The sequence below is a fragment of the Haemaphysalis longicornis genome, unplaced genomic scaffold (assembly GCF_048455015.1).
Source record: "Haemaphysalis longicornis isolate Haplotype H1 unplaced genomic scaffold, Haemaphysalis longicornis Haplotype H1 scaffold_2, whole genome shotgun sequence".
Taxonomy (NCBI): domain Eukaryota; kingdom Metazoa; phylum Arthropoda; class Arachnida; order Ixodida; family Ixodidae; genus Haemaphysalis; species Haemaphysalis longicornis.
In genome coordinates, this window is record NW_027526295.1 from 262,182,486 (window position 1) to 262,470,843 (window position 288,358).

A 288,358-nucleotide genomic window follows, 5' to 3' on the forward strand; every position below is an offset into this window, starting at 1 on the left:
GACCGCCTTGACGCGTGCCCAAAAGCTTGGCTGAAAGGGTGCATTTAGTTTCAACGCGGTTATGGTTTCAGTTTCATCAAGGCTACAGGCATGGAAGTTGGCTTTTCTTTAGCTGTAAGGCCGTGGGCACTACTTGCCTTCTCCACCTTCACTTTGGATTTATTTGTGTCGCATTTGCCGGTGTTGGCTGCTGCGCCACAATCATAGGAAAATGACCAAAAGGGAGTGAAATATTTTTGTGTTGCATCGCAAAAAGATGGAAAATGCAATAATATTTGCATGAAAGGTTGCGGTTTATTCGACGTGAACTTCCATTTAATCGACCATTTTGGACGAGCCTAGCAGCATCTATTGAACAATCCGGGTCTTGGATGCTTAGTCCTCGCTTGTTATTCGGTTCGCCTTTTTTGTGAGGTTTCGCCTGTGAACTTTGGGGTTAGCTTTGCTGATGCGGAGGATGGTTCAGCATTGAACACGCTCTCGTTACTGAGTCTATGGTGCACATTCGTCCGACTTTCGCGACCCCATGACTGCGAAGACAAAGCCATGTTATGCTTCGCATGCACTGGAACTGCTATTCAATAGAAAAAATGAAACTAAACGCCTTCTTTAGGACGGTTGCTGTGGGTTTGCTTAGCACTGCCGTTTATCAAAGACAAAGTGAGGCCTGTTATCTGATCCCCTTCGACTATGCGCTTAAGCTTTACCCTTTGAACAATGACAATTCAAGGCACTCTCTGAGGCTGAAGATAACTCTGCATACTTAAAAATTCATATATACTACTGCGTTCCTGGTTCTGAGTAGGTTCTAGTGCATAGTAAAACACCTGATATAGTAGATAAATAGATTAAACTTGCATGGCAGGTGGCTGGCACAGCACAGCTATAGGCCTGGTTCTGGCTGCTACACACCTGTTCCAAAAGGCCCTGCTAGCTGCTCCAAGCCTGCTACAAAAGGCAATTTTGCCTGCTCCCAAAACTGCTCCCAAGCTAATGTGTGTATCTCAGGCAACGGCTGCCGAGTCTCTGGTTTCACTCTTTGTAGAGCCACAAGTGAGAATTCAAGTGACGTCCCATGGGCAATTGTAAGTGTCGTTTACAGCTCTGCTTTCCAACCACCTTACAGCGTGGATTGGAGCCAATTTCTTATACGTCAGGACTCTGGGTAGCGAGTCAATAGAACACATATGTGCAAAAATGTTCAGTGTATTGCTTGTATTCACTGGCAAGGCGTGCATGCAGGCAACCGTGCGAGTGCGCCGTTACTAGTTACGTCAGGCTCCGCAAGATGGCGGTACTTGTCCGTGCTAAGCACGACTGTGTTGCTGCCTCACCGAATGCCAAGTATTGCCTAGAGTCCAATGTGAGTGCGATCAATAACATCTATGTTGACCCTACCGTTGAGAATCGGGTTGAAACGGAGCAGACGACGCACGCCGGTGTTCTTTCTTCGGCGTGCGGGCGCAGTCATAAGAGTTTCTCAAGTGAGAAACTATGGGCGCAGTGGCCCAAGCCGTGCCATGTCCGTGGCGCATCGGCCATGTCTGTGGCCGTTTCAAATGTTGCCAAGCAAATAAATTGACAGCCAAACTTTTCAACGTTGGCAACGTTGACAGCTAGTTGGCAATCCATGGTGCCAAGAGTGCAAAAGCAGAGTGCTAACGCTTTCAATGGGAAACCAAGTACTGCATGCGACATTTGAAATATGCCTGGTACCCACCGTGGTGGCTCAGCGGGTTAGGCACTGTTCCGCTGAGCCCATGAACAGGTGTTCAATCCTGGCTGCTTTTTTGATGGAGATGAAAAGTGAAAACACCCGTTCATAGAGATTTCCCCACGTAGGTGAAGTTAGCCTGGAGCCCTCCACTACAGCATGCCTCATAGCGCAGGTGTAGCTTCGGCACGTCAAACCCCAATAATTTGAATTTTGAAATGTACTTGGTGCTTGCTCTGATCAAAGATATAGTCGTTTGCGTCAAGGATCAGGTCATGGGAACATGGGTCACGAGCCAAGGCACACCGACAGGAACGGGGGCCCGGAAGTGCCAGGAGGAACAGCCTAAATGCCAAGCGCTGATTATGGTTGAGCTGCTCTCCAAGAGCTCTTGCACAAGCGTGCCCAGGGGCGCTCCTGGTGAGAGTTCACTTGATAAAATGCAAAGTTCCACGACTTTTTTTCTTTTCCTTGGACCCAAATGTAACCGGTTCTGAGCAAGTTGACAAGCAAAACTATGAAGAGACCATGATTACGCCAGACTGCCACTGGGAATTTATATCCTTTGGGGCTATGCTCTTCACCAGCTACACTCCAGCAAAAACGCTGCTCTTGCAGGACTGAAATGGCAGAAGTCGTGTATTTAAGCAATGTTCTGCCATTGTCAAGTTCACTTAAAGAATACTTTCAACTAAACTTGTGCAAATAGTGGACCTCTTCGAAGAGAATACGAAGTGGTTTCGAACCCAAGAGTCTTCGAAGAGAATACGAAGTGGTTTCGAACCCAAGAGGATACTTAGAAATTTATTTCTCTATGGCATGAAACAAACAATAAAGACACTATCTGAACCCTTAATATACACATTTTACGTCACGGCAGTTTTTATCAACTAACAACCTCGATCAAGCCTTTCAGTATTAGTGGAGTGCGGACAAGCTGTACAGTTACAGATTTGCTTCAAAAATACATGGAATAGTGCAAGCTAGGAAATGAAATAGGGCCTTCCACACCACCCCAACAAACTAGTGCCAGCTTGACACAACTGCTGTCATAACAAATACCTACTTGCTAGGGTGCCTGCAACTATTGTGAGTGATTGACATAAAGCTGCTGTGTGCAGGCAATCTAGTAATATTGTTGTCAATGGAGCCCGACTCGCACAAAGCAATGGGCTAGAAGCTGTACACAGCTACAGGCCTAGGCAGCTGCTTAGTTTCCATCGCACTGCTAGTAATGGTGCCGGGCCTGAAGGAATATTAGACCCTTTTCTTTGCAGCTTTATCTCGCAACACGCAAGTTTTATTCGCCCAGGGCACATGAAAGTTATGCACACAAACTTTTTATTGATGTATGTACATGAACAAAAGCAGCAGCATTGATGCTTTTAAACAAAAGCAGTAATTGACATGACCCAACTCATAGTAGAGTTCACAAAACAAGCAAAGAAGGGCTCCAATCGTATGGTGGATGGGAAAAAAAAAAAAAAAAAGCACGAGCTACCAGGTAACACTCAAGCTGCTGCGGCCCCTTTCCTTTAATGAGGGTGCCAAAGCCAATACATTGGGGCCAGCAGAACTTTGAGGTCACTGGCTGTGTGCGGGGCCAGCTTGCGAGGATGAAGAGAGGGTGGGAGAGCGGACAGCATCAGTCACCCTCCGGCAGCGGCGGGGCGTCCGTGGGCAGGGGTGGGGGAAGGGGGGGCGCGTCCTCCCGCTTGTCCTTGCGTGGGGGAGGGCTGCCCCCCCGCGGGGGTGAGTCCCCATCGTCCAGCCAGTTGCGGATGATGGTTGCCTTGTTGATGCGTTGGCCCTCGGCTGCCGCCAGCTCTTGCTTTTCCTGCGCACGCTGTGCTGCCGCCTCCCGCAGCTTCTTCAGCTCCTCCGCGTCGGGGGCACGGCTCACGATGGGGTTGCGCCTCTTCCACGGAGGGCAGAAGGAACGGTCCTGGGGAGTCTCAGAGTCTGACCGCCGGTCTCGGCTGTAGCTGCTACGCTGGTAGGTCCCTCCGCTGTTGTAGTAGGAACGGGGCGAGGTGCGGTTGTTGTAGTACGGCCGGAATGGCCTGCGCCCTCCACGACCCCCGCGGAAGTACCGGTTGTTTTGGTAGCCGCCGCGGTAGTTGTAGCGCCGGTTGTTGAAATTGCCCTTGTAGTAGTTGCCCCGGTTGTTGTAGTAGTACGGCCGGTAGCCTCCACGTCGCATGGGCGAATGGCGCCTGTGAGAGCCGTCCGAGTCCGAGCTGTAACTGCGGCTCCTGCGTCTGGCGTCGCGGGAGTCCTCGGACGAGTAGCGACGGCGGCGAGAGCCTTCTCGGGAGCTGTCCGAACTCCTTCCACCCCGGCTACTCCTGCGCCTGCGGCCCCTCGATGCAACGCTCGACCGGTCGGACGAGTAGTCTTCCGAACGGTCAGCACTTCGGCGGCGACGTCTTCGGACGGGCGACTTTGAGCGGCCCGAAGAGGAGTAGCTCTCGGAGTCGGCACGCGAGCGACGACGCAGCTTGCGCTTCCCCTTGCCATCGTCCTCGTCGTCCTTGGGGCTGCTCTCGCGGCTGCTTGAGCGGCCCTTCTTGCGCTTCGCAGGCTCGGAGTCTGAGTGGATGGAGCCCTCCTCGTGGCTCGAGGCTGCCTTCTCGTCGGCCCGCGAGGAGGCTTGCGGCGGTGCATCGTCGCGTTGCTCCACTGAACTCACCGAGCCTTCTTCGTGGCTGTCGCCGCCGCTCGCATGTGGCAGCTGCTTCTTGACAGCCTTCCACTTGAACTCGATGCCTTTACGCTCCGCGGCTGGCTGTTCGGTGCGCTTCACCACAGACTCAATCCGGGGGCCCGAGGACGAGGGCTCTGCCTGGGGGGGCCTCGCGGACTCCGAGGAGCGGTCCTTGCGCTCGTAGTAAGACGTGCTGGCTGCGGCAGACTTGGGATCCACATTGAAGAGGCGGGGTGCCTGCATCTCCTGGCCAGGCAGAAAGGTGACCTTGGGCGAGGGCTCCTCTGCACGGCTGGCCTTCATGATCTCCACCTCGTCGTCGTCCTCGTACAGGTGTGCCAGCTTCTTGGACAGGGGCGACAGAGAGCTGCGTTGCCTGCACAGGACAGGGAACAGACATTGGACAGGAGCACATTTCCCCATTCTCTAATATCTGCAGGTTTTCAGCAAACATTTCCTTTTGAAATTAAATTAACGAAAGTGTGTGAAATGCAGTGTCAGCTACCACCTGCATAGATCCCATTGCCAGTTCATAGTTCAAAATTTGTATAAAATAAAATTCGCCTAAATTCAGCTTTTATTTATAACCCACAGTTGAGAAATGCCAGTTAAGAAACCTACTTTAATGATTACCAGATTTTTCGAGCACATTATGCATCAATGTGAGTTTACTTAGGTAAAATGGGCAACGTTTGATGTCCGCTTTATATGTGGAAAAGCATGTTTTGATGAATTAACATGAGCTGCAAATTAGGGTCAGCGGGACGAACATCAGCCTTTATGCATTTTTTGGAAGCCGCAATGCAAAGAAGCAAATGCATACCCCAAACAACTGGGCTCTGAAGAAGTGCTAGATGGGCATGTACCACTGTCTGTTCACCCTGCTATGCGAAAAGAACCCTCCCTTTTCCATAACTCGCAGCATAAAGAGTAAGCTAAATGTTCCCTTTCACCAGGTGTTTGAGAAGCAAGCCCTATCTAAAAAACACACCTCTATTTATGAAAAACGTTTGACTACAGTCGAACCCGATTGTACTGAACAGTGTAATTCAACGCAATTTGTTTGCTATACAAAGTAATTAGATATAATCCGAACCCACTTATAATGAACTTCCGTATCTAATACGTTATAAAAAATGAACAGAAGATGGAAAACACGATAATAAAAGAAGGATCATGCCTCTTAACATGAATAGTAATTTGCTCGAAAAGAAATTTACTGCAGTGAAATAAAAGCTATTTGTAGTAGGCAGTGATTTTTCCTGAACACTGTTTAGTACCATCCATGAGAATCGCATTCTCGACTTGCGTCAACCTTTAGACGAACTCCAGTCCTCTTCCCTGTATTGCGGAGCAGTATCACTGCAGCACATCGGTAGCAGAAAGGGGTTCTTGCAACGTCGGGCGAGAGCGATTGTCTTACGGCAGCTGCTCGGTGGCACCGCACCAGATGCGATCACATCAGAAACAATTTCAGAACCCAATGGGCACACTGTCACAGCAACGTCGTCATCGGTGGGCGAAAGGTGTGGATTGTTCGCGTTACAGGGTTTCGCGGAAGCCCGGCCTGGCAAGGCAGCGGCCTGGGGCCTAGGTGTAACCCGTGCAGAAACAGGTTGGCGGGTGTTTGGTGACCAATCACACAAGCTCAGAGTTCGATATATCCAATGTTTAGTCCGTTATAAAAAATATACATTGCATGCATCCTGGCAGAAAACATAAGTGTTCACTATAGAGTATAATTTGCTCTATCTGAGTTCGCTATAAATGGGTTCAACTGTATTACCACCATAAATGGTTGAAGGAGTACTGACACGAAATTGTCAGGTTACGTTTTTCTCGCTGCTATGGGTGCCTAACAGCCCAGTAACCTCAGAATAGCATCATAGAATAGCACATTACATGGTCGAGACCAGCATAAATGATTATTTGCAACATCATTAATTTGTGTCAGTTTTGATTTCAATGAAACAAATGGCTGCCACGACAGGACGACACTTTTGACAACACTGCTTTCGCCACACAACGGCCGGTCTGGGCACACGTGCTAGAGCGAGCGAGTGCGTCCAGATTACCTGTGGTGGCACATGCCCGAGCAGCTGGACTGACGTCAGTCCCAAAACTGTGACATGATACACAAGATGGAGCAGCGCAATGCAACAGTAGCCAGCGCCTTAGCGACGTCACGGCAGCAGTTCGGGGCAAGGTGCATGGCAAAGCACTCAATGCGTCATGCTGATACCGAAGTCAAAAGGGTATCTGTTCAGAGCTTTCTTGTATGAGGAGCAATTAAAATTGATTTAAAGTACAGTCGAACCCCGCTACAACGAACGCCGCTTCAACGAAATTTCCGCTTCAACGAAATATTTCCAATTCCCCGTCAGCTAGCCATAGAAGTCAATGCAACAAAGTCCTCGCCACAACGAACCATTTGTCAGGCTTGCTTTCGCTTCAACGAAATTTTCGATGATTTGGGCTGGGTTTGAACAATTATTTGACAATAAAATAAGCATAGCGCCAGCCATCTGTAACTTTTTATACATTCAGGACGCTTAGTTTCACCGAAAATGCGCGTTGCGACCACACCGCCACCCAAAACAAAACAAAAAATAACTCATAGACGCACGCCATTGCTTGATGGTGATAACGATGTGGCTGGCCGTCTTTACACGAGGCGCAGGCCCGCTTCGCCAAGGCGGAGCCCCAGAGCTTCAGCCAATCCGTATCCAGTTGAAATTGCATAAATGTGCTCCGCTGCTGGCGCGGTGCCGTCATGTATGCGTTGTGAGCAGCTGTCCTTGCCGTTTTCCTTCTACCATTCTTCATAGCCAAGAGCGAAAATCATGTTTGTGCGTTTGGTCTTGAAGCCAAGTCATCCTATCTTAGTCGCGAGCGCGCGGTCCTGTTAAATGCAAGCGCGCGCGTCTTCCCTGCCAAGGTCAGTAGCTGCAGTGCCCTGTCAGAGGATAAGATAACGGCACTGCTCCTGCCACAAGGGAGAGGGGGGCTTCCCACGGCCTAGCAGCTATCTGCAAGTAATCAGCTCGGTGGACACGCCTTGTTGTACAGCGATACGTTTTGCGCCTGCATATCTTCACCCCCCTCCCTAACGCGTTCTTTGGGTGGTGAAAAAACATAACTATTGCTATGTTTGTTATCCGAATAAACATAAGTTATTGCGCGTCACTCCTTTTTCTAAACATTGTATTATGCTGCCAATGTTGCGGAAACGCACGGGGCTATTTTTCTGGCCTTTCCGTGGTGTGTTGGGGCAGATTTCGCCTCAACGAATTTTCGCTTCAACGAAATTTTTCACACGTCCCGTCAATTTCGTTGTAGCGGGATTCGACTGTACGCTATACTGAACGGTTACAGTTGAAATTTCGTGAGATATCTGTGTGCTTATTATTAAGATTATTACACAGTTGTTTCGGCTTTGAAATCTCTTGTCAGTACTACTATAATTGCATTGTCCTGGCACGCTGGGACCACTTTGCATACCTGCCAGGTTTGCCGGGATGGCATTAGGGAGATCCTACTGGGAGGGGGGGTAGTAGCTACAAAAGAATGGTAACTTTACACACATTTTTTTTATTTGCTTAACACATAGCAGGAAATGAACTGTTTCTTCGTACAAACTACCAAGCAGCTAGACCACTCAAATGTTCGACGTGGCTGACACCGCCCTTTTCAGAAAGTCCTGGAAATAGTACTGCAAGACTTGTGCGATACAAAACAGCAGGAACTGAACTGTTTTGTTGTTTCGTCTAAGCTAACAAGCTACACCACTGGAGAATTGCTAAATCTTCAGAACCGCCGTCCAGAACGGCCGTGATCGTGTGTAAATGAAAGCGGCGGCAGCGCTGCGTTTCTATAAACAGTAAACTAACAATGGGTCAAACAGGTTCACCATCTACACATGGCCGACTACACTTTTTAAGCACTTCACTGATAACGATGCCAATTGGTGTCGTGTTGTACTGTCACGTATACCTCCCTCACATTGTGGCCACACTGGGAAAAAGGTTTGTCCAAAGACGGGTGCGTTTTTGGGAGATTTTTGTTTCGGTTGTACAATCGTACAAAACCATGAAAATTCGGGAGTCTCCCGGAAAATTCGGGAAACCTGGCAGGTATGACTTTGAAAAAAGGGTAGGGGGGAGGGGGCGGGGAGGAGGAGGATTACACAACAAAAAAAATAAAAGGCTTGAATAAAATGAAGCGCAAAATCATTGCCTCACAGGATGTCTGCCCAGGCTAGCACAAATACCTAAGGCAAGGTTTTGGCCACCAAAGACCAACACGAGTAGTTACTGCGGCAGAGAGATGAACGACAGTGTGTGCTGGGGCATGGGTATTGTAAGGGTTCCAGGCGTCAGCGACGCTGCAAAGTGGAACGCGTGGGAAGCGGCGGTTTCCTGAAGGGCTTTATAGCAGCCAGCTTGCTACGAGCGAGCGGGCTTTGGATCATGCCGACTGCGCGGAGACGAATTGTCTTGAGCCTCAGCTGGGCTGCGACGTTGTTTTGAACAGTGTGTTGCAGGGAACAGTACGAGCGTGGGTCGGATGCTTCGGGGGCCGCCTGCGCGCGCGTTTTTCCATTAGCAGGTTGTAAAACCATTTGGTCCGTCGAGCGACTGGAGACGGGGAGCGTGGAGCTGTCAACTGTGGTTAGACAGTGGCCGATTTACGGCGATAGCTTTCCTTTTGTTGGCCAGTGCGCGCTCGGAGCGGAGGCGGGCGAGGGAGCGCGCGTTGCGGCCCGGGATGGGCGCGGCAGAGGCGACGCCCGAGCCGGCCGCCGCGTCCTTTTGTCCCTACGCGCTGTTTCTGGCCCACGGTCCAATTAACGGGGCATCGCCTGTCAACGCCGGAGAATCTTGGGGACGCACCGGGTCGTTAAGACGGATGTTTATGGGTTTCAGCTGGCTTGAGTAGCTGTCCGGTCTCGGACGAGATGCGTGGGAACAGGCTATGCAGACCAGCGTTCGTGGAAGCTTGCCCCGGGCGTTTGCACGTGTTTCCTCGGATGTCTGAATGTTTGTCGTATTTGTTTGGTTTACTTTTGATCTCTTCCTTGTTTTTCTGGTGGGAGAGAGTGACCAGCGTTTGAGGGTTGCGGGGGGGCGTTGCCCACCGTGGTTTAGGCCCGGATTTACTAATCCATCCTATCAGGTGCCCAAGAGATACTGATTGGCCTGTGTATCGGGGGTGGGGCCTAAGTAACCCATTAAAACCACGAGACACGAGGTCTCGGGGTCGAATCCTCAAGGTTTTAATGTGCTATGCACGGCCGGCGTATTGCCGGGCTAGCCAGGTCAGGCTAGGGAGGATCTCACCACTTGGGTAGTTTTAGGTCAGGGTCTGTCGCTGACGGGGGTGCCGCAGGCACAATGACTTAGCTGACCTAGAACCCCATTTTATTTCTTACTTTGTTAACTCTATCTTCAGTTTGTCAATATTCTGTATATATCTTCTGTGTAAATATACAGTTTTGAAAACCCTCCATCAACCATCGTCGTCGTGCCATCAAGTGCCGCCACCATCAGGCACCAACGCAGATCATCATCTTCAAGAAGAACATCGAACCTCATCATTTACTGGTATTTTGTGCTTTGCTTACCACACTAAATGCCCAAGACAGTGGCAGAGCTCTGAGGCCAGAGTGTAAAAGCTGCTCTTTAGCATACACAAAAGCAGTGGGAGCCAAGCTGCTTGAAAACTACACCGGGCATTGATTCCACAAGCAATGCAAAGCAGCATGACAGAAATACAAGGCAAGGCCAGCACAGTGTCAGGCCAGTGTGACAGCGCCTAAAGTCGTCCACACAGCTTCACCCCTCACTCGCAGTTCCAGCCTTTTCCCACGTGCCACCTCCTGAAGCGCACTGATAAAAAAAACCTACCTTGCACACGTGACAAGACACGACACAATGTGTCGCGTCCCACAATCCCGCCCGCACGCGCACGCGCACACACACACACACACACACGCGCGCGCCCACACACACACACGCCCACCCACACACGCACGCACGCACGCACAGACAGAGAGAGAGGGGGGGGAAGGGGGGGGGGGGGGGGGACGCACCCGGCCTTGGCCTCCCTGGGTGAGCCGACAGCAGGCTCGTCCTTCCAGTAGCTTTCGGAGACTGTGCCACCAGGCTGTGCCATGCCTCCAGCGGCACTGGGTGCTGCCTCTGCTTCGGGGGGAGGAGTGGCAGCCCGGTGGCCATCGCGCGACTTGCGCTTTTTCTTGGAGCCCCGATGTCTCTCCGCCTTGCTCTCCTGCCAGGGAGAGAACACACCCCCACTGCTCAGTAGGGAACGAGAACCACCACGCAACAGGGCCGAAAGAATCGAGCTGTGGCCTTTTTTGTGTGTGCAAATGTTCTTTTGCAGCTGCCAAGATTTCAGTCACAAAATGTGCTCACCGTAATGACCACAGCCAAAATAGTATGCGGTATCCAGTTAGAGCTGTTTTTTGAAACTGCACGCGGCATAATGCTGGGCTTATTAGTAGCGTTATCAGTTTAGCCTAGTGTAAAAAACACGCAATCATTTATGAAAATTTTCAATACAATTGCTTTACAGCTCTTTTCCGAGACATGTTCCAGTCACCATACTGCAACAGAAGTGGAGTCTTTACATCACCTTTTTAAAAGTTAATTAGCTACGGCCGAGAATAAAACGAAATTTCGTAAAATAATAGGTCAGGCTTAGCAGTCAAAGATGGTATAAACTGGTTTTAAGGGGAGACGCTAGTATTAATATGAACTGTAATTGGTCTGTAACAAAAATCACTATGCATACCTGTTTTGTTTTCCTAATTTTACTTAGGTAATTAGTTTTCTAATGGAATAATTATTTTTGAGTTATGGGCTTTCATACAAATTTTTAAAAATAAATGGTACAGATGTGTAGATTAAGACCTGCCATGCATGCTGATGCTATTTATATTCCTGTAATGATAGTTGATTGGATTAAATTAATGCCAAGTACAGTTTTCAGAGAACTTAATGAGCTCATATTATTACTCATAACATTAATTTGAGGTGCTAGGCACATATGCAAAAAAAGGGGGCTGAAAAAAATCGGTCAGGTGACAGTTTTATTTATTGAGCATGTGAAAAAAAATAATAAACGCTTTAGGATGTAGCTCCCTTTTTGCTCAACACAAGTTTGTTGAAATCCAATACCAAGTTTGTTGAAATCAGTTGATGGGAAAGTTATGAAATCCTCTGTATTCAGATGGCACTGGGCAGAAAAACTGAACAAAAGCAAAGCCAGACAATGCTTCAATTTTTATGCTGCTGGCAACGTGCAGTGACCCTTTGGCGACCAGGGCTGAGGTGCCGATCATGCACCACAGTGGTAAACGTTTGTTATTTTACTGCTTCATTTGTTGCAATCAAATTGGCTCCAGGGTGATTTGCATCGCGTGAAATGAGTTGTAACGAAGGGGCTGTAACATAATGCACCCCACTGTTCTGCGACATGCATGTGCTTGGCTAGGTGGGATAACCACGTTTTCGATTTAATCCACTCATACATCAATCACGTCACCACTGCACATTGTAACATTTCTCATTCTCAAATAGCTCGTCTATATAAGTAACCTGTCGATGAAAAAGTGTGTGCCAGGTTGCGGGGCAACCCGCCACGGCATCGGTGACAACAGACTGAATATACTTCCCTTGCGCCGTCGGCAAGCGGCATCCTCCACTTTATCATTTGTTTTCTTTCCATTTGCTGCTGATATTAAGCTAGACGCACCTTAGAGTGCCCTCAGGTGTAGTCATACTTCTTATGCTATCGCCTAGGCAGCCCGCAGGTGCGCTAAGCCTGCCTCCGTCTGGGTGCAATTCTCGCAATAAGTTGCCACCAGACACGCAGAAAAGCATATCCCAGGCGCTTTCTAATACCGCTCGTTCTTGCTTTCAGTTATCGATAGAAATTTACTTGCTTATTATAACAACGTCGTGCGGGGCTTTTGCCGGTCCTCGCATGAACGAGTGCATGAGCCGTCGCACTGCGATGAGAGTGCCAAGCAGACGGCCCATGATGCTCAGCCAATCACACTGCGCCTTGCTGAGGTCACATGCAGCCATAGCCAACTGGGCGGTGCATTCCGCCCTTTTTCCACCCTGGTTTTACTCACAACCAATGGAAGAAATGAAGCGGTTCTGGTGGGAAATTGAAAATGGAGAGACACACTTTCGAATGAGACCAAGGTGGACGTCATAGCGCATGTAGAACCCAAGCGGCGAGCAGTCGAAAAAATTCTATTTTTTGCGTGAATTATGGCTGGTTTTTGCAGTCGTCGACGCTATAAATTGACATTATGGCCTAAATACTTACTTCTGGATCTGGATATTTGGCTGCCCGGAAGAAAAATAGCTCTGCTTTCCAAAAATGACGATTTTGAAAAATTGATTTTTTTGGCCAAATTTCAGGATTCCAAAACCAGTCTCCCGTTAAATAAATGTACCTGACAGCTGTTTTTTGGATTATTCAATGGTTCAATAGAAAATCTCACAGATGTGCATCACTGAAGATGTGCACCATGTGTCATGGAAAAAGAATGCATTTGTAACACTAGAAGTTTGTTGCACTGTATGTAACACGCCTCAAGGAGGGTATTTCTCAGATTCATGCCACCTTGAAATTCAGACAGCTAGGACCGTATCACTGAGAATCTACGGCAAAAAAGCTTTTCGGGAAGGGGGGGAGGAGGAGGAAAATAAAGAGATAAGAAAATATTAAGGAAAACTAATTACTTGCACCTTCTTGCAGTAACTAAGCAAACGCAAAATCACGGCATACTACGAACTCCAGTAAGCCAAGAGCAAGCTCGATCAAAACCCACCTTGCGATCCTTGCGAGATCTCCTTGAGCGATGGTGCCTGCGACTGTGGCGTTTATAGCCGCTTGATGATGAGGAACGCGATGACGCTCCGGACGTTGACGATGACGACCAGGACGATGAAGATGAGCTGCGGTGTCGACGGCGCTTCTTGTGCCTGAAAAGGGGGCAAGTTGTCAATTGGCCAAAACAGCCTTGCACTAACGTTATTACAATCAGATTACCACATATTTTTCTACGCATCTCATTTCAAAGCTACCATTCACACACTCTTCTCAGCAACAACTAAGCTTCATAGCAATGTTAGTTTACAATGGTGATGTATTGAGCCTCGAAAAAAGAAGTATGGAAAGGATTAAAAGTAAAGAGGTGTGGTGGCACGCTTTATAGTCAAACAAAACAAGTCATTCAATTCTCGCTCTGGCTGTGTAGTTTCATGACCACGATTAAATCAGGATGCTATCATAGCATTCCATAACTGCTGCTTGCGGGCTTGATTATCACTATGCAGTACAGTAATCAACTTGCAAGGATACCTTATTCAACAATACATCAGTTACACAATGATCGGTCAATGTGAATTAACTTATTCATGGCAACTATCGGAAAAACAACCGAATGAAACGACAAACGAATGCCTCTCATATCGGTTACAACAATGCAATCCATGCACTTTATACATATATTTTTTTCTAACCACTGTTGGTGGAAAAATCCAAGTTGCAAACAGTTTGTTCCTTCTCACTACCTTTCAACTAGCAGAATTTCACGTGATCCACGACTAGCACAGTGCCAGTTTATGTGCATGGATTGCTAAAATCACCATACTTTCTAAATTGCCATTTCGTTACAGTGCAGTTCATTACATCGAGGTTCCACTGTATTTGATTTTAATGTCCAAGCATTTCTAATACTTACACAACCCTATTACATATTCATATAGCTGAGTGTCTGAGCCCCCACACTGTGTTGTGTCAGGGTTTATCAAAGAAAATGACACTAGACCATCGCCACACTGCAGATGTACTAGCCATGGCCAGGCAAGATGCTCCCAACCGGCAGCAGTGGAACATGCCCATCCACGCCAAGGTGCAGCCTAAAATGGCTCACTTTTTTTCCACCTCGTCCTTGAGCAGGAGGCGCAGCTTCTCCCGGGTGTCCTTAGCAGGCTTGGCCACTTCGCCCTGGAGTTCAGCCATCAGGGACACCTGGCTGGACCGCGTGTCTTGGGACACCGGGGGCTCCTGGGAAGAGGGATCACACAATCAACCCGCAAATCAGTGGACACCACTGGATGTGCCGTTTAGTACGAGTGACAGCAGGTGCACTAACAAAAAAGCATGGGAAATGACCAAGTAACTGCACACAGTTACTAGGCTGCCACTACATTTGTGCTGCACACGCAAAAGAAGTAAACACCCTGTGCGTGCATCGCAAGGACAGCGCGTCACTCACCACTTCCTTCTTGCGCTCCTTCACCTCCATGGCAATGAGTGCCTCGCGGGCGTCTGTGTTGCTCAGGTTCACCTTCACTGCTTTCTTGTACGTCTTGACCGCACCCTCCAAGTCACCCCTCTCCTCGTAGCTGGGTGCACAACGAGCCACTGGTTAGCAACTGTGCCTAGTCACTCCAAGTACGCAACACCACCAGTGCCCCTGGCCTGGCCCAGCTTTTGCCCTCCCACAAAAGCGACCACGAGGAGGAGCAGCTTCATTCACCACACCCCGGGCTATTCCCCCCTACATTCCCCGCTCTGGTTCCGTGAGGGACCATCAAGGAGAAGTCTGCAATTAACAGTTTGGACTCCAAATTACCCCCTCCACTCCTTGTGATCTGTGACAGCTCGGGGAGAAGCCAAAACCGATAGTCTAAGTGGAGCCCATGCTGACAAGTGTGGTCGAATTGGTATCAGATTTAGGGCAAATGCCAATCGAACTTATGCAAAACATCCCCATAGCATGGCCACAGCTTTGGTTCTTGCTTCAGTCAAGCTAGGATCCAACACCTTCAGCACAACTGAATGCCCAATGCTTTATACAGGCTGTAAAGTCAGCTTAGTGAATTCTTAACACCTACAGGTGAAATTATTGTACTGCAGCAAGAACTACAAAAATATGGTGCCTTATCTCCAGCCACTGGGGTTTCAGACTGCCATTGAAACATCCCTGCAACCAAGCTGAATTAATGCTTTCCTTTGTGCCTTTACTGTGAAAGCTGCAGCTATCACCAACACAAAACAGTGCTTCCAAGATTAGCCTACTGAAATCTTTGCTTTGGCTTTGTTCCACCGCTCTTGAAACAGTCACTGCACAAGCCACTGCACCTACCCCTGTTCAAAATTTGGCAGCCACCAATACATCACAAAAACCAACGACAAAGAATGGCAAAACTATGTTCCACTTTCTTGGCATTCTTCAATCGTCTGGACAAGTTTCCAAGTTCTCTGGTATGCCAAGAGCCAAACACTTGGCTTGGATATTTTATGACCACCTGAGCTAGGTATGGACTCACTCATTGTTTATTCACGCTTATGTCCAAACAGTGTTTCACGAGCTTCAAAATGCATCTCTGAGGCACATTGTGATCAAATAGCCACTTTCACCCCTATTTACATATGTACCTATTCCTACCTACCTTGTTAATTAGCTTGCATTGCAGGCTTTCTCAGCACATTCACAAAAAGGTTACCCCATGATTTTATTGCAGCAACTAAGAAGAAAGAAGCTAACTGGGAAAGTTAATACACCATTTGAAAGGTGCATTTCCCAATTCCCCAATTATCATCCTTCATTAAATGCAGTTTGCGTTAAAATGAAGTTACGTTGTGTCCACGTCGTCCCCTTAGATCTGTCCCTACCGTGCCTATTCAGATCACACATTTACAGATTGGCCCAGCAAACGGGCCTTGAGAATCAAGTTTGCCTTGTTGAGAGTGAATTCTCCTGCCCAGGGGAGTTGCCCCCTTTTCTTCTCGCAACCAAAAAGGGCTGCGCCTGACGTGTGCCTCACCACTAGGACAACCGACCACACGGGATCACGAGGGGAGCGGTGGTACTCACTAGCGTCCGAGGGCGACCAGGGTCTCGGACATGTACTTGCGGGCATTGGGGTGGTTCGGATTCAGGGTCAGGGCCTGCTCAAAGTCCTCCAGGGCACGTCGCAGGTTGCTGTTGTTGGCAAACCTGGGTTGGGAAACACGCACACCACTCACGCACAGAGCACGCACAGCGTCACAGCACCTTCGGGCCTGACCAGCCCCACTACTTTGACCCTCGCTTCGTCAACGGCTACGGGGGGCGGGGCAGGGGGGGGGGGGTGGAAGGAAGCGGCAGTGCTACGTAGTGTCACACACACTACAGGACCCCCTGCAGATTCACACTACAGGCAGAGCCTGAGATGTTTCTTTCCAGAAACGTGCCTGACCACTGGCTCGGCACTACAACAGAATGCAGCGCAGGACACACTAACACCTACAACTACTACCATTCATCCCTTCAATGAAAAAAAAGGAGAACATGATCATCACTGCTACCACATGCGACACTCATTTGACAATGGCTAGGAGAAGGTGGTCTAGCTAGTTTTTTGCCACAATTGGATGGCACCAAAAGGGATGATTGAAAACTGAAGCCCAAACATGGGGCTCATGCAACCCTTTTGTTGCGAGTAAATTGCCCTGCAAATCGACCATAGCCAGATCAAGACATGCCAACACAAATACGGTCATGTGAGTAACTCACAGGGCACCCCTGGCCACCAGCGCCTCGACGTTCTCGGGGTCGATCTGGAGGGCCTTGTTGAGGCAAGCAAATGCTTCACTGTGGTTGCCTGCCTTGAAGTGCATCACACCGTCCTTCAGGCTGCATTCACAAGCAAGAAAAACAGAGCAGTGACCCTCGGGGACACTGCACAGCTGATGGACACGCACACCACACAACCCAGACACTGGAAGAAGCATCGCACCCACCCACACCAACACTACTGGGACCCTCCATGTTTTCTCGGCAATCACGGCTGCGTGGCCCCTAACCATGTAAAGTACAGGCACTGACACAGCGACCAAATGCTACCGCCCTCACCAGACTCGCACAAGCAAGGGTTCACTGTGCGCGGATAGCCAACCACCCAAGCAGGACGGCAGACGCGCACACGCACACACACACCAGGCCCGAACAGAACAGTGCCGAGGCATTACCTGGCCACCACCTTAACAGCAAAGGGAGAGCGTAAACTTACAAGCTGTTAACGTCAGATCTGTGGAAATCGGGAGAAACGTAAAATTAATGCCTGTACAATTAATGCTGTAAAAACAAACAATTAAGGCCAATTAACACAGTGTAAGCCGCCACCTGCATGCAGCCCCCATTAAAGAAGGTGACCAGCGATCACCCACAAAGCAAACCTGCATGCATGGCTAAACTGGTACACGGACGCTGCACCTGACGCACACAGCCACCTATTAAACTAAAGGCCTGCCCATGTCATTCGATTGACACACAAGCTTTCCCTTTGTACATAGTATGAGGTGTGCCTTCAACACTTTCGTGACCGCGCCTATTCACGTCGATTGTATGCTATAGATGAATACAAATTCAAATTTTGCCACTCTCCGGGTGCGTTTAGACCGCTAACGCCATCCAAATGGTAAAGGAGAAAGTATTTTATCAGTTTCACTTTCGAGCTTCGTTTTTCTGCTGCGGGGGGGGGGGGGGGGGGGGGGGGGGGTAAATGTCTTTCGCAGTCGGAGAGATGAGCTCACGTGGTTTCAGTTAGGGCGCGGCCGCCGCTCGCCAATGCTTTGCCCGAACGGCGAATTTTAACGGATTAAGATGTATCTGAGCTCAAATCTGTGATTGATGGTAGCAACACAGGCACGGAAGGCGACTTCGATCCATCAGACTTTAGAAGAGACAGAGAAAATGCGTCAAGTTGCCCCGGACCATCACCAGGTGTGCGCAGGTGAGTTTCACTTTCTTCTCCGGTCGCTCAACCGCGGGCACGAGTTGTAAACAGATCCGGCCCTGCTCTAAGGCCACAGCTCTTATCTGCAGGACATCGGCTTCGTTCGGGCGAGACCATTCAGTGCCAACTGCACAGGGTGTCAAGTTTCCTACACGAAGACGGCCCAGAGTTGACCTTGACGTAGCGCTCTGGAGCAGCACGTGGCTGTTCGTGTTTATATTTATGTTTTTGTATGTAAATAACTTTTGTTCTTACACTGCTCATATCAACAGTATTACTCTACACGTCTTATGTTCAAAGTGTATATTTCAAATCGTTTTTGTGTCTATCATGTGCAAAGTAGCATTGAGGTCATCATCAGTTTATTTTTATTTTTGTTACTTTTTTGTTTTACAATTTTTTTATAAAAATTTTAATGAATCTGTTGTTTGAAATTATTAGTGTTGGAAAGCCCCATTGTTCCCCTATCATTTCATATCTTACACTTCAGCATCATTAATTTTCTGTGAAAAGAAAAAAATATTTCCTGGAACACACAAAAACAACCGATTATTCCGCATTCACGAAAGTGTTAAAGCCGTAAATTTACTGCCCAAGCAGGCACAAAACTTTCTTTTACTGCAATGAACTGAGATGTGTATGAGGAACAAATAATATGTCTATTCTGACACTCCTAACGGAACCAATAATAGACAATATACAGCAAGAAGAGCAGGAACAAATTTAATCAATGTGCCACTAAACTCCTTTCCAGAGCAAAGAAATCTTGTTTGGGCAAAATGGCCTTTACTGTTGCCACACAGTAACTATTTCTCATTATGTGAGGGCCGTATCATTGATTTGACGATTCTGCCTGCAGGCACATTGAAGTAATAAGTACTTTCTGGCCCACTCAAGCGAGCATTCCCACGTGCTCTCCCACAGCTCTCTTCAGCCAGTGGCAAAGCAGATGCATACCTCTTGTAAGCCCACTTCGAAGACTGGGCCTTCCGCAGGGCAGACGCAAACTCTTCCTTGGGGAATTCCTTCCTGCAATATAACAGCAGCACACTGATTGTCTCAAGCTCCAAATCGGTTTCAGGGCACTACACACCAAGGACGACTCTGCACAGCTTGGGCTCGCCATCCGTTAAGAGGGGCATGTGAACTAGCAAGTCAACTTCTCTCATTGATCCTGGCCGTAACAACAGAGCCCAACTGAATCACAAGCAAAACGGCAATAAAAGGGCAACGCAGAGTGACGCCTGAATGCCCGCTATCCATTTCTGTGAATAAGAGAAGAAGGAGAAAGAGACTGTTAGGGGTAGGGGATCGAGAGACAGAGGCCGGTAACTGTCTGACATGGTGCCAACCCCTCAACTGGCCGAGTGAACAAGACAGCTAAGTCAGTTGGCAGACAGAAATCATGCATCATTTCCCTGGCAGTGCCACGTGGCCAGTTTTGTGTACGTTACTAAAAAACACAATTCACAAGTAATGTTATCTGGAAATAAAAACAAAAAGATCTCAATTGACTACTTTTTCATTTTGCTTTCCTTGCACCTTTTTATTGCGGCCGCTAATAAACGAACACAGCAAAATCTGCTCTTTGCCTTTTTTTGTCTTGCACACTTCAGCCGCAGAACTTCTTCAGGGACTGAATCTGTTGTCATGCCTCTGAGAAATTGTATACTGCTACTCTGGCTCCTATGCAAACATTGAATGAACTTTCCTGTGAAAGGCGTCGCAATGGACAGGAAATCCTGAACCTTTCTACTGGGGAGGACATACGAATGGGTGGAAGAACAGAGAAAGTTATATGTAGGGTGAAGGGGAGGAACGCCGTGCTGCTACAAGGAAGCTTAAAAAAAAAAAACTTAAGGGGACACTGGTCTTGAGGGACCTAAATTTGCCAAGAAAAAAAATTTATTTTCTGTATTAATTTTATTATAGGTACCAAAGAATGTACCTGCAAAATATTATGCTGTATCATAATATTTATAAAGCTGTCAACATTTGCAGTTGGCAAAATGGCCATGTTCCCTTGCGTTTCCAAACTGTGTGCCTTGTTTTCTCAAGCCCAATTTGTTTCCCACGAGGTCAACTGTCGGGTACAATATCTTGAAATGTACTGGTCAGATTTGCATCATTTTTGCTGCAGCTGAACAGCGCAATAAACCCACAAAAATATAAAATTTCTTGATGCTAGTACAATTTTTTTTTGCATTTTGTTTTACAAAAACATTCATAATTGATGACCTGACATTTGCAAAGTTTACAGCGTTTGCAGAAACAATGATAAAATTATTGCTATGGTATAGTTGAACACCCTGGTCCTTCTATAGCACAAAGGAACAAGAAGTACGCAAGTATATCATTAAAAAGTTGCCCGAAATGGAATGACATAACATGTTGCACAACTTTGAACTTAAGACAAAAACTGACTGCATATTTGTGCTCAGGATGTTAAAACACAAAGTGCAAATTTCAAGCACATTGCTTCCAGAATAACAAAAATGCCTTTAAGACCAGTGTCCCCCCTTAAAGGAGCATACAAAGGAGCTTAGAAAAACCCCCACCCCCTCTCCATCATACAAATACCAAATCAAGCACTCATGGAACCCTTAAATGCATAAAACAAAATATTGTATTTAGAAACAAAGGAAGACCAGCTCTTACATAATGGTACCCACATTACCCGTAAAAATTTGAAAATATTTTGGTCCCTTGGAAAATGAGCACGTATGTTTCTAACCATAAAAAATGCATGCAAAAGCAACATGTTACAGAATGCTGCCACTGCATCGTCTGCTGATACACAGCCGTCGTCTTGCGACTGCCTCTCCCACAATGGGGGGCAGGATGCCTGCTATCACATGCCCTCCCTCCAATGCTGCAATAGCACGAGGCATGACCTTCAGTACAGATAGTGTGGCCCACTCATGCTGGCCGGACATAGATAACTCCACACACAGGAAGCCTTCAGATACACGCTTCAACAGTTGTTCCTGGTTTTTGAGTGGCTTCCAGCCGACATGTAGCCAGAGGGGGCGTTTTGGGGTTCAAACCCCCTCTGAAATTTTTTCCATGCAGCTCATGAGACATGAGCCAGACGGCAAATCTCCTCCCTTCCAATAACCCATAACCCCCTCCGAAAAACATTTCTGGCAACGGCCCTTGCCTCTGGCGATCCATAGAAGCCGACTGCAACATGCCTTTGCAAGCGCTGGCTGCTGGACTGCCAGACTTCATTCCACGGCGGTGCGAAATGCGCAGAACAAGTTGGACGTGCTCACATGTGCAGCGCCTTGGTGAGTGAGGCCTGCCTCCAGGAGGGGATGCCCAGCACCGAGCAGAGGTGGCTGGCCACCGAGGGGTTGTTGAAGCCAATGGTGCGCTCCAGCACCTCCTGGTACGAGCGCCCATGAGTGGCCAGCAGGCGCCTGTGTGCAGCAGAAAGAGGGGGAGTGAGCACACCTGCCTGGCCGCCACCCCCCCCCCAGGGAGAGAAGACACTCACTTGTGGTGAGAAGGGACCTCCTCCTCGGTCACCAAGCCCTGCATGGGAGAGAGGGGGAGGCTCAGGGAGCATGCAAGCCTGACCGCAGCAGGCACCACCTTTACAAACAACTCCATGGCTCTTTCATGTGCACCCACAACACAGCAATTACATTTTTTCTTTTTTCTTTTACATTTGCACAAGACCACCCCAAAATCTGCAGCCAAAGTGGGCTGACCCTGCTGTGGCCCCTTCATGCTGCTTTTTCCCACAGCCCAAGTTAAGCAGTGCCAAACTGGCCTCCCCATCATTGCTTTCTCCAAGCTACGGAAGCGGATGTGCCACCATGTTTTGCTGCCTACTAGTATGCCAAAAAAGGTACGAGTTATAAGGTGCTCTTTAAATACGCATAAATAAAGCAAAAACAATAAATGTGTTGATGATATGTTAATATCCATTCACAAAAAGTGAGAGGGACTGTGCATGCCTCCTACACATGCAGGGTACGATATCACTGGGCAATTACCAATTAAAGGGACACTGAAGTGATCTGTAAACATTGCAGGATTACTAGCGCAAATTGTAGTCTGGAGTCCATAGGCCCTGTTTCGATCACTCTGAGCGCGTTTACGCGAATTTATTTAGTAGAAAAAATTAGAAAATGCTGTCCTCCTCTCTGCACCCTCGCCCATTTTTTGTGGCGTTTTCGTGTGACGTCGGGAGGAGACGATCTGGCAATTGGCTGCACTATTGCACGGTTCGCCGACCTTCCGATCGAGTCAGTCGGCTCAGCGTTTCGACCGCCGGCCGCCGACGGGTCGTCGCAATTCGCTCGCTCGGTTGAAACTAAGCCACAACACGTTCGTGAATGAAAGAATGTGCCTTTCTTTACTTTGTTAGTTTGTACACTGTATCAAGCTCCGAGTCCGGGTCGCTCCACACAAGTGCACATGGGATGCTTCGCTGACTTTACACTAGTAGGAAAATCTAAGGACACTTGAAGGCGGGAGAAGAGTCAACGAAGTCAATATTGGTACCAAGGAAATAAAATAAACCGAAAGTTTTACCGTACAGCGCAAAACTAGGGAGAAGGGAGTACTTTTTTGTGCTGGGTGAACAAGCGCAGCGGTCAGCAGCATGACCGCACATCTGCGAACACTTTTCCGTTAAAGAAATGCAATTGCTAGACGTGAGCTATTGTGGAAGTTTGGGGGACGCTTACTGCACGGGCGCTATACAACAAATAGTAACCTACGTACTTGAAATGATAAAACTAAATAAAAGTGTAAACTGGTTATACATTATATACCTTATATATCCAACCACGGCATAGCTGGCTCGTGGCCGAGTGGTCTGAGGCGCTAGGTTATTGTTTTGCAAGTTCGAATCGCCGAGGGTACATCCTTTTTTTTTTTTTTTTGCAAGTTGATTTTTTCGTTTTCGGCCGATGTTTTTTAAACGGAGTTCACCATTTTTGGCCCGTAACGTTCACTGCTCCACGAGCGAGTTCGCAGACCGCGCGCAGACTGTCACTGGCACGCTAGCGAGTTCTCGTTAGCGTGCTGTTGCCACAAGCACCAACTGCTTGCGGGCAGTGGGCACAGGCCTGAATCAGCACATCCTTGGCCTGGTGCGAACACGCTTTTTACGATACAGGCATGAGTGAGGCAAGCTCCGAATATGCGGGAAAAGCGCATGGCATTTGAGCGTCTGCGGTGACGCGGAGGGCATTCATCCACTGCGTAGGCCTTGGCTAGTGATTTCTACAATTCCAAGCCATCCTGGGAGGTTTATCTTATGCATTATCTTATACAACATGGCAGAAGTGCGGTACGGCGATTATTGAGATGAATGCCCATCCAACGATGCCGTCGGATGTCAAGCATGTTGTTTTACAGAACTAAAACCGAAACTTGTTTGAATGCTAACCTTGGACATCGTCCAAGCCGCCAAGCAGCGGCCGCCACAAACCGCGCATGGCAGTTTTTCTTTTTCCCGATTTATAAAATAATTAACAACTTATCAACGGGATAAACGATGAAAAGTGTGGTCTTTTTTCCAACTTTATAAAACAATTAACGACTTATCAACGGGATAAACGATGAAAAGTGTGGTAATTTGAGTCGGTCTACGCAGTGCAAGCAAAACCGGGAGCTTGACAAATTCACTTCAGTGTCCCTTTAAGTGATAAGGGCACGAGTGGGCCTTGCCTAAACACAGAAACTGGTGACCTTGCAGTGAAAAATTAGTGCAGCAGCTAATATGCAACACACATTCTCAAAGAGTGTAGTGGCAATAAGAATGTTTAACAATCATATGTCACTTCTTTCAACAGGCAAGAATGTGGCTGCCTTGCGAGAGTTCCAGAAATTCAAAACATTGGTGTCATGTAAAACAACCATTACGAATGAACTGCACTGCAGAGAGAACCTTGGCGCAATTTTTCTGAAACCACCAGCTTTGAAACCGCCGCCAACGTGCAATCGCGGACGCCACAAATGCTTTGCCGCGCACTTGCTGGTATGATGGAACCCAGCGAGCATGAGCAAACTCGAATGAAGGGCTCCATGCGGCTCCACCACACGCAGTTTGTAGGCAAGGAGCTTGCATGCAAGAAGCTCGCTCACAAACTTCATGGCTCGCTGCATCCGCCGCATTGGGGAGCTCGTGTTGCCGTTGGCATTTTATCGAGACCCCTTTCAGCACTTGCATCTCCCAAAATCTACTACTACAGCCAAAATTTTGAGCCTAGTCGTCCATAAAACTTCGTCACATTGAAATTTCAGCAAACGAGACTTCGTTACACAGAGGGTGAAAATACATGGCGTGCATACATTTACAGTTTAAAAAAAACTGTGGTTCATTACATTGTGGGTTTCGTTACATTGAGGTTTGACTGTATTAGATATCTAATTTGGAAAAACAAGGCACTACACATCAGCAAACACAAGCTCTCATGTTGTGCCAAAATGGCCGAAACAGCATGCATTCCTGAACGTCTTGCAAGGAGCGCCAACCCATACAATCTGCGCAGTACCCGCCAAACAAGGCAGTGCACAGAGTGCTTAGCTGTGAGACTAGCAAATTGTGAATGCAACCATAATGGTCAACACGACAGCTCACCAGCTTCATCAAGTGCTGCTGGTCGGCAGGAAGGGCATCCGGCTTCATGGACAGGATGATGCGCTCAGATTCGGAGGAGCAGCTGATCACAACAGCTGAACGAGAGAGAGAGCAACCGCAGGGTCAGGCACGCTTCCTTTCCAAAGCAAAGCAGGTCACAGACTGATGTTGACAGCGTGCCTCACCTCTGACAAGGTCCTTGGTTTGGAACACATCGAAGGGGCTCTCGTGAGCAGAGAACGTGGGCACCTGATTCAGAGGGCAGAAGGCCTGGAAGAGCAGAGGCCGTCTCAATCAACAGGGAACAGGGAAAACTTCTTCACCCGCACATTCAACTAAGCTCGCTCGTCAGTGGAGACCGGTGGCAACTTTCCTCTTATTCCAACGCAAGTGCTTTACTAATTACATTACTATCTCACTTTCCTCTTATTCCAACGCAAGTGCTTTACTAACTACATTCTTATCTCAATCAACTTGCACACACAAATTTCTTTAGCAATATACCTACAATATTCTCACTAATTAGCTGGGCATATGAATCTGACTCGCAAGACTGCAGACTAAGTTGAGAAACAGGTTTTGTGCACTAGGAAGCACTCTCGACTTATCTGTCAGGGTTTGCCAGCCACTGGGCTGTTCAGATGGGTCAACACGCAAGAGAGATACAGAGAAACAGAGAGAGAAAGGTGAAACAAGCAGGCGTCTTCACCCTGGGCAAGGATCTTGTGCCTGCCCTTAGGTGCACCACCGCACGATTTTCCTCATCCCTGGCAGGGGAGGGAGGCAGGGCCTGCCCAGTTCTTAGAGCACACACACAGAGACGCGTGTCTTGCAGGAGACGGTGGCAGTCGTGGGAGCATCATCGTGTTTGGGACGTGGCAGGTAATGAGCCCCTTTGCGAGACAGTCCACTTTGCGCTCACTCGTTAACCAACGCAACACCCTTCATTTTGATTTCACTCGCATAGTCAGTCTTGCCGTGCCCTAGAAACAGCGTCAAGAGGACACACACTGGAGAACAGTGGCAGCAACAGGGAGCAACATACGCGTGCGCACGGGGGGCAGGGAGAGATATACTCACGCGCGCTGAAGGCAGCACACACCCACTTTTTGCTCGCTCTCAATAAAAACCCACGTTTGGTTTGTCTTTCTTTTTTCTGCGTTTCAGTATGCCTTTTTTTTTTTCTTTCTCTCTCGTGGAGACAACTCTCGCAATGGTCCTCTTAGGCATTCAACACTTGTAAGGGACACCTAGTGTTTTCTTGGTAGATGATATCTACGATGGAAAACTTCCCCTCCCTAGATGAGAAAAGCAGAAACATTAATGACGGCAGCCTGCAAAAACAACACACACAATTAAGAAAAGCCACAAGTGTCCTTGGAAAGCACCCGGCATTGTGCACGCAAGCACTGCAGCTGCCCAATCCACACTGCAAAGATAAAGTAATGCAGTTGCACTCTTTCCATGATACTTGTTCAACTCTTCATGGTCATATGCTAAGTGACCCAACGTCCCTTTGTTTTCATAAGCTGCTCGCATGGTGCTTATGAGATTTGTGCCCATCTGGACAGAACCTTAAAAACAAAATAGGAACCTATCCAATATTTGCATCCATTTTCTGGCTTTTCTTCCTGTCACGATCGTATTATTTAGCATTAAGACTTGGTCCCAAAAGCTTTTGAATGTACAGCACTACACGCTAGTGCAATGCCATACATTTGATCAGCCCTCATGCATCCAAGCTGGTTGGGCTTGTCAACACAAGGCCTTCTCCCTGACGACACCAAAATAACAGTTCCCTGCAGACCACATTTCAGACCCACTATAAAATTTCTCTCTTTTTTTTCCCAAAATGAACATCCAACAGGTCACCCCCAACTATGCCACAGTGGGGCTGATAAAGCAGGTAAAGGTGCTGGTCAATGGGCCATCCAGTAACTCACTAATTACAGGTCCCCACCACCACCACCACACACACTCAGTACAACAACACTCCCAGTCGATGCCGCACCCGAAACACAACGCCCGTCATGCACCACTAGCCGAGAGAGAGGGGGGGCTCACCTTGATGGCGAGGTCGTGAATCTCACGTCGCAGGCCCCCGTCCAGGCAGACGAGCGTGACAAAGAGGCCATTCTCCTGCTTGCCGCTCACTTGGCCAATGACAGTGTCGCCCTTCTTCAGGCACTGCAAACACCACCAGAACCGTTCAGGCTCCCCACATGCGCCCACTATGCCACGAGAGAGGATGCCACCGAAACACTTACGCCCCTGGCGGGTCTCATCATTTCGGGTGCACAAGCATCTTGCTTTTATAGAGCTTACGGGCCACGGGGGCCTGGTCCCATCTTATAAAGGCATTCCACATCACACAATGCCACGGAGTGCACAAAATTCTCGTATTAACTCTCACGGAGGATACATAAGTACGTCAAGTGCACTGAAACAGAAGTCCAGACAAGCGAGTATTACTTAAGCTCGGGATCGGCACCGTTACATACATCCTGCTCAAGAAAACAAGAAACCCCATGTACCCCCTCACTTGAAACACACCCAGCACTTGTTTTTACACGCTTCAACAACACAGCACAGACAGCCTGTGACCACCAAAGCGTTGAATGCGTGTGCTGCATTCGTCCCGCCATCTGAGTGTACCATTTTGCCAACGACATCATGTTCTAAGCCCACCAGAAAAATGCCGGCAGTGATGACAAAAGACAATCGTGTTAACGGGTGCTGCATGCACCCATTTTTCACTTGCGTTATCCGCTTATGTTATCCCACAAACGTCACCAGGTCTCACAACTTCGTGGATCTCTGGCTCATTCTTAATGATCCTAAAGCAGCAGCAGCAAATCCAGTCCCATATGTCCACAAACAGAAAACTGCAGCTAAAGATCACCTTTGTCTTGTGTTTACATGTGCCCCTCTTCACTACCAATGCAGTGCCTACTCTACCCATGCACTGCTAGCCTCTCAAGAGTTACCGATTTTGGCACCAAAATATGATGCAGCATCATCACACGGATGTTACTGCGATAGCCCCACCATTGTAGCACCTATGTCTGCTCGTGCTTTCTGAAGAGCAGCTGTCCTAAGGCAATATTCCGCAATGAGATGACACTTAGGTTCTGCTCTCCACTTCTCGCCCATAATGGCCATTCATGCTTAACTTACGCTGGAATTGCTTTGTCTCATTTGCAGTGTGCGTACACCACTCAGGTCCTATTTGCTGTCACCTGCTCAATTAAGCAAGGTGCCAGAAGAAAAATGCCGCACACACACATAGTTCTGGAAAGGAAGGAACACAGAAGCACCGCTCACAAACGTGTACGTAAGCGTCACACAGTCGTACAGGGCAAAGAGCCAACTGCTACGCCGCACAAGCCACACACCGCAAAGCTTATGCACACGAGTGAAGGACGATGATGTAGGAGTGGCCCTGAAGCATCCCCGATGAGGGAAGAATACCTCGCCACTGCTCCGTGCTCTACCAATTCACCCTTCGCCTGGTATGGCCGTGTGGTGCCCCTAAATGTGAATGCCTCACTGAATGAATGTGGACTTTAATTAGCCAGCACCCTTCCCCCACAAGTCCCAATCATAGCAAGTACACGACAGGTAGGCAAGTCGCTGACATGATTTGTTCAATGGCTTGTTTGAAATGGGCGCAGTGGCACCGATGGCCAAAAAGAGTTTTCATTGTGTTCTGTCCCAACCACAAATGCTCGTTTCTTCAACAAGCTTACCAATCGCTAACCAATGAACTTTCACTAAGTATTCAGCCAAAAAAGGTTGCCTCAAATTATGAGGAATAATAGCTTTCTGACACATCATGGGGAGACTTTTTTGCGTATTTCAAATTTTTAAAAATTCTTTTAAGATATGAAGCATATTTCTGTAAGAATTACTTCTCATTTACAACTAAAAGTTCTTTTTTTTTCTAATTTACAGTATTTTAAAAAGTGTTTAACTTCATTTATATGTACTACACAGTCAAGAAGGAACGCATTCAAAATTCTGCCACGAACTGAAATTTCTGCTGCTTGTAAATTCAAACAAAAGCAGGTGTCGTAACCAAATTCTAACCAAAACACACTTCCACTCACATGCCAGCAGTTTTTGGACTACCAGCCAGCAAAGATTGGCCCAAGTTGCAAGCAGCTTAAACTGCTGAATTACAGAACCCAATGCTACAATTGTTTTTGCATTTTGTGAGATCACACTGCACGAAGTGTGATATAAATGGCAAGAAGTTTTTCATTCTGCATTCTTTTCTAGGACCTGCATTCACGTTGCGAAGGCTGTGCAAACAACAGATTCATTGGTGTGCTCAAGTATGTGATGTAATAATACACATCGTGTAAAGGGACCCTGAACCCTCCTGCATGTGTATGGACTGTGCTGTGTCCACGAGAATTTTGTTACGGCACTATATGCCACGAGATAGTCAAGAGCTCATGTCTTTTTTACATTGCTAGAAACTAGCAGACTGCAACCACCATTGAAAAGTTTGCAATGCTTCATGCCTGGAAAGAACCCCATTTATGCTGCATTGTGCTGCTGGGCACAAAAACGCGGGTTCGATTACCGGCCGTGGCGGCCTCTTTTCTGATGGAAGCGAAAAGCAAAAAGGACCGTGTGTCAAGATTTCGGCGCACATTAAAGATCTCCAGGAGGTCAAATTTAATCCGGAGCCCTCCAATACAGCGCGCCTCATAACCTGGGTAGTTTAGGCACATTAAACTCCATAATCAACCATTACTTATCCTGCAGATATTTCATTTTTGGAAAAGTTGCAGGCTCTTGCATTGTGGCCAGCAACCAGAGCATGCGTCTTATTCCGGTCATCAGCCAGCTCGAGTAGTCTGAAAATATCGTAGCCGTGTGCAAGCAATAAAATTGCGTCGCGAACACACACCTACCAGCTGGATGCAGCAATGTGCTAAGCATGCCCAAATGATGTGCAGGCTGCGAATGGCAAGCAATCTCGCAGACAGCTGCTCCACTACTGATCATCAGGGCTCACTGATGGGTTGGCCTGTTGGTGCAAACTCAGTGCCACATGCATTGACGGAGCCAATTTTACACCTCAAATTGCGATGACTGAGGGTGAACGATTCCGTTAAATTAAAGCACTCGCCAAATATCTACTAAGGATGTAATGCAAGAGTGGAGCTGTGCAAGGTGTCTGGTTTCGAGGGATAAAGGGGCAGCCCACGCAAAGCAAAGCTTCCCGCCCCCGAAGCGGACAACAGTTGGCTGTTATTGTCAAACAACCAAGTAAATGATCTTACCCATTCTCATTTAAGAAAGCATTAAATGCCACCTATGTGCCAAATTTCCATGCAAACAAGCATGTTCATCTCAAATAATAATAATAATAATAATAATAATAATAATAATAATAATAATAATAATAATAATAATAATAATTTAGCTGTGCCTAACACGGCGGCATCACACTTGTTTGCCCTACTTGAGCGGAGATGCATGCAAAGTTGAAATATCATTAATCACAAGTGACATATGTCACGCATTGGTGAACTCTTTGCTGTCACTTTTTGATTCCGCACACGGAGCAAATATGTGGCAAGGTCATGCAATGCGCAAGACAACACAGAGGAGCAAGTGCCGGCATCGGCAGCCACAACGGGCAGACGACTGAACATGCAACACACCACTGCTGAAGAGGACAGGTTAGCGATGCCGCAAGACGCAAAAAAGCAGAGGCAAAAAATATGAGGAGGAAAAAGCTGCAATGCCAGGAGCTCCCAGCAAAGTAGCAATACTCAGCTCCGACATATCTCACAAAATTTGAAAGGGCATCGCCTAAAACCTTTAACATCGGAGGAGTTAAGCTGGGAACGTTGAAAATGATATACGAATGCATTTCTGTAGCCCCACTGATGTTACGTAGGCTGCCCATCCACCAAAATCAATGCTGGCAACCACAACAGTGAACTGCAATCCTTATAAAATCCACACACAAAAATAAATTCTACTTAAACCTTGATTCAAACTAAAACAGTGACAAGTGACCTACTTATGACATTTCAGTATGGAACTTTTTGCATATGAGGCACTTTGATTTTATTTCAATAGCGGGCTCTGCTGGTCCATGCAGAAAACAAGGACCGTCTAGCGGGTACTCAACGTAACGTTGTTGGTTTGGTTAAAAGCCAGGTAAATCAGGCACTTATAGGCACTTATGTACCTTCAGAACATATTTAGGTTTAAGCAAAAATGCTGCTTGATAAAATGCTGAAACACTCTGAGGGTGGTAGCTAGTGAAACTTGTGATTGAATGCTAAGACAGCCGTTCTTAACGATCGGAAAACGCTTGAAATGCAGAAGTTACCCATAACAATTTGCATAAAAATTTGTGTTGATATGTTTTCGGTATGCTTTCCTAGAATTTGAGGTGACAAAAATGTTTTCAGGTGACACTCTGAGCCTGTAAGTTCCGGCACTAAATGTCTCTACCTTTCAACTTTGCCTACTTTTGGTGGTGGTGGTGGTGGCAGGGGCCCTGGACTGAAGGCTTCTCCCACTTTCAAGTGCGAACCTCTTTTACTTGAGTAAATGTTTCACCACCACCACCACCATTTCAACTTTGCCTTTTTTTTGGTGCCAGATTACAATTGTTTCTTATAACTTATTTCAAAATTTTTTCCGGATTTTTTGCTACGTACAATACTTTCATGTGCATTAGCAAATGTATGCTTAAAAAAAGCCCGTTGGCAATCCCTTTAAATATTTTGTTATCTGGAGGCATGTTTAGGGGCTCGTGTAAGTTAGCTTCTTTCAGTATTAAACAGTAATGCGGGCCACAAACAGGACAAAGCAGGAGAAGGGGAGTTAGATGCATTAGCCTAGAATGGACTTAGTTAGAAACGTGATAGTATAGCAACCTGTCACAAAAACAAAGAGAAAGGGGAAAATAGTTCATTAAGGTTTTCGACAGATTTTAAGGGGGCAGTTGGGTTCTATGGAGCCGAAAAACGGTAAAAGAAAAGCGATTTCTCAAAAATGGCATTTTTGGCCTCCACGGCCATTTTTCTATCAGTCTGTAAATTTACTCATCAAAAGGCACCATATTTTGTTGCTATATTATAATAGCATTTTAAAGTGCACTCTACAGCTCAGTGCACTCTACAGCCTTGCAATGCAAAGCTAGCATTTCATCCTCAGATATCTTAGCACCCAGAGCAGGTACAACTTTAAGTTTTCTTCTCATACCGAAATGTGTGGAGAATACAATGTTGGAAACAAATTTTTCAAATGGAGGCTTTGGAAAATTATTATTGTGTTCAATTGGCACCACCTGCAAGCCACCTCTGGCAGGCAGAGCGCGGGAGAAGCGAAGTTCCCTGTCTTGTAAAACGACCAAAAATAGCTGAATCAAATTGTATTCTTTAGTCATTTGTCTGCCTAGCCACGTGGCAATTGCCATTCTGTATGGAGTGGTTATTTTATAACTGTGACCTAGAATAATGGCAATTAATCATTAATTAACTCAAAATATAATCAACTTACAAAAAATCTAATGGCAGATTTGAAATCAGCTCAAAAAGCTCTATAATGCCCTGCAGTTTCATTAAAATTGGTTGGTAAATAAAAAAAAATAGCCCTAAGACCAGGCTGCCCCCTTAATACATTTTCAGATGTAAGACAGGGGGTAGATTTTCCAGAACGATATCACCTTTTGGATTGAGGTAACAGTGCAAGGAAGGTCAATAGAACCACAAGATTTTCAGTTACACAAGTGGTAAATATGTTTTGGCTTTGTTCTCTTCCAGATTCTAAGGCTGAAATCAGTGAAGTTTCATCAACTTGGATGGTGAATCATACCAGTGCAATAAACCTAACTGCTTTGGATTTTCTCTGCATTTTCTCCAGGTAATCAATATTTTGTTAAGTACATAGATCCCAAAGTGTAGATGGCCCTGTTGTGTTATAGGAATACTTCACGCTTCTAAGCAAAGGAAGGAATTTGCAAGCATACACCGCCTTAATGCCCGCAGTTGCGGGTTGGACGTAACTGAAAACTCGCATGCTACTGCATGGCACACAGCACCATTTTTGTGGCTTATGAATTATGAAAGCCTTTAATTGGCCAATCGATTAAAAATTTTTTTAACACTTGCTTTCAGTAGTATAAATTCTTGAGCAGATTTTACAGAAGTAGTGGCATTTCCCTAATCAAATATTTGAAAGTTACAAAATTTTCAGTAAAAATGCTAAAATTACTGCTAACATATAGCTGTATTGCACTCCCTGATCTGTTTAGAGCCTAAAGAGGTATCAGGTATTGCAATATTTCGTGGGGTCAGTATAAAAATTTTAGCACAAAGAAAGTGAATCTGTTGCATAGCTTTGAACTTAGGACAGCCATATCAGCAAGCATTGAGTGCATGTTTGCAGGGATGGTAAAGTAAGTTGAATATGTAAATAAATCTCAAGCACACAGGTTTAAAAAACAAAAAATTTGCTCCCCCGACTGCCCTCCCTACTAATACCAGTGTAGCCACATGTGACCACATTTTTGGCGACACGCTGTACGTACACAGGCAAAATGATTTACGCAAACAGGATAATAAATTTCTTTAACAGGAGACTTGTTTCTCATATAAAGACAAACAATGGTTCCAGTGCAGTGGGTCAATGTAAATTACTAGCTGTCAGCATGTAAATTTAGGATGTTTTCCAGGTAACCGAAAGTTTTTTTTTTCTTGTTTTCCAAAAGTAACACTATTTTGCACCTGCATTGGGATTTTCATTCAGAATTGGCTCTTAATTGATGTAGAATAAACTGTTTCAATATACAGTGACCTGAAAGTGTGCAACAATATAAAAGGAGAGAAACAAGAAAAGAAATACCCAGAAATTCTTTTTGGGAAATGCCCAAAGTGTTAAAATGACATCACTTACATATATTAACTGCTTGCAAGAATCCAATTTTTTTTATTTTACCAGAACAGAAGAAAAACTGAGCCAGTTATGTTTTTAATAAGTTTTAAATAAGAAATTCTGTTGAATGCCTTGCTAATATCAAGAAATATAATGGCAGTCTGGACAGACATGTCTAAAATAGAAAAAAAAAAAAAAAATAGATGGAAAAAAAATGTTAGTTGCATAGTTGTGGGAAGACAGTTATAAAAATCAGATAGGAATGGCAACACAGCAGTTTTGCCACAATGCAAAGTATTAGCATGGTGCAGCCTTCTCACAATGTTTTTTTTTTTTTTTTTTTGTAAACTGCTAACAAGCACAAACGATTTTGCCCTATACTAAAGCCTCAGAACAGAAGTTGTTTTCAATTTTTGGAACTCCACTCAATGCCCAGTGGCCACAGTTATCTATTGAATAATCAAGACATTTTTCAAGCGCAGGCCAATGAAACAGCAATGAAACAGCACAACTTAAGCATGTAGCACTACAAATTTACACGAGCTTTGATCCTCTGCCTTCATTACACTCCTAACCAGTTTTCTCCAGCAAGTCAAGATGACATGCTCCTAATATTAGGCTTTACGGAAAACCTGAACACTTCTTACAGACAGTATGCAGTTGCCATTTCAAATTATCAGTTCACAGAATTGTTCCCCAGTCTCTTTCCCATTCAGCAGTACCACCTCTCCACCAGGCCTTAGTCTTCGCTAGTTCCTTTACTCCTCTCAGCCATTCTGATATTAGGGTGGCCCATCTGTTGCCCAGCCTGTGCCATCACACACCGAGTAAAACTGCTCTTCTCTTTTTAAATTGGAGCTAGAAGGTCTTCCAGATAATTAGCTCCCTAGAAGTACACCCACCACCCGTCTTTTTATGGCCCTCTGGCCAGAGCGAAGTCTTCCTACCGAGAGAGACACCAGTGGGACCAAGTTACCACCCCATAATGTTGTGCCCACACCTGACGAGGGTCTTTTTTTTTTACCTTTAACGCTTGCTTACGCCATTTTTAACCATGTGGTAAGAACGACTCCTGCATTACTGCATGTGCCACGCAGGTTTTAGAGTCCTGGGTTCGGTATAATAGCACTATTGCCATTAAACATTTGCCACGGAGAAACCATATAGGGATGTGATTCACTCCTTAAGACTTACTCATTATTTGAGTTCCCCTTGAATGTTCTACGAATTCAGCTTGTTTATTGTGGTTTCAATCAACACTCAACTTTCTCAAGGCAATTACATTCCCCGAGTTCTTCCAATGGGTATTCCTCCCCACATGCGATACTCAGTAGCCAGATTTAATCTGAAAGTCAATTTACAAGGTTTTTCACCACTTGCGTACTTCGCGTAGCAGCTTTTATCCTACCGGAGCACACATTGCAAGAAGAACAGCCCTACATTAGCTATGCCTGCAATACACTTGGTTTAGGTATTTCAGGTCGAATTTTTCAGAACAACAAGTAGCAGCCCGCATCGCATACGGACAATGCCAAGCATTTGACCCATGGTGTTGGTCGCTGGGTTACGGTAACTGACATGTTTTAACGATGTTGGCAATACTTGATTTACGCATTTCAGGTCAGAAACTTCCAAAAGAGTACCAATATTTCAGAAAAACAAGTGGCGTCTCATATCGCACATAGGCAACGGCCAGCATCTGACAAATGGTGCAGGCAGCAGGCTGGTACCTCGAAAAAATGCTTCTTCCGCTCGCTGGCAGGCACACTCATGAAGCTCTCCAGAGGAGGCATGACGGCACAGAGCTCTGAAAAGAGAGAGAGAGAGCCCAATCAGTGCCGGGTGGCAGAGAACGGGGCAGGGAAGAGGGCAGCAGCAGCAGAGAGGCCAGTACCTTCATTCTCGCCGTCCGTAGTGGCACACACGGGCACAGAGTCCCAGGCCTTGTACAGCATATCTGCCTTGCGTGCCAGAAAACGGATGAACTTGGACCGCTTGGCCGGATCCTGAAGCCTGGAGAGAAAACAGCGCGACCATCGGCACAGGTGACCTTCGCATTGCCATCACCAATAGGGGAGACGCGTGCATTTACTACTGGTGGTGCGCACATTTACACACTGCACCCCACCACAGCCCAGGCTTCTGCCTCAGCACGGCCCCAGGTCACTTATAGGCCAAGATCTATGAAAATGAAGCAGATTACCGCATTCACCGTATGCTGTCTTTCCCACACCATTAGCTACATAGTGTGATCCACCAGCGGGCCACCCACGCTACCCCTAACCTCTCCCTTCTTGCAACAAGGGACGGCAGCCGCAGCCATGCAGTATCCACGCCTTCCCATTCTCTGCTACAAAACTGTAGTGAGGGCCCCCCTTATTGATGCCACCCTGGATCGGCCCCTGCATCGGAAATAAATATTTTGAAACTAATCGCACAGGTAGCAATAACCACAATAAGAGATGAGATGCCTTCTAACTATACGCACGTTTACGGCGCTTCTGGAGAAAGTTGATACAGCTTAAAGGAATGAAGACAGACAGACAAAGAACTTGTAGTTTTGGTCCTGAGGAACTAGGTACGTTGGGGTTGTAGTTGCGAGCCGCTCCCACGTAGGGACAGGAAGGCCATGGCCTTCCACTTGCACTTGCGCAAGCAGTATGTGCTGTTCATACTTGGGCAGGCCTGATGATGATTGCTATTGGTTTTCCCCTTTGTAGCGGGGTGATGTGTGTCATCTTACCAAAAAGGACTAATGCACCTATGTTTTATACTCTTGGTTTAATACTACCACTGCTTAGGGCAGGCACAAAAAGCTTATTAGACACACAATACTTTTTTTTTTTCTTCTCCGTTACACGTTACAGGTGGGTAACTGTCCCAGGCAATATTCCCCTTACTGCTTTTCGTCCACCATCGACGGATTGCGGAGAGGCGTATTGCTCATATCACATGCTCTGGCAATTCTGCAATACGCGATGCTGTGTTTAAGTACAAAGAGGATTGGGAGGAAGCCCACAAAAGCGGCGACCTCTCTGTCCAACTCCTGGCCATCCAGAGGGCCTGCGAGGGCCATGGCCTTCCTGTTCCTACATGGGAGCGGCTCGCAACTACAACCCCAACGTACCTAGTTCCCCAGGACCAAAACTAGAAGTTCTTTGTCTGTCTGTCTTCATTCCTTTAAGCTGTATCAACTTTCTCCCACATGACATGCGAAATGTGCAAACTCAGCTAAGCTATCATTGTAGTCTGTAGTCTTGGTCAAGAAAATTCATGCTTAATCTAGGTTGGGAGCTATCTCAGGTAGGGCTTATACGCCTGTCAAACATGCCTATTTAGGCACCGAAAACTGTTGGTAGGCAAATGTTGTACATAGGTTTGTGTACACAGGAGCTAATTGCAACCCCCACCAAGAAAACGGCCTTCGCGTAAAGGTGCTTTTTGGTATTCCAAGAGACCCCGTAACTCAATCTGAGAAAAAAAAAAAAAAAAAACTGCGGGTCTGCCCCCTGTGCTGTGTTCATTCTAACTGCGCCATGTTACGTCACTCACACACACCCTTCCCCGCAGAAAGAAAGACCGGGGGGAAAGACTCACAGGGGGTCCTTGGCGTCGCGCTGCTTGCTGGCCTGCAGGTCGGCCCGGCTGATGCCCTGCAGGGCAAAGCCCACCCGCTCGATGCCATGCTCCTCCTTGAGCGCAGTCAGCAGCTCCTGGCCATAGTTGAGCAGCGGCTGCTTGAGCAGCTGGGGCTCCATCCCGTCCTCCGCCGCCGCCTCTCCCTCCTCCTGCTGCTGCTGCCCCTCGAAGTCGCCCTGCCGTCACGTCACACAAGCACTGGCTGAACAACCCCTCCCCAAGGGGCAAAACAGAAGCAGCAGCTTGGGCCCACAAAGCACTCCCTTCCCACGATCCTCTCGGCTCTAGACCTGCCCTCCTGGGGGAGACGTTGAGAATCGTGCCTCATGTACAGCAACGCCAACCCTCATACCTCAGACTTTGGAATTCAAGTAAAAACAATCTGAAAAAAGAAAGTGCAGTGTTTTTTTTCAAATGCACAATGACAAATCTGTGGCCAGCCACAGGCCCAGTATCTCCCTTCCAGAGGTTCATTACAGAGGTCCCCAGTGCACCCCCAGCACTTCTTTTTGAGCAACTTATTTTTACCCGCCAGGTGCCAGCTCATCAGCATGTTCATGAAAATGTGTTTACGCTTGAAAGAAAAAAAAAAATGGGGCCAAACATCAGGTAAAAAACTTGGTTAACTTGGACAATCTTTATACAGTTAACGATTTATTGACAAATAAGACCTCTAAAAATAGAAGTGCTCGCAGCCATACAACATTACTGAACAAGTATTAAGGCATGTTGGCATACTTTTACACACACACAAAAAAAAAACCTGCACAATACGTGTTAACAATCTGTTGGACAAGAGTTACGAGTTTGAATAAGCTTCTTTGTGTACTGAGACAATAGCACACAGAAACAGCGAAGAAAAAAAATGATTATACCTAAAAGGGAGCAAACAAATTTACTAACGGCTCACGGCCTTGCCAAGAATGACTGAAGGAGGCACAAACTCACCAGTTAACCCTACAAGCCTCAATTTCTAAGGTCACCCAAAGAATGAACCTCCCCAGGGGGGCACGAAATAATGCAAGTGGTGCAGGCCGCCCGTGCAGCCTTCCCTCGGTTGCCCACTCTATAAGAGGCCTCGTCCACGTCAGCAAGAACAATTGTTGCCCCCAGAGAAGCAGCATTGTCGAGCAAAAGGCACGGTACACGGGTGAGGAGACAAGAGCAGCGGAGAAAGGCCAAAGTTTAAACAATCCCACCTCAGGGGCTACCGGAAAGTCCAAATCCAGGCCTTCCGACATGTGGACGCTTCGCGCCTTAAGCGCAAAAGGCACAACACAAGTGCAAAGAGCTCTTGAAGGCGCACGGCAAGCTGTCGTGGACTGAACGCTGAACTTCTGACTTAAAATTCCCGTGAAAATGCCGACCACAAGCAAGTGCACAAATCGTCGCTGCTTCAATTATGCTTCAAAATGCTGGAGAGTCGTCCAAATCCCAAAGAGCAAAGTCTTTTCTAAATTGCTACTTCGTCTCAAGTGCTCCTTCCTCCCAGTGCCCTTTCCCAACAAAGGTCACAAAACGGCAGCTGCGAACGACGCGCTTCCCACAAAAGCCACATCTGCCGACAATGCTGGCTTTGTCAAAGCGTTTCAATCTCTATCGCACAAGTGTTCGGAGGTGACAGGAAAAATCAGTCACTTGACACTACATCCACTTGCACATTCAATTTGACAAGCACTGCGTTTCCCTTTTTCGCCCAGTAGCAGACTTCGATGGTGCTGGCCATTAAATTTCGGTCGCCATTATATTCCATAATTGCAGTAGCACCTGTGGCATTTTTTTGAAGTCTGTATACAATTCTGCTTAACAATTTAACTTCCATACGGGTTCCATTGTGTTCATACTTTTAATCCATGCATTGTTGCTATTTTATTGGACCCAGCACGCCAAAGGCGATTTCCCAATGTTTGCTCCACGTAATCAGCACCTGGTATCACCACGTTTCCATCTTGCTTTCCAAGAAATCTCGTCCCACGACAGGGTGCAAGGCAAGTAAACTTTCTTTCTCCTCAGCCGCATTCCAAAATAGGCTAAGAGGCACATAATTAGTGCATTTTGAGAAGGAGACTGCCAGTAGCAGAAAACCTTAATGCTTCCAGCTTATCTGAAAGTTGCCTTCAATGGCATTACTTATAGAGCAAATGAACCAAAAATGCATGAAGCATTCGCCTCCACAAGCATTTGCCATCAGCAGGCAAGGAATTCTCGGCAGCTCTTGCTTCAAGAAAAGTCCTCACCTTTATTTAAAGGGTGTCCCAGAACATAAGAACAAGCTGGCCTGCATCGGTAATAACAGTGCCACAAATGCTAATTATATACTACAGGTGGCAACAGTACAAGAGTAGAATAGAAAATGTCAAAGCCATGAAAGCTTGGATTACTAATTCCCATTTTTTCCTGACTTGCAACATCACAAATTTTGGAAGCTGAAAAGGGGTCCTTCAGAGCAGAGCCTTGAAGCATCTCATCTAGCGACTCTTAGTGAACTAATTTTTAAGACAGACAGCAGCTTTCAAATGCCATTAAGTAGACTGCCTTTATACCACCGGCAATCACCAATGCCTCATTTTCAACTCCAGTCATGTTTTGCCTTGGTTTGCAACTGCAGTCAAGGACTGACGAGAGAACAGCTGGCTACCACTCCAGCCACACCCATACCAACAGCCAACAGAAACCCGTTGCCAATGCTGCAGCTCACATGCTAAAAAATTCAGCAGCTCTGCTCCTTGCGTCATCTACATGATTGCTGGCTGCAACTACTCCCCATAACACCGCCATTGCCAAGGGTGAACTGGTTCTAAATTGTTTTTTGAAGTGAAAAAAAGGGAGGCAAACCTTTAAATATTTGAAGTAACAAAAGAAACAAAAGAGAGGCAAACCTTTTAATATTACCTACACAAGAATAAACTTAATCACCGAACATGGTCTCCTTTAGAGAATGCTACCGGGGGGAGAGTCAAAACAAACAAAATGACAGCACCATCCCCCACTTTTCAAGGTACTCTTCTTGATGAACAATGCAGGCCACCATGAAATCATGCAAGACTTTTACAACCTATGTGTTGATGGGCACCACCTCATAGTCAAGTGGCACTGCGCTCGATTCACGGACTCTCGCCTATCAATGCAACAGAAACGGATAATGGCTCCCTCTCACCATCCCTTTTAATCCTTGCTTTCACACTTCGCTAGTGGTGCTGCCAGTTTAACAAAGTTCAAGCAGAAGATTCCACTAAGCTATTTGTGCTCTGCTCAAAGGTAAATTTTTACTTTTGCACTCACACAGCAAAAAGCAGAAAGACAAAAAAAGGTCAAAAGTGTCAAAACTTGGCAAAGGTAACACACCTGAGGAGTCTGTGCACTGAAGCCTTGTTTCTCAAGACCCTGTTTCCAAGAGACAAGAACAATGGGGAAGGTGATGAAAAAAAAAAGTCGTCACTCATCAATAGCTGAATCAGCTGCCAACAAGTGTTTATTAGAGAACATGTTTTCTTGAACATGTACTTGAGCATTGCATTCTCGTCTGCAGTGCTGAAAGTGAAAGAAGGAAGCATAGCTTAAATCACAAGACTGGAGAGCTTTGCTCGGCAGAAACTACAAAATACTGTGCAGACATTTTTTCTGCCTTCCATAAAAGCTCTACCATGCCCTTACCCACATCACCAGACTCATTTTGAGCTAGGCACAGCTTTAAACTCAACTGGCCCCTGCCCCATAAAAAAATCCCTGTACCTACTTTTTGCCACCACATTAGGCCACATTTTCGGCAAAAATGACAAGCCCCCAGGAGTGCCAAGGGCACCAATTTAGTTACTGTTGCATCTGCTTACACTGCTGCTAGCCACACCTTCAAAGGCAATCAGTGTTTCATTAAATCACAAAGAGAAAATTGCTTTATGCACAAACAATGGCATTGCACGTAGGAACTTGCAGAACAAACGCAGTGCCGCATGCACCCGTTGTTAGGTCCCATTGTCAAGCGAACAGCAGCACGGGCACTTGATTATCGATCAGCGGTAAGTGCCATCACCAGTCCAGGCTTGTTCTTGCCTTTGTTTCTTTGTGTTCAAGTGACGTTTGTTGCTCGCACACTCCATAGTTCTCACAATTTTTGCAGCAACACAAAACTTCAGGACACACAAACATCCTTCCCAACATAAATGTCTCATCAAACAGCTCCAGGGTAGCACTGTGTGCTTCACAAGTTCCTGTGCAAAGTGCAAGGAGTTGGCACTGGTTAATACCATGAAACCGTACCGAGTCAGCTTCTCTATCAAGTGAACTACCCACCTAGGGCTGGCAGCAGAGGAAAAACTGAGACCTTCTCCAGATAGCTGCATGCCACGCATCGGGACATTACGATTTTTTTTTTTAATCCCCAAGACCAGTTTCAAATTGAATGTAACCTAATCTGTTTGTAATGAACCCACCCTCCCCTCCCTTTCCAATACAAAGTGCAAACAGATGCGCTTCAATACCAACCAGCATAAACTACAGTTGTCCAAATAAGCTGCGTTCAAGACATCTTTGTATAAGCCCCACTTTAAATGGTATGGCAATTTATTGAGGCCAACCGGATGACTCAACCCTCAGTACTATAGTATAAAAATGGTTGAAACACCGAAGCTGACTGCCCGGAAAGCACAACAGCCACCATCACTGCCTACTAAGATGAAGTAGAGGCCAGAAGAAAAAAAACTTTTGAATGCCTTAGTCCCTTGCAAGCAATAGCATTTGCATCCTTAGTAGCCAATATACAACATGATTTCAGAGTTAATATTAGTGTTTAATACTTGTGCTTGAGTCGCAGTGTCACAAATTGCATATTCTACGTTTATAATGTTTTTTATACAAAGGGGGACCTTTACCAACAAGAATTTGGCTTATTTATAGGACATGAAATCTATTTAAAACGCAAGGACAATTTCTTTCCCCTAACGAACCTATCCCAAATTTAAGCTAAACACTAATGTTCCTTTATCAAATTTCTTCTTCTGGGAGGCATACAATTTCTCTTATTTCACTGCAAGAATTACCGACATCCAACTAAATAATCTTAATTATATCGTAGATATGCACACAGAACAAGTCTGCTCACTACGGTAACCAGAGCTATGAACACGATCCAAAATACAAGAGCTGCCACAGAGTGCCCCAGGCAATACTCGCTGTTTTTCATGACACTTTGCACAAACAGCCCCTTGCACATACTCCAACCACACGCACCTTTCGAGTCAAGCCTCACATGTGCCGCTATAATGAAAGCTCACTTGCAGGAGTGCAAATACCGTCCTCTTTTCAAAGCTGCAGAAACATCCCTAAATTTCTAGCTGGCGCTTTTGATGGAGAATACAACGTAAAAAAAAAAAAAAAAAGCGCAAACATAAAAATTACATTAACCCAAAAATGTTCGTCAGAACAAGAGGGCAGAGAACAGCTGTTCTATTTCCTGCTCTGCCACCCGTAGCCTGCTGTGCAAGCACTCGCAGCTGGTTGTGACCCCCTCGACACGTTTTCGAGAAAAAAAAAAAAAAAAGGAACTCTAGTGCAACGTAGAGTCAGTGCCGGGCATTGGGCTCTGCACATCAGATAGCAGAACTAACAGAACCATGAGATGTTGAAAATAAGTTTTCTCTGATACCCCCCCCCCCCCTCCCCCCCCCCCCTTCCTTTTTCAAAGCTCAGGTCCAAAGCATACCTCCATTAAAATGTCCTTTTTTCGAACACTGCCTTCACTAACATTGGGGAGGGAGCTTAGAAATGAAGAAACTAGACAAGGAGAAAGGGCCCGTGAGATATCAAAAGTTAGAGGGGGACAACATCTAAGAATGACATATTTAAATCAACTTCTTTGAAAAGGTTACTCCGAGATGGCTGAGAAGCAATTGTGGGCTGTAATACAATTCTCGACATTTGGGGGCCATACATACATACGCAATTTTAGTGGCTGGCATATTGAAACTCCACGAGCTGCACAACATGCACCAAATGCTGTGTACAGTGCTGTTACTTCGAATTTTGTTTTTTTCACAAAAATTGGTGCCATACAAGGCCTTCTGTGCGTCAGCAGCAGAAAAATCACCCAACCTCACTTCGCAAGATTTGTGCAACGATGCTCCGTGTGGGGAATTTCAATTTTTTTTTTTAGAATTTTCAGCTGTAATTTTGGCCAAAAGGAGAAAATGAAATCTTTTAATAGATGTAGGGAATTGTAGGAGACTTGGAGTAAAAAAAAAATAATATCAGTAAAGCGGACCTCACATCATTCATTAGTTTTATTTTTAAAAAGTTCCCTTACACTTCCTCAAATTTGTGTTCAAATATCCGCAGTCGTGCTTGCGCACGCCACAAGCATCCCAGACCGCTTCCAATCCAGTTCGCAAAACAGGAGGGAGCATAGAAGAATACTTCATGAGAATGAGCTAGTAAAGCATGAAGCTGCGACGGGTGAAGGGTAGAAGTTTGTTTGCATGTATTCCTGCGCGAATTTGAAGGTGCACCACAGTCTGCATGCTGTAAACAACAGATGGTGCCCGCAGTCCCAACGCTGTGCTAATATCGCCTAATTACCCAACAATGAATGTCTCGTTCTTTTTCATACGGGAAGACTTAAGTTAGCGCTTTAGCATGCAAAGCAAGCATGCTGCTTGGTACAAAACGTGAAATGCATAGCCGAATGCTTCCGAGGGGCAGATGTAGTGGAATTTAGTTTACGCTGAAACTTTGATTCTGTGAACAGCATCTGTGTTCGGACGGCTACGCAAAGTAGACATAGGTGGCACTGACGAATGCCCAAACCCGAACAGGACAAGAATGCAAGGAAATTTGCAGGGAATTTTTCGAAAACCTTTCTGGGAAACACGCCACAAAAAAGTGAATTCCTGAACCTAGAAATGGGAATTCTCTGCAGCACGGAACATCACTGGATTTGTGCCCTTTATCGAAAAATGAAATTAATGGTATCATAAGCCGGGACAATCCTTTTTCCCAACACCCCAATGCGCTTTAGCAGTCAATAAATGGGCAACATGTCACATTCACGTTGAGAATGCCATTATACAAGTGCACCCTTAGGTGCGGCCAAACGAGGCTACTTTGCTGTTGCTATGTACAGTCGTCAAAACTGTTAACAACAACAAAACACGAGGTGCCTTCCTACGCCCAGAGTGGCAGCTCTTGATATCTACAGCCGCATCTTTGGCGCCTGGTTATCGGCCCTCACGATGCTGCCCTACTGCACTCGGGTGCTTCAGCGCATGCGCTCAGCCTGGCTTAGCAGCCCGAGCGCTATCGTAAACTGCCGCTCTGTGCATACGCTGGCACCTCGTTTTTTGTTGTTAACAGTTTTGACGACTGTACAGGGTGGTCCACTGTTAAAGCTGTAAGGTTCACATGCTATGTACAAATGTTGCTTTGCACTGTCAAGGTACATGCATTCTTTTAGAACAAAATAAGTGTATTTGCCAGCTTTGAAAGTACTTGTTCCCTCATACCATTCTCACTGCCTATGCCCACTTTAACAACCACAGGGATAACTAGCATGTACAACTTAAACGTGAACAAGCAAAACATCACTGTTAACCATAAAATTAGCGGTAATAAATATTTGGAAGGTTCAGATAAATCAAAATGCACTACAAACCATGATACCATTACGGTAATGGGTCTGGCAAGCACAAACTGTCCAAAATGCTTTTTTTGTGCCTTTTATTATGGATAACTAAAGCTCTTCTTTAGACTACTGCTCAACAGTAAAATAACGAATTACACGGGTTTGGTGGCAGCACACTGCAGCCAAAAAGATGCCTTCCACAAATTCTCTTTGGTGTCTCTTTAAAGGGATCATTGATTGATTGATTGTAGGGTTTAACGCGCCAACACAACGCAGGCGATGAGGCGCACCGCAATGGAGGGCTGCGGATTAATTTTGACCACCTGGGGATCTTTAACGCGCGCCGAAATATCGTACACACGGGCGTTTTTTGCTCATCGCCTCCATCAGAAAAACGGCCGCCTCAGCCAGGAAACGAACCTGCGATCTGGTGCTCAGCAGTGCAACGCTTTACCCACTGAGCCACAGCAGATTTTAATGGGATCATGAGGGCCATGAGGCTGATGCTCTAACAATGCCTCCAACGGTCACTCAGAAGTGAAGATGTCGATGCAGTGAGCGCCGACGACTGTGCCAAAATGCGAATTTTCGAGGCACAACCTCACTGTGTCCTGACCCAACATGTTCAGAAGCCATCCTGAAGAGCAATGTGCAAGCATCTCATGTTCCCCTTTACAGTGGGCCACCCTGTAGTTTACACGGCCAAGATATATAGCACTGCAGCTGAACAGAAACATCCAAAGCATGTCTAAGTAAAGCAAAGCAGCATCACTGCAATCTGACTGCAGTGCATACAATTACTGCCTGGGCAGCAGCACGTGGCTCTTGCTAAACGTTAAACACGGACACAGCATCGAATGAGGTCACACGTTAGAACACCACAAGATTCTAAGGAAAAAAAATCGCACTAAGAACAGAGGCGTCAACGTACCTGTGGTCTAGTTTGCCGCTTAAAAGACCAACAAAGCACATCATGAACCACACAGCGTCGTGTGCCTACCACTCAGTCACGTAATACCTAAGCGATTATTATGTGTCCATTCCATTTTTCTTTGTCTTTTGCAGTCAAACAAGGGACACCGACTTGCATTGCATTTGCCTACAACCATATTCGAAATATCAGCTGAATCTGAAACAGGTCAAAATAACATTGCAGGAAACGACGCATTTCTCCCAAGCACCGTATTTCTGTACCAAGGGGGATAAAACGAAAAAGACAGGGGTAGAATTCGGAAGATATCGCATGCACACTGTCACGAAATCCTGCGAAATCTAACTGAAATCTAACTGTCCGCAACAGGGCAACTGCAGACCATGAGCTAAAAGTTATCAACACAAAAACTATCGGAACGGTATTTTTCCACCACTTGTGTTCTGACGTGCTATTCGAAAGTAGGAGGAGCCGATACTATGGTGCTCCGTGACGAGTCTTGCAAAGCTTGGAAAAAGGTGTGGCCACTTTGACAAACAGTTGCATTATTGACTAATACCACAAAGCAAAGTACGATAACACAGCGTCAAAGTATTCAAAAGCAACGGAAATCGCAGTGACGCATTTATCTAATGTCTAATATGGAGGTTCCAAAGGAACGCGATATTAGGCTTAAAAGAACCGTCCATTTTGCTGAATCGTACGTAGCACAGCTTACCTAAGCGCAGGCGGTGGCAGAAAGGCGTGCCGTGTGTCTAACGAAGAAAGAGGCAAACAAGGCGCACGGTCATTCAATGTGCGCTAGCTTCCAGGTGGAATCCCAATAACTCGACGTTAGGAAGAATCTTCCCAAGCCTGTTTACCCGCTCCACGTCCATCAATGCCCAACACAGAGTTCTTTAGTATGCAGTTCCCAAACTTCATGCAACACCCATGTATCAAAAAGGAACCCCAGATCGACGTCCTTTCGACTCTTGCGATGTCGGAAATGACGTTTGCGCTGCCGTCTGTCCGAAGTAAGTTGAACTATCAACTAACGCATTGCGACACAACTAGTACACATTAAACAAACTAAAACGTTAGAAGAGCCACTTATTATTGCTAAAATAATCAAACCAGTTTTTTTATTTTTTATTCAAACAAATTTAGGTTTAAAACGCTTAAAACGTTTAGAAAAAGTTGCTTATTTTTCACCGACAGACGTCACCCCAGTACGCAGTTTCACAAGGACAAGGAGGAAAAAAAAAAAAACTTTGTGCTTCAGCGCTTCAGTTTTGTGTTTGATACACTTTTTCTACCGATGTTCCTCTTGTGGGGTTCTTTTTCGGTTCCTCACATGCAGCGCCTGTTAATTACCGTACTTTAAATTCATAGAAAAAAATTTTAGTTCAAGCTGCAAGTTTAAGCAAAGATGCCTAGAGCAAAGACAGTCAAAAGACTGCCCCGCAAATTCCCGCGTTCCGTGGTGGGCACGGCGCTTGCGAGCGTCCGCATGTAGCCACGTAGCATGGTCCGTGGCCGGTAAGATTAGCGTGACGTCACCAGGAAGAAAAATAATGGGCCTCCTCGATTATCAGTCCCGGATCGTCCGCGGACTGCCCGAGACGCGATCCGGCGTTCGATTTTTCCATGTATTCTTATGGGACTTCCGGTCTGAAGGCAGTCCCCGGACTCCCGCGGACCGTCCAGGAGACTACTTCCAGGAGTGGTAAATCGAGGATCCCCAATGTGACCTCACCTTTTATGACGTCAGACCCATTGCAAGCCGTCCTCAATTAGGTAAACAAAAACACTTTTGTACGACAAAACATGTGAAAGAAAATGGTTTAGTTGGTTTTATGCTCTCCATGTTGGCAACTCTGAAGAGACGTTGGTTACAAGATATATCCTGGGTCCTTTGAGTGTCTCTTGTAACGAGATTTTACTGTACTATCAAAACCAGTGCGAACGAATTTAGTTCATATGCCATCCTGATATCCTTTTCTTGCACAAGTGGGGAGCTGAAAAAGTGACACATTAACTCTCCTTCACGCAAAAAATAGTGCCTTCTATACTACAACGGCATGCGCAGCATGCCTCGATATGCAGCAGAAATACCGAGGCTCACATCAATTGCCAGAAAACTGTCATGCGTCACAAAACCCGGACTCTAAAGAGTCTAAAGATTCCATATTTCTAAAGATTCCATATTTCCGGTTGCAACAAAAGCTAATGTGTTTTTATGTTTTCATCATAACATAAGAGCTTTTGAATCAAGCCGAGATTACTCAATCACAATGTATCTCCCCGCATGCTGTCCAAAAGCCAACAGCTTGCGTCCAGAAAGTGCAGGAGTGGAGGCAACGCCTCCTTTATTTAAAGGAGGCGATGGTGGAGGGCGCGTGTCCCGATTAAAGGCAACTGCGCTCCCTTGCAGAGGCTGTGATGAGAAATAAGAAGCAGGAGTGCTAGGTTCACCGATCATTTTATTATTCTTGTATTCATATTTGCTCAGTGGTAGCCTCAGGTCAGGTGTTGCGTTTGGTACCAAAGTAGTGTATACATTGTTGCAAACACCTACACGTGGAGCGTGCAGCGAGTGCACTCCATGATAAAAACTTTTCCAATCTGACGACCCCACACAATATATTATAGAAGGTGCTCCCACCTGCACTCACATGGAAGCACGTTTACGTGCTCACCATTATCAGACAAGCGAAGGACATGCAGCCATAAACACAGTGCCTCTAAACAAACTGGTGGTAATTTCTGCCACATTAGTACATTGCAAGAAAACATGGCAATACAAGCTTACAACCTCGCGATGAGAAAAGACCTACAAAATTCAGAAAAAAATACAAGGAAAAGCATGCTACGACATTTGCGCTCTCAAAACAAGGGCCACACTTTCAGGGGGGAAAAAATAAGAGAGGAGGGGGGCAGCAAGGCAAGTGCCCTGGGCCTCAAATGATGCCCAAATATGAATTGCACAGCTTAGAGCTCCAGATTTTTTACAAAACTAAAAGAAGGCATTGTGTAGAAGTCTAATAAAAAAAAAAAACGTATGAAAGAAATAAAGTAGACACAGCCTGCCACCAAAACGTGCAATGCGCCAGTATAATCATTGACTTGTCAGGGGATGAACTGCTTTTGAAGCCTGAACAATGACCACACCGTCACTGCTATTGCAAAACATGGGTGCATGTTTGAACAAGATCCACAGATGCCGTCTTGCTCGAAGCTCCGGTCGGACAAAGAAGTGCACCGTGGCGCGCCCTAGAACCAAGTTCGAGCAGGGGCTGTAACCCGTGTGCTTGGGTGCTGTGCAGGAAACGCCACTCTAGCCAGGCCCCGTCATTTTTAAGGTTTCCAAGGAGCACGGCCACTGTTTCTTGTTAACCTGCACTGCACGCTCGACTTGGACGTTTTCCCGAAACCTATCTTATGTTGGGGAGGAGGCAAGAGAGGCAACAGGTTGAGTCGAACCGACCAGTGGTTCACACGATGCCCACCACTCAAGGAGTCTCAAAGAAGTGGGGACTGACATGGTGCATCGATTAGCCAATTGCCAGCAGACATTCGTGATTTCACCAGCACTGAATCCGTTAAGGAGGGAAGGGGAGAAAGCGGGCACTTGGGAGCTTCACGTGGAGTCCCGCCTCTTCGGGGTCGGCCCCAGCCGCCGCAGTTCTTGCACACCCGATGCAGATGAGGAGGAGGAGGAGGCAACCAGCAAGGCTGCGACAGGTCAACTGAGCGTGTTAACCATCCGCGGCAACAAGACATGGCGTGGCTATCACAGCAGTCGGTGCATGCGCTTGGGTCGTGCCATGCCAGCGGCGCTAGCCTCCACACGGTCATTGCAGGACAAGCCCGATCTGGAAGGACAGTAACAACAGTGCCTTCAGCAAGGAGAACAAAAAATCTGCTCTAAACAGGTTTCGCGTTGACGCCTTTCATAATGCAGGCTCAGTGACCTTAACCCTTTCAGGGTCACGGACGAACATATACGTCCTCTGCAAACACCTTCAAAATGGTCAATAACGTATATGTACGTCATCTCTTGCATGTTTAAAAAGCCCGCCTTTTTCGCCAACTTCTCTTGCTTGGTATGTGCTGCCACACTGCGGAAATACGTCAAATTATTTTCTTGCGCCGATGGCTCTTTTTCTTATTTTTTTATGATTTACTTCAGCGACGCGCCAGCTATCGCTTGCGCATCTGGTAACGAGGGGGCGCACTGGGTATCGCCCACCGGGCGCCTTTCGCTTCTTGCGCCTGCCACAGACCAAGGTCGGCTGCGAAACTGATGAGGCTCTTTTCTCCTTTTTTTTTGTATTTTATAGGAGCGGTGCACCGTCTATCGCTCGCGCATACGGCCGCGCACACGCGCGTGCAGCGGCTGGTTTAGGTATCGTCCTCCGGGCAATTCCCGCTTTTTTCGCCTGCGCAACTGAAGTCTATCTGATTTCGATTCACTCAAAAGGTGCCGGCTTTTTACTCTCTCACTTTATTTATAATTTTTCTTTTGTTACTCATGAATAAACCACACATATGTAACAACACAAACGATTTTTTTGTCACTTTATGGTTACCCTAAAAAAATTACGATAATTTTTTCTTGAAATAGATTCATCCGAAGAATTTATATCAGCAATAACAAAAATCGACCCCCAAAGGGTTAAGAAGACACCACAGGCATACCTACCTTCTACAAATGTACAAATAAAGCAAATAAATAAACAATTATACATTCTAATTTCAAGTGATGTGAATATTTCTCGCTACCCCGAGAAATTTGTACCACTGATGTGTGCTCTTGCAGCTAAATAAAGCTACATGGTATAACCACTGCTCCAACCAAAAGAAAATTACAAACAACTTTTTTTCCTAGGCAAGGAGATATCTCACTGTGATGCAGAGCTTGTTCTAGCTATTGATGAGGGAGCCTGGGCAACATCTAGATATACTAGAGGGCTGCACTCAGACGCAGGAGGGCTCTTCAACAACTTGCAGTGTTCTGCAGCCATGGCTTTAACAAGATTGCTCTCGGTTGCCTGCTCTCACACAAACTGGGGTGCAAGTTCCTGGCTACCCTTTCTGAGTAGTCAGGTGCAGTACATCACTGCACCAGCGGCACCAGTGTGTACCAGCGATGTAACCATAAATGTTTTTCGGGGTGCATTATACACCGCCGATAAAAAGACAAAACAAAAAAAGATTCTCCGTCAAAAAAAAAAAACTTGTCATTTTCGGTTTTAATGAACCGACACAAGCTTTGTTATTGTTTTTGGTGTGTAAATACTATCGTGTAAATACTATAGTGTGTAAATACTATAGGTTTAAAAACAGGGGCAAAAGAAAGGGGGTAGGGATGCAGCACTGAGAAAATCCCGGGGGGTGTCCTGACACCGAAACAGCCCCTCTACCCCTGCTGTGCACACCGTCGCTCGCAGGAGGTACCTTGTTGGGACCCATGTCGGGGCAGCGCCAGTTGTACAGGTAATACTGCAGGTTGCCGTCCCCAATGCCAAACTTGAGCTTCTCCAGGAACTCCTTGTTGTCCATCAGGTCCAGGGCATTGAAGACATCGTAGCCGTTCTGCGCCACATGATGGGACACCCTCCCCCTCAGCCAACCGCACCACTCACAGTCTCACACCACAGCCTCACACGGCACGCACACTCACTGCGAGACAATCAGCACCGCCTCAATGAAGCACTCTGTGTCAGCAGGGAACGCTCACGCAGGCACACTGCAATGTGCTATATGGGGAGGGCAGGCCAACCGGCAAGCCCTGCTTAAAAAGACACAACCTGGCTTGCTTAGATGACAACTGGTTGCGTTGCCACAGGTAGCACGCTGCCAGCTGCCTGCTAGCTAGCAACACTGTTCCCCTTTCATTTTTAGCGCAAAAACACTCATGTTCAGGCAACCACACAAATAGACAACCAGAAAATATCTAAGGCAGGCACCGACCCTATTCCATCCCTTTCTTAACTATAGAGGAGGACCCTCTTGCCAACGGTATATGCATTTGAGGCTTTGCTTGGTGCATTTTAGTCAACTCCGTTCTTCCCTTGCCTTCTGCAATGCCTCTGCCAGTCCACTCTCACTTCACACCCTGCCCCGAAGCTCATGGGCTTTCCAGCTTTACTCCACACAGCACACAAGGGCCACAGAGAAACATGGGAATGCTTGCCTAGTGCCACCACTGTGCTTAGTTGAGCTAGTGCCGCTGCGTCACTTATCAGGTTCAGCTGCCAGTGCCCTGGTAAGTGACATAACCTGGTACAGTCAACACTGATATAGCGGTTACCGTATTTACTTGCATAATCCTCGCACTTTTTTTTCGGAAAAGTCAATGCAAAGTTAGGGGTGCGAGAATTATGCGGGGAAAAAAATCTGGTGCACAGTGTTGCCAATTTGCCTTATGCCAATCCCGCTAAATGTAGCGGTCGTTTTTTGTATATGTAAGCTCATTGTTGCCAACAGCCGCTATTTCTTTTTATCTTATTATTTACAACGTAAACAGTCTCCTGTCGATCAGCGATCACGAAATTGCCGCCTTTGCTATCTGGCGCGTGCCCTATCTCGTCGTCGTATGTGCGTGCCCTACTCCAGTAACGCACGTTGAAGTCGGTGACGCCGAAGTGCCTGCCTGCGGCACGGTTGCCGTGTTCGATCAGTGTAGCTGGCGTTCTTCCCCATGGCGAAGCGGCACCAAGCACAAAACAAAGAGATCAAAAAGTTCTCAAAATGGCAGCGAGCTATCCACCACTGACGCGAGTGACTGACTGACTGCTGCCGCTCAACGACGGGACTACGACGGCGACACGACGACACGACAGCGGGCTGCGCGAACACCGTCTAGCTGCGCGCACGCGAAACATGCGCGAAACCGGCTCAAGGACAGTGTTAGTAGCGTGTTAGGGCGCCTGTTAGGGAGTAGCCATGCAGGTTGTTAGGGCGCCTGGATGGCCTTGGATACACGGCGCTCCCCGGCGAACGGAGAGGCGGCGGCTTAGGGCGCGCGTTGGAGAGCGCGTGCACCATGCAGGTTTCGCGAGCAGGCAACTTTCGCCGCTGCAAAGTTGGGGGTGCGAGTATTATGCGAGGAACCAAAAAAATCCAAGTTTTGGTGGCTCACATTAGGGGTGCGAGGATTACGCGAGTGCGAGGATTACGCGAGTAAATACGGTATTAGATATAACGAATTAAATTTGAAATATTATTGGCCATGCTGATTTCTTATGGCAGTCTTTCTGTTTATTATGAAATAATATGCAAAGATATATAAGTGGTGACAGTTATACTAAATTATTTTTGCTCACTGCAGTATTAAAAATGTTATCCAGGCTATTGCACAAAGTCTAAGCCTCTGCAAAATCAGTTTTCAAATGTCATCGTCTAAAAGCTAGTATTGTGCAAACCTTTTAGAAGCATGCGCAGGTGATTGTTCATGAACTAGTGGAGCTAATGATGAATAGTTCAGCTAAAACTACCAATTTTTCTGGCCTGTTGGCTGAAAGCTACACTTCAAGGTGCACTGTGGCACCACCAATTGTCCACCAACAACCCTTGCCCAGCCATGCCACATGTGCAATAAGTTTGAGCACAACCTAAGTCAAAATAAATTGTGAAGTTTGCTTGCTGTCCTAAATCAAAATAAAGAATAGATGTTACTCCCTGTCCTAAGTCAAAATAAGGAAGGGAGTTTGCTCACTGTCCTTAATCAAAACAACGAATGGAGTTCGCTCACTCTCCTAAATCAAACCAAAGAATGGAGTTCGCTCACTGTCCTAGGTCAAAATAGGGAACAGAGTTTGCTGGCTGTCCTCAATCAAAATAAAGAATGGATATTGCTCGCTGTTAACGTTATCCTATATGCGGAGTTATCTAATCCCTAGTAGCGTGGCACTCGCATTAAAAGTCAAGGAATGCGGTGCCACGGAGAGGGTGTTAAGGTTTAAACTAATAACAGGCCTGGTGCAGGCAATATGGAGGATTTCCTGAGAATGCAACCGTCTTTTGAGTTGGTGCTGGTACAGGTGTTAAACCCCAAGATGTGACGTTAGGCTTAACGCCCTAATCCTCGAAATGGAAAGTTAGGTCTAATGTCTTGTGGCTAACAGCCTTACGACACGCACAGCAACGCCATTCTTGTGACGAATTCTTTGGTTGTCGTCTGAGTTTTCCGAACCGCTTTGACCGTGTTGAAATGGAGCAATCGGATAGATGCCGGCTTCAAAAAAACGAGGAACCCAGGTTCAATTCCGGACATGGGTAGCGTTTTTTCTACCATTCTACTGATTTCTATTTCTATCATTTGTATTGATGATGATCATTCATTATCATCGTCAGAGGAAGTTGGCTTTCCTGCAGGGCGTGTTGGCGTACAACAGCATCAGTGACGACAATACAGCTTCGCTTCAATAACAAGCCTACTGCACGGGACGGAAAGGATGTCATGATGCATGTGTTGTCATTTGTTCTAGCCGACTTATCTGCAAAAGCAAAGTGAAAGTGAGGTGTCACAGTTTCTTGCTCCGGTGCAATTCCGTTGTAACAAGATTGCACCTCAAAAGCAGAGTTGCTCAATGCCCACTCACGTTCTTGGTGACGACCAGGGCGTCCTGCATGAGGTCGACTAGCGGGACGGAGGTGGCCACGCTGTAGAAGGCGTAGGCCGCCCGCAGCACCTTGTGCACCGCGTGGTGCATCACCGTTGACGGCAGCGAGTAGAAGCTCACAAAGTCCGTCAGCGTGCGGTTCTCCGCCTGCAACCACATCGCACGTGCAAAGTTAATACCAGCCTTTCTCTCTGCGCTGCCCTCCCTCAGACAGGCACTGGACCCTCTGGGGCACTGGACATGAATCAACAAGCATAGCACCAGCTGCTGCTTATTAAGCCAGCCCTCTAACACCACCTCGCCAAAGGGGCAAACAGCAGGCGCTTTACGGGCATTGCCAATCGGCATGGATGAATAGGCAGAGGGAAATGACACCTGCAATGGGGAAGGAAGAAAATTTGCAGGTTTAACGTACCAAAGGCATATAGCTATGCTTTATATGCTGTAGTGGATGCCAATTCGTTCGGCCCTCAATAATCACTGCATTACGTGTGTGGTGGTATAGACACATCCAATTTGACCGCTGCTGTCCCAATATGGCTGATATTATGGGCTTGGAACTTAACTTGCACAGAAACCAGGTATAACTGTACGCGCTATCACACTTTACTTGTTAATGGGGGACACTGGTCTTGAGGACCGAAAATTTGCCAAAAAATCAATTTTCTGTATTAATTTTATTTGCAGTCTACAGGTCCCAAAGAATGTACCTGCAAAATATCATAGCTGTATCATAAGTATTCACAAAGCTGTCGCCCTTTGAAGTCGCCTAAATGACGATTTTTGCCTATGTTTGCAAACTTCGTGCCCTGTTTTCTCGGAACCAATTTTTTTCCCACATGGTCAGCTGTCGGGTACTATATCTTGGGATGTACTGGTTCGATTTACATCATTCTTGCTGCATTTGAAAGCTTATGAACTGAACAGTGCAATAAAACCACAAAAGTACAAATTTTCTTTTTGCTGGCACAAGATTTTATGCAGTTAGTTTTACAAAAACATTGGTAATTGATGACCTGACATTTACAAATTTTACAGCGATTGCAGAAACCATGCTAAAATTACTGCAGTGGTATAATTGCACTCCCTGGTCCTTCTAGAGCACAAAGGGATAAAAGCTATTTGAGTATTTCATAGGTACATAATGAAAAAATTGCCCGAAACGGAGTGACATAATATGTTGCACAACTCTAAACTTACACCCCATAGACGAAAACTGACTGCACATTTGTGCTCAGGAGGTTGAAATACACTGTGTAAATCTCAAGCACATAGGTTAAAAAATAACAAAAATGTCCTCAAGACCAGTGTCCCCCCTTAAGTGTGGGGCACTACCATGTGTGCCGCAGTAGAAACAGATGCACCGTCTGCTCTCCTGCCAATGAATCTGGCAATGTTTCTGCCAGTGAGGAGCACCTACCAAGCGCCAAGTCAGAATTACCCAGACGATGCGGTGTCTGCGACTATAAAGAGGCTGCATTACCCAGCAAACAAGCTATACCACAAGAGTACGTTGTTTCTTCACGGATCCTCATTCTTAGTGCTAACACGTCCCCCTCCATTCCCCCTATCAAGCTGCTGACCTCAGATAGCAAAGGCCTTTTTTGCCAGATTCTGAGGGTCGCCTGTAATAAGCATGTCACTGTCACCTAATTTTTACATTCTCCTTTAGTATTTTGGTGAATGCTCACTGCTGTAGCAATTATGAACCAGAACTTTAAAATACCAGAGCCCATGATAAATAACTAAATATAATGTAAAAGAAATTGGCAGCTTCAGTTTAAACTGCCCGCAGCCTGGAGGGCATGGATGGCAAAAGGTGTGCAGGTACATTTCTATATTGGTGTGAAGATAAAAACCCCGCACGCCCACTCCGCCAAAGTTTGACAGCCCTCATTGCCACCTAACTTGACCTGATCTAAAATGTCTCCAGATGACAGTTTCTGCCGTGGCACACCAATCACCGCACAGTGGTGATTAGTGTGCCTACAGATGACCTGACCTCGCCCACAGCCTTAACTCTTTCCGGCACAATGGTCACCTCAGGTCTGCTTAAATTATTGTCCTTGCCGATTTGATGGCATGGGATGACATGCTGTACAAGTAGCTAATACTAACCACGCCAGAAATGAAGGGCTGCAATCAATTATGTAGTACAGAGCGCCATCTCACTGAAGAGTGACCACTATGCATGTGCAGTATGTGCAGCACAAAATCCCAGCTTTCAAGAATGACATGCATGCGTAAACCGTGCAATGTCCCCTTGTGCCTGCGGGGAAACAAGGACTGTTTTGTGCCCTTCTACTGAAAGTGACTGGCGGACCCTTCCTGCATAGTGACCACCTCATATTTTTTAAATCAAAAGTGCCATTTTTTTTTGTAAAGAAGGCAATTTCTAACAAAAAGTGCACTATTTTTTCTATGAAAAACTCCTTCCCTCCCAAAATGAAGTTCTGCGCATGAAAGAGTTAAGGGGTTAGTGCAGACCACTTGGTGCTCGTCGATATGCATCAGAATCTCATACCCACCTTGTCCTTGTATTACACAGTTTTAGCATTCAAATGCCATGGACAGAATGGCCTAAATTGTAACCTAAATTGCAACTACAAACAAAACAGGGCCGGGCAGCTCAAAGATGATTGAACTACGCTCTACCCTTATACAACGTGACTGGCAGAAGGACACACTGTCAAGGGTGTGCACACACCAGAGACTGTCGAGGAGAAGAGTGCACACAGGACCAAGGGGGGGAGACCTCGTTCCCTCACCTCAACAACGTAGCTGTCCACGATGTCTGGGCGAGGAAGGAACCAGTGCCGGAACTCCTCCTCAGTGAACACCGGGGCAAGGTCGAACTTCTCCAGGTACTAGCAGGAAGAGGGAGAGGGAGGGAGAGAGAACCACGTTTCACGTTACCACATCATGCCAAGCAGGTGACGCCAACAAAACCAAAAACGTCCTGGGCAAGACTCGGGCTGCTTCAGCCGCTTACGGCAGTGTGGCAGCGTCAGCACCTCTGAGACTGAAGGGCCCCACCATCAGCAACTTGGCATGCTCCCTCTGCGAACTCTGTCCCGTGGTGGCTGTGCCTCGTAACCGACATGTGGGCTATGCTTGTCTAGAATGCCCTTTTTAGGCTGGTGACAGATGGTACAAGTGACACTTAGGTTCATGCCTTGCACGGGCACTTTGAAACTTCCATGTTGTCCAAAAGCTACTACGCCCGATCACTGCGGGCTTCACGCCATGTATTGTTTAACAGCCAGGTGTGCTCCTCAGGACTTTCAATAAAGTTCATTGTCTGTCTGTCTGTCTGGTGGGTTTTTTTTTTTTTTTTTTCAGGTGGCAGCGGAATTCCAAGTGGGTTATTCTTATTTCCCTTCACAACTACAACGCAGAGCTCCTGCTGCTGCTGCTGCAGTGAGGCTCTGAATGCCAAGGTTCGACAGTATGGTTGATTGGTATGAACGAGTATTGAAGCCAATAAAATGCACGTTTTTTTTTTTTTTTCCTTTATTAATTTGCAATTAGGGTGGGTATAGATGGCTTTGGCCCTCAATTTGGAAAAGCGGAGGGTGCATGATGGGTGCACTGCATTATCAGTACCTGATGAAGGCTGACCCTCGGCCCCATGCGCTAGTGACACCAAACATTGCTAAACTAAAGCATGCAATGCATACGCATACTTTACATCCCGAGGCCCATGTTGCTTTAGCCCTTTGAGAGTCGTCGCCATCACGTGGCTGCTGCTGCAATCTTACGACCCCAGTAGAAGGCTTGTATTTCTTGCCGTTTGTGCTCAATGCATTGCCCAAGAGCTGCTGCCATCTCAGAGGAGTAGTGCAAGCTCTTGCTGCCTAGTGGTTCCAGCAGGAGCGTGCCATGGCTCTCAGCTTGATTAATCCACCTCCAGCTTTCAGGGCTCAGCTGCTCACATGGACCACACGCATGCATTGCCTGCTTCTAGAGAGGAGACTTTACCTTGGTTCACACACCATGCAGTTCACCACTGGCCCTAACATGCTTCCTATAGTTTAAATACAGGCCTGCACAACTGGCGATCATTAACACTGACTTATATTATCCTCGTTCAGTATTCATTTGTTTACTGCCACGACTGGCGCCTCCTTTTACAGGGACAGCTCAACAGAGGATCAATGATTTTTTAAAAGTGAAACCTCCAATTGAAAGATTTGAACACAGGGTACATTTTCGGAGAAAAAATTTGACCCTTAAAGGGTTAGCTGTTCCCTTTTCGGAGATCACCTGCACACCTGAACTCAGACCACAATTAAAGACAAAAAAATGTGCGGAAGGCAACTACCGTATTTACTCGCATAATTCTCGCACTTTTTTTTCGGAAAAGTCAATGCAAAGTTAAGGGTGCGAGAATTATGCGGAAAAAAAAAAAAAAAATCCGGTGCACAGTGTTGCCAATTTGTCTTATGCCAATCCCGCTAAATGTAGCGGTCGTTTTTTGTATAGGTAAGCTCAGTGTTGCCAACAGCAGCTATTTCTTTTTATTTTATTATTTACAACGTAAACAGTCTCCCGTCGATCAGCGATCATGAAATTGCCGCCTTTGCTTTCTGGCGCACGCTCTATCTCGTCGTCGTATGTGCGTGCCCTACTCCAGTAACGCACGTTGAAGTCGGTGACGCCGAAGTGCCAGCCTGCGGTACGGTTGCCGTGTTCGATCGCGTACTCTTTCGCTTTCAATTTGAAAGCGGCAGTGTAGCTGGCGTACCTCCCCATGGCGAAGCGGCACCAAGCACAAAACAATTAGATCAAAAAGTTCTCAATACGGCAGCGAGCTATCCACCACTGACGCGAGTGACTCACTGACTGCTGCCGCTCAACGGCGGGACCACGACGGCGACACGACGACACGACAGCGAACACCGTCTGGTTGCGCGCACGCGAAACATGCGCGAAACGGGCTCAAGGACCGTGTGAGTAGCGTGTTAGGGCGCCTGTTAGGGAGTAGCCATGCAGGTTGTTAGGGCGCCTGGATGGCCTTGGATACACAGCGCTCTCCGCCGAACGGAGAGGCGGCGGGGGAGGGCGCGCGTTGGAGAGCGCGTGCACCATGCGGGTTTCGCGAGCGGGCAACTTTCGCCGCTGCAAAGTTGGGGGTGCGAGGATTATGCGAGGAACCAAAAAATTCAAGTTTTGGTGGCTCACATTAGGGGTGCGAGGATTACGCAAGTGCGAGGATTACGCGAGTAAATACGGTATTGTTTCTGCAAGATGGAGGTAGGTAAGTAACCACTGCAAGCACTCTGTCCACGCCTTGTGATGTTGTTCGGTACACAAGTCCCTTGCAATGTTACATGCACACAATATTTGTACTAATCGGACATACTAGTTGTAGAACTTTAGGAAGATACCCAACAAGCAATGGTTTGGCACTGAAGTGTACAGTGCCTCCTTTCTGTGTGGCTCCTCAATGTAATATGTTTTAATGCAATGCTATGTTTTCAATGTAGTGGTAAGTTGATTTAAGAGCTCAGCAAAGAGGCAAAAAACCTTAATCATCAAGCAATTTTTTTAAACACACAGAGTTTTTTTTCTTTTTGTGCTGTAAAAAACACAAAATGCCCAATGCTCTACAAATACAAATAGAGCCCTTCGAGGTGCTCTACAATATCACCACTGACATACATTCCAATGGGTGCATGCCCCATGGCCTTCAAGACAGTTCAACAGCTGTGTGCAATGAAGCAAATTTCTACCATTTCTACAACATAACTGCTAGCGAAGCCACACATCTTTGCCTGTGTAAGAAATTCGTCAGACTGCTGCTCACCACTGAGCCGTTTTGTTCAAACAAGGTGGATACTTTGCACCAAAACATGCACGGCTGTTAGCAAAGTACTATTACAATGCTCTTACCTTTGCTAGCAAAGCATGAGCCTGTGTCGTGTCAGACTTGCGGAACTGCCGAAATCCAGGTGTCTTAGGCAGCTGGAGAAAGAGAAAAGAGAAGGAGCTACGCTAAAAGCAGGGGAAAGTAGTCCAACATTCCTGAAGAAAAGAAAAAAAAGGAAGAAATCCACTCAAAAGCTCGCGACTAGCGTCGTGCTAGCCAAGAGAGACAATACACGAGATGCAGGCCGTACCTCAGGCAGGCGGTAGAGCTTCAGTGTGCGCTGCATGGTCATGTTGCGACTCAGGTGAGAGAAACGGACGTCTATCAGCTTGCGGGGGTTTAGTGATCGGTGCCAGTACCTGGCAGGGGGAAGGAAAAAGACGAGCGCTCAGTTTTTTCTCCACGCCACTTTTCAGGCAGGCACCGTTTCAGCAAGATGCCGGTTTCCTCAAGGGGTGGAGCCTACTTGACGCTCATAAACTAGCACCCTCCCCTCAGCCATTTGGACATCTTTCCGTAAGCAGTGGGAAAGAGTGCTGTAGAGCTCTGACTTGGAAGATCAGCTTTGAGTGGTGAAGAGAGCCATCAAAGCAAGCAAATATCGAGGGGTCCTGGTCTAAGGAGCAATAGACATTTATTCGCTCTTTTTCTCTCCTCTACAGGTTCTACTTCGGGCACAAGGGGAAGACGGAAACTTCTGAACCATCTGCACTGGCGGACATTGCTGTTTTTGTTGTGTTGGCTTGGCCGTAAAACATTTTCACAAGGGATACTATATTCCCCAGAAAAACTCACAACATTGCAGCTGCACTGTGCAAATGGCCTTTACAAAGTTGTTTAGCATGATCTTTCATAATAAAGTGACCTGCGAACATTGGCACACAATCTGCAGCACAACTGTAGGGGGAAAAAAAAGTAAATTGCAAAAGCGGCCCACAAAGTCATGTCAGTGTTCACCAGTGTGTGCTGGCACCAGTGAAGGCAATGGCAATGAATGATTCGGTGGATGCAAGCAATAATGAACTTCGTGTCAGCAACAATGACCACACTTCGGTTGTGGAAGCTGTAAGCTGCCCATCTGCTGCCTTTGCTGTTATTTACTTTCTTATCTCTCAAAAACTGCCACTGTGTCCCCACAGATTATAACTGAGCGTATTGTGTGCAAGTTGTTTATTAAGGTAAGTTTGTAGAAAAATCCCCGACACTGCCTGTGACCCCCCCATAATTAACACAAGTCGATGATGGCAACATGAAATGTAGGAGTGCACAGGAATCAGTGGCCGTCCAGCGCACCAACAGTGAATGCTGCTGCATTGGTTCTGCCGCCCAACGATCCAGGCAAACCGGAAGTCAAAAATCACCTATAAAACCTAGTAGAATTAACGGCCTAGCCGTGGGATTTGTTCTTGCTTTGGACAATGGTAGTGACTAGAATTGGATGATTTCAGACTACCTGAAGCAGCTCCCACGCTTTTTGAGAAAATGACAGGTTCAATGTGATTACATTCCTTTCTATTTAGAGTGGGAGGTTTCCTATTAAGAAACGGGTCTGTCCCCCAAATTATGCACAGCCTGTTTACAATGCATGTACAAACACAACTACCTGTTCAGCCCACCATTATAGTACGGCTACTCCTGCCAACTTGGTCATCTAGTCGAAACACAAGCTTAGCTGACATATGCGACTAGTATAGCTTGGGTTTATATCAAATCCGTGACATGCACACTATTATGTTCAGTTTCTTCTGCACCCAACTTGCCAGGGGACTGACACCCCCCATGTGCTCCTCCCCTGCTCACCTGCAGGTGCCGATGGGCTTGGGCAGCACCACGCCAGCCGTGTAGACGGCCTGGAAGATGCCCCGCCGATTCACCCGCCGGGTGATCTCCCGGATCAGCACGGGGGCCACCCGCTTGGAGCGCAGTTTCTTGTGCACGCACAGGAAGTTCACCTCCGCCATGCGCTGCGTGCTGCACACCACCAGCATTACCCCCCGTCACGAGGGCAGCTCGCCCACAGCACCAGCCACCACACTGCGCCTCAAATAGTGTCACGCAAAAAACCCTCCCGTTCACGTGACCACCATTACTGTTGCGGATACTAGTTGCACCTACACGGGTAAACCTAGCTTAAAACACAAGGGGGGGAAGCAAACCATTTTTTTATTCAGCTGTAACTGTGGCTCAATATGTAGCAAAGGTTTTGAAAAAAACTACCAGGGGCATAAACACTCTCATACTTCAAAAACAATCTGTCCTGCCTCGCCATTTAAAAATTTTGTTCGCTTCTCTGGCCGCACACTTGGTATTATACATGTTCTCATTAGCAAAGTTTAAGGGAAAGATCATAAGGTTGTAAAATAGTTTCCCTCAAATGAGCTCCCACTTCAACTACGATGTGGTGCAAGTATAACAGAGCATGCAGCCTCTGCACGCTGCAGATTTGACCGCGTAATTTATGCTCCACATAACAAAAAGGCCCTCACTGCGCAAACCTTTTTTCTGTTCAGCCTGTGATAAGCTACCACAAGTCAGGCTTTCTTATGGTTGAAGCACGGCTCCTCCTGAAGTGTGATAGCTGCTATACAATGTGCTGCACTAAAATTGAAAACAGCAATGCTTTCCACTCATTCTTATTTTCCTGCAGTTCTCTCATCTTGCCTTTTGATAGTGCACATGCCCACACATTCACAGACACAAAAAAGTAAGAGGAACAGCATGTTAGATAATACGAAAAAAAAAAAAAAAAAAAAAAAACTGGCAGCTGGCCAGCACTTTCTGGATAACTAGGCAACTTTTTCCCAATGAACGCCACTAAACTGAGACAGTAAAGGGTTGCGAACAGGCTAGCATCCTTGCGCCTCTGCCCATACCTGTGCAGCCAGCTTTCCAAAACACACGGGGAAAACCCAGGGGGGGCCCATGCTTCCTACTCACTGGTCGTAGATGCGTATGGTGGCTGGAACAGCACTGATGAAGCCCACCAGCTTGTTGCTCTTGACGACACGGACGCCACAGTGCCAGTCAGCTGTCCAGCCGGGCGGTTGCAGGGCCCTACAAGAGAGCGCAAGCACACTGTCTTCCTCGTGTGCATAGCAATCCCACTGACTAACTGTCACCACCTTCCTTGCAGGCTAGGATTGCCTCCTTTAACAAAAAAAAAAAAAAAAACCCTGCCTCTCTGGAAGGAAGGGAAGTTGAATTCGCACTGAAAAAACAACAAAAAAGACCATGCTTTTTTTGACATACAATGCCATTAATTGTAGTGTTTTTTTAGAGAGAAATCAACGCAATTTTTGGACTGAAAAAGACTGAAGTTTGTTATTGCTCTGAATGTGCTACACTGAAACGTAGCCACATATACTCTGTCCATTAAAAGATCTTTGGTTCTGCAGCGCAACCGTGGCATTTTTGTTGTGTTGTTCCCCCCCTTGGTTCTCCCTCCGTTTCAGGGAGTGTGCTTGCCCACGTATTTTTTCTGCTACCCTGTCTTTGTGCAGCTTGTCGACACATATTTATCGTTGTAGTTGCTGAATACACACAAAAAAATAACTGCAGCACGATGGCCAGGAAAACCGGCCAATTAAGGCTGGTTTTAGGTACGGACCACCAACCGGCCCCGTGTCTACACTGAATACCAGTCCTGCCGGTCAAAAACCGGGCAGGTGGCAACCCCACCACGGGCACACATTTCCTCCGAGGTTCACGTGCCCCCGAGGTTCACACCCCATGGAGCTGGTTGGCCAGCTAGTCGGGATGAAAGAAGTGTGAAACCACTAAATCTCAGCACAGGCTGTTCAAAGTATAACAGCTGCAAGTTTTTTAGCCCCGTCATGCAGAAAGGAAACGAAGGAGGTACTGCACAGCTCCCACTGCACATTCTAGCACTTTTGGCTTCATGCCAATTTCTATGGGATGTTGGTGTCTGCAATAAAAACATTGCCACAAGCCTTGCCAAGTGCTGCTGGACTAATTTATTTTGCCTTACTATGGGCAATGTCACAAAAATTCAGGGTTAATTCTTGTTCGAAAGGAATTGATCACAACACAGAATGCAATGCCCACACAAGATAGGAAAGCCAATGTCTGGACATCAACGTTGAACAGTTTTTTAGTGTTCTCGGCTCAGAAGTGATTTTTTACTGGCAGTGTCCAAGACTGCTACACAACTTCAGCTCACCTCAATAAACCTGAACAATAATGGGGCACTAATCACCAGCACCTTACACTCCTCACTGGGTTCATTTAAATTTTGTATTAGATACGATATAGTAAGCCAAGCTCATTTCCAAGAGAAGCCCAAGAGAGAAGCTACAGGCTAAGTACAAAATAAAAAGTTGGTTGCTTCAGATTCACCCGTGAAACCAAAGACGGAGAAGCCCAAGGAGGGGGCAGCTTCCTCTCATGTCTCACCATTTGAGAAATTCGGGGGCATAGTCAAACCGGAACATGTTGTCGTCATCTTCTACGTAGTTCTCATTCAGTAGCTGGTACAGTTCCTTCAGCTATGCCAAGAAAAAAAAAAGCAACAGTGCCCACTTAGTCAGATGCAAGGTCCATCAGGAGAGAGGGCACAGCTGCACAGCATGCCACCGTTGACACTAACATCTTTCCAGCAATAAACCCAAGCACAGCAATGTTTAGATTCACTAAAATGTGTCAAGCTTCAAGACAAAACACATGGATTAATGGATGAGGCTATCTCAGCCACACAACATATGGGGACTGCTACATCAACACGTTATAAGCAACCACGAAACTAATGCAAACGGTATTTATCCCAATAAAAATATTTAAAATTTTATGAACAATGGTAGTGCGCTCCTGAGTTACGCTATCAATTCGGTTAACATGAATGTTAAAAATTGCAAAGTTTGTATAACTTGAAAACGTGAAGCTGTCACACTGCATATTGTGAGACACAGCCCTTAGGTTACTGCCAATTTTACCTGAAGTACTCACAGCAAACAAAATTGATACCTTATTCATATTTGACTGGTATAGTATGTTGTACCAGACTGTTGCTTCTGTACAATCTAAGCCAGCACAACAAATCATCTTACATTTAAAAAGAAGAAAAAAAAAACAATAGTACATCTATTTTGTCTTCTTCAAGTGCTCCAGCAGTTGTAATAGCTGTTCAGGAACACGAGGGACACACAGGGACATAGCCAGAGGTGGTGCTTGGGGTTCAACCCCCCCAACCCCCTTCGAAATTTCTTCCAGGCAACACAGCAGTGAGGCCTGGTGTTCATTTCACCAAAACTCCTCCCATACAATAACCCATAACCCCCTCCTAAAAAAAATTTCTGGCTACAGCCGGGGGTACGTGTATATTAAATTTGAAAATTAACATGTTTAATGGCCTCCAGTCTCGCAGCCCAGGTCTAAATGAGTTCTGCCTGCACCATTTTTTTAGATTTTCTTTTTTTAGCCCTTAAAAGCAAGATTAAAAATCAGGAAATTTTGCTATAAAAAGTGAATTTTTATTTCTTCAAATGGCTATATTAGAGTATTGCACCGCAAAGTGCAAATTTTGCGAGAGAAAAGTATAGTTTAGTCACAAATACAGCTTTGCACACTTACACAGACTTCACTATACAAGCACTTCTCTTAAATGATATTTTTTTAGCAGAAAAAAATTGCAAAACCCAAAACAGCCACCACAAAAACCTCAGTTGCCGTAGCAAATATGAACATTGGAGAGTTTTACAGAAGAAAAAAGTCTTCTCATTGCTTTTAAATCCCTAAACGAGTGCTGTTGAGTGAAACACATGGGAACACAGGCTTGCACATGGGACATGCTGCCCATTCAAGACTGACTCGCAAAGAGGCCCTCGTCACAAGTATTTTTAGAATGCTAGTCTCCCATATGAAAAGTAGGTTTGCCTCAATGGGTTCACTCGTTTCACTTGTGCAATCCAGTGCACCTTTGATCACTGGCCACAGAACAAGCCAAAGCTCTCTCTCTCATGTGCGTGCGTGCACGCAAGCAAATTCCCCCAGTCAGCGTGAGAGTGGTAGGCTCACAATGGCCGGGTTGTTGATGTCCAGGGTGTCCCAGGTGAAGTCCGCTGGCAACGAGTACGGCTGGTCCCGGATTTCTTCGAGGGGCTTGTTCGACTCGATTGGCTCGTTCACATTGTTGGCACTTAGTTTCTCATCTGCAACACAATAGAGGCACGCCCACTTCACAGCACTGCCTAGCAGCAGGTCAGAGACAACCAGGTGTGCACAGGGAAGAAGCCCACCAAGAAGTTTCCTTGATGTGAACTGACACTTGCACTTTTTCGTCACTTAGACACCTTCATCAAGTGAAACAGGGGGCCAGTCACCCCAAGGTGCTGAACTACAACTGATTTTTTTATTCAGAAAACAAAGACATATAAACCCCCGCACATCCAATAGCATGGCCAGCCCAACCTGACGTCAACACTTATCCGCTCGCCCTCAGCATGCCACACACGTAGCACCAGATAATCCCTATCTTTTTGCAAGAGTGCAACCAAAGGCATGCTTACACAGTTTTCATTAAGCCACTCAATTTCAAGCGCCTCAATGACCTCATGTGTGTGCTTATCCTCCTCTCTAGCAATGACTTCGCACTTTCCGAACAACGGAACACAAGCACCTTTTCTACAGTGCGAAGCCAAGTGTCCCCAAACAAGTCTTTTTCACGAGGTTCTTATGTTCCCTGGGCCTCTCACTGACGCATCTACCCGTCTGGCCAATATGAGTCTTGCCAAAGTCCAAGGGGACAGAGTAAACAATGCCTCCGTTACACTGAACAAACTGCTTCTTCAAGCAGCCCACTTTTTCTCTGCCCCGCCGTTTCTGTTAATGCATGCAATGCAAACGCGTGTCAAAAATCACATTTTTGTTGCAAAATTAAAAAACAAAACAGTTTTTGAAAGGGAACTTTCTGAGCTAACCCCAAATAGATTTACTTGTTCTAGAAACGTCTGGAACGCTACGAAAAGGGGCTCTCAAGGTATCGGTCAAACTGAATGGTTTTAAATAGGCGCGGTAACGGAAGAGTTAACCAGGGGTTATAAGCTTGCAGAATGAGCTATTTTCGCTTAAATTTAATGCATTATCTTTTTATAGCAGTAAGAATTGTGGGGTAAACATTAGAAGTTACGAATGCACATGCAAACACAGAAGCAACAGTGCATACTGCGCGCACTACGCCAGTTATAGCTGCCCAGCTGTCCAGCGTGTTGAGCTTACACTGGCCAACTGGCATAAGTGACATTGTCTTCTGTGACTCTGTTTGTTAAGCGTACCCAATGTTTCCCGAAACAAGTACTATCAACTGTAGCAAACATTATCCACGCACAAATCCGGTCAAAAAATTGAGGGTGGACAGCGGTCCCGAGCGGTAGATGGCATCATCTGAAGGACGGACAGCAGACAAAGCATTTGGCCGTTTGCTGCAGCCCTCGTCTGCATACTTACGTTCACTTCAGTACTTGTCCTGGATACGTCATCATCGACGTCTTGAAACACACGATTCAGCAAGAAAATCAAAAGTATGGCTTAAATTGATTACTTTCTCAGAGAAAAAAAGCATCCTTTCACGCTGCACAATCGCTGGGGGCACTATAAAACACAAAATTTCTTAAATAAAACAAACTAATGTTTTGCCTGCATGGCCCCTTTAAAACGGAGTACATAACAGCTGGCTGTACTAGAAGTGCAAGCAGCGTGACAGAGAGAGAGGAAAAAAAATTCAATGGCCATTCTACTTTGTGGAGGTGGTTGCCCAGTGAAGCTGCTTGTGTTGGGGGTGTTAACAGAGCGCTTCCCTGGCAAGTACGTGTCGGACCTTCGTGTCTACGGTCAGGTTGTTATCGAACCACAGTCTGCTGCACACGTTTCAGCCCAAGCCGAAATGATGATTGATAAAGTCTCTCTGGAGCCTGGTGCATGTGCCCTTTAACTCTTCCAAGTTGGCATTTGGTTGCCAAAAGCCTTTTGCCGCATTCTCTAACTCCCAATATGCATCATCATTTCTCGCTTGTAGCTCACATGCCATCTTGCAGGCACGCTTGTCGGAAGCCACATTAGTATCAGCCTGCCGTCAGTGATTAAACTTGCGCCGCTGTTATAGCGGCCCGGTTTGCATTACATTTTTTTTTTAAAGTAGGCTTCACTGTGCAATACACAATGTTGGAAAGTCTGCCCGCTGATTACTGCAAGATCACACAAATGCACTGCTGGGAAAACATATTTCCAGAGGCAACACAGTCCATCTTGTACTGAAATACGAAGGCTCTAGGGCTTTATCAGTGTAAGCTTCGTCTCTGTAAGCTGACCAAGCTCACACCGATCGCTTTAAAGCCGGATTCACTTTTAAACACAAACACACTGCTGAGAAGACATCTTTCCAGAGGCAGTACAAGCCGTCCTATCAAAACATTTAGCCCTACGATATTATCGGTGTAAGCTTGGTTTTTGTAAGCTGGCTTGTCCACATTGCATTCTTAGGTGCAGACACCACTAAATCCCACATCCTAGCCACAGAAATCTTCGCTGTAATAAAACACCAGCACTTGTGCGACGTGATACCTGCCAACGTGCAGTTGGCCCTGCCAGAGCCCTTTGTCACGGCACATAGTGTTGCTAACAGCCAAGACGGCCCACCTATCTTGGGCACAGGCTGGGTGCTCCAGAACTGGTAATGCTTGTGCAGAGCCTCCTCAGGGGTCTTGGCAGGGCCATCGTGCAGCACGTTGAGGTTAAGCAGCTCCATTGCCTTCTTGATGTCCTGCAGCTTGGACATGGGAAGGCCCTGCACACACACACACACACAGGGGCCAATCCGGTCAGCTGCACTTCAGGGGGAACATAACACAGCAGCTATCTCACGGGGCACAATGCCCACCAAAAAATAAGGCCCAAACAACTAAGTCAGCCACCCTTAACAGTACATGCTGTCTAGGTGCCCAAAGAACACCCATGCTCACAGTTCCTCATCAGTACAGGGCTAAATAAATACAGGGCCACCATTACACAGAAGACCAAAGATGGTGGAATGCAGTCAAAGCCACCTTATTACCCCACGCCCCTATATCAACAGGCTCAGAAAAATCCCCACCAGCCAGCATAACGAGAGGCTTGAGCGTCAAGTGGCAATGCAGAGGTGGCTGTGTTTGGTGGCGCGGTTTACGTGGCAAGCAATTATGTGGGGAAGAGGCAAACGGGCACCTGAACAGAATAGTTGCAGCAAGGTGCCATTTGGGTCGCCTGGGCTACTATGGCACATGAAATATTCTGCTTTCAGTGTGGTGCCCCAAAGCCCTTACTTAGCAAAAGCTGCCTCTCGCATGTTAGCACTGGGTGGTGTCAGTTCAGACAAATACAGTCCTCTTCGACCTGACAGTACAGATTGACCTGATTCCAGCAAACATCCACAACTCACCCGGAGGTCATTGTCCCCCTCTGAATCATGGCGGTCTTTTATTGTACCAGTTCCAAGCAACGCACTGAAAAAGAACAAAAACTTTCATGACATACATTAACTTAAATATCCCAAGTTTGCGGGCAACGGTGCAAGAAAAACAACTTGGAGCACAGAATCGGCAGTTCGAGAAGCTACTTGAACATGCGTCTACCCCAGCTACAGATATATTAAATGCGTGGGTTGCTTAAACGCTCAGCAGGCATTTGACAAATCACCATGTTGAGGAGATGTTGGTTTAAGTCATCAACTTTGTGCATTATCTTCAATCTGCACTAGTACATGTACTCCAGCTGCGCTTGAACATGAACCGCCTACAATTGTATGGCCCTTAAAAGGGTGGAGGACGTTCCTTCTTTCAACAACCTGAGAAGCAAGGTGAGCTAGCCCAGCTGTGAAAAAAAAAAAAAAAAAAAAGTAATAGTTCTGTGGGGCCATGCAAAAAGGTGAACACTGTCCACATTAGCCGTCTATGAAAGAGCTCCCGAGAAGAAAATTTGCCGCCGGTTAATTTTGACGGATTGAACAGCCACTAGAGACCCTAAATTCCATGTATCCACTGCAAGCCACCACAGCTCCTTCCTCTTGAAGATCGTAGCACTATGGAGCTCTCTGTCAAAACAACTAATTCTGTGTAGGCCCCATCAGGACAACGGCCTCAATTACAGGAGTCCTAAAACACATTTTGAAGGTGGTCAATAAACTCGTGCAATTGCGAAGTTAGCAGCTCAAGGCATGAGCGTCGGCAAGGGGGTGCAAAGGGGGCACTTGTGCACCCCCAAAACAGCAACTGCCCGGCCCCCTCTCCTTCTTCCCCCTCAAGACAAAATACGGCCGACGCCCATGGCTCAAGATCGAAGCTACCCATCCCTTTTTAACTAACAGCAGGGAGCTCAGGACTACACTGCAAGATGCGCCACACCTTCCTGCTCTTGTTAACAACTCTCGCTAACCTTCATACTATGTTTATGCATCACAGTAAGAATTTATGCTATGGTTCAACATTTTTTGTGCAGATGTCCGCTCTCCATCACAGTCAACACCTTGTTGATCCTTTTTTTAGGGCTTCTCGTGATGTACCTTGTCGCAAAACATGCACACACATTGGGAAAAAGAATTGTCCAGGCTGCAGAGGTTCGCAGCTCCTCTGAGAGTCACAACTATGCACACATGAACCTCTTATCAACAGTGCGTGTTTTGACCCAATTGGGGGAACCAAGTTCCCACCCCTTTAATTGCGCATCTCCATGAGGGTAAAAGGACTGAATTATACAAAAATATTTACAACACCCAAACTGCTCCTGTCGGCCTTCTTTGTTTGCCTTCTGCATGCACACCACACGTCAGATCCTTGAGACGTTTCTTTGCACATGAACGTATCCCCTACTACGGCGAAGTGAGCGCAAAGTCCACAGACGCCGAAATTCAACAACATGTTCAGCATACTATGCACTCGCTTTTGTTCATATTAAAAAGGTCTGCTTAAATGGTGAAACACTGCTGAAACACCCCACCATGTGCAAACCGTGGCAACTCTAAAGGCTAAATATGAGAGCTTTGTTGCACCACGATAGATGTTGCCACCATGCTGTTCTATGCTTTAAACTGAAACTCTTTCACAGAAGTGGCAGAGCATCAGGGAATTCAGCTTCCCTAGGGAGCCAGTGCACTGCGACTTTCACAACTTTACAATGGCGTCAAGATAGAACATTTTCTTGGTGTAATCCACACACAGCATGCAAACAAGCTATAGAACCTAATCTCTGGTTCTAAATAATTCCTCACATACAAGTGAATCAGCTAAGTCATAAGTTAATTGCAATGAAACTCTTTGGTTCCCCATTTTATAATTCCACTAAAATCTTACAAGACAAAGACCACTCCAAGAAACAAAAGTTCTTTTTTGTTAAAAGCACAAAAAACAGCAAACGGAAAAAAAAGGAAGCACGCAATTTGCACGCTACCTAATGACTGAATGTCTACCACAGGAAAACATGCATAGAGATACCCGAAAAACTAGAAACGAGGCGGAAAGTTCTTTTTGCACAGAGTGAATGAGACAACAATGATGCTTATTATATGGCACTGTCCCGAAAAAACTTTCTCCATCAACTTGACGGCAGAGTGACCGACACAATGGCTATTTTTCTTTAATGTGAAACACGCACAATACCTATTCACGGGTAAGGCTGTATCGGTGTTTGAAGACTACCTCGGTGTCACTGAAGAGATGCGTTCACATTTACCCAAATGCATGGATAAGTGTGAGTAGGCGTCACTTTTGAGGGCGTTCTTGTGTTAGTGCAAGTGCCGTAACGCAAGTGTGTATTCAACCGTCGGCCAGTCTGGCCCACGTGCACAGATATATGTGATGGTGGTATACGCAAGAAACGCTGGCTGTATGAAACCAAGAAACATGGCCCTTTATCTGGCCACCACTCAGCTCACATGCTTGCACTATAATTTATTGTGCTGTAATAAGCATTAGTTCTTAGTGCACATCCTGCATACTTCATTTCTTCCTTTCACCGTTGCTCTTTTTGAGCAGAATGAACCAATGCCAACTCGCTGAACTGACGCGCGTCAAACAGTTCTTTTGTTTTTGATTATAAAGCAGTACCTGCAAAAAATTGAAAGCAGGTACTTCGAAGCAATGTTGTGGCAAAATCAGTGCAAAAGCTACGATACAAAACATGCTTCTACTATTGGGGGAGAAATATTACAACATGAATTGCAAAAAAATGTAAATAGCACTTCATACAAAACAAATAGGATCCCCATTTTTTTGTCCACAGTGTGCCTGGTGCATAACTCAGAATCCCCCCACGAAGGCATAGCTAGCCCAATCACAGGCCCCCCACACGCTTACAACCAGAACGTAGTCTCTGTTCAGCCCACTCCAATGTAGCTCACACTAGAAATGCGCTAATTGTTTTAAAAATATATTCTAGTGCTACAACTATCACTAACTATCGGCACCTAACCAACAGGTTATTCACATATGAGTAAGATCTCCCAAGTGGGCTCACATGTCATACTAATGCTGAAACGCGGTCTCAGGTTATTCACGGTTCTTGCTCATTGGTTTTTACTGGCGCATAAAGGAGTTTTCGTGCAATACGATCGCAAACCTTGCCTTGAGCCTACTCCAGTTATTCCAACAGCACACAGCTTATTATCAACTCAAGTAATGCTAAAAATAAACACATTGGAGACAGTGTGACGCTTTAAACGCAGAGCGACTAGAAGCGTGGAGTTGAGGACGAAACAGGAACCGAAGGCGCCGGTAGCAGACGCACGGAGGAGTAAAGATTGGCCGTGGGGCTATTATCTCGGTGTTCCCATATTTGGCGCAAAACGTTATGCGTGGTCTCCCTAAACACGCTGGTGCGGTGTACGCGCACTGATGTAACAGTTCGCTACAAAAACTACACGGTGAGCCACGTGAAATGTGATCCACGCCAAGTGCACACAATCCAGTGAACAAAATGCTGGCGGTTTTTAAGTCATTAACATCTAACGACATGAAAGCCATTTGTCGGACGGTAATATCGTTCCGAAATATTAGACAACGTCTAAGCTCACAATGATTACAAGCCGATTGCATTTGGGGGTCGGGGGCCGTAAGGTGGGCACGACGACGCAGAGCATGCAACCACGCCGCCAAGAGCTTCCGATCAGCCGCGGCATGCGAAGACGTACCGACGGCCAGCCGCTGATGGCCTGACCTTAAGACGACACAAAATCGAGCAAGACTGAGTAACGGCTCACCTGTTAACGCTCTCGGAGTCGTCGGCGACTTCCTCTTTGCCCACTTCCCCGTTGGTTGGCGGGCTCGGCTGTTCACTCTGGCATGACTCGCCGTCTGGGCTGGCGTTCTCCATGGCCTCCCCGTTGCGAGCTCCGCCCCGGTCCTCGCTCGGATGCGACAGCATGTGTGTGTGTGTGGCGTGTCCAAAAGTCTTCAGAGGCTGTCTCGCCAACCGCGGCGGCTTCCTCACCACATCACTGACTCACAGATTGCAAAAGAAGGTAGCAGAAACAAACCTGGTGAAGGCGACCACCGAAAAAAAAAAAAACACACCGAGTATCGATAGCGATTAAACATGGTAGGGCGTGCGCAATCGGCCACAAAGTCATCAATATCCTCAATGTCGTACACAAAACAAATTACAAGACGCAAAAATATTAGCACATAAAATTAATTTGGTTATTTTCAAGTTTTTGAAAGATCTTTTAAATATAATTTACTTTCTTACACTGAACAAAAATTTTGGTTCTAGTTTCGCTTTTGCGGCGGTCTGCAAAATCGTCCCATTGCGGTTCCTGACAAGACCTATTTATCAATCGCAAATTGTTAGAAGGCATTAAAGTATCACGAAAGTGCAAAAGCAAGTCGGGTTGTACCATCAGATTACTACAGTAGTGGCATAAATATAAATACGAGGTCGTGGTAGAGTTGGTGGTAGAGGGGAAGCACATGGAGGAAAGAAAGGGAAGCACGCGTGCTGGTTTCTGACGTCAACTTGTGGGCTCGCGCCGTTCGTCTGCTGCACTCATAGAGCTGCTGCTTCTCTGGTCGAACTCGCCCGTTCCGACATCCGACACTGAAAAAAAAAACGAATTTGTTTTAGTTCATTTATATACCAAAAAATACCAAGAAAATTCCGAGCGCTCGGGAGCGCGTGACTCACGGAGACTGCCCGCGGCAACTGGCTGGAAACACAGGAGCTAGAAAAACTGTGGTTTATTCTTCAGTCATAGGAATCGGCAAAACACGAAAGTGAAATGTGAGGCGGAATCTGCAGCTGAGCATGATTTGCGGGTCGGCTGTCTTGTGGGTGTGCTTGGAGAGTGACGTCCTGCTGGCGGGTCGCTTCGGAAAAGGTGTACTGGAGTCATTTCCATGACGGATATGACGTCAGCGAAATCTTTGTGTATCCCGGAATAAAACACTTTCGTGTTAAAATGCCGAGCACTCGTGAGCGCGTGCCTCGCGGCGATAACCGGACATCCCCGCCTTGGTCAGGTTTTAGCAAAAATTTAAAAAAAAAGCTAGCGAAAACCCAGAGGAGCGACTCGCATTGTCTGTAGCAACCAACAACGCCACAGCTGGTGGCGTTGTTGGTTGCTACCGGCAAGGCCTGAATAGATCCCTCGGAGCCCTTCCCACCATCTATGCCCACGGCCTCCGACGCGTAAGGGCAAGATTCCAGTAAGAAAAAAGAAAAAGAAGACACCTATATAACTGCTGCTTCTTGTCGTACAGTCACCCCTGATGAAGGAGCCGAGTTGGCTCCGAAATGTTGGGACCACTTTGAATAAACTTTGAATGTGCCCGGTTGGTGTATTTGCCTCTTCAAAATACAAGTTTGTGTTATTCGAAAGATTAGGTGTTTTATATTGCCCCAAGCGCTTGTCAGAATGCAAACGATGCTTTATTCACTGGGAAATTAATTAATTTAAGTTAAAATTTTGATTTTCCCACTAAATCGTGTGTTTTCGTGGTCTGCAATGACATCACGGGAACCGACCGCTCTGCAGCCGATTGGGAAGCCTTGTTTACCATTAGTGAACCTAGATGGAATCACCATACTGTGGCAAGCCATTTTCTGCCTTTGGTTTGTTTTTGACCATATTTCAACCGGGCTTGTTTTTGTTCAGGGAGAAAATAATTGTTTTGTGAAACATGCTCGCTCGACAAATATGGTCCTGCAAGACAACGTTGCTTGCATCAATCGGCAAGTGTCGTCTGAGACAACCCCAAGGCCCGGAGTCCTGTGGAGCTAAACCAAGCATAGCGCGCACAGTACCAACAGCAGTATGCATCGGTACTTCTATGTTTACGTGTTTTAGTAACTTCCACTGTTTGTCCCATCATTTTTACGGCTTTAAAAAGAATGTGCCCGAAATAAATTTAAGCACAAATAGCTCGTTCAGCAAGCTTATAAGCTCTGTCTAATTTGCATTTGTTTTTGCCACGCTCCGCCAATTGCAGAGCTGGCTGGTATGACATCATAGGTTCTGTAGCGGGAAATTAGCTAGTGGGTCGCATGGCCATTCCCTTTTTTCCTAATTATGTAGCTTATTTGACCAAAGTTTGCGTTAAAAGTGGTGTCAGTGCGATTATAACGAGGCAATTTTTTGAATGAACCAAACTCGTGTTTTCTCTTCATGGCTCCTTCAATTAACACGACGATATAGATGCATATAGTGATGACTACTACTAGCACAGTGCAAAGCGACGACGGAACATGTCAATAAACTATTTCAAACTTGTACAAATGCGTGGTGATGTTACCTTCAGTTCTCCGGTAGAAAGAAATCCTGCAGCTTCGCTATGGTTCAAGCCTTGCGCGATTTAGTGCAAGCTTTGCCAGAAGTTTTCTTTTGTGTGTTCTGTCGTCGTGCCCTCATAAAACATCTCGACATTCTATATCGAGCGGTTTGCCGCACAATAACTGGCCTACCTCAACACACCCGTATAGCGGTGCTTGAAGATTCTGTGGCTCTGCCCCCGCTTCCTGCACTAATCAAAGCAACCATCGCCCAGAACGCTGTGAGACACGAACTCCCTGGCTCTTGTGGCCTGGGACAACAGAAGACTACTCGATCCTGCCACGTTGCCCGCTGCACCCCCCCCGCCATGGGAATGCACGGCTCAGGTCATAATGCATCAGAAGACCCACATACCCAGAAGACACCCCCAAGCCCGACAACAGGTGCAACAACGACTCCAAATGAGCAAACACCCTGGGGAATTTGATATCTACACTGATGCCAGTATTCGCGACGGACGCATCAGTGTAGCATAAAGATCGTCAGAGGCACCACACTTGGATGGCGAGGCAGTGCTTGAAATGAGCACCTGTTCACCCCTTGAAGCAGAGCTACAAGGCGTACTAGCCGTACTGGACCATTTAACGTACTCTGCGAATACACCTCAAATGGCACGCATATTAACCGATTCCTATTGCGTCATGCAAGAACTCCGGAAACCATATTCAGACCACCCTACAGCCAACATCATTGCGTACTCCCTTCAAAGTCTTTTGCAAAATGGTGTAACTATACGCCTGGCGTGGACAGCAGGTCACACAGATTTCTGCTCGGGGAATTATGCAGCACATGATGCTACCAGGGGAAGTGCTTCATTACCTCCCTCCCCTTCTGCTGTTGTGCCTTGCATGAACCCACGCCTGGGACTGGATGCTTGGTGTGTTCAACGCAAGATTACCCTATTCCGTCAAACTCCAAAAGGATATCTTCCACAGAGCCTTCAAATACCCACGATTACCAAGATATTCATTAACAAAAGCATCTCCAAGAGTGCCTACACACCCTCTGTTATGAGGAAATGGTACCATCCGAATGGGCACACACCCGCGCATTGCCCTTATTGCGAACAAAACTTATCATCTGACCTTCACCACCTCACGTGGGTGTGCAGTCATTTCGCGCTCCAAATACATGACTTGTTCCATCACGTCCCTCCAGACACGGACGCTCTACACCCTCCAAATCACGACGTCGATTTTCTGCAAGCATTAGGCAATTATGGTGTATACAGAGTGGCCTTTCGAAATTAGTGTAGCCTGGGGGTGACTACCCACCCTGAGAAGAGCCTTATTAACATCACGGATGCAAAATGAGTGCTTAAAGAAGGGACATTCAATTGTGTGACAAAGACCTTTGCTACCGCACATTCCTTCACTTCCCCTTCCCCCACGCACTTCGGGCTTCCCCTTTTTTCCAATAAAGGTTTGGATCAATCAATCAACCCTGTGCTAGTAGTAGTCATCGTCATATGCATCGATACAGTTGTGGCGAGCTGTGATGTGCGAGCTGCGACGTTATTACGGCAGTGATCACGGCCGTAATGGCCGCCTTTTTGTCGCAATCACTTGCGTGCATTTTAGGAATCATATTTCGTGCTACACAAAAATGGAAGTTCTCACTGCGCATGGCCTTTTAAGCAAACAAACAACTTGAAACAGCTAGCCATCTTGCATGATATTAAAGGTAGGCATCGCTGGTGTTCCAGATATTGTTTCCTCTTTTTGATGCACTGATTTGCAAACAGCTAGTACTATTTGAATTTATTTTACCTGCATTTCGAGAGAGAGAGAGAGAGAGAGAGAGAGAGAGAGAGAGAGAGAGAGAGAGAGAGAGAGAGAGAGAGAGAGAGAGAGAGAGAGAGAGAGAGAGACTTTAAAGAAAGCTGAAGAGGTCAGCCCCACCAATGGGTAAGGCTTGCTACTCCAGATGGGGGTGAATGCAGTAAGATGAAAGGGGAAATAATAAAATAAAGAGAGAAGCAGAAAAATAAATAAAAAAGGAGGTGGGGAGTGTACACATATGTAAAATGTACATGTTCACAGGACCTCTTCCAGCCCTGTTTTCACAAAAAAAGTGAACGGAGTTTTTGCCCCCAGCACTGCCTCGACATGATTTTGCCAGGGTCCACGCAAGCGGGAAAGTTCTAGACTACTTCCACGTCGGAGTCGCACAAGTGCCTTCAACGCTGTTGCTCGTTGACTAGCACACTGCGGGCACTGGCATAGCATGTGCCTAATGTCCTCAATAGTAGAGCACACGTACGAGACATCATGGCGACTCTACCGAGCCCAGCTTAAACAAAGAAGCTTTGGGTGTAGACGTCATGTACCAGCTGGTGTATAGCATGCCTTCAGTGTGCTTGGGAAGACCCCAGGGATGCCGGAAATCGCACTTGGGGTTTATCACACGGAGAGCTGCGTACCTTCTCAGAGGATCCTTCCAAAATGAGGGTTATGGGCGATCTGTACTTGACATTTTTTATCTATCTTAACTGAACGGCGACAGGAAATGAAGATACCTGACCATTTGGCGCAAGCGCCATCTATTGCAATGCTTGACACAGGCCCATGAATGCATTCACTGCATCACCCGACTTCTCTCACCAACTGAAGTTTCTAAAGTTTTGTTGTGCCCTTCCTACAAAATCTCATGGCATACACAGGCAGTCTCACACAGCAGCAACAGCCAAATTTTTTCTTATTCACCTTTCGCGCTTCCCAGTTTGGACAAATTTATTACAATTGAATCTCTGCACATTCGGGCTAAATATATTTCCACAATGACCGTGCACATAATTATGCAAACGTACAAAAAAAAGTTGCACCCGTGCACTCAATACAGATGGTTAACCAGCGAAACAGTGATGTATAGCCAATGTTTTCCAATGCCACATTGGCATTGCTCTACTGGCACCACCTCCGCCCCTGCCTGCTGTTATCACTTGAGCTGCGACTTCCCGCAGTAGCTCACTGCGTGCGTGCTCTGCTGCGAGCGACTCTTTTGCACTCCCCCCCGAGGCATGTTCCCACTTGTCGGTAGATGCGAGAGTGTAGCTATGTCATCTATAAGCCCAGCCAATCTCTCTCCCTTTACTTCCAGCTCCTCTGTCAATCTCTCTCCTCTTACTTCCAAGTCCTCTCCAACCTCCCCTTACTTCCAAATCCTCTCCAACCTGGTCTTTTTGTGCACGCACATGGGGTTGCGCAAAAGGAGTTTTTCACACACACGGGACTGCCAAATTTTCTTTTCACTCAGCCATATAAAGCTTCGCTTCAAAAAAAGTTTTGAATGCAACTTCAGTACTGCAATAGCTGTTTTTTTTTTTTTAGGTTTCGGTTTCGGTCGTCAGTGCCCACATGCGTGTTATATCTCTGCACATCCTTGTCTATATTGCACACCACCAGATGCAATCATATACATCATTCGAAAAGTTAAAAGTAGCACTCTGGCATTAAAACAAAATTTTGTTTTTCACTGAAATCAGTCGAGGCTGCTCCTATTGCATGAAAACATACATCCGCCCCTTTTGACCCCCTTAAAGCAGGCAGCCATGTTTAGCAAAACGAGAGGATGTGGAGCCAGTCTCCCCCGAGCTAGCTGCTATGCAAGGCTAGTGTAAAGCTTGTCTTCCCTAATTAAACAAGAAGCAATGACTACGATGGGTTTGACATTTTTATTCATAAAAATGAATTGTTTTCTTTCTTGCAACTTCACTTTTCATAAGGCACGATTCTCAGACAGTTGAGAGCAAGGTAAACGCACACACAAGCAAGTCCCTTCCCCCCTGGGGTATCCCAAAACCACCTCCCTGGACACAGATGGAGGCAAGAGGAAGAAATGGAAAAATTGGAATGCACCGACTGACTAGAGAAGATGGAATGCAACGGAAGAAGAAAAAACCACACATAACTTTTTGGTTAAACAAAAAAAAAAGGCCAAAGAAAGCGATTTTCCAAACCCACACCACTGTCAAAAGGAAATACCTAGAGGAACAACTGCACCGAGAATGGGACAATTTAAGAATCAACACACGTAAAAACACTCTCTCCATGGGCCCTCGATGAAGTAGGCGCACTACACTGGCCTCTAACGATGAGGTGAGCATGCACCCTGTGTGCAAGGGCTCAGCGGGAAGGGGGGGACACTGCTCTTCGAGTGCTCGGCAAAAGTTGCTTCCCAGACGTCATTTTTGTGCATGTTTTTCTCCACCATTTCCAACATTTGTGGGCCAAGACAGCACCCTCTGCTTGTAGCACAAAAGCTTTCTAATCCAACCATGAATGAACAAGTTTAAATTATGAGCGCACAAGATCAGGCTGCAAGTGCTGTCATCTGCTAACATGAGGAATAAACTTCCACGTGCCAAAATGCACTCCAAGATACACAATTCTGTTCAAAGTATGAACAGATAGGGCCTTAATGTGCGTTAAATTTTTCAGTACATACTATCTCTGGACAAAAATAATTTCCCAAATTTTACTAAAATCCCGCAATTTATTTTAATAAACAAAGCCAAACAAGACCAATCATAAAGAATTGTCGCTAGGTTGAGTACTTATTGCACATGCATAATTGGTAGCTGCTGCAAGCATTTAACTGCTTACAATACGTTCTTGCTTAAATCAATTTTGCTTTAAAGGTTCCAGTAAGAAATGCAGTTTATTTGTAAATAAATATTTGGGCCTCAAGAAATAAGTACCTTAGATGGTAGCATTCATCATTTTTAACGATAAAGCAACTACCAAGCAAATTTAATAACAAACAAAGTGGTGCAAGAGCAGTGTCCCTGGCTTGAAACAACAAAATGGGAGGGAACGTATGGCTGCATGTGGTACGAAAACATGTGCTTCTCGCTTTGGAGGTGCTCAAACCAATGGGCCACACGGAGTGTGCGGCGAAGCTGTGGGCAGCGTACACAAGTCCTCCGTAAAAATACGAAAGCTTCAACAAGACAGTAAATTTGTTACACAGTCTTTCTCTGACACAGAGTTTCAGCAGTGGCAGCTCAAATCCCAGCTGCTGCCAAGGCCTCCCGCAAACGATAACAGCGGCAACAACAAGAAAAAAAGTCACTGGGCAAAAATAAAAAAAGAAAAAAGAGAAAACACCGAGCACTCATTGAAGCACAGATGCGAAAAATGGCGAACGAGGCACTGTCGGCGAAGCACTGGCAGCCCATCGGTCGGGACGACACATTCCCCGGTTTTGATTCTTGGCACTTCTCACGGGTGCTTGGCAGCCATCACTGGCGGGGCACGAAAGCGGCCAGTGTGGCAGCCTGCAGTATGGGGAGTCCTCGTGGTGGACCTCGGAAGTGGCTTCGCTTGCACAAGTCCGACCGCGGCACCAAGATGACCACGAGGAACGAGAACGGCAGTCTGTGGAGGGCCTCAATTCGAGAAGTCATTGAGCTGCTGAGTAAGTGAACTGGCGGCAGGCACGAACCCCACCGCCACATACGTCAAGTGTAGGGGCGACAGGGTGACACACTTTGTCCCCTCATCACTCCCCCATGGCTAGCATAAATTGAAAATAGTCCACATTCCTTCCCCCCCAACCCCTCCTCTTCTCCTCGGTGCGGGACAGAGTTAGTGTTCCCTGTGGGGCACCTTGACGGCCTTGGTCTTGTTGTAGTTTTGGAAGATCCAGCTCTGGCTGAGGCTGCCTGAGCACATCTGCATGCTCACTTTCTGCCGGTCGGCGGACATCTCCAGGCACTTGCGGCTGCTACCGTGCTGCACCGTCCCGCTCTGCAAAATCCAAGGAAGCACATCTCAGCTTAAACGAGTTCAACAGCACAGGTGCACAAAGACCAAACACACACGTTCAGCTGCAGAATTGCTGGAGGTACTCTAATCTGGTTAAGCTTGGAGTATCCCACCAGGCAGATCTCAGCTGGGAAAACAAGTAGGCCTGTGCGATAGTGATCTTTGCTTTTGAAGAGAATACAAAGCAAATGATAATTTCATTCCAACAGTACCAACTTGAAGTGAATAGTTTGCACTTTCCAATATAAAAACTGAATTCTACCATTTTTTGAGTATGCTTCAGTAAAAAAAAAAGCTGCAGGAAAAATAAAATGTTGAAAGATCTTTTTGCTGGGTTTATGATGCTTTTTATGCGGTAGAAGCCTTATTCTCACGCAGTGAACTTAACTAAAAGGCTTTCACCATAATGATGGCATAGCTATTTTGTCAGGGCATGCCATTAAAAAAAGAAAGAAAAGTGCCAGGAATATCATCATTCATGCAAGTTCCAGGAAGGCAACTCAGCAACACAAGGCATAAAATGTTAGCCCGATTTATAACACCTTACATGCATTCCCTATGGCACAATGGCATGATCCCCACTTGCCACCCTTGATCATCTTTAAAGGGACCCTGCAACACTTACCATCGACTACTCGAAATGTATATTGGGGTAAAGCCTCTTGTCCCAGCAATCTCCTCCCTCAAGAATTATGAAAATCCGTTCACTATCACCGAAACTACGTGCGATAAGAAATCGCGCATAATTATTCCCTCTCAACTTGACCGCAGACAACGCGACGGAAAAAAGGAAGCGGCTCGCGGCGTTCTCTTTGGCGGCCTTCGATATACCACCGGTTGGGGAGTTTTCTTTTTTTCTCCGCAACGTGGAGGGGTCTATTTCCGGTCTGGTACCAAAAAAAAGAAGGCATGGCTGCCTGCTCGCAAGCGCACGCTCAGGCTGGTAGGGCGTTTTTGAACCAATAAATGTTTGTTGTCGAGTGGTCTCGTTGAAAGGAAAGTATTGAGTCCGTCACTCACTCAAACTCAGTGCGCACTCAAAACACAAAAGAAACACCAAAAGTATGCATACAGGTTCAGACATAGTAGAGGTTGGTACACAGCTTTAACGACAGCAGATTGTCACAGGAAATATGAGAAATAAGTTGTCCAGCGACAACCAATAGGACAGCCATGTGCCAAATGATGTCATTTAGGCCATGTCAGGGGTGCATAAAACTGAAGACAGAGCAGTTGGTTTTCCACATCTTTCACAGCGATTTGCGTGCTTAAAGCTTCACGTACTGTACGTGTAATATTTGGCTAAGGTATTCATGGCACTGTAATCTAAACGTCGCACAGGTTTACTTGCACTGCACAAAGGGTGTTGCAGGGTCCCTTTAACACTTGTGCCAAAAATGTTCTCACCAGCACAAAAATCTTAAATAAGGGGTTCTGCTGAGGGCATATCACGCCTAATATAAATGTATAAAAGTGTTGAGACAGCTTTATCTGGGTGTCAAAGCACAAACAACCACGACGTCCTTTTGTATGCCCTACATAGAAAACAACATTAGGTAAGAAAGCCAGAAACAATGGCAGAGCGCAGTTGGCCGCTTTCTTATCTAGAGAGTGTCAACAGGGGCTGCTTGGGTGTGACCATGTTATCATGACGTGAAACGAGAAGCACAAGGGTGGAGTTGTCCCAATGCCAAAAAGATAAGGAGCACTTCAAAAGCACTTTAACCCTGCCCTCCAGCGACATGCTGTCTCAAAAGCAAGCCGGTGCAAGCCGAGCCTGGACGACGTACCGCATCATCGTAGATCCAGAGCTGGTTGCCCTTTGACCCGTGGCATGGGTAGAGGATCACATCAGATCCGGCATAGTCGAGACACGCCTCGTCTCGTCGGATCTCGCCCTCCTTGCTCAGCATCCAGTACTGCAAACAACGCAGCAGGGAAAGTCAACCGGACGGCCGGAAGAGGCACGACACACGACTCCCATTCAGCAACGCTGTCCTCTGTAGCCTCAAAGGACCGAGCTACTGTGCACCTGTTATTAAGAGTATTATGAAGACAGCATGCAACTTTGCTTTATTCGAGAGATAGCCTGTTCATGCCTCTCCACAATCCTGTCTGGCAAGGAAGGATGCTTCCATTACTGAAGGAGTTTTCTCTTACAAATACGTAACTTTCAAGTCACCCACTCACTTCTAAACCTCATTATGCACCAGATTTCCCCTGCAATGTATGTAGGGGTGCACGAAAAAATGAACAGTTAGTGTGCTGACCACATGTCAAGGGACACAGCCTGGCAGGAACCGGTAATTGCCCTTCTAGTAAAACCTAGCGGTGCATTTCCCCTCTGCAATGGCATAATCATGGATACCATGCTTCTTTCAGATGACTAACCTCAAGATTACGCTTACTTACAATTAGAGTTTGAGAGCCTAACTGAACTCTTAATGTTTGAATAAGAAAACAGAAGGCCAGAGTTCCTGTTTTTCTTTTGACTTTGCGAACCTTGTGTTTGTTGTTAAAAGCATCAGCCACTCTGTACAGGCAGACAGATGGGTGAGATCATTCGGTGGTGTAATTCAGTGAGTGCGGGAAACCTTCACGTGTTGCATCCCTAACTCTGTTTATCTAGCCTGATCAAGTGCGTCTTAGTTTAAACTTGGGATGCAGGTATTTCTGACATAGCAATCTCCTGATTGAAACACAGTTGTATGCTGTCTTCATGGCTGATTCATTGGGCCTCCCCACCAAACACCAACTGCACTTCACAGCTGCAGTGCTGAAAACTAAACTGAATTTTAAGGTGCGGCAGGGGTGTGTTTGGGGGTATCCGCCCTAACAAAAGTTAAAGCTTTGAACTATAGGAATGTGCAAACAGTGACTTTTGATTTTGAAGCAAATATGAAGCAAATAATGACTTGCTTCGAATAATTTGATTCCCCGCAAAAAAAAAAAAAAATGAGAACAGCAAGCAACAGCAGCAGCTGCGGACAATAAAATTCAGATTTCCTTTTATAAATGAATTTTATCAGCAAATGCAAAAAATTATAAAGATACTAGTCTGGCTCTTGTGGACTGCTTTGCATTTGACATGCTAAAAGGTTGTTCTGAGCAGGCATGTTTTAGAAGCAGTTCCAAATGAGATATTGATGCACACAATTAACACCACCACAGTTACCTTCAGAAACCTCTGAAGCCGATATGCCAGCAACAGGCGACCACGCGCAGTTGCACTAAGCACATACGCAGAACAAGAACTTTATACTTGGAGTTCCCTTTGCTCTCCAAAGTGCCAATAGCGAGTTTTTTTTTAATCAAATGAAACACTCGTTAGGTGGTTGCAAAAATAATGACTCCATGACTTGGGCACCGAAACTGTACCCATGGCATTACCACTTCATTTTCAAACAATGGCACCCACCCATCTATGACGCTTCCCTCCCTTGTTCGTGTTATTTAATCTTTTCATAATGAAGATGCACAAATGCAATAGCTCTTACAGCATTTGCTTACATGTGACGGCTTCCAAATGTGTTTGCATAATAAATTCACCTAAAATAAATTTTGTATTCTGGATGCGGCGAATCTGTTTGACCACCAAATTCAGCTAAAATGCATCACTTACAGCAGACCTGTTGAACAAATTGTTGCGGGTAGCCAGCTATCCATTCACATATAACATTCCCTTATTCGTTAGGCGTTGTGAACACTGTGTTTATCACCAGCTTCTATCCTCTCCTCGACACACAGCGCAGTCCAACCTTCGAGCAGCAAAAGCGAGCTGGCGGCTAAGGTAAGGTAATGCTGCACAAGCTGAATTCTAACCATAGTAAAAGGCTTGGAGGTAGTGCCTTGAATAAAAGCTACATTCACGTTTCTCGCATGCTTATTCAAACGTCTACGGTCCTATCTGAATGCGGTCATGGCATGCATGTTTGACTTTTAGCTCATGTGCAGTGACTGAGCTCCAGCAAAGGGACCCAAGGCAAACATCATGAGAAAATACAAAAGTTCGCTTATATTTGCTTTGTGCAGGGAATGTGCCCCGGACAGGCATCTTTTCAGGAGATTATGTGGCCTAAATTTGGCTATTCGTTAGTGTTAAACAATTGGAAATTTTGAAACACTGAAACTCTCAAACCCTTAATAATCTATTATCCAGCTGAATATTAACGAATATTTGCACACGCCTAGCCATGACGTGTGTGCATAGGTGCATTATATGCGGACAAATTCTTGCTAGTTGCCAGGCATGCGCCACATTTTGTGACAGAAAGCAGGTCTCCCTCTCCCCTGTTATGCACTCTAGGATAGCTTGGCAGACCATGGTTGAGAACTGCTGATGCTGGAAATACTGGCCATAAGCCAGTGGGACATGACGTTGGCTGGGACTGGACAAGGGAGCGGCTAAAGGGGCACGTGTGCTTGTGTGCGTGCGCTCGGTGATTAGCAGGGGGGGGGAGGAGGAGGAGGAGGAGGAAGAGGAACCCACCTGGTTTCCTCCCTGGCCATGGCAGGGGTACATGCCGACCGGCTTGTGCATGTTGTCCCGGCCCGAGGGGCTGTCCAGGCACTGGTTGCCACCCTGGCCCTTGTTGCGCACCTGAAAGAAGCAGAACAACCATGTTTTCACAAACCACTTTGAGACCAGGCCAGCGAGGTGGACGCTAGATCATGTTAGCAAATGTCCACAAACAGGCCCATCTTCGGGCTTGACCTCGGGTCATTTTTCTGGACTCATCCCTTGCAGTTCATAGAAACCCTGTCGCACACCCACCTCTCCAGAGGCAATGGCATCTCCAGGCACGAACAGCTCCGGGTAGATGGTGCGGACATACCAGTCGAATGAGCGGCACTTGAGGTTCTCCCTGAGCTGCTTTCTAGCACTCACGTCTCCAAACTCACCCTGCAAGTGAGAAGGGAAAAGAGGAAACGGACAGGACGACGCCTTGTAGCAATGTGCAAACACCCAGTGGCCACCTCTTAGCCATAGCACTTTCTCTCAACTGTAATGATTATACCAATAACATAAATAGGAGTTTATGAGGATACATTTCTTGCCTGATGCTTGAAGGAAAAACAAATGGCCTATAGACATGAAGCAATGCTTGCTCCTGGCACACTAATTTTCAAGTACGTACTACTGAACACCTTCCTGTCCTCCTTTTTGCTTTTTTCTTCCATCTTTAGTCCACTTGAATTCTTTTCTTCCTCCTTCTTGGATACCTTAATGGTATGGTTTACTAACAGCAAACAGGAAGAGCCCCCCTCGTACATAACAACAGTGCTAAACTTTAAAAAAAACCTTTGAAAACAACTGAAGCAACTGAAAATTTTTGAAAATCCACTGAACATCCCGCTAGTTACTAAACAACTTGCCACTGAAGCAGGCACCCCACATGTTCAGCAAGTCTGCAAAGATTAAACAATGTCCTCTTAACTGTACGTTGTACAGTCTGTTTTCACATCAACCAATGTTTCCTATCGGAGCAGCTACACCAGAAGGCCCACTGCAGAGTCCAGCAGCCCAGTGGCAGCAGCTGCAGAAGGGGGCCACCCACCAGGTCGTCCCCGATGCGCTGGTAGTAGTAGTGCTTGTACTCGTCCAGCCACACCTCGGCCAGGCGCACAGAGTTCCGCCGCAGCACGTTCACCCCCGAGCGCCACTTGTACGGGCTGCGCTTGCGGAAGATGTGGCCCACGTGGGAGCAGGGAACTATCTCCAGCGTGCCCCCACACATCCACGTCTGCGAGGGAACGGGGCGGGGGCACACCGTGTCAGCAGCAACGCCCCAAAGACCTTGGTGCACAGACTCAAGCTGCGACAGTTTGACAACCCAACAGCACTTGAACACCTCACGTCCCTCACAGCGCTTGAACAGCTCGAAGGTGCTGCAAGGCAAGCTGGGAAGCTCATATGATGACGGAAGCATCCTTTTCTCTCTGTTCACTCATACTCCATTCCTTGTGCTCGCTACCAAAGCTTCTCTCTCCTTTCCCCAAAGATTGCACGTGGAGGGACATGCCACAGATTGCTTAGCATGGTAGTAGCACTGCGCAACAGGTTTGTTGAATGAAAGAAAAGGTTTGTTGAATGAAGCTTGAAGTGAAGTGAAGTTACAGCACAAGAAAGTTTCCTTCAGAAAACTTTAGAAAAGCTCAATTCCTGAAGTGTCACGAGTGCACCAGTATGTTTGTGACCGTTTAAAATTTGTGCTCTAAAGCAAAGACACTCTGGTCTGGGTGGTGCTACAACCAGCAACTCTCTATGTCACCTTTTTGCCTTTTTTGCGCGTGTTTTGTCAGCCTGGGCATGCAAAGCTGAGCACCGAAATTGTACTTATTACAGATGCAATTTCTCAAGGAAGGTGGCTGAAGCAAGACCTGCGACAGGTGGGCGTGACTAAAGTGGTGAACCTTCCAATTCCTATTAAAACTTGACCACTGAATTGAAAAATGACAGCTTGTCCTTGCACTGCCCCACAGTTTGCATGGATGCTGATGTAGAGCGATGACCCTGCTTACAGTGCAGACATACGAGGGAAGGGAAATGGTTTCAACCACGGGCACAGGAAAGCGTTCCTCTTCAGCAGTGGCCCTGTGTAAACATGGAGCCTTGTCCTACAGTGCTCACTGTAGCGAAGGGTGTGTTATGAGAAAAAAGACTTGAGGGCCAGACTGCAAACCCTAATCCTTTTCATGGCAGTCTATTCGAAACCAACCCACAGTCTGTTACGCCTCTTTTTTCCCTCACGTTCTGGTCTTCCCCTGCTTCCACTCACTCCCATGCCACCAATGTGTGGCCTTAATAAGGAGGATGCTTAATGGATGGCCATACAACCCTCCTGTACTGTTTGCTTCTTTCAATGAGTTGGACTGCAGTGGACGGATGGGTGAGTGCAACAGGTAACCCCTCTGAAATCACCACATTCCCAGCGCCTTTCACAGCCAGAAAAGTAAAAGCATGGCATGGATGTGTCTTGGCAGGTGTGAGGTTCACTAGAAGTATCAAATATTCAATAGTGACATTATAGGCTGCCCCAGCAAGTGCACCAGAGATTGAGTCCAAGCTGCCACTGCTATCTCTCTGCTGTAAATCTCTGCCAGATGGGTTGCCTGTGGGTGGGAAGAACGCCATGAGGACTGTACATGGCTAGACAACACGTGTTGAAAAGCACATTCACTCTGCCAACCAGCTCCACAAAAAGTATATGAGATTATCTGCCACATTGGTGGCAGGCAGTGCGACACAGGTACAGCACTGCCTCGCTTACAGTCATTATCACTGTACTCTAATGCGGTAGCCCACCCATGTGTTCTCCAAGCTGTGCGCTCCATGCACCCAGTGCTTCCAAGCAACTGGCACAGTGTTTTGATGCACTCTGTGTGCAGACACAACCAGCATGACTACAGCTACAAAATTAGATAGAGAAGTTGAAATTGGAGTGATCGAAAAACACAGATGATATAAAATGAACACAGTGGGAAGGAATAGACTCACCTTGAAAGACAGCTCCAGATTTTCTCCACCCCAAATGTCAAAGCCACTGTCATAGGTGCCCAGTTTCTCAAAGAAGGCCTTGTCGATAGCAAACAGGCCACCAGCCATCGTTGGCGACCTGTAAGGAAAGCACAGCACGATGGGATGACAGCGAAGACAAAAACAGCACATTTCTGCAATGTTACTGCAAAGTGTGCAATCAACACTCACTCAGCTATGCCATGCAATACTGGCAAGTTTAGTGCTTCTAAGCGCTTCAGAAAAAGGTGCTGGTGTGCTGCACCTTTTGTGCTGCCTCAAACTGACAAGGAAGGGACAGCATGCAATGCATGGCGTGTTCACTGACCAGACGGGGTCCCACGAGTGCTTCCTCCGCTGGCGCTCGCGCTCAGGCACGGCGTGCCAGCTGAACTGCAGGTTCCAGTCAAAGCCTCCCACGTTGACACCCCCGGAGTCCCGGTAGTGGTACTCAAAGGTGCTGTCGCTGATCACGTCGATCACGGGGCACACCACAGTGGTCGAGTTGCGGGCAATGCGGTCCAACAGGGGCTCCAGCCAGCCTGCAGGGCAGCAGCCAGGGACATTAGTAGTAGTAGGGCACGAAAAAGCCGCTGTACCACGCAGGGCTGCACTACCGCTTCTCGACAGGGACAAAGCACCGGTTATACAATGCGAGCCCACATTTCAGGCACAGAAACTCCAGGATAAGAGCTCTCCACTAAAAAACTATACGCAGAAAAAAGTGATTTCATTACAATATTGTCTAGACAACAATGTCTAGACAAAGTCGTCTAGACAACTGCATTTGTAGCTACAAATTCAGAAACAGCAATTTTTCTATGGAGGCTAAATGCACACCCCTAAACATGCTTTGGACGAAGCAGCAACACAAATATAGTTTACAATGAAAATATATGCTCATGATGGGTTAAAAAACACACAAATGGTAACAGGAACGTGTCAGTGGTCACTGCAGCATCTCTTGCAGGGACCGAGGGTGCAAGCGCATGTGGAAATATACAAAAGTAGATAGCAAAAGCAGGCACAAAGAGACAAGAGAAAGCATCGAAGCTCACGCAATAGTAAAGCAAAAAGAAAACTTTTTTATCAAGCGCAGAGCCCCAACTGGCCCGGCACCAAAAGGCGAGGCAGCACTGAGAAAACTTTCTTGGTAATCAGCAGAGGAGTGGTATCCTCACACCCATCTGTTTTCTGCACCTATGATTCAGGAAAAAAAAAACTGCTTGGGCATCAGGTTACGGACAAGCAGGCAAAACTGGAGGACCTCAAAATGCTAACACATCTTTTTACTTGAGGGGGGAGGCAACTCCACAGCCAGCATGGAGACGGCAGGTTTCCCAGAGCCTCTGTAGGAGCAAACACTACTTGCTGCAACACACATGGCCGGGCCGAGCGACTTAAGTGCTGCTCGCAGCAGTTTTGCATAAGCTGGGGGGGGGGCTCACCTTCAGTGCACTCGCAGTGCGAGTCCAGGTAGGTGAGCACCGGAGCCGTGGCCGCAGCTGCCCCCAGGAGCCGTGCACGAATCAGGCCTTCCCGCTTCTGGGCACGCACAATTTTCACCTTCGGAAAGTGGGCCACATAATTCTCCAGCTTCTGCTTCAGGTGCGCTGCACGAGACGGGCCCGTCCAAAGCTGAGGATGCACCTCCTTCAGCAACAAAGAACGTACGGCTCAAACACATCAAAGCACACATCCACTTTAACTTAAGTAAAGTAACAACTCAAGGGATGACGCCAATCGAATTCACAGCATGTCTGTCCCACTGTGCCCCATTTGGCATGTTGTGTTGAGGGTGAGGCAATAAGCTCCAGTCTTTTCTGCACACAGCCTTTCAGGTTTTCTCCACACATTTTAACCGCAAGGAAATCAATATTGATCTAGCAGCTGGCACGTTGTTACAGCGCTCATTAGACTGGCAACACTGCAGTGAGACTTTTGCCGCATCCTGGAATAGGGCCTAAAAATGTCTCGCCACTGGTGATGCCTTCGCATAGGATGGCAAGGAAAACCAAGACTAAGCATAACTAGGCTGTTGTGATTTCAATCCACGAGCTGCCTCTCATATCAAGGCAGAAACAGTAATACGTAAAATGTTATGAGACAGGGTCCTAGATCTGTTTCAACCCCTTTGTTCAGCTGGTACATATGGGAAGAGAAACAATTAAAGGGACTCATTATTCTCTCCCCAAAAGGACAATTCCCTCCTCCCTCGCTAGTGTCTGTGAGTGTGATGTGGAAGGAACCACTTCAATGGTTAAAGGATGCTGGAAGACATTGCAAGTGACTGAAATCTTGTTGAAAATAACGCCATTCTCCAAAGTCTGACACTGTGTGCCTTACAAGCAACAGCTGTGACTGAGAGCAGCCTGCTGTGCCAACATCCGAAGGACGACCACAGGGCAGTGGCAAGGCAATGGACTAACGCATGTCGGAGTAGTCGTCCACCAGGATGATCTCGTGCAGCAGCTTCGGGGGCGAGCGGTCAATGATGCTGTGCACGGTCCTCAGCAGCACACTCCAGGCTTCGTTGTGGAAGCACACTATCACACTCGTCGGGGGAAGCTTGCTGAGGTAGCGCTCGTCCTTGCACCTGCGAGCAGAGGAGCACCGCCTATCACCCAAGCATCTACCAGACGCACAGGAGCCACAAACAAATCAGTCATTTGCATTAGTAATCAGTAGTTTACCAACAGCAGGTCGTGTTTAAACTGCTAAAAGAAGTGAAGGGTTTCATAGAGTGTCATGAATGTATACTTCATTAAAGAAGTACTGACACGTACTGACACAAAAATTTTATGACCCTTTTTTATTGCTTTTATCGATAATTAATGGTCTGGCGAAACACACAGCACTTTGCATACATTAGCACGCAATAGTAATTAATTACATTGAACGGCCTAAAAATCGTTCGTTTCAATTTCCCGCAATTTCAGCTCGAAAGCCGCGTATGACAGAATCCCGGTTTGACCTCACCACTTCGTGCGGACGTCAGAACACTGTGGAGGCTGGTGTTGCTTCGACCGTGCTGCCGCCAGAGTTGAATGGTTGAGCTGCCTGAAGGTGCTCGGCCTACCATTAATAAAAGTCCCGATGGCGACTTCTATTGCGATCCCGGGCTATATTATCACTTCCTTTCTCGTGTGTGGAACTTTATTTTTGCCAACAGTGCCTTTCTGGGCAGCAGTTATCCCTGTAGCTCTGGCTACGTGAACCCGTTTGTGAATGCGCCAGCGCCCAGTCGCCGCTCGCCGGGCCGCGCGCGTAACGTGACATCACGAGTTTTTGATGAGCGCTGTCCGCGTCACTTCTTTTGGCTACCACAAGATGTCGCGCTGATGTCCATTTTCCGAGTGCCGCTCTGCGTGCTGTTCTGACGGAGCGATAAATGAGACCCAATTAAAATATGTTCTTCGCGTCGCAGGCCGCTCATATTTCAGCCGGGGTATTCTGTTGAGCAAAGAAAGTGAACTGTGCAATAATATTAACGCTAAAAATTGGTGTCAGCACCCCTTTAAAGTGATGTGTTTTCATTCCATACTGTACATCACACATTTAATGAGCCCACATAAATTATATCTCAAGAGATGCATACTGCAGCTTGTAGGCATTATCAAAGGAGCTTCCGCAAACAGGAAGTCACCCTTGTGTCTATTGCAGTTTCAATTAATTGCTTTGCCTGTATGTATAGAAGTGCACAGCCACAGATGTATGAGAAAGAATTAACTGACAAGCTAGTATTCAGTCTTAAGGTACCAGCAACAGCAGACAACAGCCAAAGCGCACGACTACAGCATACAAAAGAGTGCAAAAACCTGAGGACTAAGAGCGAAGGAAGCACAACGCTTGTCTGCGCTTCCTTCACATCTTAGTCCTTCTGTTTTTGTGCTATTTTGTACAGAATGAACCCCCAGATGTTAATCAAGACTACAGCAACTAGGCAACAAAAACGACCATCATCGGCTAGACCGTCTACAATGCTACCACTAGCCTACAGCAGCGCGACAGTTCCCATGCCTCACACGAGAAGCCTACGCACAGGCCCCACACTCACTCGCTGTCCCGGACGTCTGGCAGCGAGCGGTGCAGGGAGATCATGTCGCTGATGTACTGGTTGAAGGCGTTGCGGTCCCAGCCCTGCTTGACCTTCTGCTCCTGCTCCTTGGTGAGGTCCTTGAGCACCACGGGGCGGCCCATCTCCCCGGGACCGTCCGCGTTCTGGGGCGGCACCAGCACGCCCACTGGGGCGGGCGCGTGGTCCACCTCATTCTTCTCATCCTCGGGCTCTGCCTGCGCCCGGTTGGCCCGCTTGCGGGCCAGGGGCGGCCCCGCGGGCTGCTGGGCCTGCCAGCCGTCCTGGGGCTTCTCGGGAACCAACTCCGGACCACGCTTGACCTCGCCCTCCTGTCGGGAGAAGAGGCCCCACCACCCCGTCAGCTCCTCAACGGAGCTCTCCATCAGAGAGCAGCTTAAAAAAAACTTGTCCGCATCCTCTACTAGAATGCCCAGTTTTCCAATAAGGTACCACCACTGGGGAATCACCACAGTTGTGCAAGCACCCCTATCTCAGTAGCAGTCCCTAATGCAGCCAAAGTCATCACATCTCTGCAATATTGCACCGCAGAGTACCCCTTACATTGAATAACATTACAAAGACCACGAATACAGTGTACATTGCAACCTTGCCTCTAATCAAACGACAGTGAAACGGTCGAAGAAAGCCATTGTAGACTACTAACAAATATGCAGACGCAAACTGTATTTAATTCAGCTAGATAATCGGAAAAGCCAAAGAGAGAGTAACACCCCTTTGAGGAATTGCTCAGATTTGCTGTTGGATGTGCAGGTGGCATCTTTAAGTGGCTTGTACGGACTGAACGCTATTAAAAACTGACACAGGCACAGCGCCATATCTGCATGGTTCTCGCAGCAACGCGACACAACCACCCTAGTGTGGCTGAACACTATCAAAACCAAAAGAAATATCAAGAACTTGCTGCTTTTTCTTCCATTCAAACAGACAGAGGTCAGTTAAGCTAAACTTTCTCAATTCTAGGCAAATGGTAAACACAAGCTTGAGGCCCACTGCCTGCTGCCCATAAAGAACCCAGGCTATGCAATTGCACAAGTGAGACGCTTTACTAAGCTTAGTAGGTTAAAGCCACATTTCTGCTTCCTGCCAGACTATCTTTCACATGCAGCAAGCGTGTTGACTGCCCTTGTTTTGTTCGCTCTGCCATGAGTACCTCGAATGATCATTAGGTATGACTTAAACGGGTAGCTTGCATTTGAAAGGAAATATTAGAAAGTCTTGTGTAATTGAAACATAGCCTCCTTTTGTGCCAAACAAAATCACAATGAGTTTTACGGATGCCCACTCTTTCAAATAAAACAAAGCTGTATGTTTTCTTCATGGCTCCTTTAATAAGACTCAAAATCTGACATCATACTGCTTGTGCAGTAGTGGCTGCCGGAAAGCAAGCAGAACAGAGAAAAGCAAGAGTGAAAAAAGTGTAGATTTTATAGTTAACATAGCCTTATTACGACAGGTTTCGTGTTGGCTAAATAAAGCTAAAACATACAAATAATAAACCAAAGAGAGAAGGCAGCCATTCTCCACTGGCTGGGTGCGTAAAAAAAGGATGAAGCAGACAGTAACATGGCGTGCATGAAAGCGCTCTGCAGGACACCCAAGCCACAAGAAAATTGAAGGGCTGTACTGCTGGGCCAGAAAGGTCTGGCACATAACGTGCATATTCACAAGCACTGTAGAAGGCTCTGCTGCTTGCTCATGATTCAGATGGTCTTGTTTCCAGCAGTCTCTTGCACTCAATAAAAATAGATTGGAGCCCTAAAAACATGCTGTCACAAATTATGTCCAACTGTGATTAGTATCATAGGCAGCTTGAGAGTGGAGTTGTTAAAAATATTTTGCTGGGAAAGGTAACAACAGAGGAGGACACAGCCGATTCAGACTATGCTCGTCTGTGTCCTTTCTTGGCTTTGTTACAACATGCAGCAAAAGGCCTTCCAAAACCTCGAAGATTGAGCCTGTTTTCTACCTATTCCCATCTTTGGACTGCCGTGGTGTATCTATCCCGTGGCACACCTAGAAACATTTTTCGAGGGGTGCCCTCAAACATTTTAAGGAAAGATGGAGTGGGGCAGTGCCCGAGTTCTGTATTTCCTGAGACCACCATCCCCGCCCGTACAGCAGAAGAAGGGAAGGGGGAGCTCAGGATTTTGGAGGATGTTTTTCTGACACCCTGCCAGGTAACAGCTATGCTCTTGCTTGCACAGCCAGCATTGGTAACACCCTCCCTTCACTTAAAGACACAGCCCACAGTAATCCCGAACGTTAAATGTGCAAAAAGAGCCCAAGATTAAACAGAAAGATACACGACATAATGCGGCCCACAGGCCCAGCGGCCAATTAGCCCGGTGCTTCGCCCTTTGTCCCAGCGGCCCACCTGTTGCTGCGCTGGCTGCGGTCGGTGCGGCGCATCTGGCTGCGGCTCATGGTGTCCCTGCTGCTGCTGCTGCTGGGCGGCGGCTGGCTCGTAGGCGGCTCCTCGATTCGGGGCTGAGGGCACCCGGTCCGTGTAGGTGAACAGGAGCGTCACGACTAGCCAGGTGACCGGCACCACCAGCAGGACCTTGATCACAAGGCCGCGCCGCCGGGGGAGCAGCCACATGGTGCAACTAGGGCCCACTACCACAAAGGGGCACCTGCTGCTGAGAGAGGGAGGGTGGGAGAGAGGGCATGCACAGTGAGCAATCAGGTGCCACTGCAGCACACCATAGATCACAAGACTCAAAATGGCTCTAAGCCCTAGGCCTTGCTAACTGCAACTGCTACCAAGCTAGAAAGCAGGCAGTACACAACAGGAAGGAACGCAAAACTTCAGTGCAATGCAACAGTAAACTGCTTAGAAGTCCAAATAAGCTTCATAATCGCAGGCTCTAAAAAAAGCAAGAAGAATAAAAACCAGCTCTTGTCACAAAGAGCACAGTTAAAGACATGCACTGCCAACGATTTCCATCAGGCATAAATCTGCTCAGCTCAGAGTGCAGGAGGTTTATGTCATGGTTGCAATGAGAATAGAAACGTGCTTGCTGTGCTCTTGCACCAACACTTTTTCTTACTCTCCAATGCTCAGTCAGACAACGCGCAATAAGCTTGCCTCATTTTAGCTTGTGGGACACTATTTGGAAAGTCCAAGTACACTTTATGGTAGCAAGTGGATTTTGGTGCACGTTTAATTTTTTAACGATAACACAGCAAAAACTTTCTAAAGCATGCCAAAAGCAAAGCCATTTTCAGCGCAGTTAGAACTTGTTTAATCACACCCAGTTTACTTAAGTTTTGAGATCATCCGAGTAACTCCTCTGTAGGCGTGCACACGCTTTTTTTAAAAAGCCCGCTATTTCACAAGCGACTTCACTGACACAGCATTGACCTCCTCATTCTCGGGGTTACCCTAGTGGCCAGGTATCTATCCACTGCACTCCTATATCGGTGTTATGGTATTGCTGGAAGGTTCCCCAGAGTTCTTTTGTACCATGAGGCGTAGTGTGTCGTGGTGGGGTGCGTAACGCTTTGATGGTTTCGAGGCTACCCATGAAGATTATAACTCGAGCTGTATTTTGAGCTATAACTTCTGGGATCATGTGGGCACCCAGAAGGATGACTTGCAGTTCAAGCTCAGTAGTGGAAATGAGTTCATTAATAAAGAAACACTGCATGCTCGTTCGGCTTAGGTCGGTTGCAGCAAGCGCTATGAGGAGGCGAGTTTCGTTTAAGGACCCATCTGTGTGAATGGTTGCGTCTGTTGACTGCACATTAGACGTGACAATCGCTTGTGTCCTTTGTTGATGGGGTGTGGCTAGTCTTGTGGGTATTTGTTGGTAGCGGCTTTGAGTGGGTAACCAGTACATCTTCCCATGGAGGAGTGGTTGGTTCGAACGCTGTAGCTATGAAGGAGCGGTCGTCGAGTTCCAACAGATGTTGACCTTGGGGTGCGAGTCGTCGAGTTCCAACAGATGTTGACCTTGGGGTGCGAGTAGGTGCCTGTCTTGATCCGTTTGTGTCGAGTGAGTTACAATCTTATGGAGGGAAGGAAGGTGGCTGCACTGGTATAGCTCTTCTATTTTGGTATGGTGGGGTAGCCTGGTGATTACCCTCAGGGCCTGCAGGCACAGGTCAAAGTAGACTTTTTCATTAACTGAACTTGTATTATGTTTTTACGGCCCCTCTTAACGCATTCGTCAACACCCGACAAGCGCGGAAGGCGCGAACGAGAAACGGCAGGACACGCAGTGCGCGTCAGAAATGGTGTCCTCTCCCATCGCGCGCCCTTGCGCAGAAGCGCGCGGTTGTTCGCGCCGCGCGACCGCGAAGAGGAACGCCGCACACGCGTTTCCAGTTCACCAGGCTAGACCCACGCGTCGCACAAAGCGTGTGTCGAGGGCGCGTCATTTGGCGCCCGACGTAAGCACAAAGGCCCATGCGCCGAGCCAACGGACGCGCCTACCTACCACGTCCGGAAGAGACGCCGCGTGTGCTGGACACGCGGCAGGACGTGCTTGCTAGAGCGCAAGGTGCGAGGACTGCGCTACGCGTTCCGGCCAGCTCACAGCCGTTCACAGAGAATCGGACGCTGGAACGACCGGAATGAACGGTTGTCAAACAAACGCTATCTGTGGACAAGGCCGAGGACTGCGACACTACGCCGTCAACAGGGTCGTTTCACAGCGCTCCATTCAATCTACGCAGACAATCTAGGTCGATGATAGGCCCATAGGGTGGGTGCCACTTCGCGCCATTTTAGGGCAGTTTAAATTTCATTCGAATGTAAGCGCCGGCAGTGCGCCACGTAACATGAGACGTGTGGTGCACGCGTGCATACGTTTCCAGTAGTTCTTTCGAGCAACGCCTCCTGCTGTGGCACGTGCACTCGCCGCTGCGAGGCGTTCGTGCACTAACGTCTCTTCCAGAGACACTGTTCAACGAAATTCGGCGGCATTGCAATGGCTGCCTGCTTGTGCATTAACAGTCTAGCTTAGTCTAGTCTAGAACACTTTTGTCTAGTGTTCCGGGCTCGTTGTCCCAATAAACACGTAAGGGGCGTTTCGAGTGAAAAAAAAAAAAAAGCCGCGTATCTGCTCCTTTTGTTGCAAATGTCGACGAAAGACGAGAGTCGACTGGTGCCCCTGGCAAAAAAACACCTCCCTTCTCTTTCCCGCTCACATCTCATGCTGTTCCTCTCCCGTGTCGTTCCTCCCAAGATAACACGCTAGAGGTTTGCTCAAGTCAATTTAAATTTACCGCGCTCCACTGCTACAAGTCGGGTGTCCCGATGCCGTACGGCAGTGATGCGCGTGAATCGAGACACCCTACTACAATGTTTATAGAACACCGCTGCCCTATTCCACGAGCGTTCCAAGCGGAACGTGAAAAATATCTAGTGGAACCTTTCTTTGCTGTCGCCGTTTGAGTCTTTTATGCCGCCAGGAGCGCGGGCAACAGCAGGCGACGGTTTTCTGCCGTAGATGTAGTATACCATTTGCTATCGCAAAAACCAAGCATCCGTGAATTTTTTAATAAAGGAACACTGCAAATTTTACTTATGTATCGATTTTCTGCCTTATGTTTGCATAATGTCTTGTTCTTATTCAACAATGTGACAAGTATGAACATTAACACCGTACTTTGATGTTTAGATTTGGCCGTGGGTATATAAGACTATTGCGCAGTTTCGGTTTAACTTTGGCCGGGTCGCTGAACCGAATCACAGACAGACAGACCAAAATTTCTGCGTTTATGTAGCCCAAGAAAGACGATCGTCTTTAAAAATTCCTTGCGACTACGATAGCGGCGTTCACAATAGCAGCGACTGCGACCGCTCTTGAAGGACGACCAGTGTTGCTCATAGCCACACCTACGCTGCAGACTTCAAATTCGTAGCGAACGACTGGGCGGCGGGCACATATCAAAGGAAACCAAGCTCCGTTGGGATGAAAATCACTACATCCGGGGGTCGACAAAGAGTAAACAAAAAAGCAGATGCACTGCGCTCTTCCTGCAGACACCAACTGGAATGCAAGGCTCCATGACGCGACACTTTGTGCAACGAGCGGAGGGCAAGAGCCAAAGTTGAAGCTTACGAGGAAACGAGGTGGTGGACGCTGAACCGGTGGTGGCGGCGGCGTGGGGCTTCGGGGCACAGAGTCAAATCTTCTTAAGCCACTTCATCGTCAGCCGTGACGATAGCAGCGCTACCAGCTACTCACGAGCAACGGGAATGGAACGACGGAATGCCCTACGGTGATGATGTGCCTGGCATGATCATCATCATTGCCCCGTTAGTCAGACCCAACGGTTGAGCGGTGGAAAAAAAATGCTGCTCAGAGCAGACCCAAAAGTTCAGCAGGAACTGATCGAAAGAGGAAAAGCAGCGGTAAGATCCAACGGACTCCCGAAATAGGGGAACCGGCAACTAATTTTAGAGCCTAATGAGAAATGTTTTCATCATCATCATAAGTACAAAGGCCTCTCCCATGTTCCTCACGCCGTTCCTGTCCCCCGATGCACTAGTCCATTCCTTGCCTCCGAATTTTCTCATTTCTCCCCTCCATCGTGTATATGTTCTTCCCCGCTCTCAGTATCCGCACTCTGTTACCCTGGCGGTACACCGACTGTCAGTTTTTCGCATTAAATTCCGAGCCCACGTTTACTTCTTCCTCTGTAATGGCTCATATCTACTCATAAGGACTGGCCAGGAAGACGGCTCTCAACGGAAGAAACAGGCCTGCCTCTTGTCAATCCACGTCCGCAAACTGACTCGGACACGACACGCCGCTCGAGTTTTCCTTGTATTCCTATGGAATCTCTGGTCCGAAGGCAGTACTAGGTCTGCCCGCGGGATGTCCAGAACTGCAACCAGGCGAACACAAAGGCGCAGTCGGTGGCTACCGCAAGGGACACGCCCGAAGGAGTGCTCTCACCAGAGCACCGCGTCGACTCCAGCGTTATGTGCTCTCCACCGGCAGCCTTGGCGTGGTCTCGAGGGCCTGCCGACGGAAAAGTCGCCGTCTCGAATTAGCTTCGCAAAGCACACAACGTCGCGAAGAGGCACGATGTAAAAAGAAAAAAGTAAACAGCAGCAACAGCAGCGGCAGCCCCAGTGACTGCACTGGTCACCCGTTTCTGTTGCGGACGAGCTCGAAACACCAATCGTGCACGCACACACAACCTGCTCAGACCTACAGCCGGGCTCGTCAAGATTTTCTTTTAAACACGCATTATATATATCCAGGTGGCACGTCGGCCGCCGTTAGAGACTCGAGGAAAGCAGAAACCGGCCCCGCAGGTGCACTGCAGAGCCGAACGGTGAAAGGGCAGGGATGCGTGATAGCGCTGACAGAACGGGGCCGGAGGATGAGGAAACATCTGCTCCGGCTCCGAAGAGGAAACGTGCCGGCTCAGACCGGAGGCGGCACGGCGGCCGCTTCGTGCACGACAGGGAGGGCCACTCTCGTCCGTCGCAGCCCCGCAAGCAGTCCTATATCCCGTGACAGCGACAAGGTGACGTTCCTGCGGAGCACGGGACCAGGCAGAGAACGGTCGGTGCCGATCAGACAGACCCCCTCATTAAGGAGTTGAGCGCGAGCACTAATCTAAAGCAACGCAAAAAGCGTGGTACAGATGGATCAAATACAAAAGCGCCCGGGTTCGATACATGCGAGGTTAACAGCGGCAATTCAAGCACGGCCGCTCGTGGGACTTTCTCAAACAAGGGTAGGCCACGACCGCTCCAGCCAGGAAGTTCGATTGCTGGGACCGAGCACCTATCCCGAGTGACGACTGGGACACAAGTTCGTACAGCGAAGGCAAGCGCCCGCGACTGTGGCAGTTCGAACATTGGCCAAGCAACCACCAAACGCGGTGTCGGGTGTTGTGGCGGAGATGCTGTCAGATTATGTGGCCGTACAAACACGATCCCCCTCGCAAACTGTGACCCCTGGACAAGGCTGCGGGACGTCCAGGGTGCTCAAGGCTGCCGCCCGCGAGGTCGTCCGGCTCGACGCACGAAGAAGTAACGAGGTCGAGGCTCGTCCCGGTTACGCAGCAGGCCTATAGGCAGTACTGCCACGCGGGACACGCCACTAACTGCCGTCTCGTGCGAGCCTCACGCACTTCGGAGATGCGTAACCGGCCTGGACACAAATATGTTGATAGACCTTACAGTTCTAACAGGCCCAAACACTCCCACTGATGGACCTTAGCTTTTCGTGTCTTTAGCCAAAGCTCAGCATCAAGCGAACGCGCGCTGCGGTCGCGCGTGATACGGTTGATTGGCGAACAAAAGACTGCGCGAGATGATGCCACCCTTAGATCCCCTGGCGGAAGTTCGGCTACTGCGCACCTCTCATTGATGATGCCTCATCAGCAGCACCAAAATGTTCCGTCGTATGTACGTTTTGCAGGTAGCACCGCAAAGCGGTGCGCTCAAGCGTGCGACAAGCGGCTTCCCCGCATCACCCCGCAGAGGGCGGGAGAAAGCAGCTTTCGGTGCGCGGTTGTTCGAGCAAGGAAGGGGGGCGCGGCTCCGGATGTGTGCGTGCTGGCGCGCAACGGCTCGACTACGCCAAGACCCGCGTACACGCTTGGACGGGATCTTGCAGCACTCCGGTTAGCGCGACGCGAGGCGAGGCGCTTCCTGCCGCCGGCCACTGCTCCGCTGAGCAACGCAGCACTGAAAGCAAGAGCGACACAACATCTGGCAGCGATCAGCTACCTACGCCGATGGAGATGGGAATTAAAAAAACGGCGGCAAAGTGCGCTGAACTTCACTTTGAGCAGAGAAACGAAGCGGAGAATGCCGACACTCGAGCAGGGTGAACTGGCGTTTATTCAGAGCAAAACGAGAGATGGTAAAGGCGTTTGATGTTTTATCTTTGAAAATATAAGTATAAATGACGAGCTATGAAGGAGTCGAGTATATCCGTGACGAACAGGTGCTTGCGCGCCTCAACCAAAGCGGTTTCCACTAGAATCGTTTCCTAACGGAGTGCTCAGACAAATCTCGCTTTGATCAGGGTGACAGGGTGCAAACTTGTCGCAGGTTGTATACACCGCAACAAGCAAGCAGGTTTCAAGAAGTCGGTTCATGCCGGTAGAATACAGGCACGGTTTGGGCATACTACTTACAATGTGCAACGACACTGATAGACTATTTTAAAGAAGAAAATGGAGAAGATAAGCGATATTTTGCGCTGCCACGGCAAAGAAAAGATAATGTTGCGAGAATATCTACCGGTTAAGAGAATAATAGGTAAGCTATTCAATTTTAATGCGTGAATAGCTGGAATGTAAGCAGAGGTCCTTGATGCAATATATAATGGCCTCAGTGTCCCTATAGTTTACACTGTATGAACTGGACGCCATTCATCTGGAAGCAGCACGTTTGAAACACACATCGATGCCTCAGGGAAGAGGGACCGATGGAGACAAGATGGGCATCTTCATCTCGCCGCCGCGGCAGAGCACGCAAAGATTGGTCAGCGCGCATGCGCGTTTCGTCCCCCGTAAAGCGCGACGCCTTGCATTCATTCACTTCCGAAAAGCCCCGACGACAGTCACGACACGAAGTGCAGCCCAGCTGCATCGCGGGAAATGATGTGTACGTGCGCGCGACGTCGCCTTGTGTCGGCGCACCTCCGCGGATGCCGTCGACGCGAGAGCGCGCATACATGAATGCGCGATTCGGCCGCAACTGGATGAAACCGCGGGTTCGTGCACAGAGACGCTTCGCGTGGAGACCTCGTTGCGACATCCTGCTGTGCGCGATCTTTGCAAAGCTGGTGAAAACGTTACACGCACGACGGTCTGTCGGGTGCACGCATCAAGCGATCTTGCGCACGACGAAAGCGTTCCCTCGTAACGAAAATGCATTTTAACGCCGCGTATACGCTTACAACGCATTCCCGCATGGCTTTGCGTATCGCTCCGCCAAGTCTCAAGGTGAAGGGAAGCGAAATTGAAGTATATCCCCGCCGCGTAGCAGCAGGCAACTTGAGCTCGGATCTGTCTTATTCACCCGCCGTGCTAGAAGAGGCACGACGACGAAAAAGGTGGCTGCTCAGGGGATGCGAAGCATATATTTGCGCCAGTCTCGACTGAGTAGGAAAGCCCGTATGAGATAACTACAGTACGAGTTTATTTGAGCGAACCTGAACTTGCGTCAAGGATGCACAAGAGCGTGAACGATGGCCAACCGGGAGGAACCAAATGGAGCAAGGCTGACGAAACCACATAACGGGGTGGATAGTATAGCGGCGGTGCCGTCAAGGCCACGTCACGGAGAAACCAGCTGCGCGGCATAGTGCCGTGGGTCACGTAATCGAGACGCCAACTTCGCGAAAAAAAAAGATTGACCAGTGGATCTTTAATATGCACGAGCGCCCATTTCTTCTCCCTCGCGAAGGTGAGGCTCGGCCCTATGCGGCCGCCTTGCCTCGGCCACTTCGGCTTTAGAGCCCGCACACAGCATTTCTCGCACACAGTGCCAACAGTGCTTTGCGGTAGATTTAAGTGGTCACGTTCGCCATCTTTAGATGTCAACGTTATTATACACGTAGTTAGGAGCGGCAGTGGTTGCCTGCCGCTCTTTCCGTTATCCACCAACAGAGGAATTTCATCGCCACCAATCCCCTTCCATCCAGTTTTTGTCGCCTACTCGGACCTGCACACGCGGCACACTCCATTTTTTTTAACACCCACAAGCGGTGATGGGCGCGAACAGAGGCAGAGGGCGAATCGCGCTTTGAATGGACGCCCTGCTATCAACGGTCGAAAGCGCTGCGAATGCGGTGCCACCGCATCCAACGCCGCCGCCGGCTCGGCTGACGTCACCCCTCTTCGCACGCGCTCTGTCGTTCTCTGTTCTTCCGTCGCCCGCTGCCCTCGGATCGACGGCAAACACTTTCGTCAAAGCGCCCCATCTATTTCTCACGGAATGACAAAGATGCGCTGACGCAGACGTACTTTGCGGTACTTTGCCGTAACACAGCGGTAACGTACGGCTAACATGGTTGCGGCTGCCAAAGCGTACAGACATTACGGCGTTGTACGCGGTGCCTATGCAGCGCAGCTAATTCCCACAGTCTGCTCGAACCTGATGACACGTGCGCGCACTGGGAGGAAAGCAGAGAGACAGCACGAGCCCCGATGCGACAGGCCTCAGTTGGTAGAAAGAAAAAAAAAACAATGAATGAATGACGCAGGGGTTCGTACGCGCCAGAGACGGGGCTGTACGTTGGCATGAGTTATAAGAGAACGCGCGGCATACCATTTGCATACGCGCGAGCGTACTTTGAACAACTGCTGAGCAGGCAATGCGCCGCACACATAGTCATGCATGCCCGAGAGGCCGTACAAGACGCCGCAGACTGATCAAGACGAACAAAAAACGGGAAACAACAACAACGGTGGTTACCATTCTTTCTTACCCGCCGCGGTGGCTCAGTGGCTAAGGCGTTGTGCTGCTGAGCACGAGGTTGCGGGTTCGATTCCCGGACGTGGCGGCCGCTTTTCTGATGGAGGCGAAAAGCAAAAACGCCCGTGTGTACGAGATTTCGGCGCGCGTTAAATATCCCCAGGTGGTCAAATTTAATCCGGAGCCCTTCACTACGGCGCGCCTCATCACCTGCGTTGCGTTGGCGCATTAAACCCTACAATCAATCAATTATTATTCTTTATTCTTGCCCGCGAGTGATCGCAATTTAGGGGGCATTGACGGGGACCACAGGATGTTAACAAAGGAAATGGGGAGATCGGTATAGCTCGCACGCACGAACTTAACAGGTGAGCGTTCATATTCGCTCTGCATCTATCCATCATCACTGCCTCGTCTTTAGAGAGAGAGAATAGTCTTTAATGATACTGGTGAGGTTAGCCTGGCCAAGGCGCCTAGCTTGCTACACCAGATGTATATAAAAAAAGAAGATATCGATGAAGAGATGACGATAATGACTGTGATGAAGATGACGCGCTCATTAAGAGAGTCCTGTTTAAAGAGTCTGATCAAGTCCTCGTCTTTATTTCCGCATCGTGCCCGTTCATCATCGCCCTTTTTGCTTTCTTTTGCTGCCGGATCGGCTAACTCTATCGGCTGATATCCACCGCACGCTGGAACTGGGTCCCTGAATGAGTCCTGAGCTAAGGACTCTCAATCCTCAGGAATAATAAAGGTTTTCAATCAATCGGTCAATCAATCTCCGGGATGGCGCCGCTGCTAATCGAATAAAAGTTTCAGCAAGCCTCCCAGCCCGAGTAGCTCGAGTGATGAGGAAAATCCTGTGTAATTCTCTCTCTCTCTCTCAGCAACTGCCGCTGCTGCAAAGCATATTTCTGGGTAACATGTCTTTTTTTTTTTTTTGTATTTCTGATCATTTATAGCCCTCCCTCGTAAAATAAAGCTGGGTGGGCTGAGGATGCAAAGCTTATGTATTACCAGAGAAAGCTGGGTGGGCTGAGGATGCAAAGCTTATGTATTACCAGAGTCCTTCAATGCTTCTCTATTACTGTAATTGACACTGCTTTCTTTGGCGGGTTTCAGTGAGGTGTCACATGCCTGTCTAAAAAAAAACCCCAGTAAATTCGTTTGGGGCGAAACTATTACTTTAGTTTGATCTGTTCGCAGTGCATTTTTGTCCATATCAATTTGCTTAGCGGGTACCATTGTCAGACTTTTGTACTGTAAGGCATTGTGGGGAAAGTGCCTACCGCATGGTGTAATTACTACAACCTGATTTATTCACTGGTGCCGCACGAAAGTGTCCTCGTTTCAGTGTTCTGACACATTTCAAGGGGGTGGGGCATTCGGAAGCGCGTGCGTTACAATAGCTTTCCTTTACATCCCCCCCCCCCACTCCCAAGGTCTTTGCAAAAAAAAAAAAAAAAAGAAGAAGAAGAAGAAGAAATTTTTGCGAAGCACGCCAAAAACACGGGCAAAATTACAAGGGATGCTTCGAACTTTCCGAGCATACGAGGCCTAGCTGCAGCTTCTGTTCATCTGCTGTTGAACAGGATAACGTTTACTGTGCTGTCGTCGGGGCGCTGGCGCAGCTTCGCCCACAGCCTTTTCCGTCGTGACGGCGCGCTTACTGAAGCCGCACATGGAAACCCCCCATCCCATGTTACCGCTGATCAGAAGGCACGGAATGCGCTGTCATTTGCACCGACTGTCAAAGTTTCCTGCCACCACCGGATCGGCTTCAGGCGGGCAGTGGTCGACCACTTCGAGTCCTTGCGTCACAAAGGGGCTCGCAAGACCGGGGGGCGACTTTGCTGTTCCGCATCCAAACGGGCTCAGCGAAGTCCACGGCTTGGCGTTTCGAAATGGGCGATCACGCCATGTGCAGTGCTAGGGGATGTGCAACACTATGTGACGCGCTCTCCAAAGCATGCTGCCGATCGGTCGGGACTGGGCTCAGCGATGAGAAAACCCCACACACCGCTCTGGACCACGTCATCTTCCCAAGGGGACATTGGGTGCTGTGTAAAGTGCCGCGCCTTCTTCCTAGCTTCCTTCAGAAGACGGGACTGGCGGACTCGTGGTGAAGTGACCATATTATTGACTCATTAGGTGGCGCTCGGGCGGATCAATTGCCGGCACATCTTGCCGGGCTAACACCGCCTACTCCAACAAAACAACCAGCCAATCAATGGTGGTTACGACAAGAAGCATTTCCACCTGCTCTAGCCTCTTCCGCCGCGGCTTACTTTCTCACTCTTCCCCGCCCACGACTGGGGCATAGTGCGTCGTCGCCCATAGCGATGTGGAATGAAGGTCCGAGCCCGCGCGGCGACGTACACAAGGCACGTACCACCCTTTCTCAGAAGCTGTTTCCCTTTCCCGGTGCGCGCTTCTCGGCTCGCGACACCAATGTTCTGTACTGTTCTGCACGACTGTTCCGTACTGTTCTGTACGACAAATTCTTCGCGAGCTTTTCTGTACCCCGCACGTTCCGTGAAGCAGAGATCGAAGGCGTTCGTTAAAACGTGCTGGGGAAATAAAAGAGCCCACGCTTCAATCGTCTTAAACGTGCCTTTTATTTTCGGCGATGTATACCGGCGCATCCGTGTCGCGCACACCACGCCCGAGTAATCAGGAAGGCACGCGCAACGACCTGACGTCGCGGGAAGCACGTCGCACGCGGCGCTGCACTGCCAATTAAGAAGTGGGCACGCGAAAAGGACCGGCACACGCCAAATCACCGCGGCCTTCGAAGCAGATTGCGCCCAAGGGGGGACGACACGGGGCCGTTGATTGAGCCGCTGCCTATGCGGCGACGGACGCCGCTGTGCGCACATAGCGGAATGGGCACGCGCCGTCTCCCCGGGGAATCCCTACAAGACGCTGCCGGTGCGCTATGACCCGCCCCGGGAGGGGAGGGGAGGGGAGGAGAGGAGAGGAGAGGAGAGGAGAGGGGAAGAGAGAGAGAGAGAGAGAGAGGGGGGAGAGGAGGGAGGAGAGGAGAGGAGAGGAGAGGAGAGAGAGAGAGAGAGAGAGAGAGAGAGAGAGAGAGAGAGAGAGAGAGAGAGAGAGAGAGAGAGAGAGAGAGAGAGAGAGAGAGAGAGAGAGAGAGAGAGAGAGAGAGAGAGAGAGAGTAGAAGACATGCTCCGAAGAGATAGTCAACTTTGCCCGAATTTTCTCAAGTTGAACGTTTTCTGCAATTCTGCATTATGCCAGCTTCCTTAATGACACCCCCCCGAAGAACATTTCACTACTGCCATGTCATCGGTGTCGCGGTTCTGTGCGCGCGTCCTGATAAAGTGTATGCAAATGCAGCGTATACACCACACATTATACATAAGTGATCAGCCCCAGCAGGCTCTCAATTGCACCGATGCCCCCCTGTAATAGTGATGCCATACCAAATCTCTTGCACTTAATTTGGCTCTGTCCTGTATTCGCCCGTAACCGCCATCAGCTGCTAACTGTAGGTCCTGCACCTGTGACTGAACTGGAGCCCGTTAGTCGTGTCCGTGACGACCCCGCTACTTTAGAAATAATAACGCAGTACGCCCTTGAAAACGGCCTCTACAAATTGGTGTAGCGGTCTTACAGACTGTCTCGGACTGACCTTACTCATCCACGTCCGATGTCAACAGCGATATTGCCACTGACTTAGTGAACTGTGCCTTCTGTGAATTGTGACCTTTCCCTTTCTCCTCCCCCTTCCCATCCTCACTTCCCCGCAGGGCCTTATGGCCTCTCGTCTTTAAAAAGTGTTTCACTCACTCACTCATTTGGTCAGTGCCATTATCTGCCCTTTCGTTAGCTACGGCTACCGCTATAAAAAGAGGCCGCGCCTCGCCTTCGTTGCTGGTCCGACTAACATCAAGTGACCAACGACCTACAAAGATGTCACGCACTGACGCTGTTTTCCTCTACTCGAAAGGACACAACTGCATTTTTCTTCCCCTTCCTATCCATGCGCCAGCAGGTTAAAACGTGAAAAGACCACGGCTCAGCTGACAGGGGCTTACCAGAGAATGAACTTAAGGACTTTGTTCTAGTTTTGTTCAGAATCTAACGGCAGCACATCCTTGCTTTACGGTGTGACGATAAGGATGAAAGTAATGTTGACAATAATAAAGCATTATCTGTGACGTATTATCGGACATCTATGAGCGGTATCTCTTCGAATGAAAGCACCTAATTTAGTCCCCCCCCCTTCCCCACAAGCCGGAGTGTACTTTCTACCTTTAGCAGTGCCATTTCGTATACACTTGGGTAGCACAGCGTTTCTCTCCCTGTCTTTCCCTTTATAATGTTAAAAAAAAAAAATTAAACTCCAAATAAACCGAAAGCTCAGTTACCGGCGCCGTCACAAAATTATTTGTCTAAACAAGTGAATTTATTTTGGGATCTTTACATTTGGCATCTTCTGCATATTGTTTTTCTGCGACTGCTAATAAATGAGTTGCATATGCTGTGTGCAAGCAACTGTGAAAACGGGAATCTGCGCAGGGACATTGCCCAATGCAAAACGCCATTCACGACTTGCGTGTTGTCCCTGCGCAAATGCATTTTTTTAAGTCAAATCATTTGTTAAGCTTCGCCATTCGCAGAATTCGCACTCTATAGGCCACTCCAATGGGTCATTCTGGAGCATTGTGGTGAAGACGCCCCACGGCGACTTCTATGGGACCGGGCAGCTGGACGGGTGCCGCCCCCACTCGGCACTCTCCTCGTTATTGGAATGGGCCGCCGCATTTGAGTGCGCAGCCTTTTGTTCGTTTTGTCGTGTTTGCTTCGGGGCTTTTAACATTTAGGCGTTGTTGTGAGCGGATACGTCCCGTAAAGCTAAGCCTTGACGGATGTGTCGCGTTTCTATATATGCACTTACAGCTACGTAATTTACACTCGTGGATGCTTCTAGGGTAGAGTACACAAACCTCATTATTATGCGCAGTTATGCTTTGCACGCCTGGAGCCACCAGTTTTGAGTACGAATAAAAGTATCAGTATTCATTTTTTTAACCCATTTAAAGTATGTCAACCGTTTCGGTCACAGCGGTTCCGGTCACAGGCATTTACGTACGACTTCGATTACCGTGCGGTCGTGGAAATGTTGCGGCAGTTTACATTTTTTTTGTGTGTAACCGTAAGCTCTGTGCCTTCTATTTCAGAAGAGGGACGGCACGGCAGTTCGGGACTGTATGTAGTGATTATTCCACCGACAGTCGATGTAAATCAACCATCCAAGAGCTCAAGCTACAAGCCCGTTCCCCCCCCCCCCTTTTCCACTTCCCCACCTGTTTGAAATGAAGGCTACCACCGATAGGCTGCCAAGGCGTTAGAAAATGCGACAAAGTGTGTAAATGAAGGTCGGAATTTGTTTTTTATTGCGTAAGCATTCTGTGCCGAGTAACAACGAGAACCATCCAATGCCTTGTGAGACATTAAATCGTTACAGAAGTGCAAATTTAAGTCACTGGAAGAGGATGAGGAGTAAACATTTATGTGAGCGAGAGGGTATTAGGAAGAGAAACAGATATAACCAGGCGAAACAAAAGTAACCCAACTAGGATGCTGACAGCCAAACCTGGCACACCACCGTCCGCTGCATGAAGCATAAAATCACGTAAAATTTTTAAAAAATCTACTTGAAGAAGGGGTCAATGCAATGTTCTACCTAATCGTGCGCTTTCATGCGACTGTCTAAAAAAAAAGAGCTGATAACGAACGGATTAAACGAACCGGGCCCTTATGTCAATAATCAAAGAGAAGAAGCTGTCTGGGTTGAGGCATTTCATGCCACCGGGAGAACGCACGTTGCCAGAAATGAACGGAAGCACGGCGTAAGAACTTTTACGCATTAAAAGAATTCTCAAAACCTCTGCAACTGTTTATGGGGTAGAGGGGAGGAGGGTTCACTTGGACCTACAACTAGCGATAACGGTTTCAGTGCAGCGCAAGCGATGCAGTTTCTGTTCATTCAAGCGTAAGTGGAGGAAGCATATGGCAAAACGCTACCACAGCATTAGGATATGTGAAACTAAAGGCAGCACCTCTTTGGCACCGTCTTGTCTCTGTTCTCGTTTATCCACGCAGTAATTGTTTTTTCAAAGGGCACGAACCAAGTAGCCAGCAACCCAGTCTTAGAACGCCATAATGTGTTGCTTTTTCACACGATGCAGTGACTTTCCACTATCATGCGGTATTTATTTCGCCAACACATCACTGTGGCTGTTGTAAACGTATTCCCGTGAAATTAATTACGTTTATACCGTAAATAAAGACGGTACGCAGAATAGTTCATTGCACACATCCCCTCCCCCTTTTTTTTTCGGGGCAAATCAGAGAATTGGTGCCCCCAACTTAGTTTTTCGCTCGCGCACAACGCCGTCGTCAACTGCATCATTTCGGCATCAACTGCGAGTTCCAACGCCGCAGTATGCTAGGATCTGCCGGCTGCAGGATATTCCTGCACAGGCCAAATAGCACGTAGGCAACCTGCATGAAAATGTGCTTTGTGTATCACAGGGGTTACGCGAACGAATGAGCTTGCCCATCCAGCTCGACATTGTATACCTTTTCGCATTAAGCGTCTTCTTCGGTTTTCACTCACAGATGCGCGTAATTCACACACATGGCATGCCTCGTAAAGGTTGTCTCCACTCTCAAGCGTCGCCGATCTCAAGAAAGTCTTTGTAGTCATTTAATATTTGCTAGCCGCACCAGTGAAATGACGGAAACACATGCATACGAACGCCGAGCGGACCGCCACCGATGAAGGCACGATGAATGGGGCTTTACCACTGACGAGCGATTTGCCAAGGGCGGCGCTGTTCGCTGAAACGACGGACGGTGGTGCCATACAACGGCCGCCCGATCCCAAATTTGGTTTGAGCGCGGCGAAGTTACAGCTACCCTGGATGATTAAGGGTGGCTAAGAGACAAAATCCTTAACACTGGCTGACAGCATTACAGAAAACCTTCCGCCTTGTTGAGACCCTTGACTTTTGCGTTCTATACCAGCCACTCTACAGGTCCTGTAATGCGGTATCCGAATGATGTATGGCATATGGTCAGTGTTCAAAGTGGCGAGACCCAGGAACGCGCGTCACGGACGAAACGCTGTCCGGTGATGGCGTATGTACAACGCCCAGAAGCGACTAATGCAAACTAAGTGATGCGTGCGGTCAAGGCAGAGAGCAAACGGCCCATTACGGCAGGCGCGGGCGAGCGACCATATAATGTCACAATGAAAACCAAGGCGAACCGAAAAGCTTCGTAGCTGCGACGGCGAAGGAGAGGGTAATAGCACTTGATGGACGAAAAGACAGCGGCCGCAATTCATTCCGTGGCTGCGCATTGAAATGCCGACCGCGGCGGCCGCTAAGTTTTTCCACCCGCGGCAGATACCGCTAGCTTAAGCTATGACGAGCGCTTGTGACATTATCTGACCGCGCTAGGGAGCCTCGTTTCGCCTCCTATCTTATTCTTGCTCCGTGGGTCAAGGCAACCGAGGTCCAAGCAAAATGCGATACGTGTATACGGCTACAAGAGGGAAATGTGAGCGACAGGACAGGGCTAGATTGTCGACATCGCGTAATGTTGTAATCTGTGCATGGTCATAACACGTCGCTGCAACATTCAAGAAAAAAAACTCCAACAACATGTAGTTTTTCGTTAAGTTTTGATTAGACAGCCGACATACAAAATCGGAGCCATAAATAGACATGAATATCTAGTTTCTGCCACGCAATTTCAACGAAATTCCGCGCCTACGCGCGTTCGCAATTCAACAGTTCGTAACCAGCCGGCTACAAAGCCAGGTTTTGTTGCACGAATCAACATAGCCGACCCCCGCTTCTTCTAAATAAAGGGTGGGAGGGGGTCGTTCGTCGCCCGCTGTCCGGGCGCCTTCGAGCGACGAGAAGTGCATCCTCCTGCACGCGTATACAATACATCGCTCCGGCTTCTCGCCTCCCGTTGTTTAATTTCGGTCGCATCGCAGGCGCACGCACGATCCCGGTATGAAAAGAAGAGGCGCGACGAACAGATACAACGCGTCACCCGCGGGCCAATCAGCGCTGCCCACGAAAAAGCCCGCCAGCAGCAGCAGCAGCAGCACCAGGGCGTCTTATAAGAAGGCCGACCGCGGGCCGTTCGAATATGACGCCGCGACGAAATGACGACGGGCACAGCTGCCGCTCCGCTTGCCGCGCACTCAATCACACGCACGCAGGGCTCGTAAAAATCCCCCCCCCCCCCCCCCACACACACACACAGCGAAAGCGCGACGCCTACCTCTCCGCGTGGAGAGGAGAAGAATCACAAACAAACAAACAAGTGTGTACGCCCCATCTGTGTATGGGCACACTGTGCGTAAAATATATTAGCGAGCACCTTTTCTCAGCGTAAATGATGGCTCTGAACAAAGAGCTCAAACTGCGCGCGACTGACTATACAGAGAAACTTACGCAGCACGCGCACTGCTACGAAGAGATGCGCAACAGCCCACGAGACTTTAATAACGGCATCAGAGCCGATAAATATGCACGGAAGTCATTTTCGAACCGTAAATAGAACGCCGGTGCCTTTAATTTGTGTCGCAGCAGTCGCTGAAAAGCTGGGTTGATTACCACGCGATTATATTGCCTCCGGAACGGAAGGACCGCGTATGCACCGCTCGGGACACCTCTATATAGGTTAGAGTATACAGACAGCGCGGTTCGTTAGTGCAATCGGGTCGCGTTATAGGCTACCCTCCGCGATCCGGCACATGGCGTAATTGGATGGGCCTTTTCTTGTCCCCGTTCTAGGTACGCGATCCATCCCGCACTTTTCGCGACACAGAAGCTCTAGCCTCCTCGGATCTGAGCAGCGCGGCTGAAGCAGCATCAAGAAGAGCACGCTCGCAATCGCCGCAACGCGTCTCTTATATACGAGCCGAGGCGAACAAGACGCCGTGACGGCGCCGTAACTACTTTATTCTAGTGCACGAGGGGTTCATATTTATGCACGCGGGAGAAAACATCCCATCTCTATTTTTGGCTTTTCTGCGGTCGCGAGCGAGAGCTGAGACCCGAAGAAGCATCTGCCAGCTGGCCTTTCGGGAGAGTTTCGTGTAACAGAAAAGCGCGGAAGAAACGTTTTGGCGCCGAGTTGGGGGAGCACCCTCCGCCAAAGCTATGCAGCACATGGAGACTTGTAAACGCACGCAGTATCAGCGCAGTTACGGGTATACCAAAAGAGCGCATATTCGTGCCCTTCTGTAACTCTCTCCCAACCCTTCTGCACCGCTGTGGAAGGCAGCGCCGCGCCAGCTCGGGACGCTGACAACCTGACCGTGCGTACGTCAGCAAATAACTACACACCCTGGTCGACGGCATGCCAGTAACATGTGTTGTGCGCGCAAGAGGTTCCTTCTATTATAACTGCCCCGGACCAGTGCGTTTTCTTCTCTCTGAGTGCTGCGACACCGCACCGAACGGACGGGGTTCTGTGCGGTCGAGGAGCGTCGGAGTGGCGGTAAAGTGTCGGCGTTTCGCCTCAGAGACGTTTTTCGGCCATTCAGACATTGCATCACCTCCCGATTTCTTTTGTCAACGTCCGCAGAAAAGCGTCGTCTACCAGCGGAAGCGCATTTTCGCTTGTCTGGCGCCGGGAGGTCGGTGGGCGCTGTAGTCACGATTGCAGACCCAGCTCGCTGCCCGGTGGTACGCGATGGTAAACTTTCGTATACCCTTCGCTGGCTTTACACCACGTGACCGCACGTCGTCGGTTTTCAACGCAACCGTTGAAAACGGTAGAAGATCCGTGATCCCGAAAAGCATCGGCTCGCACCGTTCAATGGGATTACTAAATGGGATGGCCTTCAAAGCACCGGCGGAAGGCCTCTCCGAGACGGCACGTGGATGGCGCACGAGCTGTGCGCTCGAGCAGGATTCACGAGAATTTCGACAAGCTGCGCCCACTTCTTGAGACGAAGAGCGTGACGAGCGGCAGGAGTTGCATGAGCCCGCCGACGATTAGCGGATGATGCAAGGAACGTACATGAAAGAGCTGCTCATTAGCAGGGATCTTTGTTCCGTAACGCGCAAACGCGCAGAAACATGGGAGGGATTTAAAGAGGTTACGAACTTTGCCACCAAACTGCAAGCTTTCCATGAATGAATTAATTAATGGAGACTTTAATACAGTGACAAGGCTGAAAAGACAAAGGGGGAGGGCGCGGGGAAAAAGGGAGGGGGGAAAGGCGTCACAAATAGGTTGTACTACAGGTGTATACAATGCCAGTGTGCTCGTCAAGGTAGGCGTCTCATTAAAAAAAAAATCAGACACCTTCCACCCTGTGAAGAGGGAAGTCCCGAGAAGGTGGCGCTCAGGTGGGATTTCCTATGGTGCGGTTCAGCTGTATTGGGTATTTGCTATGTTGAATTACAAGGACGATGGGGCGCGATCTCTACATCACAAACTAAGGACACACACGATTGACGGGTGGAGAAAACGACGTTTTATCAAAGCGCGACTACGCCAATCACGGCGGGGGCTCTAGTGTGCCGCACAGGTGGCCGCCGAAGAGCTCGCGACATTGCGCGCAATGTCCGGGAGAGGGGAGATGACGCCGCGCGTGGCGGGGAGTATACACGACTCGGGAAAGAGGCGGCGGCTGTGGAGAGGAGTGTGAAGTGGTGCTGTAACCACGTGCTTGCTCCCTCCGCAGATGGCGATGCTTCACTGTGCAACACACTGTGCGGGAAAGCCGGCTTACAAAACCAAGCGTCCGCCCATACTCCTAAAGTCAGCTTCACCTCTACACACAGATGCATCGCTGGAAAGACATGTTCCTGGGAGAAATATAAGCCGTTTTGTATCAAGTAATGGAGGCCTTAGGACCTTCTGTTATTTTTATGATTTCTTCGCCAACTGCTGGTCCACGCTCGGTCTGTCGCCAGGCGCGACGCTCTGCTGGATCCTACCCATGGACAGATTCACTGTAGAGAAAGATACTCGGCGCAGGTTCCGCTGATTATGCAGCCCAAGGACTGCACTATTTCATTTTCTACGTTCAAAACGGGTTTCCAAACCCCTTCAGGAGATGGAACTGGAGAGTGTATGGACGTCCACTGGACGTCGCCCGACAGAGCGGGCAACAGGACTGTTTCACGGCGCTTGGAGTCGATACACGCGCCACTGTAGCCAGTGAGGATAGCTGCGCGCTTTTTTCCGTTTCACCGTCGCACTCCCAGCATGCGTGCACAACGCTCCGAGTCAGCGCCTGAGGTTCGTGACAGGTTATGCGTGCTCCCGAAACGGAGACAGCTGCGAGAAAGCGAGGGCTGGCGATATAGGCATCGATCCCTGGCGACAGGTCGTCTATTATTAGCCCCACCGTGGCACAGTAATCGACGCTGGAAAAGAATCCTCCAGGTTCGGTTTCGATCCACCATGCGCGCTCAACACGGTTCCTTCAGGCAGCCAGAACAGCAAGCTGCACGCGATCTGATCGCTGGAAGGCGCCGCCCGTCCGTTTTACAAACCAAAACGAGAAAGAAAAACGCGCAGAAGTTCATACACCCCTTTGCACTAATTCGAGGGCAGCGAGCAGCTATATCCTCGATGCAGTCACTACATTTTGAAAATAACAAACCATTATACACCACGCAGAGTTGGCGAAAGTGTCTCGGTCACGCCAAAAGTTAATGGGCCACAAATTCAAAACACAAGCTTACTTTGCCGTGTGGGACTGAAATGCTTTAGGCCAGAAAGCTGGCGAAATCACTTTTCTTGCTTCATGAAATGATTCGGCCTCGCGTGAACGTTAACCTTTTGCTTTGAATTCTTCGGGGCCACGAAAATTTTGGCGTGGGCTAGAAAATTTTCACAAAGCCACCCCAAACCACACATTTCCGCAATCAGACAAGACATCAGCTGCGCGCACCGGGGAGCGCTTGCCACTGCGGACCAACAACGTCATCGGTGGACGCACATCTCACCGTGCCACCCTCTCGGAAAAGGGGCGGCCTGGCAATCTTTACGTGACCTTCACTGCCCACTCCGGCGCAGCGCGCTATTTCCAGACGACAGCTCGACGCGATGCCGCACCGCCTCGTCTTGCAGGATGCGCAAATAATACAGAATTACGATTTTCTGCACGATACGAAACTGCGAGTTTGCTGTGCTCTTCCGGAGGCACCGCGTCCAGGCGTGGGCAATACCGGACGCGCACGATGTGCACTCCGAGTGACAAGGCCGGAGGCGCCCGCGCGAAATGCAGCAAGGCGCACCTCGTGCCTCGTGCAGCCGATTAACGCAGTAGTACGCAGCGCCAGGAACAGGAGTGCTGAACTTTCGCTGACGTGGCTTCGCCGTGCCGCGCGTGGGTGCGCGTCAACGCTACAAAGTGGGTTTGGGGCGCGCTGCTCACGGTGGCTTGATGCCAGCGCCGCCGTGCATCAAAGCACCCTAGGTGGTCAGCTGTGCGGCGCGCATGCGCAGCGCGGACGGCGCCAACGACCAACCTGGGCTGCGCATCACGCGCCTACGGCATTCGTCTGCCACTTAGCCATCAACTGCTCGCTGTGAAACGCTTGTGCCTTAAAATTTTCAGGGAAATCAGGCCACCCTAGCATGCCGGGTGGCACGGCGCCGAATACTTACACTGGCGTCTGTCCCTGTTGCTCTCGACAGCAGCGGGGTGCATTGGAAGATGCAGGGTGCGCCAACGAGATGAACGCATGTCGAAAGGCTGAATGCCGTCAACGCAAACGCACGTGCTGCGCCGATCGAAGTATGAAAAAGGCACGCCCGCACCCGAACGAGGACAAAGGGAAACGAGTTTTAATTTCGCCACGCGCGAAACTACATATGCGTGATCACGACACTGAGCCGCCGAACCAGTTCAGCCGAAGCAGCAGTCCGCGTGCATAAGTATATCACCTCATGACAAGGCGCCTGCGGCATACGACGGCCCATCAGAGCAAGGAGAAAAAGAACCCTAAGAAAACTGGTTCCAAAGTTTTCGGTGGCATATATGGCCCCTTTTATTGTCGGGGGCCTCGCATTCATTCGTTCTCGCAACAATAAACGCTCCAGAGGCGTTTGCCAGCAAACAAGTGGCGTAATGTATGCGCCATGAGAAGAGGCGTCCAGCAGAGCGCCACGAACGGCGACGACGCGGCACGCATCTGCAACGGAAAAACGAAGCCATTGCAATTCAAGTCGATTCAACCCTTCCGCTGCTGCAGAAACAGTTGCAAGCGCTTCGTGGATGCTCATGTGTCAAGTTTACAGCGTCCCAGAAGCCATTACAAGACGGTGGGAGCGATTCAGCACTCCAGTAACACGAAGTACTCCTATAGTACGCTTGTTCAAGTCCCGCAAAGCGTTTCCGGCAACGACCAGTCCTTCGAAAGAGACGTAGTGACATTCCGCAGAATCGATGCAGGTGGACCTTATACGCACTCCACACTGTGCAATAACGTACAAAACGCGATACTCCTGGTGCAAATTAGCTAACATTACACACCGAGCATTAGGGCGTTTAAAAAAACTGAGCCCTACACAGAGACATGCGCACACACTCATCGCAAATGCAATCCTGCGCACGCCACTGGCAGGATTGTCTTGATATTTTGTTGCATGGTTGCCCGAAAATTGTGGCATCAGAGGCAGTGCGATATCAGACCAGGGGCGGAGTTCTCAGTTTCGAACTGTTCATTCCGAGCGAGCCCGGACTGGCTGAAAGCACGCAGCATGTGCCCAAGCAAGCAGGGGCTTCGGCGATCGTGCATGACATTGGCCAGAGGCCTCGCAAGTTGAACTACGTCGCGGCTGAAACGGGCAAGAAATAGAGATTTTCGAAATCGAGATTTTTGAAACGGAGATTTTTGAAACGGACACAACTCAGAGTTCCGCCCCAGATCGGTGTGAGTTTTGACCAGGCCGGGATATGTGCGTGTGAACTGCGTGAACGACGTGGCGCCGCGTGGCGATGCGACCGCGAGACCATGCTTTGATGCGTTGGTCAAAGAACGTCTATCAGTGCTTTCGCAGCTGTAACAGATCTGCAATCGATCGCCCTTCATTTCCATTTTATTGAAGTAAACGGAATAAGCGCGAGTGTCCTTTCACTGCACATTTGCGTTCGAGGTCGACGACCTGACCGTCGTCGTCCTCGTCTTCAGTGTAACTGCGACCACGTGCACGGCAAAGACCGTAACCGATCAAACAAGTTGGTTACAGGAACTTTAGGCTTATACAAACTGGTCGCAAAAGAACGTGGATAGGCAAGGCGCAGAAAACACGCCGAAAGAGAGGGGAGGGGGCTGTGGAGGAGATATTAGACGTATTAGGCTGTACACCTGCCTCGACCAGCTGTGAGCGGTGAAAGCCCTCCAGTTGGCCCGGAGAAATAAACGTCATTATCATTCTTATTGCAACGACTGGCACGGGCGATTCCCGCTATACGCTCCCGCCCCTTGAAAGTGAGCGCTAAGAAACCATGCAAGGGGAAAAAATGCTTTACCAGTAATTTTACGGAGGCATTCGGCCCCACGACGTGTCGTCGGCGAAAGGAAAGGACGGAGGGCGTAAAAGGCTTGCAGCGCCCGTTCAGACCGATGCTGTTAACGTCTCTTTCGAATCACCCAGCTGGTTCTAGCGCACGTATCACGGACGACGAGAGTGCGCTGCAAGACACCTGCGTCTGCAATAACGTGCTCACGACGATGGCTAGATAGAGAGAGAGAGAAAGGGCACGAGAAAAAAAAAAAACATTTGACGAAAGGGCGCGAAGCAGAAACGGGGGATCGAGGCAGCACGCAACCGAAGCTGCATGACGCAGCCGCCAGGCCGGCAGACCCCGTCGCGAACCGCCTCTACGCACTCGGCGGCGAAACTCTCATCACTATCTTCTTTCGACTAACGCATAGAATGATCCCATTTAGTTTCCATCTCTTGCGCAAGCACCCGTGCGGCGGTCTGCGGAGCCACGTCGGTTACCGCAACCTTACAGCCCTTCCGAGCGTGCTCTGGCAGGGTGCTCCACGTGGACCCAGTCGAAAAGCCGAATCCGCAGCAGTGTCCCACGTAGAAAGAGTTAAAAAAAAAAAAAGAAACTTTATTTTGTCTTCGAAGTGAAGTCTTGATGACGTTCCGGTAAGCGTTTTCGGTTGTGAGCACAAGGCTGACCGACCAAAAAACCTATCGATGAGCTGCGTAATAATGCCTTGTCGTGAAAATATTCAGGGACTTGCTTGTAAAACTCCCTGGCAACACATGGTCTAGTTGTTGCTGTTGCACACTCCACGACACGAAGAGCCCAGTTTTGACCACATAGACATACGAGCAGCAAATTTCGACACCAAATGAAACAAAGGCCAAAACTACCACAACCTGGCAACACTGAACCGACAAAAAAGAAACAGCGGCATCAAAGGGTGGTCACAGGTCACGAAAGGCGACTGACTGCACGGCCTGCACCAAGCTCCGAGTGTCGAACAGCTGGCAGCGCTCAGCCGTCAACGCTCCTTGCAGGCCTGTCCTACGCACCTGCGTGCCCGCCAAGGATGCCGAGAAGTGAGATCAACACGGCGAACCAATCAACCCGAAAACGGTTGCGCCAGCGCTCGCCGCGATACAGGACTCGCGCCCGACTCACGCCCAGGCGGGCCAAAACGGCGAACGGCGAAGCTGCAGACGGTATAGCAGAGGTGAGACCGAGTAATCAACGCGTGTCATCATGGAAGCACGGTAAGCGCTAAACGGGCACCTCTCGCGGACTCGCTCCCAAAAAGGTCACGGGCAACTTCGAACTTGACGTCTGTGACCTGCAGATAAGGGACGCCGAAGAGGTCGGCAATCTTTCCTTCGCCCATGCATACCTAATGACCTCTTTTCTGCGTTGGATAACGCTTTTAGGGCGCACTGCCAGCAACGTGGACACCATCTTCAAACGTTGCCTTGTGCCCAGTGTTGACCTAAACAGAGTGAAGCTGACTTGAAGATTCCCTGGGCACGCCGTCTTCCACTACTTGAGCGACTTCTTGAGGGTGATGGAACATCCGAACGTGGTCCACAATGGGGGAACGCCAACATGATGACGACGCCCGTACGGAGGACACTCCGCAAAAGCACTACGCCCTGCCTCCCCGTGTGTATACGTGGGGTCCTTTCTGCTCGACCGTAGGCGAAAATTCGCCATCTCTTTGCTGAGCAGCTCGTCGTAATTAGTGCACTCGGCACCGCCGCCTTCGGCTCTCCCCGGGCCCACCAGGGCTGATCTGGGTTGCTGGGTTTCTGGTGCCAGTGTGATTTTCACTATAGCGCTGTGGTTCTCAACCTTGAGGGTGCCAGGGACCCCAATCGGGCTTGCGAAGATATGGGGGACGCCATGATGAATTATGTCGACCCGTGTCATAACTTTAATAATTTACGCCTGCAACTAAATTCATCCACATACTTGCTCTACGTCCGCCTTTTGAGTCTGACTTTTATGCCGTTGGGTGTCATGTTGTGACTTTTCTATTGCAGCTAAATGTTACATTCACGTGTCTGGCTTTTCTGCATAGCTGGCGTGTTGTGCAAAAAGCCAACTTACCACCAACTATTCAGAATGCATTTTAGAGTAAGGTCCAAGCAATCTCCTCTCGCAAGAATGATAAAAATACGTCTAGTATCACCGTAGCTACGCGCGATAAAAAATTGCGCATAATCGAACCCCCTCAACTCGAGCTTGGACTACGCGGCGAAGGCTGCGCTCTCTCTCCCGGAGAAGGGGGCGCCTCGTGACGTTCCCTTTGGCGGCCTTCGATATATCACAGGTCTGAGAGTTTTCTCTTTTTCTCCGAAACGTGGAGTAGTCTATTTCCGGTGCGGTGCGGGGCAAAACAGGCATAGGTGGCTGCCCGCTAGCGCGCGCTCAGGCTGGAAGGTCGTTTTCGAAGCAATAAACAGTCGTTGTCGAGTGGTCTGGCTGAAAGTGAAGTGTTGTGTTAGTCACTCCAACTCCGCGGGCACTCAAACACAAGAAACGCCTGAACTGTACGCAAAGAGGTTGGTACATAGCGCCGACGACGGCGGATGGTCACCGGATGTGCGAGAAATAAACCGCAACGTTGACGCGCGACAGCCACCGCTGTGATGACGTAATTAAAGCGGTGCATAATGAGAGAAATTGAAGAGAGCGCGGTTGGTTTTCCCGCATCTTTCACATGAGATTTGTGAGCTTACCGCTTCCCGGGCACGTGTTATATTCGGCTGAGGCAGTGTAATCGAAACGTTGCGCAGGTTCGCTTGCAATGCTCAAAGCGTGTTGCAGGATCCCTTCAAATGCACAAGCCATGCAGCGAAGCCTCTTTTTAAGAGGGTTTGAATAACGAGAACGGAAAGAAGGGGGAGGGGGGGAAATAACGGGAGGTCATCGCGGGCCCCTGAAATGCCCTCGCGGAAACCCTGGGGCCCAGGGACTTCATTCCAGAACCATATAACGCATTAGAATATATACTTGTACTCCTAATCGTCGACTTCGATGCACCGCAGCGGTGCCAGTAAGGAAAAGCTGCACGACAATGGACAGCGTAATGCACTTTAGCGCCTGTACGCTGGTAGCAAAAACAAGAAAAAAAAGCAAGCTTTGCGCATCAACTAATATTGTTACTGCTCGTTTTGTAAAAATATCGCAGATCACACCCTGACAACAGAACTCATCATCTGTTCCTTGATCTAGGCTTGGATTGCATTGGATTGGAGAAGACTTTAATAACAAAGATCCTGCAGTAGGCGGGAGCCGATTTAAGGCTCCGCCTCAACGCGGCCTAACGTTGAATCTCCTTTCGCAGCCCTACTGAGCACTAGCTCCTTTTCGGAGCCCGTGCCTTTCAAGCGCGGTGAAGATCTGCTGGATGGCCCACTCTCAATCCGTCTTGCTGGCCGACTCGATGGCTCCTAGAAGTTTCGCTGGCTAAATCTCGAAACTGGCACTGTCTGGTTCGGTGGCACAGTCCCACACAACGTGCCACCGGTTGGCCGGTCCCTTCTTTCACACACTGCACAGGGCCTCGGGGTACTCGTCCGGGAACATCCGATGTAACGCTGCCGGTGATGTGCCCGCCGCTGTCTGGAGTCGTCTTAGCCACACCGCTTCCTCGCGACCCAGCGACCGATGTGGCGGCGGGTACGCCCGTCTCGAAAACAGCATGTTCTTGAGTGTTTCGCCATAGCCTCTCGCTCTATCCTTGGTTTCCGACCACCATTCACACTCGGGACGTCTCTCCACATTAGGAGCGCGGTGTGTAATAGCGCGCGCCTCCCTGTGGGCCGTCTCGTTGTGGTTGGGTGTATTCGGAGAGCATTCACCCGCGTGCGCAGGGATCCACCTGACTTCCACTCTTCTTTCTTCCCGCGCAACCACTCGTTCGATTATGTTGGCTGCCTTGTCACTGATCCGGCCGTTCGCTAGGTTTCGGACGGCTTCTAGCGAATCGCTTAGGGCGGTGTCACGTGCACGGCTCGGCCATTGCTAGGGCGATGGCGATCTCCTCTGCTTCGCTTGCATTAACACACCGCATACTCGCTGACGTGGTCACTTCCCCCGTTTTAGCATCGATTTAACCTCGATAATTACGCGACAGCTTACCCACGTACGGCCTATAATCATTTCTCATTTTCTTTACTTATTGCCCTTTTTATATGTCTTGCTCCCCCTCTATGCTGGTACAGGTTTTTTGGTTTCGATATCGCTCTCGGCTATTCCCCGCAGGATGAACCAGCTTACACCTCCATGCATGCAGCCAATTTCGCCACATTTCTGCAGCAGCCCTGCATTATAACACCCAACATATTTTGCGTGCACCGGTACTGGAACCCACCACTTTTTCATACAACGATCAGATCTATCAAGTGGCGCTGTGATATTACGGACATACTTCGCAATAGAGTGGTAACAGAGTGGATCCCTAGAGAAGGCAAGCGCTGCAGGGGACGGCAGAAAGTTAGATGGGCAGATGAGATCAAGAAATTTGCGGGGATAAATTGGTCGCAGTTAGCGCAGGACCGGGATAATTGGAGACCTATGGAAGAGGCATTTGCGCGATGAAGCCGACGTCTGGGACCGAACCACCACTTTGAAGGTGCTGCCGAGACGATCCCAATTCCAGCTACGTACTCTGGGAATGCCGCCGTATTATTCACTAAATATCTGCAGCCCACCCAGAAACAAAGCACCGCATCCCTGGCTGACTCAGGCTACCTTCTTTCCTGACCAGCTCCTTCCGGTAACCCACATCAAGAAGGCGCTGGATCTCTGCACTTCAGAAGACAGCCGGAACTACGGCTCTCCGGATCACCACCGACTATCCCTGATCTCTCTCTCTCTCTCTCTCTCTCTCTCTCTCTCTCTCTCTCTCTCTCTCTCTCTCTCTCTCTCTCTCTCTCTCTCTCTCTCTCTCTCTCTCTCTCTCTCTCTCTCTCTCTCTCTCTCCCTCCCTCCCTCCCTCCCCCCCCCGAATGCGCCCATCTGATGAGGTCGAAACCGTTTGGATTTTGGACCTTGACTGACTCAGGTTGCATGAGAGAATTAGCTTCAAGTTTTTTTAGGCGTTGCAAACTTCCCATCTCTATTTTTTTTAGTTTTCATTTTGCCGCAAGACATATATTAGGGGTATGAGTATGAGTTGATGGGGAGGAAAGTTGATTAGATGGACATGACGATGTTCGCTACGAGGATGAAGAATCGGAAGGAACGGTGATGGCGGCCGCTGCCTGAGGAGAAACCCAGCATTATAACACCCCCAACATATTTTGAGTGCACTAGGACCCATTATTATTAATACAATACCTAGATCTATCGAGTCGCGTTAGAATACTACAAACACCCATTCTACTCGTTCTTCTTAAAATAACATTTTTCGGCTTAACCAAATTCATCTTTTTAATTCATTCCTAGGCGAGGCATGTGCACTGTCTTATATTACGCATTGTTCGCGCAATTTATTGATATGTCTCGCGTGCCGCCACAATGGCCCTCCAGCTGTTCCTAGACAGGCCGATAAACCATTGCTTGCTTGCTTGCTTTCTTGTTTGATTGATTGATTATTTGATTGATTGAGTGAGTGAATGAGTGACTGGATTAAAATGCGACGCATGCGCACTAGCGGCTGCCCAGCACTGTCTGCAGCAGAGTACAACAGCAGAAGCAGCTGATGTGCGGCTCCTCCTCAAGCGTTTCCATCACTCCACGCCCGACACGCTTCACTCAGAGCCCCCACAAACGCAGCTCGCACGCGACAAGTTAAAGTGCAACCGCCACGCACTGAGAAAAGACGTCGCCGACCGACGAATGCAAAGGCCAGAGCGGCACCGAGAAGGTCACCGCGCCTGGACTGCGCTGCTACATGCGGGGGGCACACAGCTGCCGTCTCGTCACGTCCGACGAAAAAGGCATCTCGGACGCACACGACGCCATCTGCAGCGGAGCGCATTTCTGCGTACACGGACGAGGGAAAGCGAGGAGCCAAGGAAGGCTTCTCCGGAGTCAAGGAAGCAACGAATGGGCACGTCAAAAAGAAAAACTGCGGGAGCCAACAACCAAGAAAAAGAAAACGCAGTTAGATCATTAGAATTTCAATTGACAACCGTGCTGTTCGAATTACGGAGTCTAGGCTGGGAATTTCTGGCAACCGATATTTTGAGCTACACAGGTTTGATAACCTATACTTAGTTATTGATACACAATCAGCGGAATGGCCACCTTAATTTGAAATTGGCCATGAAGTCGTAATTATGAAAATAGTCTAGGCGTCAAGAAATCATGGCCACAGCCTAATTCCCGTTCTCGGCGACGTTTTTTTTTTTTTTTTTAAAGTGTGTTATAGAGTAAAAACGCCTCCTTTTACCATAGACCAGAAAAAGAAATTCACACACTTCAGATTGCGGGGTTTAACGCGTTGAAGCTACACCCGGTCTATGAGGCACGCCAAAGGGGAGGACTCCAGATTAATTTAGACCACCTGGGAGTTTTTAACACGCGCCAAAACTTCAACACGCGGGCATTTTCGTTTTTTGCCTCCGTGAGAAAAGCAGCCACCGCGGCCGGAAATCGAACCCGCGTCCTCGGGCTTAGCAGCACAACGCCTAAGCCAGTGAGCCACCACGGCGCGGTGTTCTGCGGTATCCACGCGTAAGATGTTTTCAAGCGACATTGCTGCTGGGTGGCGGTAATGGTTCAAATATGTGGTTTGGCGCAGGTACAACAACGGACGGGCGCTTGCTTATCCGTGTCTGCTGGGCCCGTTGCACTTGCGCTGATAACCATGTTTTGACGCAAGGTTATTTAGAGGACGCTGATGACGCATTGTCGCACTGCACTTCACTGCGTGCACAAGTTCGTATATACACTCAAGGACGCGCGATGATATAGGACGTGAGAAGAGGTCACGGATCTACGAGCGTGTCGTCATACGAGTGAGACGCTCGTGAGTACTATAAGCGGGGCTCGTACTGAAACATTGTAAAGGCCGGCACGACTCTCCCGATGACCGCGCCCGTGACGCATGCTTGCCACATTTGGATTGCATGCCACGTGCCGAAAGATGAAGTCTCTCGGTCTTTCCTCCCTTTTATGCAAAGGGGAGGAGCCCTGGATGGGGTGAGACGGCCACTCGGATTTAAAAGGACGTTGAAGACATTTGTAAAAATTGCGGGATTACTAGCGCGAATTGTAGTCTGGAGTCTCTAGGCCATGTTTCGACCACTCTCGCTGCGCTTACGCAACTTTATTCAGCAGAAAAATCAATTCGAAAACGCTCTCCTCCTCTCTGAATCCTCCTTGCCGAATTTCCATGACGTTTCGTTTGATTACAAAACGAGATCGCTTGGCTTGACTGCGGTGCTGCACGGCTCCCCTACCCTCCGACAGAATCAGTCGGCCAAGCGTTTAGTCGGCCGGCCGCCGGCGGGTCGTCGCAATTTGTTCGCTCAGTTGGAACAATATAAGCCACGACACGTTGCTGTCTGGAAGAATGTGCCTCTAGTTTGTTAGTTTGTAGACTGCATCAGGCTCTAAGTCGAAGTCACTCCACACACGCGCACATGCAACGCTTCGCTGACCGGTACGCTAGTAGAAAAATCTAAGGCCAATTCAAGGCGGGAGAAGAGTCGGCGAAGTTAATATAAGTACAGTACTAAGGAATTAAAATCAACCGAAACTGTTATGTTACAGCGTAAAACCAACGTGCGGAAAGCACTTTTTGCTCTGGGTGAACTAGCACAGCGGCCAGCAGCACGACTACCCATCTGGGAACGCTTTTTCGCCTAGGGAATGCAGTCGCTAGAGACGAGATATTGTGGTCGTTTGGGGCACGCTCACTGCACGAGCGCTATTTACGAAATAGCCATCTAAGCTGCTCGGAATGCTAAAACTAAATAAAAATGTAAACAGGCTATACATCATATACTTTATATTTCCGCCCGAAGGAAATAAAGACAAAAAAAATGACGGCCGAGTGGTCTGGAGCCCTATAGGTTTACTGTTTTGTGATTCGAAAGTTCGAACCCCCCAGTGCATGCATGTCAACGCGCTGGCGAGCTCAATGGCGTGGTGTTGCCATAGGCACCGACTGCTTGCACGCACAGTTCCGAATCGGCCGACCATTGGCCTGGTGCGAACACGCGTCTTACGATACAGGCACGAGCCAGGCAGGCTCCAAAGGTTAGGGGAAAATTGCATCGCATTTGAGCGTCTCCGGTGACGCGGAGAGCGTTCTCCAGTGCGTACGCGTGGCCTCCGCGATCGGCTACCGGCGGCGCTACGGCGCCGGCAGCAGATCGCGGAGGCCACGGCGTACGCCTCGGCTAGCGATTGTTACGATTCCAGCCGTGCTGGTAGGCTTATCTGACGCATTTTACAGCAGACAACATGGCAGAAGCGCGGCATACGCCGATTACTGAGATATCGAGAATTACAACGTCGGATGCCAAGCATGTTGTTTCACAGAACGAAAACCGAAACTGGTTTGAATTCTAATCTTGGGCATCGTCCAATCGCATCGAAACTCATATGGACGTCACTGCTCTAGTAGGTGCGGTCGCCGCACACAGCGCACGGTAGGTTTTCTTCTTTCGCCTTATAATAAACATAAATATCGCCTTATCGACCGGATGAGCGATGAAAAGTGTGTTTATTTGAACCAGTCTACGCCATGCGAGCAAAAACAGGAGCTTTCCAAATTCACTTCAGTGTCCCTTTAAATCTTGGCGGGCCAACAGGGGCGTTCGACCTTTCAAAAGTGATATTGTGAGTATCAGTGACACCAAGATTGAAAAACGTACGCCTGCGCAAGTACAGTGCCAAGTTACGTTTCCGCCTGACCGTTTTCACATACATCCTATGAGGTGCTGAAAAGTGGCACCTATATATTACCAATACATGCACTGCCAAATATTCTCTGCGCGGACGCCAAGAGGTCTTTGACGATTATATATGCGAACAGCTTACATGTCGACTCCTGGAAGCACACTGCTTTATCGGGAGGCTGCGGCCCTGCAAAACTGCTGTACCAGGTTATCTTCGATCCAGCACGTGCACACAGCGGCGATCAATAATGCGTCAGGCGAAGCGAGCTCCGAAGTGTCGCCTCCCCTTGTTGCAGTGCGCTAATTGGCCGGGGGGTTGACGACCGTTCGTCGTAGATATCACCAGGGGCTATTTCATCCAAGCTGGAAGTCAGGCCTTTTTAAGCACAACCCGCTATCCCCCGAAACGAAGCAATGCGAGAAGTAAGAAAGGTTGTCCAGAAAATCGCCCGGTTGGCTACTCTACGTGCGGAAGGGGGAAACGAGGAAGACGAGAGAGAGAGAGAGAGAGAGAGAGAGAGAGAGAGAGAGAGAGAGAGAGAGAGAGAGAAAGGGAGGGGGGGGAGAGAGAGGGAGAGGGGGGGGGTATACCCAAAAACTCCTTATGGTGCGTTGAATGCGAAAGTATTGGCGTCGTCCCAGGATCATCATCATCTCATATTTTCGCTTTAAAGCGAAGCTTTAATGTTCCCACTGATGACGTCTGTAACGTGAAAACGCCCTGCATCGAAACTGGGTCCTTCGCGCTATGAAGCTGGCGTCTATCCGACTGCTCCATTTCGACATGGTCTGAGTGGTTTGGAAAACTGAAGACCGCTTTACATGGTGCGAATTTCGCCTGCGAATTCGCAGCAGCGGCGCCGCGGCTCGTGCGGCAAAGCGATATACTTTTCCTATTTACACTGCTGTGACAAATTGTCAAATGCCAAGCGGCGTTCACAGGAGAAGTTCGACTGTTACAAACACTAGGAAATTTGCCACAGCAACGAGAATAGATCGTTTTGCCGAACGAGTGGCGCCGCATCTGCGAATTCGCAGTCGAAATCCGCAACATGTAGAACGGGCTTCAGACGGCAACCAACGAATCCATCACGAGAAAGCTTCGCGTTCCACCTTCCTCGTCGTTAGACGGAGGGGTGGGTTTTTTTTTTTTTTACTCCCTTCACTACTATGACTGAGGGCCCTGGTCAATCTACCGTCAGCCAAATAACCATAATTAGCGCTATACGAAGCCGTAACACCGAACCTTAGGACGTGCCAGAATACGTCAAAATCGGATGATACTTCAAGCTGCGGGCACCGGTTCACGACGTTAGAGCTCAAAATTGGGACGGCACGGTATACAATCGCAGGTTTCAGCGTATGCCACGTTTTGGCGCTGCCAACGTCAGTCCGGCACAAATGCAGGTAAGCGAAGAAGTTGGGGCACAAGCACCGGGAATTGACAGAAAACTGGAAAAAATGCGGAGAAACTGCAACGCTTTTTCACGCAACTTGGGCATGCCCAGAATCTGGGGGTCAGATCAAGCCGTACTGAGTCATGGGAAGCGACCCTGTATAGCACCTGCTAGACATGCAGGACCAGCTAGACATGCAAGAGATGCCACGATACTGCAGGAACCATAGCTACTGGAGCCCTGGACCTAGAGTTCCACTTGTGACTCACATGACATAACCTCCCCCCTCCCCCCTTTTCCTGAAATAAAGTTTTATTCATTCATTGATTCAGGCAGAAGCACAAGGAAAGAGGACGTTTAGCCTGAACGTACTTTTCTGCAGGTCTGGTTGTTTGTTACTTCCGCAATTCGAATGACTCACGTGCTCCGCAGTACATTTCAAGGTCGACGCCATGTTGAAAATGGTTGTTTTTGGCTGACTCAAGGCGATTGTTCCTCGAAGCGAGCGCGTACCTTGGCGCTCGTGCAGCAGCGTTTGTAATCCAATCCAATCCATTGAAACCGCTTGCGTAGGTTCACTCAGTAACCAACTTCCAAGCATACACAAGCCGAATCTGCGGCAACATCCACGGCTTTTATGAAGGAGGCCCTGCAGAAGCTTCGTTTCAGAAAGGACTGAGAGTCAGGTCTGGCGAAAGGTGTCTTTGTTTGGTAATTAATTTTCGCGCTGCGTGTGCTAATGAGCATTTCCAGCGGATTTTATCTCCCGTTTCCATCAAGGCAGTGAAAAGGCTGCTTGTCTACCTTGCAGGTGAGGTCATTTCTGGAGATCTGACAATGAGAAGTCGTCGTGGCTACCACACAACGAAAAAAAAATTACATCCCCATTTTTTTTTAAAAACCTGCGGCCATTCGTTTACCAACTATGTGCGCAAAGAGGCAAGGCATGGGAAAAGAAGGGTTGGGGGAGAATGACACGTACGCGCCCTATCTTTGCGAGCCCGTCACTCTTCGTGTTTTTCTCCCTCTGTAGCACAGTAAAAGTGGGTGCCGTTTGTTCTGGTTTATGGTGCGTACAATTACAGATGTTTACCCTCGTTCGCCGCCGATGGGCGCAATACCGTTGCAATGGCATCTATCTTTACCACTTGTTTGTGCGGTTGCACTTATGGCAGGCTCTACTCCACCGTTCAGCTACTTGCTGCTGCTCACAGCTAGAAGCTCGCCGGCCCCAGCAGCAAATCATAATGAATTATTCGTTCGTTTCGGACGACGCTGGACACTGCTTTCTCAACTACGTACAAGGGGCCGAAAGGAGAACGGGGCGAACATTCTGACGCCTTTTATCGAGCTCTGGAAACGCTGCCGCATAGAACAAAACCTTCGCCACATTTTCATGGACCCGACACAGTGCGCCTGTACGTGCTTCTGCACGCTCCAGTGAGCTAGTGCAGATCACCAGGGCATCAAAAGTACCGCGCAATAAGGGTGGTGGGTGGTGAAGGGGGAGCGACTTTTACCATGCGTTGACACTCCCTTCTGGCCTCTGGGCTACCTTTTCCCACGACCCAAAGCATCCCTACAACTCCATTCCCGCCCTTCCACCGCCAAGGCTGTGCATTCGAGCAGCACCGCGGTCCACAGCTCGCCCGCCGGGTGAGGCAGCTCCCATTTCGGGCCATTCAGCGGGCTGGGGGGAGTAGACCAATCAGTGCAAACTGACGCGGAGACGGCACAGCGACCGAGGCCCACGAGGCGACGAAAAGCGGCACGCGGCGCTATTAGCGTCCTCAGCCTCGCAGCGACTTGGCAAAGAGTCAAACACTGCGCCCGAACCGCGACATGCAGACGATCCCTGAGAATGCCCGCTTGAACTTCTTGCTGCTCGCTGGCAGGACTTCGCCGGTAGAGCGCAATCGAGCCGCAATGGTGGTCGCATGCCTATTACAGCCACTGTGGCCAGCCTGTGCTAAGGTTGCTTTTAGCTTCTTCTTATGCCTTATTTTTCCATCGTTTGGTTAGCTTTTGTTTATTGTTCCATAGACTGATCAGATGGTTGTCGACACACATGTATTAGCTCTCTTGTCCAAATTCATTGTGGACTGACTGTTTGAGGGCTTCTCTTACATGAAGCCGAAACCACCGCCATCCTAAAGGCCACAGGGGGGAGGGGGGGGGAGCAGAAAAAGAAAAATCTCGCCCTAATCACTGACTCCACGAGAGGAATTAAAAACCTGATTTGCGGAATTATTCCTAGAATAACAAAAAATATAATGCCCCTGACACCAAGAGGCAAACACAAAATAATATGGACCTTGGCCCAACAGGGACTGGAAGGAAACGACAAAGCATGCTTCCTCGCGAGGAAAATCACGGACCGCGGGGAGTCTGAGCATTCATACGCCCTTCCTCCCTACAGTACGGCCACTGACCGTCACCAGTTATATTGACTAACCAGAAAAACAATGCCGACACCTCATCTTCTACTAGACGCGGAGGAGGCCAGGAATTTTAGGAAAATCCAAACCAATAACTACCCACATAAGTCCAGATTAGCACTCATGTGTCGAGATAAATACGTCGAATAATACCATAAATGCCATCAGAAGGCAGAACTCTTCCACACTATATGAAACTGCCCGACCATATGGCAACATAATGACTACAACACAACACCAAAGTCCTGGGAAGCGGCACTGTCCAGCTCGGACCTCTCCAGTCAGCGAGAAGTGCTGGAAAGAGCCAATTTTGGGGCTTTCTCCACTGGAGTCCTGGAAATAGGATTTCACACTTGACTCTACCCCCTCCACCTCTACCTTTGTTGGGAATAAAGTTTACTACTGCTACTAAAAGTCGTCAGCCGCGAGTTCGTGCGCATCGGGCAAGGTTCCGGCCTCGGATACAAACGTATTTCTGCTCCAAGAACGAGGCATACATCGCATTATAGCGTACTTGGGTAGGACGTGCCGGCTGTAACTCATTTTACTGCAGTGCAAAGAAAAAGGAGCGCACGAACAAAAAATAAATAAAAGTCCGAGGACGAGCGCACGAAGGTAATGCGATTTTCAGCGTCAGCGAAATAATTTATAGCATCACGCCATGGATGCAACATCTGCACACTACGTTGTAGCGGTTTTAGCTGACGCCTAAAGGCAAGAATACATCGGGCGAACTTGCACGACGAAGTTTGCGTGGTGGAAAATCTGCCGCGGCAGGACGCCGTATGTTCGTCGGGGTGAACTACATGAAGCGAAGACACGGCGTCCGAACCTCCGGCTAACTGAACTTCCATGCCCAGAATCAACGGCGACGTTCAGTAAACAGACCCAGTAAAGAAGCTTGTACGTCGTTTGACGATTCTGTGTGACTCGGGGCGTTTTCTTCTGCTGAAATATGCGTTTTCAGTTCTCAAAGCGCTAACGGCAGCAGAAAAGAAAAAAAGAAGAAAAAAATAAAAAAGCTCTAACGTCTTCGGGGAGATTCGAACCAGCGTTCTACTTCCGACTCCATCTCGACAGATGGCGCTTTGGTGCAAAAAAGAGTCAAGCGCGGCTCTGAATACATACGGCTGGCTACTTCTAGTATTTTGCTGTATTTGAGATGCCCTCGCAGTGATATCGCCTGTTTTCTTCACACGCCGATCTTGCAGACGGGCTTCATGTTGCTGTTAATACAAGTTATGAAGCCGGATCACCTTTATTTAACCTAATAAATACTATCGGACATGCCTATCTCGGCGACATAAGCCACGTTGGTCGGGACCAGAGAGCAAGAATTTTCTCCGTGGTCGGGGACCGTGTTGCGCTTGCGGCTTGAGCTATCAAAAAAGGGCGGACTTCACTTCTTGCAACACCATTTTTCTCAATCGACCTCAGGTTTGCAATCCGTTTTCTTTCTTTCTTTTTTAAGTTCCAGTAGGCGCGGGACAAGCGTACGTCTATCAAACGCTTCCAGAGCGGCCGTCTGCAGCAGCTAGCTAGCTGTACACGGCATACGCCATGGAGGGAAAATCGGAAGACCTGATTGGTTCCTTCGGTTTGCCGCTCCGCCGCAGACGAACTTTTCTGACCCCGCTAGATCGACGGCGGACGACGGTTTTTCCGCCGCCTCGCGTCGGGCGCGCGCCGCCGGGCGTTGTTCGTCGCATATTCGCTCCTTGTGTGTGGCCTTAACGTCGCTTTTACGTCCGCCCGATCGTCCTTGGCTACATTCATTGCGCTCCCCAGCGCTGGCCTTACGTGCTTGGCGACCCGCATACTCGTTGCGAACACTGTCCACAGCACCCGAACTGATCGCCTCCGAGCTGCCGCTGAAATGGTCCATCTGCGGCAGCGAACACTCTCCTCGGCGCGGGTGCTGCGATTGGGTTTGCTGCAGCGTAGATAGCAAGAAGAGTCGGAGCGAACCTGGCAACCGCTCCTCACATACGCCGACATCACCCAACATTATCGACTAGCGAGGCAACTCTATCCCCCAGTCACCGATCAGGCCACGAAAGAACAGGAAGTCATCCTGAGACAACTACAGACTAATACCTACCCCCACCCAACACGACTACACGCCATCCACCCTACTCTTTACGATCCCCTAGGTACTCACTGCCAAGCACCAGGCACGCTGTACCATATTGTCTGGGAATGTCAACTGAACTCAGATCTTCTCCCCATCCCCAACCCCTCACGCGAGCAGTGGGAGAGTACGCTGACCAGCTCTTCTCCTGAAACGCAGCTTTTGCTAGCGGAAAGGGCGAAGACAGCCGGTCGTACCAACGGAGTCTTGGACTGAAGACCCCGACCACAAATATGCTCACTTCAACTGTGATTAAAGTCTCTCTCTCTCTCTCTCTCTCTCTCTCTCTCTCTCTCTCTCTCTCTCTCTCTCTCTCTCTCTCTCTCTCTCTCTCTCTCTCTCTCTCTCTCTCTCTCTCTCTCTCTCTCTCTCTCTCTCTCTCTCTCTCTCTCTCTCACCAAGGTATCGTCGGGGTAGCCTTTCCGGCTTCCTCGCTGCAGCTAACGCTATCCGCGCCCCGCCCCCCAAAATTCAGAGGCGACCAAAGAGTTTCCAGCGGTTGCCCCTGTGCATGCAGCGGCACGCCGTCCGTCCGTCCGTATCTCCTTCCGCCATCAGCGGATCGTGCAACAGAGTCTTGATCCGCTGTGTATTGTAGCTGGTACAATAAGATCAGCTCAACCCCACAATAACAGCGGCCGCCGTTAAATAAAACATGTCATCTGGCACAAACCATTACATTTTGTGTACCGTAATAGTGAATGCGTTTTGAACGGCGGACACGGTGCATGCATGCCTTAAATTTACGGTCTTACAAGGCGATCGCACGACTACTGCCTAACGTCGCTATCGCAGTCAGACGAACGGCAGAAAGTTAGATGTCGACATAATTCCTTTCCCATGCGAAGAAGGACAAGCATTAGCAACAGAAGTAACGAATGCCGGAAGCGCACAGCACGTCCCCGCGTTTCTCGGGAAGCGGCAGAGAGAGAGAGAGAGAGAAGGAGAGAGAGAGGAGAGAGAGAGAGAGAGGAGAAGAGAGAAGAAGAGAGGAGAGAGAGAGAGAGAGAGAGAGAGGAGAGAGAGGAGGAGAGAGAGGAGAGAGGAGAGAAGAGAGAGAGAGAGGAGAGAGCACGTCTCACCGGGTAGCGACCTAGCCGCGTGCGCCCGTGCAACAACGCTTCCTAGGTACGAGGAAAGCGGCTTCACTGCGTTCTCGGCGCGGGCTTCTTCCTCTTCCTCCTGGAGAGGCGCTAGCGCACCCCTGGCACTACCACTTCAATGACGTCGCCCTACGTCGGCAAGTAGGAAGACCAGACACACTGTTCGGTCGTGCTTCGTACGATCCCACCACGAAGAGGACTTCTCAACCGAGACTGTGTTGGCCCGTGTCGCCGAAACTGATGCGCAATTTCAAGGTCTCCCAGCGGCGGCGGGCACACGACGCTCGCAGACCAAGTGGGTGTTGGGCTCTCCTCCCAGCGCAGGAGTGCAGCGGACCCTGGCACGAACCGGTTGCGGCTGGGTCGCACCACGAAGCCACGCGGGGTGGGGGGCTTCGGTGGCCTCATGGTCGCAGGACGACGACAGTGAGGCTTCCAGCCGGGAGCACAGCTAGGACTACGGCTGAGGGGCACCTCATAATGGTTTTATAGTCACGTCGCAGAGAAGACAGTCGACGACGTTCTTACTTTCCCATTTATTTACCTTTGCCTTCTGCCGAATGGAGACGCGCGGACAAAGGCAAACACACGCTCCTTCTCTTGCTAAAGAATCTGCGACCAACACCGACAGCCCCTCTCAAAACCCGAAAAGACGGGTGTACGAAAAAGTATCCACCGGAGAACAAGTTCCCGTGGGAAGAAATATATCTCCGCTACGGGTCCAGGAACTAACTGATCTTTGGTGCAGATAAAGTTTTTTTTTATTCTTCTCCTCCTCCTCTTTCGGAACAAACGATCTCGCCGGTCCCAAAGCTAAGAAAGAAAAATGAAAGAAGAATTGTCCTATTCACGTTATCAGATCTTGCATTTATATTCTTTGTATATGCGGTTCTATTTGTTTTTGTTCTGATTGTGCATCTTTTAAAGCAAAGCTTTCTACTGCTATCAGCCAACGGTTTCATCGTGGCTTGTACCACAAGAAACTCCCAACCAGGCTAAATAAAAACTACTGGCCCCATCAGGGATCAAACCTGGGCCCGAACAGAAGCGGAACAAGAGCCCGACGTCTTGCCGACTAAGCTACGCCCACACGCAGAGACGGGGAGACAGACGCTGGTTTTGATTCAGCGGCTGTGGAGGAGGAGGGCGCTTTTTGTAGGCGATACATGAAACAAGAGTGAGGGGGGAGGCAGTGAAAGAGATGACGCAGTAGCCGCGCGTGCCACCAACCTCCTTACCCTTCGAAAGACGCTCCTCCCCGTTTTCTTTCTGCCGACGCACCTCTGGGCTAGAGCGGCGGCGTCCCGGCCGTGGCTGACGCTGCTGCGTTCGGGACGCCGCCCCCGCGAATCCTAGGTAACGGCTGGCAGAATCTCTGGTTTCACTCTCTGGTTTCACGTGTGTGAATTCAAATGGCGTCGCATGGGCAATTATTGTGGGTGTCGTTTACAGCTTTGCTTTCCAATCAGTTTCACATCGTGGATAGGAGCCAACTTTTGTTTGTTAACAACAACAGCACCCAAGTGAGAAAAACCGATAGCGATTTCTTCGGCTGCATAGGTGTTAACCAAAATTTCTCACCACATTTTGCCTGTAATCTATACTCAGACCTCTTCCTTTTTCTGAAATTCTTGCTGAAATATCGCAAACAGAAAACTTACCCTGAATCCCAGACAAGGAAGAAGGGAAGGCTTCCCGTCTGCACTGCACTGTAAATTTTATCGTGAATTACCAACAATCCCAACAAATACAACGCAGCACCGTATACATAATAATATCGAAGGAAAAAAAAGTGACCCAGTGTCGTATCCAGGGTTACGACGGGTGTACTCGGGGGTCACCGCATCAGAGCGCGATCAAAGAGGCCGTGCAGCCGTGGTAGAAAAAAAAAAGAGGGGGGGGGGGGGTGTGGTATACACATATGATGGTGTACGGGTGTGAGTACATGGTCCAGCGCTCAAGCAATGGGCCGGCAGGTTCCCTTTAATGGGTCCCCGGTTCTACCTCCGGAGTATCTCACTGCAGCCGCGCGGACCAACCACAGAGAAGGGCGCACAGAATACACCGCGTCTTTGGGCCTCGGTAGCTGGTTCCTCCGGGGTCATCAGACGTGGACCTCTGCTCCAACGGGAGCAAAGGACGGATAGAGGTCGGCTAGCCTCTCCGACTGCCCGACTGACCGGATGCCCACGCCCACTGCCGTTGTTTTGCGGCATGCATTTCTCGCCTTCGTCGGACTCCTCGTTCGGGGAAGACGATACCTCCCCGCACCCGAAGGGACGTTCTCCGCACGCTCCCCTCCCTTCAGGCGATTCGACGAACCGTTGCTAGCACACGCGGGATTCAGCACGTTGGGCGCAGGGGTTCCGCTGTGCGGCGTCACTCATTACGACGGGCGCAGAATAAGTTGTTTACTCGAGGAATAAATATACGAGCGCACGGCCGCATCCAGACGGGAACTGTACGGAGTAACTATTCACCCTCTTGTTCACAAGACAGCAGCTCCACCCAGTGATGTCCCGAAGACCGGCAAGCACGGGCTGCACAGGCGACCGGCCTCCAGGAAGGTTCAAGGGCGCGAGCCCCTCCCTCACCGCGGGGCAGGCGGCCGTGCACGCCGGTTAAATGGCAGTTCGTCCAAGCGAAAGCGACCAAGCAAACTCAGTCTGCGGCGGGCCTCCACAAATGGCTCGAGCAAGAACACGACCTTTCGAAAGCTTCGGCCAAAGCATAAGCTCCCGTTAAGTTCAACTTGCCCCGATCAATCGAGCTTGACAATGGTCGAATATATGCTTCTTTAGCAGAGGCAACTCGTTAGGTTGGTTACCCTGGAGAGCGCCAGCCTGTGCTTCTCAAGGAGAGAGAGGGACGCGCGAGATGGGATGCGGCGCCCCGAGGCCAGTCATTACGCCGCCGTGGCAATCAGCCGAACCCAAGGTGTCGCGCACGCGGTCCCTTCAGCTGCGCTGTTAAGAATGGTTAGAGTGAAGGGGCCCCTTCCTCCGATTCTTTTGTTTGTTAATCTGCTGGTTCCGGCAGTAAGCAGCAGCTTGGGCGACGGAACATGTATGCCATCTGCACAAGGACACCCGACCAGCCTACGTTAGATTATTGGCTCCCAGGGCGGCGACCGCGAAAGCACCAATCCCTGGCCGCCACGGTCACGCGTCTTTTCTCCCGTCGACCCGGCGGCCCTTCGGATGACCTCGTTGTCCCGACAGCTTCGCTCACACCACCGAGTTTTAAGCGGCGAAAACGCACGTGCATTAGGAAGAGGCAAAAAGGTTGCGGAGGATCCCTAATCATATTATTATAAAACAAGAAACCTAAATCGTTTCTTTTCCACATGTGGTTATTACGGAGGGCTGCGAGACAATGCTGGCAAACTCGTCATTGTCTACGCGACGAAGATTCCACGCGCCGACAGTGGCGATTGCGTTTCTATGCTCAAGGTCTTAACTACGCGCCTCAGGCCAGCTTAAGCGCTAGGCCTCCCTCCTCACACCGCCACTAGCAAGTTGGAAGCGTTCGGGGTGCACATCAAGGTGCGGGAGATCCTTGATGCCCACCTCGTCAGCCAACTAGAGCGGCTCAGACAAACTTCGACCGGTCGCACGGTGCTGAGGCAGCTAGGCTAGCTGATAGCGGACGTCAGCCACCCTCGTCCAGAAACTGTTCCTCAGGACATCCGCACGCTCATCAGGGTTGCTCCGCTCCCGCGAAACATGCATCCTGAGCATCACGCACAGCGCAGACAAGCACGGGTACAATTCCTGCAAGGGAAGTACTCTAACCACTTGCATGTGCGCTTCACGGATGCGGCCCACTACGCGTCCCATCCAGCCACAGCAGTTAGTGTCATTGACGGCTCGGGCGATGTCGTTCGCACTGCGACCATAAAAACCAAAAGCATCGTTGAAGCCGAAGAAACGGCCATCGCACTGGCGATGACCTCTCCAACTTCTAATAGCCCGCTTCATATAATTACAGACTGCCAGCAGGCATGCAGAAACTACGGCAACGGTCGGATCTCAATATGCGCTCTCCGACTACTAAAAAAGCACAAGGACACCCTAAACCCAACTGTACTAATATGGACGCCAGCTCACGCAGGGCTCGACGGAAACGAGCGAGCACACGCTACAGCCCGAGCATACACCCTCCGGGCACCGCACGAGTCGCTCCGTGACCCAGAGCCTATCCAGCAGCAGTACCGTGCACTTCTGCAACACCACCGCCTTGCTAGATCTGACTACCAACCACCGCACCAGAAGCTCACCCGAGGAGGATGTAGCCTGGCGGCAACTACAGACAAACACATACCCCCACCTTAGCTTCCTGCACATCATACACCCCACAATGTATCCACCAACATGCCCACACTGCAGCGAACATCCAACACTGTACCACACCACGTGGGCTTGCCAAAACACACCAGCAGCTCCCATTATTCGCACCCCCACCCTCGAGCAATGGGAGGCCGCGCTGTGCAGTTCGGACCCCGATGACCAGCGACAGTTGGTGGACCGGGCACGCAGGACCGCAGCCGCCGCAGGGGCCCTGGACTGAGGGCTTCTCCCGCTTTCAAGCGCGAATAAATGTTTCTCCACCACCACCACCACCACTTAGTGAACCACCCGCGAGGCAGCACCCAGTCTCGTGCACGGCGCGTGCCTTTTCTGTTTTTTTTTTTGTTTTTTTTTTTAAGAGGCACCTGCAATGGAGCCACGAGGGGCTCAAGCGTCTTAGTGGCAGTAGCAAACGTTTATTGGAGCAAAATGAAAAGGGAAGAGTGTGGTGGACGTGTTTGTTTTTCTCACGTGTCTCTAACGCGATTTCTTGCGCGGCGCGGGCGTAGTGTAGTGGATGGGTCGCTTGCCTGTCACCATACGTCCCCGTATTCGATTCCCATCCCTGTCACGGTTTTCTTAGATGAAATAATTGTTGGCCCCGACGTCAGTTCTGGTGGGAGAGGCCCCGTCCTTTGAGGACGCCAGGTGGGTGTGTGCTTCCGCTGAAACTGCACACCTATTTTTTTTATTTTTATTTAGTACATACTGCAGTCCTCTAAGGACCAAGCAGGAGGGCAGAAGGGAAAGGTACATGACTCACATGGTAGCGGTGAATACATATCAATCACCATGCTTTGTTCACAACACAAAAAGTATAAATATATACACCAATACATACACATACATACATATATATGTACACACATTTACAGGTAACAAGTAACGGCAAGATCATATTAAACAAAAACCGTTGCACAACGGAAAACTCATTGCAAACTAAAAAGTTACAACAATCACACTATGTTTCTACGTCGAGAGAAACAAAACCTTCGTACAATGAGATGCCACCCTAAATGTTTCCACATCAAGAGAAACAACAAGGATCAACCAAATACGCAAATTTCCAAACAACCAAAGAAACCCACAAATAAAACATCCTCAGCCATTCAAGAGCTACACGGAAAACAGAAAAGCACAAGCAATCAGAGGGCAAACCTCTGACACAAACATGCTTATTATTCTAGGGCCACCTTCCACACTAGAAGAGCGAAACTTTTGAACGGGCAATAAAAGATTGGGAAATGGCGTGCGTGGCGTTGGTAGAACAATTCATCGCCTGCCCTGCTCCCGCAACTTCTCAAAAAGTCATCCTGTCTCTCATGCTACGAGAAAGCAGTTGCCGAATGCATTCAGCGAAAATGCATTCCGACTGGGCCCAACATAGCACCATACGAGGAAGAAAAGGGGCACGCTGTGTGATCAAAACACAAGGATGCGAAGCAAGGGGGCTTAGTTTGCCAGCCAACACGTTCCCGAACGCGCAAAGGAGTCCGCGCAGGCAAAGAGAGACAAGAGCGTTTGGCACGACCGCCAAGAAGCCATCACGGAAACCCGACGAAAGCGAGTCGCACCACCGCGGCGGAAAGATTCACCCGGACCGCGGGTGGCCTCCGGGCGCTCGTTTTGGCCAGCGGAGGAGGCACTGTTGTTTTCGTCGTCGCCGACACCGTCTAGGGCTTCGGTGCACTGGCCACGGGAACGGGGGAATTTGACGAGCGCGCGGCTTCTGTTCGACGACCCCTGTTCTGAGAACGGCGTCGACGGCCTAGCGGCGTCCCGTGCCCTCACGCACCTGGCGGCGGCGCTGGGGCCGCCAAGATCCGCGCACTGGCACCGGTCCAGCCCGGATGCTCGCTCTCTCCAGCCACTGTCATGGACCAACATGGGGACCGTCTTTGCACTACTGCCAGGCGGAAAACCCTGGTCCTTCTTCGGCGTGTGGAGGTCGTCTTGTCTAGTGCGACCACAGCCACGCTTGCTGTGCTTGGGGGGCATCGAGAATAAACAGACACTTCGGGGACTATTTTACCTGCGCATGAAATACTCGAAAACTCGAAAGTTGGTTGCCTTATGCCCATGTCACACGGGCACTTTCTATCGCGATTTAAGTGAATCGCGATCTAGTTTTCGAGCGTGCTCGACGCACTGCCGCTGCTACACGGCCCGTTTCAATCGCGATCGAGAAGCTGCACCGACGTCACTCGTATACGCCAGATGGCGCTAACAATGTACTTGCGGCCGGCGTCTGGTAACTTCGCGCAGTCGTAGGTATAGTAACTATGTAAATGCTACCGCACGCTTATTTGGGTCAAGTTATTGGACACAATTTGCGGCTTTAGTTGAAGTTGTCACCTTCTGTGCCATTACTGAGCGGGGACGAGAGTACTGCCGCTTTCATTCGATCGCACTTGGAAGCCTTGATCACGCTTGAGAAACCAGGATTGAGTTCGAACGGGATTGAGCTCGATCGCGATTGAAACTGCCGTGTAGCAGCACCCGATCCGGATTGAGCTCGATCCGGATCGACTCAACCGCGATTGAAAGTGCCCGTGTGACAGGGGTATTACATACCAATAAATATGGCTGGTTGGGAGACCTAGCTGGCACTTGGTAAAACATTCAGACAGCTAAATTTACCGTTGACAGTTATCGTGAGGGGCACTTGAAAAGGCACACGGCAATGTGCACTTAATGAAAGCGATAAAAGCAGCCGACTCTGCGAAGATCCAGCCTGCCGATAAAGAAATGCGCAGATTTGGCCTGTCAATCAACGCCCACTCGATCATTTGCAAGCAGGGACGCAACTCCGATGCGGGCGTAATCGGTGACCGGTAAAAATTACGCCCATCTTCCCGCGAGGGAACCCTGATGTGATGCGACGCATCGGGGGGTTCAATTGGCGTGTCCATTGGGTTGATTCTCCAAATCGGGTGAAACGTGTTGTGAACGCGTAGGATGCATTCCATCGCACGCAGGTGTTTTCATACGCGGGAAGATGGGCGTAATTTTCATTCTGTTGCTGAGAGAGAGACTGGTTTCCGTTTTTCGAGCGAGAGCGAGCGCTTGACTGAACCGCCGCAGCGGGCTACCCGCTTTTCACAGCGCCTGAAGGAGAGGAAACAGCGGAGAGTCGCGCATGCGCGCGCTTGCGGCGCCGGAGCAGACGCGAGCGTAGTGAAGCGCACATGCGCAGCTGTTATGCTAATGAGACGGAGTGAGAGTGTTGCATGCAGCTGTCGGAGAGAAGAACGGAGAGAGTTGCACATTTGCAGTGAGCGTGCGGACGCCGCGACGACAACAACAACGCCGATGGAGGGACGTGCCCGAGAGCAAGAGATGCGTCACATCTAAAAGCGCAACGGCTGATGAGTACATCGTTTTCTCCCGCGGAGTGCCGCCACTTCCGGTTCGGGAGCTCTCCTGGCCTCCCGTACGCCATCGGCTTTCACGCGCGTGTGAGCTTGTTTATCGGTTTTTACAGGGGAAAAAACGCTCATGCAAAGGGAATTCCATAACTAACAACGACTGACCCTACTAGGGGTTTATCTGACAGGTAATTAGCGCCCTATGACATAAAAAAACACACATGCGCGACTGAAAGCCGCCGACACCGTGCCGCCGGCGTACAAGAGGGCAAGAGAAATCTCGAACCGGAAGTTGCGGGAGCAGACGACGTACCCACGAGCTTCAACGTTAATACGATTTTGTCCATTCCGTCAGGGGATCACTCTTAAAAAAAAAGGTCGGGGCATTCACTAATGGAATACTAACAAGTTACTTGTCCCAGTATACACTAGGTACTTAGTAACTGGAGGTAGTAAATGTAGCACTCGTCAGAATTACTACCCAAAGCAGGCAGTAAGCACCACTACCCCCACTAGTAAAGTCCCAGCGATAGCACTCTTCTGAGCTACATGCGTTTACTAACTGGCCATGCACAACCTAGTCATAAGCACGACCTTAATCTAGTGCTACTACTTCCTACACTCAGTTAATTTACTAACCATGCAGTTGTTAGTGGCAGAGCCTACGTACAAAACCGCGGGGTAGTAACGTTGGTAAGGAGTTAGTAAATACGGCCGTTACTACCTTTTTACGACCTTTTTTTATTAAGAGTGATTATTGATGCAGTGGAAACAGACTACACGCGCGAGAAACGTAGAGACAGTTCGGCGAACATATTTCTCTAGCAACCTCAACTGAACTCTGAATCACAAAGACCGAATACAAAGCAGCCAGAACAAAAAAAAAAATGTTTCCAGCTGCGCAAGCGTCAAAGCAGACACTCTTGCGGCCAAGAAGAGTCCACTGACAGCTGTGCGGCCTCCCACCGCGTATGGCTTCTGCGAAGGAGGAGTAACTTCTTTTTTCTTGACGTTGTACAGCTCGCCGCCACAAGTCGGCACAAAAGAGAAGTCGATGGATCATACGCCGGCAGTTTATTATAAATGAAACACATCGCGTTGTACTCTGTAAGTCGTGAAAGGGAATCACGCTATGTGGGCGTATTCCAAAGCGGTCTGGAAAGGAGAAGCGGAATGGAGTAGGGAAAAAGAACAGCTTTCCTTGTAATACGACCAACATGCACTTCGGAAGTGGATGAAATGGGAGTGCTTGGATGTCCCTCTGACACAGCTGCAGAGCTGAAAAAACGCTGCGTTACGATAGTCGTGGCGAGGCGAGCACGGCACGTGCTTGATGCGCTCCCAGCGTGCCACGTGGCTCCACGCTTGCCCAGGCGTTGCCTAGCAGCGCGGTCCTTTTCGTGTTTTGTTAATGCGACGCACGCGCTTCGGGACGCTTCGCAGCCACGCCAACTTCCTTCTTTTAAATGCGGAGCATTTCTTAGTCGCACGATCTCGCGCTTCGGCGTCGGCGCCGTCCACACGCTCACTGCGCATGCGCGTCGCGTCGAGGCGCAGGTGCGCCTCTCTCCCCCGTACCCTCCTCGCTCTCAACAACAGGTGCGGCGGTGCGGGAGGAGCGCGTGTACCCCGTGCGCTCCGTCGCTCTCAACAACAGCTGCGGCGGTGCGGGGGGAGCGCGTCTGTGCGCGCATTCATCGTAGCTACCCGTGCGCTGCGTCGCGCTCAACAGTAACGGCAGCAGGCGTGTACACGTGATAACGGCGTGGTGGGTGCGTGGAAAGTTCGCGCGCTTGTGTACGGAAGTGTGCGCATGCGCGTCTCTCCCCCGTACTCCTCTCCCTCGAACGCGGGCGGTGGATATATAAGCGGCGGAGCGCGCGTTCGGAATTCAGTCAAAGGCGTCTTTGCTTGGCTTTCGCTGACTTGACACGACACCAAGCAGTCATCCTCTCGGCCCAATACAACGACGGCACCAAGCAATAAAGGCAGACTTTAACTTTACACTCCTTGCCTTCGCTTCTCCTTCATTCAATAAATAAGAATAATAAAGACGAAATAACAATTAAGCATTCCCAAACCATACCCAATTACGCAACATGCACGCGATACCCCCACCACTCTGCGACGCATTTACTCGAGTTCCCCCCGTGGGAAGATGCGGGCGGGTTTTTTATCACTCAATGAGCCAGCACTGTTTGAAAGTCGCTCGCTTCGAGCCATTTCGTGAAGGTTAAGGGGAAACGTGGCAAGTACAGCGCTTTTTTTTACGGACCAAATCAAATTATGTAACTAACATTCCTAACAACACAACTGAAATCGGTTTTAGGATATCTCACGTTTTTTTGTTTTTGTTTTTGTTTTTCAGTTACCAGACTATTTACCTGAAAGCTGTCTTGAGCATGAGTAACAGTTAGGCAAGTAGCAGTAGAAAACTTATAGTGAAGTCTGATTATTTAGCTCTCAGAGGGTGGTGCCCTTAGCCCAGGGCCCCATTTGCCGCTGCGATCCGTCGTGCCCGGTCGATCAGTCCGCGCTGGTCGTCCAAGGCTGTGCAGGAAAGAGGGGCTTACCATCCGGAGGGCAAAGAACTCTACACGATTTTGATGTCAGTGTGATCAGGAAGGTATATTTTGTGCCGAGAAGCATCAAGATTAGCTTTCTATCTTTTAGGTATAAAAAGAAAACGGGAAGACTCCCCTTCCCTTCAAAATCAGAAATAGTTTTATATCAAAACGAAATTGAAACTAATGTCTTTCTTTCTGGATATCTAAAGGAAATAAAGCAATAATCTTCTTGGCACAAACTAGACCTTCCTGATCCCGCTGGCATAAAAAAAATTCCCCGCATTTCCCCGAGGGGAAGAATGTGAAAGTGCGAATGCACGAGTTGAATTTGCGCGGTTCGGTAATGTTCGCGAAAGAGAGATCACACACACACACACACACACAACTACAAAGAAAGAAAGATGCATTTATTCACAGACACCTATTTGTGTTGTCGTTGTACTTGATTGCTAGAGCGGATCTCAGCTTTGAAATTTCGTGTCAGTACTCCTTTAATGGGACACTGAAGTGAATTTGTCAAGCTCCCGTTTATGCTTGCACTGCGTAGACTGGCTCAAATTAGCACACTTTTCATCGTTTTTACGATTGACAAATCGGCAATTATTTTACAAAGCGCGAAAGAAGAAAAACTACCACGCGCGGTTTGCGGCGGCCGCACCAACTAAAGCTGTGACGTTAGGAGGAGCGGGACCGTGATTGGACGATGCCCAAGGTGAGCAACCAAACAAGTTTCGGTTTCGGTTCTGTAAAACACAACCGTAGGCGGTGTTGGATGGGCATTCTCAATAACTCAGTAATCATCGTACCGCGCTTCTGCCATGTTGTCAGCTGTAAAAATGCATAAAGATAAGCCTCCTAGGACGGCTTGGAATCGTAGCATTCACTAGCCGAATCCTACGCAGTGCATGAACGCCCTCCGCGTACCCGCAGACGCCCAAATGTCATGCGCTTTTCCCCCATATTTGGAGCTTGCCTCCCTCATGCCTGTATCGTAAAAAGCGTGTTCGCACCAGGCCAAGGGTCTGTTCATTCTGGCCTGTGCCCACTGCCTGCAAGCAGTCGGTGCTTATGGCAACAGCACGTACGCCAACGAGAACTCGCTAGTGCGCCAGTGCCAGCCTGCGCGCGTTTTGTGAACTAGTTCGTGGAGCCATGAACGTTGCGGCCCAAAAAAAGGTGAACTCAATATAGAAAACATTGGCGGAAAACGAAAAAGTTAACTTACAGAAAAAAAAAAAGCACGTACCCGCGGGGATTCGAACTCCTGACTTGTGCTTGCGGTGGCATATCTAGCGCCTCAAACAACTCGGCCACGGAGCTTTTTTTTCTCGCGGGTAGTGGTAATATAGGGTATATATTGTACAAGCAGTTTACACTTTTATTTAGTTTTGGCATTTCAAGCAGCTTAGGTGACTATTTGTTGTATTGCGCTCGTGCAGTAAGCGTCGCCCGAGTTTCCACAATAGCTCACGTCTAGCAATTGCATTTCGTAGACGGAAAAGCGTTCGCAGATGTGTGGTCGTGCTGCTGACCGCTGTGCTTGTTCGCCCAGCGCAAAAAAGTGCTTCCCGCACCCTAGTTTAACGCTGTACGGTAAAAATATCAGTTGATTTTATTTCTTTAGTACCTATATTGACTTCGCTGACTCTTCTCCCGCCCTCAAGAGGCCTTATATTTTCCTACTGGCGTACCAGTCAGCGAAGCGTCGCATGTGCGCTTGTGCAGCACTTGTGTGAAGCGACCTTGACTTGGAGCTAGATACAGTGTACAAACTAACCAAGTAAAGAAAGGCAGATTCTACCATTCACAAACGTGTCCTGGCTTCGTTTCAACTGAGCGAACGAATTGCGACGACCCGTCGGCGGCCGGCGGACGAAACGCTGGGCCGACTGACTGTCTGAAGGCAGGGGAGCCGTGCAGTTGCGCAGCCAATTGCGAGCTCGGCTCCTCTCTACGTCACACGAAAACGCCGCAGAAAATGGGCGAGCGTAAAGAGAGGAGGACAGCATTTTCGAATTAATTTTTCTACTAAATAAAATCGCGTAAACGCGCCCAGGGTGGTCGAAACATGGTCTGGGGACTCCGGACTACAATTTGCGCAAGTAATCCCGCAATGTTTACATATCACTTCAGTGTCCCTTTAAGCGGGTGCATTAGCCCTTCTCACGCCCGATTCCTGGCCAATCCCCCACGTGGGTATGTGCCATGTCAGCAGCCAGGCAGCGCGCGCCCATCTCCCCCCGTTGCCAAGGAAGACGAGGAGATTCCTGGCCAATCCCCCACGCGGGTATGTGCCAAGTCAGCGGCCAGGCAGCGCGCGCCCATCTCCCCCCGTTGCCAAGGAAGACGAGGAGCGCGCGCACCCGCAGCTGTTGCTATGCGGACGGCGGCGGACGCTTCAGGCTCGCTTAAAGGCCAACTGCACTCAAATTTTTTTTTGTCCAAATAAGTAGTCTATGCTCTTAAAATCACAATGGCGAAATCCTTAGCTTCGTAATCACAGAGAGCGCTAGGTACCGCCGTTCAAAGTACCTCCGAGCAGACGACGTTTGCACCTGGCGGAGAGTCGCCGTAACAAGTTCCGAGCGGCCTGTGACGGAGGTTGGGGAACATGGCCCGTGAAGCTCGCGCTTCTCCGGCGACTTGCAGGGCGCTCCGCCGGGCGCAGGGATGCGTTCGCCCGGGGTTTCTCTGCTACACCAGCGCGCTGTACCGGCGTCGCCATCAAATGTTTAAACTAACCGCATAGGCAGTAATATCCCCCATTTTTCTCAAAGCAAAAAAAAAAAAAAATTATTAGAAGCCTAAACCTATTCAGACGCTTGCGAACGTGTTGGAGTTAGCAAAACTCTGAAAATAATATTTTTACTCAAAGAAAAAAATAGCGCGAAAGGAGCACTTGCCTTACATTTTTCATTCCTATTGCATTTACCAAAGAAAAAAAAGATATATTACAAATTATTGACCACTTGCACTTCCGCGTCCAATATTGGCCTCATTTCGGCTGGCCCAACGCCACCTCTATCCTTTAGACATTTCCAAAAGTTTTACGACCCAAATAGAGTTCTTGTACACGCGGCTATAAACATTTGTGCGACTTTTGTCTCCCTAGCTAAGTTAACCAAAATCAGCCTTTCTCGTAGTAACAAATGCACCCGCACAAATATTGGCCGTCGTATTTGGGAAGTACGAAAACTAAACTGCTCCTTTCCTAAACAATAGATTATATTTTTGTTCGATTCCCAAGTGAAGCATTTACTTTGAGCGTTAGATTTAGTTTATTTGAAAGTAAAACGTTTTCAACAGTACCTGTCTCTGGTTAAAGTAGAAAACAGCGGTAGATAGGAAGTGTTTTCGTGTTTTAGTGCGTCATTTAGCTGTGGAGGCGGGCTTATAGTTTCAGATCCCTTTTATAATTCGATTCTCGATGTGCACACGGGGGAAAAAATACTGGGCCGATATTCACGAAGCTGTTTGCATGTAATGCATAGTAGAAATAGTGGTTTATCTCCGCCCGCGTGCGATTTGTTCCCTTCAGAGAGGGCGACGTGATAGCCGAGGGGTCGGCTATAATAAAAGCTGCTTTTCGATATCGTATACGAGCAAATAGCTTTGTAAATCAGGGTCCGTTTTTTACTTGCAATGCCAAAAATTGCTATTCCGGAAGTTATTATGATGGAAAAAATTACTGTCGGGCGGTCTACTTCATCTCGATTGATAGCAACGGGATGCCGGAATTGCGCCCAACTCCATTATCATGGGCAAACGTTAGTGGAAGTTCTTCTGTGGCAATAAAAAAGCGAAACGCGACGCTACCACGCGCATTTGAAGGCGGCTCTGAGCGGCCGCCGGCTCTGGCGCGGTCGCTTCCGTTCCCTCACGTACGTCACGTCCGGCCGCCGCTATGGCCGCCTTTTCTATTCAGTTTCGGTTCCGGAAACGCGAATGTCGCGAGCTGTTTGCGTCGCGCGTGTTGATGTTTGAAGCGCAATATTTTGCATTTCGCACCCTTTTTATATGAACTGTTAGGTGAAATTATTTTTACGTTGTCGAAAATTTGAGTGCAGTTGGCCTTTAAAGGCCAACTGCACTCAAATTTTCGAGAACGAAAAAATAACGTCGCCAAATAGTACATATAAAAAGGGTGCGAAATGCAAAATACTGCGCTTCAAACATCAACGCGCGCGACACAAACGTCTCGTGACATTGGCGTTTTCGGAACCGAAACTGAATAGAAAAGGCGGCCATTACCGGCGACCGGACGTGACGTACGTGGCGGAACGGAAGCGGCCGCCCCAGGACCGGCGGCTGCTGAGAGCCTCCTTGAAATGCGCTTGGTAGCGCCGCGTTTCGCTCTGTTATTTCCACCGAAGAACTTCCACTAACGTATGCCCATGATAATGGAGTTAGGCGCTATTCCGGCATCCCGTTGATATCAGTCGAGATGAAGTAGACCGCCCGACAGTAATTTTTTACATCATATTCACTGCCGGAGTAGCAGTTTTTGGCATTGCAAGTAAAAGAGCGGACCCTGATTTACAAAGCTACTTGCCCGTACGATTTCGAAAAGCAGCTTCCGTTATAGCCGACGTCTCGGCTATTACGTCGCTCTCTTTGAAGGGAACAAACCGCACGCGGGCGGCGATCAATCACCATTTCTACTATATATACATTACGTACAAACAGTTTCGTGAATATCGGCCCAGTATTTTTCGCCGTGCTGCACAACGAAAATCGAATTTTTACTTTCAAATAAACTAAATCTAACGCTTCACTTGGGAATTGAACAAAAATCTAGTCTATTATTTAGGAGAGGAGCAGTTTCGTTAGTTTTCGCACTTCGCAAAGACGACGGCCGATATTTGTGCGGATGTATTTGTTACTACCAGAAAGGCTGATATTAATTGCTTCACTTAGCGAGTGAGGCAAAAGTCGCACAATTGTTTATAGCCGCGTGCACAACTCTATTTAGGTCGTCAAACTTTTGGAAAGGTCTAAAGGATGGAGGTGGCGTTGGGCCAGCCCAAATATGGCCAATATCGGACGCAGAAGTGCAAGTGGTCAAGAACTTATAAAATATCTTTTGTTTTTCTGTGGTATAAATGCAATAGGAATGACAAATGTAAGGCAAGTGCTCGTTTCGAGCTTTTTTTTTTTTTTTTGAGTAAAAATAATATTGTCAAGTCAAAAGAGTTTTTCTGACACCAAGACGTTCGCAAGCGCGTGAAAGTTTGAAGCCTTCTAATCTCTTTTTTTTTTTCATTGAAAAAAATGGCGGATATTACTGCCTACGCGTTTAGTTTAAACATGTGATGGCGACGGCGGTACAGCGCTCTGTGTGATTACGAAGCTAGGGATTTCGCCATGGTGATTTTAAGAGCATAGACTACTTATTTCGACAAAGAAAAAATTTAAGTGCAGTTGGCCTTTAAGAAGTGCATTCGCACTTAAAATCTTCTGTTTTCGCCTAATTAATCTTGCGCCAACCTTGTGAAGGATATTAGTCTTGTAACTCACAGCATAGAAGATATTTTTTAAGCTGATTTAAGTTTCGTTATTAGCATAGTTACCTGTATAAATGCTCCTAATTTGATTAGATTTGGCCCATAAACAACAAGGAATATTTTTCTCTCGCGCCATATCTACGCAAAGCAGTGATATAGTGGATCACTGCTGCTAGCCGCAGCGATGTTCTCACTACGAAGATCGCCCTTTTTTTTCAATTTCACTGAAAAAAGAGTGAGCAAACCAATCGCACAGTTATTGGAGTACGACGTCATCTCGAAGTCCTCGTATTTTTAACTTGATTTGATTTTGGAGTTTTACGCGTCGAATCTACACATGGGCTTTGAGGCGCGCCGTAGTGGAGGGCTCCCGAATAATTTCTACCACCTGGGTGTCTTTAACGTGCGCCGAAATCTCGTACACACGGGCTTTTTCGCTCTACGCCTCCATCAGAAAAGCGGCCACCACGGCCGGGATGGAACCCGCGAACTCGGGCTCAGCAACACAACGCCTTAGCATGCACTCAGCCGCGCGACAGGTTGTATTTTTAATTTGAGTAAATTCCTTGCTTTTCCTTGTTCATTTCGTTGGGCTTTTTTTTTTTCACTTTTTTATTCCTTTCGTGTTTTCCCTTTCACCTCCTTCTAGTTGTACACGGCAGAGAAAAGCCTGCCGTTGGCACGACCAGAGAACAGCGCCAACTAACGATGAATACAAGACTGCATTCACAGCAGTTTCCTGCGCGTCAACTCGATCCCGGCTCTCAACTCGCCCAAGCTTGCGACTGTCGTTGGCACTTTGGTACAGCAGTGCATCACACTTCCCGAGTGACGAAACATGCAGCTTCGAGCCGCAAAGTACCTTCATCCGCTGAAACAGGAGCCGCCCTTCTTCGGGCGCCCTGCCAGGAGGAAGTTTGGATAAAGTGACTTCAGCCAGGGCAGGTTTAAGATTACGGCACAGATGTATCACGCGGAAGCGACGGTCCGGCCAGCCCGATAACACGCTCCTCTTTCCGAGAGGTTGGGGGGAAGGGTTCGGCCATCGGTCAACGGTCGCGCACGTGCGCTACGGAGGGCTGCGCCGCCGAGAGCGGCCGCACACAGAGAGAAAATGACCCCTATCGGTCGTCGTCCCAAAACTGGCCCTGCGGGTTGGCGCCCCGGAACTCGACGTCTGCGCGGACGGCGACACTCGTACGAGAGCATTTAAATGGCGCTCTACAAGCCAATGAAAATGCACACTAAAAAAAATGCGACTGAAAAGACTAACGAGAAGTGCAAAACTCGCGAACTACTGACGACCAGAGAGAGAGAGAGAGGGAGAGAGAGAGCAGGGCATATAAGATAAGCGCAGACCTAGCATGCTGTATTCGGGTTCTGCTCTCTCTCTCTGCGGTCGTCCGTAGATGGCCCTTCTTTTTAAGACGCCCCAACTCGCCCAGCAACAAGTGATATGTGAGTGCAGTGCATACACGCGGGCACCGTACAGAACATTTGGGGCTGCCGGCCGCGCCACTCTTATGAAGGAACGAAACGGCCTAGACATCAAAATGGCTACGCCTGAAAAATCTGACCGGGTGAGTGTCTGCGTGAAGGGTGTACTCTGTAGGCGGCGCAGACGTTGGCGCAGCGCATCGAAGGAAGAGAGCCCGCGCAACCTCTCGACACGCGCGGACAGCTATTCCGAGACCTAGAGCAAAATCTCTCGCCGTGCCCTTTCGACCGCGCCCTGCAGGGGAACAGAATGCCTTCGATCCCACGCGTGGCTCGGAACTAAACGAAAAGCAGAAACAGCGGAAGAAAAACTCCGCCACCACCAAGAGCTCATCGCAAACGCACGTTGCTGTCACCATCATTGCTTTTTTTGTTTTGTTTTGTTTTACGAAACGTGCGGAACGTGCGTTGTGACCTGACCTGCAGCTTTTCGGCGCCCGATTGAGCACGCGTTCCCAACACTCAGAAGAATAGTCGCTCCTTCTGGAAAACTCCCGCCGAACAGTTTCAGCCAAGACAACGAAAGAAAAAAGCCTTCCGACTTCGGGTGATGCGCGTATAGTTTCGGCAAAGCGTTCGCAGCAATCGATTGTGAGCTGTCAGCTTCAAGGCGCACCAGGATTTACCCGGCAGTAGTCTAGATTATTCCAAATATTCCTGGTCTGTATTCTTCAACGCAGCCTTCAAAATATTACCACTAGTGGTATATTAGAAGCAACCGGATATCAAAGTTACGAGGGCCGGAGGGCTATATATATATATATATATATATATATATATATATATATATATATATATATATATATATCGTTGTTTTGCACCCACACATTTGGTCACGGTTCCAAATCCCAGTTATTTTTGGCGGTCCTCTTTTGGAGTTTAAAGCGGCGGTAACCGTCAAAAGGCCCATCTCAGCTCTTGGTTTCTTGCGCTTTCACACTACTCAACCCCTTAGTTAGAATATCGCAACATGCACTATACTGCGATCATCCATGTGCTGTGGACGTCGCCACACTCATAATCCAACTACGGCTGAAGAACCACCTTTTTTAGCATGGGGCCATTTAGTGCGAGCGACATCATTTGAGACAAAGTGCGCCAGAATACGGACAGAACGAAGGACACAGCACTTACGCGCGGGGCAACACAGCGGGAACAACACCGCAATGCGCGGCGGAGCTGACGCGTCACTTCTGAATGGTTCAGGAGGCGAAAAGCGTCCATTAGAAGTCGGAATACCATTTACAGGGCTTTAGGAAGACAGCGCGGCACGCAGGCGCAGCTGCGTCACCGTGCACTTAGCACGGAACACAGGCGCGCTCAGCTAGAACACTCTATCATGCTAAAGAAAGCGGCACGCGCACTGTCCTGGCATACGGCAGCGTGTTCCGCGCGTCGGAATTTGAAACGAGGCAAGGAAGACGGGCTTTGCGCGCGCCGAGTCACGCGCCGTCGAGGAAAGGGATGGAAACGAGTAATCGCCTTCGAAAAGAGGCCCCCGCGACCTCGGCGCGGTTCACTAAAGAAGGAAAGGCTAACCTCGTCGTTGCAGACGTTTTCGGCCGTTGCGTCAGCGCTGCGACAAAAGGCAGCCAGGAGAAGCGCTTCCAAAGCGGAGACAGCCGAAAAGGCGGCGCCGAGGGAATGCAGTATGCCGAAAGTGCCGTGACACGCATAATCCGGAGGACATAACGCGCTAGACAGTGCCATTGCTCGGGAAATGCCGCATACTTGGACGTATACATTCGCGCTGCCAAGACGGAATGAAATGAGAGCAGAAATGGGCGAACGCACAAAAAATAGCGCTTTCGATGCACAAAAGTAAACTGCACACGTTCATTCTTGAAATGACGAGCAGGTTCTGATTTTTTTTTTTTTTTTTTAAGGCGAAAGCTTTAAGTGACCCACTGCACGAAGAACCGGCGTTGTCGTTGCCCGGTACCAGAAACGGCCCTTACTGTACGCAGCGAATAAAAAAAATTCATTGCCCTTCCACTCCCTGATGACTAGTGAAGCTGAGGTGCGCAATGTTAGAGTAGACTTAGCGGCTAGACTTAGAGTAGACTTAGCGGCCAAATAATTTGTTTACGAATATTTCCTGTAACACAGCCGTTTTCTGTAACTGGCCACCCATTGACAGCAGACAACTTCACTGTGAAGTAATCAAGACAAGCAAATGAAACTCGGCGTAACGGTAGAGCCATCTTAGCAGCTAATTGTCATATAATTTGTTCTTGTGATATAGCTTCGACAACACAAGGGTTTGAGCCATGTTCTGTAATCATACTCCCTCCGCGGATGGCCATGCTTCACTGCGCAGCAGGCAATGTGGGAAAGCCATCTTACAAAGCCCAAGCTTACACCGATCTCCGTAGAGTAGGCTTCACCTCTACAGATAAATGAATTGCTGGGAAAACCCTTCTTCCAGAACACATTCGGGAATTCAATTGAAGCACGGGTTCAATGGGAATTGAACCCTGGTTCCAGAGTAGGTGCTGAGTGCTATACCACCACGCTGCCACAGCGTGGAACAAGAGCTAGCAGCGGAACAAGAGTTATGCTGTATTCGGGTGGTCGCTCTGATACTCCGACTCGGAGTACGCCGATGCGCCGCTTCCCCCAATCCGAGCAAGAGTCACCGCTCCCCAACCGAACGCGTACCCGATCTTGGAGTAGCACGCGACCGTGGCGACGCGGCGCGGCCAAAACGGCAACTGCAAACAGCCAGGCCGGCCAAGGTGTCTCAACAAATGGCGGCCTCCGTATCGGACGCGTCATGGAGGGACGCGTTAGCTCCAAGCCAAAGTTTCCCGACATCAGCCTAGCGCCTGTTATTCGCAATGATTGAAGGTAAGAATAGGTGTGCACAACCTTGCGAACGTATTCCTGCACTTTGAACACTAAAAGTGGTTCGGCGAACAGTTCGGCGAACTTCGCAGCGTAAACGTGCGAGTCGTCGTCGTCTGCTGTCCTCCTCGGCGTCGATTTCGAGCTGCAGAAGTAGCGGAGACGGCTCCCCTACACTCAACAGGCTTCTCCGTTTCGACATGATGCGGGGAATAGCACGAGAAGCAAAATCGTCGAAACACTCCCACAACTAACCGCTGTCGAGGCCTCAGCACAGAAAGGGAGGGTTCAGCGAACGCCACCGACTGGGCATGCGAGCGGGGCGAGCCAGAGGCGAGCGCCAGCCGCGGCGGCTGGGGTCACGTGACCCAATCGCCTCCGGATTTCGGCGGCACTCCAACTTCGGAGTCAGAGCAGTCGGAGGTGCTCGGAGTGGAGTACGACGCTCTGAGACGACCAACCGAACATACGTCGAGCGCTCGATTTCGACCACCCGAACACGGAGTCGCTTTTCGGAGTGCTCTAGAGCGCTCTAAAACGACCACCCGAATACAGCATTAGCCTATAGTGCGTGCGGCGCTGACTTCATATCACGTGACACGTGAACGTGACGGCATGTGTGTAGAACTCTGGGGAAGCTGAGCCGTGAAGTGTCGCCGGTCGGCCAATCGCAGTAACTTGCATCAAAGGAAGAATAGACGAAATCAAAGAAAGGAACGCAAACACCACGTAGCAGTGACGAAGTATCGCCAGGCTTTCGCCTCATAAGCACGCAAGCGGACTTGTTAAGTGCGCGAGTAGTTTTACTTTATTTTTTGGCTATGTCGTTCAAATGGGCTGCATGCTTTCGAGGAGAAACCTCGCACAACCAGAACATTCATGCCTTCTCAGGCCAAGCTTAATTTGCCGATAATACAAAACGCGATAACGAGCGCTTCGCCCAACCCTTCGCACACCATTCAGAAAATAGCTGGATGCCGTAGTACAAGGCTGCCAGCATTCCGAAAAACCGAGCTTCTGCCGCTTCTTTCATTCCTGGTAATGTTCTCACTCAATGCGCGAGTTTATTCGGCACACGAGGCTCGAAACGACGCGCTCGCGATGCCACGTCAAGCTGCGTCGGCCCTTTTTTAAATGACAGTGAAACGGCGCAAGGACAAGGACTCGGTCCTTTTTCTTCGTTTTACGACAGGGATCTAGGCGTACGTACGCGCTAGAACTAGCCACGTCGATGTCGAGCAGCGATGCAGAATTACACAGGGATCCATGTCAGCGGCCAAGGTGACTGTGATACGCCCCCTTTCTGAGGGGAAGGGGGTCTCGCGATAGAGGGATAAGGGCGACGGGTATAGTATCAGCGACATCGAACGCCGAGAAAATGGGGAGTACATTTTCAGGGCGGGGACAGCGAGAGTGTCGTCACCGGGTGTAACGCTGGTCTCAAAGGCTCGCCATGCTCGCTGCGCAGATCCTCCCTTCGCCAAACAATGAGATCGAATGCTGCGCAGTTCCGGTGAGCGCGCTGATACTATCTATACCGTCGAACGGGAGCAATTTCTCGTCACAGCACAGCGCGCTGTCCACAAACGTGAACGCTTCGAAGCGACGGCGGAAACACCCCTTCCACCGACAGCGCCTGCAGCCGGCTGGTACTCGAACAAAAATATAGTGAGAGAGATGCGTGTAACATAGGCAGGCAAAGCGCGCACACACCACGCGGTACGTCCGGAAGGCGAACGATCGCAGCATTTTCTTTTTTTTTCTTTTTTCTTGTTTTTCGCAGGGTCGACCTGGGATCAATTGCACCCGCTGCAGCGGCCAATAAGAGAACTGGAAGGGTAAAGTCGAAGCCTCAACAGCGTCGCCGGTACATTCCACAAGCAACGCGCAGGTTAATGGAGTCAGAAGTGACGCAGAAAAATAAGGGCATCGAATAGCCATTCGAATCGATCCATATGTTTCAAAAAAGGTCGAATCCGGTCTGCGTTTAAATGCCTCTCCGGCAGATCTAATCACAAAGCAGTATCACTTAAAAATACTGGCTCGTCTCGTCACGTCCGACGCGACCGGTTATAAAAAATACCGACAAATCGCTAAACAATTGTACCCCTTTCGTTAAACGTTCACAATTCCCAACGCTATACGCATATTTTATTTTTCCCGTCGAAAATTTACCACCGTGACTGGTGCGTGTCTGAGATGAGCTACTGCAGTCCAATCCACGCGAGAAAATTACGCAATCACATTACAGCATGCTGTGCGTCCTGGCAAACGCGGCGACCACAGCCACTGCGTTACCTTCGGAGAAACGGTGCACCCTCAGCGCAACAACGCCAAGTACAGATCCACAAGTTCGGTGACTTCGGTAACTCGGCAAAAGGGCCCCGCCGCAAGCACGGGCTCGATGCGGAAGAACATGAGAAGGCATCGCCTACTGCGGTGCATGCGTCGTGACACCGCGGACTGTCAACACACGCTCTACACGCAAGACGAAGAGTACGGTCTCGGCGGCTGTCGCGGTATAGTGCCTAGAATATATATTCGCGGAAAGAGAAAAGCGTCGACACGTCCAGCCAGCTATGCACGTACGCCTAAGCACGTAGTATATAGCCAGGAGATACGCGAGAAAATTCAGACCACTGCTGCCTTGAGTAGCTAAGCTTAATATGAGCGCTAAAACCGTTCATGAAAGCTACAACGCAAGCAATCCTTATAGCTTCTTAATTGCTTATTTCTATACTATCTTGATTTAACCTGAATCTTTTACTTTAAACAAATCTCTGCACAAAAAGACTCCATGTATCGAAGAACGCCCACTTCCTTGCAAATCCTATCAAAGCCTGTTGCACACGACAGCAGTCACTTCTCGCTTTATGTGTACTTTCACGCTCCGCTAAAAATAGGGAGAAACTTACGATATCTAGTCAGTGCTTATCCAAGTCTGTGCTCATCCCAGTGTTGTTGTTCGGCCACCTGGCTGTGCAGGGAAGCCACCCTGAAAGAGAGAGCAAACGAGTCGAACATTAGCGGGGCCGAGCAAACTATCAAGGAAATGCAAGTCGCGCCAGAAAATTTAGTAAGACGTAGGGTTAAACAAACGACTGTCACCATTATAGCCAGTACGGCTCCGCCGATGACGGCGACGGTAGTTTCTATTAATATATATATATATATATATATATATATATATATATATATATATATATATATATATATATATATATATATATATATGCGCCCCGTTCGGCTGCTGCAAGGGTGCAAGTGACAAAAATATAGGTTCAGCAAAAGGAAGTTAGCGAGTCATCCGGAGTGCACTTACTCGTAGCGGTCGCTAAAGTAAAATAAACACACTGAGTGGTATTGATTGGTGCAGGAAAATACGTTTAGTGCGCAACGTAAGCAATTTACTCTATTCAGAGCTGGAATTCATGGAAGTGTAAAAAGGATGCACGCTATCACACTAAGAATATCATCTTCACGAGGGATCAAAACTCGGTTTTCTGCATGTAACAATTATTACGTAACCTGTATTTCAACACAGAGCGAGAGGGAGATAATGCATGAGTACTTTACGGTTAGGGAAGGAGAAGCGAGGGCCCGATACGAGAGGGGGGCGAGGATGCCTTGGACGTTACAGACGCTTACATGAAATCAGCCAGACAGTGCAAAGTTGGACCTCCCCGTCACTAGCATTCACCGACTGCCGTGAACGAACGAGGCCCAATTTTACCCGGAACTTCCTGCTCTCTTACCGGCTCGGGAACGTGCGCCAGAGGCTGTTCATTTCGCAAAGCACGGAAAGACTTCCCAGATAACGCCCAGCCACACAGCTGATAAGAACGAGGTTGCAAAGTAGCCGTGACGCGGCCGCATTCCTCTCACTCGCCTCAATCGGGCGAGGAAGAAAATGGCCGATTTTGGACTGCCCAGAACACTTTCTTTTTTTTCTTTTTTCCGAAAGAAGTTTTATTCCTAGAGCTGTTTGGACCTCTCATGAACAGCTCAGAACTGGGGCATAATTCTGAGTTGTGTCCGTTTCGAAAGTGTCCATTTTGCGCCAGTTTCAGTCGAGACGTAGTTGCACTTGCGATGCCTCTGTCCAATGACGTGCTGCGTCACATCTGGTCCCCTGCTTTCAGCCAATAACGGCTCGGTCAAAACGAACACTTTGAAACGGTCACGAAATGGAGACTGCCAGATAAAGCCCCTTGTGGCTGACGGCCGCCTTCCGACACTGGTTTCATTTCACGGCGCATTTGAACTCCAGGCAGTCGTCTAGCAGTGGCAGTCGGGGGGAGAAAAGCAAAGAAACCAGGGGCGGCATTCTCGTTTTTGTCCGTTTTGAAAACGTCCGTTTTGCGTCGGTTTTATTGTGACAGACTTCCAGTTGTAGGCGGGCTTTGGGTTGACTTTTGAGGAACTGTTCTTGTAAAAACATTTTAAACGACTAAACCTACTTTAAACTACCTTTTATGTGTTTATTGTTCCGCCAGCGAACCAACAAGGCGACGAAAAATCGTCTGCGCCGAGAAACCGCGGCTCGTTGCTCCGCCGTGCTTGCATGGCGTCACATCCGGGTGCTCGCTTTTAGCCAATCAGTGCTTGCTCAAAACGGACACTTTTGAAACGGACACAAAACGTACAAAACACGAGAATACCGCCCCAGCTCCACTAGCCGAACAAGCAGCAAAGGTGGAACAGAAATGTCGCTAAATAGGGACACGGGCTGCACGTTCAAGTGGGAGGCAACGTGAAAGGAAGGAACGTCAGCGATTTTCACAGAAGGCGGCAGCTCGCGCTGCAACAAGCGGGTTCATCAAGCAAATGCCGCCCAGTATTGACAAAAACGGCCCGCTTCCTTACACCAGTCGCTTCGGCTTTCACACTTTCCAGAGCTTGTCCTGACTTCTTATGTCCGCTCACGTACTGCATAAAAACTCAAGAAAAAAAAATGGTGATCACAAAAGCACGCTTCCGCCTCTCTACCTAATACAACTCTAAATGTAAAAAAACAGCGAATCCAGGTTACAATAATAGGGGTGCAAAACGTACGTAGAAAAAATTTAGAAATTGCATCGCAAATACTACTGCAAGAAAGTGCGCAGAAAAGTTACAAGTCTTACGTGTGTGTGCAGCAACAAAACCAAGACACTAAAGGTTAAAAGGTCATTAGATAAATTCTGAGGCAGCTGTGAAATAAATACGCTGTTATTGACGACTTCATTTCAAGGTATCAAGTTAAATGCAGATGTTGGTAAAACTCTCATACTTAGTTTTTAACTTCGTTTAAAGTAAATTATGGCGTTGCGAAAATTGTGAGGCCTTCGTACAGCGTATACACTAATGGTTCCTAAGCCACCTGTCAACCACAATGCGACGTAAAGAGTAGCCATATCTGAGCGTGACTGTCCAAGCCAAGCCAATCTATTTATTGATAACAAACCGCCTGGGCGCCAGCTGACGAGTATCAGTGTGACAACAAGCTCATTATCGCCGGTTTCAACTACAAGAAGTGAGATAGCAAAATTAAAGGGCCTTATTAATTTGATACACTCTAAAAAGGTACGACATCCCAGTCGCAGTTGTTTTACATAATCACACAAGATTAACGTTCTGAAGCGAAATGCATTGGAATCATCCGGGAACGTGCGGTCGGTACTCAGCCCGGCGCAGGCCACGAAAGCGCCGGGCTCAGTACCGACTCGGTTATTATTAGGAAGAATATTAAAAAAAAAAACGCGGAAGCGTGGGATAGCCTGGCAACAGGGGATTACGGCTTGTAGGGCGAACGAGAACCTATTCAGCTCCTGCGATTTATGGTGTCGAACAAGGAACCGGGTCACGCCGGCGGTGATGCATTCCACGTTTCCAATCATAAGGGCTGTCACCCTGACGGCAGGAGCAGCTGCCGTCACGGCAGGCCCAGACCTCTCGAATAGGCACGCCCACACGCTCGCATCTGCACGCCACCACTACTCATTTGTATGGCTCAAACTGCGCAATGCAGGTGCAAATAAGACTTCCACTAATTTACTTCACTGGCCTTTTAACGCTATTTCAATGCGTAGCATTCTTTGCCGAGTACCCCCATAGCCACGACCGTGTAATACCCTGCATTTCCGCAAAAATGCAGATATCTATTGATTGTAGGGTTTAACGCGCCGACGCAACGCAGGCGATGAGGTGCGCCGTAGTGGAGGGCTACGGATTAATTTTTAAGAAATGCAGATATCGCCGAAGTTCCACCTGTAATCGCTGTAATGGCGTAAATGGACATAACTGGTCGAACGAAATTTTGAAAAACTAAAAAAAAAGGAATAATACAAAATTAAGGAAAAAGGCGAACCGTGTAACACCTTGAATTTCCACAGTAATGCAGATTTCGGAAAAGTTCCAAATGTAATCGTTGTAATAACGTAAATGCAGAAAATTGGTCGGACGAAAAAATAAGAAAAATAGTAAAATATTACGGAAGATGTCAAAACGTATACCGCATGGCATTTCCACAATAATGCAGATTCCGCGAAAGTTTCACCCGTAATCGTTATAATAGCGGAATTGGAGATAAATGGTCGGACACGATTTAAAAAAAAAAAAAAAAACTGGCTGGAAAAAACTCACTAAAGACAGGCGGCATAAGAATGCTACCCATTAGCAGATAATTCTCTGAATTTCTGCAAGTGTATTCGTTCTGGCGCCAAAATTGGGGAAATCGCCTGCTATAGATCAGTGCCGAACCACCTCGATATGGCCTTATTGAACAAACATCGCAATTAAAAAACCCTTGCACCGGAAAGCAAAAGTCGCCAATTGCATGATATTTACACCGCAAATAGCTTTTGTTCACCACAGAGTTCCACCGAATGCAACGAATTCACGCTTGTTGCGTAAATGCAAGGCAGTTTTATTTTCGCGCATGAATTCACTGCGGATATACCGCCATTTTTACAAGAAAATGTAGCACGTGTGCGACGTAAAATATTGGTTAGTTTCAAATAAATGCGTGTGTTGGCAAATTTAGAGCAACCTGCTGACCTCCGCTGATTCTTGAGACTGGGATGTGGTTGCTGCTTTTCGAGGGGAGCGGCAACAACGCTTGTAGCGTGTGTGCGCGCGCGCAGTGTCAGGTGCATGCGCAGCACTTCGCTGCAACTTTACGCCCAGCCACTGCGCTGCAGACAGCACGCAGACAAAGGCAGGCCAGTCAGCGAGCTCGACTCAAACCGAAGCTTTTCTTTCCTCCACGGCACAAGCGAACCCGAGACGCACAACACACGTCACCCTGACGTCATTCCGAGTAAACACGCGCAGCGTAAACAAACGCCACACCGTAACAGCTGCGTAACAGTAAGTAGAAGGCGAACGAGATAAGCGCTACAAGTGAAAGTTTTTCGAAGCGAAAGCTTTCTTACAGGGACTGATAGCGTTCTGCCAAAAAACTAATGCATTTCCCCATAGACCGGTTAGTTGACCGAAATAGCTCTGATAAGATCTCTGGCCACACAGCGCGTGCGTGGAACCGGGCTTCCAGTGTGTCAAAACGGTTACTTGAGAACCGCGAGTGAGGAACGGTTCTATAGATAAGGCAATACACGCATCGGTCATGAAGAACGAGTACACCTTTATCTCATAAACCACGTGTAGATATGCGTTTAGAGCGTCCGTAGATGTGTTTACTTAGTGCGCGAAAATTCGTCGCATGGGTTCGCTCTTCGTTTGCGATTTGGGTATTTTGGACGCGCTTTCAGCGGAGGTCGGACGCACTGTGAGCTTTCGCCCTCCTCTAAACTTTCTTTAGCATGGGGATGGTAAACGGAACCTGAGGCCGAGAGAGAAAGTGGTTCACATCTCGCGTCTTTCGCGTCTGCTTCGACGTCTTCACATCGCGCACGTGGGAGATTCCCCGAATTACGGCGCATGCCGCCGATGTGTTTGAAAGAAGTTATGGAGACATCTTGAATCACACGCATGTTCTTACGCACTGTAAAGAAGCTGGTAGTGAAGTCCCGAAGACGCGACTCGTGTTTAGCGAGCGTTTTCTTCGGAAATTCGCCGATGCATACCCGCACAGGCGCGCGATGAATCGCACCTGGCGGGTCGTCGGTGAGCGAAACTTACGCGTGCGAGCTTGTGACATACGACCACGCGCGCTCCACCGGTTGCTGATGTGGCTGGAGCTTGTTAGCCAGGCGCTCGCGGCATCCGATCTTGATAGAAACGTAACCGGTATGGCAGGATTCAAACCGTTCCAACGTATGAAAAACCGCCATCCACTACAAAATGTAACACATGCCTTTGTAACACATGGAACGAGGCGTCCTGGTTTTAAATTTCCATGCACTGCGCACGTGTTGGCTTGCGCGAGGTGCTACGCATGACAAAGTTGAATTCTGACGAGATGCTTGCAAAAGTTACTCGAGGGACTTGAAGCATGCGCTGTCTCAATCACGTAAACAGCAGCCGAGATAGTTCAATTATTAAACTATCTCGTCGCAAATGAAGCAAGCAAATCTGTATACGACCAGCAGCACTTTTCTTTTTATTTCCGCTATTTTCCCGAGAGTTACCGCTCTGTGAACGTCGGTGGTCGCTATCCTTTGCAAACAGCTCGACTGAAGGCATTTCTCGCGTAATAGGCTCATTGAATTTTTGTACTCTTACGGAGAACTTGTGGCGAAAAAAAAAAAGTGATATGATAAGGTTTTAAAGTATCCGCACAGGAACTACGCTTGCAGCCAGTCGCCGTAATCCGGCAAGTCACTCATCACATGTTTCTACAATTGTGGAACATCCGCGGCGGTTACAGCGCCACTATTTAATATTGTGTCTTTCTGAAACTATACCTACTCCCAGAATTCGTAAGTGCTCAGTTCTCCAAACTAAGCCTCTTTCAACGTATTTGGCTCGCCTTTGTTCAATTCGTTTGATTCAACTGTATACGCGACGTTTTTTTTTTCTTTCGTTAAACCATTGATTGATTGCATTGATTGATTCATTCATTGATTGATTGTAGGGTTTAACGCGCCGACGCAACGCAGGCGATGAGGCGCGCCATGGTGGAGGGGCTCCAGATTAATTTTGACCACCTGAGGATCTTTAACGTGCGCCGAAATGTCGAACACACGGGCGTTTTTGCTTTTCGCCTCCGTCAGAAAAGCGGCCGCCGCGGCTGGGAATCGAGCCCGCGACCTCCTTTCGTTAAACCAATTCAACGTGTAGTTCTAAGTAGCAATATTGGCACATGTGAACCTGCCGGCGGGGGGGAACGGAAAACAATACTCGCAATGAGAGGGGAGACCTAGCCTCGTCGGGACCCATCGGCACTCAGTGATGCTCTTCTTCAGTCTCCATAAAAAATACAGCCTTCATGGGATTGCGAATTAACAGGAGTGCGAATTAGCAGCTACCATCATTTCACTGCCCTCCCAGTGCGCCGCTGAAGTCATTCTCAAAGCGGACTGCACGAGGCCGCGTGCATGAAAAAGTGGACAAGAGAGGAACTTCGGAATAACAATCGCTGTATGGGGAACGAGTGAAACAAAGCGACGGAAAAATAAAAAGCCGTACTAGATAAAAAGAAAAGCAGAAAACCGGCGGGGCATCCAACGGCCGTCCTATCCGCTGTCCTTGCGTCATTTTTGCCCCTCGCGCAACTGTATCCGTGCCCGGGCTCCGCCCTCGCTTCCGCAGTTAAGCAAGGCGAAACGTCGATAACGGAGGACGGACGGTTCGACGGAAGTCCCACCATCTGTGTGCGCACCGGAGACCCAGAAGGTTGGAAAACGAGAGTTCAGGCTGCCTTCATCTTCCCCGTCAAGATGATCAAGGGTGCCATCATGAGCCGTCCTAGTAGTGGTGGCTCGCTGCCCAACGGTTGCGAGAAACAAAACTACGCTTGCTTGCAGCTGCGATTTTTTGTTGTTGTTGTTCTCCACACGAGTTACTAGGGGAGTAGTGAAACATAGTGTGCGGTTGTAGTTCTTCCTAAGCGGGAAAGCATAATGTACTTTCCAAGGGGAAATTCGCACTGCCACTTTTTCCGCAGTTGTTTTCCGGGCGTCTGTGCGGAAGCTCGGGCGCCAGGCACCGTCTTTGCGGACGATCACTGCACGGCGTCTTTTAATCAGAGCCGCCTTCCGGGGCCACCACACTCAATGCTGCACGTGCTCGAAAGAAAGATATCGTAGTCCTCCGAGGACCGCCGATCGGCAATTCGTGTCCCACAAATTACTGCTGACCCGACGGCAACACCGCGTAGGGCAAGGTAGGGAAAGTTGTACAGAGGAGAGGAGGGGAAATTTGGCACTAAAGGGAGGTTTGAGAGGGGAAGAGGAACGTCGTTACGTGAAACGTGCTGCAAAAAAGCCACCTTTCGAAGTCATACGCAACGAAGACCATGAAATGACGGCTGATCAAGAACATACGCGAAACTCGGCACCGTAACTGAGTCATATGTTGTCGGGCAAGCGTGGTACCAATCGCCTTCTCAAAGCTTACCTTGCGGGAGAAACAGAGGGGGTTCGCCGTTATCGTCTTGCCAAAAATACACAATTAACCAGTTCCTCAAAAATAACGGAACGGGTTGCAAGCACAAGAGATGCTTGGGTGCAGTGTGTACACATGCACGCTACGACGAAAAGAATGAATGAGTGAAGTTATTTAGAATAGAGAGATGTCGAACGACTCGGGCGGTGAAACGCCAGGAAGAGGAGGAGAAACAAACCAGAGAAAAAAGAAACATATGCGCCCACACGCAGCACAATACACTTTTTCTCATTCATTAGCAGGTCGATTCATCTACACAGAGTGTGTGAATTCGTCTTTCAAAGCATTCGATTGTACAAAATCGAATGAATATACCTCTTCCCAGTTGAGGCCATCATGGTCGCGCTCGTATTCCGCTGCACACCTTCAAAAGAGAAACAAACCTTTCTTTGACGCCTTACGCGTTTGTACCGAACGATTCTCCCACCCAAAAAGGGGAAAAAGCCGCCCCAGAAGGGGACACTAATTCCATTCCTCCGTGCCTGCAACGTGACGGGAATGTTGCAGGGTACACCGCGTTACGCAACGGTACGCGGGGCCTTATTGCCGGGGGATACAAATACAAGGGTGGTCATTCCGACGCCCCGCAGCGATCAAGCTGCTGATAGCGCTCGCACGGCCACGAACGAGACCGAGTAACATGAATAGCAGCGACGCAAGCAAGTGGCACGCCGCCCCTGCGTGTGCACGACAAGGACAATGTAATCAGCGCACATGCTTGTCTCGATCATAGCGTAACACGTCTTCTCCCCCACCCCATCCCCTCGCTTCACCTCTTTTTCATGGCGGCACGGGCGATTGCGATATCCGAAGGGAGGCATGACGCGCCCTGTCGATGCACGTGTTATACCACAGGAGACCAAGTTCGAGTTCTCTTTGCGCAGAGTCACCAAAAATATGCAGCTCCTCCTCCTCCTCCTCCTCCTCCTCCTCCTCCTCATCATCATCATCATCATCATCATCATCATGTTTAAATCCAGTTTTACCAGAAAAGGCAACACTGACGAAAGAAGGAAGAGGGTGTCGGAACACGTGACGGAGGCCGACATTCCCTTTATAAGGAACGATTTCTAGAAAATTGCAAATGAGAAACAAAAAGTACAAGCACCATTAGAGAATTAACACGATTGAGCAAGCAGTAAGATCTATCGATAGCTTAAAATTCTATTGGAGCAATTTTTGAAGATAGAGGCCAGCTGCTCCGCTTATCGGGGGTGGCTAACGTGGAATTCCCACTTGACAAGTTTAATGCAGCTGCCGACAATCTGGGGCAACACGAAAGGGTGGGCAGAAGAACAGACTACAAAGGAAATAGCTAAAAAAAGAGCCACACGACGAAAAAATCGGCTTGCTTTACTTGGACGGTTTGTAAAGTTACGAGAAATAAACTACAGGCGCCACGTGCTGGCCCCGTGGTCGCAGCCGACGACCGCACGCTGAACACAATCAGCAAAAATCCCCACCAACTCTAAAACGCCGTTTGCCATTGCCGCAGGAAAAGGGTGTCTAAATGAGTGTACGAAATCTGTCAAGGCAGGTCGGACATAGTTGATGCGTTCGAGCCCGCCGTGAAACATCGTCCTCGGGCGGCGGACACGAAACCTGGGGACGAAAACGCTGGCTCGTCAGTGGAAAGGAAGCCCTCATTTGGATCCCGAGCAAGAGGCGCGAGAGGGATCGCCACGTTGCAGTCCCCACGGCCACTTGGCTCGAAGTTTCTTTGAGCCGGCCTTTTCCTAAAAAAAGTAAAATCACACGGCGAATCTCCCTCCGTACGCCACCCACCGAGCCCGCGTGTTTTCAACCGGGACGCCTTGCTCTCCCCGTGTGCCGGGCGAGTCAATTAAACGCGGCTCGTTTGCTGCTCCGAGCGGCCGTGAAAGCGGCTAAAGGGCCGCCCATTAGCTCATTTGACTGCGGACACAAAGCCATCGGCGCTTCTCCGCGCACGACGAGACGGTCCAAGAAAAGCGCCGCCGCGTGCCGAGGAAGCCGGTGCCGGAGAGGAAAGAGGCGTCCCCCTTTTGACTCGGCCCTGAATGCCGTAACGGGCGCCAAAAGGCTGCGCACGCACGCTTTGAAGACGGGCTCGGAGAGGGGGATGGCACCGCAACAGCTGCCGAGGGGCCGTTTACGCGGCCCCTCGGCAGTCGATTCCGCAAAACCGATGCATGTGTGCGTCATGGCGTAATCGCTAAGCTGCGGAACTAAGTGCGGCAACAAAAGGGCTCTTCCTTCCGATACTTCAAAAGAACGAGAGACAATGCGGAACAGTGTTGTTGAAATTGAAGTGCCATCTAAGAGGAGCGACACCGCCATCAATCTTGGTAATACCTAGCGTCACTAAATAAGCATTTATTTAGTGAAACTAGTAATACCCGGCCAGCATGAGCGTGCGACAGGAAAAAAAAAAAAAAAAAGGCTGCATTCAACCTTTGGAATTACCGGCAACTACACATGCGAACATTGCGGCAAGCAGCTGCAATGGACGCCTTTTAAGAAGCATGGAACACCCGCCGCGGTGGCTCAGTGGCTAAGGAGTTCTGCTGCTGAGCACGAGGACGCGGGTTCGATTCCCAACCGCAGCGGCCGCTTTTCCAATGGAGGCGAAAAGCAAAAACGCCCGTGTGTACGAGATTTCGGCGCACGATAAAGACCCCCATGTGGTCATAATTAATCCCGAGCCCTCCACTAGGGCGCGCCTCATCGCCCGTGAAGCGTCGGCGCGTTAAACCCCCCAATCAATCAATTAATCAAGAAGCGTGGAACACATGAAACACTGTCTTTCCAAGGTAATAATCGAAATATATAAATCCCCGTCCGTTACCAAGTATCATACCATAGCTTTGAAGAAAAAGAAACGTTAATGTGGAACAGCCGGGTTTCCGACGAAGGGACAGGGGCTGTGCAAGCTGCGCCATTTTTTTTTTCTGGTTGAATTTGCGCTCAATTCATTCGCAATTGTAGCAATGTATGCGCACGGTTTTCGCACAAATGCCGTGACACTTCGTCAGGCATTTCTGCTGCCTCCTTCTTTTTTTTTTCCGACTTTCCAGCACACTGCACTTTTACGATTGAATAAATTAATGATGCGATTAGGGACTGAGCCGGTTTGGGCAAGGGGGCATCGCCGGGGTTTAAATCGGTTAGGCGCAACATCCGCAGGTGGATGCCACTCGCTTTAAAGAAATGCCACGCGGGCGTCAAGACACGAACTCGGCTTCCAGCTGCTGCTGAGTATACGCAAAATCCTGCAGCGAGGGCATTCTTCTTCCGCTGTGCCTGCGCTCTGCCTGATCGAGCATCTCAAAATGGCGCGCTGTAGGTCAGGTCTCGAGCCAGTTGTGCACGTGTCATAGCGAGCACGAGCCATCATAGCGCGCGCGCGTTCACAAGTAGAGCAGAGGCGCTCCTGGCTCGTTGGCCTTGCATCCGAGGCCTTTTTCCGTTAATGCTCGATCACCACTTTTGACAGTGCTGCTCCAGTGTACGAGGCCCTGACCTCCCCGGGCAGGCATTGAGTACACGCCACTCGCTGTTTGGTGTCACGACCGACACTCTCTTCTTTGCTCACTACCTGTGAGTGATATGCTTCGTGGCGTTCTATTTTAAATGGCATTATATGATATACGACATCGTATATCTATGATGTATGCCGTGGCGTTCTATGGAGTGCCAGATTGTGCGCTTCCTTGCGTGAATTGGCACAGCGGCTTGCAGTCAGCCGTCACCTTGATCCCTTCTTTCGTTTCAATGTTCCCAAGCAGCTTCTCTATCGCGTGGCTTATCGATGTCTTTGTTAGGGCGATTCCGAGAATCTTTGTCGCTTCCCGGTTATCCATGAAGTAACGCCACTCGTTTGCACGATGCTGATAATTTGGAGTTGCAACACTCCCGGTCGTCAGAAAAATGGCGTCGAGTTTCACGTACACTGCGGACAGAGTTTCTTAGTAAGTATATTAGAGGGGAAACTGCACCTGGCAATCCATGTCGTCGTGGGGGTTTATGGGAAGGCCCCCTTTTTTGGCTTGGCATGACAACTGGATTCTTAAGCGGTTTCTGGGATTTGCTTTCTTCACTATGCATTCACACATCTACGAGCTAAGAGGGAGCCAAAATCCTTCCTGTTCTGCCGTAGCCGTGTTCGTTGAAAAGGCAGGCAGTGCGTGATCGTACCTGACGTTGGTCATGCCGCAGTCGAAGGACGTATGACTGAGCTTACTCGAGTAATCTGCCGCTGCGAAAATTGTAGCTGACAAAAAAAAAAGAAATAAAACATAGTTCGACGAAGACAAGATAAGAGAGATACGGGCGCCTGAATCTGTCCTCCCTTGCCTTCGTCCGCGACTGTTTAACGCCACGTTTTCTTTTTACTTCACGTAGGAACCAACTCGTTCAGAAACAAGTTTTGTGAAACTGTACCTGACGGTCGGTGCACCGGTTGTTCAGAAAGACGATTTTTTCATAGGCACGCTCAAAAAGCTTTCCAAACTCTTCAAGCAACTTATTATCTGAAATAATAGTCAAATTAACAAAATCAGTCTCTCTAATGAGTTCCCACAAAATATTAACGTTGTTGTTAACTACCAGCTTGGCCTGCAGAATAGTAGGCACAACCGTTCCTGCGAAAATACGCTTTACTTCCTTTTTTCATTAGCTTTAAAACAGTCTGTTTTATTTTCCACTTCTATATTAACACACCATTCTTTGCGTTTTTTGTGGCACTGTGTTCGAATATACGGCCACTAAAGCGTTTCAATCCAAGCCAATGGTGAAACTAAGGCGATCGCATGATATAATTATAGTGAACTAGAAGTATTCTAGTTCACTCTAACATAATGGCGGTCCATGACTACACAGACGGCCTTGATGTGAGCCGCGTAGACGCTAGCGCCAGATTCCTCTCTAGTGTATATTGTAAGAAACTCTATGCCCTACGGACGGGTCTTGTGCATACGGCTGTCTGAATGCGATAGCAAAGTTTAGGTGTGTAGCTGCTATTCTTGCTACACAGTCATATACATTCGAGTAACGGTGCTTCCCTCTTTTTATACATTTCTCGCTCTTATTTCATTCGCGAAGTACCTTTTTCAATTTTTTTTTCGCGCCACTGGCTTGTGTGGACTGCCCTGTTGGCTCTGAGAGCGACGCCCCCTGGCGGCGCTGCATATGACGCCACTTTAGGGAGGCGCGCCTTTAGCGTCTGCTTCCCTCAGGCTCAGCCACGTTGCCGTATGCGCTACTGCTGCAGATGCACGCGGAATGCAAAAAGATGCCAGAGAAGTTGATTCAGACCGTCACAGTGCTTGTGACAAGCGTTGAACCAAAGCTTTTCCCTCTTTTTTTTTTTTCCTGACCGCGTCATTGCTCAGGTGTATTTCATCTGCGATGGCATCTCACAGCTTTGCCTGCGTGGCGACGCAATCACGCTCGGTAGATGCAACGGCCCATAACACGCAAGCAGGCGTCGAGTGACGCACCGCAGGCGCTCGCGAGCGCTGCGCAAGAATAACGTTCCGTGCGGTACGCATAATTTCTCTTCTTAAAAGGCACCGCGGAGATGAAAAGAGGCGCAGGCTGCGGCGACCTCGTCTGCCTGGATCAAGCGGTCGCAGTGATTTCTGTTCCCGTGTTCGTGACTGCAAGGCCATGTGACACGGCCTCCGTCAGCGCATTCAACTCCCTCGAGGGCGCAGGAGTTCGCGTGAGAGGGAGGCGCAGGTGTGTGTACGTACGTATGAGCGAAAGTACGCGCTTAAAACCGTTTCAAGCGAACTCCATTCGGGCGACACGCTCACGGAGAGCCACATGATTCACGTTCCACGTTCCAAACGAAAAGCTACAATTTTGAAACTCCTGGGCACTCCTGGCTTCAGTTCGCCTCGCCGCTGACTGCATACATTCCCGCCGAATGTGGCACAGCACGGGGGCCGAACGCGCGTCCGAAAAGCCGCAGACGGGGCAACGTCCCGGGCTCGGAAAGCAGGGCCGGAAGAGGCGGCGGAAGCGGGCATGTCCACACCGGCGCCGCCAAAGAGGGGAGGGGGCGTCCTACTACGTGCTCTGCCACGTCCCGGCGCAGTAAATCCCCGCGAATTATGCCGCCGCGGTACAAGCGCGCGCCACGGGCAGGCCGGCGCAGTTCCGGGAAACGGCCGGCGGCAGGGGCGACCTCCAGCGCTGGCGAAAGTGCGTGCACGCGCCGAGCTCGCAGGAGCGGCGTCCGTTGCTGCTGCAGCGACGACTGCGGCAGCGGGTCACCGGGACGAGGACGGGGATCCGGCGGCCGCGACAAGGACGCTAGCCTCCTCCTCTCTCGGCGCGACCTATGCACCTATGCAAATACCAGCCGCCCGGACCTGTTCCGCCGCTGCCGCCAGCGGAGCGGTACCGTTCCAGCCGGCCTTTTGACCAGCCGTCCTCGGCCAGATGCATGATAGTGGAAGGTCGCCGCACCGCGGGCGCCGCTGCTCGCCCGGACGTCCGAACCATCTCCCTCCCGCAGTCTCCCAGGGACCCCGACGTCGGTTGGTTCTCTCTCCGCGACTGGCAGACACGCGCTGCTGCCTCGGTGGCGCCAACTACTGCACCGTCGTAGATAACCCCGTACTCGAAGAGCATGCAACGATGCAAGTAATGAGACACATTGCTGGAACATCCGGGCCCGGGTAGGCCACAGTCACACGATTGCTGGCCGCGTCCTGAGGACAGCTCGGGTGAGGGGTTTCCCCAGGCATCGAATCAAAGGGGGGGGGGGGGGGGGGGGGGGGTCTCAATGGCTCTGGGGAGGGGGTTCATAAACTAGAAAAGCTGTTTTTTTATCCCACTAGTTAAATAATAGACGTCTGTTAACCAAACGCTCATCCCCGTGACGAATCGATATGTTATTTATTTGCTGTTCTTATAATTAAACTTGCCCACGTCTTACTTGACGCAGCGTGAAAGCAGCGCTAATCATCCAGGGTCCATAAAAACAAAAGCAATTGAAGACCGGGCACATGGTACTAGGCCAAATAAAGACGCTGAAAAAAATCTTCGAATATCGAAAGCGTGAAATTTTATTTATACATTTACAGAAACACAAAGCGTTTTTATTGCGAATGCTCACAGCGTGGTCAGCCTCAACCACTTTGCCCCTTTCGTTTGAAAGCCTTTTTTGTGTGCACATACGAACTTGCCACGAGCTGTCGAAAAAAAGGAAATAAATACGTGCAACGCTAACAGCAAGCTCGGGGGGCGCACTTTTGTTTATTTTGCCCGAGGCTACTGCCAAGAATAGCAGACGGGCAGCCCGCGCATGCGCAGATCGATACTGAAAAAGGTCCATACAAGGACTGACAAGAGTGAAATTTGGGGATTCAAGGGGGGTGTCCAGAAAAACTAGAAGGGGGGGGGGGTCTACACACCCCCTAGGGGGGGTGTAGGGAAATCACTGGCTCGGGCGCGGTGGGGCGCTCACAGGCAGTCAGCGGTAACTCTCGGTACGTCACCACTGAAGTTCGCCTCGGTAGCCACATCCTGGTGGCTGGAGGCGTCATTAGCTGGGTAGGCGTCTTTCCTAACATTTCAGAACGGGAACTCTGGCACCCTGCCCTAAATAGTTCACAATCAAGCCACCAATGCATTCAATTGTAAGACTTCCGTCATAACGTCACCAGAACACAATAGGCGACAACGTGACTCCCCCTTCTATTTTTTAACACCCAAAGCCCATAAATTCCCGATTAATTGCATGCCTCGAATGCGGCTTATCCTAGCGCGCGAGGAAGAAGCACAGGGGACGTGTGCATCCATCATAGTGTTTTATTTTATTTTCTATTTCAACCTGGTCTTAGCAAGTGACACCGCCGTTCGGATTGCCGATTGTGGTGCAGCCCGAAACATGTTGGGGGATAGCAGGCTGAGAAACTAGCGCCCAGTGCATTGCTGGATCTTTACGAGGCCTCCGTACAGCGCAAGAAGTCCATCTCAGACAATGAAACGCGACGTCTCCGCGGGCCGTTCGTTTGTCGGACCACGGCCACTCGACCTCCCCCGCTTTTGGGTGGAAATCGAGTGGCCGTGGTCGTACCGCCCCCCGTTCGCGACGCGGGGGCTACCCCGTGTGCGACGGCCAAGCTCCCGTCCATTACGGACGCCGATGGGTCGGCTAATGATAGCTGGCCAGAACGCCCCCCAAAGGCACGCCTTTCACGGCGCGACCTCAGCCAGAGCGACCCGCTCCACTGGCCAAAGCGACGCGGGACTCCAACAGTGCCGCCTACGAAACGTTCCTCCTGGCCATCAGACTGTACCTCCAGCGAAAGCCGCTTAGCAGGGGCCGAAAAAGAGCCGCAGTGAGCACACAGGAAAAGAACACCGTATACCCTGCAGAGCTTTCGCCCCCGGCGACGAAGGGAGCTCGCGTGCACACTACGGTCACAGGGCACTTTTTTCCAGGTGGGCGCACGTCAACTTCGACTTCCGCATACGCTCTCGCAGTACGCGCGCGTTCGAGGCACCGTTGGGGAAGCAGCACGCCGACTTGGGAGTCGGGTTAGCCCAGTGAGTGTGCACAGCAGCCAGACAGACGTACGCCTTCGGTCGTGCACGGCAATTGTTCCGCACTGCCACGAGAAACGCGCGGCTCCGAATCCGTATCCGTGAAGCGCACACGTGGGAAAACGCGACGACAAGGCAGGTTAGCGCCGAGTCTTGCCCCCATCTCGTCTGCTAACGAAGCTCGGAGTCGCTCGAGGACGAAGGGCAGCCGGCCCGCAAACACGCCGAGAGGGAAGGCGAACGAAGCACAAGGAAGGCTCGCAGACTGCGGCTTGGGAGCGAGGAAAGAAAAGCCACGGGCGATCGAGAGAGCTGAAGCGCGAACAGCCTTGCTTGCGGAACACGCAGGATGCCGGTGTAACCCACTTTTTCTTGTGCCGGAAGACAAGGCTGCGGCGTGCATGCCCATTCTCTCGGATGATGCGAGCGCGTCACTGTCACTCGTCCGCGTTCCTCGCGCAGTCGGCGAGGAATTTCCCCTTTTCCGCCTCGGCCGAGTCCGCCTGGGCTCGGTGGGACGGGCGCTTCATCGTTCTGCCAAGCTGAACATTCGGCCGAGCTTAGTGCGCACAACTGCCGGAAAACAAGTCCAGCCTTCTAGAGCGACGACAGAAAAAAATACTAACGATAACGACGAAGAAAACGAAACTATACGAACGCCGCGTTGCCTTGTTGGCAGCCATGCGTGTCCTTCGCTATATGTTTGAAATGACAACGCAAACGGCCGTCCAGACGCTAATTAAAAACGAAAACCCACCATAAACCGAATAAATGTCTACTGGGAAACTCTAGGCGGGTTTTACTCGGGGTAAATAGTTTATAGCGCAAGCATTACCGGGCTCGAGTTGTTTACTGGACAAGACCTAAGTATACGCGTTGAAAAACTAATCTGCACAAACTACGGTACTTTGAAGTTGAAAAAAAAAAAATAAAACAAGAAATTAAAGCGAACCATACCAGCGATTGTGGAGAGTTTTGTGAGACGATCGCGGTGGGTTGAGGTGCTGCTTTGTAGGGACGGGGTTAGGTTTGTTATGAAGATTTATGGGGCTGTGTTTTGTGTTCATTGCTCGCTTTCCGATCAACTCCCCGTCACCGCTGTGGCAGTTTGCTTCTTTCTTCTAGGCCACTGGATCAAAGCCACCCAACGCCGTCCCTGCACCCATCCCTCCTCCCCCGTCTCGCGTTCCCTCCGACACTGTGCTCCGGCGTCCCGTGGTTATTTCTCGGTCTCACCCTTCCGAACCCGCTCTATCTTTGCTCCGCCCTCCCTGCCAGGCGACGGTGACAGGGAACGAAACCTGCCCAAGAAAGGAAGTATCGCTCCACGACAGTAAAATCTAATCTACAAACCAACCCCGCCAAAAAATCCTCGCTCCCCTTGCTCTTCAGCAAACGTTGTGGCGTCGTTGATACAGCAACCCATTTGGCCCGTACGCTTTCCAATACGCCAGCGGAAATCTACTGAGATCTATTGGAGGTTCCACCTGGGCTGCGAGGCCAGCTGCTGTGGACAGCTACGGATTAATTCAGGTCAACTGGGGATTCAACGTGCGCTGAAATCTCGACCCACTGGCGTTTAAGTTTTCCTCCTTCGGCCAGCAGTGTTTCTAGACTTGCCTCAAGAAGCCCACCTGTTTTGGGTTCAACTGTCCGCCTTTAAGACGTCCCAAGTTACAAACACCCAACCTTCCCCCACTTAACGTAGAGCCTTCTTGCCACAATAAAGGCTACCTCCTCCTCCTCCATTTTACAAGGCCATTGTTTTTGATTCTCCGGGTTTTTGCTTGCCCCAAAATAAATTCGCCGCCACGGTCCAGCGAGCTTTACTTGACGCAGAAAGAAAAACGGGAGTCCCGAGCCTATTTGCTACTTCATGCTGTGGGCAACCTTGTGCACGTATACGTTCAACTGTGCATCTCGCAGATCTCTGCACGAGCTCAGACTTCCTTGTCGGTTTGCCACACTGGACCTTCTGCCCGCGGGTGTTGCTCACAGCTGCGATATCCACGAAGGGGAAACCGACCGAAACCAGCTTACTCGTTAACAAAAGCTATCATGCGTAGCGTGATGACACAACTTGGTGCGCGCCAACTCAAGGTAAAACGCAGCCATGAAACGCCCAAGTGCGCCTGAATACTCCGAACTATGAGGGAGCAATTATTTGCGTGTTTAGGAGAATAGCGCCTCCAGGCGTGGTGTATAGTGCCTACAACAGTATTCGTGCCTAAAAAATGGATAGTTTGAAGCTCAGCTCTCGCAGCTCCGTCTAAGCGTGTCCGCCATGAATGGAAGCTTCTAGAACGTACGGTAACTGTAAAGTCTAAAAAAAAATACTTCTTGACTGAGTCATCGCGTTACTGCTGTCTCTGTAACTGCGTGGCGCCGAATAACGGAACATTCGCCGAAAGTTTGCTCAAACGCCGTCTACACAAACAGCCTCGGTAAAAGAATTGAAGAGAACTACACTTGAACTCCACCCGAAAGCGACTATAGGGAACAAAAACGCCACACGCACGTTCGCCTCAACCCAGTGTTGCCATGACGTCCGTGCAACCATTTCAAACGGTGCGAGTCCGTTGTGCAGTCGAGAACACTGACATTAATGACGCTGTAAACATAATTGAAAGCTTCGACGATGACCACACATGCGTGGGGTCCACCAATTTCTTTTACTGCAACTCCTCCCTAACTGACCTATAGCCGCCGCCGTACAAGAACTGACGCCTGGCGGAGGACACTGCATTGCCCCGCTGTAACACGTTGCACTCGCGGACATTAACACAGGGGCATGGTGGTATCCGTAATAGCCGTCTTTTTTCGACTTTCCTTCGTCTTACTCAACTTTAATTCCGCTGCAGCGGGAGCGGAGCCACGGTCGATCCTGCGGCCAGAAAAGGAACGAAAGGAGAGGCACACGCCGCGTGTCCGACGCTGATCGACTCCGCACGCTGTTACGACATGCGTCCACATACGCTCTCTTACACCCCGCTTGATACATTATCCACTTGGTTATTTTGCGCAGAAACAGTGACTCTGGAATCGAAAACACGGATTCGTGGGTGCGACTTGCTACAACCATGCATCTTTGACGCAATAGTTTTCACGCTCTGCCCACTGGGCGGAAAATTACACTTTCCCTCACTCCCACCTTCCGTGTTCCTTTGTTGACGCGTCCCGTGTGTAATTACGAGGAGAAAGGGGTAGTTTCAGGAAGGCCAAGGACGTGTGAGCCTGCTCAGCGCCGACAATGAACGCCCGATTTAGACATGACGCTGCCGCCCGCTTCGTTTGTCGCGCTTCTGCCAGGTGCGTATCTGCCACGCTTTAGAGACTAGACTTTCGCCGGCTATCCAAACGCGAAAATTTCGGACGGTCGGTTCAACAGCCCGGCAAAAAAGAAAAAAAAAAAAACAGGTGCGGTACCGCTTGGACACGAAGTATATATAGGCAGTGACGGTACAAACAACTAAAACTGCTAGCATAGGGCTGATACATGTGTATGCTTATTCAGCTCAAATGATACCTCATGCATATTTGAGGCAGGCGTAGGTTCACAACCGGGAGCAACAAGTCATTTTAATAGAGGATGCACGTTGGATTGGTTTTGACGATAGCGAGTATGAAAAACAACGGATTAAAAACGGCGTCGAGGAGAGGTCAGATAATCGCGAGCACTTGAACTGAAAATGACAGCTCGAGCTGTTCGAAACACGAAAGAAAAAAAGGTGCCAAACAAACGGTGCGTGAGAGGGCGAACGCGGATAAGTTGTGTGGGACAGAGCGAACATGCATTGCATTCGTCGTATGAAGAGGGTGAGTTGAGGGAAGCAGCATGAGGTGTGACAGAGGAGAGGGTGTTACGTGGCAGATGCAGCTGAGGACAATCGCCTTTTGGCGACGTTTGGAGCAAGCAAACAGATACACAGCCAATTTTTTTTTATCAGCTGGCCATGGCGTCCCCGACTAGGGACACCACCCACCATAGATGACCGACAACCATCCCGCGCTCCTGTCTTCCCGTTCAATGGAAGCAATAAGCGTTTTTTTCCCTCCTCCTAATTCTAAAATAGGGTGCATGCAGCTGGCTCCAAACAAAATCTCTTGTGCTTCGTCATCGCCCTGAGCCGCTCCTCGTTAGCGTAAACGGTAGACGATTTCGCCGCTAATAGAAGGTGGCGTCACTACCGGCAGCAGCGGGACGTTGCCCGCAGTCTGTGATTAGCCCATACATCATTTACGATAAGTCTACGCTCTTACAAGCGCACTACAAACAGAAATGAACGCTGTGGTCTCTCTACCTCACAGTATGCATAACCCTAGCATTGCACAAGGCAGGCATTCATGCACACTGCGAGGAACCACCGCGGGTTCGAGCTATTTGAGCACGCTCACGATACTGAAACGCCGTCGCGCCAACTTAACACCGCCTCTGTTGGGCAGGTGGAGAAAGGGGCGACAAAGGAATATGCCCAGGGTACGGAGGGAAGACGTTTATTTTACATTAACATTCTAGTCACATATTTTACAGACCCAATTACATAATTTACAGTACCGGTACGTACTTCCCGTTAGGTGAAAGGGGCGATGGGGCGCCACGCGCAAGTGCGCACGTTTCGTCGGCGCAGAGCCAGTGGGCTCTTCTGTCAGGGCAAATTCCGAGGTGCGCGCACGTTGTGCGCGCGCGCATCGCCGTGCTGGCCAGATCGGCTCGCAGCAGCGAGGGAGACGGGGCCCATTCGCTCACAGGCGCGTACCGCACGGCGTGATCGTCGAGTGTTAGGTACGGCCTTACTATATGCAAGCGTAGGGGCAACAGGAGCAGCCTTAGGCGCGGGCCGCAGCCGGAAGGGCTGGTGGGCTTTCGCCGGCGCAACCGAGTTGCAGCCGGCTGGTAAAGAAAGCGTCACATACCTTCGGCCAACGCCTTCGGCGTCCTGGAAGCGTCTCCCCGAACGGACCCCCGCGCAGGACGCGCGTTCGCGTCCTCGGCGAGAGTCGGGTTCGGGCCTCGTACAAACGGACCAATGAGGTGAGGTTAGCTCCGCTACCAGGGCGGAGCGCCCGCTGCGTGACAGTGTTTTATCGCCGCAACGGTCTCTGCAGGCTTCACCTCACGCAAGAGTTTGAGAGACGGCTCGGCTCTACACAGAGGCGCCAAGACGAGCCGGAATTTCGGAGGAGAGAGGGGAAAAGCGCCGCGTGATGGCACAAACCCAGTGATCGCGCAATGGCCTGGGCGTCAGGATCCCCACACTCCCCTCTCCCCGTGGGTTCGAGCTAGTTGAGCACGCTCACGATACTGAAACGCCGTCGCGCCAACTTAACACCGCCTCTGTTGGGCAGGTGGAGAAAGGGGCGACAAAGGAATATGCCCAGGGTACGGAGGGAAGACGTTTATTTTATACTAACATTCTAGCCACATATTTTACAGTCCCAATTACACAATTTACAGCACAGGTATACGTACTTCCCGTTAGGTGAAAGGGGCGATGGGGCGCCACGCGCAAGTGCGCACGTTTCGTCGGCGCAGAGCCAGTGGGCTCTTCTGTCAGGGCAAATTCCGGGGTGCGCGCACGTTGAGCGCGCGCGCATCACCGTGCTGGCAGATCGGCTCGCAGCAGCGAGGGAGACGGGGCCCATTCGCTCACAGGCGCGTACCGCGCGGCGTGTTCGTCGAGTGGTAGGTACGGCCTTACTATATGCAAGCGTAGGGACAAGAGGAGCAGCCTTAGGCACGGGCCGCAGCCGGAAGGGCTGGTGGGCTTTCGCCGGCTGCAACAGAGTTGCAGCCGGCTGGTAAAGAAAGCGTCACATACCTTCGGCCAACGCCTTCGGCGTCCTGGAAGCGTCTCCCCGAACGGACCCCCGCGCAGGACGCGCGTTCGCGTCCTCGGCGAGAGTCGGGTTCGGGCCTCGTTCAAACGGACCAATGAGGTGAGGTTAGCTCCGCTACCAGGGCGGAGCGCCCGCTGCGTGACTGTGTTTTATCGCCGCAACGGTCTCTGCAGGCTTCACCTCACGCAAGAGTTTGAGAGACGGCTCGGCTCTACACAGAGGCGCCAAGACGAGCCGGTATTTCGGAGGAGAGAGGGGAAAAGCGCCGCGTGATGGCACAAACCCAGTGATCGCGCAATGGCCTGGGCGTCAGGATCCCCACAACGCTGACTTGGATCTTTTTTTTTTTCTTGTTCTTCTGATGTGATACCGGCGCCCTTGGTCAACACCTGTACTCCACTGCCCCCATAGATCAGGTAGTTGTAAGCTAACTTCGAGGTATATTTAAAACACGTATTGGACGAATCGCGGGGTGTTACCACTGACAGCTATATGACTAACTATGTTGCGCAGTGGATGAACCGAAACATTCCCGACTGTCTCAATCGAAATTGAAATCATTGTGCCACCACGGACGAAGGAGGGATTAGGTCCTTCTTTGCAGACCCGTCCGAAGGCATCTGTCGCCTCGGCCAGGTCACAGCTGGCGCATCTGCGTAGCGAAGTTCGCGTGCGACAACAGTTGCGCCGTGAGGGCCATGGAACGGAACGCCTGCCTCGCTTTACACGTGCAACGCGACAGGAGCCCTTTCACCAGAGAGCTGCACATGTGCGCCTTGCGGAAGCCGACAGACCTTTCGTTGGTCGGTCCTGATTGAATTGCGGGAACGGGAGAAAGAGAGAGAGAGAGAGAGAGAGAGAAAAAAAAAAAAAAAGGATTGCCGGTGAGGTCCAATTCGGAGGCGAGAGGAGCGCTTCCTCGACAAGGGAGTGGTCGCGGCATCCGGTCGCCTAAGCCCACAGCGGCGCCCCGGGGGTCTGCCAGTGTCGCGCGCAGTTTGATCGGCAGGCTATTAATCTGTCAGGCAGCGCGAGCCCCGTCAGTAGCACACGCGCCGAGCAACTGGATGGTCGCGCGCCGTTTGTGCGTGCGCAGTGACGTAGTCTCCGTTTCGGCTGCGATAAATCACGCCCACGCGATTTTTTCCTTCCGAGAAAGTCCGGCCGCGTTTCCTGCTGCTTCCCGTTACACGCGTCGCTTGCCTTTGCGCGCCAGTCCGAAGGTCGGAGAACGCTGCCCATCGGGTATACTCGCTGCCAAGCGCGGCCGCATATACAGTCAAACCTGGATACAACGAAGTTGACAAATATTCGCATTTTTTCGTTACATGCAGGTTTTAGTTACATGCAGGTTTCGAGTTAATGCTCGCGTGATTGTAGTAAAAACGAAACCAAAACGCTAGACGTCAGTGATGGTGAACTCACCCTTCAGGGACTTGTTTCACAGTGAAAAACTGCGTGATTTGCGCCCGGAGCTCTCCCACGATCTTAAGTCACTACACTGCATCTCCAACGAAGCAAGGTCACTTACTCCCGTATCCACAATCGTAACTTAAGTATAACTCTTGCCATTTGACACTTTTTGGTTCCTTAACCCGTTTTAAAGGCCAAACTTAAGATGAAATAGCGCCTCTTCGCGAACTTGGTACTCTTTGCCGCACTCAAAACAGCTGAGAAGGAGCTCGCTGGGATACTGTACCGAGCGGCGACGTTCTTCGTTCTCGCCGGTGGGGACGGCAAATAGCGAGCTTGTCTTGAAAAGACAAAAGTTCGTTTTGAGGTAGCAGCAATAATCACCGAACAACAACCGACACCACAGATGGAGACTCCCGATTACACACCGACACCGCACTGACACTGGGAACGCACGGTAGTTTGCGGTACGGGCGAATTGTTCATCAAATTAGTGCATCTCTCCAGCCGATTTTGCAGAAAAAGTGGGAAAAACAAGGGATAATCAGCGTAGCGAATTCGTTACATCAAGGTTAACCGTCGCAACACCTTCGCTACATACAGGTCGCGTACACATGGGTTTCAATGGAGCTAGTAATGGGAAATAGATAAACTTCGTTAAATCCAGGAATTCGTTACATAAAGGTTCGTTACATCCAGGTTTAACTGTATAGTGCGACCACGCACTCAGCGCGCGGTTTGGAGTATCTGGGGCTCCGGGCGAAACCACGTGGTTTCTCGCCCTGCGCATGCAATTGCGTATTTACCTATTTAGCCGCGCAAAAGACGAGCAAGTGGAGGGAAGCCACCATGCGAGTGACTGCCTTCAGCACCATCGCTATAGTATGCATACCTGATGAATAAAGAGGCAAGCTACGCGGCAACCACTGTCATCAACGCTGGCCTCCCGTTTGGTAGCGGAGCTTCGTACAGAAAGGCCGCGCACACACTCAAGGATATGGTCCACTCTAATTGTACCGGTGAAGACGAGCGGAAAGGACGAGACACGGGCCGTACCACCACCAGTGCGCATGACATTCAGGCTGCCGTTCCACCCTGCCATCTGTCAGCGCTCTGCTGTTGCTGTCTGGGTAATAAACCCTCCCTACAACGTATTCACCTGTCGATCAGTGAGCACCATACCCGATTTGGTGCCGCCAAGCAAGGAACACATTTAGCCAAACGTATAGGTGGTATTCACTAGCGAGGCACGCATGCAGGCAACCATGTGAGTGCGCCGTTGCTGGTTACGTCGGGCTACGCGGGATGGCGGTACTTGTCCGTGCTAAGCACATGGTCTGTGCTGAACGTTCCAAACTCGGCCCCACCGAACGCAAAGTAATGCCTCGACTCCAATGTGGGTGCGTTTAATAACATCTCTCTTGACACCGCCACTGAGAATCGGGTTGAAACGGAGCGGACGACGCACGCCGGTGTTTTTTTCTTCTTCGGCGTGCGGGAGCAGTGACACAAGCCGCGCCATGTCCAAGGCACAGCGGCCATGTCCATGGCTGTTTCCAGTGTTGCCGGGCGAAGAAATTGACAGCTAAACTTTGCAACGATTACCACCTATACGGTATTCGCCAAAGGGGCACCGCTGTAATAGGCGTGACCAAATTGCTCATGTAAACGTCTCTAACGCACAGTAAGCCCAAGGCAACAGCGATTCCCCTGCAGGTCCACTTCAGGTAGCCATCGAGCCGGCGAGGCGTGGGTCCGATTCCCAGCCAGTCCCAAATCTACCCGGTTTTCATTCCTACTCAGTTACTTTACGTTTATTTTCACTGCGCCGTCAGTCGCCGAGTGCAACCGAGAGAGGAAGAGGTCGGATGGTTAATAAGAACCTCCTTGTCCAAAGGACCTAGGTCCAGGCCTTAGTTGCGGTCTCCAGTGCATCGGGTCAATGTAGTGTTGAAGTGTGTTTTTGCAGACAAGCTGACTAATACACAGTCAACTAAGGAAAAGGCACAAACTGCACTACGACATCCCTCGTTCTTCCAGGGATCAAATTAGCGCACGAGGAACGTCTTTGCATGCTTAGCATTGACCACCTCACAAACGCATCTAGTATTAGGCGGAACGGCTGGTTGGTACAGGATGGGAAAAGTTAAGCGAAATAGGGTAGATGCCAAAGAACACACACAAACACGGCGCGCTGACAAACAGCCCCTTGTTTGCGCCTGCACCCTCGTCCCAACCTTGTCTCTTCTCAGCGCTATTTTTTTTCTCACTTTACTAGGTCACGCTCTTCTGACGCTCAAAAATGCAGCCAATCATAAAATTGCGGCGCAGCATTCGTTCACGAAGAACTGCACCTAAAAATACTGCAAAGCAGCTACACCAGCAAAGTTCACACGGTCGTCGTCGAAACGGGCTATCGCACGCACATTGGTCGTCGTTAGTTTGCGCAACGAGGCGCTTGCGCACGAAAAAAAAAAAAAAAAAGCGCTTGCGCGCACGTACCGCCATTCGCAGACGGCTAGCGGTGGTGTGCCTATTCTTTCCTCCGTGGGTCACAACGCTGCACGCGTCCTTTTGGAAACAGCGGAGAGTGAGTGTGGCCGTTTCGTGAAAAGTGTGTCTCCTCTGCGCATGCGCGACGTTCTTCTGCTCGCTACAATAGACTACACACTTGTTTACCGCCACCAGCTCCTCGTGTACCTTCCAGTGCGCTACGTGAACCAACTCAGCGGTCTCGAATGACGCACACTTCCGCGCGACAGTAATCAAGTGCTACGGTCGTTACGGCGCAGCCCGTGGCCGTACACTTGCATTGCGTGTGCAACTGGCTATCAGTCTCCCCCCTGTCCTTTTATGCACATAAAGTGCGCTTTGACGAGAGATGGATGTTCCACTGAAACGTCACAGCCGTGTCCCCCACAGATAGTGCGTACTGCATCCCGCCGTTTTGCACAGCGGCCCGCAACAACACGCGTTCACGTTGGGCCCTCGTCCCCGCTGTGGCTAATTGAAATAGCGTCTACAATTCGTCTCCCTGGCGGGCGTGCAACTGGCAACAGAGAGCCCATCGGCTGTGGCGGACCGCAGAGCGGAAAAAGCGCAGACTTACCAAGGGTATTCTAAACCAGCATGTCTCAGCGCTCAACCCGAAGTCTGCAGCAGCCCCCTTCCCGCTTCCCCTCAAAACGGGAAGGGGGCGTCACCAATTTTGCAGCGAAGCTGTTTATGGAGAATTGTGTGGAGTTTTCATGTGCGTGAACAAAAACTCCGGAAGCTGCGTTTCTTCGAAGCGCGAGGCGTTCCTATTTGCTTGTTGGTTTGTTTGTATGTGCTTTCCGCTTTTATTTGGCTCCGCACCTGCTTCAACCCGACAAGTTGCCGCTCTGCATTTTAAATTCCCCCTCGCTTCTGTCGTAATGGGGGAGGCCACGGTTAGCACGGATTCCCGAGGAGTAACAAGCTCGCGAAGAGCGACGGCAGATACAGAAACGTGCATGCCTGGAATCGTCAACGGCGGGCAGCACAGCAAAACACCACCGTATGCGCGAGTCAGGCAAGAACGCCAACGTTGCGGTGCGGAGAGCGTATCAGCAAGACGCAGGTATACCATGCTGCTAAATTAGAAAACCTTAATGGAGCGTACACGCTGAACTCGAAACGGACTTTCTAGACAGATAGTGCGGGTGTAGTTGTACGGTGTGATCTTCTGTGGCTCCACAACGACTGGACGAAGATCGTCGATGTGCGGGATACTGCAAAGCGGGTTCGTGCAATGCGAGTGTTGCCGGGTGCCTTCACGGACGCTGGGGACGTCGAAAATTTTTAAGAGGATGGGACGTGTACATACTCACTGCTCAAAAGCGCCGTGCCTTGATTCTCCACCACGAACGAATACGCCTATCCCCGATTACAGACCATGTATTGAGATTTGAATAACGTCGAGGAACGGCTACTCGCATAACGATGTTCAAAATTTTGTGTCCCCTCAGCTTCGCTGGTCATGCACCTTTACAGAGTGGAAAGGCTCATGATTTTTTTTTTCTATTTCAACATTCGAAACAGAGACCTTTCTCAAGTAGGATGTCATGACGAAATAACGGAGCCTTTAAAAAAGTGTATTACCATTCCCTGACCGTACATTTAGAAACAAGACGTTGAACCGAGAAAGTTACGACATTCAACATTTTGCTTCAACCGAAATATCAGCCCTGCCCCTTAGGTAGCTTTTAGCGCAAGCTGTTAAGCGCCCGCTCCTGTGGTAACCGAGCGAACGAAAAAGGCACCAAAGGTAGACCTGAGTGAGCGAAAGTATGGCGAAAGTGTCAGGAGGAGGGCAGTAGGCCGTGGCCGCGCAAGATATGTGTGGGAAAACCGCGCCTTGGAGTGTATAATAGTATTGGCCCCCGAGAAAGGAGACCCAAACGAGACATTCATTAAAGCTAGCGCATTGCTAAGTTCACACAAAAAGCACAGAAGTCCAGCCCGCGCTGCATGCTGCACGTACGTATACATCGGTCCCACGGAGCAAGAATAAGATAGGAGGCGAAAGTATGCGCTTCCTAGCACGCCCAGATAACGTCACAAGCGCTCGTCATAGGTTAAGTGATCGGCATCTGCCGTGGGTGAAGAAACTGCGCGGCCATTGCGATCGGCATGTCACTGCGCAGCCACGGAACAAATTGTGGCCGCAATCATTTCGTCCATCAGGTGCCGCTACCCTCTCCTTCGCCGTTGCAGCTACGAAGCTTTGCCGTCCGCCTTGGTTTTCATTGTGCCATTATCTGGCCGTTCGCCCGCGTTTGCCGCAATGGGCCGTTTCGCCGCCTATATATTCTTGCTCCGTGATCGGTCCTTCGTCGTCCTCTACGTCGCGCGGCTCATCCGAACCACGTGACAAATGCGAGGGAGGTTCGAACGCGATTTACAACACGCTCGGCGGCGGCGGCGACGCACTGCGAGGTAACGTCAGAGTAGCGCGCGCCGTCGGGCGTTCGCTGATCGCGCGCCCCTGAGAGGCAGCAGCTATGCTCCGCGACGGAGAAGACCGCAGTTCGCGCTGTGCTCAAATTTCGAGTTAGGGAGTATCATAATCGTCAGACATTTTTTTTTTCTTTTTTCTCCGAGGGCAAGGGGGATTTTGGTCGACGACAAACCATGCTATGTGGCCTCTCCCATCTCAATAAAGGTTATTCAATTTAATCGTCTGTTAGGAAGTAATTACACATTGCATTTTCTCTTGCTTAACTTCGAAATTTGCGTGACACAAAAAGGAAGTCAAAAGGGGCGCGCGAGAGGAGCGCCCTGCTGCGCTAATTAGAAAGCCCCAAAATAATTGCGTAACTGTACGCACGCATGCCCGGCAGTAAAAACCTCGACGACGGCTGACGCGTTCGCCCTCATAAATCTCTTGGACTGCGCTCACGGCAAAACGCGCGACAAAAATGTGAAATGACAGTGACCACCTGCGGCGTTTACGTCAAGCCCCCCTCCCCCCTCCCCCGCAGGTTTCTTAACGGTTACAACGTTTACAACGATTGTTTACAAGTTAACGACACACGGCAGCGCATAGTTGACGATCGTAAAAAGAGGCCTCCGACGGGCGCTCACAGGCCGATGTGATGGTGCAATAGTGCGGATCCCGTTGTGACGAAAAACAGGAAAACTGCTCCCTTTTTTTTTTTTTGCGCGCCTATACGCATTTACTTTTACAAGTATTCTGCCGCCACGACCACGTGCTCTTTAACATCAAATCACGCGCTTTCTTCAAACGCGCGCATTTTGTTCCCAGAAGAGAGTTGCTCACAGCTCCGGCCGCCAATTGCAGTTCACCTTTCACGGATATACCCATTCATTGGCTTTTCGTATATCCTGCGTCGACGCTATGTACCCTTTCAGACGCTATGTACACAACTGTGTACATTACAATCGTACGGTTTTTTTTTACAAAAAGAAATACCAGAACCAGAAGTTTTCGCTACTTTCGCATAATTTTGTATCCTTCGTCTTAAAATGAAGATTTTAGGGCCATCTCGCGGCTAGTAAGAATAATACAACCGTAAACAAAATGACGATGCACGCGGCGGCTTCAGCGGGTGAGCTTCTTCGACTCTTTCCCCTCGTTTTCTCAAAGACTTGCGGACCTAAAAATATAGTAGCAGTGCCTACCACACAAATATATACGTACGGGGAAATATTCAGCGCTACTTAGCGCTCCTGACCTCTGTGACGCTATGTACACAATTATGTACATGACTGCAAAAAAATTACGCCAACCTCCCCTCGCGGGAACCCTGGTGTGCTGCGACGCTGAGGGGGGTTCAAGCGCAAGCGGAGAGCAACCGTCGACCGAAAGGCCGCCGGAGAGCGGCACACCGGTTATACGCCTCGAGCGCGGCCTGTAGGGGCGCCACTGAAATACCCCCAGCGGCCCGTTTCGAAAGCAGGCGCGGGAGTCCGCGCCCCGCTCCCCAGTGCCGCCGCTGCTTTTGCGGCACGTTCACGACTGAGATTTACCGTTTGTGGGCGTTTGAAATTAAAAATTGTGTGGAGCAGTCACTCTGTTCGCAAATGGGGTGTGTTTACGAGAGTGTAAATGTTTCCGACGCGATCTTAGTGTGGTATTTTCGGTCTGTATAAGCGCTCGGTGTGTGCCACAGGCCAGCGTCGCAGAACCGGCGTATGATGGAGCCGATTGTAGTTACACTGACCTGAATTTACTAGCAGTGTCTCCGTAACCACCGGTTCCTCAGATGTTCATGCTACGGCTATACACTACGATTTAAATCAGTTTTGTGCGCTTACATAATCAGCGGAGCACTCATACCTGACAGCACACCAGTTACGTTTGCCAATATTATACCTTAGATATTGATCACCACCATTTACGAGCCGGTCTGTGTTAAATTCGGGAATATTCAACAAAGGTACGATGGACAATGCATAATTATACTCGGGGATCAGCACACGACAGAGACGTCTTGTCGTGAGGTGTGCGCCCGCAGACCTTCATCTGCTACATATATCCTCTGCGAGCAGCGCGGAGACGGGCTTACAATATAATCCGCGTCCGCGACTAAATGCTGCTTCGAAATATCGTCATATGGCACAAGGAGCCTGCAGAATAAACCAGAAACTGAAAGCAGAGGGCTTTATCACATATACCACACTCTTCCAACTACACATTTCATCGCTTGTTGAATAGCCTACCCTGTATACTTCCAAAAATGCGTCCGCCGTACGATCAGCTCTTTGTTGAAGTAGAAAAACAAAAGGAAAGTGAACGCGAGATTTATGTGTGGGATTACTAAAACGTTCATTGCTTGATTCCGCTCCGCATTTGTACACGGCGTCCCCCTCCCTACCCCCCCCCCTTCCCCCCCACCGATTTCTCGCGAAATAGCAGTGTATTTCGCGTATAGTTGGTCTAGTGAAACCTACCTGGCTTAAGTTTAGACGAACGTCTTTAGCATGCCAGAAGCTGCACTGTTTTTTTTTTTTCATTTCCGTTAGAGCTATTATGTTTCTAAATTCCGCATTGGCACAGCATTTATTTTTCTGTGGTTTCATTTCCTTGGTTCTTGCTATATGGGGTGTGTGGGCACATATTTAGCGACGCATAGGCTTAATATACTTTAGATTTTCGCATGGTTTATATTCTTATAAAAGGCATAAGTTATTGTCCGGGATTGGGTAATCACGTCCCCGAAACATATTTTTCTGTTTCGTATATATGCGAAACGAAGCCGCATTCGTTGTCCCCGCTGCAAAATGAAGCCAACCTCTCATTGAGCCAGTATCAGGTCTAAACGAGGCGTCAGTAGAATTCATTTGTGCCTGTTGTTTTGGAGTTGACATGGGTGATATGCTGCTGCCGTCGCCGACGCCCGGAAGAGCGGCGACGAAGCGCGCAGAACCGCGTCCCCGGGTAGCTCTTGCAGGCGATCGCGTACTCTACGAAGTCGCAGCTGCTTTTTAAGTGACATAAACGTACTCTTTGCCTAAAGTCGTCACCATAACAAGTTTTTTTTTGGCGCGGAAAGGCGAAAAGAAGCGAAATAGAACCCAAACACTGCACGAGCCCCTATCAGTCACGCAGCGCAAATCCCGTCAACGCCGCGGAGAAGCGGCGGCAGGCGGCGCAGCGATCGCGAAGCTCGAGGCGTATATGCGCAGCGCACCCGAAGGAGAGGAGACCGCGGAGAGAGAGAGAGTGCCGCGGCTATGACGCAACACAATTCAACACAATCCACTTTAATCCAATCCAAATCCAAGTCAAGCAAAGCCAATCCAATCGAATCCATTCCAGTGCCCCTCACGAGAGAGTGTTCGCTATCGGAGAGGAGAGGGGGAGAGTGGCTGCGGACAACAACAACGGACGCACGCGGACAACAACGGACGCACGCAGGAAGGACAGGGCCGGCGACAAGAGATGCTCTCAGCGTCGCATCTAACAACTGCCTTTCCCGGGGTGGTCTATGTGTTTTCTCGGCATAGTAACCTACTTGTCTCGGCATAGCAGCCAACTTGTTTCATCCTAATAAGCCCAAGCTTTTCGTTGCGCTCAGAAATACAGAACTACGAATATTTTGGCCGATACGACAATTTGTATGATTGTTTAATGCATGCGGCTCGTACGTGGGCATTGTTATCCGGACTGCAGCTCCAGCGTTTTCCGTCTACTTATCCGAACGCAAGGGAGGTGTCATAACAACCTCTCTCTCTCTCTCTCTCTCTCTCTCTCTCTCTCTCTCTCTCTCTCTCTCTCTCTCTCTCTCTCTCTCTCTCTCCTTGTGTGTGGGGAGAGGGGGGCGACGCCTACAGGGGCAACACCAACAGTAGGTGTTGACAGAGGGCGGCTGCCGGCATGACACGGTACCGAGAGGGTGCACGGTACGTGGCAGAGCACTGTGCCGGAAGGCGCATGGGCAACAGGGAGAAAAATTCACACATCTCCTCGAAGTGAATCATGACGAGTGGGCGAAGCACTGGGGATCGTTCTTACCGTAAATCACCCGTGAGAGTGCTTACTGCTGCTAAACGATTTCCAATTCAATGTGATCCAATCCAATCCAATGCTCCTCGCGCATGCGCAGCACGGCTCTCCAGGATGTCTGTCTGCCTATCTATCTATCTATCTATCTATCTATCTATCTATCTATCTATCTATCTATCTATCTATCTATCTATCTATCTATCTATCTGTCTGTCTGTCTGTCTGTCTATCTGTCTAACCTTTTGTGAACCTTTTATTTTGTTCTTGTTAACCTTTTGTGAACCTTTTTTTTGTTCACAGATGTTTCTATTTACACGGTGCAAGGGATGTTCCTGCGGTTCACGGCTCCGCACACGCAGAGAAGTTCCCCGGTGTTACGATTGATACCGCCGCTGGGCTTCGTTTCAATACTCCTCGGCTGTGCGGCGAAACCTCCACTACGTGCGCCTTTCAAGCGCCTTTCCGTGTCGGTGACTCATGTTTTCACGTTTCGACAAGCCTGGGTCAGACACTTCGCTTTCGGCGCGTTTCAAACTTCGGCGGTTGCCGACGAGGCACGCCGAGACTTTCCCAAGGTCACGGAAGCCCCGCGTCCGCAGCGGAGTCCTCCTCTCTCCCTTCTCTCGGACTCAGCGTGCGCCGCTACTACCGACTGCTCACGAACTCTGGAAAGAGTGTGGTGTGTGTCTGTGACGTTCGTGGCGTGTGCACAATCTAGAGGGAACGCTTGTTTTGACCGTTAGCGCTTTTGGGTATAAATACAAGCCCCTCCAAGCGCTGTAGTTATTCCTGTTTGAGCAGTGAACTCTGTTTGAGCAGTTCATTCCTGTTTGAGCAGTGAACTCTGCCCGAGTCCTGTACTGTAACCTCACCCGTCGGGGCATTGTTCTTTGGCTTGGGCTCACCTCTAGCTATGAAGAAACAGTTATGTTAGCCTACGGCTTTTGGACTTCTTCACGGCTGCAACAGCGGCTGGCCGCTCGCTTCACACCACGCTACCACACGTATGTCGGAGGCGACGGAGCTCGGCTCGGGTCGGCCTTCCCGGTCGCAACACCGGGTTCTGGATCCCTAGCACTGGCACACACCTGCCCCACGGGGGACGACGTGGCCTCCATTTCCTGCCAATCGACGCTCTGTCCGCTTGTACGGCCTGTCGCGGCGGCGTCCATTGCGCCGGCGTTCTCGCATCCAAGTGGATGCGACGCGCATTTCTGAATAGCCCCAGTGCGCGCGGCGCAAAGCCTTCGGCCGGCTTTCCTTTCCAAATCGCGCAAAGGCCGCCAAACGAAGCGCGCTTCGCCGCGGGTTGGCACGGGCTCCGCGTTCAACGATGATGAACGCCGCGGTGCGCGCAAAGGCGGCAATTGCTGCCAGAGATAGAGCTGCTGCTGAACGGACCCCCTCGACATCACAGCAGTAAAAAATTGAAAAGAAGCCGCACATGCTCGGATACGCTGCAGCCGCGCATGGGCGAGCGGAACGAAGAGAAATAGTCGCAGAGGTAGCAACATCGGAGAGCGGTAATTAACAAGCGGAGATTACAGCCAAGGCAGGCGGCGATTACGGCGGCCTCGAGGTGATGGGAGGAGTGCGCCCGGAGAGCGGGGAAGGCGGCGCTAATCGTGAGCAGTGCTAACGACCCACTACCCGGACAGCACGACGAGGAGGCGGCGAGACGCGAATCGGATGCGGCAACTAAGAGACGTTCGTTTTGTAAGAAATAAATAGATGTCGGCCTCCTGACGTGCCTCGTCAGGAGGCCGACGGAACATAAAAATATCCTCGTATGCGTGCACGCAGGCCGGTTGAGCATTAGAATGCGCAAAACTGAATTGGGCATGTTTTATTGGCCGGAAAGTAATCAACCAAGCTTGCGGAGGCCACCGTCTCGTATACGTACTGCATTCTGCAACCGCGCTATGGGATAAGTCGGGTTCAGGGCGATCACTCTGCATGACAGGTCTAGTACTTTAATCGGAAGAATTAACACACAAAAATCAATCAATTTATCTTGAGAGACTTATCAGGAGCAAAAAAAAAGAAATTGTAATCGTGACTTATGCTGGGATACACTGCATTAATGCACCACATGACGCTGCCAATCTCGCCCTGCCTATGCACGTACCCTTCATGAGGGCTCGCAAGCATGTCCGAGCGTCATAAGTCTGTCTCGAAAGTCAAAGATATTTCGTATGCGCAATTAATTGCGATGTCAAAAGGACACGCAACCAAAGTGTGATAGTAGTGCCCAGACTACAATCAGATGTCATTCGCGACAACTGATTAACCTTTAAAACTACAAATTAAAGAAACTCCAAAGCCTCAGAACGGGTGCCACCGCCTTACACATTTCTTTTTCCGCGTGACAATTTGATTGATTGATTGATTGATTGTAGGGTTTAACGCGCCGACGCAACGCAGGCGATGAGGCACGCCGTAGTGGAGGGCTCCGGATTAATTTTGACCACCTGGGGATCTTTAACGTGCGCCGAAATCTCGTACACACGGGCGTTTTTGCTTTTCGCCTCCATCAGAAAAGCGGCCGCCGCGGCCGGGAATCGAACCCGCGACCTCGTGCTCAGCAGCGCAACGCCTTAGCCACTGAGCCCGCGTGACAATTTGAAACGTGCCAAACCACGCTAGAAGAAAAGGCGAAAGCGTTAGATTGCGGTTGCTTAAAAAATTAAACCCAGTCCCCCCACTGCGAAATCTGGTGAAACAGCGAGGCTGTGGTCCGCTCGCGTCGGCTCGAATGCCAACGGGCGCTCGCCCGAGAACGGCAGCGCCGTCGCCGCGCAAATTGTGCGGTTCGCGCAAAGGTATCGGCAGCTAAACGTTAGCGGAGGGAGGCTCCCTCCCATAGCGGGAGGGACTCCCATGCACAGGGGCAGGGAGAGAAACCCGACTCTTCGAGACCACTGCGCCCTCTACCGGTGGGTCTGGGAACCGGTTTCTGCGAGGCGCCGGCGTGACGCACGACCTAGAGCAGAATTACTAAAACGCTCGACGTCTATTACGAGAGAGAGAGAGAGAGAGAGAGAGAGAGAGAGAGAGAGAGAGAGAGAGAGAGAGAGAGAGAGAGAGAGAGAGAGAATAAACTTGATTTTGAGGAATATCAGTGATCATGAAAGCGATGTAAATACAAGATCAAGTTTTGTTCAACAAAGTTTTTTTAACTTGGGCTTCCAAACCTAATCGAGAGTATTGCTTCACTACATAGGGAAAACATTGTTTCGGCTTCAATTTCGGCAAATGTTTCGCATCAGCGTACTAGTGCAGCAAGAGATCTTGATTGATTGTAGGGTTTAACGCGCCGGCGCAACGCAGGCTATGAGGCGCACCGTATGGCTCCGGATTAATTTTGACCACCTGGAGATCTTTAACGTACGCCGAAATCTCGAACACACGGGGGTTTTTGCATTTCGCCTCCAGCAGAAAATCGGCCGCCGCGGCCGGGAATCGAACCCGTGACCTCGTGCTCAGCAGCGCAACGCCTTAGCCACTGAGCCACCGCGGCGGGTGCAGCAAGAGATCTTACTGCAAGCTCGACAGTACAAGGCAAACGTGGGATGTCATTAGCGGAAGCGACGAGGCCACCAAAGAAGCCGCAGTCTTTGCTGCTTGCACTTTCTAGGCCTTCTGCAATTGGGTGGCAGCTTCGCACGCGCTTGGCGCTCATGAACAATGGGAGCGAAACAGAACAACAAAAAAATCCAAGCTTTCATCATCTGCTGTTACACAAGAACAGCATCGCTTGTGGGCGAACAAAAGTTGAAACAGTTTTGAATGTTACGACCTTCCAGTCAGAAGGCAAAGTTTCCGTTAAAGAACGGAGAAAATTGCGTGGCGCTGCTACTTCGCTTCACATATTTCGTAAAAGTCTAGCGTTCCAAAATAACAAAACAAGACCGACAAAACCTCTGACATATACTATATCCGTCCGTTATTTAATACATGTATCAATGTGGGGGAATTCACAATATTTTAGCCAGCCGCACTTCCCGCTCCGGACGCACAGCCATGTCGGTGTCAGTCATGGTGTACTCTTAGAGAAAGGCGCCCGGATTGAACGTCGCCGTTGTAAATTTCACACGCGCTCGCTTTCCGACGACATGCCCGTGATGAATTACCACCGGTTTTTTTTTTACAAGTTTGCAAACCGACCGGCAACCTGTGTTCTTCTCACGCGAAATTACCAGGAGAAGCAATTGACAATTGTGATTTGCGAGAATCAGGGCTTTCCCCCTGTCGTGTTGCGCGCCCAGGGTAACCTCTTCGTTTACCCGTAACACTACCGGGGAACGTTGTTATTTTCGCACTGTAGCGGAAAGGCGCCAAGCAACTGCACACGTGGCGTGCACAGAGCTGGCACCCATCGTAAAAGTGGCGGCGGTGCCTCTGCGAGCCAATGCATGCCTGCGCATGCAGCGGTACGCAAACGGGAATCCGTTCGCCCAAGCAGACTAGCTGACCTCAGGCAGCGGCTGGCATCGTCCGTCGAACAAGACGGCTAGCGCGAGTGCTAAAGTTCGAGGCCAACCACGCAGTTGCGGTACACCGCGAATCGGGCCAGGGAGAATAACCGCCAACAAACAGGTTATGCAACCGGCACGCCGATTTGCTGGCCCGGACAGTGCTCGCGGTGACCGCAGTTGCACACAGTGGAATTAATCGCCGCGGTGGCAGATCAGTGCACGTTGCGCGGGGCCAGAGCCTAATCGCCGGGCCCCCCCGTCACGCAGACGCGGCGCACGACTTCGAGTGGGGAGAGGCGACGTGGTGTCCGCGACGTCGTTATGCGGGCCAGGAGGAACAGTCCTGTTCGACGAACGGGCCGTAATGGGCCGCGTGGTGCACGACTGCCGTGCGGTCCAGATCCGGTCCCCCTCCACACGCTGGCCGAACACTTGCCAAATGTCATGACCGCACGACTGCACTGTACACGGGGCGCTATGCCAGTGCGCACACCGAATGTGGCACGACAGGCTGCAACCACAAGCACGGCTTCTCCCGCCGCCCTTGTACTGTCTAGCTGAACCTCCGCTCGGGCGACGAGATTGGCCACCGACTGCATCCATGCACGTGGATCTATTTCACCGAATCCCTAAAATGATCGACATTCGGCCACCGCAAACGTATACGTAGACTGCGCAGGCGCGCTCTACAGATAGCACAGCGCGACTCTGGGCGTTTACGCTCTCCTTCTAAGGACTTCAGCCCTGCCCAGCCCAGGAGGTGCACCCCTAGCGATATTTGCGTCCCAACAACTCCGAAAGTGCCCTGTCACTGCTGCTTCCGCTACACCCACAAAGATGTCCAGGTGCGCGGAACCACCGCACGACCGCGTTCGCCGGGAAGCGCGGTTGTTCAAGTTGGTGTTACGGCGGCATGGGCGGGACCTCCGGGCCGGATCAGTGTGCTTCACCAGTGCATCGGAGAGACGAGGTTCTGGTTTCGGACATTCAGGAGCTTGGCCTCCCGACGTGCTGCGACGCCATGCGTTTTGTAAAGTGATTGCAATGGAATACAAAATGAAAGAAAAGAAAAGCACCCCGCTGCCGTAGCACAAGGATGCCGGCCTCGTTAAAAATCCCGGGCCGTCTCCACTAACGTGAAAGCTGGGGAGGGGCGAAGCATGCAGTGTATAAGGGTATTCTTGGCGCCTTGGCGTTTTTGCCAACGGAGATGAAACCGCTGGGGGGTAGAGGTATACAGCTTTGCTGTAAAAGTCTTGTGTCTTTGAAGAACGAAACGTTCTAGCGCGAGGCGCGGACGAGTGTCCCGGTGTTTCAGTACCGTGACCACATTAGACGACGATTATGACGATAAGTGGCTTCGCCCCTAAAAAAACGTATAGTATGCATGGATCGCATCCCATGGCAGCAAATCGGGATACTTTATTTTTTCACAGCGCTAGAAAATGTGTGCCCCGGTTGTTTTCATACGAACGCCATGGCCTGGGTTTAGCCCAGCAGGGGGGCACTAGTAAATTCCCCAGCTAGGGACCGTGAGTAGGAAATCCTCTGCGAAGACGTCAGTATTCCGGCCCCTTTGCAAAGTGGATGTCGTCTGGAGTACGTGCATTCAGCCACCTGTGGCCGGATGACGGCCAGTCAGCTCCTTTCCGCTTTTTGGCTGTTTCCCCGGGGTTTCTTTAGCGCGAGCCTCGCGACGTCCGGGCCTGTGTGTACGGGAGGAAAGAGTATACGCCTCGCTGAACACGATGAACACCGGCGTTTTTCCGCGTGATCCCGGCAAGAGGATTGTGCGCATCCCGATTACCTTGCTCAACGGCCCAGTACGGTCACACTGTATGGCGCAGCATTGTTCCACGCGCCGTTGAGTTATCGGGTCGCCTGCAGACAGAACGCGGGTGCGTCGAGGTCGAGACAAAGCGCGCCAAGGTGTGAAGTCGGGCTAGTCGGTTCATAATTTTGGTCAAGCATAAAAACACAGCGTCCGCGTTTGTCAGCTTCTCCGGCCTTCCATCCCGTCATCTTAGCGCTGTCTATTCGCTAAAACTAAGCGTCTTCTTCAATATCGCTCCCGTTACGGGATATATGCGAAAATGTAAGGGGACATTTATGGGAATAAAAACGAACCACGCTTTCGATACGTGATATGGCGATAGCCTATTTCGATAGGGTTGAAAAAATACGGCTCGAAACGGCGAGAACCGATACCGCATCTGAAGCCATAGTTTCTGAAGGAAGGCAGGAAAGTTAACCTGGCTAGAGCCTAGTTTGCTATCCTGCACGTGGGAAAGGGAAAATAGGCAAAAAAGAGAAAAGAAAGAATGAAAAGAAATTGGAGAAGACACGTATGCCCAGCGCTGAGAGAGAGAGAGAGCTGAAGCACTGACACTGGTAGACACTGGAGGAGTTCAGTCTATATTCTGGTGTTTAAGCTCGTCGCCCGTACAAAGCGTAAAAGTTCCCTAGTCGCCTTCTGAGCGGATGACAGAGAGGGCCAGTAGCGCAGAATCTTCTCCTCCGAAAATGGCCGCCGAGAGTCCCGGTTCCTCAGTGCTGACGACAGCTTTTTTCTTTCAGGCGAGTAGCGTGGGCACTCGCATAAAACGTGCCGGATCGTCTCCGGCGTGCCACACGTTTCGCACTCCTCACTTGCTGCCATTCCTATTGTGTATGAATAAGCATTTGTGAATGCCACCCCCAGCCAGAGACGGCAAAGAAGAGTTGCGTCAGACCGTGGGAGGCTTAGTGGAAGGGGACGCTGCAGGTGCGGGTCAAGGGCACCAATGCGTGCACAAGTGAATTCTTCTGGATGCCATTGGGAGATTGCTGTTTCCCGGGCAAGTATGCGGAGGGCCCTAGCTGCGTCCGTCCTAGACAGTGGGATGAGCACAGTCGCCGCTGTTTGATGCGCCAGCCGGGCGGCAGCGTCCGCACTTCCGTTGCCGAGAATGCCGCAGTGGCTGGGAAGCCACTGCAGGGTGACATCGTGACCCGCCTGGGTAGCACGGTCGTACACCATTCTTATTTCTGTCAGGAGCTGTTCGTGAGGTCCCCAGCACAGGGCTGACTGGAGTGACTGAAGTGCAGCCATCGAATCACAGAAGGTAGCCGATCTGCGGCACGAACTTTGCTCGATGGTGCGAAGAGCACAACGGATGGCCGTACGTTCTGTAGCCGTGGAGGTTGTAGGATTGGCTATCTTGGATTGGCTGGACAGTGACATTTGTGGAATAATAACAGCGCCGGCAGAACCCGACGATGTTACCGAGCCATCGGTGTATACATGGGTTCGGTCATTGTATGTCTCGTGCAGGTATGTCAAAGTTAAGTGTTGCAGGGCTGGTATGGGAAGATCGCGTTTTTTCTTTACTCCTGGAATATCTAGGCACACTCTGGGCTGCATCACACACCACAGCGGAAGGAGCGATCGCATCGCTGGCGTATAGTTCGACGGAATGGGGGAAGTGCTACCCTTGCGAACGACGCCCGCGGACGGGTATGTACTGCTTTCGTAGACCGGCAGGAGGGGAAGGTATAATGATATTGTCACGAAGACAAGGACGATGCAGTTGTCTTGAATGAGAAACACGTTTATTGGAGCGAACTTGTGCTCCCCTAACAACTCAAAAGAATACAGAGGCGGCGAAGCAGCGGTCAACAAAGTGACTTGCACAGGCGAGTGTCGTCGAATCGAATCGAATGCCCCGGCGTCCGCACTGCAGGCTTTTTATCTTTTGGCGCGCGTGGTTCTCGAAACGTCGATTCGCATCGAGAACATAGTAGATCCAAGAAGATTATTCTGGGGCTGTTCACGTTAGATGGGAATGCTCTCCCTATCACAACAGATAACACATGCGGCACAGAAAGAAAGAATGGAACACGCGCTTCCCTTGGCGCAGAGATAACACAGACCGGCGCAGCCGGGCGGTAAAAGCAAAACACAAATAACCAAACCCAATGTATGGTTCGCGGCAATATTGATATATAGCTGGTATGAATGAATGAAAAAATTGAATATAGAAGGATGGCACCCTGGCCTGTTTGGGAAATAGGGGAATATATAGCTGATATAAAAATATTTATTCCGTCTCAACTTGTCGCTGCTAACGTGCTTATAAGGAAATGACACAGTAGGCGTAGTGCATAGCTCCGCAACTATAAATGCTAATTTACACACTTCTTTTACATCTACAATTTGAACTAACCCTATCGAACAGCAATCATGCGATATAAATAGATTCATCCACCGCGGGGCTGAGTACAACTGCCGCTCTACACGTCTGCCTACTGAGCTCTCAATGCCGCAGTTCCAAGAGCTCGCCTCTTAACCTTTGTCAAGCACTGCTCGCAATCGCTCGGCATCACTAGCAGCTAGGGTGAAAATTTCTCAATGAAAAGCTTGCACAACAAGCCTTCTCCGTGTCCACACGCTTTGCTAATCAATGGCGACTGCGTTGATTAGAGCAGGTTGAAAAGCAAGCGGTTCATCAAGCCTTATACAGAATGTCCCTCGTTACTGCTGAATGAAAATTTGGCTAAATTTGGCTGCCAGTATTTTTTTTACCAGCACAGTTAACGTCGGGGAAGGGGGGAGTCATTAACTAAACCGTTCTTATTTTCCCTGCACACCGGGATTACTTGCTCCCCCCCCCCTCTCTCTCTCTCTCTCTCTCTCTCTCTCTCTCTCTCTCTCTCTCACACACACACATACACACACACACACACACATACAAATGTTAGAAGTAACATGGCCTGAGGAATTCCCCACTTTTTACTTCCAGAAACAGTGAGAAAAACAAATCGCGTCGGCTTTTCATGCGCCTCTCAATTGTAAAAACGGTGCAACGTGTACATTTAATACCAATACTGTTTATTACAAAAGTTAAAACTCCGCCTGGGCCACTTTACGCAATTATAAAAGAAAAAAAAAACTTCCAGCGCAGCCCCGCTATTGAACTGCAGTCACCGAAGGGAGAACATCTTGCTGCCAAAGGTACAGCTCCCGCTGCAGAAAGGTGTCCACCAGGAACGAATTAAAAGAGCACACAGCCCTGGACAGGCGATAGACATTCGGTGCCGTCTCTCGCCATTTGTACACGCCGAACTGGGGCGGCCGCACACGAACTAGTGACGACCAGGGCTTCCGCGTACGGAGTAGAACAGACGGTGAGAGTTTCGGCACGCGAGATTTTCTTCAATGCCCCTCGGAGATAGATAGCCCCGAGGGGTGTCAGTCGGAGCGCGTTGCAGGCCACGGAACATCTCACGCGTCACGGATTCGGCGGCAAGCTACCGGGAGGCAGGCTGCGGTGAGCGTTCCAAGTTGCGCATCAGCACTGTTATGACTCACCGGCGCCATGTTTGCGCGGGTCAGTCACCCGCCGGTCGACCTCCCCACCGCTTGTCGACGGAAACGAAAGGAAGCCGACACCGCGGCGGCGGCCACTGATTGACAGCGGCTTTTGAGCGGTGTTTAGTGTTGTTGCCCAAAAGGGATTAAGGAGCCGCCGCTCGTCCCCCGGCCTGAGCAACTGAACGCGTGTGCGCGTGAAAGCCCAGACGGCGACGACCGGACAATGGGACCCAGTGGCGGCGGCAGCACAGCGAAGAAGGAGTGGCAATGGTCAAGCCATTAACCCGTCCCGGAGTGATTCCACGAACCTTGTTAGCTCCCTGGGAAGTATGTGTGAGAACCCCACCGTGGGAACGCAGCGCGCGGCGGACACCAAAAAGATACGAGGCGCTCGCGCGTCTTCCGTTCTTCCCCTTCTACTACAGCAACACCGACTAGATGCTCCTGACGAGTGGCAAGGGTGTGTGTGTGTGTGTGTGTGTGTGCCGTGCATCTGTCGACATACCTGAAAGGCGTGTCCCTACCCGAGGGCGGTGCTTCACAGCGAGGAACTTACACCTCACCATTGGTCCGCATTGTTTTGTATGGGGATCCCCAACCTAGGGAACTAGGGATCGGGGGTCAACAAAAAGGGCGTGCTGCGGCCCGCCAAGAGCTGTCTTCTGTCTTCATCTCGACGACTCACTGTAAAAATGTAAATAAACCCGTTGAGTTTGCTCTAAGCTCTCCCCTAGACCTTGGACGACGAAGCGAAGGCGACCGGCCCCGCTACCAGCAGACTGCGGTCGCTACAACTCGCAACGAGACGCAACAACTGGATGGCAAGCGGTTGGATCTGAGCCTGGAGGACGGAGAATGATCAACACGCCGAGATCACGGAGACTGACAGCTGTGAACTGGTGAGTGCTGGCTTTGGTTTTTTGGTTGCCAGGCTGATAAGATAGAAGTGCAATCTTTTCGCTGGTAGAGGCTACCACAGAAGCAGTTGTTTCCGGAACTTCTGGGTAGATAGTGAGCCGCACCACACTAGTTCTCTGTCATGGATTGGAAGCGTTTGTTGAAGAATCAGCTGCTGATTCTGGGGGAGGAGCTGGGAGCAGAAGTAGATCCGGGGATGAGGAAGGACGAAATTGTTCGCGCTATCGAGGGCTTGAATCTCACCAGTGAAGATATAACAGAAACGTGGAATGAGATTCAAAAGCAACAGGAACAGGAGCGCGAGCAAAAGCGGGAGCAACAGGAGTGCCAGCTAAAGCAACAGGAGTGCCAGCTAAAGCAAAAGGAACTGGAAGTAGAACGGCTGCGCCTGGAAGTGGAAGTGAGGAAGATGGCTGAGGTTCAAGGAGTAGAGGTAGCAGGAAGACAAAATCTTTGTGATTTATCTAAGCTAATGCAACCCTTCAAAGTAGGGCAAGATGTGGGCCTCTTTCTTGTGAACTTCGAGAGAACCTGTGAAAAAGCGAAGCTTGGCCGTAGCACATGGGCTCGAAATTTGTTAAGTTTGCTGCCATGTGAAGCAGCGGATGTGATCGCGCGGCTTCCGGTGGAGGATGCGGACAATTACGACAAAGTGAAGGATAGCCTTCTAAAGAGGTTCCGACTTTCGTCAGATGCGTTCCGGCAGCGGTTTCGCAATCTGACAAAGAAGCAGGGCAGCACGTATTCTGAGTTTGCCTACGAGTTGAAGGTAAACTTGGTAGAATGGATGAAGGGAGCCAGCGCTTTTGGGAACTTCGAAAAGGCTCTTGAGGTAGTGGCTCTGGAACAGTTTTTTTCTAAGCTTTCCGAGCCAATGAAGCTCTGGATCCAAGATAGGGCCGGAGTAGTAACAGTGCAGGCAGCTGCCGACTTGGCTGATGAGTACGCGTCACGCCGGGGAGAAAGGGACGAGGTTCCTCCCGCAAAAGCGGGAGATAGAGGAAAACCTTGGACGGGAAAGCAGGGGGCTGGCGCAGGTATGACGGCACAGAAAAAGGCGGACTTCGCTGAAAGTAGTCAAGGATCGCAAAACAAACAGGAGGGAAAGGCTTGGGAGACTTCTTCCAAAAAGAGTCCTTTGGACGCGCGGCAACCACCTACCTGCTACAAATGCAAGGAGGTCGGTCACATTGCCATAGGCTGTCGTAGGCCCAGGCCAGCCCTTTCCTATACTTGTGACTCTGCTACTAGCGAGGAGCTACTTAGTCCGTACCTTTTTAACCTAACAGTGAACGGGAAGCCATGCCGCGTCTTACGAGACAGTGGGGCAACCATTGATCTGGTGCACCCGGACTACGTGACACAAGCAGATTACAACGGCAAGTGCGCATGGATTAAGCCGGTTTTGCAAGAGGGAAGCATTTGTCTCCCGGTAGCTCGAGTAGTCATCACTGGGCCGTTCGGAGAAGTAGAGACGGAAGCGGCGGTGTCAGACAAGCTGCCCTCGCAGTACTCCTACTTGTTCTCGAATCAGACCGACCGTCTGCTTAGAGAACAAGGGAAAAGTTTTCACGAGGGAACAGTCCAAGCCTTGAACAGAGCTAAAGCACGCGCGCTAGCGGCCGAACTAGAGCGGAAAGAACCGAGTTTCACCGGAAGTACAGCAACACCAGCTGGAGTCAGCTCAGCGGAGTCTACTATCCCGCCGCCTACTGAAAAAAAGAGAGAGGGGTCAGAGGAGGAGACTAGCGCTGATATAGCTGAAGGGGAATCGGAAGAGGGGCTGCTCGTGTTGCCTGTGTCAAAATCGCTAAACAATGTACGGGAGAAAGTGACGAGAGATGAGCTCATCGAGCAGCAGAAAAGCGATCCCAGCCTTAAGGAGGTTTGGAACACAGTCAGCGAAGGGGTGGCGAGGAAGAATGTCAGTTTTCCCGTCAAAAACGGCATCTTGTACCGCCACTACCAGGATGCAAAAGGTCGCACGTTTGACCAGATTGTAGTTCCGACTAAGTATCGGCATTACATTGTTGATCTCTGTCACGGAGTTGGTCGGTTGGGGCATTTAGGAGCTCGGAAGAGCAAAGATAGGCTCCTAACGGAGTTTTATTGGCCAGGATGCTTCACCGAGGTTGAGAACCACGTAAGAGCGTGTGAAACCTGTCAGAGAGTGGGAAAGCCGCACGAGAAGGGAAAGGCGCCACTTGAGCTCCTTCCGCTCATTTCAGGGCCCTTTCCCCGGCTGGTAATAGACGTTGTGGGACCACTCCCAGCGACAAAATCAGGCTACCGGTATTTGCTTACCGCTGATTTTCTAGCAACCAAATTTCCAGAGGCAATCCCAATAAAGGAGCAAAGCTCAGTAGAAGTAGTTAACGCACTACTGTCTGTTTTTTCGAGAGTGGGCTTTCCTCAGGAGATACTGTGGGACCCGGGCTCAGTGTTCACCAGCGTACTGACCGCGGGCTTCCTGGATAAGTGCGGGATAAGGCTGATGAGCCGAGTTCTGCAGGGGGCTGAAGAATACGCTGTTCCCTACTTAGTCGACCTTGCTATGTACTACAATACATGGGAAGACCACCTGTACCAGCTTAGCGATGTCCTTAGACGTTTGACACACGCTGGACTGACAGCGAAGCCGGCTAACTGCCAGCTAGTTCGCGCCGAAGTACGGTACCTAGGGCAGGTGGTAGGGCAGGGCAGGAGGCGACCTGGCGAGTTGAAAGTAGAGGCGGTTAGCGAATTCCCGCAACCAGAAATGGAGGGTGCTTTCCAAGGCCTCAAAACGGCTCTTGTTAGCTCGCCCGTACGGCATGCACCGAACTATGATCGTCCCTTTACTGTGCAATGCGATTCCCGCAACAGAGGCCTAGGAGTAGTACTCTGCCAGGAGGATGAGAACGGGAACGATAACCCTGTGCTGTACGCCAGCAGGAAACTCTCGGTTCGCGAGGAGGCCTACAGTGCGTCAGAAAAAGAACGTACCTGCAATGTGTGGGCCACCCAAAAATTGGCCTGCTACCTTTACGGAACTTCTTTTGTCTTCGTCACTGACCACTGCCCACTGACGTGGCTATCGCAAATGTCGGGAAAGAATCCGCGACTACTACGCTGGAGCCTTGCGCTTCAGGAGCTTAACTTCACTGTGAAGTATAAGAAGGGTTCTGCCAATGCCAATGTTGACACATTAAGCAGAGCCTTCTAGCTTTTCTTTCGCGTTCTTTTGTTTTCAGTTGAGGAACGTTTTCAGTAATGGTTTTGAGTAGTGTTGTGAGTAACTCAGTCTAAGCTTTTAGCTGTGAGAAAGAGTATTAGTGTGGTTGCCATATGAAAAAAAAAAATTGAAAAGCGTAGGTGCATTGTAGCACCTTTGAAAGAGCAGCCTGGTTGCCGAAAACTCATTGCCGGCTCTTGCTGGTTCGGGAGGTTGGTCTTTGTGGTTTCAATGGTGCTGAAAGAATGCAGCTACTGTGATCTCTCCCGTCGAGTAGCTGATACTACACGACGTCCGAGATCTTCCCGTCGGCGGAGGAGCTGTTATGACTCACCGGCGCCATGTTTGCGCGGGTCAGTCACCCGCCGGTCGACCTCCCCACCGCTTGTCGACGGAAACGAAAGGAAGCCGACACCGCGGCGGCGGCCACTGATTGACAGCGGCTTTTGAGCGGTGTTTAGTGTTGTTGCCCAAAAGGGATTAAGGAGCCGCCGCTCGTCCCCCGGCCTGAGCAACTGAACGCGTGTGCGCGTGAAAGCCCAGACGGCGACGACCGGACAATGGGACCCAGTGGCGGCGGCAGCACAGCGAAGAAGGAGTGGCAATGGTCAAGCCATTAACCCGTCCCGGAGTGATTCCACGAACCTTGTTAGCTCCCTGGGAAGTATGTGTGAGAACCCCACCGTGGGAACGCAGCGCGCGGCGGACACCAAAAAGATACGAGGCGCTCGCGCGTCTTCCGTTCTTCCCCTTCTACTACAGCAACACCGACTAGATGCTCCTGACGAGTGGCAAGGGTGTGTGTGTGTGTGTGTGTGTGCCGTGCATCTGTCGACATACCTGAAAGGCGTGTCCCTACCCGAGGGCGGTGCTTCACAGCGAGGAACTTACACCTCACCATTGGTCCGCATTGTTTTGTATGGGGATCCCCAACCTAGGGAACTAGGGATCGGGGGTCAACAAAAAGGGCGTGCTGCGGCCCGCCAAGAGCTGTCTTCTGTCTTCATCTCGACGACTCACTGTAAAAATGTAAATAAACCCGTTGAGTTTGCTCTAAGCTCTCCCCTAGTCCTGGCTCGACGAAGCGACGGCGACCGGCCCCGCTACCAACAGACTGCGGTCGCTACAACTCGCAACAAGACGCAACAGCACCCAGCTGGGCGCACCGAGTCATCGACGCATAGTCCCGATCGTCGTCGTCGTTGATGCGGATCCCGTTTTGTAACGACGCCCGAGGCGCCTGGGCAAGCGCTGGCTATCGAGCAGTCACCCGGTGATAGCCGCCATGCAATACCGCGCCGGGGCCAGCGAACAGGAAAGGGCCCCGGGGCATTCGCTGCGTCGGACGCGTCTCCGTTGCTGACTCACGGCGAGGAGCGTCGGCGGCGCCGAGGAACACGACTCCGACGTGGCTTGCGCTCGCTCTCCCCTCGGCGGCGGCAAGCTGAAGATCGTGCCAGCGCCCAGCCTCGCAAGCAAAGGTTTCGCAGCGAGATGGTGACGGGAGAGAGGGCACACTTCTACGACGAAAATGTACACCTGGAACTTTACGCGTGGCAATCGGGGCTAGCAAAAATGCGGGGTTTAGCTTCACAAAATAAAAGAAGACATCGCAAGGAGCCGGCAGTCCTCTTGTTGGATCACACATTGCTCTGAAAATGAGGTTCATGCGGGCCAGTACGCAGGGCTGCGCCCACAACGGGAGACATCGCGCGGACCCGCGGCCGTTCGTTGCCCGCATAACAAGACGCGAGTGCAAAGCACCGGCACGTGGCGTTAGGACCAGCTTTTCTGGCAAAACTTCCACAACAAGTTCCCCAGCTTTTCGCGTCATGCGTCCCCGTCCAAGCAGACGGCGCCGGTCCGAAGGAGCCTCGGAACAGGCGAATCGCGTGGAAGGAGACGAGGCGGTTCAGGCGACGCCCCAAACCGAATGGACAACAAGCGGGCGGACGCGGGGTCAACGACTTTGCGTCGCCAGAGACGAGGAGGGCGGCCACGGGCAGTTTCGCGTGGACGAGGCAGAAATGTTTCGCCCGTTCCTGCTCTTCGTCGAGCACTCCTCGAGGCGGGGATTTATCTTGCATCGGGCAAGAAAGATCCGTTTCGTAAAAGTCTATATATGTGCTTCTGAATGTGTTTTCGCCCGGAGTTATCTGAGGCCTGAGGTCGCATACAGCTTCCTGGCCTGATTCCCGAGCGGGCATACTTGCCATCGGGGTGTTTAGCCCCCTGACAACGACGACTCCGCATTCAACTGCACTCACAGAGCTTGGTTGTGGCAGGGTCCCCCAAAGCTTTTATTGAAGGACCCCGGTTGTGGTTAACCTTCTATAGGTTAACCTATGGTTAACACTAGGTTAACCCGGTTGTGGTTAACCTTCCCTCATGCTTGAATCACGAATGTTCTTGACGAACCAATCGTGGTCCTCAGCAACAATACTCGTCCCTTACGAATTCTCAACAATGCTCGAAGAGCTGCTAATACACCATCACTGAGATATCTCCCCTTCCGTCATCTACGCTAATTTAATCGGAGGCGGTTTCCGGATCCACTGCACCTGCCACCTCGGAACGATTTGAAGCAAATCGTCGCCGGAATCACCATCGCGTAGGCGCACAGGATACCATAAATATTTTCCCGTCGACATTCTGTTCGTGTGATCTGTCAACACTTACGAGGCGTGGGCCCGATGACTTCCGCGAACGTGTACTCCGTCCATTGCCACGAACCGCGATTTTCTCTGCTAACAGGGCGTAAACGCATTGGAAAAGTTTGGGACCCAGATAGAATTGCCCGTAATTGGAGTAATCCATCCCATACTAACGAGGCACGACTCTGTACGTATACACGAACCTATCTTCAGAGCAAGGTGGAAGCGCCGTCCTCCGAAATGCACAAGCCACCGCAAAACATAATCTAGAATGCGCCGGACGTAAATCCACACCAAAGGAAGTACCACATACGAGTGAACAACTTTTTGCCTGGGGCTAGGTAAACATCGCATTTTCTGGCTGAGTTGGACTGGAAACGCAGAAAAGCTGCTAGACCCACAGACCCTCGCAGGTGAAGGCGCCCGAAGGCCGACAGGATGATGCCAAAAGGGCAAAGCTGCCCTGCATTCCCTCTTTCAGTTCAGCTTCCCTGATCAGCACATTCAGCTGGAGCCTCGGCTCACACTGAGAAGCCGGGGATAGACAGAACGATTGACTGCCGGCATTAGCACCGCTTTTAGTGCCGCTTTGACCTGACCCCCGGGGTCCTTCTGCGGGCGGAATGCTTCGGCAGGTCGCAAACGCTGTCTGCGCCGCCAGTCCAGCCGCCCACCGGGACGACGGTGCGGAAGGAAAAAGGAGCCGCGCTAAGAAGAAGGCCAGTTCCGCGTCGACCCTTTGCCGCGCCAGTGGGCCAATCGAGCCGCTATCGCGCATCCGTCATCGGCGCCGCCGAACGAGACCGCGCTGCCGCCGCCGCCGCGAACCAGTCCAACTGGCTCGGCATCGCGAGGAGCGGGCCGCACCAAGGCGGGGGACAAGGCGATGAACGGCCTTTATCTCGCCCAGCCGGCGGAAGTTGGATGCGTGTCGTTGAACTTGGCAACCGTCACACGCAGCCCCGAAACGGATGAGGCGCCCGCTCATTTCGAGGAAAGACGTTTTTCGGCGTTCGCTTTATTTCGGAAAAGTCGGCATATCTTGGTGTGCTCCGGCCGGTGAAAGTTGTCGGTGGAAACGATGTTGGAAGCTATTTTGCTGCCGGCTTGCAAGGGCGCACAGGACTGGTCTTGTTGAGAGCTTACACGCCTTTTTGGCGCGTTCCCCTGGAGATACGTGTAGGTCTTCTTGTAATCAAACATGATGAACGCGTACTACCAGTTTGTAAAAGTCCGCCCGCGTAGTTGGCAAGACTAACTCTGAAGACAGCCACTTCAGCGTCAGCGGTGGTTATGCCCGCCTTCATGCTTTTGCTCGCGCTACATCCCAGGGTAACCAACCACCCCGGATTTTGCGGGACTGTCCCGACTTTTCATACAACGTGCCGAGTCCCGCACCGTCCCTGTCGGGGCCGCTAAATGTCCTGGATTTGTTCCAGACCGTCCAAATAGAAATTGTTATTCGATCCAACGCACAAGCGCGCCACGCTACGGAACACAAAGTTAGCACGAAATTGTGCAGACAGAGCTGCAGGTATACATTCTTCAGCAAGAGCAATTGTTGCAAGCAGCATGAACCCAGCTGAAGTACCACTTCAAGAGGCCGCAACAATAAGAAACAGTGGATTTGTCTATAAGATACCGCAATAAAGAAAACTGATTTCGTTGCTTCGTTGCCTCCATATGTTAGAGTATGCCACAAGTACTACATGTGCGACGATTCGCATTCATAGCGGCATACATCAGCCCGTATACAAAGCAAAGCACAGCTTCAGCTTGTTGCGCTGCGTCCAGCCGCTCCCCCAGCCACGCGAAACACGCAAAGAAAATGGAAAGGCGACCCAACCGAGCTTTTTGGCATATATCCGTGTGACGCAGACGACCCGCGCCGGCCACGCACGCGACTTCCTCGTACGGTTCGCCTCGAGTTCAAGGACAGCCTCCCGCGGCCCCACGCGGCGGCGGCGGCCCGCTCGCTACGGTGAACACCCCGCAGACACCGAACGAATGCGGGAATTCGCAACAAACGTTGAACGCGGGAATGTGTTACTGTAACTCAAGCGGCGCAGCACCTGCACTGGTGGGCAAGCCGAGATTCTCTCGAACCGTGGTGGCTGCCTTTGCATCCGTCCGAGTACGATCGCCATTACCGGAAACGGCCAGGCGAGGCGCAAGCGTAGCACGCGTTCAGGCATCTACGAGTGGTTGACAGGAGGTAGGCTGGCGCCATGTAAACAAGCCCACTCCTTTAAAAGAGCGGGCACACCGTTCTTCTGCTCATTACATACATATTCAGGGAGTCGGCGAGAACGCTTAAGGTCCGCTTTATTCGCGAGCGCCGGGACGGCCACAAAAGCACAACAACCGTTCCAGCAAGCGGTGACGATGATCGCGCCTGGGAGAAAAAAAAAAAAAAAAAAGCAGATGAAATAAGATAGGCGCGCGCAATGTAGAAAAAAAAAAGATGAAGCATAAATGACATAGTAGCCGCGCATCTTGCTGAGCCTCTCGCGCTAAGAGGGCTTACGCTAAGTTCACGCTCACTATTTGCGACTGTAAGTTCCACTACCTGTCCGCCACCATCAATGTAATGCTAATCGCGTTCACGTATTGTTACCATCCGTTGCCTCCTTCGTTTACTACAAGCCTTCTCTGGTGCGCGTCATGCATCGGCCTTCGGCCCGACTCGACGAGAACCTCCTCCGAGGAGGCGGTGTACCCGATAGCGGGGAAAGAAGGAAGGCGGCCCCGACAGCCGCTGCCGTTCATCAGGGCGGCGTTTGTCGCGAGACAGGCCGACAGCGGCGCGATACACGACCACCGGGGCGCGCTGTCAAGCTGCCCGCCGCAGCAGGCGGCACAATTGTCCCCACCAAGCACACAGGAGGCGAAAACACGAGAACACTGCCAGAGCCCTCTCGTGGCCTGCGCCCTTAATATAACGGTGTACACCTCTGGCAAATTTGTTGTTTCACGCTCGGAACGCATGGCCGACCACCACTCGACGCCGGATCACTTCTGAAAGTCACGTGACCAAGAAACATTGAGTAAAGAGGCCTAGGCGTCTGCCGGTACAACCTAAGTATAACCGGCTGACCAAGAAACAGCAGCAGAAACGAGTACTCCTCAAAGCCCCTCACAAGCGGTTCTCGTGACCTTTCTTCACCGGGCCTTTCAACGTGGGGCCAACGCCTGCTGTGTACGGTGTAGTGCGGAGATGGTGGTGGTGGTGAAAAACGTTCTTTTACTGAGCTCAACGGGTAGGGAAAGGGGTGTGGTCAGCCTCCTTCGTCCAGGAGGCCGCGGGCCTGCGCTGCATCCGTGGCTCGTTGCACCAGCGCGAGTTGACGCTCCGGCGCCGAGCTGGTCAGCGCAGACTCCCACTGCTCAGGGGATGGGGATGGGATGGGGTGAGGGTGGTGGGGACAGGAGTATACTAGGTGGTAAGTTGAGAGTGGGATGTCACACTGTGGGCAATTGTAGGGGAACAGAGATGGGGAGATGTGGGACAGGATGGTGTGGTTGTAGTATGTCTCGGTTTGCAGTCGCCGGTAGATATACGCTTGATGGTTGAAAAGTGGGGTCAGTGCCTGTGGGACAGGTGGGGCTTGTCCGGTTCTTCCTGGCCTTGCTGTTGGGAGTGCCCGGTTGAGGAGGTCGCGGCTACGGCGTGGGCCGCCTCATTCCCTGAAAGGCCGGTGTGGCCTGGTGTCCAGATGATAGAGATGTCGATGTCTTCGGGGAGGTGTTGTAGGATCTGGATGGCTTGAGGGGGTGCGAGGCCGGCTTGGTATAGGCGGCAGGCTTGTTGGGAATCCGATATGATGGTCAAGTAGGGTTTTTGTTGGTGGGTAGTGGTGGCGTGAGCGATGGCTAGCGCTTCGGCCGTGGCTACAGGTAGGTTCCGATAGGAGGCTGCACCTCATCCGAAGAATACGAGGCTCTACATACGGACTTAAAGAACACGATACCTGCAAGCTAATCCAAGCGCTGATAGTCAGCCTCATCACCTATGGCACCCCATTTGTCAACCTGAAACCGCAGGAAATCAACAAACTGGACACCCTCATCAGAAAAGCCTACAAAGCAGCCCTCGGCCTCCCAACCTACACATCTAACGATCGTCTCCTCAAACTCGGCCTGCATAATACCTTAAAGGGGCACTGACACAAAATTTTGAAGGCGAGATAACGTCGGAGATAGATTGGTGGGAACACATATACATCATCTGCAAAATATCAGCGGCGAATACAGCCTAGAACATATTTAAAATCAATTTTGAAGTGTGCGAAACGCAACCGAGCAGCCAGCAGAGGACCACGCGCAATTGTAAATAAACAACATCCAAACACGTCACGAGTTTGTGTTTGCCGCTTCCGCACTACCGGCGTTTTACGCGGGCTCGCCCGGCTCGCCGCTCCAATCGGAGGGCCGGAGGGCGGAGCTTCTGCTCTCGAGAACGAATGACCCGATCGTTGGCGGCGGAGGCGCCGTGATTTCGTCAGCTAATCGGGCAGCTGGCCGCGACCAAAGTTCTACAGCGATTCCAGGCACTCTGTTTCTATTACTGTTTATTACCATTGGATGCGAAAACGCGCCGGAGGCACGAAAAGCCCACTGAGTTAGCCGCACGGTCGCTGTGCAGGCGGCGGCCACGGCCGCGAAGTGGCCCAGGCCGGCGCAGGTAGCTCGAGTGATAGCTTGTTACCGCTGCACGAAATTGTCCCCAAGTCCCGACCATAGTGGCTTAAATTAGAAAGGAGTTAATGATGCGATGGCGGGTTGCATTAAAAATTGTCATCTGCACCGCTTACGAGAGCGGCACTCGAATATCCGCCGCAGTGCTGAGCCGAACACATCTGTAGGCGGACCTGTAGGCAGACCGGCCGGCTGCTCCCAGCGCGCGTCTTGCCACCCACCGCCTCGAGCGTCGCGCGTCGTACTTTAGCCGCAGTAGCATTTGCACTCGCAGCGCCTGCGTCACATCCACGGTCGCTTTTTAATTAAGCGCCTCACGAGATCAGTACGTGGGGGCATTCGCAGAAACTGCCGTCGATGCGGATTCGACAGTGCTACGGCGGCTCTGCTCTGTGATATCCCTCCGACGGTCACGTGGTCAGCTTTGTTCACACAAAATCCACAAAATCCATCGATTCGCGGCACTCGCTGAAACCGAAACTGCGACTGGCCGCATTTAAAATCCCTCTAATTAAACAACCGTCGCACGCTGAAGCAAATGAGGTTTCTACAGGTTATAAGTAGGTCACTAGCTACTTATCGCAACGAAAAAAACAAGATGCTAAATTTTTGTGTCAGTGCCCCTTTAAGTGAACTGTTGGAAGCACAGCGCGCATCACACCTCCAGAGACTCATATTGACACCAGCAGGAAGAAAAGTTCTCCAGGACATCGGACGCACTACCCCTTTTTCACAGCAAGCACCGCAACGTATTCCTCTCACCATCCGTCAACGCCTCAAGGTCCATCCTGTTCCAAAACGCATGCATCCTACCTACAACCGGGGACGCCGAGAGGCCAGGGTGAGGCTCCTTGAAAAACGACACAGCTCAGACCCTCACACACGGTACACAGACATTGTTCGATCTACAGTGCGGAGATGGCGAAAAAAATTACACCATCTCCCCGAAGGCAACTATGTGGTGATGCAAAGCATGGGGGTTCCGTGTGGGTTCCACACCGGAGCAGAACCGGCGCAGGCGGTGTCTCGGAGCAGATTGAACGCCGCGCAGCGCGCGCACCTGCTTTTATACAGCACAACTGGAGGGGAGGAGAATGGAGGCGACGCGCATGCGCAGTGGAGGTGTGGACGGCGCAACAACAAGGGAGGGACATAGCACCGACCATGAGATGGCTCCTGGAGCGACAGTGTCACCGGTGTCTTCCAGAGCCGGCAGACGAGCGCAGCGGCAAGGAGGAGCGGCGAGGAGGAGAGCGGCGTTATCACAGCTGGTTAGGGCTCCTGGAGCAACAGTGTTGCTGGTGTCTTCCTGAGCCGGCACGAGACGAGCCGAGCGGCGCGGAGGAGAGCGGCGTTATCACAGCTGGCGGGGAGAGGGGTACGAGGAGGAGAGGTGCGGACGCCGGAAGCCGAGGGACGAAGGAGCGTCGAATAAGAGATGCTTTGCATCTAAAAACGCGACCACGTTCGCGGCCGGGACGGCGGCTGCGACGATGTGTCTCGGCTGGTCGGGTGGCCCTCTATAGTAGCCGCGCGGGAGAGCGCATGTGCACGCTCATTGCCTGCCAAAGCATCGGGTCCTGGAGGTCAAATGGTGCACAGTTTGTGCGTTGCCCTGGAGCCCTGCTCGGGAAAATAGCGTGCTATCACTGCTAGTATACTATTCCTCCCGGACGGAGTCACAGGCTGCCGACGGAGGCAACAAATGAACGCCTGTCGTGGACGAGCACGTATACCGAAAGCCACGCTATCCAGCATAGCCACGCGCTCCATTGCTCGTATTTGAATGAATCTCCATAGTGCCTTGATTGGAAGCCGCGAAGGCCGAATTTCTGACGGATGCGTTATGAAATCCCCGAGAACGTCGCCGAGTGGCTAAAATTAGTCCCAGTTGGCACAAGCCTATAAGCAGCTTCGGCATTTCGAAGCTAAAATTAAATATTAGGGGCTCGGGCTGTCGTCGCCTCATGTCGTCGCAGTATCATGTGCTCACGATACAAAGCACCGGGACACTCGTTTTCCAACGCCTCGCGCTAGAACCCTTCGGGCATCAAAGACGTGAGACTTCTACCCCTCAACGGCTTCATCTCCGTGGGCGAAAACGCCAAGGCGCCAAGAATACACTCATACACTGTATGCTTCGCCCCTCCCCCAGGTTTCACGTTAGTGGCGATGGCCCGGGATGTTATGCCTTAAAAATTCATTTTGACGACAACGGAAACAAGCTTGATGCATCAGAGTCAATTTAGATTATTAGCCGTCGTCTGCTTGATTACATAAAATGATAAGCGATTGTATCCGTGTTTTCGCGCAAAGCACCGGGTAGCTAGACGCCAGCACATTCCGTGTTTCCTCGCAGGTACACGCAGATGCGACTGCTACACGCCGACGAGACAGCGTGACGGAAAACACAGGTAGCAGCTCTGGCCCAGGAAACCGGAAGGCGGAATGGGGGCTGTTCGCTACCGCGTTTTCCGCTTCCCCCCTCCCCTTTCCCGGATCAGTGCTGCGCACCTGTGCACTGACACTCCCAAGTATACACACGTGCGCGCGTCCCCAGTTGCGTCCCAGGCGAACACGCACGCCGCTTCCCTGCCCGCTTTTTCTTTTTTTCTTTTTTTTTTTTTACGGTGCCGTAAACATCTCGACGCGCGCCATTTGTCACAGCTCACTGCTGCTGCTCGCTCCGGGCGATGCAGCTCTGTATTCAGTGCGTGCATAAACTGCACCACTTGTCAGAGCGCCCGCACCTGCCCACATCTGTCGGCAGGGGCGACGCGATCCATCTGCGAGGCACTTTTTTTTTTGTTTCGCTCTTGGCGCAATCTGCCGTATATTATAACACACGGAGGACATGGATGGGGATACAGAGCGAAAACTACGGGGACACAGAAGAAAAACAAGCGTAGTAAGGGAGGAGTGAATACTGGTATGCTTACTATGCACCAAGGGAGCCTCCACACTACGCCTCTTCGCACCCTAATTTCCTAAATAAAGGTGTGGGATATGCGGGATTATAGGCAGTTGGAAAGTTATTACACCCATTTCGAGTAGCGACATGAGTAGTGACAGACTGAACATCCTCGGTTTTTTTTCTAGGAAAAGGGCGTAAGCCACGATGATTCTGTCCCACGCAGCGTCTTCTTTCTGGTCGCGATTTCGAGTCCTGGCAGCTGCAGCCGCCGCCAGCAGCGCGAAGTCTCGTCGGCAGCGCACTTCGGCAAGAACCGCTGGTACGTACTATTCACTCGGCGCCTTTCTTAGGGAAAAGGCCGGCCGGATTTCCTCCTTTGTTTCCCCAAATGATGCTCCCATGTTGTAAATACCGCAAGCGTTGCTCTTTCAGGAAGGCCCTTACACTTCCAGCGTTTGACGCGCACGCCTGTGCTCCTTCTTCCCTCGGGTCCCATATTCGGAACGGAAACAGGCAGGCCCCCGAAAACTGGCTTAGGAAATCTGCGGAATAAAGTGCTCGAGCTCTGCCCACGACGGACGAATAAAAAGGCGCGCCCAGCAGGCCACCACTGCACAGACAGACGGAGGCCTGCGGCTTTGCACGAAGGGCCCTTCCGGATGGCGCTGTAATTCACCCTAATGGCCGCCATAAATCTCCCCAATGTTCCCGCGCGGCCGGGGCCTACGGATCCCCATTTGCGAGTCCAGCGCGCTGCCTGCTTCGCAGTGTACACACCTGGCCCGCAGTCAGAGCGGGGGCGATTCGGTATGCGAAGCGCCGCATTGGCCGATCCCGACCGGTTTTCCCCGGGCATGTTACGAGAAATTCGCAAGGCGACTTCAATCAGGCCATGCCACCGTCTTCTGCCAAGGCAGCTCTGCGACGGTGCCAAGGCTGCTTGAGTGAAGCGGCCGCAGCTCGTGTCCGAGTGCACCTCGCGCTTGTTTGCGGAGAAGCACATTACCTGACAGAAAGGAAGGAAGACTGTATTGCTGGTACTCACTGGCGCGGCACCCATCCAGGCAACGATGTGAGTGCGCCGCCACTGGTTACGTCGGGCTCCGCAGGATAGCGGTACTTGTCCATGCTAAGCACATGACTGTGTTTGACGTTCCGAACTGTACCTCACCGAACGCGTAGTAATGCCTCGAGTCCAACGTGAGCGCGATTAATAACATCTCTGTCGACACCCCCGTTGAGAACTGTGTCGAAACGGAGCCGGCGACGCATGCCGGTTTTTTTTTTTTTTCGGCGGGCGGGCGCAGTGGCCCAAGCGGCGCCATGTCCGTGGCGCATCGGCCATGTCTGTGGCCGTTTCTAGTGTTGCCGAGCGAAGAAATTCACAGCTAAACTTTTCAACGAATACCACCTATAAGCGAGTTGTAGTGCCCATCTCCAGAAGAAAAAAAAAATTACCCCACCTTCCCGCGAGGGGAACCCTGTGGAGATGCGACGTAGTTCAGCATCGGCTGCTCGCTTCAACCGTTTGCGTTCGGTATCACGTTCACGCCGCTTCGCAGCCTTGTCTTCAGTGGTGCTAGCATTCCTGTTATCACAGTGATCGGTGCTTGTTACGGTTGCGCGGGCGATAGCAGAATTGTTAGGCTCCATTCAACGCATCGATGGAAATCGGAACGCCGGTGCTGGAACGACCGCGGCTATGACGCAACGTGGCGCGGCTGTGACGCAACACAATACAACACAATCCACTTTAATCTAATCCAATCCAATCCAAGCCAAGCCAATCGAATCCAATCCAATGCCCCTCGCGACAGTGTTCGCTATCGGAGAGGAGAGGGGGTGAGCGGCGGAGAGCGCAGCTCGCGCGGCGAGGAGAATAGGGGAGGGGTGTGGACGGACAACAACGCCGTATGGAGGGACAAGGCGAGTGAATGAGATGCAGTCGCATCTAAAACATGGCCCCAATCCACGCTGTGAAGGCGGTTGGAAATCAAAGCTTCAAACGACACCCACAACAATTGCCCATGCGACGTCATTTGAATTCACGCACGTGGCTCTACAAAGAGTGAAACGAGAGGTTCTGCCAGCCGTTACTTGGAATTCTAGAATTTACGGGGGCGGCGTCCCGAACGCAGCAGCAGCGTCGGCCACGGCCGGGCTAGAGTGCTGGACGCCGCCTCCGTAGCCATCCGTGCGTCGGAAAAAAGAAAACAGAGAGAGCAGCGTCTTCTGAAGGGTGATGCAGCGGAACCTAACCATCCTGATGTGCTAGCTCGGGGCTACACCACCACGCGACACAAGCGCTACCAAAAAAACAATTCGGCATGTGAGCTTAGTGATGCCCATCTATACCGAATTAAAGTAGTTAGTTTAGTAAGTTTGAAAATTGCGAGAAAGCTGAGTAAACCGTTATAATCGCTATGTACCAGGACCAGTTGCTCCTTCCGCCTTTTGTAATACCTCTTAAAACACAACCGAATTGGTATTCATCAATTTAGAAAACGGAGCCCTATTCGTGGCAAGAAGTGCGCAAAAGGTAGCGCTTCTATAGCGGCCAGATGTCTGTATGTGGTCTCTACATTTTGTTTTCCCGCCCTTCAAACCAATCCTTAACGTATATCCCGGTTACCCAGGAGGTGCTGTCGAACAAGTTAATCAAGCCGTGCGAAGGAAGCGCGCAATGGACGCGAAGCTGCGCCAAAACAGGCGCGAAACAACCGTCGCTAAAGCAGACGACAAAGCCGTACCGCCGACGCGCCGGCCGGCGATCAGGCACCTCCGCGCGGGGAACGCTGGGTTAAGGTCCCTGGACCTTACGCTGGGCAAATTCGCCGCGCCATCTACAGCGTGCTCCGCGAGTGAAACCCTCTGCCTATCCCGCCGCCGCCTCAATACTTCTTTCTCCGTGGCCGCCTCCGCCGCGTTGGGAGTTTATTGTCCCGCAGGCCGCGAAAGAACCGTTAGCTGGTATAGGTAGAAAGCTTCGCTGTAACTAAAAGGGGCCAAGTTTGCGGCTAGGGCCGAAGCATGAAGTTTAATCGTAATAAAGATTCGCGTTCGATCGCAGTCTCAGCTTTTGTCCACCGCATCGCGTGCCCACAGGTCGCAGTCCAGACTGGTCGAAGCAGCTCGCTCGCTAAATATTCGGTGCTTTGCGTCGTCGCATTGATCGCGCTTCCGCCGAGTGAAAACACGGCTGAACTTCGACGAATCTGCAGCAACTGGAATGTTTACCTGTCTCGCAACCCCTCAACGTCCCTCACGGGGATCTCTCCCGTTCTTGCGCGCATCGCGAGTATGTGTAAGTTGCTCGCTGCAAAGCAGGGATTAGCCCGACATTTCCCTTCCCACGCTCAGGGCCTCCGTGTGGGCTACCACTCACTGGCTTGAGGAAGACGCAAATGCACCAACCACGGGCGTTTATTGAAAGCGGTTTCAACGTTTCGGAGCCAACTCGGCTCCTTCATCAGGGGTGACTGTGCAAGACAAGAAGCAACAGTTATATAAGGGGCCTTCTTTTTTTTTTCTTTTTTTTACTCGCATCTCGCCCTTGCGCGTAGGAGGCCGTGGGCGTAAATTGTGGGAAGGGCTCCTAGGGTTCTATTCATGCCTTCCCGGTACCCTTGTATGTGCCAGGACTCGAGGAGTATTCCAATTACTCCGAAAATACTCCTCGAGTCCTGCCACATATAAGGGAATTCCGTGAAGGCCTGAATAGGCCCCTAGGAGCCCTTCCCACAATTTGCGTCCACGGCCTCCTACGCGCAAGGGCGAGATGCGAGTAAAAAGGAAAAGAAGACACCTTATATAACTGCTGCTTCTGGTCTTACACGGTCAGCCCTGATGAAGGAGCCGAGTAGGCTCCGAAACGTTGGGACCACTTTCAATAAACGCCCTTGGTTGGTGCATTTGCCTGTTCCCCTACTTTAACCCAACCAGACAATGTTCTGTCAAATATGTTCACATTCACTCACTGGCTGCACGCTCAACGCGCACCACTCACAGGAACGCACGGGCACAGGCCGCTAATGTGACCAGATCGAAACGTTTGAACACCATCTCTTCCGCTGCACTTCAAACCTTTGCACAACCTCGGCAACTGGCGGACTCCGCGGAATCGCTCCTGTCTCCATGCGGCATGCGAGAGCGCGTGAAGACCTTCGCAATTTTCCAAGCACGTCCCTGCCTAATACGGGCGTTTGTGAATGCACCGAACGTCTTCCTGCGAAAAGTCCGCTCCGTCTGATATCTGCTTTCCCTTTCCTCCTAGAACCATTGCGTTCCCACCCCTTCCCACCCCTCTCCTTACTCCACAATGGCGATTTTTGTTACCTTTGTTACGTTCTCTTCCTAATTTTTTCCTGCCTTTAATCTCATGCCCTCGCTTGCCCTCTTTGACACCCCTACGCCTTTTCCCCTACAGCACAGTTCGGGTGCCCATTTCGAAACGGCGCATTCTCTATGTACACAGCGCACTTGTAAGTAGTCAACTGTCATTTGAAAGCTTCTGTGCAGTGCAGGTATAACACAACTTACCTATTCATTCACCTACCAACACGTAGCACGAGCGCCTTTTAGGCACGTCGGCCAAGGAAAAGGAAGCCCGCGTGAAGACCGGTATTTCCATCTATTCAATGTACTCGAATGTTATGGCTCGTTTAGTCCACTACTTATTGCTTTGGTTTTTGTCCGCGAATGATTTTGAACGGCCGAACACCGTAGTCGAACCTTCAAGACGCAAGATGAACTTCACTCTACGTTTCCATGGCTATGCATTTAGCGGGATGCTGCTAACTGTGCCTCGTTGGTATCACTCTCAACAGGTGCTCCGTGGGGCTGAGAAGAGCTATAGCGTTCGCGGCGAGGTTGAGGCGAGGTCCACGGAGTTCAGGTCATCCTGCCTGAGCGGACCTCAACCTGTGACGTGACGTTGAGGAACAGGTCATCCGAGTGACGTCGAAAGTCGAGCTCATGTGCCCGCACCCTTGGTCGTGGGCGTTGCTAATCAATCGGTACTGCGAGATACGTCTCCACTCGTGCGTCTGGAGCACGTTACTTTTGTTTGTTTTTAGCGTGGAGTAGATAAATAGAAACGATAAAAGAAGGGAGCTACCCATGATTGTTGTGCGCTTTTTGTCGAAACGCCCACAAGGTCGTGGTCGGAGATGAAATCACCGTTGTCATGCTCTTGCGTCCTAGCCGCATGCCATTCGCAACCCATGCCCCGTACCACCATCCCTGTGTTTAAGCGCACTGTCACAGAAAAAACAATCCACATCGGACGCCTGGCAGTGTTTGGAACAACCACCGCGCATACCTCGGCAAAACTGGACGTCACTCCTCCATGCACCCACTCCGAAAAATATATTTTTCCTCACGCACTCCCCCAGTCGCCCTCACCAATGTCACTCCGTCGCCCTCACACTCATTCCTCGGCGTCACTACTCGCACTCACTCGCGCTCCCACTCGTCGTCACCACTCGCACGCGAGTGTGCGCAGCAGTCCCTCCAAGAGTCATGGCACGGAAAAGTATCAGTGCATTACGGCGTCAGATGTTCATCCAAATCATATTCCTAAACCAACACGCCACCAGAAAGTTAATTCCACGGTGCCCAATTGCAGGAGTGTAGTGACGACATACTCCCGAGGCTAAAAGCAGTCGTTAAAAATCACAGCCGGCAAGCAGCTCCTGCGACGAATAGCCATCAGCGAGTACGAGCGCAAGAGTGGCGCTCACCGCGGTAAGCCCCGCAAATCGTGCGAGTAGCACGAGTGCATTCGTGAGGGGCAAGCGGGGCTCACCAGTCACGAGTAGTGAGTGTACGCGCACCCTCGAGTGGTGAGCGGGGTTCGCGGCGAGTGGCGCTCGCACTCACTCGCATTCGCCAGCCTGAAACAGTGCCGGGGCTCACTCACCACTCACTCGTGATAAAACAGTGATAACAATCTACAAGCGACCACAAAAAAGCCATTTTTTTTCTCGCACCGCCGGTGTTGAGGGCACCAAGTTACCTTTTAATCGTATAGCGAATGGTAGCGAACATAAGTGAGAAATTACGAAGATCATGCATTTCAAACACCAAGTTTTACTCGTAAACAATTCTGCCGAAGATGCCGACACAGAACATTTGCTGTGGACGTGCCCTTCATTGCAAGCGGCCAGAACACGACACCTTCGAGGCACAGGCCTCCACCCTGGCAGACCACCTGACCTCCACCGGTGGATATGGGGACCCCACCACCGCTCCCTCCTTGCGTTTGTTCGCGAAACGGGAGTTAACCTATACTTGTAGCATAGTATTTATGCCAACGAGCATACTATCGCCAATAAAAAAAATTGCTTTTGTAATTACGGTACGCAGAAACTGCGCCCGAGAGTACGACCGTTCGCGTTTCAAAGGCCTCCTAGAACCTCAAAGGTCGTTGATGGTGCTCCTTTGACTCAAATGGCATTTAAACCAAACGCGTTTGAAAAAACGTCGTGTAGCAGCTCAAAGAGGCATTTGAAGCAAATGACATTCAACTCAAAGGCCTTCGAAACGCTCGTGTAGCACCTACCATTAGACACTCGGCTTTAAACGCTCGAACTCGCGTGTGTTACCGGCGCGCGCATTAAATCGTGGTCGGAAGCCGCTTGAAAGGAAATTTAACTGCGCCGAAAGGCACTGCATGGGTAAGACAAGCACGGGCAGAGAGAGAGAGAGAGAGAGAGAGAGAATCGAAAGCGCATCGAGATTCATCCCGTGCATCGTGAGGGCGTCTCTGCGTGGCGTGAGAGCGACCGGCAACAATACGTGCCCCGCTTGCAACGGGGCCCGAAAGCGTGGGGCACTGCAGGCTGCCGCTGCCAAGCATCGGCGGATACCACGTGGCACGAGCGACAGCACAAGGGCGCTCGCGTGATCTGCTTGCTGGCATGCTTCAAATGCCAGCCTTGCTCAATCACTGTTGACTCGGAACAGCCGGACTGTTTTTAGCCATTTGCAGGCTAACCCTCCGTCGCACGTTTATGCCAAACTTGGGATTTCCATCCGTCGCGCCATGTAACGGATACGCACGTGGCTTCTGACTGTAACATTCAAGAAACAAACGGCGCAGTGAAGGCCTTGAGTATGAATTCATCCAGAGTGAACACATCAAACAGTTCGGCAACCGGAACCGCTATAGAACGGCGACCCCGACCATCCGAACCGAGGCCCCGTGTTATTTTCATGTGGCGCGTTAATAATATGCAGGACCAAGGATTGAACGAGGCCCGAAAGCTAAGGAAAATGCTAACCCAATGCTTTCGTGACGTTAAGCATCACGAAAATACCGCAACGCGCAAAATTTCTGCTGGAAAGTCATTCCGTTCACGGCATTCTACAGGAACGCTGCAGGCGGAAAACCGCCGTAATTTACATCTTATAAAGACAGCGGCACACAGATAGCATGACATTACGCCGAAGATAGATATATAGCCCAGAGCTTTTTCAAAATAAGTTCACACACCACAGAAGAACCGCGAACGGCCGGTAGTTTGTTTTCCGCTCGAAGGAACTCAACCGCGCCTGGTCGTACACTGACGCCCCAGCGCAGCACGTCGCGACTAAACGACTAAACTGTCACCGATGGAAAGAAACGACTTTCTCGGAAGACCTCGTCATTCCGTCATTCGCTTGCCAGGCACGCTGCGAAAGAGTGCGGAAAATATGCTAAAGGAAATGCAAGTCCGGCCCGAAGGAAGTTATGCGTGAGGGCGGCAGTCATGAACGACGTATTCGTAGCAGTTGTTTCAATCACTGCAAGTTCCAAAGCACGAGCATTCCAAAGTAAGCTCAATTCAATGTGGGATTCACTTGCACCGGTTCGAATTTAAGCCCGGCAATAAAAGTGGGCTCATGTTTTTATTTTAATCTCCCTTAAACACCCCTTTCCCTGCTGCGTCGTCCCAGAAGGATGGTCTCTCTTCCCTAGCGGCTTGAGTTCCTCTAATTAAACGGAAAGAATACGCGCCTGCGCGGACATATCGCTCAACTGCTACAGCCCCAGTGCCGAACGCGTGGATGTCGCCAAGGAAACCGACGACTCGAGGCACTGAATGACAGCGGGCGCATCTCTATCGACCTATGGGCGCATAAATATGCAACGCGGCCACCAGACCACCGGCCGATGGGGTCGATTAATGCAGCCCGTCGATCAATACGATTCCACTGAATAGCCGCGCCGCAGTGGTGCGCCGAGGATAATGCAGGACACGCGCCGAGTTTGGCACCACCAGCACACACAGCCCGCCGGATATGCGCCCAATCCACGTGGCGCCTTTTCCGTTCCAACAATGAGCCCACAACGAGCAATTAACCACTGATATATATATAGGTCAAAACTTGGGTGCAGACACTTGGAGAACACTGAACAAGGATTTTTTTGCTCCAAACAGTTTCGAAAGGCGGACATTTCTTCTTCTGAGGTAATCTTAGAATGGACAGAAAAACGCTGAATGGCGGTGAGATGTTTGAGTGACGCCCTCTGGCTCTCTGACGTCGGCTTAGGGACTCGGGCCGCTGCCGTTTGCTACGCTCCGCTAGTGAGGGGCAACAGTTCCTGCGCTGGAAATCGCTCGCTTTGATGCTTTAGTGCATTAAAAAGCCTATTTTTAGCAATTCAGTTATTTGTGCCAGCTTATGACACACCTGAATAATTTCAAGCTGTATCCCCCACAATTTTTCAACACACGAGGAGAGAGAGAGAACAAAGAACATCGGTCAGAAGATCGTGTGTAACTCGTCCTTTCTAACTTATTCACGAGGTTCAGCGCTCAGAGCTCCTGGATAAGTATTCAAAATGCGTGGTCTTCCCTACAGTATTATTGAGACTCTCTTATGAAGACTCAAGAGTCGAATGCTACGTACCAAACAGCGGGCCCCTACACGCGCATCGCACAGCAGGAAATCAAGCGGCTGTGTTCTATTTCTTTCGTTGTTGTCGACTTGAATCAGATGAATGTTTTTTTTCTGTGCTCAACGTATTAATTTTTATGCACGTCACAAACATCTTATTAGTAGGTTTGGGGATCTTTGGGCGGCTCACAACGTTAGTGTGAATAGTTTCTTCTGACTATGGCATACGTTCCCTTTTTTACAAATTGGCTTTCGCTGCAAATACAAGGAGAAGGGTTGTGCTACGCCACCGCGATCGCGCCCCAGACAACGCTGTCCAGAGTACTCGAAGGCGGCTTTTGTGCTCCGAACTTGTACTGCAACCATCGTTATCACAACGAACTGACTCTCAACCCCAACAATTATGACATGATTACGGTGGTAGAGGCTTTATACACTCGCTAACGAACGTAATAAATAGTATACGTGCATATTTTACAAGAATCGAAACCGATTAATATTTCCAAGCAGCTCTTAATTGCTTTTCAACCCTTCCAGGCGTAAAGAACAAATCCTGGTCAACTTGGGTAGGCGTATCTGTGAATTGAAGAGAATTTCTCTTACTCTCTTGTCCTGGAGTGAGGACCCGGCCCACTAATCAGCTCGACTTTACTATTAAATAAAGTTTTCTCCTCCTCCTCTTGAGTGCAGTTTTCCTACAACACATACCTGACTACTGGGGCGATATTGCTGCGAGCAATGAAACTGAAATATCACCCCAGGTGTGAACAAACATAGTGTTACTGTATCTTTACCGTAGACGTGACTCGTTTTGCTCAATAAACCTCCATACTGGTTAGATCCCTGGTATAAAACGAGCACACGCCTATGCACACAGTATAGGTTATTTTGCACTCAACCTACATTTTTTGCGCGCCATAGTGCACGTCGGCATACTTTCATGCCATGAGAACGTAAAGTGATGTGATACAATACTTTCGAGCGTTAGGAAAGGTTGCAAAAACTGTTTTACCTCCAAAATGATTACCGAAAATCGTAATGCCTACTGTCAAAACCGACAGCCCCGAAGGCCTGGAATTTGTTTTCGTCTTGTATTTTCGCTGTTGTCGGTTACTAGAAGCTTGCTGTTACCTTTGTTCGAAAGATTGCATATAGAAGCTGACCCCCAGCTCCGACTCTTCGCGCTCCGCACAGGACCGGCTTCGCAAGGATGGGGCGACGCTGGCAATGTTTCTTCCGTAGCGGTATGCAAAACTATACTTCAACTCACTCCTTGAGCTAGTGTATGCCATTTTAAGCCTATCATTAGGATAAAAATTTACGCACACGCGAAATCTGGTGCGGAGTAGGAGAACCGTCGGGGAGAGTAAAAGAGCGGGAAAGTAATAATAACATGTTGTAACTATACTACACAAGGTGGGGAAAAGGGGGGGGGGGGGGGGGGAAGAAAAGAGGAAAGCAGAGAGGAAAGTTTGAAATAGGAAGGAGGCACAGTTGCGACGTTGATAGAGAGGAAACAGATGCATGAAGTTCAACCAATGTATGTACGTCTACAGACGTTTTTTCTGTAGACGTACATTGGTGTAACTTACATACATACATACACACATACATACACATATATATAGCGAATCAGAATAGGAAATGAGGGGCTCATTGAAATAAGACAGAAATAAGGGTTGGCAGTCAAGAAAACCTCGGAAAGCGAAGGGGAGGATATAGTAGGTCATAGAAACAGATAAAGAATTTGGAAAAAAAGAAAGCAGAGAAAAAATGCCCGCCATGTGGGATCCGAACCCACGACCTCCAGAATACCGGTCTGGTGCGATAACCACTACTCTACCGGCGGGGCTATTTTTCCCCTCCAGTTTCTGGGGTATTTATGTCAACGTAATTTTTTTCCTGGTCGATATGGTCGACTTGGGGGTGGTCGACATGTCGTAGACACTCGAGTCACGGCCCGGGGGTTAAAAAGAAGGTCCCTTTCACCTAGAGAAGTCGGACTGGCGCTGGCTACCACCCCCAAGCACAGTAAAAAATTACATTGACATAAATACCCCAGAAAGTGGAGGGGAAAAATAGCCCCGCCGGTAGCGTCGTGGTTATCGCACCAGACCGGTATTCTGGAGGTCGTGGGTTCGGATCCCACCTGGCGGGCATTTTTTCTCCACTTTCTTTCTTTTTTCTTTCCAAATTCTTTATCTGTTTCTATGACCTACTATATCCTCCCCTTTGCTTTCCGAGGTTTTCTTGACTGCCAATCCTTATTTCTATATATATATATATATATATATATATATATATATATATATATATATATATATATATATATATATTGCAAAACAGCTCGCTTATTCGCCCCAGAGCAGCACGCGAGTCCTCTAAAGTGATCGATGTAAATCCAACGAATCCTAGACACAAACAAAAAGCACTGGTGATAGCCGGCTGATCGGCGCTGGAACAAGGCGGACTGCTCCGTATCGGAGCGTATTGGATGAACAGATATGCGTCTACCAGCGTTAGCCTTACGCAGAACTATATAGGGGCCGCCTCGGGTGAATAGATAGGATTCAGTGCACGTATCGAAATCGCATGTTACCGCGTAAAGCGCGGAGGGTTCGTCCGCCGCTTGTGAGTACATTATCCACGTAGCATCAACCGGTGGGGTGGGTGACGGCATTGTACCACTTTATGCGAACGAACCGCGAAGTACCCTTGCCTGTCAGTGATGGTAAAGGCCCGTTCACACTGGGCACAGAAGCGATAAAAGCGACGCGATTTCTGACAGTCGCCCGGCGATCGCTTTTGTCGTTTGGTCTCGACCAATTTTACTCGCCATCGCAGAAATCGCGTCGCTAGTGTCGCAACTATGAACGGGCCTTCACAGGAAAAAAAGTGGCTGCGATGTGACAGCAGCAGAGGGTAGCGCTAGAGTGCGCGCTGAAAGTCAAGGACAGATAAAGCATTGTCGTCCGGTTTACTTTTTTTGTTTCGTCCGGCTTGTCTTTTTTCTTTGTCGCCCCTCAGGGTTGCGCCTACAGCATCCTAACCCTTTCGGCCAAATAACGTTATGTCTCTTCTCTTTCCGCCTGTTTGCGCTCCCTAACCACCATAAATAAATTAAAAAAAAAAAACTAGCCTAATCGGTCGTAACTGTTACGCGAATTCATTTGAATAAAAGGCTTAAAGAAAAAAAAAGGAATAGAATTTCCCTAAACACTCGGAACTGGACGCAGAATTAGTTCATCTTATGTGTGCTGAGAAGTCATTCCGTGGAAATTTTATTTCACGGATAAAACTTTGCAATGCGCGTTCTTCAACTGGGGATGCAGACGCAAAAAAAAAAATATGGGCCAAAGTAAAACGCGCAACGTGACTTGACGGTGACACAATATGCACTATTCCGTTTCTACTTCAGGGAACAACTAGGTATACAAAAATTGTCGTTTGTATTTGACACGCCTATGTAGAAGACACGGTCACCGCGCACTACCAGGCTGCACTGCAGCTATCTCTATCCGCCCGCGGAATCGATTAGTAAAAAAAAAAAAAGCTTTCTTTCGCTAATATCTCGTGACGAGAAGTTTTGAAATATTCCAGCACCGTACTTACATAAGAACAATTGCTATCGGCGTTACAAAACAACAACACGCACAATAATTTCTGACGTTGAGCAAAACAGCCCGCCCGCTCGTAAGCATCTCAGCTCAGTGAAGCAGACAACACGAGATTCCGCACTAATGATTACATTCCCCGAGGAAATACGGATAAGCGGAAAGAAAACAAAATTCTATCCGCATGTAAAGGAACGTGAGGCCGACTTTCATGCGCTGCAGAGGCGGCAACGATCTCGAGCTATCAGGCCCGGTGGGGAAAAAAATAAAAGAGTGGGTGGGGATGACAGAACCACCCCCACAGCCACTCGAAGTGGAACGCAGCGAGCAAATGGGCACGGATGCAGCGCTACAGCAGCAGTGAAGCAGCAAACGTCAAGCAGGAAACGCATTTGGAAACAAGCCGATCGAGAGTGGTTCAAAACGCGGAGGGCAACCTTTATGCTTGACCCTTAAATTGAATGGCACGATGGCGAACGAAGCGCATTTCTGAAGTGCTGAACAGCGCGCCGATCACCAGGCGACCGGCGATCTAATCAGCTGCCCCGCATTCCGCTGGATTTCGGACGCAGGTCGGTAGCTTCCTCGCGCAAGCCGCGCGCTGGTTCATCGCGGTTTGCGGAAGCATCACTTAGCGCAAGACGCAGTCCGCCGGACTGTTCTCGCAAAACATTCGCGCAGCCGGGTCCCAGCGAGTGAACGCGGCCAGTGGACACCCACAGGGCCGCGGAGGGGCGGCGGGCTATGAGGGAACAAGACAAACGCCGAGAGTTCCTCCAAGAAAGCAGTAGTGGCAGCGGGAACGCCGGATAAGTTTGGAGCTTACCTGGTTACGTGAACGTCCGGGGAATAGCCATAGTTTATGTCCGTGTGTCCTGCGGATGCCGCTGCACGCACACTTCACGGACGGTTCACTCACTCCGGGTCGCAGGGCCCCGCACGACCGCTACACACGACGCAACACCAGCGCACGCACCTCACCGAGCCTTATCCAGAATGCAGAGGAGCACGCAAGAGAGACAGAGAGCAACAAACGAAACGCGAGGAGAGGAAAGAACAAAAACATAAAACGCAAACTCGGAATCTCCGAGTCAAACCGAGCCGCCTTGACCGAAACTTGCTTAGTAGGTGGCGCCATCTAACCAAAAAATCTGAAAACAAAAAACACAGTTGCCATCTGGGTGATGTTAAGCGTACTAGGCCCTTGTTAACAACTTGCATAACAAAATTTTGCGTCAAACTACTATATATTTTCTAAAAAACTAAATTGTATAATTATACCGTAAAAAATTGCTTTTGATGTGGTTTGAAACCAAAAAAGTGCTGTGACGTCGACTCACATGAGAGTGCAGTATTTTGCGCGCGTAGTTTAATAGTGCGTGTAAGCGCATTTTTCTCTCTTCACCCGCTTCCTTCGAGAGTACTGACCCGAACTGACCGTGCTCCCCTCATTCGCCTGTGAATCGGCTGTCACCACTGCGCAGAAGGAAGTCACAGGCTCGGTATCGCTAGATCCCCCTCCTGCCCACACTGACCTGCAGTAGAGACACTCGCGCATGCACTGTGCTAATGTCCGCAACATTCGCAGGCCCGATCAGCGCTTACAGCACCGTACGCGAGACTCAGACTGCCCTCATGCACCCCTTCGAACCTGTTGTTCCCGGAATGTTAACAAAGCGTTCATGGACTGCCACTGCAGTCCATGCAGCGCGGCTTGTCGACTATCTTCTTTCTTCCTCTGCCTTTCTATCCTCTTTTCTGTCTTTCCTCCTCCTAGACCCAGTCTTGAATGAGATATGCGAGTTCGAGTTAACGAGGTATTACTGTATTTGTTTCTGCTTAAGCCTAACATTATACGAGGCTTTGGTAGTGTTATCATTTACTGGAACTTCCGTACGGCTCGTCCCGTATCCTTTACAAGGAATTTTTTTTTTTAAGTACAGCTAAGTTATTCGATTCAATCAGTAGGACAGAAATAATTAGGTAACACATCATGACAAGGCAAAATTCACATAGGAAATTGGTGCAACGTACCAGTCAACACAGGTTCAATGCACTTGTACCCCAGGTTCGATATCAATGAGCTCACCCTGGAGCAGTGAATGTGGCAGCTAGTTACCCCACGGTTAATTCAATTCCTGCCACTATAGGATTGTGTACGAAAAAAAGTTGAGCCTACTTCCTAGGCTTTTTTGGCAGTAATATTAGGGCGTGAGACCCTTGCGGGACGAAGGTATGTTACGTTATATCTCACGTAGCAAACTTTGTTCTGTTAAGTAAAGTTTAGTATATAGCGAACTTGTGCTCTGCAAAAACTGTTACAAAATGCAAACGTCGAAAAAGCAGTCAGTAAAGAAACGTCCACATACGATAGTCGGCGAATTGTATGTCGTGGCATTACCATCAGCCAGCATTTATTTCGATATGCCTTCTCAGAACCATATATCCCATTAGATCTAGAAGATCACCGATCAAAAGAACACCCTATTAGTAACGACAGCGTACCACACGACAGAAATTAAAGCAAACGCACACACAGCTTGAAACAGAAAACAAGATAGCCGTGCACGGCTAGGCGCTGGTAATATAACATAAACAAACAATACGTGGCCTGTGGAAATATGTCTAATAAACAGACCCCTCTAAAAAAATTGCCTTTCACACTTTCAAAAAATTGCCTCCGTCAGCCTCCACGTCACCGCTAAAGAAACGCTCTTTCCAAATATCAAGTCTAGCTCCAAAGAGCAATTTTATGGCTGTATGAAATATTGCAGGAGTTTTAAAATCACGCCAGATATTAACTTGGTATTGTCAAGGATGGGGCTTTCTAAAAAAATTAAAATATGTTCTTAGATATTTTTGCGAACCGTATAAAGACTCCAAAAACCACTTCAATAAATTAACGACCTTATAGCGGTACTATAAAAGCACTCGTGAGCTAGATGTTCATTTTTTCCCTGGGGAGAATTAAACCGTCAAAATTCATTTTGCAGGTTATCACGGCAAGCGCAAGCCAATATTTCGATGAATTTAGAAGCTGGGAAATATTTTGGAAGTTGTACAAACCCATTTCTTCCACGTGTAACTAACTTGTTCTCGTATAGTAACGCATTTTATAAACTTCATAAATGCGCTTTCGGAACCTTGTACAATTTTAAAACGGTAGAAACAAATAAGGGTAATGGCGGAGTTGTGGCAACATCGTCCATTAAGAAAGTGAAACTTTAAAAAAATGTGGAATATATTTTGAAATTTCTATGGTTAAGCTTTAGATGTGAAGACCAGCGGAATATATTTATAAGACTATCGTTAAAAGCATATATGTGTAAGCCTTTTTCATTCCCTATTTATGGTTGCGAAGTTATTAGGGGAAATTTGTAAGCCAGCTTGCACATGGTGAAAGCCTGATGTCACAGCAGAGGTGGGTTCGTCTCAGGAAGCTGAACTCGACGAGTGTCATATACGTCACCAAGAACCATTTACCGTGTGTAAATGCGCTCAAACTGTTGCAGGGATCACTACAACCCTGTTGTGCGCCTACATTGCTTGTGTACCCTTCATACTGCTGGCTCATCTTTTTATGGATGATGTTAAGTCTGTTGTTGTACCTTCTCCTTTCGTTTTTAACACGAAAGTGTTTTATTCCGGGATCCACGAAGATCTCATTTACGTCATATCCGTCACGGAAGTGACGCCAGTACAATGAAGCAAGCGGCTTGTAAAGGGTGCACCCCTGCACAGAGGATCTATTTGCGGGGAAGCAACATTTAGTACAAAAGAGTACGTTATACTTCGGGTTTATCGTTTTCGGGTTTTATATTTTAACACAAAAGTGTTTTATGCCGGGATACACCAAGATCTCACTGACGTCATATCCGTCATGGAAATGACGCCAGTACACCTTTGCCGAACTAACCCGCCTGCAGGACGTCGCTCACCAAGCACACCCACAAGACAGCCGCCGAGCCGTAAATCATGCTCAGCTGCAGATTTCGCTGCACATTTCACTTTCGTGTTTTACCGATTCCTATGACAGAGGAATCAACCGCATTTTTTTAACCCTTGTTAATCCGTGCGGTCAAACGTCTGCTGATATGAGTCGTTTGTTGTTGCTCCAGAAAAACGTCTTTACCTGCTTTACATATTGGCTGATTTTTTTTTCTCTTCGGTGTTCGATTTGTTTTTTTTTTCCTTCTGTCTTGTTTTTCTTTCCTTTCTACAAACATTTATACGCTGACATGTTTTTCGCTTTCCCCCATTTGTGCAATCTACTTGTTATTGCTGTTGTCATGCTTAACATCCGCGTCGACTGGGTACCTGGCCACGAACCATTTTCTTCAGGCAACCAGGCGGCTCATATGGCCGCTCAGGAGAGTTCCCCCTCTTATCCTCCACTGGTGCCTGGGGAAAGGCCGTCGCGGTCCCCCTCTCCCTCCCCAGCGATGCGTATTCACCAGCACAAGAAGGACCGACTCACACGTCTAAAAGCCCTAACTCCAGCTGGCTACCTCAGCCGCCTACCTCCTATTCCCCGCTCAGGCGAAATTTTTATTAACAAATATATTGCAAATTCAGCGTACACACCTGAAACGCTTCGCAAGTGGTATACCCCTCACCTGCCCCCTCGATGTCCTTACTGCCGTACCACAACACCATCAGACCTCACACACCTAGTTTGGTGGTGCTCAGCTTTCGCCACGCCCCGTACATTTCAATCTCCTCAGCCCCATCCCGATCCACAACAAACTGATGCACAACTATTATATGACATAGCGGTTTATTCAATCAAAAGCGGTCTGGCACGGGTTGTTTGAGCGGGTCCTCCCCCGAACGAACTGGTGTATGTGCACAAACCCTATTGCGATCACCATGAACTGGCCCATGAATTGCAGGTTCCAAGAACTGGCCCAGTTATTGACTACTGAGAACGACCAGCATTAATTTGTTTATTTTCTCTTACCCTCCCTCCCCATTCCTTTCCCCATCGTGACCAGTGGTCATCCTTTTCTATTAAAGGTTGTCTCTCTCTCTCTCTCTTGTTGCTGCTGTCATCGTAATTATGTAGTCTTGTTATTGCTGTCGTGTTTTCTCCTTAGTTATCATGACCATCGCAAGCCCTCATTTCTGCCCCACCCCACTTATGTAATGCGCACGACAGGACCTTTATGGAAAATAAATGATGATGATGATGATATATGACACTCGCAATCAGAAGACAAAATCAAACGCAAAGTAAAATATTGAAGTGCTCTTTTGTATATGCCCTATTCAGCAATCGTACACTTCATCGTCCGCCGCCGCAAAGCCTTCGTCGAGTGCTCCCTCGCCATTGACGATGTTGTTGTGGCGCCTTTAGATATGGCACATACCCAATCAGGCGATCAGCCACCTGCACTACTTCTTGTTCTTCAGGGGGATCAACTGGTGGTCGTACCTGTAGATTCATCCATGATCATCAGTGCCTCCGGCTTCTTACTAAGCTTGGCCAGGACGGCCTTATGATCACTATGGTGGACTGGCAGTGGTTTGCAAATCTCAGTAAAGTCAAAGTTGGCAAAGACCAGCTCAATGCAAGCCCCCCGCACGGCATTAGGCAGAGTGATACAGGCCATCCCAAACGTGCCAGGCATGCACTCTAGGAAACCTGACGCCGAAAGTTCTCCGTATGCGGGGTCATTTTGTCGGCAACGCTGTTTTCTCAAACGCACACTTGCACGCACCTGTTCGGGGTTATTTACCTGACTTCGCCGATTACATTCTCGCCTGGCAGTGCGGGGCGCTTCCTGATGAGCCGCCTTTTCTTCGGGCGTCCGGATCTTCTTTGGTCGCTTCACCCCCCCCCCCCCCCTCATGTGCACAGCACGGTGTCGGAGAGAGTCCTGCCGCCTCGAAATGTCACAAGAAAGAGGCGTTTCCTTGTCGAAGGAGCTTGTTTAAAAGCGAAACTACAGTGAATTGAATACTTGTAGCGAAGTTGCACGTAGAACCAGAAGAAGGAAGAAGCCCACACAGCTGAGCATGTCGAGCCGCTCGAATTTGAAACAGAGAGGCCCGCCTGGCGGTGGTACCAACTAGCAAGGTCTCGGCATTATTGGGAGTCCTCGATTTACCAGTCATGGATGGTCCGCGGGCAGTCCGAGGATTGCGTTCGAACCGAAAGAGCCATAGAAATAGATGGGAAGATCGAGCGCCAGGTCTCGTCTCGGGCTGTCCGCGGACGATCTGGGGCGGGTAATCAAGGAGGCCCACCAGTGTGGCGTCCAGAGCAGACGACAGGTTGCGCGCACGTTTCTGTTCATTACCGGCGCAAACGATAGAGTTTCTTACTTACTAAGAAACTCTATGGCGCAAACGACTGGGCATGTAGGCTCGCTTAGCCTGTCGGTCACTGAAGATTCGCGCGTCGCGCGCCTTGTCTGTGTCGTTTGCCTCAGAGTGCGTCCGCCTAACGATCTTTCGCCATCCGCTCGCCACGTTGCTTGGACCTTTCCTGGGCACGCTTGAAACGACGGGTGTCGGCACGCCGGAGCGTCTCCGCCGACATGTTCTCCTCGGTCTTTTCCTCGTGCTTTCCGGGAATGTGTTCGCGTCTAGACTTGGCACTTCATGATCACTGCGATGCGATGCGATGAAGCTTTGAAGGGGGGGGGGGGGGGGGGTAGGAGGAAAAGGGCCCGAAACTGTCTGGCGAACATGATCACTGCCATGATCGCAGCAGAGTGGAAAACCGCGTGATTTGGCGCTGTCCTTTCCAGCGCACCGCCGAAGATTGGCGACACTGGTGGCACCAATTGGCAGGGGCCCTGGGAAACACACGGGCTTGCGCACCCAGGGCCACCGCCAGGTGGCGCCACTGCATCCTCGGCGGCGTTCTCATTTCTACAGTGGCTAGTAATTCATTTGCTCTCGTAAAAATCAAGCATCCACGCGTTACAGATATTTTAATAAATGAACAATGCAAATATCATTTATGTATTGATGTTTTGCCTTAGATATGGGTAATGCTTTGTTTTTGATGAGCAATGCTGAGAAATATGATCACTGCCACCAGATTTAGATGTTTAGAATGGCTGTACCGATATAAACGTCTCGGCCAGGCGGCTGAATCGAGGGTCAGACCAACAGACAGACTGACCAAAATTTCCGCGTTTAAGTAGCCCAAGAAAAACTATCACCTTTAAAAATAGCAAAAAACATCATAGCTTTGTGGGCCGCGGGTCCGGCGTGTCCTATACTAATTTCAAGTCCCCCGAGTGAGCGGTTTTCGCTGAGAGAAGCTGAGCTGAGCGATGCAAGGTGAGTGTGTGAGTGAATCACGCCAACACAGAATCGTTAAAAATAAAGTAAAATTCATTCACGTCATCAAACCTTAATAATGTAATAACAGAGACAGAAGTGAAGAATTTGCGTGCCATCGCAGATGATTAATAGAACACCAAAGTGTGCACGCGTGAGTAAAATTTTATATCAGTAAGTACTGAACAAAACTGGAGGAATTCAAACGTAACCAACAGGATGGTTACTTTAGTTGAAGTGTTAGGTATAGCAATAAAAATAAACTTCATAAATCCGACAAAAAAAGTTGTTTCACCATCCTCCGGACGAACTAGTCTGGATGGTATTTATTTATGACAGTGATCGACGGACGCCCGCATGCCTTGATGCACGTGCAATAAACAACCGGTGTGTTTTTAAGTAATGCGAAGGGTACGGATAAAAGATATATGGTATACAGGCACCGCCATATTGAAAAAAAAAAAAAAAAAAGCACTCGGGGAAGTCGTACCTGGCGTGTTCAACGCTTTGTAATGAACCCAAGCGCTAATTAAAGACGCCGGGCCGTCGACTGCTCTGAGAGCTCGCCGCCTCGGCTGGCCCCGCTCACGGAAAAATATGTATCGTAAATTCATCTGTACACGTTCGAGCTTAATATATACTCTGGCGAAACTTCTAAAAGCCGTGACCAGCAAAGAAAGTAAAAAAATAGCGCCCGTCCATTCTGTGAAGATGGATGACCTGCGGAGTGCTCGAAACAAACCAAGTTTGTTCGTAATTTGCGATTGAGCATACTTCCTAACCGCTTAGCTGAATGAAACTCAGAAGGACTCGAGGTTCATTTATTCTAGCCAACAAACATGGGGCGGTCTCTTTTCCAATCCGCCGACACAATCCAATCTGCTTGACCAGTGAAGACACCAGGCAGGTCGCATTAGGCTGTTTGGCGACCGCGTGTAATCCTCCCGCCAGCACAACGGCCCATTGGGCATAAAACGTATAGCTTCGCGTGCATGCCCCCCTCCCCCGCCCCTCCTCCCTCCACTCCCCGCACGTGCGTGCACGCAATGGCCGCGGAACCGCTTCGGCAAATAACAGTTGTGAAAGAGCGGTCGGCGGTGGTGAAAAGAAACGCCGGAGCGGCGCCGAGTAAATCGGCTTCACCTGAGTGAAAAGTGGGTGGGTTAGATATACTGCGTAGCAGTAATGGTAAAACAACAGTAACAGCCGTTTTCTGTAACCTTACCCCCTCCGTAGATGGCCATCTATTGACAGCAGACACTAATTCTGTAACGTTTACGACTTCACTGTGAACTCATTATGGCAAGTAAATGAAATTCGGCGTAATGGTAGAGTCGCCTTAGCGGCTAATTTTTGTATAATTTGTTTCGGCATACTTTTGATAACTCAATAGTTAGAGCCGTCTTCTGCAATCATGTTCCCTCCGTAGATGGCCATGCCTCACCCTGCAACCCGGCTTACACCGATTCCGAAAAGTCGGCTCTACCTCTAAACACAAATGCACTGCTAGGCAGTCTTTTAACAGGGGGCGATATAAGCTATCTTGTAGCCAAATGTAAAGGCCCTGGGACCTTCTTTTAAATTTATTATGCTTTTTTTCCCCATAGGCTGATGGTGTGGCGCAGTTTTACGATCTCGAGGATTAGAGTGGGCCATGACTGGAGCTGCGCACAAAAAACTGGACCAAGGGAAGAGAACACACACAACGCGTTATGTGTGTTCTCTGTTCTGCGTTGTGTGCGTTCTCTTCCCTTGGGCCAGTTTTTTGTGCGCAGTTGCAGTCATGAACCATTTTCAACTAGTCCGGTTTTCCACTTTGCTAGAGTGGGCGCCTCAAAATGGCGCTACAATCACGTGCAACCTCTGTCTTCGTCTTTTTTGCGCTGTCTTGCTTAGAATATCTAAACACGTCCAGTTTTCCACGTTAATTAACTCGCTGTCAAAAATAATTAGAATGTGAGATACTGCAATCTGCCCCTCTTTTTGCCTACGTTAATTGGTGCTGACGCCCGCCACATTGTCTGATGTCACGTTCTGCATGCACCGTTTCTCCTGTACTTGTTATTGCGGCATGTGGATGGATATGTTTGCTCTAAATACACTTTTTTCACCGACATATATATATATATATATATATACTGCAATCTTCAACCTTGTTACGAATCAGCGCGCCGCTGTGCTGCAAGCTTCGGGCAGCGCACTTCTGCTATGTGGTGGAGCTTCCACTACGTGTGCCTTTCGAGTGGGCGCATCTGTGTCGGTGACTCAGGCTTGCAGCCAACGGATCCGAACACGCCGCAACTCGCCTGGGTAAGGCCGAATCGCTGGCGCCTCGCTGTCTGCGTGATCCAAACTTCGGCAGCAGCGATTGCGACGTGTATAGAGACACGTCCGAAGGACGCGGAAGCCGCAACGAAGAAACTCCCTCCCCCTCTCTCGGACTCAGCATGCGCCACTACTACCGACCCTTCACGAACTCTGGAAAGAGCGTTGTGTGTGCCTGCGCCATGTCGCGCGGTGTGCAAAAACCAGGGAAACGCTTGTTTGACCGTTAGCGCTTTGGAGCCCACAAGCGCTGAAGTTCATCCTTGTTGGAGCAGTGAATCAATGCTGTTACTCTGCTCGAGTCCTGTAACCTCGCCCGTCGGAGCATTGTTCTTTTCTTGCTTCGGCTCATGTTTCGCCACGCAGTAAAACAGTTAAGTTTGCCTTCGGCTTCTTGTCGCAATCTTCAAGGCAGCACAATTTACTGGCCGCTCGCTTCACCACACTACCACACGCATGACGGAGGCGACGGGGCGGCTCGGGGACGCCTTATGCCTACGTTAATTGGTGCTGACGCCCGCCACATTGCATCTGCCTGACGTCACGTTCTGCCAACGTTTCTCCTGTATTGCGGCATATGGATGGATATGGCTGTTCTAAATTAAAGTTTGTGCGATATATCTCGAAAGAAGCTTAACTGATTTAACGTCGCGAACGCTGATGTTAACAGCGAAACTGCCTGGCGTTCCCTAATAACAAGGTTAAGCTTCATAGAACTTCTCAAAGCCGCAGATCGATTCCTGTTCACTCGCCAACACTCACTGGCACTCCCAGCCACCGGCTTCTTCCGGACAGCGCGTGATTCTACCAACCATCCGTTGGGTGCGCGTTCTTCCATTAATCGACTACTCTCTCGCCCACGCCTTGGCTCTGTCAACCTGCACTTTGCGCGAGCTCCCCCTCTCCCCACTACGCTGCACCTGTGCTTGCGTGCTTGGCGCTTGCTCTCCCACCCCCTATTACGCTGCACGTGTGCTTGGCGCTTGCTCTACACGCTCTCTTCACATCACCGCGATTGTGTTACCACGCCTCGTCCTATGAAACTCTCGACCACGAACAGGTTTGATGTCAAAAAAAGAAAAAAATTACTGGAGGCGTGATGTGAATTGACGGCGAACGTCAGCTTAGCACTCACGCTGTGCACATAGAATCGAAACAGCTGGAGTATATATACTTTCCAAGCCCAGCTCATCATGGCATATGAAGCTCCGCATCCAGTTTATAAACGCTATTCATTAAAAAGAAAAGAGGCGAATGAACTAGCATGTCTCAGCAAGGCACGAAAGGATGCACCAAGATCACGTAACCTGCTCTCTCGCTCAAAAGCCATTTTTTCGACTTAGAGAAGTCAAGACGCAACACTAACGCAATGTAAAATCAAATCACGAGTTGTCCTACAGCTTGCGTTGGCAATTTGCGTCGCGTTGCCTTGACCACCTGTCGATTTCTTTTTGTATTTCGTGCCCATCACAAATGCATCGACTTAGGTAGTAGGCGAGCTTCCCCACTTTACACAACGGCGCGCAGTGAAGCACGCTTAGGGGTTTTCGGCCTTATTGGCACGAAACCCGGACAACCCATGTAGCACAGCCGACGCTTTGTATGACAACCTATTACATTATGCTCAAGCAAGCCTAAAAAAAAATCCCTCGCACTTCCCCGAGGGGGAGAGTGTGTAAGTGCGAATGCACGGTTGTTGATTGCGCGATTACGGTGGATATCGTGATCTTAATGAGTAGTCGAGAGATTACACACACGCACACAACTACAAAGAAAGATATTTCACTCGTTATTGCTGGTACCGTTGCCCGGTCCGCCATCATCGTTATCGAGATGCAGGACCAGCGACCGCTCTCGACGACGGCGCGCGCTCGACTAATGAGAGGAGGCGCCCAACACCCGCAGTCACTGAGCGGAGAGAGGAGAAGGAGAGTAGCGCGCGCCCATCTCCCCCCGTTGCTAGGGAAGACGAGGAGCGCGCGCACCCGCAGCTGTTGCTATGCGGACGACGGCGGCGGACGATTCAGGCTCGCTTAAGAAGTGCATTCGCACTTAAAAAATGATTGAATGAAATAGGTCTATGTGCGCGTTAGTAACTGGAGCAAATAAGAAAGCTGCAGGGTTTTGTTTTCGCTCATGAGTGTTTGTGAGTGATTTACAGCATTCAGCCCAAATGGGTGTAGTAAATTTTAGTTTATTATAGAATGGGTATTTATACATAAATATTCTGGCATTAAAACGGGAGGTATGGAAAACTACTTTACCTAAAATAAGTGAATATGCAGTTACATTATCACCATGCAACATCGTGATAATGTGCATATTATGGCCACTTAATGCTGATTTATCAAGAGCACCTCTAAGGTAGCTAGATATGCTTGTGCGTACAATTCACTTGTGAATTCGTAACATGCTCCCTTAGTTGTGCCCATAAAAAGAAAAACTACCACCGTATAGACCAACATCTACAACATCGTTAAAAAAAACAGAAATAGTACCGTGCAATCATTTGTCACCCACCAGTACAAAAGCCATATTGCTAATAGCAGTCTACAGAGCTGAATACTACTTGCTCATGAACAGGAAAGTCCCTCTTGCTTGCGATAATCTTACACAGCTTGTGCCTCCGCACCATGGCACCTGACCTTTGAATGGAGAACTAGTGCTCAGAGTGAGAACTGGACAACATTGTGCCGCATAGAAAACAGTAATGCCCCCCCCACCCCCCTCCCCTCTCCTTTCTGAGTTTTGCAATATGCCAGCTAGACTATAGAGGGGGAAGAGAATGCAATGACATCTGCTATGACACGTGCACTCTGTTATGCTGTGCTTTGCGATGAAGGCACACTTTGGGAAAAAAAAATTCTGTGTTGTTCGCACCTCAACTTTAGTCTAAGATTTTCTAATTATTGCTACGGGTTATATGAGTGAAAGTAAGTATGAAGAACATACCATGAATGGTATAGTAGAGAAAATCTCTGGTGATACAGGGTGACAAGGGCACAACTTTACATTTTACATGCACCATTTTAAAAGACCAGCATTAGCAATTACGCATGACTGGCCTGCAACAATATAGGTGATGTCGTTGGAGCTCTTCTCCTCTAAACAGACAACACAATCACCACTAAAACGCTAAGACAACGATATAAATTTAGGCCTGTTAGCAGTGAACCAAGGACGAGTCTCCTATAGCTCCAGATATTTCTGGTACAAGTGACAAACTGACTCCTTCCAAAACAGAAAACATGCTCGACTTAGGATAGTAATATTCTTGCCTGGAAGTGAAAAAAATTGGCGCAGCTTGCACTAGTGGTGCAAGGTGGGAGAAACAGCAGAGCTGGCAGCCCCTCTCTCTTTGTTGGAGACCCGGCTGTTGCACCTCACACGGATTTCCAAACGTGCCACTGAAAGTTCTCCATGACTTGCAGGCCCGGATCATCTTGTCCGCAAGCTTTCACCTCTCTCCCAAAGTGGACACCGTTATCACACGGCAAAACTTGCAGCAACCACCTTTGCGTACTCGGCGTCTGTGCCCCCCACTTTGGGCGCAAACGCACGATAAAGGGCGCGTAGAAGAGCACACGAGCGATCACGTCGTGGACGCGGGCAGAGTGTTCTCCAAAGTCGAGCTGGCCAATGCCGGGCACTCCTCACGAGGCTCACGCTCACGTGTGCTTGGCATTTTCTTGATATTTTCTTTGCGAGCTCCTCACTTGGTGCGAGCCTGGCTGGTGCCGGGTGCTCCTTAAGAGGCGCATGCTTACATGCGCTCGGTCCTTTTTCTTGGTATTTTTTTTAGCAACACTATACGGCGGAACTTAAAACTTCACCAGCTTTGCTGGTTAAAGACAGATGGCGTTCCATGTGGCCCAAACCCTTTGCCTCCCTGTACTGTTCGCCAGTTCCTCTCTCGACACTGTGAAGAGCGAGTGCACTAGTGAACATTTCAGGGAGAAAGAAAATTCACTCCCCCTCCACTGACCGCTGGAGCTCCTTTTGCACGCAGCCGGGAAGCGTGCACAGGTGCACTGGCAATTGCCCAGCAGTTCGCATATTCATGGACAACCCCCACAGGTACCAGGGCAGGAAATCGTGTGTCACCGACAAGAAGCCTTGCACTCTTGTCTTAGCTTGTAAATTCATAAAATTGGGGATAACACTCTCTTGTGTGCTGCCAGTGTTTCTGGCGATGCTCCACAGTGTATGGTGCTTGAGGCAGCTTGAGAACTGGCCAACATTTCAGTTAGTGTTGTTTGCAGAATATGCTGACACGCTGTTGCCCAAGAGTTTTTTTGTTTTTTAACTGTACTGTATCATGCGCCTTTTATTGGGTGGAGCACACACCTTTAATACCAGATGTGCAAGACTGCTTGAGCGTGCAGCTTCTTCTCTGGTAGCAGCTGCGCACAGTAAGTACAAACAACTTTTCATTAAGCTGTCATTTTAAGAAATAATTAACAACAGAGCTGTTTAAGCTTTTAGACCCGCAGTATAGCGTTACCAGAAAAAATACCATGAAAACATATGGAGAACACTTGAGCGCGTGCCCCGTTTGGAGCCCCTGGCCGACTTAGAGAACACTCTACCCGGGGCTCGTGGCAAAATCTCTCGCCTGCTCTTCTACTCACCAGTTCACATGCATTCGCATAAGTGGGGAGTAGAAACATCGAGTTCACGCAACCGACACTGGGTTTGCGAAGCCGGTAGCCGCGGGTTCTAGAGCGTGCTAGCATGGTCCCCTTTGGGAGAGATGTGAAAGGCTGCGGACAAAATGATCCAGGCCTGCCAGTCATGGAGAACTTTAGCCACAACAGCCGGGTCTACAACGAAGGGAAAGAGGCCGCCAGCTCTGCTTCTTCTCCAGCGTTGCACCATTAGTGCAAGGTGTGGCAATATTTTTGAATCAAATCGTTATTTCCTTCATACTGCTGCATGCTTACAAATTAGCACTGATACAGCAGTGCTTTTTCATACGCAGACTTCTGGTTATTAAAAAGAAACCTGTAATTACACATGCTCTGCAACCCCACAGCAGTTTTTATAGGCAAAGCACTTTCTTGAGAGCTAGGTGGGCGCAAAAGTAAATACCATTAAAAAATGCAAAACAGTTGAGGGTATTATGCAATTCCGCGAGGACAAATGAACAGATTTCATAACACATGTTTGCTCACCCATGAGTAAACATGAAGAAAACCTTGGTCTAAAAGATAAAAAGTTTATTTCACAGAAGTATACACATGTATCAACCACTTATAATTTCCAAACCCAAAGCCAACAATTAAGTGATAACAGAAAGGTTTATATGCCTATGCATACCATGTGCTCAGTGGTACACAGAGAGTTGTAAAGGAGACGTCTGCAGTTTCATAAGCATCACGCGCTCATCTCAGTACTCCACAGTTCAGTACCTTGCAATGTATAAAATAAAATGCAAACTGCAAAGTTCTAGTGGCTGTGCATGGTCTATAGACAGTTCTGAACACCCAGCACTGCAATGTCTTGAAAAGCAAAACTAAAATAGCACCAACGGCAACTTAATAAACTAACAAAACAAATTCGTACACCAAGTCTTGCCTCATTTTTATTGCCAGCTGACATTACCCATTGGTGGCTGAGATGGTTTCAGTAAACGCAGTTGCACATTCCAGAGTCTAAAGGCGTTCTAAAACATTTGTTACTCCAAAAACATCTAGAAAAATCTGTGGCTAGTGTGCAGGGCCAAACAAGAAAACCGAGATATGTATGTTTCAATGGAAAACACTTTGTGGTAAGAAAGACTGGAAGACTGCCAGTAATGACACGGCACAATTTGATTGGTCAGACCATGGGTGCCTAGTTTTGCGAAGTACACAATGATTACATCACATTTACGGCCGCATTAGTCTTCTCCTAGAGAGTAGTAAAATGTGCCTCTTGCACAAAGAAAACTCGAGCACTGAGCAGACAACTCAACCTATTGAACTGGTTTTATTGTTCAAACAAGAAATATATGTCCAGGAAGTGAAAAAGCTTGCTGACCCACTACTGCAAAGCCTTTTTTTTTGTTTTTTCCGATGTCTGGGAATAAACACTAGATAACTTGCTGTATGTTTATTTACAAGGTCCTTCATTTCTGGGTTATGCCTGACCTTCCCCAATTCATGTCCCCTAAAAATTGGCTACTATACATATATGGTAAAACCAGGTTTATCCTCCGAAATTCTTCTTCAGCATAAGCTCAAAAGCAACAAAACGGCGCTGCAGCCTGAAATGCAGCTACTCTGATAACAAAAGAATGCACTGAATGCACAAAGCATTGAAGAAGTTTTACTGAAACTGCCACATCAAAATCGCCTTAATGACCTACAACAACATGTTTTAAGCAGGATTTCTGCATGAAAACTATAGAAGCGAATTGGCACAAGCTCAGAGCAAGTTGACAGGTGTGCTGATGCTAGCCTGCAAGATATGCTCCCCTGGTGCAATCCACGATTACACCATACACCGGTGTGGATGAAATGCTCTGCTGAGGTTATTCTTAATTGAAAATGGTAGCCACTTTCAGTCAGAGTAACAGGGTCACGATGTGCTTAAAATTCCTGTAGAAATAGGGTGCATTAAAAAGATCATTTTTTAACAGTTTCCCATTTTTTACTTAACATTATCTGTATTAAAGGCTTCTTGTGTACGTACGTGATAGCTTATAAACAGCTCGTGCAGATTTCCTCGTTAATAAATATAAAACCAAAATTTGTGAAGGATGATGATAAAAGTCTACTGTTTCATTCGTTCCTGACTAAGAACAAGTGGGAAATGTTAGCCCAATTTTAAGAAGTGATAAAACCTAAAAACAAAAGACCCTTTTTATATATGGATGCCCATGCAAGTTATGGGCCCATATTAAAAGGAAAAAGTGGTGCACAGGAAGAGGTAAATTTACATATAGTCAGTGTGGATTCACGTTGCTTGCATAGCAATATTTTTTTATTGATTGTCTAATTAGCTAGTTAATTAGGTTGCCCAAATTTGTATTTTCGATTGCACTGCCAGCATTGCAACTGGAAAGTTGTAGATGATCTTTCAAAACAAGCGATTCAGCTTTCTGATGGGTACTACCCCTTTACGTGCTGTATTTAAATACAGCAAGTAAAGGACATAATTCCTAAGGAAATTTTTCCTAAGGAACTAACTAGGCAAGCAAGTAATGGAGATTGTGTTCGTATGCCACAACTGCAGTGTTCTGCACTGAGACAGTAAAATTGAACTTGCTTCTGTTATAAGCTTAATGTTGTTCTAAACATCACATACAAGATGGAGGTACGGCTGCCACGTAAGAGTATGTGTAGCCAATTGAGACCCTAAGAAGAGGACTTGCAACCCACTCTTTGCTTTTGCATCCCGATTTTCCTTGTGCACTTAAAAAGCAATAATATGATATCTTTATACACACAGTTAGTGAAATCTGCACAGAGCTAAGGCAAGCTGCCACGTTCGGTTAACAGCGCCCAACATTGCTGGCGTGCTCACCTGTCGGACGGTACTGGCAGAAGCTATAGTTCAAGAGCCTAAGAACTGCAAAGGAGCACTACAACTGCCGAGCACGTAGGTGAACAGGCAGGTTTCTGTGCCATGTTCTTTGTACCCTGCATTGAACACTTTTTTTTCCTGTGCTAAGAAATTAAGAGAATGACCCAGAAAGGGGCAGCATGCTACAAGCAACTTAACTTGCAACTTGGAAGTCAGCCTACAACTTTCCAGTCGAAATACTAGCAAGAAAATTGATAACTATAAAACTAAGCAAGCTGTTCAACTAGCTAATTTAACGGTAAAAAAAAAATACTGCTATGCAGGCAGCATGACGGGATTCAGGCTCCAATTGTGACAATGTCTTATTTTTATTTTTCATCAATCTTGACACATGACCAGCTCACCTCTGCTGGAACAGTGCACAAATATTAGCACCAAGAATGAATTAACCCAGTTGAGGATACATGTTTTTAATTGTACCAGTACGTCCAATGGCTTTGTACCCCACGCTTAATGAATCCCGGCCATCCATATGAAGAACGTGGGAACTTAATTCTTTAACAGATGACGGTTGTTATCCATAAACAGGAAAACAAGGGCGTGGGCCACCCAACAGATGCCCAAAACAAGGTAAGTGCCACTATGATGGAAGCCTTTGTCATCCTTTTCTGTCACGCAATCATTAGGAGCTCACTCCCAACTAGGAACCGCATGGCTATCGTTGCTCAGACCAGTTCCAAAATTGAGTTTGTAAACCTTGAGAAAGCATGTCCCAGCTCAGCAGCACATTCCAATATTGTGCATCTTGCTCGTGGTGCTTACAGGTTTATTGATTTGGAGTGGATGGAGTTGTCGATCAGCTGGAAGACAGCCCTCAGGCACTGCGTACCATACTGCGTGCAGTGCTGAAGGTGAATTTCACAACTGCCACGCTGTCAGTTATTAATCACACTTGACTCAACCAGGGATTAAGCATTTTGTTCTGAAACATTGCTCGAACGGCCTTGGTATACACAAGTACATAGCCTCAGGCAGCACAGGGGTCTAAAATGGACACTGTAAAACACAGCCTCTGTGGTAAACAAAGAGTACATATTCATTAGCAAGCAACAAAATTCGTTGTCTGAACTAAAACATGAAGTATTCTGCAAAAATCACGGCATTTCCTAGTGCCACATACATTTCCAGGCCAAAGCATAGAGGGGGAAAAAAAAGACATGGACACTGTGGCACCAGTTCGAAGTCCTACTCACCCACATAAAAAACGACAAATTCCAAATTTAAATTAACTTAGCTGAAAGCAACAGAGAAAGCCCCGTGTCGATTTCATCTCCAGCATGAAAGCTGCTCTAGGAATTATTTGACCTAGCTGTACACATAGAACTGGGCAGTTGTGCAGATTAAACAAGTTTCACTTGTTCTGCTGACTGACACACATGCCTCCTGCACCGTGCGTTGCATCTCAAACTTTCAGTGGACCCTTTAGGAGAATAAAATCTGAAACAGCTCAACAACAACCTTCTCAAGGCACTGCACAAAAACAGAACTGTCTTGTCGTAGTTCCCGCACAACCAAAACGATAAAGGGCCCTTTCAGTAATAAGATGGCAGACATCACAAACACCACTGCCCTGTCAAGTACACCAGGTAACGTACTTTGATTTCGTCACTCCCTACTGTCACCAGTCTGCCACAAAAACGGCACAGCAGATGCATTGAAAATGCCAACAGCGTCATCCCCTTATCTAGGATTGGCAGTGTGCAACCACAGCTAGTTAACCACCAGTGCGGACAAACGAATGCATTTGGGATGGCTCCCTACCGTTCCCGCTAGCATGCCTTCTAAACATCCACAGGCAGTGAACTTTGTTGGAGGCAGAAAACACACGTCCCCAACCTCCTCACACGCAAAACCCTCCCCCTACCCTCCTTGCGATGAAAATAAAAAGAAACAGAAGCACGAGTGTGTGTCACATTACAAAAGAATAGTGCAACAAAACACATGTTTATGGGCACTCCGGTGCAATTAGGAAGCCTAGCATTTAAATAAATAAGTGTGTAGATTTCTTTCTGTACAGGACAACACAATAAATGGAAAGCAAGTTCTAGCTCCTTCCAAGAGACACCAAACTTAGCACCAACAGCAGCCTTACCCCACAACAAGACTGCCACAGCAGACTAATGCATTCAAGACTTTGTGCCAGAAAGGCAGTACGAATCAATGTTATCACTTCAGTGTGTATACCACGAAAGAGGATAAGCCAGCAGATGAAGAGTTCCCAAGGAAAAAGCCCTGGCAAAGAATTTGCAGGTTCTGTCTCAGCAGATTGTTTCGCTGGAGGAACTTTCTGAAAACAGTACAGCAGGGGCAGTGAATGTGGAGGTAGAAAGTCTAGGAAGAAGCGCCATGTGACAAAACTGAATGCCACGTGTCACGTAAAACAGACAAAAGAGTCCCCCTTCTATATTGTGCGGTACCATTTATGGTCTCGTGAGTAACCCGTAACCCGATTACTTTCGTCTGCTCTCCCACCCATGTGTGCTCGCACTGATGGAATCATAAGTGCGGCACACATTAGCAATGCAGCCGCGCTATGAAATGTACGGTGCCAAGGCAAAGGAACTCGACAGACAGACCAAGCTGATTTTGGCGTGTCTCTTCAGTGGTGGGTACACAGTTTTCAGAGCTGAGCATAAGTGCCACTACAGTCATGCAGTGTACCCCTTAGAATGTGCTGCCCACACCACCTTTTTGCCCCACCCACATTTAGGAAGAACTGCCCAGGTTCATGTGCACCAAAGGAAACATTCATTCATGTTAAGTGCAGTAAGGAGCCTCTTGATGGCATATGGGTGCTGGGTAATCGCTGCTCGGCATAGCAAGCTTGTTGTGACAAGCAGCAAGTCACCAAATAATGAAACAAAGTCTGCCGTAAATGCAATCTCGAATGTCCATGTAGGAGATGCACCCACGAAAATGGCTTAAAAACAGACTGAGATGAGCAATGTTGGCTCCTATGTTCAGTCCTCCTGATAGGAAAGCGAGCCCGGACACTGCTAAAACCTATTGAAACAAAAACAAATGGGACCAACTTGGGCAGTTTTAGCCAGGAAGAAAATGTTCAAAAGAGGCAGGCTGGTGGAGCTTGCACGTGCAACATTCCTGACTTTCTACCTCCATGGCTGCAAACTTTGTCACACGTACACCTGCTGGCTGTATGATGCAACCCATGAGTGAACCAGGGCAGGCCTGTGTGAACACAGTGGGTTCCAGGTGAGTGCCTTTGCTGGCCTTTGTCCAGACTGCAAGTCTCTGCAAGCACGAGAAAATGCCAGAACACGGTGGAAGAACTGCTCTCGGCAGTTCACGATGAAGATGCGAGATTGCAGAAAAAAAAAAAAAAAAAAGAATGATGAGAGTGAGGCTTCACACAGGCACCACTGGGCTTGCAAGTGTGGACAGACCTCTCGGCAGGCGGACGGATATCCCACTGGCTGTCTCCGGATGTTTTCTCGTTGCAGATTAAGTGATCCAGCATTACGTGCCGTTGAAGTCTTTGTCCGATGTTGGTGCTGGGGAGTAACCGTCTGCTGGCCGCTTCCGCTTGAAGAAGCCCAGCTGCAAAAGTGCGAGTGCATAAACACCTCAACTGCCTGCAGTCCTAATTACATGGATGCCAAAATGCGATGCAGGTGATAAGTGGTACCCACTTGGAACTGAGCATGCACAGACTGCTGGCACGTTGACAGTTTAGTTAACCCTTTGAGGGTCACGGCCTTACATGTACGGCATCGGCAAACACTTTCAAAATGGTCAATGACGTACATGTACGGCATCGGCAAACACTTTCAAAATGGTCAATGACGTACATGTACGGCATTGCTTGTATCTTTAAAAAACACGCCTTTTTCGCCAACTTCTCTTGCTTGGCATGTGCTGCCACACTTCGAAAATATGTCAAATTTTTTTCTTGCGCCGGTGGCTCTTTTTAAATTTTTTTATGATTTACTTCAGCAGCATGCCGGCTATCGCTTGCGCATCCGCTAGCAAGGGGGTGCACTTGGCAACGCCCACCGGGCACCCGGGCGCCTCTTGCTTCTTGCGCCTGTCACAGACCAAGGTCGCCTGCAAAAATTATGAGGCTCTTTTCTCCTTTTCGTTTGTATTTTATGAGCGGTGCGTCGTCTATCACTCCCGCATCCGGCCGCCCGCGCACGCCCGCATAGTGGCTGGTTTCGGTATCGTCCTCCGGGCGCTTCTCGCTTTTTGCGCCCGCGCAACTGATGTCTATCTGATTTTGATTCCCTCAAAAGGTGCCGGCTTGTTACTCGCTCATTTTTATTTAGAATTTTTCTTGTGTTACTCATGAATAAACCCCATATATGTAACAACACAAACAATTTTTTTGTAACTTAAAGGTCACCCTAAAAAAATTACGATAATTTTTTCTCGAAATAGATTCATCTGAAGAATTTAAATCAGAAATAAAAAAAAATCGACCCTGGGGGGTCGCATTTTGCGAAAAAATTCGACCCTCAAAGGGTTAACATTGCTTATAAAATGAGGGCATTTATTACATAAAAGAGAGAGAGAGAGAGAGAGAGAGAGAGAGAGAGAGAGAGAGAGAGAGAGAGAGAGAGAGAGAGAGAGAGAGAGAGAGAGATAGAGAGAGAGAGAGAGAGAGAGAGAGAGAGAGAGAGAGAGAGAGAGAGAGAGAGAGAGAGAGAGAGAGAGAGGGAGGGAGGGAGGGAGGGGGGCAATCCAACCAAGGCCAAATGCATTATTTCATACACTGTTGGCCCTCACATACTTAATGCAACATCATAAAAAACTTTCAGTTCACCGACTAGGAGTTCTGATTTCAAGGCCAAATCATTGACCCAGGTGAAGGAGACAGAACTTCCACACAAGTGGGCATATCTAAGAGCCTTTAGTCTGGTGCATCTTGCCAATCGATAAAGACGCAAAATATTCATGCACGTGTACAAGGCATTTTTAGAAGGGGTTCTGGATTGAACTGTACACACTTCAATCCAAAACTCTCAAACTGTTCAATGTTACCACTGCATTTTAGAGCTCTCCACAGCCAAATAAAGGTTCCCACCTTGTAGAGGATGAAGATGATCAGGAAGAGTAGCAGGATGCCTGCCACAACTGCCAGGATAATGATCCAGAGTGCCACACCCTCCGTCTTCTGGTAGAGGCTGGCGTCGGGGTAGGCTCTCGTCTCCGCCTGCACGAGCACCGCCAGCTCATCACTTCCTCACGCTGCAACAGCCTCAACTTCAGATCTAAACTGCTGGAAACGGGCAATGTACTCGTAAGCACCAACACCTGCAAGTGCTAGTTAACCCTCCATCTTCAGGTGCCACATATTTGTCAAAATCTGTCTGAATGCCTTATTTAATCCTTTTTTCCATTTCCAGGTTTCATGGAAGACAGCAAAATAAACAAGGCACTGAGGACTGAGATGATGTTATATCTTTATAGGGCTTGGCTCAGGCTTGAAAGCAAGAGCACTTTTTTACGAGTGGACATTAGCTACGTTTTCATCCCTACCAGACATACCTAGTAGTTGTCCACATCTTGGGAACTGTTCCACGTGAAAAAAAGCAATGACAATAAATGATGATTTGGCACACACTTTTCTGATGTTATGAATGTACGATATTGCGGGTTTTAAATTTTGGACTAGAAAAGAAAACCTGATTTTTTCCTTCAATAATTTCATTGAAGTAGAAAATTCCAAAAAATTTCTTTGACCAGAAAGAAAATTTTTATGCATGACCTCTTACAGGTTACTGATGGGTAATTGGAACTACTACATTCTTGCAGAAACTTTGTAGAAGTGTTCAAAGCGGTCCTTTTTATGCAATGAATAAATACTACGAGTACTTTGCCCAGAAGCTGAAACTATAGCTGCAAATGATGCTAGAGAATGCAAGTTTTCATGTCTAACAAACCTAATTTGATTCTTTTTTGTAAACAACATGGCACCCATATTCTTCTTTAAAAAGATTTCAACCAAATTATTAGACAAAAAAAAAAAAGGGAGATTTTCGTCATTTTGCACAAAAATGTTTGGCACAGAAACATTAAGAAGTCACCCATGTGGTCTTACCGTTGTATAGTCATCTTCTTCTCGCTGGCGAATATCTAGGAGTCTATCCAGCTTAATCTCGGCTGAGGAGAAGATGCTGACTTGGTCAACGGTTGCATAATCCTGCGAGGCATGGAAGAGAGAATATGAGAGAAAATATATTGGCAATAAAGCACCGTTAGAACACGTAAGGCAAGCACCAATATAAATACAATGTAAGCTGCTCAGATCATATGTTGTGGGAGCCACAAGATCCATCGTGGGGCTCAATACATCTCGAAAGTACAACTGGGCTATGAGGCAAGCTGTGGTGGCGGGCTCGGGGTTAATTTTGACCACCCGGGATCTTCATTGTGCCCCAAAATCGTGACACACGGGTGTTTTCGTTCTTCACCTCCATCAGAAAAGCGGCTGCCGCAGCCGGGAATTTAGTCTGTGTACTTGGGCGCAGCAGCACAACGCCTTAGCCACTGAGCTAGCACAGCATGTTGGGAGCCACAAAAATCCCCATTATAAGCGGTACCGTACTATAAACAAATTGTGCGCAAACCAAGCCACATGCCCAACCTACCCTTAAAGCATTCTTTATCTTCACTAAAATGAACACCACAAGCACAGGCAATGTGTTTATTTCAAGTATTTTTTGCATCAGGTGGTGCCGCACAAATTTTTAAAATCGTTAAGTATTTTATTATTATTAGTTAGGTCGGCAGATGAGATCAAGAAGTTTGTGGGGATAAATTGGTCACAGTTAGCGCAGGACCGGGATAATTGGAGATCAATGGGAGAGGCCTTTGCCCTGCAGTGGGCACAGACAGGCTGATGATGATGATGTTGATTTTATTATTTTTTAGGTAGCATGCTTGCTATTTCTTGATGCTTGGACGAAGGAGTGCTGTAGCCAACACTGCTGGTGCGAGTAGATCCGAATACTTTTTTTTTCTTTTTGCGCTACGTAGTTTGCTGATGAAGCAAAAGCCAGCTGCTAATCTGCACAACGTTCCAGTAAAGACAATTCACACTGCCATGGCCTGCTATCTTCAGGAGTGCAAACAGAGAAAAGGCCGTTTGGTTATAACATGACTTCAAATGTAATGCAAAAATGAAAGGGTGCTTAATGTATTCTGTTCCATGACCCAGTCATAGGACAGAGCATGCTGTGTCAAATGGCTGATTCCTCCATGCAAGAATTTTTGCAACCCTTTAGCGACATGCCAACTGATCCAGTCAATTTGCTGGGCCCCCAAGATACCATGCTATAACTGGTATTGTGCCTAGAATTACCACATTTTAATTGGTATGCTTATGCATTGAGTTCTACAGGACGCAAACCAGTGGTCAGAAAACACTTTCCTTATATATTCAGCCCTGCATTTTAAGAGGAAATTTCTGACCTTCACCGAGGCATAATTTGTGCATACAAGTTCATTGAAATAGCAGCCTGTTTGCATTTCTAAACTGTGAAATAATTTGGAAATTTCTGCAGTATTTGAACGCACACACCTATCCAATTCAGAGCCGTGTTAAATATTGTATTTATTTGCTAGAATCTTGGAATGTTTGGTTTGAACTGCACTGATAGTGCACTGCCAACTGTCATGCTTTTTCCGCATAGCTCGGTCTGGTGAGCCCTGCGTGGCTTGAGTTAGACGCAAGTATTTTTAATGCCATAAAAGGTTCTTTTTTCCCTCAAAACACATGCGGGCTTTTCTGTGTCTACCTCAGAGATACTTTATTCATGAGGTTTTTCTTGTTTTTAGCAACTCAGGTACAACAGCCCGAGTACCCCATAGCGGATGCACAGGGAACAAAGAGATGCTCCAATAGGTCCCTAGGGGTCCCTTTCATGGCCCCCCACAATGCAGTGGTGGTGGTGCCCCAGTAGAGCTGCTCACCTCCACAAAGGTCGCATTCCAGAGCCTGGCTGTGATGGTGACAGTGGCCGAAGACTGCTTCTTGAGGTTGCGGATGCTGCAACGGAACTTGAAGCACTTGGCACTTCCCCGGTCACAGTCCTGCAACACAGAGGGAGGAGGGGCTTTGGCTTTTAGACCTCTCCACCACACAAAAAGTCCCCAGGAGCCACTCAGGAAATATGGGCCCAGCTCAGCCTCAATGTTTTGATTGGTTGGAACCTGATGATGCATGGGCCGTGGCTCACCTCTGCTTTGCTCAGTCAAATGTCACCCTTATCCACCAAATCCTTTCGACAGACCCTTTCTGTACAGGTTATACCAAACATAAAAAAAAGAAGGGTTAGGGGATGACCTGCTGCTGTCTAGCCATTTTTGGGGGTCATGCTCAAGGTATTTTTGATTTAAGCTACCAGAAGAGCTTTACATTTTTTTTTTACCCGCAGACCTCTTTTTTGCTATTGCCAGATGTTGTTAATTTAGACTTCTTTCTACTCAGAGATGTCTGTTTCTCAGAGAACAAATCTGCTATATAAAATTGCTAGTACTGTGGCTTTGCCGAACCTTTGTCCATAGGTGTACTGTTTAGAGTCTTACAAACAGTTAATAATAAGCAACACAGCTAGATTTTCTTGAAAGTCTTGTTAAAAGTTGTTTTTGTTGCTACAAAGCTCTTGGACTAATACACCAGCCAGTCTTGCACCACAAAAACCCCCTCCAGTGTGACACAGGAACTTCAAAATGCCTATTTAGGCTCAGTGACCCTCAGAAGGGGGTCACTGATAAGTGTCCTTCTCACACTTTCGCTGGTGGATACCCCAGCGAAAGTGTGAGCCCAGAAACCAGGGCATCAGCAATAGACTTGCGCGAAGCAGTAAATATGTACTCAAGGCTAAGCCGAGCCTGTAAGAAGCGAAACGTGTCAAGCACTTCTTTGAGGAAACCTCGCGGGCTTCGCGCTGCGTTCACAGACAGGGAAGACACCACAATATCAGGGAGAAAATGTGCAAGACGTATTTGCAGTACAGCTTTCAAAAAAGGATGTTGAACATCTCGGAAGTACAATAAACGAGAAAGAAGCTGCCAAACAAAAAGACGAACAAGCCCAAGTCCCCCTCGCACAACCGGAAGAAAAAGGTTATCGCGACACAGTGGCTCACTACATGAATACTAAATGAAGGTTGCGAAAATTCGGTGAAGAGCCTGTATCCTGAGCCAAGAGAAATTAATTTCCCAAAATATGTGGTTAATAATGCCTTTTTGTTTTTCACATGCAGGTTGTACGGGTTAAACATGATAGCAATTATTAAATTTAGCCCCTTCAAACACACTTCGATTATTTAAAAATGCATGCAAGATGGCTGAAAAATAGAAGTTAAAATACTATACTAGGGAAATGGGCTATCAATTCTAGACTTTATACTGGTAAGGTGTTTTGATGAATCATTTGTGTGTGTCCTTCCTGTCTGTCCTTGTTTTTTGTGCTCTTTCAAATTTTTGATGATGCACCCAACTAGCCCAACTTGCGGTATTGTGTCATACAATTTGATAAAGTTGTAACTCCCTTCAGTATCTTTTTGCCGTTACACTCTGGTACAATAACGTTCCACCCAAAGCCCAGAACTTGTTACTACATCAAACGTTTCCTTAAATCAATGTTTTATTTTTAGGATGCAAGTAATTTTCCTAATCCCAGGAACTTTCCCGTAGCTCGCCTAAAATGTGTGCTGAACAGTAATACTTGATCAAAAATTATGGTCATGATTTTAGTTTAAAAAGGTGTCCCTTGTTTCAAAAGGTATGAGAAATGAGTTTTGACTGTTTACAAAGCCTGGCATTCCTTTTGGCCGAACTGGGAATGTGGCCTCGACGCCGAGAGGAGGCACAGTAGGGGCTCACTCACCATGGTGACCAGCCTGACGGCCTTCCCTTCCAGGCGGACCTCCTCTGCAGAGATGACCACCTCTCGTTTCTTGCGGTTCCGGATGGCGGCACTGGGCCGATCCTGTGAGGCAGGCAGGCAGGGCTTAGTGGGCCTCATTCTGGCGCATTTATCTAGTGCACTTTGGCACACACTTTTTTTTTCCAAACGGCACTCCAAAGCACTGAAGACAATAGCTGGCCAAACAGCAAGCATTACTTATGCCACAGCCACGACAAATTTTCTGGTACAGTCTAATAGCAGCAGCTTAGATTAGAAAAAAATGCAACAAATTAGTTACCAAAGGTAAAAAAATACTAAGATTATGTTACTGCAGAGTATTGTAGTGAGTTCAGAATACGCAAGATAAGAAAAATGCAGTTGGTGTTTACTTGCCACAGTGAAACAGGCAAGTCCTGTCCCTATACTAAGGCCTGAAATTCTAAGTAAAACCCTCCCTTTCCCTTGATTTCACCAGTAGCCTATTTTACTAAAGACACCCTTGATCCTCCCTTTACTCTGAACACCCATACGGGCCAGCAACTAACCTCCGAAGTGCCAGGCACATGCCCTTACGGGAAGGGACCTTTGGGCGGGCGAAAACTATTCTAGAGGAATGCGAAGCAGGGCTGCAAGACTGGAGGAATGAATGGGCAGAGTCGTGGGTATTTTTATCCTTTTAGACTGCATATCTGTGCACACAGCTGCCTTTGACCTTTTACACATGTGCCTTCACACATTTGTCTGCGGGTTAACAGCATAGGTTGGCAGCAACGATGAGTTGCTTTGGAACGAATTTGTGCTTCCCCATTGTTGGGCACTACTTCTGCTACTGCGGTGCATGAATAAGTACTTTCGTTCTCCCTGTACCAGGCAGCTGTGGTCACACTCAGCCGTGCTGCTCTCACTAGTAGTCCCACTGATTGTGCACTTTGTACAATGATCAAGCATCGACTGAGCTCTCAAATTCCGTTTTTACACACCAAATTTCCACCTGGGCTATGAGGTGTGCTGTGGTAAAGGGCTAGGGGCTGGTTTAAGTCGAGTGCTGATCTAAGGGAATTTTTTTTCCTGCCTCCTTTAGGAACACCGGTGCCACAGCAGGATTGAACCTGTACCATTGTGCTCTGTAGAGCACCACCTTATCCAATGAGCCATGAAGGTGAAGCGAACGAGCTCTCAACAGCTATGAAAAAAGGTGAAACATGCAGCAGCCCTGACTGCTTCAGTGAGATGCAGATCACCTTTATTTCCATAGTACTGTTAATGAATAATGCTACTGCTGAAGTGGGGAGCACTTCAAAATTTGCCTCTTGGCAAGCTTTTACGACCAGCCACATGGCATAGCACTGGTGCTGCACAGGAAAGCGGAGACACTACTCACCGTGAGGCCAAGTGGGTTGACCTGGCCTTCCTCCATGAAGCACTCTCCATCCCCTGCCACCTGGGAACAACGGGAAAGGGGCACAGTCTCTCCAACAGGTGCCTGCACTCCGTGGCTGAGGCACCTCATCGGCCTCAGCACGTGGGTGTTACGCAAGGCTCGCATTGCTATGGATGCACTGGACATGCCTTCAACCGAGCTCAGTATCACGACCTTCCCAAGCCCTTCACTCCTGTCAGCAAGGGATGCGCAACGTGAACACCAACCTGGGGAGCACGCGTCATGTACAGAAGGTATTTCCCATGCTGCTGCTGGTTCTCCGCTTCATACGGCCAAGACACCACCACATCCAGATAGGGCACGGCCCAGGGACCATGGTTGAACACCTGCACAGAAGCCGCAGCAGGGGCCCACATCAGCCTGGCAGTAAACGTGCTCTGCCAACATATACTGTGTTTTCCAATCTACTGAGAAACAGCAGCCGTCTACAAAACAAGCTGGTTGCCAAGCTCTGTAAAGGTTTCGTATCCTGCTTTAGAGTCACATCAGTATTTGGCATCAACCAGGCGAATGGAAAATGCTGTATGTACTCTTGTAAAGGTTGAGTAAATGACAAGTGCAGCTCACTTAGACTTTCAATATTTACCTGCATTTACAGCCACTGGTCTTCCTGTTACTGCCTTTTAAACTTCACAAGCCACGGCTTGCTGGCCTGCTACCTGCAAGCTCCCTTTTTTTTCTGATCTCTTCACAGTTAACTTGGTAGGCTTCCGAGTAGGCCAAGTACCAGTTCGCAGTTCAGTCAGTAGGCAATGTAAGTGAGCAGCTACGTATTAAAGGCTGGATGTTATGGTAACAGAACATCCAAGCGATGAAAACCTTGAAACTTACCTGGTAAGTGTGGGTAATCTTGCTTCCAATCTCGTCAAAGTGCTTCATGGCGTGAGCTCCCACAATAGCACCTCCGTACCACACCTGCTCAGGCTGAGTGGCTCTGAAAATGACGACGACATTTGTGGCAGTGAGCTACAACACTCTGAGTACAGCACCTTTTGATACACTTAAGTTATAGTTTTGCATTAAAAACGTGGTCCCATTATACCCAAGTTCTCGAGATAAACATATCCGAATGGGCTTTCTTCTGCCTCCTCACCAGATATGCTAGGCTAAGTTAACTTTATATCAGTTCCGCTTCTACCTATATTAAGAGCCACGACTTTACTGAAATGAATTCTACTGCAAAGGTGGTTCACCCATACAAAGTTACACCATTGCTTCTGTTCTATGGTATCAAATAAAATTTCTCGAAAAAACAAAATGGACACGCTTTTAAAAATCCACCACACTTACCCTCTAAGCTCTAGCTCTGCAACTCGTACAACAGTTACATCGATGTTGACATCCGGCTGAGGGCTCACCTCTTGGCTTGTTCTGACAAATAGAACAAAGAAAAAGCATATGAAAATTTGGCATGTTATGTCACTGCTGTTGTTTGACGAATAACTTTTGATGAGTGGGAAATGAGCTTCAAACTTACGTGTTAGCCTTGATAGTAAATTTTAGACTTGTTTCAGTGTCGGCATCGCTTCGGGCATTGAACCGAAGAAGTATTTCCACCTGTTAAAAAAGTAAACAACAAGACGGTCAATATTCAAGTTCCAAAGCTTAAAATTTATGCTTAATAACTGTATCATACATATTAGTAGTTATAAACTTCTAGGCAAGATTTTCTTGCATGAATACTTCTACACTAAACTTAACACTGCTGAGCTAAATCTTACCATGCCCTGATTCAGAGGGTTGCCAAGTTCACATTTGACATGTGTAGCGTGAGGGACACAGTCGACCACATCCTGGCCCTGCAAAAGAAATAAAAAACAAAAGCCCAAAATTCAAGCCACTTGCAAAAAGTCCAGAAATTTGTTTTCTTAATTTTTGGAATTTGTCACGGCCTTCTTACTGCCTCTGTGGGCCATGCACTAATGTGACAAGAAAGCTTTGAAGGCGCTAAAAATACTACACTATTTGTTCACTGGGCCAGCAAAATTAAACTGCCATGAATCAGATCAAACAGCCACAAAATGGCATTTTTCTCATGACCTGTCTAGCATGAGAGCACTACGAAATCGGCTGCTTTTTGTGCTTTTTCCCAGCAGTAAGCGCATTCATAAACTTTTCAGAATACAACCTATGGATGGTATTCACTGAAAAGTTTAGCAGTCAATTTCTTTGCTTGGCAACACTGGAAACTGCCGCGGACATGGCCAAAGCGCCACAGACATGGTGCGGCATGCGCGACTGCGCCCGCACGCCGGGGGGGAAAAACCCATTGGCGTGCGTTGTCTGCTCCGTTTCAACCCAATTCTCAATGGTGGTGTCAACAGATTGGCTATTATTTGCACTCACATTGCAGTCGAGGCATTGATTTGATTGATTGTAGGGTTTAACACGCCAAAACAACGCAGGCGATGAGGCGCGCCGCAGCGGAGGGCTCCGGATTAATTTTGACCACCTGGGGATCTTTAACATGCGCTGAAATCTCGTGCGCACGGGCGTTTTTGCTTTTTGCCTCCATCAAAAAAGCAGCCGCAGCGGCCGGGAATCGAACCCGTGACCTCGTGCTCAGCAGCGCAACACCTTAGCCACTGAGCCACCGCGGCGAGTGGAGTCGAGGCATTACTTTGCATTCGGTAGGGTAGAGTTTGGAACGTCCAACACACATCATGTGCTTAGCACGGACAAGTACCGCCCTCCCGCGGAGCCTGACGTAACAAATGAAGTGCACTCACATGGTTGCCTGCATGCATGCCTCGCCAGTGAATATAAACTATATAAAAATAGCCCATAGTTCTGACAATGAATGCAAGTCTATCATAGGTGAAGGCGACCTGCAGCTACACAGTGTCTGCTAACACAAAAGCACGACACGCAAACCAGTGACAAACCCACCAACCACGTTAACACACCATAAAACAGTGCGTACCTGTGTGTGGTGCAGGTTTCTTATTAAGGGTATCTGTTTGCAAACTCCTGCAGGTTTCTCTCTCTACGGCCTCAACTTGTATGTGCATTCAGGCATGCATTTTCGAACAAGAAATGCCTTTGGTAGAATTCGTTCTCAAACATTCCTCCGTGCATGCATGCCCAATCACCACAAAGAATAGATGAGAAATCTGTGTGTTTAGACCAACGCAGCGCTGGTTGTGAAGTAGGCATCACAGGCTCACACCACAGGAGCTAGCTGTGGCGAGTGGTGGGGGCCTCATCTCAAGAAGAAAAGAACGCAGCGTTCTGCAACACGGACCGGTGCACATGGTGCATTGCGCTTCCTTTCCCTTCTGCTCCTGCCCCACCTGTATGGCCCCCCGATGACACTGTGCAGGAAGGGCCCACTCACCGCAGACACGAGTTTGCGGCCCACGTAGCTCAGTGCCGAAGGGTGCATGATGTAGAGGGCAGCGTCGTAGGCTGGCTCACCTCGGTTGTGCACCTTCACCGACAGGTTCACGTGCTCCTCGCCCAGGTACAGCACAGGGACACCGTTCTCCCTGGGAGGGAACAGTGCATGCACGGGAGCCACCATTACTGCTGGGTGCTTTCCCGCTCCCGCAGCACACAGAGCGGCGCTGCTGCTAGTTGCCCAAAGCATTTGCACGCCCACTGGGGCCGGCTGCTGGTCTAAGCAGACGGAACTAAAAACGTACACGAACACTTCAGTGAAAAAGTCTTTCTTGTTCTACCACCATGAGGCATTGCAGAGGGACCCTTGCATTATGAGCAAGCACAGCTTGCACAATAGAACTGTGTCCACAAAATGAAGGCTTCATGCAAGGTGGTACTTAATGACAGCGATCAGCAGTGTGAACGAAAAAATGGGCACCAAAGTTAGGACTGATATTTGCTTGCTGCTTATTTGCTACCCACTTGTCGTAATTATAGCATGGCAGAGCTAAGTGCCTACATCCAGGCAGGAGTGTAACGCAAGTAAAAACTCGTTTCCCAACAGGGTTGGTCACCAAGCGGGAAAAAGTAGCCAGGATGCCACGGGGCAGCAAATCATTGCGTTGTCCTTTTCACCACACACTCACTTGAGCAGGAGCAAGTCAGCATCAACGTGCAGGTCACTTTCGCAGATATCATTGGTGCCACAGTTCTTCAGGAAGCGTGCCTGGAGAGAGAGGCAGGAGGGGATATGAAGCATGGATAGTTTTACCCACCAAAGCTAGGCCTCATGTACCCCAGCCCAGGCATAACCTTGTTTGAATCTGTATAAATCTCTTGGCAGTCTACAGTGTGCACTGTTAACCTCTGCTGTGGCCCGCTTCTGAACACTAAGCCTCCAGCTCAGCCGCTGATCCACACTGGTGGGTCCGAAACTTGTAGAACTGACTGCCAACCAGAACATACCGAAACAAAACGAGTAGCTACCAAAGCATAAAGAAAAAAGACGACATTACAAAAGCTTTGTACCAACGAATTACAGACAGTTGACTCTAATGGCTCCCCTCTTACTGAGCAGGACATTCACTGAACAACCAGATAAAAGGCACGCATGGCAGTTGGTCTTTTCCATCTCCATTGTACTGTACTGCTGCTATGGCCACATGTTTAATCGAAGCAATACTTCAATAATGAAGGCGGTATGTTTCCTTTGTTTTGTGTGCACGTAGGTGTGCATCTGTGAGTTACAAGAGGTTGCACCAAAGTCTATGATAATTAACCCACCTCGAAGATCCTCGATGCCTCCTTCTGGTTGAGGATAGGGAAGCGGTCAATGTTTGGCATGGAGGCCCCTTCGATTGGGTGGCGGGGCACCGTCTGAACCAGGGAGTAACTCAGCTTCATCTTGATTGCACTCTGGATGTCAGATTTGTCCTGGAAACACAGAGAAGCACACAGCTGAGGCAAGAAGCTGCTGGCCATGCACTGCCCCACCAACCACAAGGTCAGTGCACCGAGCACTTCCTAGTTTACCGAAAACAAATGAAGGCTGGCGCACGATTCCTTTCCCGTAGGGTAGAGCAAGATTCACAGATGAGGGCACATACTTTCGTTATTGCATACTAAATTACTCTACATTCTGCTCCCATCAAAAAACGCATAGCTCCACAGCCTTAAAATAAAATTGCTGACTTTGTGCACAACAAGCACAAAGAAGACAAAAATGCCGTGGGCAGCCAAATATTGTGATATAATGTCTCTAAGGACAGAATGCGTCAGCATGAAAATTGCCAGTAATATGTTGTAGGAGCCCTTGGTGTACAGTAAAAGTACTACCTGCATGGCCAAGAGTAGATGTTGCCACAGCAGGAGCCTTGTCTCAGCATTGCAGCACGCAAATGCCGATAGGTGCTTCTACAAGGCTTTTGCAATGCTGTGTTGCGTGGCAAACTGCCCACTGTAAGATTGCTTGGGCTTCTTCCCATTTTGTTAGTGTTAGATGCACCTTTAGTTTCTTTTCCCACTAACCTGCTCGCTAAATTCAATTCATTTTTGCATTTTATGCACTGGCGACATTATTAAGGAAAACTTAACTGCCACTTTTCCTGTTTTAAAAAGCGTTTGTGGATAATTTCATCAGCCCAAAATGGCACTGGCACATTGCTAAATTCCAATTTCCGCTGTTCTGAAATGAAGAACAAGTTTTCACCGATAGGTTTCGTTATCAGCTAAACTGCAGTTCATTACGAGCAGGCTGTATTAAACAACTGCCATTTGTTTTGGCATAATGAAGCCAAATTTTCTTAGTTGGAAGTTGATAAATCAAAGCCTCAACCTATTCACACTTATTCTGAAAAATGCACATGCACAGCACCGGTCAAAAAGGTGCTACTTGTAAAAGCACACAAATCAAGGTATAATTAAGCTTTTCCTTCTGGCCGACCAATTAGAGCAGCCCGAGAGTGGAGACGAAGTGCACCTTACGTGAAGGAATACTCAACCTTCGTATGCACATAGCTAGGCATTAATAAATCCCAGGCTCGTAAAGAGCACAGCGCACCTTGAGGTAGACGAGCTCCCTGGAGCAGTGCTCCCGGCTGGAGGCGTACCAGGGGACCTCGAGCTCGCGCTCCACGATGTTGGGCTTGTCCGAGTCAGCTGAGGCATTGAAGCGGACGCGGTAGTACTTCTTGCCCGTGAAGGTCTCGGCCTCAATGCGGTAGTTGAGCAGCAGTGCCGCCTCTGTGCCGTTGCGCAGCTTGGGCATTGTGTTGTGCAGGAACTGGAAGCATGCCTCCAGGGAGAAGCTGAGGGCAGGGGACAGGGCAGGGAGTCAGTCAGACAACGACACAGCTTGCACCGCACTCGACGGCTGCATTTAAGGAAAAGGAAGGCATAAAGGCCAAAACAGCATTGCCACATGTTTCCGCAGTTTCATGCTAACAGTTCCCTTTTTTCGATCGGCATAAAATGACTAGAGCACAGGTGGCAGATTAATGTGCATGTAGTTTCTGCCATCCATTTATTAGCTGCTTGCTGGATATCATTATGTAAAGTAACAACCCTTACGTGCACTTGCCCAGTTACTTAACTTATCTTTTTATGTAAAGGGCATCTTTATAGACCCCAGCGGGTTTTGTGGTATTGACTTTTTTTGCGAACATTTTTTTTTTCAGTGACTTTAGCTCGGTGGAACCATGCTGTTGCCAAAAAGAAGAAGAGAAAGAAAAAAGGAGCTTTTGCGAACAGTGGAGTATATAAAGATGTATGCATATCCTACCAATCAACCTGCCAACTACTAGCGCCATGAGTTTGTACATGGAACAACGCAACGCAACAAAAGCATAGGAAGAAAATAAGGCAAGACAGCAGTGGAAGACAATTAATGCGCTGAAGATGCACTTTTGCGCTTCCCACGAAGACACTCTTAATCTCCCACAGCAGAGTGAAAACTATAAAAATGCAACAATACTGAATACTCTTCTGAAGCCTCCGCTTTCTCCAACCTTGATAGTATCTGCTGTTAGTGGGTGCTTTCTATACAGGCACTGCCTTTTGGTTTTTACTTTGGGCGTCCTTTGTTGGTTTTGCTTGTGAAGACTAACAAAATCTCACCACGTTCCACATTCTGAGTTGCACAAACACACAAGATTTGAAAATTGTGCACAATGTTCACAAGCTTGCACATGCATGCAGGCATACACAAAAAAAGAGAAGCGCTGCTATTAAAAGCGTCAAAGTAAATTGCCCTCACCACACGTGTCTGCTGCTGGGGTCATCTGGGCAACCTGGCACAGTGGGGTCGATGTTTTGCAGCTTCCCCTTCACTCTCGTACTGATGTCGATGATAGGACGAGCTCTACATGCACCACAAAAAAGAAAAAGACAAAACATCTCCTTAAAGCTCGTACACATGAACCACTCCACAAACAACGTAGAACTGCATGCACCGCACCAAAAATGTCCTTGCGCAATGGAGAGCAGAGTTGAGGATTCTTTACTATGAAATGAATTGTAGCTTACATGAACAGCTTCTGCATTGTTGAAATCTAGGTATACAAGTTAAAACAAAGGAAGGCTAATTAAGGCTATAATAATGTAACAACAAACAGGAAAGTGCTGGGTCTGTCAAGTTCGGTGCACACAGACAGCGAAAAAAAACAACAAAAAAAACGCTGTGTTGTTTGTGAGCAAGGATGCCAAGAGCATGCACATCTATGATCGTGATTTTTCTCTAACAAGTGGCACCACAGCAGCACAGTTGCAACAAACTGTCAGGCCACACACATGTAACCTAACCGAGTGCAGATTCTCTATACTTGCAGGAGAAAGCGAAAGTAAACACCGGAGAGAAGAACTATGACATGGTAGTTCTAACGCCAACTCTAGCGCATTTTGTACTCACGACACCTGGACTGTTTCTTCTTTGCTTGACGACCTGTAATCCGTGCTGTTCTCATTCAAATGCCACCGGTAACCACCCAGCATGGCTAATACCAAGCACTCAATGTCAAGCACACAGTGCCGTCTGCCTGGCCACCCTGCCGATGCTACCAACAAACTGGGCCAGGGAGCATTTCACAAGGGGGACACAGCTGGCTACACTGGCCACACGAAATTAAAGGGGCCATGCAGACAAAATACAAGTTTGTTTTATTCGAAAGATTTCGTGTTTTATAGCGCCCCCAGCGCTTGCCCGGAGGCAAATGATGTTTTATTCACTGAGAAATTAATCAATTTAAATTAAAATTTTGATTTTCCTGATAAATTGTGTGTTTTCGTGGTCTGCAATGACAACACACGAATTGACCGGTCTGCAGCCAATTGCGAAGCCTGGTTTACCGTTAGTGAACCTAGATGGTGCCACCATACCGCGGTAAGCTGTTTTCTGCCTTCGGTTTGTTTTCGACCGTATTTAAACCTGGCTTGTTTTTGTTCAGGGAGAAACTAATTGTTTCATGATACATAGTGCTCGCTCGACAAATGTGGTCACGTAAGGCATCGTTGCTTGCGTCAATCGGCCAGTGTCGTCTGAGACAACCCCAAAGCACCGCAGTCCTGTGCAGCTAAACCAAGCATAGTGCGCGCAGTACCAACAGCAGTACGCATTGGTTCTTCTATGTTTACGTGGCTTTTGTAACTTCCACTGTTTGTCCCACCATTCTTCCTGCTTTAAAAAGAATGTGCCCTAAATTCAAGCAGAAATAGCTCGTTTGGCATGCTTATAAGCTCTGCCTCATTTGCATTTGCCTTTGCCAGCCTCCGCCAATCGCAGAGCTGGCTGGTATGACATCATAGGTTCCGTTGCGGGAAATGAGCGAGTGGGTTGCGTGGCCATTCCCTTTTTTTCCCAAGTTATGTAGCTTATTTGAGCGAAGTTTGCGTTAAAAGTGGTGCCAGTATGATTCTAATGAGGCAATCTTTTGAATGAACCAAACTTGTGTTTTGTCTTCATGGACCCTTTAAGCGACATGCATCAACTGATGCTTACCCAATAATAAAGCCTTTCCCACGCAAACAAGCCTAAAGAAGGAAGCTGCTGCACCCTACTCAAAAAGCACCACAAAATTTTCTTTTGTGAATTACAGGCCACATTCACCACAGTGCACTTAATCTTGTCATAAGTGCACATGAAGGTCACAGAGTGAACACATGCTTACATGACAAGTATGTATCATAACGTACATAGGTCAGTGCAGAAAATCTAATGCAGAATGCAGGTTGATGACGAGTCTACCCAGGTTCACCTGAACAAGAGAATGCTGTCCGATTCGTAGTTGCCAGAGAGCAAATCGGGGTAGCCATTTGCATCCAGATCCATGCCCCCGTACAGGGAATAGCCCAAGGTAGTCACCCTGCTCCTCAACTCACTGGGGAGGTCACTTGGGTGGATAATCTGTATGCACAATAGCAAGAGAAAAAGGCCATTATGTAGGCCTTAAACAAAGCACAACAAAGGGTGGGGGGGGACTGGTGCAAAACCCGCAAAATTAGTCTGGTGCACAAGACTGCGAAGCGAAGTGTACAGGAAGGTTAAAGACTGGCTAAAGGTCACTGGGTTTTTTTTCACACGCATGTTGCGCATATGTAAGGGTTCTTTTTTTGCCTTCATAAAAAAAGTTGACCTAAAAGATTTACTACTGCATTAACTTGCTCACAAGAGAGTGCAAGTTCTTAACATGGTCGAACACCCAGACCAGATACTTGTTTTAGAAAGGCAAACAAAGGCAGGTGTTTCGGTGGAAGACAACCAAAGTTGAACACATATGTTTGAGGAAGCAGTGCCCTCCCCGTTTGAATGACCTACGCGGTCAGAACGACAGCAATCGTCAGTGCTAAGAGACACTGGCACATGCAGGTTGGCACCAGAATATTTATCCTTTGAAACCATCGATTCACCCCCTACAACTTACACAAGCACACTATCGGCAACATTTACAGGAAAAAAATCTCACCAGAGGGGAAAGACTACAAGGCCAAACGCTATCTTTTTATGGTTTATAACATTGCACAAACTTGCACTTTACAACAACTCACACAAGAGAACAGCTAGTGTTACCTTTTATCTGAAAACCAAAAACTGCTTGTTTTAAGCAAAATCTCATGCTACTCGTCCCATCACATAAGCTATCGGCATTCATTAACTGTAGTACGATTGGAATGTGTAAAACAAGGCTTAAACGATAATTTATGGTTAGTCAAATGACTAAACTGTGCCTTTTATTTAAAAGCAAGGTTTTAAGCTTGCACATGTAATGACAGTCAATTCAGGCACACGTAAAGCTTAGCCATGAAGGTAAGGCTATAAACAAGAGAGAAGCAGATGTTACAAAGCAGCAAAAGGTACTTTGCCAGCAGCAGCAACAGCCTACCTGTGAGGGTTCCTTCACTATGCCATCTGCGGATCCCAAGTAAATGTAGATGGCGCCCCCACCTTCCTCATATGGAGCGCCCACTGCAAGGTCTGTGGAAAATTAAAAGTGAAGGTCTGTTAGCACCCTAGTGACAAAAACGAAACTTGCGCTGCACGGGCCCGTAAAATCTCTCTTCCTGCCAAATTAATTTCAGACTTCAGTACATCAACCAACTGCATAATATTGGAGACTGAACTTACCTGGGTATCCATCACGGTTGAGATCACCTGCTGAAGACAAGGCGAAGCCAAACCGGGACTCATCCTTCCCGATAATCTTGATGGGCTTGGTGTCGTTAGATATGCCCTGCAGAGGACAGGTAAACTGCATGTTTAGTAAGCAGTGCAAAGAATTTGTGCAGGACATTTCAAGCGTATGGGAATTATAGCTGAACTACTAGAAAAAGTAGCACAAATGTCGGTCACCTTTTTCGAATTAAGGTAGATGTAGATCGCACCCCCTTCCCCTTTGCCGTGGTAGAATGGGGCTCCTACCACAAGGTCGATGAATCTGGAAAACAAAGAAATAAAAATTAACCAATGTTGAGCAGGTTTACATGCACATGACCACAACACCCATCATCCTTTACAACACTGTTGGGAGCAAATCTGGAAAAAAAGTTTTTTACAAGTGGGGCTGCTGCACATACAATGCAGACAGGGGAAATGGGGCACGTGACCAGCTGCACCTTTGTTTCACACTACACTGCACAGTCAACGACAATGAGAGCAGAGAGCGGCATTTATGCCCAGTTAACGATGTTTGTACAGCAGCGGTGGTAGAATGCTGCTTATAGTGTGTTCTGTGTTCTTATTACGCACTCTTTTTTCCCACGGCTGTCGGCAGTAATTCTAGTGCAAATGACTTGAAATGACTCATGCGTACATTGGGTGCTATCATAGTGTAATTGTAATTTTTACACAAAGCAGAAAACTGTATCAACACTGCCTGTTTGCTTGCACGGGCTGCCAGTGACCGAGTACATGTGTACAACGGCACATATGTGCATCAGACAGAGTAAGCAAAGAGCCATTTGAATTTTGTATTTCGAGGATTTGAAGCATTGTAACTACCCCTGGGCTATGAGGTGCACTGTAGAGGAGGGCTCCGGATGAATTTTGACCTCCTGGATATCTCTAACACGTGCCAAAATCTTGACACATGGCCGTTTTTGCTTTTCACTTCCATCTGAAAGGCAGCCAGCGCAACCGGAATTCAATACGAGTCATCGGGCTCAGCAGCCCAACGCCTTAGCCACTGAGCCACCGCATTGGGTAGTAAGCAAAGAGCTGACTGGTTGACCGATTAGCTGGTGGACTGACTGTGTGAATGCAACGTGCCCAGCAAAGAGACAAAGTTCTCCCACGCACACACCCGTCTTTGTTGAGGTCGAGCGAGGCGAGCGAGTAGCCAAAGGAGGAGGCAAACTGATCCCCATCCAGGATGAGCAGTGTGCGCAGGTTCGACAGCCCCTCCGACTCCTTGCTGAAGAACACCACCCGGCCGGTGCCGTTTGACCGCGGTGCACCCGCCACGTACGTCATGCGGTTGTTGATGAATTTGCCCGCTGTCACCGCCATGCCTGCAGCACAAGGAATTTTCACCATGCGTTCCTTCCTCCTCGCTAGAAATTGGGCTGGGACTAAAACACCCTTCTTATGGCATAGGTGAGGCACGCTTAAAACAGCAAACACCCCCCCACCCCCTACTGAAAGTGAGAGTCGCATAACACTATAGAGCGTCGGTGTCACATGGGGTATACCGTGGGGTATACCAAAGGATATCATGCCAAGACTAAGCTACAGTGGACGATGAATGAAAATTAGGACTAAAATTGTAGGATACTGTTGGCGTTAAGTCATCATGTTTTGGAATGCATTGGGTACATTAATAACAACCGTTCCATAATGAAGCATGTTCAAAGGCAGCTGTCATAGCTAGGTGTTTCTGTTCACCTGCAAGCTAGATGCATGGCACCAACAAAAAGGTAAGCGAGGCCTCATTACATGCTCTGCAAGCATATTAGCTAACAAGCAACTTAGAGCATGCGTAGAAACATTGCGCACTGATTTGATTTGATTGATTATGAGGTTCAATGTGCTGACGCTACACAGGCGATGAGGCGCGTCGTAGTGGAGGGCTCTGGATTAATTTCGACCACCTGGGGATCTTTGACGTGCGCCGAAATCTCGAACACACGGGCGTTTTCGCTTTCAGCCTCTGTCAGAAAAGCGGCCGCCGCGGCCGGGAATCGAACCCGTGTCCCTGGGTTCAGCAGCACAACGCCTTAGCCACTGAGCCACCGCAGCGGGTACCATTATTGCGCAGTTAAAATGAATCCATCATTACATTCTCTAACAACACAAACACATGCAAATTGTTTTTGTAGTGGCTGTTCTGCCTGCCTCCCCTACTGCGCTACACGTTCTTTAATTGTGCCTACAATCCTGTCCTGCCACTCATCGTTTTTACAGCTCGTGATGCCTCAGCTTGCACAAAATGCCCGCATGTTTGCAGTTATGATAAATTCTTTCTGAAAAATTTGCACTTGTGATAATGACAGGTGAAGGTGTGCAACAATTTCTACTCTACTGTGACAATAAGGAAAATATTCCCGTACGTCCTCAGTCCTGTTAAACTGGTAGCAAGCCCGAAGTGTCACCCTTTGTATCAGTGCCTGCCTCACAGGAGCCAGTTGGAGGAACTATATGGGTCGTATCTACGATGAATGTCACCACACCATGTGATCTGCGACACCCCTTAAGTGTTGCACTTGTTGAGGAGCTCGTAAAGACATGCCGCGGTCGCCCAACACCACCGAGCCCCCTTCTACAAGACAGAGGCAGGGGCACTGACCAAGGTAGCTGTACTTTTCGACGGGGGCCTCCTCGTCGAGGAACGGGCTGACCGACCAGGACCAGCCCCTGCGGGCCCGCTCCACCGTGATGGTGAACACTGTGCCCTTCCACGTGTACGGGCCGGGGGCACCTAGCACTATGGTCGAGTCCTGCAGGGACAAGGCGCCCACTCACTACCTCGGGTCTACTAGACCCGACCACAAACTTGCTTGCACAAAACCTGCACCACAGTCGGCTCTCCCGCACGACACTAGGGTTGTGCAAAGAAGCCAAGCGCAAGTAAACAGTGCACAGAACAAGCTGAAATATAAACTTGCACTATAATTGTGCTGGGAAAGCAGCACAACGAAAACCACATAGTACCAGAAAAAAATACAATAGCAACAACACCAGCATGCAGCAACATCCCTGGTGGCATCGAAAAACATAATTTTACTGCATTTTTAGTTAATTTATTTGTGATACACTACCAGCCAACATCTGAGGGTTGAGTAGTAAGGACGACAATAATAACAAAGTACCGGACTAGATTACATGCACTAAACATCTGCTCTGTTCCTTTGTGTGTCAGCATTAGGTATTAAAATGCTCATTCAATGTTGCATTAATCAGTAGTCACTGTGGCACTATGCCAGGTCGCCCCGCAATGACTATTACTTTTGCCCCCCCTCTGTAATTTAAAAGTAGTTCCACAAGGCAGAAAAATGGAGGAAAAGCATCAGCCAGCAGCGTAGCTGTTAGAGACACCAGTGGACATTTACAGAGCGTGCAGTGTTACTACTGCCATGTGCAGCTTCTTCGTATAACCCTGGAAGCAATTCAGAGACCTGTGCAGTGGTAGCTTCATTGTCTAAACTGTGTGTTTCATGGCATATGGGTCACTGGTTCAATGCCAGCCCCACCACCGTTTTTTTTTCCCCCGTCAGCAAGGTGTCCCTCACACAGCTCTTGCTGTCAAAGAGGAGAGAGGCAGCTGAGGAAGGACTTGATGGAGCAGGGTGCACCCCTCATGGAGCTTGAAGTGCATTGAAAGGGCAACACGGGACAGTTCATGCAAGTCGACCCTTGAAAAAAGGGCACACCGAGATGCAATCGGCACTTTTGTGCTTCGAACCAGCATGCAATGCAGGTGAGTCTGCACAGGCCTCAGGTGGTGGCACGCACCTCGGAGATGAGGCCGCTGGTGCCGGCCTGGCAGAAGCCGAACTGTTCGTGCGCTTTGTCGACGGGCCGGTTTTCGCAGGGCTCCCAGGCGCGGTGGAAGTCCAGGTACTGGTTCAGCGAGTAGCAGATGCCTCGGCCCCACCGGAAGGTGTCGCCCTTGTTCACGTACCGGTGGGCACACGCCTGCAAGAGGAAAAGAAAAAAAAGCAGCACGCCGCTCAGTGCTCCACACCGAGGTGCAACTTCCACAGCACACCACAGCAGGCAAAGGTGAACTTCATAGCACGTACCTACCTACTGGGATCAGATAAAAACTCACTCTGAAAGTTCACAGTGACGCACTTCTGACTGCCATGCTCATCCAAGTCATTAAGAACTTATCACTCCTTCACGACATTATGAAAAAAAGAAATTAAAACATTCTGAGCTGTCCCGGAAACAAGTTTTATGTAGTTCTCACAGCAGTTCTACGCAGAAGAGGTTACTTCAAAACAGTATGTAAGGTTTTTAAAGCATATCTGTTGCCTCTTGCAAGTGGCAAATTCATACCCAGTGGAATGGCCTAATGAATGTGCCCATGGGAGCACATTTGAGCCGCTTACCAAGATGAAGCCTCCCGGACCCTGGCTCTGGACGGTGACACCCAGCCACTGGTCATCCTTCAGCACCTCCCTGTCAGGCTCTGAAGAAAGGAGAGGTTGCCACGTGCACTCTCGCGTGATGCCACAATATTACAGTGCCAGTGCAAGCACAATATCCTGCTACTGTCAATGGCAAATGGTCGATTGTCACTGCACCAGCCTTGCAGTGAACAGCTTTTCCACACCTCTGAAGTTTGTCTCAAAAGCTCCAGAGCGGGTCACTGACAAACCATCTTCTCAACCCCCCAAAAGACATCCACAAGCTATTCAGGGTTGTGGCAGCACTGTGTCCCGCAAGAAATGTTTTCACGAAGATATAACACACCAAATGGTTAAAAAGAAAAAAAATTTAAGGATATCATCAAGCTAATTACTGCTCATGCATGAAAGTGACAGCAATCAGTGTCTGGAGCTGGCTGCAAAACAATACAGTAGAATCTCGATGATACGATTCTGGGTGATACGAATTTCGGGATGATACGAATTTCTGAAAAGTCCCGGCAAAATTGCATTGTTTGCAATAGGAAAAAATTCTGCTGTTACGAACGGACCTGCGCGGCCCGGCGGATGATACGAACGAGCCGGCGAGGCGCCCGACTGCCGAACAAGCAAGTGACGGCTCTCTCTCCCCATTTGTCACTCTTTTTTCTCCAGAAACGGCCGGGCTGTTGTTTTCTGCTCGCGAAAACGCGCCCCGCACGCCCCATGCGCGCCGCGAAACCTCTCGCACCCTGCGCGCGCCGCCACCGGCGGCGGCAACATGGCGGCGGCTTCGGAAGTGGCACGGCCGCTTGAGCGACTGCTTCTAGCCGCTCTTTAAAATGCCGCTCAAGGCAGACACGAATTTTCTTGTGCAGTAAAGGAGCTGATAACGTTGGCGAAAACGGTACTATAAAACACCATCCGCGCCGCTAGTGAAAGCGCCCATAAAATATCTACTGGAGTGCTAAGCCTAAACATCTCGGGCGGAGCCAGCGGGCTGTCTCGAGCGTTTCGCAAGTCGTCAGCGTCTTTTTCTGACCGAGGTAGGAGATACCGCGGGCGCGAAATCGTCAATGTGGCCGTGAAAATACAGCGCGCGCAAAGCCGAGGCGTGCGAATCGCGTGCAAAAACGCACCATGCGGTTCACGCGAGCTTGGACACCGGGAGTGAGGAGACAAGCGCGAAGCTAGGCGAAGCGTTACGCGCGCCAGAAAGGACTGCTTTGTGACGTGGGGGTTTAAAAAAAGCAGAAAAAATCGCGGATTTGTTCACGCGAAAGTAAGAAAATAAATAAACGAAAACTTTTTTCAGCGCTCAATTTTTTGGTCTGTGTTGGTTCATACGAATTTCGGATGATACGAATATTTTTCGCGGTCCCGCGAGATTCGTATGATCGAGATTCTACTGCGAATTTCAAATGGCTCTGCAGTTCACTTGACTTCACCGTTGTTGTAATGTCCAATTTCACGGGTGGAATGAGCCACCGCTCCACAATCAGGAGGAGCAAAAAGGAAACACCACTGCATGCTATAGCTCGAAACAAGAAGCTCAAATTAAACATTACATTTCCATGCACACACACACACACATACATTACTTTGGACCAAGGCCGCATAAGCAATTTCCCAATTTAGCCTTGCACTATAAGAGGAAACAGTGACCAGTCTGTGGGCTTATGGATTGGTTTCATCCTTGAAGAACTCTGGTTTCATCTATCTGAGAGCAGGCCTGTGGTGTGCGTCCAAATTCTGGTTTTATTTTCAATTTCACACCACCAGGTATGTCTCTCCTGCCCACGCAGTGATCACTCCATCGCAGCCCCTCACCTGCTTTCTCAGTCTCAATGCTGAGCTGGCTGCAGTCTGAGTAGCGCGTGCTCAGGGGGCACCGGTACACGGCCCCAGAGTGGTTGGTGCCTGGCTGGCTGGTCTGTGCTCGGGGGGCTCCCACCAGCAACCTGCACAACAGACCGAGAGGCCTTGTTAGCCTCAAAAGGAGCAGCTTACAAAAGCAAGCACTTCCAAAAAGAAGCCATTTCTAGGAGCAGGCACTGCTTATGGTAAACGTGGCACACGGTGCCAGGGCAGATCTGTGGCTCAGAAGTTCCATGTTACAACCCACTACTTGTTGGGTGCAGGAACAGGGAAGCCCTAGAGCCGCCCCATTGCGTGGACACTGTGGAGTGGCTTTAGGAAGCATGTAACAAGGAAGATGTGAATGGGGCTTGAAGTAGTGTTCTTTCTCAAAGTCAACCTCGACATTTACCTAGGTTGGACTGCCTCATGGGTGGTTACATAACTATCATCAGAAGCAGAAGTGAGCAGTGGCATACAGTTCACCATACTCTCATCAGTCACGATTGGTTCCTGTCAATGTCCTGCTGCCAAGCAACAATACGTGGGTCAATCACTAGTGAGAGAATGAGCCTTGAGGATTGCTGGCTGCTTTGATTTGTCACTTGCTAGGGCCACGTCATTCATTACCACTCACCCACTCCCTCACTTGCATTCTTTGTGCTTTAACACAGGGTGTCCAGCTAACACAACTTGGCATGATGCCAAAAGATGCAGTTAAACTTTTTTCTTTTCTTTTATTTCCCAGACTTTGTTTTTGTTGACTTACTCTTACCCCTGAAACATGCGCACCTGCTTAGGCTGCACTATTGCAGAAATATGACTGGAGCATTGATGAGTAAATAAGAAGACACTGAGAGAACTTGGCCCATCGTAATTGCAGATTTTTGAAGAGTAACAAACAGTTAATGAAATGGAAGTGCTGGATAGTTATAACAGACTGTGAAAAATATACTGATCCTGAAACCAATTCCAAGGATCAGAACGATTAGCAGAACGGACAAAAAAACATTCAAGGTTATCCTGCCCTGCCAAGCATGGCAGTAAACATTGGGGCAAGAAAACTTGTGGTAAAGACTTTATTGCCCCAATCATTGCCTCTTAGTAACAACAGTCACAGTGACTGTGTTCGCTATGATATACATTGATCGGCCCATTCACAACTGCAGACACAATCTCGGACAATGCCAAATCGATGCACGTACACCGCTGGGTGGTCGGCTGGGCTAGATCAGTGCGGCATTGCAAGCCAAATGTCTCTCCAATACGAAACGCGTAAACCCCTCCCCTTTCCTTCCCGACACATGCACATTGGGATCATTCACTTAGGCCGCAGATGGAATCTTACAGAGGCCTCTAAGGCATCCTCTTTTGTGGTGTTTGCCGCACACCGCTATCGATTCTACTTTTGCCTAAGTTTGCGGCGTTCCGTAAGCAAGCTGCTCTTCGGGAGTCCTAACTACCATCCATCAGTGCACCAAGCGTGGAACGGTGACGGCTGTCACAACCCGGTAATACGTCATCTAAAATAGCACCATTGCGAGCACCCTCGGTTGTTTTATTAATGGACAGGAAAACTAATACAGTAAAACGTTACTAATCCGGCCCCTGTTAATTCGGAAATTCAGATAAATCTGCGTTTTTATGTACGTTGTTGTACGTTGTCCTATGGTCGCGGGCCTTCGGTATTTCAGGCAAATTTACGCACACACCGCTGAATTTGGACCAACGCCTTCTCGAAAGGTGACCACCGAACTCTTCTTTTTATTCTCCCCTTGTTCTCTCTCTCTACCCGCCGCGGTGGCTCAGTGGCTAAGGCGTTGCACTGCTGAGCACAAGGTCGCGGGTTCAATTTTCGGCCACGGCGGCTGCTTTTCTGATGGAGGCGAAAAGCAAAAACGCCCGTGTGTACGAGATTTCGGCGCACGTTAAAGATCCCCAGGTGGTCAAAATTAATACGGAGCCCTCCACTATGGCGCGCCTCATAGCCTGCGTTGCGTCGGCGCGTTAAACCCTACAGTCAATCAATTGTTCTCTCTCTCTCTCTCTCTCTCTCTCTCTCTCTCTCTCTCTCTCTCTCTCTCTCTCTCTCTCTCTCTCTCTCTCTCTCTCTCTCTCCCTCCCCCCCTGCGAGCGTAGTACATCGCGGCCAGTAAACTCCTGCGATGTTAAACCCCTGCGATGTAGTCGGCCGGCAGGTCGCACTGCAAAAGAAGCCGTAGATGCTCTCGCTGCATTGGAAGAATTCTGCTATGACCCCCGCACGGGGCACCTTGAGCAATCTTGGTGACGGTACTGGCGATACCGCGGACCCCGAGCCCCCAAACATAAGCTGGATCCAACCGTGGTGATGTGTTTTTAAGGTGAAGGGTAGAAACCTCTAACGGTGGCCGTCGGAGCCCAGGTCAAGCTCCGGCGGATGGGCTCCCTGTCTGTTTACCAGGCAGGGAGCTCCGGGACCTCCTCAGCTATCAGGGTAAGGTTGTGGAAGAAAGTACCCCCGTCTCCCTGCTTTTATACTATGCTTTATGGTATTGTCTAAAACCCCCCCCAACCGTGATCGGTCCCTGAAAAGGGGCCGCACCGAAGTATCCTTTCCTCCGTTGCCGTCGTTAACCTTTCCTGAACCGGACCATTTTTCTCGATTTCTTGTGATGGAATCCCTCAATCCAACCCACCCTCTTGCATCTCAGTCAGTCTTCTTGATCGCCAAGTATCTTGAAGCCATAGTAGGAAAATCGTATAAATGCAAAAAACAAAGGTCTGGTGAACTCTTAATTGAAATAAATGACAAGCAGCAGTCTGCAAAGCTTCTAGCTCAGACTAGACTGGCTGATCTTGACATCCGGGTCACACCCCATCGGAGCCTCAACAGCTCGCAGGGTGTGATATCCGAGACAGACCTCCTGAACGAAACCGATGCGGATCTCCTTGCCGGCTTGAAGGATCAGGGCGTCACTGCCGTGAGACGCATCACCATCCGCAGAGACGACAAGGAGATTCCCACCAAACACATTATCTTGACTTTCGACCGCGCAATTCTTCCACAATACATAAATGCAGGTTTTATCCGTTGCTCCATCCGTCCGTACATCCCGAACCCGCGGCGCTGTTTTAAGTGCCAGCGGTTCGGGCATGGTACGAACTCTTGCCGTGGCCGAACGACGTGTGCAAAGTGCGCGGCGCACGATCATCCGAGCGAGAACTGCTCAGCCGAAACTCTCACTTGTGTAAACTGCGGGGGGCCGCATGCGGCATACTCCCGCAAGTGCGAAAAATTTCAACTAGAAAAGAAAATCATCAACATCAAAGTCACTGAAAACATCACCTTCCCAGAGGCGCGAAAGAGGTTCGCCTCTTTCCCCCTGGGGAGGTACGCCGACGCGGCTCGCCGGGGGGCGGAGCGGCGTCTTGTTTCCACAGGGACCCAGTTCAGCGAGTCTGACCTGGTCCCTCGCCCGCCCCCCCCCTGGGTTGCCTCTGGCAGCCCAACCCGCCACCACGCCGCTTGCTGAGGCAGCAGCGGTTGTGGTGGCAACCTCTTCCGTCGGGACCGGTGCCGCTCCCGCCTCTGTCTCCCCGCCCTCCAGTGCGTTGGAGGGTACAGAGGTGATGGACACCACGGGCCCCGCACCGGTTCCCACCGCCACCGCACCGCCTGTGCCACCTCTGGCGCCCCGGACGCCCTCGGCGGTGGCGGCTCAAACGAAGGGCTCCCGAGGGGGGGCCAAGTCCAGGGGGCCCGGTCCGTCGGGCACCCCTCGGACATCCGACGACGAGATGGATGTCGGGCCGTTCCTGCCTGCAACGCAGCGCAAGGAACGCGTCCCGACGCCAAAGCCTCCCGACAAGCCAAAAAAGGCGAGAGTCACAGCCCCGAAAGACGACACATAAACAAACACACACACTCCAGTAGCTCTCACACTAAATAATGGGAAGAGAAAACATAATTCAATGGAACTGTAGAGGCCTTCTTAAAAATCTTGACGATGTATACGAAATACTGCATGCTAATCAGCCAAGTGTGATGTGTCTTCAGGAGACGCATTTGAATTCCAAGCACACAAATTTCTTAAATAGGTACATGGTCTTCAGAAAGGACAGGGATGGCTGCACACACTCTTCGGGCGGTGTAGCCATAATAGCCCGGAAATCCCTAGCATGCCACCCTGTCGCTCTCAACACCGTCCTTGAGGCTGTAGCAATACGCACAATAATTTTTAATAGGTTGATAACGGTATGCTCCATATACATTCCTCCTGATGTCACACTTTTGAGCTCTGACTTCGAGGCGCTGGTCGACCAGCTACCCGAACCGTACATCCTAACAGGCGACCTTAATGCACACAACTCTCTTTGGGGCTCCTCCAGAACGGATGCCCGAGGTCGCCTGTTGGAGAAGTTTCTTACATCCTCCGGAGCATGCCTTTTCAACAAAAAACAGCCTACATATAATAACTTAGGACACAATACATACTCTCATCTTGACTTGGCTATTGGTTCCGCAGTTCTCTTTCCATGTCTTGAGTGGGGTGTGGGCACGGACCCATATGGTAGTGACCATTTCCCCACTTCATTAACGTATATAGGTATAGGCCCGAGCAGTCCATCTTCCCATAACAGGTTTAATGAATCCAAAGCAAACTGGAGTACATTCACAGAAACATCTAAACTACACCACACAACCATAAAACACCTACACGTGGAGGAAGCCGCCCAACTCGTCACGGCGCACATCCTCGACGCCGCCGAAAAGTCCATTCCCCAGGCCTCCAGTGGGTCCCGCAGCCCAAGGAGGCCCTGGTGGAACGAGGACTGCAGGCGGGCGCGAGAGGCCCAGAACAAGGCGTGGGGTGTCCTTCGCCGGTACCCCACGTCAGATAACATCATTTCTTTTAAACGGGCAAAGGCTTTTGGAAAGCGAGTGCGTCGTGAGGCGAAAAGGGAGAGTTGGCGCACCTTCCTCACTTCCATCAACTCGTACACTGACACACATAAAGTCTGGACACGAATACGAAAACTAAAAGGACAACAGACACACAGCCTGCCCCTGGTTAGTACAACAGGGGACACACTGGAAGACCAGGCTAACACACTTGCACAACACTTCGAACACGTGTCCAGTTCAGCACACTACACAAACACTTTCATGAAACACAAAACATCTGTAGAAAAGAAGTCCCTGCGTGATAACAACAAGTCGCACACTTCTTACAATTCTCCTTTTTCAATTCATGAGCTGAAGGTTGCTCTGAGCACGTGTAAGCCTTCAGCTCCAGGTGCAGACAAAATCACATACACCATGATACAACACCTACACCCAGACACTCTTGAAACACTCCTACATCTATACAACAACATATGGCTTTCGGGGCACATTCCTCGCTCTTGGAGGGAGGCCATAGTAGTGGCTTTCCTGAAGGAAGGAAAGGACCCTTCCTCTCCCGCCAGTTATCGCCCCATTGCCCTGACAAGCTGCCTGTGCAAGCTCCTCGAGAAGATGATAAACAGGAGACTCGTATACTTCTTAGAGTACAACGGTCTTCTCGAGAGCTGCCAGGCGGGCTTTAGGGCGGGGCGATCTACCAACGATCAACTCGTTGCGTTAGAGTCTTATATCAAAGATGCTTTCCTCCACAAGCAGTACTGCATGACGGTCTTCTTTGATCTTGAAAAGGCGTACGATACTGCTTGGCGGTACGGCATCCTTAGCGACTTGAAGTCCTTTGGCATGTCGGGTATCATGTGGAACACGCTTGCCAGTTACCTCTCTGAAAGAACGTTTCGCGTACGAGTTGGAACTGCACTCTCTAGAGTTCATGTGCAGGAAAACGGTGTTCCGCAAGGTGGAGTTTTGAGTTGCACGTTGTTTATTGTAAAAATGAACTCTCTTCGGAAGGCTCTGCCACCAACCATTTCCTGCTCAATCTATGTAGACGACGTGCAATTATCCTTTAAGTCTTGTAACCTGTCTATCTGCGAGCGCCAAGTCCAGCTTGGTGTTAACAAGCTAGCTGGCTGGGCAGATAGCAACGGTTTTAAATTTAATCCAGTGAAGTGTACTTGTGTTTTGTTTTCGAAAAGGCGCGGCATTCGGCCGGATCCAGACATCAAACTCAATGGTGTCTCAATTCCAGTCAGAAATGAACACAAGTTTTTAGGTGTAGTCCTTGACGAAAAGCTCTCGTTCATTCAACACATAAAACAACTTAAACATAAATGCTTAAAGGCCATGAATATACTCAAGGTTCTCTCCTACTCTTCATATGGGGCTGACAAACAACTTCTTTTACGTGTTTTTACCAGCCTGATAGGTTCACGATTAGACTATGGAAGCGTTGTTTATGGGTCAGCAAGTAAGACATCCCTCAAAATGCTGGACCCAGTGCTTCATCTGGGGCTCCGGTTGGCATGTGGCGCCTTCCGGACTAGCCCGGTCGAAAGCCTCTATGTGGAGTGTAATAAGTGGAACCTACAACGTCAGCGAGCATACACAGATCTTCTTTTTGCTTTTAAAATTTCATCTATGCCACACCATCCTTTTAAATCGGCTTTTTATGATACGTCTCAGACTCCACTACTCCTAAACCGACCATCGTTCTCTGCGCCCTTCTCTTACAGAGTTAGAGAGGAAGCGTCAGAGCTTTCTGTCTCCTTTTTAGACACCATACAAAGTTCTCAAACAGATTTTATAGCACCATGGCATCTCCGCCCTGTATCATGCGACACATCCTTCACACATGTAGATAAAAACCGAGCTCCCACATGTGCAATTCTGCAGCACTTCTTGTATTTGCAGCAGAAGTATCAATTTTCTGAATTTTATACGGACGCCTCTAAAACTGCCACCTCTGTGTCCTGCGCGGCGCATGGGCCCGGCCTTAATGTCACTAGAACTCTTAACAGTAATACCAGTATCTTTACGGCAGAGGCTAATGGTGTACTTCTTGTTGTTAATCATATCCTTCAAAGTCACATCCCACAGTCCATTATATATACAGATTCCCTCAGTGTCGTGCGGGCGTTGTCGTCATCAACGTCTTCAAAAAATCACGCGGTAAATCTAATAGTCAAGGGTATTATGTCGGTGTATGTACGCAAATTTGAACTGGTTCTTTGCTGGGTCCCTGGCCACAGTGGTATAGCCGGGAACGAAGCAGCGGACCGAATGGCTGCTGCTGCTACACTCTCGAATACAGTAGACATAACCACATTACCCTACACCGACGTAAAACCACACATCAGACAACAACTTCGCAAAACATGGCAAACACACTGGAGTGAACAAACAGACAACAAGTTACACGTAATAAAACCACACTTGGGACCACACACCACCGACACACGCAATAGATACACTGAAGTCGCCTTGGCTAGATTACGGATAGGGCACACTCATGCAACGCACTCGCACCTTCTCACGGGGTCTCCAAGACCTCTGTGCAGCAGGTGCGGAGAGGCCCTATCCGTGATCCACATCCTCATACAATGTAAGGCACTCGACATTACACGACGAAAACACTTCCCACAACTACACACACGACATATTCCACCACACCCGTCATACTTCTTAGGAGACGAAGCCATGTTTTCTGTTCAACGCACCTTTCAGTTCCTATCAGAAGTTCACTTTTTACAACTCATCTCATACCACCCATAGTTTTACCCCTGGTCCTATACACCAGCCACCTTATTTATTTTTTAACCACTCTTGTTCTTCACCCTGGCCCTTTATACCAGCCGTGCTCATAGCTTTTAACTGATTTTATTTCTTGTTCTCACCTCATCAAATCACTTTGTGTTTGGCGCTCTTTGCCCATGTCGGCCTTGCGCCAATAAAATCAAACCACCATCATCAATTCTGCTATGACACTGCATGCAATACTGTGGCTCTGCGCACCTCCGAAAACTTGTTCTTTTAGCCCGGCTATCCGCCAAAAGACAAACCAGCACCACCGACTTCTTCGAAAAAGTATGTTCTTGTCGTTGAATCGACAATTCGACATTCGCTTAATTCGCACTTTTAAGTGCGAATGCACTTTATAAGCGACCCCGAACCTTCCGCCGTCCGCATAGCAACAGCTGCGGGTGCGCGCGCTTTTCGTCTTCCTTAGCAACGGGGGGAGATGGGCGCGCGCTGCCTGGCCGCTGACATGGCACATACCCACGTGGGAGATTGGCCAGGAATAAGTGCGAATGCACTTCTTAAGCGAGCCTGAATCGTCGCGCTCGCATAGCGCCTCCTCTCCCCCCTCGCCTACTCTCCTAAAGCCCCTTTACTACTCTCCAGCTCGCAACACCCTCTCTCGGCGCGCCAGCCAGGCCACTACACTATATAAAAAAAAAAAAAAACAGCATCCGGCGCCAGGTTTCGATCTGCGGACTTTGCGGCCGCAGCGCGACGCTCTACTGACTAAGCCACGGACGCGACGTTGATATCAGTGTTAGTAACGCGCCTTATATCTTTAACGCATTCAAACTACGTCGTCAGCGGCGTGCGTTGGCGACTCAGCGGCGTTATAGCGGCTTGATAACTGCGTGGTGTACACGTGATACTACAAACCCGCTAGTTCTGCATTCTCTCACGTGACTGCGCCTCCTCTCCCTTCACTCCGGTCGGCGCTTCGCAGCTGCGGTGCGCTGCGGTGCGGTGCGCTCCTCCTCTCGAACATACACGTTAATTCACCAAGATTCCCGCAGAGGGACAAACGAGGCGTGTTAAGCCGAACGTGATCACGAGGGGGTGTTAATGTAACTAACGGGCAAAATGCCACCAAACTTCAACAAACTCCCCCTCATAGCATCACCCCGTGCTTCGCACTTCCTCATACTCCCCTTCGGGGAAATGCGGGGGAATTTTTTTTGTACTTCCTAGAAATCCGAATTTACGAGCCTTTACTGTATGCCGCGATGAATAAAGTGTATTTGCGGGAGCGTAGGTACGAAGGGGCAAAATGTTCGCCGTACCCAGGCATCACTGCATGACGCGAAAAAAGGCCAGTCTGGCTCGGCGCCTGCCCGAGTATGAAAATGAAGCTCCGCCAGAACTCGCTTTCCCGCATAACGGCAGTGCGAAAGGGGAAGCGCACCACCAGGAAGAGCGGAGTGCACTTTGCTTTTCCTCCTCTTCGTGAAGAGCAGCGTTAGCACAAAGAATGCACTTGCATCATTTCGTAAGAAACATTTGCAGCGTAAGCTTCCCCAGCGGGTACCCCAGAAAAATCTATTGCATCTCCGCCGACGCAGGGGCGGGACCGGCAGGCAGCACACGCTGGCATGTGCAACACGTGTTTATTCGGTCACACAACGAACAGTTTAACAAAAGGAAGGAAAAGGGCGGCTGCTTATATACAGGCTCGAGCCACTATCACACCAAGGTATCGACGTCAAGTAGAACCAGTGTGTCGAACCGAAAAAAATGCGGGTTTTGTTACGGTTCGGGTTCAGGTAAATTTATTCGATCCGCGAACCAGTTCGCGAACCGGTTCGTGGCGTTGAACCGGTTCGGGAACCGGTTAAGAACTGAAATATTAGCAAGGTGCGAAAAATCATTTTTTCATACTTTAAATTCATCATAAAACAAAGTATTTTATTCTTCACTCCAACTAGTGGTTCTTTAAAATGAGCTGCAATACTACTGTCAAATTTGAAAATCTAGGCCAGGTGCAACAGAAATTGTACCAGCCTCTTTTCACCACCCCTACTGTCGCCCTTAGAGACTACACAAAGCCACCGCCAAGAGACATGAGTGTGGAATTTATTGGTGCCCCTTGCTTCGTTTTATCGTACTGCTTGGATGCTAATAATAACTTAAGACATTGCCCATTTTGCTTGAATTACTTCCTTGTTACGTCACTGCTGATGCTGGGTGGCAGAAAACTTGAAAGTTTTTTCGGTGTTTCTCACCGCTTCTCACAAAAACAACGTCCTTAACGACTCACCAAAGGCAGATCTTTCAAATAAGGCAAGGTAGGGCTTCGTTTTCATCGTCATTTAGGATCCTTGGCCGAGCATGTAAAAAGACGCGGCGGAAAAATATCGCCGACCACGGGCTGCGGCCCCTTCGTTATCGGGCTTACTGCGACAATCAAGAGCGAATGCTGCCCCACCCCCATTGCAAAACAATCAACAAAGAAAACTTCGACTTAATTAGCGCGCAAGCACACGCCCGCGCGCACAACATGGCGTTTTATTCGCCTGTGAAGAGCAGCTTTACCTGTACAAGAGACTACAAAGATGCTAGTGGAAATCAGCGAAGCCAAATGTACAGTGCCCAACGCTGGACACACCTGTCAATTCTAAAGAGCACGATCTCTAGAATTTCGAATAGACACGTATCTTCGGTTACCTCACCCGCCGCGGTGGCTCAGTGGCTAATACGTCGTGCTGCTAAGCCCAAAAACGCGGTTTCGGTTCCCGGCCGCGGCGGCCGCTTTTCTGATGGAGGCGAAACGCGAAAACGCCCGTGTGTTCGAGATTTCGGCTCACGCTAAAGATGCCCAGTTGGTCGAAATTCATCCGGAGCCCTCCACTGCGGCGCGCCTCATCACCTGTGCAGCGTCGGTGCGTTAAACCTCATAATCAATCAATATTCTCTTATCCCCGTGTAGTATGTTTAAGAATCTTATTTCTCCGGCCTGTTCACCCTATTTTCCCTCTTTCTCGTTTCGTGAGGTTCGCCTGAGGAGTCGCTTGTATAAAGCCGATGTCTCGAACCAATAACAAACATATGTGCGTCCCTTCCTTCATGCGTCCCGTTTGTCTCTGTTTTAATTCTTGTGATTATGCATGTACCAAAAATCCAAAATTCCAACACTCTTCAGCTGCTGCAAATGGGAATGCTGGGCTTGAACCTTGGCTGGTACACAGTGCAACAATCTCGTGGACTGATTGCACTTGCACCGTCCCAATGAGGGAGAGGGAGAGAGCGGCAAATGTTTTATTGAGCCTTTAGCCCCTTTGTGTGGGGGCGTGGTGACAGGCGCACCGGAGCCCGCGGGAAGGGCGAATTCGGTGCTTCAAACATCGCGCAGGCTGCCAAGAGTTTGACATTTCTTCTTCACAGCCTTGCACCCTACTTGCTCGACCATCAGCAACATACCATTGCAATTACGGGCCTTAATTGCTACACTGGTGTGCAGTCGTTTCACCATGTTGTGGCTATGGCGCTGTGCTGACGCGGGTTCGATTTCCGGCCGCGGCGGCAGCTTTTATGATGGAGGCGGAAAGCGAAAACGCCCGTGTATTCGAGATTTCGGCGCGCGCTAAAGATCTCCAGGTGGTCAAAATTAATCCTGAGCGCTCCACTGCGGTGCGCCTCATCGCCTGCGTTGCGTCGGCGCATTAACAAACCTCACAATCAATCAAATAATCAAATTGTCACCATGTTGTGACCGTGATGAGTACGTTCGGAACGTTTTTATTCATCGAAAGGGTAAAATTGAACGAGAGATAGCGAAGTTGATGGCGCGTGAAAAAAAGAAGCCCCTAGTGACACTTACCATTATCAATAACGGGATGGTCGAACCGCTTCGTCGAGAACCGGAAACCGTTATTTCTTTTTTCGGTTCAGTTCCGGTTCAGCCGGCTCAAAAAAACATGGTTCGGGTTAAGGTTCACTTCCGGCAAAAATACCGGTTAGGTTCCGGTTCGACACGCTGAGTAGAACAACAGTCCGGGGTCACCGCTGATACCGAAGTGCGTCTGCGGCAGCACCACGATGCCCAAACACAATAACACAACAAAATCTACCACGAAAAGGCGTCACGTTTTATATCCAAAAATAAATGAGTAATTGTTGAAGTCAACAACGTAATCATAAATACACGGAGAGGAATTAAGGACGATGTGGAAAAAAAAAAAAAAAAGAACGCGAGACACGATATGCTAGCAACGCATTTGTGTACACAATGGAGCCGCTGGGACAAGGTGTATAGCGCTTCACATGGCGATACACAGATTAGTGAATCCGAGTTTGAAGAGCGAAATGGTTGGATAGAATACTTACGCACTGGTATACAATTCTCAAAATTTTTGTACGATTTCTTCGTTAGGCTTTACAACACGACCACGTTCCTTATTCACCTTTGTGTTCTCGGCGGTGATGCCATGCTGGCTTTGGCATTTGGTGCATGCTGCTCCGTTCCTCTCGCGCTAGACGCAGGAATGGGTAGGCAAGGGCTCTAGAGTAAACGCCGGCAGAACCGAATCCACAATTTTTTACCCGTGGCACGAAAATACTACCGAAGTTACCCGAGAACACCTTTCTTTATGCGAATCATTACTCACCTAGTAATCGGCCGGTTTCAAAAACCTGGCTAGCCGGCCTCAATTGCACTCCAGTGCGTGCAACAGCTGCGTTACGTTCTCTATCGCCCAAGCCGGGCAGTGTTTCGGGAAAGGCTGTGGCTAGCGTTCCGTCCAGACGGAACGATATACAAGTGCTAAAGTTCCGTCCAGACGGAATAAAACTGAGAGCTTAGAGTTCCGTCCAGACGGAGCCAGCGTGAAATTTGTACAGTTCCGTCCAGACGAAAGCAAAACCGGCTGATTAGACATCATGCTCACTCTTCGGAAATTTGGTGTAGAGGTTGCGCCTCGGATAATGGCCCTACTGATCCGGGTTCGATCCCCTCCGGACATGCTTTATTTTTTTTGCGTGGTTTTGCCAGCGTTTTGTAACAGCTAACTTCGTGCCCACTTTACAACTGACACGGCGATACCATACCAGTCGGCCTTGATTTTGCACTCAACTGGTATCCATCGCCAGAGTTCCGATCGTCTGTAGTTCGTAATGGTGATCACTAATTAACGGTTATTCTGGCTACTCAATGAGCGGAAGCGGTTTACACGGGCAGTTTACCACGGTTAAGCGAACCGTGGTTAGACAAAACCGCAGTTTGCTGCGTTACACGACAGACGAAACTGCGGTTACCCCGCTAACCGTGGTTAATGCACACTGAGCATGGCCACCTCAGTTCGGCCACGCTAACCGCAGTTCCCGAAGCCGCAGTGCTCAAAATCATACAAGTTTGGACGCAAGCGGCGGCGCATCAGCGGAGGCGAAAAAAAAAAAAAAAACACACTTGGCGTTCGGAGGAGACGAAGGTTCTCAAACAGCGGGCGCCCCAAAGCTGACCCCAAGAGGCGCTTGCGATTTTTGCGTCGCTCTCGCAGTCAGCGCGACTGCCGTCAGCAGCGTCTCGTTTCCCTATCTACCCGATCAACTACGACAAAAGCCGTGCTAAATTTGTAAATTCCGCGCGTCGTTCGCCAAAGTAGGCAATCATGGTGCGTTTTCAGAATTCGGAAACGATCGGCGCGCACGTCGGCCGTGCCTGCCCGCACGGCACTGAAAGCGGATCGAACCGGCCCAGACCACGGCAGCAACAGCTTATCGCCGCTCTTCGAAATCAATCTGATCGCGGAAAAGAACTTCCACATGCCAGAACGTGAATGTTAGTGTGGTGAAAAATTGTGCTATGGATTGCAATTCGAGAAAACCAAGCCGGTTGCGAGCTGTTGTGGAAGCCTCTCACCTATCTCGCCGCGAGCGAGTGCGTTGCGTTTGGGTCTGAAGCGACGGTTTTAACGATATTTCCTTTTGTCTACACTGCTTCTCTTTCGTTTTTTATCGTGAAGTTGAAAGTGTTTAGTTTTGTTACGCTCACAACCAAGTGACCGCGGTCACCACACTTTAAATTTCGCGTGTAACAGCCAAAACCGCAGTTTGCGATAACCGCGGTTAAAGTTTAGTAATGCGATAACCGCGGTTAAAGTTTAGTAACCACGGTTAAACTTAACAACGGTTACTTCCGCCGAAACTCTAACTTCAACAAACTCCGTCAAACGGAACTCCAAGCCGCTACCTCGACCACGCCCGCTTCACAACAAGCAGCGAGAGCAGTCTTTCTACATATTTACCCAGCCGAACGAACCGCTTCCGCTCATTGACTAGCCAGAATAACCGTTAATCAGTGATCACCATTACGAACTACAGATTTTGTTTTAATTGCGGCAGTATGCCCTTTGGCATAAGTTCCTACAGGTACAAGTTTGCACCCGTTTCCCGGATGAAGTCCAGAAGACAGCGGTGGTGGGGCCCCCACAGCCATCGCTGAAGATCGGGGGGTCTCCCCGGATGCAGGCCTGTGCCGTGAAGGTGTCGGGATCTTCGGCAGGAGCCGTACAGAAGGAGCAGGTCGTGGAAAACGGGGCATGGTACTGATCGTAACTCTGGCGATGGATAGAGCTTGGTTCTAGTGAGCGGTAGCGGAGCGGCCGGTTGAGTGCAAAATCAAGGCCTACTGCTCTCACCGCGTCAATTGTAAAGTGGGCGCAAATATATCTGTTACAAAACACTGGCACAACCACGCAAAAAAAAAAGTATGCCCGGGGCGAATCGAACCCGGAATAATAGCGCCACTATCCGAGGCGCAACCTCTACACCAAATCTGAAGAGTGAGCACTGTTCTAACCAGCCGGTTTTGCTTTCGTCTGGACGGAACTGTACAAATTTCACGCCGGGTCCGTCTGGACGGAACTCTAAGCTCTCAGTTGTATTCCGTCTGGACGGAAGGATGACCCGCAGCACTCCATTCCGTCTGGACGGAACTTCAGTACTTGTATATCGTTCCGTCTGGACGGAACGCTAGCCACAGCCTTCGGGAAAAAGTTGCGTGGCGGGGAGGGGAAGTCTGAACACTGAAGCTACACGCCTGACATAGCGATGAGGTCGCTATCAACCGAAACACTCACAAATGCGCTGCAGTTCCGAGCACAGTTTGACAACGTGAAGCTTCGAAGGGCCATGAGACACGTCGAAGCTTAGCTATAGCTGCGGATAATTCATAACAGCTGGGGATTCCTAACTAAAATCGCATAAATCGGGTGCATTTATTTTTCGCCTGCGTCCCAAAAACTGTTGGAGGTAGTTCCGGGTTGTAGTTTATCTTAGCTACCCGAAAGGTCCGTCTCAACCCGCCCTTCTCGGTCCCTCTCGAAAGGCACTGATAACAGGCTCGACGTCGCTGGCCAGAAGAGATCCAGCTCAGCAGCTCTTTGCGTGCCTTCTCGAAAACTGAGGCGTGCGCGTAATAAGGCGAACGCAGACGCGTCGGCGCGAGGCGCCCCGCAAACAGGAAGTGCTGAGCTGCTGTTCTGCTTGAAAGTAGCGGCCGGGGCCCCCGGCAGCTCTGACACACAGCTGCGCGTCAGCAGCCGAAGTTTGCGCCCACTCAGTAGTGGCCGTCGGCGATACGATATCCCACGCCGTGTACAGTGGCGATCATCCGTTCGACACAGGTCGCGTGTACATCCTCCACGCTTGGCGCGAAAAGACGCGCCCTTGTTAGCCACAGAGGATACGTCAAGAACCAGGTCTCCAGGTACGAGAGAAA

The 288,358-nt window shown here is 49.2% G+C and overlaps 4 protein-coding genes across 14 annotated transcripts in view; all 4 read right to left on the reverse strand.

Moving 5' to 3' along the window:
- Positions 1 to 3,038: 3,038 nt before the first annotated feature.
- On the reverse strand, positions 3,039 to 46,879 carry LOC144170552 (uncharacterized). 6 transcript variants are annotated; one of them, XM_077700413.1, is made up of 20 exons: positions 46,665 to 46,879; positions 45,947 to 46,144; positions 40,749 to 40,787; positions 37,362 to 37,579; positions 35,659 to 35,777; positions 35,495 to 35,571; positions 26,916 to 27,038; positions 25,037 to 25,121; positions 24,852 to 24,946; positions 21,750 to 21,787; positions 21,526 to 21,672; positions 19,208 to 19,279; positions 17,525 to 17,542; positions 17,029 to 17,148; positions 16,348 to 16,470; positions 14,743 to 14,872; positions 14,398 to 14,531; positions 13,291 to 13,444; positions 10,513 to 10,709; positions 3,039 to 4,797 (listed from the first exon to the last, which is right to left on the reverse strand). In XM_077700413.1, exons 4-20 carry the CDS (start codon positions 37,520 to 37,522, stop codon positions 3,360 to 3,362), a joined length of 3,231 nt encoding a protein of 1,076 aa, XP_077556539.1. In that variant the 5' UTR covers positions 37,523 to 37,579; positions 40,749 to 40,787; positions 45,947 to 46,144; positions 46,665 to 46,879; the 3' UTR covers positions 3,039 to 3,359. The 6 variants fall into 6 exon arrangements, with proteins under 6 accessions (XP_077556539.1, XP_077556538.1, XP_077556536.1 ...); XM_077700412.1 differs by lacking the exon at positions 45,947 to 46,144; XM_077700410.1 differs by lacking the exons at positions 40,749 to 40,787; positions 45,947 to 46,144; positions 46,665 to 46,879 and adding an exon at positions 38,603 to 40,618.
- A 1,512-nt stretch (positions 46,880 to 48,391) lies between these two features.
- On the reverse strand, positions 48,392 to 74,003 carry Nmt (N-myristoyl transferase). The gene is made up of 13 exons (XM_077700418.1): positions 73,665 to 74,003; positions 69,855 to 69,918; positions 69,077 to 69,224; positions 66,461 to 66,594; positions 64,844 to 64,935; positions 63,368 to 63,484; positions 62,231 to 62,401; positions 60,681 to 60,789; positions 60,454 to 60,525; positions 57,327 to 57,425; positions 54,538 to 54,705; positions 51,389 to 51,526; positions 48,392 to 49,803 (listed from the first exon to the last, which is right to left on the reverse strand). The coding sequence occupies exons 1-13, from the start codon at positions 73,826 to 73,828 to the stop codon at positions 49,783 to 49,785; spliced, it is 1,497 nt and encodes a 498-aa protein (XP_077556544.1). The 5' UTR covers positions 73,829 to 74,003; the 3' UTR covers positions 48,392 to 49,782.
- Positions 74,004 to 79,886: 5,883 nt separating this feature from the next.
- LOC144170556 (putative polypeptide N-acetylgalactosaminyltransferase 9) lies at positions 79,887 to 228,761 on the reverse strand. 6 transcript variants are annotated; one of them, XM_077700419.1, is made up of 13 exons: positions 228,485 to 228,761; positions 158,516 to 158,595; positions 95,990 to 96,251; positions 93,574 to 93,923; positions 91,946 to 92,112; positions 90,965 to 91,129; positions 89,845 to 90,058; positions 89,499 to 89,616; positions 87,559 to 87,744; positions 86,775 to 86,903; positions 86,490 to 86,600; positions 83,791 to 83,919; positions 79,887 to 81,982 (listed from the first exon to the last, which is right to left on the reverse strand). In XM_077700419.1, exons 3-13 carry the CDS (start codon positions 96,212 to 96,214, stop codon positions 81,821 to 81,823), a joined length of 1,956 nt encoding a protein of 651 aa, XP_077556545.1. In that variant the 5' UTR covers positions 96,215 to 96,251; positions 158,516 to 158,595; positions 228,485 to 228,761; the 3' UTR covers positions 79,887 to 81,820. The 6 variants fall into 6 exon arrangements, with proteins under 6 accessions (XP_077556545.1, XP_077556546.1, XP_077556548.1 ...); XM_077700420.1 differs by having other exon boundaries at positions 95,990 to 96,254; XM_077700422.1 differs by lacking the exon at positions 228,485 to 228,761 and adding an exon at positions 159,249 to 159,268.
- A 13,720-nt stretch (positions 228,762 to 242,481) lies between these two features.
- The window catches only part of LOC144170558 (integrin alpha-PS1-like), a 110,748-nt gene continuing 64,871 nt past the window's right edge, over positions 242,482 to 288,358 (reverse strand). The window contains exons 2-26 of the mRNA XM_077700425.1: positions 272,934 to 273,064; positions 271,086 to 271,165; positions 270,484 to 270,666; positions 269,318 to 269,468; positions 267,836 to 268,043; positions 266,887 to 266,971; positions 266,662 to 266,767; positions 266,420 to 266,511; positions 265,295 to 265,443; positions 263,302 to 263,406; positions 262,108 to 262,354; positions 260,832 to 260,981; positions 260,195 to 260,274; positions 259,504 to 259,654; positions 257,888 to 257,965; positions 257,644 to 257,723; positions 257,457 to 257,537; positions 256,998 to 257,100; positions 256,373 to 256,492; positions 256,107 to 256,166; positions 254,705 to 254,806; positions 252,784 to 252,903; positions 250,910 to 251,011; positions 249,893 to 250,021; positions 242,482 to 248,406 (exon numbers count right to left, since the gene is read on the reverse strand). Of these exons, the coding sequence (XP_077556551.1) occupies positions 248,326 to 248,406; positions 249,893 to 250,021; positions 250,910 to 251,011; positions 252,784 to 252,903; positions 254,705 to 254,806; positions 256,107 to 256,166; positions 256,373 to 256,492; positions 256,998 to 257,100; positions 257,457 to 257,537; positions 257,644 to 257,723; positions 257,888 to 257,965; positions 259,504 to 259,654; positions 260,195 to 260,274; positions 260,832 to 260,981; positions 262,108 to 262,354; positions 263,302 to 263,406; positions 265,295 to 265,443; positions 266,420 to 266,511; positions 266,662 to 266,767; positions 266,887 to 266,971; positions 267,836 to 268,043; positions 269,318 to 269,468; positions 270,484 to 270,666; positions 271,086 to 271,165; positions 272,934 to 273,064 (2,974 nt within the window). The 3' untranslated portion in view covers positions 242,482 to 248,325. The remainder of the gene's footprint in view (positions 248,407 to 249,892; positions 250,022 to 250,909; positions 251,012 to 252,783; positions 252,904 to 254,704; positions 254,807 to 256,106; positions 256,167 to 256,372; positions 256,493 to 256,997; positions 257,101 to 257,456; positions 257,538 to 257,643; positions 257,724 to 257,887; positions 257,966 to 259,503; positions 259,655 to 260,194; positions 260,275 to 260,831; positions 260,982 to 262,107; positions 262,355 to 263,301; positions 263,407 to 265,294; positions 265,444 to 266,419; positions 266,512 to 266,661; positions 266,768 to 266,886; positions 266,972 to 267,835; positions 268,044 to 269,317; positions 269,469 to 270,483; positions 270,667 to 271,085; positions 271,166 to 272,933; positions 273,065 to 288,358) is intronic.

Excerpts from the sequence above, each read along its gene's own strand:
- LOC144170552 (XM_077700410.1), bottom strand. The coding sequence starts at position 38,644 with ATGTCGGAAGGCCTGGATTTGGACTTTCCGGTAGCCCCTGAG. Across the intron at positions 21,788-24,851 it reads AGCAGCACTTGATGAAGCTG|GGCTTGGTGACCGAGGAGGA; the intron begins GTGAGCTGTCGT and ends TCTCCCATGCAG. Across the intron at positions 13,445-14,397 it reads AAGGACGAGGTGGAAAAAAA|GCACAAGAAGCGCCGTCGAC; the intron begins GTGAGCCATTTT and ends CCCCCTTTTCAG.
- LOC144170556 (XM_077700424.1), bottom strand. The coding sequence starts at position 96,214 with ATGTGGCTGCTCCCCCGGCGGCGCGGCCTTGTGATCAAGGTCCTGCTG. Across the intron at positions 89,617-89,844 it reads CACTCGTGGGACCCCGTCTG|GTCGCCAACGATGGCTGGTG; the intron begins GTCAGTGAACAC and ends CTTTCCTTACAG. Across the intron at positions 83,920-86,489 it reads ATGGCCAGGGAGGAAACCAG|TACTGGATGCTGAGCAAGGA; the intron begins GTGGGTTCCTCT and ends CGTTGTTTGCAG.
- Nmt (XM_077700418.1), bottom strand. The coding sequence starts at position 73,828 with ATGCTGTCGCATCCGAGCGAGGACCGGGGCGGAGCTCGCAACGGGGAG. Across the intron at positions 66,595-69,076 it reads CCAGCCTGTGCCCAAGATAG|ATGAGAAACTAAGTGCCAAC; the intron begins GTGGGCCGTCTT and ends ATTGTGTTGCAG. Across the intron at positions 64,936-66,460 it reads ACATCAACAACCCGGCCATT|CTGAAGGAACTGTACCAGCT; the intron begins GTGAGCCTACCA and ends TTCTTGGCATAG.